Source organism: Micromys minutus (genome assembly GCF_963924665.1).
Source record: "Micromys minutus genome assembly, chromosome: 22".
NCBI lineage: Eukaryota > Metazoa > Chordata > Mammalia > Rodentia > Muridae > Micromys > Micromys minutus.
In genome coordinates, this window is record NC_137957.1 from 18,339,696 (window position 1) to 18,583,342 (window position 243,647).

General features: G+C 40.9%; 5 protein-coding genes across 8 annotated transcripts; 4 read left to right on the top strand and 1 right to left on the bottom strand.

The window, feature by feature from the left end:
* Positions 1 to 18,808: 18,808 nt before the first annotated feature.
* ZFC3H1 (zinc finger C3H1-type containing) lies at positions 18,809 to 65,718 on the bottom strand. Of its 2 annotated transcripts, XM_080935994.1 has the most exons (35): positions 64,973 to 65,718; positions 59,929 to 60,345; positions 55,832 to 55,896; positions 52,426 to 52,624; positions 51,497 to 51,720; positions 50,040 to 50,160; positions 48,498 to 48,595; positions 46,329 to 46,538; positions 46,009 to 46,173; positions 44,049 to 44,186; positions 43,407 to 43,528; positions 42,962 to 43,111; positions 41,917 to 42,091; positions 41,144 to 41,275; positions 40,021 to 40,563; positions 39,805 to 39,914; positions 38,605 to 38,736; positions 38,385 to 38,506; positions 37,387 to 37,488; positions 37,010 to 37,129; positions 35,553 to 35,736; positions 33,684 to 33,870; positions 31,955 to 32,143; positions 31,045 to 31,282; positions 28,756 to 28,861; positions 28,485 to 28,683; positions 27,378 to 27,472; positions 24,143 to 24,253; positions 23,786 to 23,890; positions 23,497 to 23,662; positions 22,360 to 22,460; positions 20,823 to 20,924; positions 20,148 to 20,187; positions 19,816 to 19,878; positions 18,809 to 19,685 (listed from the first exon to the last, which is right to left on the bottom strand). In XM_080935994.1, the coding sequence occupies exons 1-35, from the start codon at positions 65,571 to 65,573 to the stop codon at positions 19,548 to 19,550; spliced, it is 5,970 nt and encodes a 1,989-aa protein (XP_080792120.1). In that variant the 5' UTR covers positions 65,574 to 65,718; the 3' UTR covers positions 18,809 to 19,547. The 2 variants fall into 2 exon arrangements, with proteins under 2 accessions (XP_080792120.1, XP_080792119.1); XM_080935993.1 differs by having other exon boundaries at positions 19,533 to 19,878.
* A 563-nt stretch (positions 65,719 to 66,281) lies between these two features.
* On the top strand, positions 66,282 to 80,642 carry THAP2 (THAP domain containing 2). Its single transcript, XM_080935257.1, has 3 exons — positions 66,282 to 66,528; positions 73,224 to 73,419; positions 76,280 to 80,642. The coding sequence occupies exons 1-3, from the start codon at positions 66,458 to 66,460 to the stop codon at positions 76,664 to 76,666; spliced, it is 654 nt and encodes a 217-aa protein (XP_080791383.1). The 5' UTR covers positions 66,282 to 66,457; the 3' UTR covers positions 76,667 to 80,642.
* Positions 80,643 to 85,996: 5,354 nt separating this feature from the next.
* TMEM19 (transmembrane protein 19) lies at positions 85,997 to 105,422 on the top strand (the record flags this gene model as incomplete). Of its 3 annotated transcripts, none has more annotated exons than XM_080935264.1 (7): positions 85,997 to 86,134; positions 86,570 to 86,720; positions 89,001 to 89,114; positions 98,845 to 98,982; positions 99,340 to 99,594; positions 102,710 to 102,919; positions 104,255 to 105,422. In XM_080935264.1, the coding sequence occupies 6 exons, from the start codon at positions 86,591 to 86,593 to the stop codon at positions 104,416 to 104,418; spliced, it is 1,011 nt and encodes a 336-aa protein (XP_080791390.1). In that variant the 3' UTR covers positions 104,419 to 105,422. The 3 variants fall into 3 exon arrangements, with proteins under 3 accessions (XP_080791390.1, XP_080791391.1, XP_080791389.1); XM_080935265.1 differs by lacking the exon at positions 85,997 to 86,134 and adding an exon at positions 86,359 to 86,478; XM_080935263.1 differs by lacking the exon at positions 85,997 to 86,134 and having other exon boundaries at positions 86,546 to 86,720.
* A 25,917-nt stretch (positions 105,423 to 131,339) lies between these two features.
* On the top strand, positions 131,340 to 154,806 carry RAB21 (RAB21, member RAS oncogene family). The gene is made up of 7 exons (XM_080935054.1): positions 131,340 to 131,726; positions 142,874 to 142,933; positions 143,686 to 143,793; positions 145,388 to 145,451; positions 149,098 to 149,152; positions 149,630 to 149,718; positions 151,733 to 154,806. The coding sequence occupies exons 1-7, from the start codon at positions 131,574 to 131,576 to the stop codon at positions 151,873 to 151,875; spliced, it is 672 nt and encodes a 223-aa protein (XP_080791180.1). The 5' UTR covers positions 131,340 to 131,573; the 3' UTR covers positions 151,876 to 154,806.
* A 33,143-nt stretch (positions 154,807 to 187,949) lies between these two features.
* Positions 187,950 to 238,668, top strand: TBC1D15 (TBC1 domain family member 15). Its single transcript, XM_080934952.1, has 17 exons — positions 187,950 to 188,016; positions 198,663 to 198,761; positions 199,744 to 199,818; positions 203,951 to 204,089; positions 207,391 to 207,601; positions 212,935 to 213,037; positions 214,128 to 214,325; positions 215,253 to 215,381; positions 215,869 to 215,972; positions 217,054 to 217,148; positions 220,076 to 220,192; positions 224,981 to 225,081; positions 228,224 to 228,323; positions 228,833 to 228,930; positions 234,218 to 234,334; positions 234,845 to 234,931; positions 237,354 to 238,668. The coding sequence occupies exons 1-17, from the start codon at positions 187,987 to 187,989 to the stop codon at positions 237,564 to 237,566; spliced, it is 2,016 nt and encodes a 671-aa protein (XP_080791078.1). The 5' UTR covers positions 187,950 to 187,986; the 3' UTR covers positions 237,567 to 238,668.
* The last annotated feature ends 4,979 nt before the right edge of the window (positions 238,669 to 243,647 follow it).

The following is a 243,647-nucleotide window of genomic DNA, read 5'->3' on the forward strand; positions in this document are numbered from 1 at the left end:
TTCGTAGAGAACTCCTCAGCTCACAGTAAAAGCTGTAGAGCCAGGCAGGAAGCCCAAGCTAGCACTGGACACTACGTGACCATCCTAGGCAGACCTGAGATAGAGCCCCCATCTCCAACCACCAGTGATTGCCACAGAAGGAAAACACGCCTCAACCCTACTGTGACTTATCCCTACATGATACTGCAAACACCACCATAAAAAGAAAACTGGGACACTTGAATTTTAAAAACAAAAAACACATAATAATAATAATAATAGGAAGAAGAAAGAGGAGGAGGAGGAGGAGGAGGAGAAGGAGAAGAAGAAGAAGAAGAAGAAGAAGAAGAAGAAGAAGAAGAAGAAGAAGAAGAAGAAGAAGAAGAAGAAGAAGAAGAAGAAGAAGAAGAAGAAGAACTCAATTGTCTTAGTAAGGGTTTTACTGCTGTGAACAGACACCATAAACAATGCAAGTTTTATAAAGGACAACATTTAATTGGGGCAGGCTTACAGGTTCAGAGGTTCAGTCCAGTATCAAGGCAGGAGCATGGCAGCATCCAGGAGCTGAGAATTCTACATCTTCATCCAAAGGAAACCAGGAACAGACTAAGCATCCTCAGGCAGCTATGAGGAGGGTCTCCATGCCCACCCCCAGACTGACACACTTCCTCCAACAAGGCCACACCTTCTACTAGTGCCACTCCCTGGGCCAAGCATATGCAAACCATCACATCAATCAACAAGCTAACAGTTTCTTAAAGCCCAGTGCAGAAAGAGAAAAGCAAGAAAGCCAGGGCGCCATGAATACCCACAGATTAATAATCCCACAAGCAATAGGACCTAATCAAAATGACCTGGAAGAACTTCCAAAGGGCTCTAAAGGGTATAAATGATCATAAAAACGTTCAGACAACTCAAAAAGACATGGATTTACTGCATAAGAACAAAGGCAAAGACATAAATGAAGCAAGAAGTTAAGAGAAGTCAAAGGGGGAAATGCAATGGACAGGATTGGTGAAGAAACCGTTCTGCTGCAAAAAAAATTAGGACTGCAAGACAGGAAATTGGAACACGCTGTAAAGTCCAATGATGGGAGAATCTGGGTACACCATAAAAAGACCCAACCTTTGAATTATGGACAGAGGGGGAAAAAACCAATATCATAGTGAAGTAGTAGAGAAAAAAAAAAACAGATGTGTAGAACATCAAATAGGCAAACCCAGGGAAAGAAATTCATCATGAAATTAAAAGTACTAAAAGCACAAATTTTAAAAGAATATCAAAAGTAAAAAAACAAGTCATTTATAAAGCCAGGCCCATCAGAATAACACTTGATCATTTGACAAAGCCTTTTACAGCCAGATTGGTGGGTAAAGATATATTCCAAGTTCAGAATGGCCAAAACCTGCCAACACAGGCTATTATATGCAGCAAAATTATTCACTAAAATTACAGAAGTGAGAGCTGGAGAGATGGCTCAGATCTTCCAGAGGTCCTGAGTTCAATTCCCAGCAACCACATGGTGGCTCACAACCATCTGTAATGGGATCTGATGCCCTCTTCTGGTGTGTCTGAAGACAGCAACAGTGTATTCATATAAATAAAATAAATCTTTTTTAAAAAAAGAATGTTTTAAAAATCGCAGAAGAAGGTGGGGGAGGGGACCTCCAGGTGAGGTGGACACAGTGACACACAAATTTCATCTCAGCACTTGAGAGTCAGAACGCCAGCACATCGCTGTAGCTTTAAGGATAGCCTGGTCTACATAACACATCTGAGGTCAGCCAGGCCTATGTAGTGGGACTTCTTAAAATAACTAACTAAATAAATAAAGACTTTTATGATAAAATAATTTTAGTGAAAATTTTTAGCACAAAACCGGCTTTAAGGAGAAGACTAGAAACAAGTCTTCAGTCTGAGAACAAGGACTAACTTGTCATGTTTATATATATATCAAATAATAACTATTTAAAAATTTTTATTAGATACTCTCTTTATTTACATTTGAAATGTTATCCCCTTTGCCCACCCTACTCCTATCCTCTGTCCCCCTCTACTTGTCTTCACAAAGGTGCACTAGCTCCTAATCACCCTCTCCACCTCAGCGCCTTGGCTTCCCCTACATTGGGAAAACATGCCCTCCCTGGACCAATGGCCTCTTCTCACATTGATGCCAGACACTGCTATTCTCCGATGCCGATAATAAGCCTTAATGTTAATATTCTCAATTCCCTAATAAGGAGAAGCAGACTACCCAATGCAACCTATAAATTAAATTTAAATTAATTATAGATTTAATGCAATCCCTGCCAAAATTGCAAGACAACTCTTTACAGGGATTTTTTTTCTTTAACTTTTAAAATTCGTAAAAGAAAACATAAAAGATTTGGGATAAACAAAACACTGGTCAACAGTGGAAACGCTGCTGGAGGTCTTGCGATCGCTAATTTTAAATCACACTGCAGAGCTACAGGAACAAAACAGCATGGCTTCCTTATAAAACCAGGCACTGTGATCTGAGTCCAGAGGAAAAACCCAGGCTCCTTCGGCCACTTGATTTGGGTTTGTGTTTTTGGCTTTGTTTTGAAATTTTTGTTTTCGCACGGCTTTTAGAAAGAAGAAAGAAAGACACACGTTGGAGAAAAGACAGCCTCTTCAATGACTGATGCTAACCAAACGGGTTAGCTCCGTGCAGAACAATGGAATTGGACCCTTTTCGTGCAGCCTGCACAAAGACTCGGCTCCAAAGCAATCAAGGACCTCGGCACACGGGCTGCCTTGAATCTGATAAAAGACTGGTTTTCAACTTTCCTAATGCTGTGACCCTTTAATACAGTTCCTCATGCTGTGAAAGCCTCGGCCATAAAACGGTCTTCATGGCTGCTTCACACGTGGAACGCTGCTGCTGTTTATGAACCGCGATGTCAATGTGTTTGGGGGGGTCGCAGCCCACAGGTTGAGAAGCGCTACGAGAGAGGGTAGGAAACACACTTCAATTTGTGAGCACAGGGACGTCCTTTCTGAACAGGACCCCAGGGATACAGGCACTGAGGCCAACAACCGACAAATGCCACCTCACCAACTAAAAGGCTCATGTACAGCCAAGGAGCCCTTCATCATTTGAGTGAGGAGACAGCCTATAAGATGGGGAAAACCTCTACCATCTCTGCCTCTGACAGGTTTGTTATCTGTAATGTACAATGAAGGACAGCATCTAAATACCAAGAGCAGAAACAGCCCAAATTTTAATTGGGTTATAGAGCTAAAAAGAGAGTTTTTAAACGATTTTTAAAAACTTTATTTATTATATAAGTACACTCTAGCTGTCTTTGGACGCATCAGAAGACATCAGATCCCATTACAGATGGATGTGAGCCACCACGTGGTTGCTGGGATTTGAACTCAGGACCTCTGGAAGAGCAGCCAGTGCTCTTAACCGCTGAGCTATCTCTACAGCCCTAAAGTGATTTTTTTTTTAAGTATTCAGCATTCTTAGTCATCAAGGCAAATTCAAACTACTTTGAGATCTCATCTTACCCCAATCAGAATGGCTAAGAGTTTTACAAATGACAATCAGTGCCGGTGTAGAGATGCGGAAAGGAGCAAACTTTGTGCATTTACTGCTGTGGAATTGTAACAGCGCAGCCATTGTTATACGGAATCGGGATGGAAGTTCTACGGCAGTTCTAACAGATCTATTACAGAAACTAGCTATACCACTCCTGGGCATAATCCCAGCCGACTCTACATCACCCTACAGATAGGCTTGCTTGTCCGCATTCTCGGCTGCTTCACTCACAAGAATCAGAAAATACAATAGATGATAAAGTCAGGACGCGCATACTGCTAAAACTGAAATTATATTATTTACAGGCAATACGTGGAGCTTGAAACGATCATTCTGAGTGAGGGGACCAAGGCCCAGAGAGACAAACACTGCACGCTTTCTCTTGTGTGTGGAGGGCAGACTGGAACACTTACTTAATGTGGAGTGCGCACAGAAGTCAGGAAGCAGTGGCGGTCCATGGGAGGGGGTGAGGAGGCGAACTCGGGTGGTGTATAGGGAAGAACACTTGCTTCTCTCACAGAGGACCAGCGGTTAGTACGAAGCACTTGCATCAAGCTGCTTACAACTGCCTGTAACTGCAACTCCAGGGTATCTGGTGCTGTCTTCCAGCCTCCGCGAGCACCCAGATAAGCATGTAGACACATGCGTGCCTAGACACACGTAGGCAGACCCATGTCCATAAAGATACTTTTAAGCTACCTTTATTCATTCCACAGACACTGTGTGGGAACGGAGTACAGCGTTCTACTAGGAATAAGAGAACAGGCCCCACAACCTGTGTCCCAGCAGGGTAGGGTGATAGACCATCAACAAACATCTGTTAGGAACATGAAGGAATTTAAGATACAAGAACAGCAATGAGTGACAAGCGTCCTCCTTCAGACGCAGGGCTCCGAAAAGGTTTCTCTGGAAAGGCAGATTATTTTATTCTTAAAGCGGACACATCTCTTGCTTTTGCATTCAACCTGTTACATCAAGAAAACTCATTGTCCTTTAAAGAGCAAAAGAAAAAAAATATTTATTTGCGCTGCAGAGATGGCTCAGCGGCTAAGAGCATTAGCTGCTCTTCCAGAGGTCCTGAGTTCAATTCCCAGCACCCACATGGTGGCTCACAACCATCTGTAACGGGATCCGACGCCCTCTTCTGACATGCAGGTGTACATGCAGACAGAGCACTCATATACATAAAATAAAAATTTGTTAAATGTATTTTAAATTTAAAATTGAAAAAGATCTAACATTTGAAAAAGTAAGTGACCTGCTTCTGAGGCTGATGGCGGACAGATGCCTCAGCAGTTAAGAGCACCGTCTTTTCTTTCGGAAGACCCATGTTCAATTTCTAGCATTTGCAAAACACTTCACAACCATTCTTAACTAGAGTTCCAGGGTATAGGAAATGCCCTCTTCTGGCCTATTTAGGTACTGCATGCACATGGTGTACATACATGCAGAAAACAAAAATAAAAATAAAAATAAAAATAAACTATACACATAAAAAAAAGAGAAAAAGAGAGAAAGAAAGGAAAAAAGGAGGGAGAGAAGGAAGGAAGAAAGGAAGGGAGGGAGGGAGAGAAGGAAGGAGGGAGGGAGGAAGGGAGGGAGGGAGGGAGGAAGGAAGAAAGGAAGGAAGGAAGGAAGGAAGGAAGGAAGGAAGGATCGATCTTACCCCTTTTGTTAACTGCTCCAGAAACTATTAGCTATCATGAGAACAAATCCTGTAAAAAATAAAAATAAAAATAAGAGGATGGCTCCCTGTGCCCATAGCTCTTTCATACTTAGAAATGTTACATTATACATACATTTTACATGTAAAGGAGACCATCTCCCATTTAGACCACTAGACACCGACCACTTTCTTTGTCTGGCTACAGAGGCCCTAAAGGACAATTAGATTATGGCTGCTTTCTCTCGAAGGTGAAGTGGCCAGGTTGTGACGACTCTTGGTATTTCCCACGTTCCTAAGGATGCTGAACTCAGACTCTCCACTCACTTGTTCATCTCAAACACAGGTCCCAGCACGTCTGGTTCCCGATGCCTACGGGATAAGATGATCGTGTTTTAGTCCCTCTGAATGCAGAAGTGGGGTTTAAACCAAAAACCAAGAAAGTGCCAAGAACTGGAGGAGTGCGTGGAGCACCAGTTACCGTGTGCACGACTTCCTGCGCTCCAAGAGAGGACAAGCTAAACATGCTTCTCAGTGAAGAAGTGTGACGAATGGTGTAGGACAGAAGATGACATCCCAAATAAGAATAAGAGAAACAGTGAGAAGACCCTACCCCCTACCTGAGGAATGGGGGTTAATACTAATGAAATGAGGGGTTCAAATGATTGGGATTCACTGAATGTCTTCTTTAGTACCAGACCGTAACAGGCCAGCTAGAACAGTCAGTCTGGATGGCTAGACATGCCCGGAATCAAAAGCTGGCTCAGATATTTGTATGGGATACACTGGTACTTACCTCTTCTCAGCCCCAACACTCTCCACAATGAGACACAAATGACATCTCCAGGCTCATCGCATTGGAAATAGTAATGATAACTGGTGCATTTACACTTTTGCCACAGAACCTGAAAGTATGAAAAGTACTTGAGAGGTCTTTCTCTCCCCCCATCCTCATAACACATTACACAGCCACAGTCCTACAGAATGAGCAAAGCAGGCCTTGAGAGCTTCCACATTAAGAACGAGTGTCAGAGCCAGCTGTTGGAATGTTTCCTTTATTGCTGCTGTTTCTATGATTTTGAGCTATGACTCTGGTTACTTGCCTATTATCTGTCCTTCTCACCCCTGGATGAGGCTCACGAATTGTCAGCCTGTCTGTCGTACCTAGAAAGACCCAGACATGTCTGACTGTCCAGCCAAACTATCTGTGATGGTTTGCATATGCTCAGTCCAGGGAGTGGCACTATTGGAAGGTGTGGCCTTGTTGAAGGAAGTGTGTCACTGTGGGGGTGGGCTTGGAGACCCTCCTCCTAACTGCCTTGAGGATGCCCAGTCTGTTCCTGGCTTCCTTCAGATGAAGATGTAGAACTCTCAGCTCCTCCTGCACCATGCCTGCCTGGATGCTGCCATGCTCCTGCCTTGATGATAATGAACTAGACCTATGAACCTGTAAGCCAGCCCCAATTAAATGTTGTCCTTATAAGACTTGCATTGGTCATGGTGTCTGTTCATAGCAATAAAACCCTGACTAAGACACTATCTGAGGAGGAGGAGAAGAGAGGGTATAGTGGAGAAGAATAGAAAAATGATTTCTCAAGGTCAAAGATGAGGAGCTAGAAATAAAGAACACATTGCATATATTAGCATCATAGAGGATTGTTGTTTAAAGAACAAGGAGCCATAGGTGAATACCTTACGTAACCCAAAGCAAGATCATCCTGAACATTCAGTCATCAAACTCATGTCCTATAACTAGAGAGCACAGTTCTTAGTCACAAGCGGTGGGAAGACAGTCCACCCACTGCAGTGAAGAAAGACATAGACTTTCATTCAAGGTATCAGGGAACTGCTGTAGAGTTCAAGGCCTGTTCTGTGGTTTCCCTTTAACTAAATCTGATCCTTTCCCTCCAATTCTTGATGAAAACAAACAAACAACTCTTACTGCAGGAAATCCAAGGGTTAAACTCCATTCTTTTTGTTGCTCTCTGCCCCGGGTCAGAAAGGCAGATAAAAGGCAAGTAACCAGAGGCATAGCTCAAAATCATAGAAACAGCAGCAATAAAGGGAACGTAGCAAAGCCAAGAGGCTACAAAATATTTCCTCTGCAGCTGTTTATCATCTGGTCTCTCATCTTTCCGCCCCCTTTGTCCAGTTTTTTTAAAAAGTATTTATTTACTTTATATATATGAGTACACCGTAGCTGTCTTCAGACACACCAGAAGAGGGCATCAGATCCCATTACAGATGATTGTGAGCCACCATGTGGTTGCTGGGACTTGAACTCAGGACCTCTGGAAGATCAGTCAGTGCCCTTAACCTCTGAGCCATCACTCCAGCCCCTTCTTCCAATTTTTAAGTTTTTTTTTTTTTTTTTTTTTTTTTTTTTTTTTTGTGCATATGTGTATATATACATGCACGCTCTTAGGTCCGTATAAGGTCTAAAACCAACTTTCTTCATCACTTCTTCCGTGCCACCTGTTGAGGCAAGCTGTCTCTGAGCTGCACTGTGTACTCTAGACTAGGTTTCCTGAGAGTGTCCGAGCTTTTCTCTGTCTTGCCTTTGGGATGCTGAGATTACGTACACGTGCCCTTCACTGTGTCCTTTATGTGGACTCCCAGAAGCACACACAGATTGTCAGGCTTGTGTGGTAGTCACTTTTACTTACAGGACAATCTGACTGGTCCCCTTTTCCTTCCACCTCATCTCTCTCTCTCTCTCTCTCTCTCTCTCTCTCTCTCTCTCTCTCTCTCTCTCTCTCTCTGTCTGTCTGTCTCTCCCTCTCTCTCTCTCTAATCTTTGTTTTATTGGATCTTTTATGTATTTATATTTCAAATATTGTCAGGTTGTCCCCTTTCCCCGCTCTCCATAACCCCTTCCCCTGATTCTGTGAAGATGCTCCCACTTCTACCCTCCCACCTCAACACCCTGGCATTCCCCAACACTGGGGAAATGAGCCTTCACAGGACCAAGGGCTTCTCTTTCTATTGATGCCAATGATGTCATTCTCTGCTACATAGGCAGCTGGAGCCAAGGGTCCCTCCTTGTGTACTCGTTGGTTGGTAGTTCAGTCCCTGGAACCTCTGGGGAGTCTGGTTGGTTGATATTGTTGTTCATCCTATGGGGGTTGCAAACCCCTTCAGTTCCTTCAGTCCTTTCTCTAAGTCCTCCATTGGGGTCCCCATGCTCAGTCCGACTTTTCATCTCTAATAGAGTGTGTGTGTGTGTGTGTGTGTGTGTGTGTGTGTGTGTGCGCGCGCTGTCCACTCTTTTTTAAAAAATCTATTTTGTTCATTTATGTGTTGCCACACGGAGGCAAGAGGGCAGGTTATGAAGGTCATATCTGTCTTGTCACCCTGAGGATTCCTGGATGGCATTCATTCATCAGGCTTGGGTTCAGTGCCTCTACCTGGCTGGCCATCTCTAGGGACTATTTTTTCTTTCACTAGTCTTGGACTTATCATGCAGGTATGGCTGACTGGCCAGCAAGTCCCAGAGATCTATTTGTCTCTCTCTCTTCCCAGCACAGGCCTTCCCTAGACATTAAACCTTTGATCTGAAATTGTTTTTTTTTTTTTTTGTTTTTTTTTTTTTTTAACTTCTAGCTCCCAGAACTGTGGAAGGGGCATTTTCCTCCCTAGCTTCTTATCAGTGGTATTGCTTTATCAGGCCAAACCCTCTAGATCAGTGGCTCTCAGTCTTCCTAAAGCTGCAACCCTCTGATACAGTTCCTTGTGTTCTGGTGACTCCCCATCCCCCACAAGCATAAAATTATTTTTATTGCTACTTCATAACTGTAACTTTGCTACTGCTGTGAATTGTAATGTCAATATCTTTGTTACGGTGTGGTGACCCCCGTGAAAGAGTCGTCTGACCCTTCCAGGGGTCGTGACCCATAGGTAGAGAACCACTGATCTCAGACATTTCTGTTCCTCCTCACTAAGGTTGGAAGCACTGTGTAGCTCACGTCTCCACGGTTTGCAAACACTTTCTGATCGTAGACCATGTCAAGTCTCAGAGCTATTAGGTTTGTTCTCCTAAAATTTCAAATTAAAGGCCTTCACTCCTAGGAGAATGGGCTTGACACCCTCGGTGGTCTTATGATGGGAAGCGACTGGATGCAGAAGAGGTCAGATTGAATGGTGACTGTCACTGACTGTGCAGGAAGCAAAGCTGCACCTGTTGAAGTTTTGGGGAGGAGACTAAATGTTACATGGCAAAAAAAAAAAAAAAAAAATGAAAGCAGTGGTTTGCATCTGCCATCTCAGCACTGAGGAGGCTGAGGCAGGAGGATTGCTTTGAATTAGAGGGTAGCTTGATCTTCTCAGTGAGAACCCACTGCAGATAAACAAAATCAAACAGAAAAACATAGCAGAAGCCCAAAAGCTTTACAAACATTAGAGTTTCTAAAAGTCCTGACCCCTTGATGGATTGGTTGTTCTGTATGTACTCTTTGATGTCTCTGAAAACGACACACTATTGTCCGGGTTCCACACAAATGCACGCGCGCACACACACACACACACACGCACACTTAAATATACACACATAAACATAAAAAATACATTTAAATGTTCAAGGGAGGAAGTGTCTTAACTCAGGTAGGCCAAAGGTCCACCCAGTGTCCACATCATCCTGGAAGCACCCGGATCATGACACAGATGCAGATCCACCTAATGAGAAGTGGCTTCCTGTCCTGCGTAGTCGTTTAACTGAACATACCTCAGCTTGTTTGCCTAGGACAGGCAGCTCGTCATAATGGTTACTATGTGAGCTTGATCTCCTGTTAGCTTCTTTAAGTATGATGCATCATTTAATTAGGACACAGCCTAATTAAATTAAAGATAGATCTCATTGTGGTGTTTGTTTTGGAGGCAAGGAAGAGAGAGGGGTTAAACTAGCCAAAAATCACTTGCCCGGGAAATAGTGGTAAGGGGCCCTAGGCTCATTTCTGGAAACACCCACTCGAACACTTTTCAAAGAGCAGTCAGTCCCTGAGCGCTGGCCGTCAGGCTTCATGCTAGATTTAAGAATGAGACTGAAGACGTAGTACTTAGCAATCTGTTTTACTGTCCTGGGTGGGTGATTCTGACGGAAGCTCACATTTGAGAGCCATTTGCAGCCTATGATGTACAAGGCCTAGGGTCTAACGAGAAACAGGGCCGTCAGCCATAGGACAACAGAGAATAGGTAAAGAACGGTGGTTACCTTGAGTAAAGAAAAAATTAGCAGTAATGGGGAGGGAGCATTGTATTTTACACTAAAAAACCTGGTAGGGAATGATGTTCAATGCACTGACTGCAGGGCTCCTAAAGCATGAAAAACAGCTCTACCTGTGTTATGCTTGACTACAGGGATTTAGAGTAAGGAGGTTATTTGTTGGCCATTCACAGAGTGGTCACATCGAAGGGCAATACAACGAAGGAGACAGTCGGATTGTGAGACCAGGAAGTCTGGGTTCAAATCTCAACTCCTGTCCTCAGTGGTCAGGCACTTTTATTTACCTTTCTTCAGGGTGCGAAATAAGCCACAAGGTCTACAAAACGGTACCGAAAGACCACCCATGTGGCACTTCATAAAGCAATGAAGTCTACTGTCCAACTGTTTTTCAACTGGCTTGTGCTCCTCCAAAAATCATATGCTTCCCATATACTAGTGGTTCTAGAAGGCTCTGCCCTTGTGACTGGGACCAGTGTTCTTCTTAAAGAGCTTGTTCTTCACTAAAGGACGGCCCGTCTAGAAGGTGCTGTCCAGAGCAGGCTCCCAGAAGACACCAAACCCACCACTTTCTTTACTGCAGACTTCCGGAACTGTAAGAAACACTATTTCTAAGCCACCAGCAGCCTTAAAGGGATTAGCTACTATAGTAACTATGTTAAAAAATCTAAAAAGAAGTAAAATATATAATTACAGAAGTTTTGCTCGGGGGAGGTTACTGTTGTTGATTTCTATGCAATGAACACAAATTTTAAGTCACTATTTCACAGCAAACTATTTTATATTATATTTTACTCAAAGCTTGCTAATCAGTGAGAGGCTTATTCGAAGCAACAATGAGATGCGCTGTAAAAAAAAGAAAAAAATGAATGAAATGTATACTTTCTACTCAAGGCTTTTGTATTAACAGGACTCGAATTTGGCCCTCGTAGGACACAGAGAGGTCCTTTGATCTAAACCAGAACAATTTGTCACTGTCTCTTAATACATAATTTTAACTATCAAAGGAAAAAGTAAGAATTCTTAATATGTCTTTTGTTACAATGATTAGAAAAGTGTTGTGCAGCTGATTTTTGCCCATTTAAATCTCAGGAATAGCCAATTTCCCTTGAATGCCTTGGTAGCATGAAAACATCTTTTTAAAGGTTTTCTTCACATGTAGCTAGAAGTGTCTATCCCTGCCAAAGTCCAATGGAGATAAACAACTCCACATAACTTATTGTCATAAAGGGACAGGTCCTGATATGAAATGCATAGTGGCTGCTATGTATGCCTCATGTAGGGTAGCAGACTCCACAGAATTAAGATATACCAAGATGATTAAGAAGCAGGTGATATCAACTAAGGCGAAAAGATGCAATCTCATTTTAAAGAGAAATGGTACCCAAAATGCTTACTTCCTTATTTGCAAACCTCAGATCGGTAGTCACAAAAGGTGGCCAAACTCGTCATTTATTAGTTCTTTGGTTCTAAAATTTTTTTTTTTTTTTTTTTTTTTTTTTTTTTTTTAAGCCAAGCTTTGACATAAGATCAGAATGCCTCACAGATATGGCATGTTTTGAGGAATGTTTGATCACACAAGTAAACCTTTCTCATTTTTTTGAGACTGTCATGAATTATAGGAACGCTGGGACATCTCTGCGCAGCTCTCCTTTGGAATGCAGAGGCAGCCTTGAGCTGAGGTGTTCCCGCTCTCCACCATCCACATCCAGCTGAGATGAAAAGCCCCTCCTTTTTCTACAGCTCTGCTGGTGACTTGAAGAGGGATATTGTGACCCACACATCTCTTTCTATTCCCAACTCTTCACGCAGGTGAGAGGCTCTCCCTCCACGTTGTAGCCATACCCCCAAGATGCACTCATTCCTCTCTGCTTGCTCACGTCTGCGGGGTCTCCTTTCATACTGGATGAGACCCCATGGCCAGTAATGCATTGCATGTGTGACACTGTCTTTCCCTGGTTAGGTGGCAGGGTATTCTCTACTTGGGTTTTAAATTATGAAGCTTCTGTGCTAAGCTTTCAGTCCACTCCCTCTGAGGGATCAGCTACCTGGTCATTAAGCCATTTAGCCCACAGAAAGAGAAAGCGGAGCCTGTGGACATTACATAAGCAAGTCAGGAAGGAAATTGAGCTTTGAAGAACAGACTACCAGCCCCAGCCAACTTCATGAGAACCTCAACCTCAGGATTCTTGACCCCACTGTGCCCGCGATATTTGTTGCTTTAAGCTTCTAATTTAGAGAGTAATTGGCTACACTGCCATGGGTAACTTAACTTTCCTAAAAATGAACACATAGTGGCTTATTTTAGTTTCAAGGTCACTGTTTAAAACTGGGAAGTCAGTTGGAACAGTTTTAGACAAAAACACACTGATGATGTATTAGAAGTTTGTGTTCTTAAAAACGGGCAGGAACAGAACTTCTGTAACTGTCCCTCGGTATTCATACAGCATTCATGATTTCTACATTATAGAAATTGTGACAATAAGGTCTGTCCTATGAATTTTTGTTTTGGGCTTTTTGAAGTAGGGGAATTTACTACATAGCCCAGGTTAGTCTAACTTACAGCACTCTTTCTGCCTCTGCCTCTTGAGTAATGGAGCTACAGTGTGTAGTACTATGCTCAGCAAGATGCATTTTCTAAAAGTATTCTCGGTCACTTGAATCCATACCGGCTGAGTCGACCACAGTGGCTAAAGGCAGAGTTGGCTTAAAAACCTGTGTTGAGTCCTACAGCTCAGGTATCATCTATTGTAATGCAGGCATGAGAATGCCATGGGGTTAGTTCTTTCCTTCCACCACGTGGGTCCCTTGAATTTAGGTATCCAGGCTTGGTGACAAGTCTTGACCTGCTGAGTCATCCAGAAGTGCTGGATTTCTATCATTCAGATGTTTAGTACAAACCACACTGACGAGCCATGTGCTAATCATGTGAACACATCCCATTCAGACAACAGAAAGGTCCTGGCTTCATCTCTGTTGGGTTACCTCACTCATCACCGCTATTTTGTCTTCAATCCTTTATTAAAATGTCCTCTTGGCAAATGTAAAAAATTTTGTTTGAGATAGGAACCAAGTTCACAGGAGAGATTTTATGCAAAGGAGTGCATTCAAACATTGTTTCCTTAGGTTCCTCACTTGCTACCTTTGTGATTTGTATTAATTTCTTGTTACTCGATTTGTAGCTGTAAAATGAAGATTACAGTATGTATATGGGAATTTAAGAATGTGAGAAGCTAGCACATGGAAGAAGGTAAACCCACAAGTGTTCTTTTCACCTTTCCTGTTTCAAGTTAAAGAACTGCAGGAATTTGTAAACAGAAGGGTTCTAAGGGATCCGTGGTTGTTGGAGCTAGCATCACTAACTTCACACTGGTCTGTTTACTCGATGGTGATATGGTGACAGTGGTATGTTAGAGGTAGGTACTCCAAGCATGTACTACCCACTTTTATTTTTGCTGTCTTCATAGCTCGTTAGAAAAAAAGTGCAGCCCCCACAGAAGTGGTTGTTTGTTCTAAGTAACAGGAAGAGTGGAAGTGGCTTTGACCTTCTTTTCTTCAAAGTTTGTGATTCTTCCCCAGGGTTTCTGATCTGCTAAGCCACACGTGAAGAAAAGGATTGCCGGGGAAAGCAGTTTAGGATCATCAGGACCAAAATTTCCCAGTGATGTGCAGTTTAGCAGACCCACCTGTCAAGTGCTCTCTGGAAGGTAGGTCCCAGCTCAACTGAGACTCACACTCGTAGTGAACGAGCTAGTTGACTGAGCTAGAAGTGCTTGAATGGCTTACAAGGCTTAACTACATCCCCATTTCAGCCTTTGGCTGTGTACCCACATGTAAGACCACACCAAGTATATCTGGGAACTCTTTGGAAGCAGAGTTCACACAGGATGGGCAAGAGCAGAACCATCTGCTCACGGTCATTATAAAGCCTTTTTACCACTGACCCATGTGCAAGACAGTACCAACCAGATTTAGTAGTTCATTGGGAACAGAATTTCAGCCCTGTTTGGCACAGCTGAAGTCATAATTTGTAGAGAGGGGGATATTTTTCCTAAGTGTGCCTTCAACACAAACTATATATAAGCTTCTGGCCCAATGAGGTCATTTTATGATTTCTGCTTGTAAGTTTAAATTGGTCAATTCTGCCAAGCCAATCATAGGTAAAGTCAATAAAAAGTATAAAATGATTTGACTGCCTACTCTCAATTCACTATTGAATTAAGTGTTCTCAATCCTTTATTATACCAGAAAAATCAGTCTAGTCATCATACATGTGTGGGTGTGATAAACAGGCAGCAGTGCAGCGGGCTGCCATTGCAGCTCTAACACCTTGTCCTCCACAGGAGCTTCCACCTCACCGTTCCACTCCTTCCTCCCTGAGGCTCTCTGGATCCTCATCTAAGGCAGCGTGCAGGGCCAACTCTCCCCAGGCAGCGTCTCAAATGTGGCTGTTTGGTTTGCCAAATTGTTTGGCATGAGCCGCAGATGCCCCGACTATCTCCACTAGTGTAAACAGACTGACCTCAAGCTGTGCTCTTCATCTTCACAAGACTGGCTTCACCAGGTAAGAATACGTACATGACTCAGCGTTTAACTGACCAAGCAATGGAAAGCCACCTTTGTTCAGTTGACCTGCTAATCAGCCCTGAAGCTTTCCGATTATATATACAGACTCTTTAAAGATGACTGTCAAAAAGTTTATATTTGGACTTAGGCTTTTTACTTGACTCACTGAAGATAGTCCTTGCGATATAGCTTTATATACTTTTAGGTGGCCTTTATTATTTACACTTTAAAAAAATACAAGCAACTCACATATTCTACATGTTCTGTTTAGTAGTAAGTTATGTCTTTGAATTGGGGGGAAATATCTGACCCACAAGCACTTATTGTAGTCACAGCATTGAGGACCAGTCAGTCATAATGGCCTGGGAAAGTCCGAAACCTGTTTTGCTGGTGAAACCATAAGGCACACTTGCCTACCGAGGTTCTAGTCAGATACCTGTGGAGGCTCTAGACAGGAACCCACAGGAGGGCCTTTCTAGCAGTTAGGCCACTGTGGCCTTCCCAGTCTTAAGTGTCATGTGTAACAAGTTAAAAATGAATCTAAACAAAGTCTAGGAAGCTCTTTTGGGTGCTGCTTCTTTTTGAGACAGGTTTTAAAATGTATCCAAGATAGTCTGGAATTACAATCCTGCCTCTGCTTCCCAAGAGCTGTGCAACACTACATGGGCCCCAAGTTGGTTTTGTTGTTTGTTTCTAAAGAATGCAAACCCTTTTACAACTCAGTTTTGCTGGCACATCATATCCTGAAGTAACACCAGTTTTCATCCTTCATGAGATGTAATACTGACGAAACCCAGAGGGCTTTTTTCAAATCAAGTTCAGAGCTGCTGTGAGGGTTTTTCCTTAGCATGTTCTTTTCTGTTTTGGTTAGAGTGTATGTGTGGGAATTTTTATTCACCTCTTAATTTAGCAGATCATGAATATGGATTGTTTTGAAAGAATGCTGGAAAAGGTCTTGTGGCATCCTTCCGACAAGAACCATGCAATAGAAAGTGGAGACACTTATTTTACTGTCGTGAAAAACAAGGCAGGCTCTGCGTCTACCTTGACTGTGTCACATGACTTGTCACGCTGGAATAGAGTGGTGCACAGGAATCTTAACCATCACTGTGGTGTGTGTGGTGCTGAACGATGGACAGAGGGACAGGCAGTACACTCTTGATGGCTGCTCACTGCCCTGTCTCCATGGTGAAAGGCAGAAAAAAAGGATGCTTGCAGATGAATGTGTGGGTGGCATATGGGAGGGAGGAGAGCAGGCGAGCGAGGAAAACATATAACAGAAAGAGAATGGTTATTTGAAAACAATCTCAGATATTAAAGGTGAATAAGGATAGATCTTCCCATTTTCTCCTTCCCACTGTTAAAACAAAAATATAAAAGCAGACAAAGAAAAATGGCCTTGCTCTGCATTTCACCTACGTGTCCCTACCTTTTCAAAGCCCTAAATCAATATTTGAACTACAATCTCCAATAAAGTCCCTCTGTATTTGCTGTCAGTCTCAGTCACCTTTTGCTTGTCTGCAGAGCGCCTCTAACTCTTAGATGTTGCACCTGGAGATTCTTGCTTACTTTATGATGTGGGTTTATATGCCCTTTCATTGAAAGCAACCCGCCCTAGATAATCCAGTGAGAAAAATGTTACAAGGTCCACTTTCCGTTAAAAAGACAAATAAAAATATTAAGCTATTCTCTAAAATGAGGAAAAACATGTAAAGATTCGGTGTAATCTACCACTTCATTTCCTTTATCATAGATAAAGCCCCATAACATAAAATGCCTTCTGTGTGTCCAGACAAGGAAGAGGATGCAGGAGGCTGCGGTTCTCACAGATACTCTTTACCACCCACCATCTCAATCTGTCTCTATCTAAAGACTTTATCGTGTAGCATATTAACCATTCTGATTTTAACCCAAGAACTTATTGTTGAAAGCATTTCATAAAAAAGAAACCAAATATTGAAAGAACAGGAGCCTTATTTTTAAAGTGTTTGGTATTTTTCTGGAAAAGGTAAAGTGAGTTTGTGAATGACAGGAGAAAGGCCAACATAAGCCATCATCAGTAGGGACACCTGTAATCACAGCACAAGTGGGAGAAGTAGCGGTAGGAGGACTGCCACAGTGTGAGGCTAGCCTGGCTGTGTATAGGGAGTTTCAGGCCAGCCTGGGCTACACAGTGGGACTATGATTTAAAACCAAGGGAAAAAAGAGTCAATATTGGATACCTTTATGGTTTAGCAACTTGACATCTGATCAAGAAAAAAAGCAGCTATTCCTATATGGCATCTGAACAGTAAACCCTGTACATCTGTGTACATCCTTTGTGGATGGCATCCAGAATTTCATGTACCTAATGGGTAGAGCTCTCCATGAAACCAAAAGACACGGGAGAAGTGACGTATGGAAAATAGCTATTCTGGATGAAACTACTAATACAAAATAAAAATTAAAAAAAAAAAAAAAAGCCACTGGAGAGATGGATCAGCAGCTAAGAGCCCTCTGGCTGCTCTTATAGAGTACTTGAGTTTGATTTCTAGCACTCACTTGGCATTTCATAACCATCCATCTCTAGTTCTACATTTAACTTCTTCTAGCCTGAGGGCACTGCAGGCACACTGCACACAGACATATATGTGTATGTGTGCACACATGTGCCCACATATATGGGAGCAAAGAACCCACACAGAATTAGACCTAAGGAAAAACATTTCAAGCTTAAACTTGGCCCTGTCTTCTTAAAAACTGGGACATTTCAATTACTATAACAACTGTTAAACTATGGAAACAATGGGAAAGTTGTGTATGACGGTGGAGGAAGGTGCCCACTACTGCATGTGTGTAGAGCAGATGACAATGTGTTCTCTCCTTCAACTGTAACATGGGCTTCAACTTTGGGCTCTAGGGACCAAACTTGGGTGTTAGCTTCACTCAGGCTGCATTTCACCTTCTGAGTATCCTGAAACAATTCACTGAGCATAAGCACCTAGTCAGGATTTTTAAATAATCAGAACAGGAAATACTTTCAGTGGTAAATATTTAAATACACACATTGGAAGGATACCCCTCTGGGATTTTGCATCTTCTAACAAAATTTCTTTGGTTATAGAAAAAAATCCAAAAGCCACTGTTTTGATTTTTGGTTAAGTGAAGGACACTAGACAATTAATTCCATTCTTGACATAGCCAGACAGTAGCAAACTCTGTGTTTGAATCAGGCAGTGATTCTTCCAAATACAGTTCTGAGGAAGCACTGCACAAACGTAAAGGTGTGCTCGTTCCCCTGTCGTGTTGGGCCTGCTGCTCCGCTTCCCACATCAGGCTGCACACACCTGGCTGTGAGGCCACATTTATTGCCCTGTGCAGTTGTGACTGGTTTAGCAAGGCACAAACAACTCAGTAAACTAAACAAAAGGCAGGTTCTCATTCTTGGCATATTTAACAGAAGCCAGCATGCTTCTAAGTAGATAAGTCAAACTACAACCTGGTGAAACTAATTATATTTTTGAGAACACCATGCTTAATGGAGGCATAGCCATATACCTTCTGCTTACCCTTCTCAAAAGAGAACGCCCATGTTCACCAATTCAAAATCATTGGTTGTTGTTTTTTGAATGGGGAAAGAGCTGCAGAAGAAGAAGAAGAAAGCAATGGTATCATGGGAAGAATCCCTAGCTCCTACTTCAACCCTTCCCCACTAGAGTGGGAAGTGAACAAAAACAGCACCATTACTTAAAAGCTAACTTATATTAAAAATATTTTGTACACCAACCACTTAAAACTACAGTGTAGTACTTGAATACAAAGCAGTTCCAATATTAACTGGTTTTTAAACTGTTAAACTTTATTATAAATTAAAATTTCTTTACAAAAAAAATTGCACATAATATTTGACCACTCTTAGGTTCTGATGCACTGGCATTTGCAATAGTTTCTTTAATCTTCAAGTTAAACAGTCTCAGCAAGGAGTCCAGAGCGTAGAAAGGCAGTCAACAACCCTGCTAGAACATTCAAGTGCAACTAGCAGACTTGTGGCCATGGCAGTTACACTTCTCTTAAGATGGACTGCTTACGTTTAAACCCTGAAATGAAGAATCTCAGAGACTTAAGAGGAGGAACTAAAAGGGACTGCCTGCTTTTTTACTGTAAACACAGCCCTGGAAACTAAATCCAAACAAGAATCTCTCAGGCATCAGAGAGTGTCAAGTGGACCAGGAACAGCACAACATAAAGGTAGGGAAAGTAAAAAATGAAACCAAAAACAAAGGAAAATTAAAATAAACGTCAGTCGCTTTGAAGAGCTATACTTACGTACATGATGTTAGAGAATCTGGCAGGGCCCAGAAGCAGGCCAAACAGGAAGTTCATTTATCCATTCCAAGAGTGTCATTCATGTTCATTGCTTCCGGTTTTACGGATAGGATATTGTAGGAAACTTGATATGATCAGTAATGCTTGTCTGCCTTACACAGACCTTAGCCAGGGATCAGCCTAATCTTGAAGAATCATTCAAATAATTTTGGCAATTATTATAAGGGCTTAGAACTGACTGCACCCAGTGTTCAGAGATTCTTGCTTTCTGTTTTGTTACTGTTTAAATTTAAGAGCTCATTTAGGCTGACTCCAATCTCTTGGCACTTGGAAACTAGTTTTCTCAGGTTATCAGTTTTACCTCCTTCTGATGCTTCAAACAACAGTTGCTGCAAAAGACAGGGAAGCATAGAAGTAAGAAACAGCTAAGTGTTGAGCATTTACCACATCAATGGATATGGCACATGCAGAAAATTTATAGGAAAACGTCAAGATAAAATAAAAGATAAAAAGCATTACATCTTTCCATAGTGATGCACAAAGAGGTAACTTCTGTAAGGCTCTCTGATATAAACGGTGGACCTACAAGACACACAGACACACGCTTTCATCAGAAACCATGGTGCACAACACTTTTAAAAGCCTGTCTGCTTCAAGGCAGAACTTCACAATATACTAGCATTCAAGTCAAACATGGTTCTCTGGGAGTTTAGAGATTTCAAATAGAGATCTTGGAAGACTAACTTCTTTCTATCTTTAATCCTTTTAAAGTGAGAGGCCAACAAAGGGGGCAGAGTAGCAAAAAGGAAAAAGAAGTGGCCCATCTGATAATTCAATTAGGAATTGCTTACCTCTCTTTGTCCCTTTAGAGCAATCTCAGCAGCAATGGCTCTAAGGGAAAAAAGGAATATAGAAAAGGGGGAAAATTTATATATCTTCAAACAAAAATAGAACACCAGAACTGGCAGAATACTGATTGTGGGAATCTGAATACAAAACTTCCTGAAAGTAACAGGCTAAACCTCCAAGGAGTGTAACCTATAGTGAAAAGAAAAATTCAACAATTTTTATCAACTTTACAAGAATAAAGCAGACCAGTGTTTGAACATGAGTAAGATTCAAGGGAGGATAAAAAACAAAACAAATTCAAAACTAGTAAAAACAGACCTGACACTAACACCTTTAAAATAAGAAAGAAACCAGACTATGAAAGGGAAAAACCCTACATTTTAAAAATGGTCCTAAAGTGTTATATATACTTGTTTGATAATACTGTTATCTAAATGTTCTCCCTCATTAAAATTATTATTACTACTACTACTGTTATTATTATTATTGATCTCAGAAGCAGCTATTAATGAGCATCTTACTTACTCTAGGTATTAAACCACAGTAAGTGCCCAAAACAACTCTATACTAGGTCTGTCTAGGGCGGGGGATAAGATGCTATTTCAGATTTACCTGTCTGGAGCAACCTTACAAATAAAAGCATAGCTATAAAAACATGTACATGATTGCTGCATTACATTTTCCAGGTGGCCAGGCATGTTGGGATATTATATGTAAACATCTTGGCTTGGAGTTTCAGAATCTGAACATTGCTCTCTTCCCATTCGTGCTGAAGTAACCTGTGAAGTACATTCAAGAAAATGAACAAAGCACTCCAAGTGTAGGGTGCCCCAAACGCACTCGCTCTATAACAGAATGGACAGGTACAAAGGTGGGCCAGTTAAGTCCGAACAAGGACATTCAGCAAATATTTATAGAATGTCTCTTATGACAATTGTCCCAGCATCACAATGTGCTAAACTACTGTTCTACGGTTATCTTCAACAACACGAAAAGCTTATGTATTCTGGCATGCAGAAAACAAAAGCAATCTCATTACACACTCCTCTACCCCAAGTGTTTTTAAGGTAATGACTCAATACACCAATGTAATTTTTAAAAACTACTTTTCTCTCCTAGAGCAAGCATATTGAATATTGAATATTTCTGGGACTAAAATGGAAATATAATGGTTGAGTGTTGAGTTCTTATTCTCCTGGTAGGGGGAGGTAACAGGGATAACTGTAGGAGGAATGTGCCAAAACAAAAGGAGTATGGCTTACCCACAATTAAACTATCTATGTTTAAAAATGCTTATCATAATAAAAACTAGATACAAACAGAAAAAAATACAATCATTTTCTACTTCACATGCATATCAAAGATAATTTTCTTTATTCAAATTTCCACCACTAACTTTGGAGGATTAACACAGTTGTCATGAAATTTAATTATAGAATAATAAAATATTGCTAATTTTCTCACGAACTTAAGACTTTGGATTATTTTTCATACATATACTATATTTCAGATTATTATATATATGCATATATATATATATCATATGCATCATAGCATGAAGAATATACTTTAAAACAAACGATAATATCTGATAAAAAAACATTAGGTATTTTATAAAAAAGTGCTCTATGGTAAGATGCAATCAATACAGGGAAAATGACGGCAGTGTGCAGTGATTGCAACGTGCAGTGCCCACACAGTGGGTGTCCAAGCAAGGACAGGTTAAAGTGCACTATAAAAGATTACCCTGATAGAGAAATTAAATCACAAACTGTTCAGAAACTGTCTTGCTCTAATTGAATGTAGGACATCCTAGGTCAGTGCTTAGACAGGGTTTTCAAACCTATTTGGTTTAAGTTTTAGTAACAAAAAACTAGCCTACTTTGTTATTTTTAAGAATATATTGATTTTATGTCACCAACCCATGAGATCCCAATACATGCTAAATATCTGAATAACTGACATGAAAATATTATTCCTTTAGCATGCAAATTAGGTTTACTGTTTACAATGCATATGCTAGTAACGAATGGTATGCAGTTTGCTGAAATAACCAGATTATTTACATTGTCTTTGTATGAATAACTGTCACTTAACAATTCTGAGATTAGAGTAGTATAAATCCATGAGGAAAAGGCAGATTTATCAAGTTTTCAAAATTAATTTCACATGAAGGGCCTATACTACTGAGCTGAAAACCAAAATCTTTCTTACCTCAGTGCAAGTTGAGAATTTGCTGGCATAACAGAGCAAAACCGTTCCAGAGTTTTGGAGTGCTGAGTCTTTGGAACACAGCTCAAATAAAAGAAAATGACCTGTGAAGGTTGAAGGAAGGAAAATGAATCCAACTAAAATGCAGACTCCAGTTACCTATGTATTTTAATTTAAAAAAAAAAAAATAAAGATCTTTAAAACACAAATGTACAAACTATAATGTGTGATTAAATAATGTGTGATTAACTATACTAGCCACTTTCCAAATACAAAGTAGAAACTACACTCTAGGGGTGAGAACCAAGGACAAGGCACTGACTGACAGGAAGCCAGGAGTCCGAGTTTCAGTCCTGAATCTACCTTTACTTGCTGTGCACTGCTGGGCAAGTGAGAGGGCTAACAGTACTTGCCACATCTTGCTCATGGATTCCCCGTAAGAAAATGACTTAATGTCCATGTAGTGGTTTGAGATCCTGGGATAAAGAACGGCACAGAAGCACATCATACATTAATCAGTTATCCTGATGAGCACCAGAACCATCCTACAGAGGGAGTGGGAGCACACATCTAACTACACTGAACTGTGTGGTAAGCAGGAGCTTTTGGATTACATTACATTGACTGAGATTACACTCTGAAAAAAACCAAACCTGTTTGTTTTACTAATTATAATACATCCTTTGTGAGGACATCATTAACCAGATTTTACTATTATGAATGTAAACAGTACCTTATTTTCAGTTCTGTGATGACTTATGCCTGCATTTGCTTGATAGAACTTAGCAAGAATAGCTACAATGGATATGTTGATTGGTTTTGCTGTTGTTTATTTTTTCCATTCATTTATTTATTCACTTTATATTCTGATCACAGCCCTCCCTCTCCTCTTACAGCCCCTCCACCTCACATAGACCCTCCCCCATCCCAGGATATGTTAATTCTTACAAAGCCTGAAAAAGCACCTTTTCCTGGACTATGAAGAGTAAAGAACCAATCCCAGGAAGGACTGTGAATGTTAGGAAAGTGGTCCCAGGAGAAGCTCTCGATATAAAAATTAGCTTTGCTGTCTTTAGTAATTTTTTTTTTTGTTACATACAAACAAAAAAAAAAATAAACCTAAAACCTTAAAATTCTTACCCGATTATGAAATTCATAGTTGGACCAGTAATCAGCACTGCTAAAAGGGATGGGGTATCGGGCAGGGACCGTAACCAAACATCTATTCACTAAGTCAGTAAAAAATTTGAATTCTTGAACTTTGTTTCTGGATCCAGCAGCTCTATTATTGGCAAAGACAAGATAACTGCCAAAAGAAAGACATTGTGTTTCAGAATAATTAAGCCAGTAACTCACCAAAAACTGATCACCCTTTTCCCCACCATAGAATTACTCTAAAAATCACATTCTTAAGCAGAGCTAAACTTACTCCATCCAAATCTTCTGCACAATATCAGACCTCATGGCCACCCCTAGTGCTGCCTCATATGCTTCTACTGTCTCTTTAATACTTGACTGAAGAGGATGACAAAGGCTGTTAAAGAAATGAGGAAAATAAATGCTTATAGTTTAATTTCCTTAGATAAAGGAATGACACATACTTTAAGTATACAGACATTGTTACAGTAAAGTCCCCTTGCTTCTGTCTTTCAATAAATAAAGGCTTAGCATCTCTTTGAATCTGCTTCAGTGACTCTTTAATACATAATTCAGAAAACATCAACTGTTGTAAATGCAAAGAGAACTTAACATGCAGCGTTTCTCTCCACAGTGGGTAATGTCTCACCAGTAAATCAGCCATAAGTAAGGGACTTGGTTGTTAAATACATCATCCTCAAAACTTTCTTTACATAAACACGCTGGAATGTCAAGTGGTCCTGGGATATTTAGGAGATACCTGAAAGGAGAAATCCCAGGACCGTATGAAATTATGCCGAGGAACACATGGAGTAAAATACAGACATTGTATTGAAATAATTCTTTAAAGGAATCAACATTTCTAAAAATAGATCTGCTCAAAATGTTACTTTTATACCAAAATGAATTAACTCTCCCCAATAAATTTGTAATTTTATTCCTCAAATTAACTAAATCATTTAATTGAACCTTATTAGAAATAAAAAGATCAAACGAGATTACAACATATCTAAAATTTCAACAAAATCTGTACATTCTTGTAGGGGCAAAGTGCTTGCAAAATGTGTTATCTGAATACACACACACACAAGTTCAATTTAGACATAATAACAAATAAAATGCTACCTATAAGCATTTATCAGAAAAAGAGCCATTATTAAAGTAGCAAAATGCTCTGAATTATATTTACCCCTTTTCAAAAAAAAAAAAAAAAAGAAAAATAGTATTATTAAAGGTTCTTAGAAACCTGAATAATAATCCTCTTTGACTTTCACTACTTCAGCTTTCCTTCCAATGTTATCTGAATCTCTTTATGTGTAATAGCATCTCAGATTCATCTACTCTTAAAATGACAATCTAGTATAATCACTTACACTGGATTTGAAAAGGACTGAGGGAGAAGTTTTAAAGGGCTAGCCCAGTTTGTGGGAAGGCAGCACACAGAACATCTGGAAGTCAGGTTCGACCCCACACTGTCACAGCTGTCTCTATTCAAAGACTTTAGAACCCTCCATTGAACACTGAAATGAGTTCAAATCTATTGTACAAAAAAATGTATCATCTCCAGGGCAACTTCCTCAAAGTGAATGAACACACCCAAGGTAAGTTCTTACTGCTTGTCATCTTTATACTAAACGCTATGGAGAAAGAGTGGATCAAATCCACTTCTAGATAAGTATTACAGTGCTACATAATTTGTTTTATAATTTCTGGCATAGAATTGTATCTTGAATACATTTTGAGCACTAATTTCTACTGATAAACCAATTATTGACCTAAGGTGTATATCCATAAATATAACAATGAGCCAAAAGATACCTAATTTACTGGCACTCTCTTCACATTTAACTCAAAAGGCATTTTGTTTTCTCACAGTATAGCCTGGGTTGGTCTCAAACTCAAATCCTTCTACCTCAATTCCTCAAGTACTTGGATCACAGGTGTACACCACCATAGCTAAAGGTTTCTTAAATTAATCCTTTTGCATGCAAGTACTTTAGTAGTATCTAAATAAACTAAGTATAGGTGTCTTTTTCTAATTCTTGGTGATATATGATAATTTCACAAAAAAATTTAATAAGACAAGGTGTCAGTAAAAAGCAGTAAGGTGATTTAGAGGAAATCTAGTTCCAAGTTTTTATTGGTACTTTTTTTTATTCTGCTCAATTAAGCTAGCATCAAGATCTAAAGACCTTTGATTAGTTACCAAGGCAAAATCTGGCATCATCCCTTGTAAGCTAAACCAATTATCTCCATGCCCAAGGGAAAACCAGAACACAAGTCTGTCAAGGGTTTTGTTCGGCCTTGAATTAGTCTTTTGCCAAAGTTGGAAAGCAAACCAATTTAATTTTAAAGAAAGGGGGTAAAAACTGGGTGTGGAAGAGATCAATTTCTAAATTCCTTCTATTCCTTGTCTGTTCATTGACATTTTACTTGTAACTATATTTAAAATAGTAACGTACATATTTTAAGAATGTTTAAAGGTGTTAATTGATAAAGTGTAAAGGTTCAATTTTACAAAAACAAGAAACCAAAAACCTGAGGTAAACGGACTTTTTTTAAATCTGACTTACTGGGAACTAGCTGGACAGGGAGCTCAGGTTTTTAAAACACTGGCTGTTCTCTCAAAGGACCTGGTTCAGTTGCCAATATCCATGATTCTGGATTGTATTAGCGCTCTAGCAACCCACAACCATCTGTGATTCCAGTTCCAGAGCATCTAAAGCCCCCTTTCTGGCCTCCTCAGGCACTAGGCACACAACAAGATACATAGACCTAAGTAATTTCAGGCAAAACAACTACACAAAAAAATCTTAAACATGCGACTTGACATTGCATGTTTTTATGAAGAGGTAGACTAAGGAGGAAGAGGAGGAGGGCAGCAGTGAGGTAAAAGTGTCATCATATATACTGACTTCTGAACACAAAACTAAGATTTTATTTTCACTTATCAGTATTTCTATAAGAATTCCTTTAGGGGGCTGATGAGATGGCTCAGTGGTCTGGGGTGCTGGCTGTCCTCACAGAACACTGGAGGTTAGTTCCCAGTACAGGCTGCTCGAAACTGTAACTCCCAATGCCCCTTCTGGACTCCTTAGCACTACACACACATACACACAGAATTTATAACTTATATAATGAATAATGGAGAGAATCATAAATATTTTATTTTTCATGATATTTTTCTCATAATCAGCAAACTAGTTATCTTTATAAATACAACTTTACTGGAGCACAGCCACACCCATTTATTTATAGTTTCCCCCCCCCACTACAACACCACAACTGTGTAGGAATAATACACATAACCTGCAAACCAAAAGTATTTTCTGGTTCAAGAAAAAAACACTGTTGATCCCAAACAGAGCAATGAGGAAGGAGGAAGAACAGTTTAAAGTCTTCTATTCTTTGATGGTCTGAGTATTTTTAACGTTGTAACAGAGCTCTCAGCAAAGTAAGGACAGTAACCACAGAGCTACAGAGAAACTGATGGGCTGACAACAAACTCCTCCAAAGCTGTTTTCTAACCATTTCACAGTAACTCGGAGAGAAAGGGCGTTTTGGTTTTTTTAATCTATGGTTAACCAGTAAGTAAAACACATTGTTTCAAGTATCATTGAGATTGTCTCAGGACACTGTATTACTACAGGATTAAACAACACAGCAACAAGCTAGAGAAGCTACGAAGAGCCTTACACTGTCTGACAGCATTTTCTATCTTGCTTTCATGTGCTCATCTTCAGCCCTCATAACAGCTCTGTAGGTGTGTACTCAAAATGCTAAGTAAGCAGTCTGAAATGTAAGCAGCCAACAAGAAGAAACCATCTCTCCACTGGCCTAAACTCTTTCTCATTCCTCCACAGACCAAACTTTCCACAACTTACCGAAATAAATCCACGTTACTATACTTCTCAAAGCCAGGTTTAAAGAAGGATCCAATAAATTGCCTCAAAAATGGAAGAAGCTTATCAGCTCCGTTCTATTAAAAGAAAGGAGTGACACATGTCAGACTTGTATTTGATAAAGACATTTGATGAGATTATTTTTCTTGGTGAGATGGGAACAAAATGAGTAAACTTGTTGAACACATCCTCACATCCCATAATGGCTGGTTCTAATCACCAACCTGACAAAACCTACAATCACCTGGGAAGAGAGTCTCACCTGGGGGACTGTCTTAATTGTTACTTGATATGGAAGGCCCAGTCCGGGTCTAGCTAGCACCATTACCAAGGCTGAGGACCCTGGTCTATGTAAGTGTGCACAGCAAATGTTAGGCACTAACAAGCACACATGCTCTGGAGTGTGTGTGTGACTCGCTGCTCCAGTGTGTGTACGTCTAGCTGCTTAATGCTCCTGAGACTGCAATAAACGGACAATAACCTAGAATTGTGAGTTTAAATAAACTCTTTCTTCCCCTAAGTTGCTTTTTATCACAACAGAAATGAATCTGAAACACCTCTGAATTAAATTCAACTAACCATTAAACAATGTATCTAGTATTATCAAAGGCTCACCCATCAACATCTTTTCTTTCTTTTTTTTTTAAGGTTTTATTTGTTTTATGTATGTGAGTATACCGTGGCTCTCTTTAGACACACCAAAAAAGGGCATCGGATCCCATTATAGATGGTTTTGAGCCAACATGTGATTGCTGGGGATTGAACTCAGGACCTCTGGAAAAGTAGACAATGCTCCTAACCCCTGAGCCATCTCTCCAGCCCCTACCAAGATCCTTAGCAGCATCACATTTGTCACTGATGTGGATACTTTGGGTGTAAACAAGAATAACATAGTTTGTGCTATTGCGTTCTTAGAGACAAAGCTCTGAGAGCAAGTGCAATGGTAAAACTGCAGAACAGGAAAATCTAGCAAACCTACAAAGGGCAGAAGAATCAAGAAGGCTATGCTATGGGGAGAAGTCACTGGTGAAGGAACACAAAATATAGAAACACTGTATTTAAGAAGCTTGAGTAATTTTTTTTTTTTACCTGCAAGATGAAAAATTTGCACAGATGATAAAAAATTTCCGCATTTTGAGGATTATTTTCAAATGCTGTAAGCCAAACCCATCGGGCTTTGTCATGCTGATCTGTTTTCAAATACAAAGCTGCAAGGGTTTCCAATAACTGGCAGTTTGTGGGACAAGACTCCAATAAGCGTTTGCAAAGCTCCACTGCCTCCTCATACCTAAGAAGAAGAAGATGGCTAAGACACTGTGAGGACTAATTTTAACAGAGCTGTTTGTTCATTAAGCTTTACCTCTCTAGGAGCTGGTGTAGAGCGATCATGTTTGTATAAATCGGAAGGCAGACCTCTACTCTTTCTCCACTGGTAAGGGTCTCATCTGTACAAGCTTTCACCGCATCTACCACAAAACACACAATCAATCATTTCACTGTTATACTAAAAAGGCAACATAAACCCCATTTGTCTCCATTTAAGGACCAGGCCTGATTTCAAAAAAGACTATAAGGCTCCAACTTCATGAATAGACCATAAGTCCCAGAAAGTACATCATAAGATACCAGCTCTAGGAAGAGACCATAAAATCCAGAACAAGATCATAAAACCCCCTCCCAAAGATCAGCCTGGGGATAACCATAAAAATGGGAAAGTATCTCAGAATGGGCCATCTGTGCTGGGCAGCTTCCATCACATGGTTAACCATTCATGACATAGGAATGCAGACCACTGACCACCTATGACCCCCCCCCAGAACACACCAATGAAAAATTTTAGATTATCTAATCCTTTTAGAGTTCCCCCAGTTCCAAGAAGGCCTGCTGCATGCCTTTGACTGGGATCACCGGTTTAGAGAATGGTGGAGCCCCGAATGTTGTTTCTGCACACTATCTGAAGGTCCCTTCTTCTTTACATTACCAGCTCTCAGACACCCTTACTAGCCTTCTTCACCTAACCCCGACAGCACCCAAATGGGCTTCGGTATCACACTCCTGCCCTTATATTTCTATTAAAAGTAGAGCTATCTCATATGAGATCCTACACAATAAGTATCTGGAATTACCTTAAATTCCTTAAAACTCATTCCAAAAATAGAACCACAAAATTATCTTTAAATCTTTCTCTGATCATTTAAAAAGAGACTTTCCTTGATGTTTTACCTAGATATTTTCCTTTTAAAAAACTACACCCCCTCCACACCCACAAAAGAAGGGTCCTTCAGGTGTGTGTGGAGGGGGTGTTTTTTTACACCTTCCTTTGAAATGGTAGTGTCACTGTGCAGAACATAAGCACTTGCCACAGCAATCTTTGAATGCTCGCAGGAATTCAATCTCTCTCCTCCCACCACGTGGTCCTGGGGATGGACCACCACCGCAAACTTGGACTCCTTATCCAGAGCCTTCTCCATGGCCTACATTAGTTCTTTTCTTCTATCTTCTCCTCTCTTTATTCCTTCCTTTCTGATCTGCCTGACTCAGCCTCCTGAATGCAGGGGTTAAAGGCATGTGCCACCGCCTTTTTCTATACCTCAGTCAGTTTGTTTTCCTATATAGAGTAAAAAATTCAACCGTTTTCTTCTTAAAGACTCTCTTCTATCAAAAAGCCAAGAACACTTTAAAGGATCTTAAAATCTATCATCATCCCATTAATCAAGCATATTCTTTCCACTGTCTAATTTTATAAGGACTCTCCCTCAAATTCTTCTTTAATTCACTATAAAAATTCTCCTTGGCTTGTTTTTCATTTCCCTGGCTCCTCTAATAGCAATGAGCTCTTCTGCCCTCTCTTCACTGGGATATTCAACAAGGATTACTAAGCGCTTAGTACATTATAGAAATTCACCCAGAGCCCTTAGGAGACAGGGACACAAGCACAGTGCATCTTTGAGAAGACCGCCTTGTATGCTCTAGTCCTGCTGCACAGCTCAGCCCGACTCTCACTCACACACCTCCCTAGGACATGAAAACCTACAGTAATCTCCCCCCTCTTGAGTTTAGGATTTGTACCAAATAATTCTACAAATGCCAGGTTCTTTTGTAGCATACAATTTACACTACATACTAATAAATTGTATATATGGTCTTATAAATTTTATAATTATGTCAAATGCATAGACCTTCTGACAGGATTATATACTTATTTTAGAGTGGAACAGGTTTTAAACTCAATTATACATTCAATGGCAGATATGTTTAGCATATAATATTAACTACATAAAAAAAAATAAAACATCCTTAAAAGACTGCAGAAAAAAATAAAATAAACAAGCAAACTTAGTTCTACAATTTGATCAACACCTCTAACCTGACTATATGATTATGTTATCAGGAAGTGTGTGTGCATGCAGATGCACATGCATTTAATAACAATACATTGACCTTGTATCTTTTGCCATAATTTAAAAAAAAGCTTTCCAGTTTCATAAATGCAATGACTATCTTAAGCAATTCAGTAATATTAAAAATACTTATATAACTTAAGTTATCCCATTTTATGAAGAATAATAATGAATAGATGAACTGATATTCTGAACAATGGTTTTGTAATTTGTGATGCTTGATATTATAATTTATAAACATCCCTTACCTTCAAACACTGCTAGTAATAAGTCAGGATTAGTCTTGACATCTTGAGCTGCTTGCCATGGCATTACAAACGGTTCTGTGTTAACAATTCTTGAGGGATTAGCATTAGATGGATCATAAAGTTTTGAAGGGAGACTGTTGAATTCAATAAGATGTATGTAGGCCAGCCACGCCAGACACCGATCATCTGTCCTAAGGTACTCAGCTACTATTGCATCATTAGCCAATTTTAATGCATTCTAGAAAAAAAATAAAACATTTGGAAATGTTTTTAAAGACTCATTCCCATCCACAATAAGATTCAAATCTAAAGAATGAAAGTGATTAAATGATTCTTAAATATGTAAGTGAAGAAAAAAAAATTTCAAGACAAGTTTTTCTGTCTAAACCTGGCAGCCCTCAAACTCAGAGATCCACCTGCCTCTGCCTCCCAAGTGCTGAGATTAGTGTTGGAATTAAAGGCATGCACCACCACCAACTGGCTTATAAATGAACATTTCTGTAGTCATCAAATTTTTCAATGACAAATCCTGAGATGAGCAGATTTTACGAAAGCTTATGATATAATAATGAAGTAAGAAAAATCAAGATCCCTTACACTTAAAATCTGGGAGGGAAGGAAGGGAGGGAGGGAGGGAGGGAGGGAGGAAGGGAGGGAAGGAGAGAGACTGAAAAATTGCAGCCCTAAGCCCACATCAGTCTTTATGGACTGATCGATTTAGATCATACGTTAAGGTTAGGAAGTAACTATAAAAGCAGTGTGCTGACCAAACAGAAGTAGAATGTCACCACAACTTACTTGTAGGTAACAAGAGTTCAAATCTAAAGCCTCACTTTTCAACAGTGCTACTCATGTCTGAGGCCTGTACACGCTCTGCAAGGTGAGACTAGATACCATAATAAATGTTTACCTGTAAAATTGCAAGTGCACTTTGGCATCTCCCAGTGAATATATGTAACTGAACTCTAAACAAAAGAGCCTCTAAAAGCTGAAAGGAGAGAATATCCGATGTTTCCTGCTTGGCTGCTCCCATCAGAAACTCCACCATCCTTTCACACACATAATCCTTTTCTTCAAAGGTGCTTTCTAGGTGCAAAAACTGATGGAAACAATTTCACGCAATTAGTCCTGCTTTATAAGAAACGGCTACAAACTCGTTCAATGATGACACTGTCTCAATAGATGTACTATTTATGAAAAGAGTAACTATAAAAATATATAAACCTACTTTCTAGTATAATATTCAAATCTGCTTTCTGTCATAGATTAGTACATAAAATTAGATGAATTTAAAAAAAAATGCATTCTCCCAATCATCACTGAGAGGATAAAAATGCATTCTCCCAATCAGTCATCAGCGAGAGGAGTTATACTTCATTCTCAATCAGTACATGGTGAACAAGACCACGACAGAGATACAAAGCTTAAAGAATAGGTTCTGCGGGATGGAGAAGCTCAGCAACTAGAAATCCTGGGTTGAATTCCCACCAACCACACAGCAGCTCACAGTGGCCTGTAATCCAGTCCCAGAGTTTCTTATAGTCCCTGGCATCCAAGGGCACCAGGCACGCAAGTGGTGCACAGACATGCACCCAGGCAAAACACCCACACATAAAAAATAAAGAGCATCTGTATTAGAAATGGTTAACACCCTAGAGAACAGACAAATTTAAAAAAATAAAAATGCTACAAGTTTTGAATATTTCTTTCTCTGGAAAAGATTATGAGAATCAACAGCACCAACTCTAGATACTGTTGTTTTGGATAGTCTTTGCTATCCAAAAGGAACAAGTTATAAGTAATCAACTCATTTATTAAACGGTAATATGTTATCCCAACATTTGAGTTTCAGAAAGTCAATGACAAATCTGAGACATGCTGGCACCATAAAGCTGAGGAAGAAGAGTCACTTTAACCCAGCAGTTTACAACAACCTAACCAACACAGGAAATACTATCTTAACGAAGAGAAACACACGAAACAAAGTAAATTTAACAAATCTGTTTATAGACTGAGGATGTAAGTCAGTGGTGATGTGGGTCTTATTATTTATAAGAATCTAGTTTTAAATCGTAAATGATTTAGAAACAAACAAAAAAGATACCTCATTGCTTATTTATTTGAAAATCTCCCTGAATTTAATGGCTCCTGAGTTCAGTGGACATAAGTTCAGATATTAACAAACATGAATCTATGTCACAAATATATAAGAAAAACTATTCTCTCAATGAAAAGCCCAGTACTAGCAGTAATTACAGACTTATTTTCAAAAACAGTAAAGATGATTTTTAAAAATTCCAACTATCATATGTTTTCACTGAAAGAAATTTAGAAGGATAAAATGTTCATGTTTGTGAAACTCCCTTAATTTTGTCCAAATGAAAATTGCATAATAATTTTTCTAATAACTTTCTTTAACCAATATACTTAACAACCCAATCATGTCTTCTTTAAATATTTCTCTTGTATAGTCAAAACTCTATCCCTGTAGAGAAGTGACAGGAACCTAAGAACCAGAGAAGTAAATCTACATGCTGATAAACTATATACTCTATCAAGCTACCTACCAATAATTAAGATGTACCATGGAACTATGATCATAGCATGCGTAACCACATGGCTGACATCTTTCTACTTACAGTCCAAAAGCTTTGATGGTCAGGAGCATACTCAACAGCTGTTTCACACATTTCCTGCACCTCCTCCTTGGTCCCTCTTTTTGAGAACAATCTGAGGTAATGGCACCAAATTTCTGGATTGTCTTTATTGCTTTCCAGAGCTCGAGCCAGTACATTTAAAGCAGAATCCAAAGATTCTGAACACAGTCTGTATGTTTAAAAGAAAGGGCAAAGTGTTCATTGTTAAGAGGCTGAGCAGCTTGGGCTGCAGCTCAGTGTAACAGCACATGCTTAGCAGACACATGGCACCATGTCCAATCACCGTGTAAAATACTCAAACATTTAACATCTAAGCAGGGCTAATCAAATGAACCAAACTAAGAATCTACTTTCTACTAAAACCTACAAGAAGCCAAGATCACTATGAAACGAAGTATTACACTGGGATTTCAAATCATGTATGTCAAAGCCAAAGGTCCTGATCTCCCACAGACTAAATAATTTCTTTTTAAGTAACTATTCTGTAACATTTACCACAGATAAAGAACACAGTATAATAAAAGCACCTGAGTTATCAACTTCAAATGTGTTCTACACGGCCATACTCAGCAATACCTTTTATGATTTATACTGTTTGAAAACAGGAAAGTTAAACAACTCTCGCTCAAGGCCAGCTACTGCCAGCATAAGGTATCAAAGCTTTCAATATAATAGTGCTTTTCAGCTCAAGGGCTTGCTATCTCTTAAAGAAGATAATTCTTTCATGAGCCTACTCACAGAGTAATGTACGGTTCTTTTGTCCTTTACTCAATGAGTCAGACAAGAAAGCACTGTGACTTACTCCATTCTCATGGAGACGCACAGGCACAGCAAATGGCCCTTCAGGTGCATGTGGCTTAAGCAGCACTCTGCAATCTGCTGCTGTTGCCTTTCTAACAGGTTTTATATGGAGTTTGAAGATAGGTCTTTCCCAGTAGACTGCTTGTTAATAAAAGAAACTATTATACTTCAAATTTATATTATAAAGATTATTTCTGGCTTGCTCTCTACTATTAAAAAGAAGTTAAGAGTATGAATTTTGTAATAGAAACTACTAGCTGTGAAATATATTACTTAACATGTACATAACCATACATGAAAAAGAGACCAATTCCATTAGAATTTTAAAATGGCTAAATAAACTTAAATCTCCATTGCAAATTAACCTAAAATTTAACGTGTCCCATCCTCATCACAATTTTACTAACAGATTTTCACCCCCTTTTTGGATTTTAAGACAAGATCTCACTACATAGCCATGGTTGGCCTAAAACTCCCAGAAATCCAACTGATAGGATTAAAGATGTTATCTATGTGCAGCAAACTTCAGCATAATTAATCTGCTACCTGTTATCCACTGAGCCATGAACACAAAAGGAATTTTTATTCTTAACTTTTAGGTTTAGAACAATAATAGAATACTTTTGGCTTTGTCAAAAAGCATGTCATACAAAACAATGTATGACAAAAATCTACCTGCAACTTCCATATCTAGGAAGTAGAAGGAGGAGGGCCTGTTCAAAGGCATCCTCAACTATACAGCAGGTTCCAGACCAATCGACATTACATCAGAAGACCCTGTCTCAAAACATGAAGTACGGAACCAGGTGTGGTGGCCCACACATGCAATGTCAGCACTGAGGAATCTGAACCATGACTGTGAGGCCACCAACTGAGAGTCAGGCTAGCCTCTGTTACAGTGAGACCCTGCCTCAAAAACAAAAGACCCCATTGATAATAATGAGACCTGATGACCATCAGTAAAGTAAAGAATAAAGATATAAACCTGATGGCCACTGGTAAAATAAAGTCTAAAGACAAATATTTCAGAACAATTTGAGGCTGACTTACCCCTCATTTTGATTCAAGTATTTGTATGCGAGCTTGAGCCAAAGTTGTACGTGTGACGGATTTTCAAGTACACTTGCTTCTAAGTTAGCAATGTCATCAGTCTCACTGGTAAAATATCTAACGTCATCTGGAGTGACAACAGTATCCAAAGCTGGAACATTTACTTGGTTCTCTGGTCGGAAGGCTGTAAGAACAAATGCCATTAGCTTTATATCTTCAACCACTCAAGAAAAATCTTTGTCCTCATCCCTAAAGAGTTTTGTCGTTAGATTTATTTTATGGATGAGTACACTGTAGCTGTCTTCAGACACAACAGAAGAGGGGATCCCATTACAGATGGTTGTGAGCCACCATGTGGTTGCTGGGAATTGAACTCAGGACCTCTGGAAGAGCAGCCAGTGCTCTTAACCAATGAGCCATCTCTCCAGCTCCTCCCTAAAAATTCTCATGATAGGTAATCAGGTGATTTCATCTCTAAAGTAAATGTGTCAGATAATTAACCAACCAAACCTAGATACTTCTAGAAGAAAAAAACATTTCAAGCATCAGGAAAATAAGAATAAATAGGACTCAGCTGATAAACTAGAAGTATGGTCTGCTGTAAGTATGTTAATTATGTTAAGTTTAAGTGATGTCACTGTAACTCAATTGTGAATTATAATTTAAAAACTAAACTAAAAGTTTAAAATGCAGCCAGATGGCACACACCTATAACTCAGCACTCCAGAAGTAGAGGTAGGAGGATCAGGAGTTCAAGGCCAGCCTTGGCTACACGAGACTTTGTCCTGAATGAGGAGAAGAAGGGGAGAAAACCCATTTGTTAAGTTAAATTTTACAGGTCTGGAGAGATGGCTCAGTGGTTAAGAGCACTGACTGCTCTTCCTAAGGTCCTGAGTTCAAGTCCCAACAACCACATGGAGGCTCACAACCATCTGTAATGAGATCTTATGACCTCTTCTGGTGTGTCTGAAGATAGCAACAGTGTACTCACATACATGAAATAAATTAATATATTCTTTTTTTAAAAAGTTAAAATTTACAAAATATTTTTTCTACATCTCAACTACAGAACTGTTACACAAACACAGATAAGCACATGAGTGTACCTGGACCTCATTATTAATCCACAAATTATGAACTAGAAGAATGATGTACTCAACACACATATGTTTACTGCATGTCAGAAAATAGAAACTCAAAAATAAAGCATAACGATGATGATTGTAAACATGTGCCTTTGCAGTGATTCTCAGCTGAGGCTGCTCACCGCACTAAAGCATGTTTGTAAACGCATAAGGCATCATATTTATTAAACAATGTTCCTTCCACTTATTGGGCAAAGAGTGGGGATGAAAACAGCCTGCAATGTAAGGATCAATTCTGCACAATGAATACCTAATATTGAAAACATGAAGGGCATCACATTTAAGACAGTGAAAACTAGCAGCATGACTCACCATACTTAATTGGTCCTGTAGACTGCTCATCATCACTGCTGCAGCTGTTCTCCGATACTGGTTTTCTACAAAACTTTGGCTTCCATTTTCTTTTATCTTTGTAAGTTGTAAATGGAGGTGCTAACAGAGATAAGATTGTTAATTTATGTAACTAGCATTTTTTTTATTGTTTTAAAGACTTTAAAAGAGCTAGTTATTTCATCATGATAGTAAAAGACAACATTCATTTTAAGATGTTAGACAGTCTACTACCATACAGAAATGAGAAACAAGCATGGGCACACACACGAGAGAGAGAGAGAGAGAGAGAGAGAGAGACAGACAGACAGACAGACAGACAGACAGACAGACAGACACACACACATGCACATACTTACTGTGACCTTTACTTTCATTAACATTGCTCACAAGGAGAACAGCCATCTGGTCCATTGACATTCGGTCTTTGTTTACTCCAAAAAGTTTTTCAACATACTTTTCTGAAAATAAAATAAGGATACTATAATCATTATAAAAATGTGGCTACAATAACTGTACTAGTTAAAGATTACAAAGAATAACTTAAGACTTAAACTATGTATGGCACTAGTCAATAACACCTAAGACCTATAAAAAGGAAAAGCTATGGTTGGCGTGATTACTCTGACAAATCCTTCCCACCATAGCACAATATAAAAAAATATAAATAAGGTTGGCAGTTAAGGAACTAAAATGAACTACAATATTTAAAGTAGAAGCCCAAATGAGGAATGACAAAGTAACTTCAGTAACTTACAATCACTCTGGATAGTGATTTAAAAAAAAAAAAAAAAAAAAAAAAAAACTAGTAAATATTAATTCCTTTAATTCAAAAGACTTATTATTTGGCACCAAACTCTGGGAAAATTCAACAACACCAGTGTACAGTGTTTGCTAATAATCAGTGATTTCTACATCAAATTTATATTTTTTACTTCACTAAAGGATTTAGAGGCTAAACCCATAATAACTTTTAGCCCTAAGCTTTTGAAAACAGCAAAGGAAATCAAGAGGCTATGCTAGAATCAACAGTAAATGTCACACAAATGTTATATTTTTTTTCTTCTAAGCTAGACCGTTTAGATGACTAAAGACTTTCTGTGACAGTCATGATGTGGTACATCTCTGCTGTCATAGCTAGTGGCCCACACTCACCACTGACCACCAAGTACTTAAAGTGTGACTAGGAATGAAGTGTGGCTTCATATAAACTTACCTTTAAAGGCAAGTATGTGGGTAGTCACTACTGTGTTCAATAAAGCAGACCTAGTAATCCTACAGGTGAATCTATTTAATTATTTCTAAGATGTGCATGATCACTTCAACTTCCCTAAGTTCAATAAGACTCTTTACAAACCTGTTGCAGAAGCAATTTCCTCATCGGTGCTTGTCTCTGAACAACCGATCAAAGACAGATTATACGACAGAATGTCCTGGAACAACTGTTTCCGGCTAAGTGTATAGTCTTGTACATGCTGCCTAAAATAAAACAGGAGCACAAAAGATAACTGTGTACTTTTCAAAATCAAGGAAACATGACTTTCTCTAGAAATATCTTCCAGATAAAAACTACTCACCACTGACAATCATCATCATTACATGTTCCTGTTAAATCAAAACGGCAGAAACACTGATCTGGCTCAATCATATTACTGTAGGACACTGAACTTAGGGGGAGTTTTTCTTTAGTTCGGTAGTAAGGACTAAATCTAGAAAAAGAATGGATAAGCAGGTTAGATAGAGGGATAGAAAACTAGACACTTTCTTAAAATTTCCTTTCTCAGTTAAAAAATTTTATACCTGCTTACTAATCGAATCAACCACCGAAAGTAACTAAAATAGCCATGATATAAGGAATAGGAATAAGCTACTTTTATGATGGGAACATGAGGGATGCCATGTTGAAAACTGAGTGAGGTGGTGCACAACTGTTTCTCAGCATTTGGGAGGCTGAGTTCAAAGAAAGCTGACCTGACACTGGAGACTCCATCTCATTTGAAAAATTATAAAAACCACCAGACTTGGGAAGCATTCAGAGGTAATGTACCTGCCTAGCATGTATGAGGCCCTAAATAACAAGAAACCTTTAAAACTACCTATAACACAGAAAAATATATATAAAGTGTTATATTCTAACATCTTCCCCACACACACACCCATGAAAATGCTCCTTACTGGCACTGCTTGTCTACACTACACAGCCCGCATGAATGCTGGGCTAGGAGCCTATGCTACCTTTGTAAGTGCTCTAGGATGCTATCAGAAAACCATGCCCAGGTAGCAGCATCTAGCATCCCGAAAATGGGGTGGGACATTAGCCACCTAAGAACATCTACATCAACATCACAAAGGCTGGCCAGTAACAAATAAAGAGTGCTCAAATTAAAACTCGTCACTGTCCAGGAATGGCAGCACACACCTATAATACTAGCACCTGGGAGGCAGAGGGCTGAGGATTACTTTAAGTTTGAGGCTAAAAATCAAGTTCCATTTCAGCCAGAACTAGGTAGTGAGATTCTATCTTTAAAAATATTTATAAATCAATGAATAAATAAAAATTTTCACAAGACTCTATTCCTAAAATACTTAGTAGAAACCTAGAATTTGGACCCAAAGAATATGCTAGAAGTCCCTTTCTGATGTGATTTGAGAACAGCGACAATACATGCTTTTGTCTTACATACTTTGTTTTCCAGTGACCATAATTCAAATGCTTTTATGAAGAGAGATTTAAGGTAAAGCATTAGGAGGCACACTATTAACCATCTCTTCTATACCTGTAGGATTTAAAGACTAGAAGAGGGCTCTGGTAAGGTCTAAATGGACATGGCTTCACTTCTGCTGTTTTATTCTGTGCTGTAACAAAATCCACATCCACAAAAATCTCCTGCAAAATAAATAAATAAATGAACAACCGAAATCACAATAATTCCAAAGACAAGTTAGGTACTAAGTAAACGCTAAATCTTATAGAAAATATGAATGCCACTTACCTGACCACGCAAAACATTATCTGTAACGCCTGTGGTAGTTTTTAAAATCAACTGTTTTAAGCTGTCAGCTTTTGAATATAATTTTTGTAATTCACCTATTTTTAACCCTAGAAAAAGTTCGGGCTTTTCTACAGTGCTCTTGCTAAATTTGTTTATACACTCTTTGTTAGGTGTGTCAGTGTGCTTAAGGTTGGGTTTAGTGAAAGAATTAGACTCTAGGAAGGATCTTCTTCGTTCTCGGTTCGAACCTGACAAAACTTCATCATCAACATCATTTTCTTCTGTGTCCAAGGTTAACTTATCCTGTGTCAGATCATGAAGTGAGGGCTGAGGTACAGAAAACTCAGGCTCCTCTTCCACAACAGGAACAAGGTTTTGCTGTTCCTTTGCTTTGAGGGCTCGGGCTTCTTTTAACTTTTGAATTTTCAAGGCATATTCATATTCTAGCTTCTGTAATCGTTTTTTTTCCATAGCAATTAATTCTGCCGAATGCTTCCTTGGACTTGATATTGGAGAATTATCCAGTCTCATCATTTTGTTTGGCTGTGGGAGAAAAGTAAGTATGTAATGTTTTATGAAATCATACACAATTGCTTGCTTACAAGTAATTGTGGTATCACTAGAATATTATACCAACACACCACAAAACTAAACTGAATAGAGAGTGAAACAATTTAACAAGTCAACATGTGTTTGCAAGTTCATCTGTGAGCAACAAAAACTAAAACCAATGCAAAATAAATTTTAAAAGCATCTAAAATATAAGTATCACTTAAAAACAAACTCTAGATTGTATAATTTAAATAATAACACAATCTGTTCTCTTTGAAGTTGCAGCAAAATTGGAACTAATTTATACATCTCTTCCCTTAGAAGTACCATTAAAGGCTGGAGAGGTGGCTCAGCAGTTAAGAGCACTGACTGATCTTCCAGAGGTCCTGAGTTCAAATCCCAGAAACCACATGGTAGGTGGCTCACAACCATCTGTAATGGGATCTGATGCCCACTTCTGGTGTGTCTGAAGATAGCTTCAGTGTACTCATATATAATAAATAAGTAAATAAATCTTTAAAAAATAAAATAAAAGCCCTGATTTCCAAAAATATTGCTATAGACAACTTACTCCAAGGCGATCTTGTTCCAGTTTGCGTTTCCCTAGTTCTTTACTAGCCACTGCCTTTGCCCGAGCAAGCTCTTCTCCATACTTCAGAGTCAAGGCTTTCTTAATGGTAACACGCTGTTGAACTCGGTGAATCTGAAAATAAAAAGCATAAATTAAAATCTTTTGAAATATCCTCTCAAACACAATAGCTTTAGAGATATTCAACTCAAAGTAAAAATATCCAAATAGTATGTCTCAATAAAAGACCACAGGTTACATGTATGCTGATGGCTTAGGTTCAATCTCCCCCCTCCCACTTTAAAAAAAAAAAAAGAAAAAAGAAAAACAAACAAACAACAAAAATAGCCTATGCAAATATATGGCATTAGGTTTGGAGAAATAGTTCAGCAGTTTATGCTTTTCCCAAAGACAAATTCAGCTCCCAGCACCCAAGTCCAGCAGCTCAATTTCCTAACTCCAGCTCCAGGGAATAAAATGCTTGGAAGGATGGCTCAGCACTGACTGCTCTCTTCCAGAGGTCATGAGTTCAGTCCCCAGCAACTACATGTAATGGCTCACAACCATCTGTAATGAGATCTGATGCCCTCTTCTGGTGTGTCTGAAGTCTGCTACAGTGTACTCATGCATAAAATAAAATAAATCTTAAAAAAAAAAAAAACCTACAATGCCTCACTGACCTCAGTGAGCACCAGCACACATGCAGCAGACACCAAACACACATATACACAAGAATAAAGACAGTAAACATCAGACTACAACACTGAGAGCATTACTTGTTCTTGGAGCTTCTTCAAAAACATCCTGTTAACACTGAGGATTTTCTCTGCTGCCTGAAGTTGTTCTGTAAGTTTTGTGATTTTTGCTTCAGCATTTCGAACAGACTCTTTCTTCTTGGATTCTTGCAGTACTAGATTCTTTAAAACTGATTCATCTTTAATCAAGAGAATCCTGAGTGATAAATAACAAAATTCTTATTGTTTTCTAGAATGAGCAGACTAACACCATCAAAACAGAAATTTATCATATTAATAACATAATGATGTATTAAGAATTTTTAACTTATATGCATATAATTTCAAAGAGACAACTCTAGTCATAAACTGAAGACAAATCCTACATGTTATAAAATATACTTTAGCACAAGACAAACATCCAAATTTAAACACTTCAAATATACTGTGCTCAGAATACTTAAGTCTAATGTCTCATACGGAAGGAAAGCAGAGCATCTGTAATGGAAGACGTCATACCGTCTTGCAGTGCTCCTGGTGCTTTTGTTTTAAAAATCACAATTACATTCATTTTCATGATTCACAAAAAGAAGACCAGGGGTCTGATGTTAGAAATGGGGTTATGGACATGTATTCCTTTTCCTTAAGGACCTCCAGATGAATATTTAAAAGCTTGTCTTTAAAAAGCCGTTATGCTATTAAACATAAACAATTCTAAGAGTTAAGAGTGCAGACAGCATAAACATTATTCATTAGACAGACAGTAACTATTTCCAACAGTCAGGTCCACCTTTAATAATAGAAGTGATTGGGTAGTAGCACATATCTGTAATTCCAACACTGAGAAAGCAGAGGCATGAACACTGCCACAAATTTGAAGCCAGCCTTGTCTACACACCAAGTTCCAGGCCAGCTGGAGCTACACACACCTCAAAAATAAACACACACATACATCCCTCAATATAAGTTATAGGAAGTGTGATTTTTTTTACTAATGACATATACAAATATAAATATAGATATAGATCTTCCAATCTAGGCACATAAAAAATATACCTTATTTAATCAGACACTGAATGAGACTCACTTGTGTTTTTTAAGCTTTGCTTCTGCATCTGTAACTTGCTTAGTGACCATTGCAATTCTGCCAATCCCATCCACTTCCACATCTGAGTTTGCTGGGGATGATGAACTTGTCTTCAGCTGATCGGATTTAATCAAACGTTGTTTCTCACGACTAAATTGAGAGGAATTAGGCCAAAGAGTAAAACAAAGCATTTTCTTTAAAATACAGTTTTATAAAATACATGTTAAAGACACTGACTACACAACCAGTACAGACTCAAGCTGACAACTGCACTCTGCGCTAACAGAGCAGTTCTGTGTTTCCTAAGCTAGTTGTGTCTCAGTGCCTCACTGTGCTTAGGCTAACACATGACTGACTCCCCATGTATAGACCGTATCATTTTACACAGATAAAAGAAACTGTAGCAAACACTACCCTCAAGTGAATTACATAGACTCTCACTTACTTGGCAATCTCTTCCTTTAACAACCTATATTCAATCTTCTTTTCTTCAGGCAAAGCTTCAGGTGTTCGCAGAGGGTCATTTTCTTTTTCAGATTTTGGAGGTACTTTGGGTTTTGAAGCTTGCTAAAAAAATTAAATTAAAAAAAAGTTAAACCATTTGAAGTCTTATCCTCACTCTTCCTTTGAAAAACTCAACAGGCTAGTTCTTCAATTACCCAGTTACATAATCTACCTAGTCAAAAGCTAGTCCTTAAATATTGAGCTGAGTCATACTGGAACAGAAAAAAAAACAAAACAAAACAAAAAATGCTGAAAGAGCTTAAACACTATAGTTTTTTTTTAGTTAAAAACTGATATTTCAGTTAAGACAATGCTGAGCAACATTTAGTTTCTTTTGTACACAAATGAACATTTTACTATTCTGAAAAGGAATAATTGGAAACACAAAGGCAATTTTCGAAACAGTAAAATCTACCTAGTCAACAGGTACTTCATTACATAAGTCCTAAAAGCACAAATACTTTTCTACAAACCATTGTACTTAAAATGCCTGAACTCTAAGGTCCAATTTTTTTCAGAAGCAAAATTAACTTGAATGACTGACAATACACAACTGTCTTTCAATATTAACTATAGCACATACCTCTGCAGTTCGTCTTGCTTCTTTGATCATGGACTCTAATCCACCAAAAACACTATTGGTTGACTTGGAAGCTTCTCCATCAGACTCACTGTCATCTGAATCATTCAAGGTTACAACCACTGATTTATGTTTTGGAAGCTACAAAAGCAATGGTTTTGTTAATCATGGTGGTAAATGCATTTCATTTTTCATTTAAAAAAAGTTTTTGTCTGGAGACTTCTTCCAGAGGTCCTGAGTTCAATCCCTGGCAACCACATGGTGGCTCACAACCATCTGTAATGGAATCTGATGCCTTCTTCTGGCATGCAGGCTTACATACAGATAGAGCACTCATAACATAAATCTTCAAAAAAAATTGTATCTGTCTGTGTGTCTATGTGCCTGTGTGTACACCAAATGTGCGTGTACCAAATGTGTGTGCAGCAGGTGGCCTTGGAAGCCAGCAGAGTTGAAATCACAGCTGTTTTGAGCAGCGTAACATAGGTACTGCAAACCAAACTAGTTACAAGACTAGCAAGTGCTCTTGACCACTGAGCAGTCCCTCCAGCTCCCCAGGAAAAGCATTCAATTCTTTTCATTATTCATTGAAAAGTAGGCGTATAGCTTCATACAAGTCTTTAATTTAAGACTCTTTGTATATCAACACACACAAATAACAGGCTCTTCTAATTACATTGTATTACGTCCCAAATGTGTTATAATCCAAGAACAAAAAACAGTCTACATTTTCCAGACATTACAATGATCACCTTCTTCAATATTTTTTTCTTTTTATAAGGAAATACGCTGCCATCTAAATTAACTCAAAAAATCATTTACAAACTTTGTAGACCACAAATACAGGGTGACTGATCATGTTAATTGTCCTATCAAAGAAAAGATTTCAACTTGACTTTGCTCTATTTTCCTTTAAAGCCACTAGGAAATAGTAATATCTGAAAGAGTTCTGTTGCAACCTTAATTCTCTAATGCTGGGGACTGAGCCCAGAGCTGTATACGTGCTAAAGAGATCATTCTCACCAAGCCACATTCCCAGGTCTTATTTTTTGTTCCAGACTCATATTACGTAGCCCAAATAGAACTCAGACTTCTAACACCTATAAGCTGGTATTACATGTACCACCAGACCCAGATCAAATTCCTTAATAAACATCCTAAGTAAATTCTTCCATTATAGTATGTTCTCTGGCTGAAAATATGAATGAATTATTTAAAAATCGAGCCAGGTGGCTTGGTGGCACAGGCCTGTAATTCCTACTAGTCTTGAGACTGAGGCAGGACTATCAAGTTCAAGGCATGCTTGTGCAATTTAGTGAGATCTCCAAATACATATTTTAAAAAAAAAAAAGGCTAGGGATATAGTACTTTGGTAATATGCTCCGTGTTGTGAGGGAAGGTCACAATTCTCAGTCCTATTTAAAAAAAAATTTAGGGCTGGAGAGATGGCTCAGTGGTTAAGAGCACTGACTACTCTTCCAGAGGTCCTGAGTTCAATTCCCAGCAACCACATGGTGACTCACAACCATCTGTAATGGGATCTGAAGCCCTCTTCTGGTGTGTCTGAAGACAGCTACAGTGTACTCACATACATAAAAAGAAATAAATAAATCATTAAAAAAAAAAACTATTAAATAAAAATTTTTAAAGAACAAAGCAAAGAGAAGAATTTTAAGATTTTGTTAAAATTGATACCAGAAAAGACTGAAAATGGACCAAGTCAAGTTCTTTAAAAAGAGCAGAGTAAAGAAGAGTTCTGAGCAGAACATATCCTCAAACACGCCATCACCAAATTCTGCCAATCTTCAAGGAAACATGCTGCTCTTCCTTTAAACTTCTTTAGAAGGTTTTCATTTTCAATTTATTTTTGTATACAAATGAACTAGATGATGGAGACAGGACAGTAAAAATAATTCTAATAAGCTACTTGAATAAAAATATTAAGTCTTATGTTTGTTTTTACCGAGATCACAGTTCGTGGAAGACGTGGTCCTCTGTGAAACTTTGGATTCTGTATCCTAGGCTGTGATACTGTATTAATACTGACTATTGATAGATTGCTTCTTGACAAAGGCTGAGAATTGTTCAGAACTGGAGGTGAAGGTGGGTCGCTATTACTGGATACTTCCTAATAAAAAAAAGATAAACATTTCCAAATAAAAATGTCACGTTTAGAGCTCTGGAGTAAAATAACGTTAGAAAAAGACATTAGCCCTGAAAGAGGCAGAGGAGAGAATGTGCTAAGCTCAAGAGCTCCACCTAGAGGGTCAAGCACAAAATTACCTCTGGTTTAAAGGCTCTTTTATTTGCTAGAGATTTAAGCAGTTCTTCTCGAAGGAGCATTTCTTCCTCCTCTTCTTCATCAGCAAATGGTGGCTTTGGAGGCTGCTCTGGATCTTCTGGTGGTAGAGGTGGCAAAGGTGGAAGAGGAGGTAGAGGGTCAAGAGAAACACACAGGCCTTCCCCATAAGGCTGGCTCAAAGACGGCACAGGCTAGGTTTTAAAAAAGAAATCAATTTAGATTCAAATTTTATTAACTTCAAACAACTCTGAAGAAATATCAATCAGAAAAAGTACATTTTTATTTGTTCTGTGTACACTGATGTAAATATTATGTATAACTCAAAGCTAGCGAAGAATTTAATAATCAACAAATAAAATATTACTTTTGCAACTAATAACATTTGAAGCAATTTAAATTTCACAGTAATTATACAAATACCTCTGCTCCTGCCCTTATGCACAATTAAAATTCTAATTGGTATAAGAATCCAATTAGACAAGGTCATTCTCTTCAGATCAAATCAAGTTTGTTTTTTTAAAAAAAAAAAAAAAACAGTAAAACTAGAAGGAATATTGTGTTTAAGTTAAGACATGTATGTATTTGTAGACAAGGTGTCACTGTGTAGCCCTGACTATCCTGGAACTAACTACGTAGACCAGGCTGGCCACCAACTTAGAGATCCGCCTGCCTGTTCCTCAAAGCCCTGGCATGTACCATCACACTTTGGGATAAATGTAAAAAAATAACAAATTAAAATATTTTGGTTGTAAAACTTTCATGTAGCATTAAAATTAAATTACAAATCAAAGGGATAAGAGTAAGACCCCAGAGTACCTATCTGTCCAGCATCTCTTAGAATCCTTGTAAAAATGGCTTCTTAGAGATTATACAGGATACTGAATTTCTATAAAGCCCTTAGTTTAAATGCTTTTGCTTCAAAGACTTCCCAGTAATTCTCACACTTTAGTTCAGTCATTCCATGTTCCCAAAAGAAAATGTTTCAATTTCCCTTACCATAAACTCTCCCTAGAAGATACCAAGCATTTACCAAGAAAATTTTCAATAGATAGGTTTTCTTACCTAGCAGGAGATTCTGTTTGATCTCTAGATGCTCTCCATCTAGAAATAACTCCAAAACCTTTATTTTGTGATTAAAAAAAGAAAAGAAAAAGAAAAAAAGGGGGGATGCTGCTGGCCAGAGTGGCAGCAGCACCTTTAACCCGGGTGCCTATGGGCAGAGTAGCTGATCTTTGAAGCCACTGTCATCTAGGAATCGAATTATAGACCACAGGGGGATAGAGTGACACCCTGTCTCAAAACAAACAGTGATGGAGAAGACCAGCACTGGCTGGTGGCTCAATGGGTTAAACAGGTCCCTAGAACCCAAGCAATACTCTGACCTCCCATCCACATGTGTACTGTAGCATGTGCACACTGACACACATGTATACACAAACATGCATTTTAGAAATCAAATAAAAAAGATGTGAATGATATGCTTCTTCTGCTTGATTTTCAAGTGAAGCATAACGATGATAAGAGTAAGTATCCTACTTAAATCTTAATTCATTAAGAAAAAGCTTCAGGCCAAGCATCTTAGCATATGCCAGAATTACAGAGGCAGAGGAAAGGGTGTCTCTGTGAGTTTAAGGACAGCCTGGGCTACAAAGTGAATTCCAAAGTTAATAAAACCTTATCTAAAGAAAAAACAAAACAAAACAAAATTTCAGGGCATGCCTTTAATCCTAGCACTTGGGAAGTAGAGGCAGGAAGATCTCTGTGAATGAGGCCAATCCTGTCTATGTAGTTAGTTCTACAACATCCAAGGCTACGTAGACCCTGCCTCCAAAAACAAAGAAAAAAGCCAATAAAATCGAAAGCAACAATTTTTATTGTTTTAGAATAAATTTTATAAATGACAATTATTTGAGACGCAAAGAAGAATTGCGTCTCAAATCAATAAAATTAAAATTGGCTATAGTTTAAAAAAAAAAAACTACCAAGTGGATAACTAAACAATCACTGTTTAATTCTACATATTTCTAGCTATTAATTCTAACTAGTGATTATAATTTTTAAGCACTCTTCAAACCAAACAATTTATGCCAGTTTCCAACACATTTGAAGAGACACAGTAATTTCTTTGAAATCACTCAGTTTTTACTTACTGAAACCTGAGCTGGTGGAGGCAAAGAAACAGATGGTGTTGAAGAAAAATAACCCAGTGAACACTCAGAAAAAAATGGTGGTTGTACTGGTGAAGGAGCTGTTTAAAAGAAAGACACAGGTTTAGTGAAGTGCTTCAGCAGGAGCACAGTAACGTATAGGTACGCTCAAGGAGACACACCTAGGTAGAGGGCAAATCACATCTCGTAAGTGTATGATAAATCTTAAACGCCTATGCATCCTTCTCCAACCATATACAACTGCTCTTAAATGAAAACTTTCCTGTAAGCTGGCATTTAATTCATCAAAATTTAAGTTTTGTTAGGCATTATACCATATGCCTAAAATCCCAGGCCAAGGCAAGAGGATGCCCCACCTAAGGCCAACTGGGCTACATAGGACTACACAGTCTCAAAACAAAACAAAGAGACACTTTCCACCTACTTCACTATTAGGTGCAAAACCTGCTAACAGAGAATAGGGCACATTTTTGTAAAATGTAATTTTCACAAAATAAATTCTTTTGAATCCGGCCAATGTGCTGGGGGCTGTGTATACAATGGGTTAATAGAGTGCAATTTTCCAGTTGGATTCAGACTTAAGAAGCAAGCCTTTGGGGCTGGAGAGATGGCTCAGTGGTTAAGAGCACTGACTGCTCTTCCAGAGGTCCTGAGTAACCATATGGTGGCTCACAACCATCTGTGGTGGGTTCTGATGCCCCCTTCTGGTGTATCTGAAGACAGCTACAGTTTACTCATAAACATAAATACATTATTTAAAAAAAAAAAAAAAAAAGATTATCTAACATCAGCTTAAAACAATGCCTTAAAAATGACCACTTTTGATAAGCATTACATAAGTCGTGTGTTTTTGTGTTCTCTCCAATCTAGATTCATGGAACTGGAGTTCCAGCTTCGATTTGGTCCCACATGACCACAAGGAGTAGTGACACTGAGTATCTTATCTCCTAAATCCTCCAGCTTCTCAAATGTTGTCTGTCATGTTTTTCCTGCCTCAGGTGCAGGTGTTTAAAATGACTAGAATAGGTCTCTCATGGTCAATCCCATCTGAGTATCAAGAAAAGGTGCCTGAGCACGGTGGCTCACAGCTTTAATCCCAGAACTCATAAAACCATTTAGATCAAATACTTAACAGAGTAGAAAAAAAGCATTTTAGAGCCTTAGGCCTAGAGAGATGGCTCAGCAGTTAAAGACACCAACTGGTGTTCCAGACAGACCTGGGTTCAAATCCCAGTATTCATATGGCAGCTCATAACTGTAACTCCAAGATCTGACACTTTCAGATAGACATACATGCAGACAAAATACCAATGCACATGAAATAAATTAAAAGGTTTTCTTAAGTTTTAATTTAAACATCTTTAGAAAGCACACTTGAAAACAATGGCTAAAACTATACAACAGAAATTTACTCTAAGTTTTTACAGTGTCATATCAGTAAATCTCACCTTCATTAAGACATTTCTTTGAAGATTTTGAGTAGCTTAATTGTGATTATAAAATGTTCAAAGTTTTGGCTCCTACCTGGAGAACTGGTTTCACTATCTGTATCCATAGCAACTTCTTCATAGTTATCATATTGATAAATGCCTCCTCCACTGTCAGACTGCTTTTCTAAGGATCGCCTCAGGTCAGGATCTGAAGACTAAATATACAACAAACCTTTTCTTAGGCTACTCTTAGGCTACTTATCACAAGGGTTGACAATTATCTTTTAGAGCCAAATACCCCAAATCATTATGATTCTGAGACTTGCCCATGGCATAAAATCTGGAAAATGTCTCTGACAGTTATGGATTATCTATACAGATGAATTTCTTCATTGTCTAAGCCATTAAAGTAATTAGATTCCTCTAAAAAACAAAAACAGATTACAAAGTCCTTACAGCCATTATGTTTTAGGTATAAAACCTAGTAGGAAAAATTGTAATTTAAGCATTACAATTATAATATCAGATTTTTTTTTCCTAATAAAAAATAGGAGCTATTGAAATGGCTCAGTGGTTAAGAGAACTGGCCAATTCACAGCACCTGTACGGTGGCTCACAACCATCTCTAACTCCAGTTCTACAGGAGCCAATGTCCTCTTCTCACCTCCACAGGCTCCAAACATGAAAGTGGGGCACAGACATGCATACAGCGAAACAGACTGAAAGGTCAACAACATTTAGATATAAAGGAGTTAACTGTATCTGAAAACTACAGTTGAGTGGCATGTTTATATGCTGTGCTTTTTTATATCTTATGTTTTACTCCCAAAAAACTAGAAAAACCTATGTAAACAAAGGTAATATTAAGTGCAAATACAATACTTATCTCTACACAAATATTATATTTGCAAGAGTCTTAATTATAACTATTATAATCCTTGCCTAAAGAAAGCTTCCCCTTGACTCTCTCTTTAAAGAACCCTTACTTTTTAAAAATCTCTACATTTAGTTAATATTTAGTATTCTTAAAGTTCAAAACTCACCGTTAATAACACTAGGTCAAATATCAACTCTCCCAGCTTACTTCTGGTAGCACCCAAAAAGGAAATGGCTCACTCAATCATTGGCAACAACATACAAAATAATGGTCAAAACATGATCAAGATTAAATACAAAATAGCCAGGATCAATAAAGATGTTAAAAGCCACATGGTGGAGAAATGGCTGAAGACATCCTGAAAGGCTGAGCATGCTACACACATACTACCCACCGGGCACAACTCGTGCTCTCAAACACTGAGGGGAAAAAGGACTTTCTACAGAAGCTTTATCAAACATAAGATAATTAGTTTCCCTTAGCTAATTGGATCTTACAAATCATATTAACAAAACACTTGTGAACATTCTGGGCCAATAAGATGTCTCCCCAGATGTCCCCTAGACTCCATATATGCACTATGGTACAAATTCTGACCCTCAAAAAAAAAAAAAAAAAGAAAGAATATATGTAATTGTGAAAACTTGTGCACACTTTGATGTGATAGTTCTTACTTTACTCCTGGATCTCCTCTTCCCACCAACCAGTTTCATGAATCGATTGTACTGTTCTTCCTGATTTGAAAGGTCTCTGATTTTCCTGATTTCTTCTTCTCTTTTCCTCCTCTCTTCTTCCTCAGCATGCTTCCGCTGGTCCTCTTCTTTCTGTCTCTCCTGATCTTTTTGCTGCTGGAGTTTCTTCCACGCCTTTGTCTGCTGCTTCCGTAAAGCTTGTTTAGCTTCACATGAAAGCAGAATGTCAGTTATCAACCAACTAAAAGTCAAAACTTAAGCAGTGTTTTTATATCGAAGATAGTTGGTCTACCCTGAACTCTATTTATAACAGAATTTGCATCCAATTTAGGACTATATAATTTCCCAAACTAACCATCCTAAATTACAGAGCTGGAGAGATAGCTCAGTGGTTGAGAACAAGAAGACCAGGTTCAGTTCCTGGCTCCCAAACATCTGTAACTCCTATTCCAGGAGCTCCTCAGGCACCAAATGTGACAAGATTTAGACACTTACATGTGGGCAAAATACCCATACACATAAAATTATTTTACTTAAAAATTCTTTTTCATACATTTCCATAATACCCTTTCCCTTCTCTGATCCTATCTACCTCCCTAGCCAATTTTATGTTCTTACCACCCTTTCCAAAACAGCCACAGGCTGGCTGCATGCCCAAGAGTAACTGGCCAAGAAAAAAACAGGCTCCATGTTGTTTTGTGAAATTTTTGGGAGGGATGTGTGTGTGTGTGTGTGTGTGTGTATATTATTAGTTTGTTTTTACTTTTAATTTTTGGTTTGAGTTTGTTTTGATTATTATTATAAAAACAAGTAATTTTCTTTAAAAAAAAAAAAAGTCCAAAATGAAAACTAGAAACAAGGTACCAGAATATATTCTAGTTCAACTGAAACAGTTTAAGAAAACTCATCACCTGTGGCGCTCACTTTCTTGGCCGAGTGCGCTTTTGTGCTGGTTCTCGCCTTCTGCTGTGTGGTCTTGGTCTTGGTGAGTTTCTCTTTGCTCTCCTTCATCACCTGCTGCTCTTTCTGCTGCCATTTCTTACTAGCTGACTGAAGAGCCAAAAGGCGAAGCTGCAGCTCAGAGAGTTCCTCCTCTTCTTCACCAAGTTTCTTTAAAACAGAAGAGCATGTTTTAAATTCTACTACTTAACTTTAAACATTTGCCAGTCTGAATCTTTCACCAACTTAAATTAAATGTAATGTTAGGGAAGAAGGGAGCTCAAGTGATCTGCGGTCGTGATGGAAGCTACCGAAGCTACCGAGGAGAAGACAACTCAAGGTTTGACCTCCAGGGATATCATCTCTAAGTTCACCTGTGACCAGTTAGAGGCACTAAGAAAGGAATTCGAGAAAGACCCCTCCCCTAACCTGGAGACTCTGGAGGCCTTGGCTGATGCACTCGAACTGACAATACAACAGATCAAGATTTGGTTCAAATATCAACATCAAGAGATGAATTCCAAGAAGTTGTCCGAGCCCCACTCTGGGCTGTGTTTGAGTGCTTCTGCCGGAAGGGATGTGTCAAAGTATGGCGTGGTTTATGCGATGTACACTACATTTCCTGAAACTTACTCCAAAGGCTTTGGGTCACCCTTGAAGAACTCCAAGGAGTGCCCAAAGATCTGGAAACCCTGAGGAATCTCATGCTCTCTTCCGGGTACCAAAGCAGGGGTGACAGCTCACAGGATTTCTGACCCCCTGGCATGTCCAGCATGTGCTCTATCTGTTAATGTTTTTTTCAACTTTTGGGACAAAGGGCTATTGGGTCTTATGTCTACAGATGGCACATTAATAATAAATCTGGCTGTTTCCAAAAAAAAAAAAAAAATGTAATGTTAGTATCAAATAAAATATTTAAATGGAAAATATGGATAAAATAACAAAAACTCATATCCCTTCTATAAATCAAAACTAACTTAATTCTTACAATACAAACAGAAAAGCCATTGGTAGAAATTACTGGTTTGTCTATAAATTTGCAGACAGGAAGAAGAGAACAGTAAGAGCTAGACAACATTTAAGACTTGACAACAGCAAGAAGCCAGCAGTGAAGAATGAAGTGACTCATCAGACTGGAGACAAGAACACTAAAGACCCCCTTACAATTCCAAGGACAAGTTTTGTTAAGTTTTTAGCATTACTGCAAGTGGAAAAGATGTTCACATTAGTTTGCATCTGAATGTTCTAAATATAGATGTTCCCTGAATATTTAAAATATTTTGAATACTCACTTTTCTTCAAAGAATCTAAAATAGGATATCTTAAAAGGATATGTTTGAAAAGCATCTTCTACCTGAAATAACTTGCTAATTTTTTTCACTCTACTTTTCAAATTTTTAACTGCTACATAAATATACAAACCGATGGGTACTTGTGCTGTTTCAATGTGTGCACATACTATATAACCTTTAAATTATATCCAATTATCTCAACCATTTATTTCTTCTTTACAGTAAAAAAAAAAAAAAAATCAAAGATCTTGTCTGGTCACTCTAGAACAGCTCACCAGAACTTCTTCCTACTAATTATAACTTGAAATGGCTTTAGAAAATTTGCCTGCTCTACATCTTTCACTGAAATGTAACTAGCTGAAAATACCAAGCAACTCTAACACCTTCTTAGGTGTTCATGGATTTAGGAAGTTTGGATAATCCTTTTCAAAGTTAGGAAGAAGAAGAAATAGTTTCATATTCCAGTACATTAAGATTCACATAACTTTTTCTAATTGGTATTATATAACTATATTTTTCCTAAAGTCCAATTATTTTTATTTGCAAGTATAAAGAAAACAGTGAATGCTAGCTGATGACTTTACCTTAGTATTTCCCCTTCCACTGTGGAAACTATGTTAGCACCACATCTGTTTATCTGTTAATTTTGTCTCAGTTAACCAACCATATAGCCCAAGTTAGACACGAATGCCTGAGCTCACCATACAGCTCAGGTTACCCTTGAGTTCACAATCTTTCTAGACTCAATCTGCTGACTGTTGAAATTACAAACCTACACTGCTACACTGGGTTCTAAATAATGTATGCAGAAACCCTCAAAGGCCAGCAAAGGCTGTCAGCTCCTTTGAAGGCAGAGCTACAGGTGAACGTGAGGTGCCCAATACAGGTGCTGAGGACAAAACAGCAAGAACTTAATCGCTGAGCATCTCCTTAAGTCATCGCTGAGCATCTCCTTAAGTCACGCGTCTACTATTCATGGCTATCACACTGAAGAGTGCAATTAGGAAACACTGCCATCTTAAATAGAAGATTCCACTGTTAAATACAGATTCAGATCTGACCAAAAGTTATAATCATTTCTCATTGAGATTACTCTACGCAATGACTCCCCTTGGAAGGAAGTAAATATCACTGATGCTTCATAGAATTATAGATGGTATTTAAATTATCTTCTCAGAATCAAGATCTCGGAAATAGGGCTCAGAGGACCTCATTCAGTTCTTGTTCTGACATCTAATTCCTACATAAATGTAGTCTTTTAACCTATACAAATGTATCTTTATCTATGAAACATGTCAACTTACTACATATGGTTACTGTGAAGATACTAAAAAATATATTTATGAGTATGTGTTCACTGTCACATTATCCTTCCTAAATTCAGGACCATCTTTCTTAGACTTTGAATCATTTCAGTTTACTCACAACGACAAACTGAAATCACAATGGAAAAAAATTGCAAGTATTTCAGATCTATAAAAAGGCTTGAATTACTCAATACATATCAATTTTTAAACAATGTTTGATACTTCTGTACTTTATTTTACTAAAGCCTCACAACAACTCAGAGAAGACACATTAAAATCATTGGAGGAACAAAAGCCCAAGAACTCATTCAGCTAGACATTTCGTTCAGTTAGCAAATAGTTAAATTGTGATTCCAGATCAACATCAATCTAACTCCATTATTAAATGAAATATAAACCACACAAACACACACCACATACCAAAAACAAAACAAAAACCTGGAAGATAAACTCTGAATCAAAATTAAATGATTCAGAAACAATGAACAAAAAGATCATCTATAGATCTGAATTACACATCAAGTTAATAGAATTTAGACATAAGTGGAAAGAAACTCTTAAGACAACTCTCCACAATGTCTAACTAAATAAACTCACAGCAATGATTTCAAAATAATAAACTACAAGTTGTGCATGGTAGCACACACCAGTACTCCCAGCAATCAGGAAGTAAAGGCAAGTTTGAGATCAAGTCTCTAAAATGAATAAAAACAAAAGAACAGGCTACAGAACGCAAGTATAGGTCACATAGAGATAGTTAGTCCCCGAAATTATCTTACCTTTTCAGATAGAATATCTGAGGCACTAATTCTTCTTGTTAAATTTTGTTCTTTATCTTCTAATCCTTTAAAATAAAATAGCATCTTTTGAATATTCTAAAATATAGCCACAATTAATCTAAAATGGAAATAACACTAAAATCAGAAATTATATTAAAGGATAATCTTTATTATGGCCTTGTTTTCATGACCCTCAACCAAAAAAAAAAGGGATACCATTCTCTTAGTATATTCAAATAAAATTATGGAAATTAAGAAGAATGAAGGACTGACTGAAAAAAATAGCACAGTTCATAAAATGGTAGCCACACAAGTATGAGAAGCCAAGCCTGAGTCCCAGAGCCACGGTGGCTTGCATGTGCAATCTCAGCCCTGGAAGGATGGAGACAAGTGAAATCGCTGGAGCTCACTAGCCAGGCAGCTAGCAGGACTGAGCCCCGGGTCTCAGGAGTCCCTGTCTCAAAAAAAAAAAAAAAAAAAAAAAAACAAGCAAATGATCAACCTAGGGAACATCCAAAATTGGCCTCCTGCAACACACACACACAGACAATGAAAATATAAATCTGACCAAGCTCGTAATATCAGCCTTATTGTAAAAATGATATGGCAAATGATTCGAGTATTAAAAAAAGATAATCTGATAAAATAGCTTTAAAACTAAAAATAATTATTTAGATGTTATAGCTTTGTAATGTTTGAGTACACTCTAGCCTATGATGTTATACTTCACAGAAATGATAAGTAGTTAAACTTATTAGAAAGAAAAATAACAACTCTGAGATTATGTACGCAAGCATCACTCTGGTTTACAAACCTATACCAATGAGCAGCTTTGAAACCTACAAACATAAGCACTGATCACAGAAAACTGGGCCTGCTGTATGGGAAGCCTGTGAAGGAGGCAGAAACAGTAGGATCAGGAGTTCAAGGCCAGACTTGGCCACAATAGAGTTTGAGACCAGACTGAACATACAACTTCAAAAAAAAAAAAAAAAAAAACAACAAAAACAAAAACACACACACACACACACAAAAGAAATAAATCAACTTGAAATTATGAGATAAAAATAAAACACTGTCCAAAGTGACTTTAGGAATAAAAATATGAAATATTAAAACAAGAATTGTAATTTTAACTGAAAAATCAATAGGTGGGCTTAAAGGAGATCAATCTGATGAGGCTGAAAAGAGAATGATACAGAAAAGGGAAAGAAACATACAGCACAGAAAGTTTTCCAGAACTTTTACAGCTGAGTTCTTGGAAAAAACATCTATATTCAAAAGACATGGAAAATACAGTGATTTACTATAGCACATCTATACAGAATTCCAGAAAACAAATATTAGCATAGTATTTAGGTAGCTACACAGATTCTAAAACAAATCAAAGATCAAATTCACAATCAAGAAGCACAACAAATCCCAAGCTGGGTAATAAAAAGAAATCTATAATCAACACTAAACTATATCAAACTATATACCATCAAACTATATACCATCAAACACAAAATGGAACTTATTTTTCAAGCAACTGAAGAAAGCTAAATTACCTTCAAATTAAATATTAAATATCCTTAAGACTGATAGCTGGCTTTTCAAAACCAACAATATAAGCCAAAACTGTCTTCAGAATGGTGAGACTTACCAACAGAGAATTCTAATTAAAGAGTTTTGGGGACAATGAAATGGCTCATTGGGTAATGCACTTGCTTCACAATTAGGCCTAGAAATCTCAGCTCAATTCCCATCACATAAACGTAGAAAGAGATAAATGACTCCACAAGTTGTCCTCTAACTTGCACCCATGCACTACATAGCACGTGAAAACTTGTGCATACATATGCATGTGCTCGTGCACATGCACACAAACACACAAATAATTAAGAGGGGGAAGTTGCTGGAGAGCTGGCTCAGCAGGTAAGGTAAGAGCACTGGCTGCTCTTCCAAAGCTTCTGAGTTCTATTCCTAGCAATCATATGGTTCACATCCATCTGTAATGGGATCTGATGCCCTCTTCTGGTATGTCTGAAGACAGTGACATCGTACTCAAATAAATAAAATAAATAAATCTTAAAAAAATAAAAAACAAAACAATTACTGCCATACTTCTCAACTTCTTAAACTACTTAGTACAAAATGAAAATATAAGCTGGGGAGTGCAGCTTGCTGGAAAAGCACTTGCTTTGTATGCATGAGGCAGGTTGATACACAATCACACACAAAAATGCTGTCCTTATCATGTCCTAGTGCATATCATTTTTTTGAGACCTTACAGCTGGAAGATCACTAAAGACAAAGTTTAAGGCTAGCCTGGGCAATATCAATACTCTATCTCTTAACATACAAACAGGCAAATTCACCATCACAGTGACAAAACTTTTAATAAAACTTAAATGTTCAATCAAACGGCAAAATCTACTCCATACTCCAGGTATGATTCTAGTCTTAAACTATTCTACACAACAGCACAGAAACAGTCCTTAATTCATTTTATAGGCATAATTTTACATTAAAATTTGGCAAGGAAAATGGGAGGTGGGGTGGTGTATTAAGGTTAGAAGACAAGATGAATCACTAGCCAACCTTTATATTAAAATACAAACATTCCAGGCTGAAGAGATGGCTTACTGGTTAAAAGTACTCGCTGCTTTTCCAGAGATCCTGAGTTTAATTCCCAACAACCACATGGTGGCTCACAACCATCTATAATGGGATCTGATTCTCTCTCCTGGTGTGTCTGAAGACAGAGCACTCATAGAAAACAAATTAATAAATCTTTTAAAAATACAAACATCTCTCTATCACTCATAAATACTGCAGAGTCACACATGGGAATACCACTCAACAATTAAAAACAGCAATGAATTAATGGCATACAAAACCACATGGATGAATTTCAGTGTGCTAAGTGAAAGGGAATAAAGGAAGAAGAAAATGCCTAGAATCAGAATGCAGGGCTGGTGATACCAACCTACATTCTTGGTGATTTTTGTGGTTGAAGAGAGGAAATCACAAGTTCAAAGCTACCTTGAGCAATTTAGTGAAACCCTGCCTATTTCTGTTACAAAACAAAGAGTTAAAAAAAAAATGAGTTGAGAATCTCACTCAGCAATAAATTGCTTGCTTAGCAGGTGTGAGGTCACAGGTTTAATCTTTAATAACATAAATAAACAAACAAACTGTATGATACAATTTATGTTACTCTGGAAAATCCTGGGAGCCGACTAGAGGTTACCAGATGGACTAAGGATTAAGAGACCTGTTAAGGATTAAAGAAACAGGGATAATAAGATTTAGTCAGGTAAAGCACTTGTCCTACAAGTCTGCTGATGACGTACAAACATCACACTCAGACAAAAAACCTACTATAAAAATATAGAGGCATGTATCTTAATTGTAATGGCTGGTGATGATTATTCAACCGTCTTCATAAGTCAAAATTTAGAGAAATTATATGGTAAAAAATACATTTTATTGCATAAAAATTGTATCTTAATTAAGAAAATACTAAACAAGAATTTTTAAAAACAAAATATATAAACTGACTCAGGTATAAAAAGGCAGTTTAGACACTACAAAATCAATTAAAATAATTTGTAGTATTAACTAAGAGAAGTTAAAAACTCATCAACGATAAAGAGATGGCTAAACTCTAAAATCTATTCACAAATTAAAAAGTTTCAAACTAGGAATAGGGGTGAAAACTTTCTCTACCCAATAAGCCTTAAAAACTTACAAATGTACAGCACATTAAAGCAGTAATTCTGCCCACTAGCGTCACTTACTGTCCAACACATAGCAAGCCAACCAGAGCAAAACCACAAAAGATTAGCAGAAGTCAGGAATGAGCTCACACTTGTAATACCAACACTCAGGAAGCTGAGGCAGATGGTTTACATGTTTCAGGCCAGGAGGGACCAGTACACAGCAAATTCCAGGGCTCCCTGGACTATGGAATGAGAGACCCTGCCTCAATCAATGTACTTAGTAAGCCAAACTTACTATTAAGTAATAATAACACCTATAATAAAAATGCAAAAGAACTTTAACTCAAATATAGTCTTTAAGAAAGCTAACTCCCAGTGTAGTCCCATTACCTTGGCTAGCATCCATAGTGCTGGGTTTCAGGGAGAGCTGCTTTGTTCCATCTTTCCCTCTTTTTACCCGGTTCTTATCCCCTGGTAAAGTCAGCTTTTGCCTGAGTGGTTTTAATTCAAATGCCTGAAAAGTTTTGACCTGTGTCTTCTCCTCAGGTGCTACTTCTTTACTTGGGTCTTTTGTAATACTAGCATTATCGGTGCTTGTTTGGTCCTCAAAATGCAATGTTTTCGAATCTTCCTGCACAGTCTCTTCTTTGCTATTCAGAGCGAGTTTCTCATCCTTATTGATGCACTCTAGTTCCAGTTGTATTTGCTTGTACTTCAAAAGCAAATCTTCAAAAGTTTCTTCCCCACAGTTCTCACTTTTGGATGAATGATTCTGTTTTCTTGACGGAGATCTTCCAAAACTTTTGGCTGAACAGCATATTAAGGAAACCAGTTTCCAGAAAATTTCCAGTTAAATTTAACAAAAATACTTTAAGTGATAGATGAATTTTTCTCCCTTAATTTTTCAAGATGAACTGATATTTTTAAATTACTAAATTCCATTTAATACATGTGCTGCCAATGCCTGCTTACGTGCCCATATTGCAATTTAACAAGTATCCATACAAACAGTCCACTTACAAAATCATTAGTGTCAGAAATTACCAGTTGAATCCACAGGTAGTCCACCCAGTTAGGTTGTAGCATCCTTCCTTCTGTAAGTATTACAAAAACCCAAAGCAAATGGATGTTAAGGATGCTTTCTGAAGAAAGGGAGAAACTTTCACAGATGTTGACAATTTACACTTCTGATAATCAGGAGGGAATCTTCTTGTTTACTAGTTTCTTCTCATTTCAAAGTTTTTAAAAAAGTAAGAAATAAGAAATGAACACTGAAAATTAGTAATTTATGAAAGACACATTACTTTAAAAACCAATACATAACTGAGAATCCACCACGAGCTAAATCTGACACATGCACAATTAATATAAAAGCCATGTGACAAAAATTGATATTTAAATAGTACTCAAAATGTATGCTCTAATTCAAATAATTCATAAATAGAAATTCATTCTGGAAATTAGTGAAAACCCAGCAAATTTGTATTTTCAATGGTTGTAACATAACATAGGACTTTTCTGTTTAGTAATAGGACAGCCATCGAAGATGTTCAAACTCTTGAGAACAAATTCAAAGATGGGACTCATGGCTAAATATTTGAGAAACAAAGTGAACTTTAATGTAAAATCAACAGTCCTGCTGTTAACTGTTTTCACACAGCCGGCCAAGTTTCTTAAAAGAATAGTTTCTCAATATCTTTCTTTCCTACGATCCGACCAAATGGAACCAAGGTTCTATTAACTCAATATAAACTGATCTAGGTTTATAGACTATTATTTTCAAACTTCCTTTTACCTGATTTCTCTGTAGCATGTTAACACTGTACACCACTGTTGTCTTGGCTTCTGTGATTTTCATGTCTCCTCATTTATCTACATTTTTTATACTTCCTAACTCCTTTTTCTTCAATGCTCGAAATGGTGTTCTGCAGTCGTCAGAATCCAGTCCTTTTTTTCATTTGAAAACATTCTAAAGTACTCCCAGTTTTACCTACCACATGAGAGGAATCTGAATTGATAAGATATTTGGGATTCTCTACTGTCCACAAACCATGCCCATCCTGCTACCAAAGTCTCTTTATAGATTATAAAGTTTCAGCTCATTCTTTCAATTCTCACAAGAGCCAAAAGTGCTTAGAATGGATGCCTTCACTATCTGACCTGTGCTTACCTCTCCAGTCTTACCTTTCCCCTGCACATCACAATTTACGAAGCTTTGTATCTTGGCTTCTGTTCTTCGACTTTACCGAAATTCAAGACACCTCCTAAATAAAGCCAGAGTTATTTATTCTCCCTGTCCATTCATGCATTCTGTGTGCATAAACTCAAGTTTTTCTAACTGAGGCATGTAAAGGTAGAACTGTAGTAATAAAAACTAACAGTAAATAAAGACACTGCAGACATTTGCAAAGGGAATAGATTCAACTTACCAAAAGTAACAACCAAAACTGAGCACAAATAATTGAGTTAGGATCATTAACTATCTCTTAGACAAAACCCTTCCCACTTCTCCAGCACAATTAGGATCAAAGTCAACACCTGTTTACCAAATCTAATTCTCAAGTTGGTCAAGATGTTCCTTCGAACTTACACTTTTATGTACCAGTGGTGATGCTATTGCCCAGTGACATAAGGAAATCAAATAACTGTGTGGGCTGGAAAGAATGGCTTGGCATACAGTGCTTTCGAAGGATCTGAGTTCAATTCTCAGCATCCACATCAGCAGGCTCATGGCTGCCTTGTAATTCCAGCCCTGGGGAATATAACATCTCTGATTTCCTAGGGCACTCATGTGACTGACTGTATACAAGTAATCACAATAAAAGTAAATCTTTTAGAAACTGCTTTTGTTTTTAGTATGGTGCCAAGTGCCTTTAATCCCAAATAACATAGAGGCTGAGACAGAAGTGGGAACAATTTTGCAAGATACTTTCTCCAAGCAAAATTTTAAAAGAGCCAGTGATGGAGTTTTAGTAATTGAGCCTTGGGTTCAATCCTCAGTACTGGGGATAGAGGACAGAGACAGAGATACACAGAGAGAGGGGTGGACAAACAGAGATAGAGAGAATGTTCTGAAGAAAGAACCACTTTCCAACCTTAGTGCAGCCTAAAGTGATGGTGGGATGACTTGACTCATCTGAGACTCTGTGCTAACTCACTGTGTTAACACGCATCTGATTTCCAAGTTTAAAATGGCAGTTATCCATGGGAGGCTGAAGCAAGCTGACTGCCATACCTTTGAGCCAGCTGGGCAACACAGTGAATTCCAAAGTAGCTACAATGTGAGCCCATGTCTCTAAACAACAATAAGAACTGAAACAGACTCTTGTCTATTCTGTTTTCCTTGAAGTTGCAAGTAATGTATCCTATTTAAGTTATAAAATAGTAACAACACCCAAAAATTATACTCAAGATGTTTCATTTCTAAATCAGTTAAGTGAGTCAGAATTGCACTCATTCTTTTCTAGGCAATATTTGTAAAGTAGCCTTTTTTATAATCACATTAGAACATTTGCATTAAGCTGAGTATGATACAGATATTTTAAAAATGTGGATAAAGCTTTGTATCCAAGTTTTATTTGTTTGCATTATACAAAGCGGTTGGGAACTACATTTTCCTCCTCAAATTATTATTAAGAACAGTACTTCTATGGCAGTTTACTGATATTTCATGAGAAAAATAATGCAGAGAATCAAACCAAGCATCTTGTTCTTAAGTGCGGTATCTGAAAAATATTCAGCAAGACAGCTGATTTGTGAGAAGCTGTCAGGGCAATCAAAATCACATCTGCACACTGGATATTTACCAACACTCTTTTTGCAGTAAGTACATAAACATTCATATAATGCACAATCCCCAAATAGTAGCACAGGAACAGACAAAAGGCAAGGGCAGAGGGTAGACTAATCACACTTTGGTAAAGCAGAGAGACTGACACACCCTTTGGATTGCCACAGTACTTTTGTCCTCTGCTGGATGGTTTTGTGTGTGTGTGGGTGTGTGTGTGTGTTTTATGTTTTTTTTTTTTTTAACAAAACTCTATTTTCACTTGTTTCTCCAACACAAATTACAAATTTTCATCTAGGTAATCTTAAAAAACATGTTTACATGTATTTAAACATACTTTGATTTTTAATTCAGAAAGCATAAAGAAAAAAAACCCATGGACGGCTCATGTTTGCATACAATCATAGGTAAAGGTTTTCTAATCTTAAGAAAATTCACCACCTTTTAAAAGGTTACCTACCTGTGATTTTTCTCCAAAACCATCGTGAGATGCTTCTAAAACAATGATAGATGGCAGAAGTAAACGCCTTTTGGGACACAAAAACTGAAATTTGTTGTTTCTTTATATTTTTCTTGCTCACTTAACATCATGCCATCTGGGAAAAGCACATCGAGCCTAAAGTTCTCCATAAAAATAATTGAGTATATTCCAAATAAGTGTTGGATGTAAATTTTATAGAAAATATATTAAACAATCATTACATCCTGGGAATTATAGCTAGTAATGAAAGTGCTTAGTAAACTACTTTAAAGAGTAGAAGTTAGGATATATAGATCCATAATAAAACAAGAAAGCTTTTGATAATTAATTTCTTAGCATACATAGCCAATAAACTTAGTAATGTTAAAGATAACTGAGAATAAGGTTAGAGGGAGCAAAAATTAGGACATTTCTTCTCCACTAGTCCATACTCTACACATCCCTCCTTTGCTAACACGCTAAATTAAAAGTGCTGGGAAGTTTTTCTATGACCTAAATGTCAACAGCATCAAGAGTTATAAAGCCAAAAAGTGAACATAGGAAAGTGAACTTAATGTACATAACTTTCTAAAATACTTATGAATATAAAAGATCTGAATAGTAAAACTGGTAAAAATAAAGGATTTACACACATGCGTACACACACAACAAAGGGCAGCAATGGGAACGAATAACTCTAGAAGGTTAAGAAAAAAAAACCACAAAGACGGTAAAATTACAGAGGAAAACTTTACGAATTCTAATGTCAGGATGTAATACAAGTAACAGTATTCCTCAAAATGTTTGAATACTTCTTTTCTCTAATCATCTAAATCGATTTCCTATTATATACGGAATTCCAAAGCCAGCAAAAGAAAAAAAAAAGCAACAACAAACAAGTACACAAACAAAACTACACAAATACTAGTGAAATTTGGGCTGCTGGTGTCCCGTTAAAAACCCAGACTGTATTTGATCTCCCTAGCTGACCCGAATCCATGACACACTCAGATCCAAAAGCATCCAGTGAAACAACCTACAAAAAGAGCGGTGGAGTGTGGCACATGACAACTGCCGACGAAGAGAGACAAATGAGTGGTTCTGAAAAGTTAAACTCCGGGACCCAGCAATGACGCCAAGGGGAGCTCCGGCGACACACCCAGGGCGGACCGCCACGTTAAGGATACAGCTCTTGCGAGGTGGAGAGGGTTCTCGCCAGCTCTGGCTGCTGCTGAATCCGGATCCCGCTCCTCCTCCTAAAGGAGGTCTGCACCCCGGCTTGCCTCCTCGCTCACCCACTCCTCGCCCCCGACTCCAGCGACTCCCACCCCGATAAGGCCTGCCTCGAAAGCGGAAACGGTCCAAAGCTAGGTGGCTCCGCTCCCAGAACGATGGCCGGGGGCTGCTTTCCGACAGGGACCCCGATGGCATCCGCACCGGGGGCGGATGAGTCCGGAACGGTTCTTTGGGTCGGTAGCTGCTGTGTCCCCTGAGATGGCCCCGCTCAGACGGGTGCCGTGAGCGTGAGAAATTCCTCAGCTGCTGCTGAGAAGAGGACGAGGACGAAGAGGAGCCGCCGCCTCCCCCGGATCCACCGCCCCGGGGCGGGTGAGGAGGCCTCCGCCGAGGGTACTGTAACAGTCCGCCGCCGCTACTGCTGGTGCTGCTGCTCCGGCTCCGGATCTGGCTGTTGTTATCGTCGTCGCTGATCTCCCCATCTTCAAGCTCCCCTTCTTCTTTCGGTGAGAGGCCGCTAGAGGCCGGGGTCGAAGTATCAGCGGTCGCCATCCGGGGAGAACGCTGTCCCCACTACCTTAAGCCCTCTGTCCGGGGACCGCCCGACAGCTGCCTTCCCCTTCCTTTTCTGCCCTCTGTCCTAACGGACCCAGCAGGCGCGGCCTTCCTGTGCTCGGACGCCCAGCAGGTTCTACCCCCCAACTTCCCCGCACCCCAGATCTCTCTCGCCGGACCGTCGCTAGCCAGTTCCCTCTCCTAGCGCCCCCTTGCTGCTCTTCCGCCTCGCGAGAAAGGATTTGTGGAAGGAGGCTGTGTCCCGATCGTCATTTCCTGCGGCACGCCGGAATAGGACTTTCAAATCTCGCGAGAACAAAAAGGGCGCCGCGGTGCTCGCTGGGATTTGTAGTCTTCTCTTGCTCCAGACTTCGCCCTTGGTCCTTGCACTCTAAACAGTCTCTAGCATCCTATCTGACGTGGCCGGGGTCAATGTTCGGGTAGCGGGCCTGCTCTTCAGCCGCAGACCTGAGTTTCAGAGCAATTAGTCGTTGGGGAAGACACCTGCCATCATCTCATTCATTGCTAGGGCACCCCTATCTGAGACGCAGTATACCTAGTTTCTTTGGGACCCCGGGAGGTGGGGCGCAGGGGGGCGGGGAAGCGAGGGCGGCCGCCATGTTGGTGAAGGCGAGTGTCTGCGCCTGGAGCTCCAGCACGTTGGCTCTAACGGGCCTAAACGCGCCATATTAATAAAGAGAAAGGGGAGTGGGCCCTCCCTCCCACCCCTGTACTGTGCACGCCCCTCTTCCCACCCCGCTCTCTGCACCGAGCTGGCGGCGCCTTGTCGCCTGCCTCGTTTGTCTAGAGTTTGACAGAAGCTTAGCGGGCAGGCGCCTCAGAAGTGGCGTAAGGTAGCGCCGAATGAGGGGCCGGGGGAAATGCCGACCAATTGCGCCGCGGCGGGCTGTGCTGCTACCTACAACAAGCACATTAACATCAGCTTCCACAGGTAACCTGGGCAGGGAGTGGGGTGACGGAAACGGGAGCCTAACCCGTCTGAGGAGCGGTCGTGTCAGAAGAACGAGGTCCTCTGACTTGAGTCACTTGCCCAGCTGCTAATAGCAGGGGAGCATCACTCTTGTCCTTTGTGTGGGGTTTCGCACTTCTGGAAACGTTTGCTCCTTTTCCGAGGAAAGTTTACCAAATTTTCAAAAAGAAAAAAAAAGAAAGAAATCCGAGTTATTGTGACTGATACGCCTTACATTAAAAAGTGATGAGTCTACCTTTATTTTCTACTCTTTTATTTTTATATCGTAGACCATGCCTTGAGACGAATGACGCCATAAGGGAAAAGCTCATTTCCCTGTTCAAGCCAACAGATCACTTTAACAGCCTGCTGTGTTCGAGTTAAAATTAGGCCATTTTCACTAGCGGAATTGACGTGGGAAACAGTTCTAATTGTCACACATGGTAACTGAATCAATCAATGGCGGCCATGTAATTAAGCGATGTTTATCAAAGAGCAAATAGAAACTGTCTCTCTTGAACAGAATTACACACATAAATCTAGGTTTTGTTTTTCTTTGGTTGAAAACGGAGTCGTGTCTTTAGTTTTGTTAAGTCAAACTCTCCAAAGCGTTTGAACACCGCCTTGAGTATAATATAAATGGTCACCTTTCCTTCAAGAATTGTCACCTGCCCGAAGAGAAGAAATACTAAAAGCTTAACTGAAAACAGATCTGAATTTATATAACCCACCATATATCTTGTGGTCTTAGACTATAGAAAATATCTTTGCTCGTTTTCCTTCCTTAGTATTACTATGTGCCACCCCTAACTAAAAACTGCCACTGTAAAAATCCGTCTGTGTTTGTTTTTAAACTATTACATGCAGATGTAGAGCTTTGTTCACTCTTTTAGCTGATGTACACCAGGTCCCTAATTGCCTGACATTATGCTAATGATGTAGAAAGTTCTTACCCTCAGGGACTTTAGAATTGAAAAGCGGAGGAAGGCATAATTACAGTTGAGTGCCACAGAGAAGACATTCAAAGAGACCTAATTTAGCCTCAGGAAGTCAGAGGACACTTTCACAAAAGAGGTGACACATCAAATGTGTCAAAGGATGATATAGGTTTGGTCTTCTATATTAAAGCTGTCTTGTTCCAAGAGTACTTGAGGAAGCCCTGAAGAGTATAAAAAGACAAGCACGATTAGATGTACATAATAAAAAGCCTTCCGGCAGCAGCACGAAGTTAAGAGAGATACTTAAAGCGCTAGTCAAGCATCGCCAGAGATGAATTTGATGAGAAGGATGCCTTATAGAATGTTAATCTATCTGCTATTTTCTTCATGGGGAAATTCTGTTGCATGTCAACTGAACTAAATACTGATGCTTAGTTGTGGGTACAGGAGCACTGAATGTTGAGTGAGCTGTAACAAAGGGAGCCCAAGCCTGGTATGCTCACACAAGGCTGTAATCCCAGAACAGAGGAAGAAGAGGCCAGCCTGAGCTACACAGGGCCTGTCTCAAAATAAAATTTAATTAACTATAAGGAATCCATTTGATGGTCTAGAATAAGATGCTCTTGGCAGTAAAGATGAAGAGAAATGGACAGATTTTGAGAGAGGATTTACTGGTCTTGATAATCTGATGTGGACCATGGAAGGGAGGAGTCTAGCCACTAAAAACAGCATGTAAGAAATATACAACAGAGAGCTAGGTGTACTGCATCACAGCTGTAATCTTAGAACCCGGGAGTCTGAGCCAGGGGATCCACCCTGAATTCAAGGCCTGCCTGGATTACAGAGTAAAACCCTGTCTCAAAAAAATAAAAGCAGGTTGGGTGGAGCATGGCTTTAGGCAAAGGCAAATGATTTCTGAAAGTTCGGAGACAGAGAGACCCTGCCTCAAAAACACAAAAGAAAAAATGCACAGCATACAGTACTGTGTGTGTCAGAGTCTCACTATGCATGGCTGGCTCATACTCTACATACACCGATTGACTGATTGACCTACATATCTCTCATGTAAATAACTCGAATGCACTCCAAGATTTCTTTGTCCCTGCCTAGAAGACAAAGACATCTTTTTTCTGCCTACCCAAATTTTGTCGGGTAGGGGCTGAAGAGATGGCTCATCAGTTAAGAATGTTTATTGCTCTTGCATAGGTCCTGAGTTTGGTTCACAACCTATGCATGGCAGCTCACAAACCAGACCCGGAAGATTCAACACCTCCTCTGACTTCCATGGGCTCCTTGAAGCACATCATACACATAAATACATTTAGGCACATAGATACATTGTGTACACATACAAAATAAAAGTAATTTTTAAAATTATGTTGCCTAAATTTATTTTTAATTTTTTATACTTCTCTACATCTTAACCTTTAACATGCCCTGGGCCTTATTTTCATAATGTGTTCTCTTTTTTCCCTCAGTAAAATAATCTCCACTTTTAAATTTGTCACTAGACTTACAGTTTTTCTTCTTTGCTTTGTTTTAATCTCTTCTACTGACCCTTCTCAAACTCCTACTCAAAACGATCCACCTGTGTCTATGTGTCCCACTTGGGGTCAACATTTTAAAATATTCCCCAAACAACAAAAGCCCTTATCTCTAATGATTAAAAGACCGTGGCCCAGTTGTGTACTGTTACCCTGGACTTCTGCCAGTCCCATTGATTGAGTATCGGTAGTATTAAATTGGTAGTATTGTCAGATGGTAATAACTGCCATCTGACAATTATACTGATTCCTGAGTTCTCCTTTTCAGTGAGTGAAAATACTATCCACCCAACAAATTGGAAGCCACCCAACTTGATGTATCACTCTTCCCTCTTGACTGGCTGTTGTAATAGCATCTTGACTGGGTTACTGACTTCAATTCATGTACGTCTAACCACCCTTCTGTAATCAATGGTCTACAGCTCCACATTAACAATTGTCCTTTCAGAAAAGGGGAAAGCCCCAGTGTGTAGTATTTGGCTTCAAGCCACCAGTATGGCGTGACGGATTATGAAGATAAGAAAAGATGTACGGTATCATACTAATCTATAGTGGCTCTACAGTACAGATGCAATAGTCATAAGCAACTTCAAAAAGTAGAGATTGGGGCTAAAGAGATGACTCAGCAGCTAAGAGTGTGTTCTCTTCCAGAGCACCCAGTTCAATTCCCAGCACCCATAGCAAGCAGCTCAATCTATAACTCTAGTTCTGAGAGACTCAACTTCTGGCCTCCTTGGGTTCCTTGGACCATGTATATATATCCACACAGAAAAACACACAGGATTAAAAATCCTTTTATTAAAAATATTAGTAAGACATTAGGAAATTAGATTTTAATGATGGCTGTATTTAACAGCTGATTCTGTCAGGTCTTTCAATCAGCCATTTATGGCTTGCCTTTTTTGACAAGAAGGCCCATGATTATTTCATGCCTTGTGCCTAAGACTCATATAACTTCACTATTCCCATTTAAGACCCTTTTGGGGGGCATGTTTGTATTCCATGTGGCTCCATACTTACTCCTTAAAAAAAAAAAAAAAAAAAACCTACTCTGCCACTAAGCTAAGCATTTACATCTTTTAATCATTATAGGGAGGCCAGAGAACAACCTTGGATGTCATGTGTGTTTGTGTGTGTGTGTGTGTGTGTTGTTTTGAGACAGGGTCTCTCACTGTCCTGAAACTTGATCATTGTGCCACAATGATCCATCAGAGCTGTCTCCTGAGTCCTTAGAAGCATTCCTATCTTACGTTATAAATAATAGAAATACAATATATGGGTCTGGGGTTGTACCTCAGTGGTAGATATTCACTTAATATATATGAGAGACCTTGGTTTTGATTCAAGCACCACTATTGTCAAAAATGGAGATCTACAAAAGTTAGGTAAATTTGCCTGTGTGTCCAGAAACTGCAAAGGAGCTAACAGTTGAATTCTGGTAATCCAACAACAGTGTTATTTTTCAGTCTGCTAACAAGTTAGAACTTCTTAATTCTCTACCTTCTAAATTACTATGTACTCTCAGAGGCTAGGCATTTATTTATTACCACTACATCTAAAATGCCTGAGAATGTAAGAGGTAATATTTTTAAATGCCAGCTAAATAGCATTATTCAAACTATTGAGCAATAGTTTCAATAAACTTCTAAAACAGGAAAAGAAGCATAAAGAGGTTTATAAAGCCCTGTGTGTGTTATGTAGACAAGAACATATCCATCGGTTACTACCGTATAAATTTGTTAATATAAGGTGATTTTCAGTATTTAAATTTAGCCTACAGGCTACATCTCCCACATCATACCCTGAAATATATACTGTGAAAAATACAAACAACACATTCGTGGACCAGACAGAGTCCCACACACCTGAAATTCACAGGAAGTCAGGGTCATCCTCATCTACATAGTAAGTTTGTTGTCAGTTTGGCTGATATTAAACTCTCAAAAACAAAACAGATAACATCTGCCAAACATAATTAAAAACAATGCTGTAAAATGGGATGCTACCGGCCCATAATCCTGGCACTCAATAGAGAAACCAATGGACTCCAAATTTCTGCTCATCTTTACTCATTCCCTAGTAAAATGAAAGGCTCTTTAGCTCTTTAGCTGGACTTGACAAACCATTAACTAACTAGAGTGCTTTGAGCTAGAGAAAGGACTGAAATAGCTGAAAGATTTACACTCTCATGGGAAGAACAACATCATCATCAGCCAAGGCACTGAAGTGGAGAGGGTGATTGGGAGAGGGAGCATCTTCATGGAAACAAGTTGAGGGGGAGGTGGGAGGGAAGTGGGGGGGGAGGGTATAACATTTGAAATGTAAATACAGAGAATATCCAATAAGATAAAGTAAGTGCTTTGAAATGAGATTGAGAGATAAATGCTAAGCCAAATGCAATGGCTCCCTCCTGTAATCCCAGCACTTGGAAGGCTGAGGCAGGGGGATTGTAGCATTTCAGGTTGGGCCTAGACTACAGTGTGTCACGGTCAATCATAGATTACACCCTGTCTCAGAGCTCAGAGGGTGCTGCAGACTGAGGACTAAGCAGGGTTGGTAAACTTACCAGAAATTATAGTGAAATTAAAACACAAAATACTGTGAGCTGTGGAGTGACAGCAGATCTTCGGGGCATGTCTGACATGAGGGAGGATATTTAGGGCACATTTGGGCTTTGGTCTTCCGTGCTCTCCTAACTGGCAATGTGTGGAAATCTAATTCCATACATGTGATGGGTCTTCTGAGCCTTTCTGTACAAAGGTAGCGCACGTAGAGGCTACGGTAATCAAACTGAAGGAGATTTATAAACTGGCACAATGGCTGGTTGAGCAAAGACACTGGCCATATAAAACAATCTGAATCGGATCCCCAGAACCCATGTAAAGGCTGAAGGAGAAAACCAACTCAGCTTAGCCTCACACTTCCGTTAGCAAGTTGGCACACGTGATCGCACACGTGTACATATATAAAGCCAGAGGGGTTGTTTTAGCATTCATATTTTTACTATGTATATTTGGAAGAGAAAGACTATGTGCGCACATGCCGCAGCTTAAATGTGAAGGGCAGAAGACAGCTTGTGGGAGTTGTTTTTTTTCTCCTGCCATGCGGGCCCAGGGAACCATACTCAGGTTATGAGGTCCCATAGTCAGTGTTCTTGTCTAATGAGCCATCTCACTGGTCCTAAATTTAAAAAGAAAAAAGAATTGTAACTGAAATTTAACTGTTTATTCTTACATTTCCAACTCAATTAACAAACCTAGAATAGTTAGAATTTTCAGAAACAACCCTTCATATTTGTGCCCTCCATCAGCAGTGTGTGTTGGATGAATGTATCTTTTGTATCTGAAATAAATATGGAAGGAAAAGGATAGCTACAGATGATTTATCTTTTTGTAATTATGTGTTCTGCCATGCTCCATATCTTTTTTTCATGTACCTTGAGTATGTAGAATACAGTGAGCTATTTATATCTTCTGTATTGGTATTAATATATTAATTTTTATTGAGTTCTTATTAGTCACAATTCAAAGATAAGCAGATAAATAATAATGATTGCTTTCCTCAAGAAACAGCTTTGGAGCCAACAAAATGGCTGTGCAAAAGCTATTGGTATACAAAGCAGAGAACTTGAGTTTCATTCCCAGAACCAAATCACTTCCTCCCAGAAGTTGTTCTTTGACGTCCACATGTTTGCGTGCGCACGCACACACAGCATACATGCATGCACATAGTTTTCTTTGAAAATATATAACTTGTACACTGGAAATTTTAATGGAGAAAGTATTAAAAATGACGTAATGTGGGAAAGACAGAAAGGCGTATATTGTCTAGGCTTTCCTTGATAAAACTGAATCTTTGTTATGCCTGACGAACCTGATACACGGCAGCAGATGGAGCGTGTGTGACCCCCGCTTGTGATCATCCTCCAGCCTGATATCTGTGTTCTGGCTATTGCCCGTGCTAAGGGCTAGATTGGAATAAATCTTTTTTTTTAAGTTTGAAAAAACTATTAAGGTCAATTCTTTACTAAATTTCTATAGCTATAAAATTTAGTATAAATTGACATCTGGAGATTGCTTAATTTTTTTACACAAAATTTTACATAAATGAGAGACTTTTTAAAATGTAACTGTTTTTAGTACAACAAAAGCAGGACTGCTGGAATTTGAGTTGCTTTTTGTTTGCTTGTTTTAAGGTTTCCTTTGGATCCTAAAAGAAGAAAAGAATGGGTTCGCCTGGTTAAGCGCAAAAACTTTGTGCCAGGAAAACACACTTTTCTTTGCTCAAAGCACTTTGAAGCCTCCTGTTTTGATCTAACAGGACAAACTCGACGACTTAAAATGGATGCTGTTCCAACCATTTTTGATTTTTGTACCCATATAAAGTCTCTGGTAGGTCACTCTCCTTTCTTAAACCATGTTTCAGAGTCTATTACCTTTTTCTTATGTAAGAAAGCAACTCGAGTTGTGTTAAAATGAGTATGTAATGGCACACCTCAAAAAAGCTACAAGCTCCCTCTTGTGTAATAAAGATACAGGCTAGAGTTAGAGATCAGAGCTCCCGACTCCAAGTCTGTTTCCCCAGTGAATTCCAAACAGATTTCAGATCTTGGACTTTTAGATTAAGGAAGCTCAGCAGGTAAAATGTATACAAACACTCCAAGTATGAAACACTTTGTATATGGGGTTCTTTACCAGAATTGAGGCCTCACTAAACCACAAATTACTAGTTATTGTCAGTAAATGTGTCATTGGCAAAACCAAAGAAGATTACTGATGAAACCTTCAGAATCACTCTTCTGATTTTAAGGTGACAAGTGATATGCTAGTGAGTGTTTTAAGGACACATACTCAGGTATGCCAAAAAACTATAGAGCTCATTCAGTATAGGCATAAGGCATTGGGAGTTTGGATGGGAAGAGTTTTGACCATACATAAAATAATTTGATTAGATGGTAAAACTAAAGCCAGGGCATTGAGGGATAAATTATCAGTTGTTGGTTTAGTTGAAAGAAAAGAGAATTGGGTACAGGATGAATGAATTGAAACAAGCTCAAGGCAGCCTTTAGTTCCACAGGAGGCAGAAACAGGTAGATTTCTGTGAGTTAGAGGCCAGAGACATCTAATTACTGAGTTCCAGTGCATCCAGAGTTATGTGGAGCTACATAATAAGACCTGTCTCAAACAAAACAAAGAAAGCCAAGTGGTTTAAGGGTGCAAATACAGCTTTTTTTATAGTAGAGTGCGTCCAGCACACACAAGGTTGATGACCAGCACTAGGTGAAAGAGCCAAGAGAAAGAAATACTCTATCTGGTTAGGTAAGATCTGATTAGGGAAAAAAATACTGAAAAAGTCACCTTCAGAAAGAAAAGGTAGAAAATAGGAGGCTTTAAAAAAAAGCATCTCCCACTGAGAAAGGGAAAGCTATTGTTTGAGTTACTGTGTCATTGGAAGTGAAGTTGAATTAGTGTTTTAACTGCTGCTGCTGCTGCTGAAGATGTTAGAAGAGCTACAAAACAGTAAGGGCTTATTTCTAAACCTTTTGCATTTGAGCACCTCAAAGACTACCTGGCCCCAAGTATGCACTCAAATGAAAATGAAAACGTACCATCAACTGGCACAGGGAATGCACACATATAATTATGTCCTCAGGAGGCAGAGGCAGGAGAAGTTCAAGGTCATCTGCTGGATAGGTTTGACACCAACCTGGGCTACATGAGGCATTGTCACAAGAAGTTGAAGGAGGGAACCTTATTTCTGACATTTTGATCATTTATTTATGCAGTAACTATTAAACGCTTCATTATGCCAGAATCTGTTAGATGTTTTAAAATAAGAGCAAAGGAAGACTGCCATTTCTCTGTGAAGAGAGGCCAGCTGTGGGTCTTATGATAGTAGGAACTATAAGCTCTTCAACATTATTTCCCCAAGATTAATGTTTCAATAAGTGGTTGGGAATGCTTTTGCTTTGTTTTGTTTTGTTTTGGTTTGTTTTCTGTTTGAATGGACAATCTTGCTATTGGGGTAGCCTAAGCTATCTTTAAATTTACACTATCTAACCCAAGCTATTCCTTTATGGGTGTTTTGCTTGAATGTATATCTGCACCGTGAATATGCCTGGTGCTTGTGGAGACCAGAAGAGGACATTGGAGTTCCTGGGAAAACCTGCATTACACATGGTTGTTAGCCACCATGTAGGGGGTGGAAATTGAATCTCGGTCCTTTGGAAGAACCACCGATGCTCTTAACTCCTGAGCTCTCGTCCAGCCCTACGAGCCACTCTTGAGCTACCCATCCTCCTGCCTCTGCATCCAAAATGTAAAATTGAGTTTTTCCTTTACATTTTGGCTTTTTTGAGGCAATTTCACTGTGTAGCTCTAGACTAGTTTCAGGTTATACCAATCCTGCCTGGGCCTCCTGAATGCAGGAATCACAAATGTGTCCCATCAGACATTGAGTGAATATCTATTTAATAAGTGAAAGACATAGTTATAAGATGTGACACAACAGGAAAATCTCAAGGAGTTTGATTTTTCTGGAGTAGACAGGACAAAAGAATCCTTAGCTTTCTGGATTTGAAAAAAAGTTTCTAACCAGATTTTACATCTTTGTAGGTTTAGTGTATAGAACTAATATCTAAATCTGTTTAGAAACTTGATGCCTAAGAATATGTCTCTGTAGATATGTGAGTTCTTGTTTAAATAGATTCTAGGTCTGAACTATTCCTCTAGTTGAGAAACTAATATTAACTAAAATGGAGATCAGATCAATATCATAGATAATACAAAATGTCTAAGCAGATTTTAATTTGGCTTAGTAAAAGGAATTGGAAAAGGTTGTTTTTTTAATTTCCCATAGAATCATAGTGAATAATCTCAAAGATACCTTGAAAATTCACCACTTATTTTGGAATCAGTGTTTAAATAAGACTGTAAATGAAGGACATAAGAAAGGCACAGTGGTGACATATCTTTAATTCCAGTGCTCAGGAGGCAGAGGCAGGTGGATCACTGAGTTCAAGCCAGCAACCAGAGCTATACAGAGAAACCCTGACTCAAAGAAGAAAAGCACAAGGTGACTAGAATTCGTTAACCTATTGAGAACCTTAAGCCATGATCCCATGAGGTAGCCTGCTGGTGTTGCCTATTAAACTTTAAAAGATCAGTTTAAATACTGTGTTACTCAAAACTGGACACTGTTTACTTATCTGTGATATTCATAATTTATATTAAACCTCTCTGTTCGGCTCAGAAACTCAAGTCAAGGAATCTTCTGAAGAAAAACAACAGTTTTACTTCAACTGGACCATGTACCTTAAAGCTGAACAGTAGTCAGCAAGTACTGCTTGAACACAGTTACGCCTTTAGGAACCCTATGGAGGCGAAAAAAAGGATAATTAAACTAGAAAAAGAAATAGCAAGCTTGAGAAGAAAGATGAAGACGTGCCTGCAAAGAGAACGCAGAGCAACTCGAAGATGGGTCAGAGCCACGTGCTTTGTGAAGAATTTAGAAGCAAGTAACGTGCTACCTAAGGGCATCTCAGAACAGATTTTGCCAACCGCCTTAAGCAGTCTTCCTTTGGAAGAGTTAAAAGTTCTTGAACAAGACCAACAAGATAAAACATTACCAGTTCTCTAAATGTAAAATGGACGAGGATATCTGCACTCAAGTTTTCCTCACACAGAGCCCAGTGCCCATGTCCTGACACAGACCACGCTGGCAATTACACGGCAATCAAGTCCTAAGCTTTACTTGAAGTGGCGGTGTCACTGTATGGGGTGTCACTGTATGGGGGTCTGAACAAGTAGGGACGTCAGTGACACGTTCAAGAATGAGAAGTGCCTTACACGAGGATTCTGTACTCAAACATCATCCTAGGAAACACTGGTAGAGGTTGTTTCTGATCTTGTTCCTTTAAGCTGCTGTCAAGTAGGAATGGCAAACGATGTGTGCATATATCAAGGCATCCCACACCAAAGCCGGGGTAGTGCATTCAGAGGGACGTGTGACATAGGAGCTAATCACATTCAATACAAGCCTAAAACTACCAGATTTCCTATGAACTACATCATTGGGATGTGGTTGAAAATTTTACAGATAAAACCTCTGGGGTACAGGGCAAGGGTTTGGTTTTGGGTTTTTTGTTTTGTTTTTTTTTTTCTTTTTTAGCCTTTTGTATTTTAACCAGTGAAGTAACTTATCATGGCCTTCCTTATAAAAACATTGAATTTAAAAGTAGGTTGTAAAATAATTTGAAAATAGTATTTTGAATGTGAAATACCTTTGAGACTCCAAACTAGATAAGGCCTCAAGTACCTCAGACTAGAAAAACCCAGTGAGTTATATTTAACTTCTAAGAAAATATACAGAAAATAATACAGAATATGAAGTCTAGCTTTTATCATAACAAAATAAAAGGGCAAATGTATATTATTTTTCTTGTGATAAAAATATTGAATTTCCATCTTCATAACTGATACATTAATAAACATTTTAGACTGTTCCTGTGTTGATAGCAAATTCTTAAGCTGATGTTTCTTTTTGTGATTACTTCTTAATTGCCTTTTTTATGTCAAAAATAGACCCCTCCTTGAATAAATCACAGTATAATTTATTCACAGTGAAGTACTTAACTATGTTGTGTTTCAGACCCAGGACAGTTGGCTGAGGTACATTTTAGCAAATCAAGGTCTGAGGCTATGAAAGCTTCTAAGACAGTATTTGAGGGTCTAAGAAAATGTGTCTTTTAAAGCATTTATTTTATGTATATGAGTACACCGTAGTTGTCTTCAGACACACCAGAAGAGTGCTTCAGATCCCATTACAGATGGTTGTGAGCTACCATGTGGTTGCTGGTAATTGAACTCAGGACCTCTGAAAGGTCAGTCAGTGCTCTTAACCACTGAGCCATCTCTCCAGCCCTAAGATGTTTTAAGGTTGAAAAGTTCAGCATAGAGGATGGGGTATGCCAATCGTGCCCTGTAACAGGTAGGGACTGGGGGATCTCAGAGGACCTGGAGTCCAGGTCCATCTTGTTATACTAAATATGAACCTCAGCCACCTGTCCTGGGTCACGTTAAAACACACATTTTATCTTACCTCAGCAGCTTGCTTTTTAACATTTTTTATAGGGAAATCGAAACAACTTCAATTCATAATGGAAATAAAGTACAGTCCTCTAAAATAGTGTGTGTCTCTGTGATAAAGCTATGCAAATGCTGATATTTATAAAATAGAAATACTAAGTTTGCTCCTCTGATACCACTTGTACCTTGAAAAGGCATTGTGTCATGTTTAATAAGAAAGAGCTCTTCCTTCAAAAGAAGAGTCCTTCCTTCAAAAAGCTTTGGCTCAGTAAGTAAAAGCGTATTCACGTAAGTTATTTATTCTTTTTCTAGTTTGTGAGATTACCGTGTGAACATAACATGCCTGACCGCAAATAACTACAGTCTTTCCTACACAGAGATGGAGTTTGGATTCTCTGCTATCGCTTGAGCTGTTTCTCTGTGTCGTGCCCAGTTATCAGCACTGTTTAGTAAGGACTATGTTCCCTGCAAACACAGTGAAAGAAAATAGCTCTCTTAGTTTTCCTGTGATACGCATAACCAATACTCTATAAATTTTGTAGATGTAATCACCCTTGTTAGCTGTCTTAAGTATTGGGTAAAGTTCCTTAAATTTGTCATCATGTATTTTTTCCTAATACTGGTTATGTGTCTTTACATCATTTTAAATATCAACAGCAAACACACTGACTGTACCTACTCAATAGCCTAAAATAAGCTGGGTAACTAATCATATTAACATAAGCTGTGTCGTTGAAATGTAAACTTCCGTATGGTTTACCATGTTTCCCAAGCACCAAGCACTAACAAATATGGTCTGGTTAGGATTAGTATCTAACCCTAGGGTTAGTTGATATTTAATACACTTTTAAAATCGTAAGTGTACGACGTTGTAAAATACAACGCACTTTTGGCAAAGTTACAGTCTTCTTCCGTTATTATTACCCTTTCGTTTCTTTGGGGTGTTCTGTTTGTGTGCTGGACTGAACCCAGGGTTTCGTACTTACACACACCACCTCCGACCCATGCCCTCAGTCTTTTTCTATCTTTGGACACCGTTGACTAAACGATCATCAGCAAATGTAATTTTCTGCCTGTTTTCTATATGTTATTTTTTTTCTGGTAACATGCTTCAAAGTCTCCTTACATGACTGTATTAATAACACATCTGTCCACCTTTAAAAAAGACTTCCTAGCTGAACTTGGTAGCACGCATCCGTCATGTTAGCCACGAGGGAGAAGGAAGTGGGGAAAGTGAGTTCCAGGCTGTTAAAATCCTACCTTCAGTTCGATGATAGATGTTTTTTTGTGGTTGGTGGTGGTGGGGTTTTTGTTTGTTTGTTTGTTTGTTTTTAGTCGACTGTATACCATAAAACTGATGGAGTGCGGCACGGTGAAGCCCAGGGACAAACTTCTCTAATTCCTGTGCTTAAGAGGAATGGCGGGTGGGTTGGAAACTTGAGACCTTGTTTGAAAACGTAAACAAACGCACGGGAAGGACCACACCGCTCTCCCACAGTCATGCCTCACAGATCTTCTGTCTATCCAGTGTGCCTATACCCTGCTAACATTCACAAAGAAAAAACAAAGCTAAAAAGCTAAAACCAGAAACACGACTGAAGGTTAGGAAGTTGCTGGGAAGGCGAGCGAGCACGGGACTGGGAGATGTGCCATGCTCAACATGGATCAAGCCAAGGCTCAAACTCCAACACCCAAAGGGGGTTAAGTACGGAATTGTCTGCCCTTCGGTTGCTGCCAACCTCCCGAAAGAACGGTGCTTAGAATATGAGATGAAGTCTATGAAAGAAACAGGTGGAAGACGCTACGGTGCACACTGTTGACTTGAAACTCAATGAAAACCGTACTCTCTTTTGAAAAAAAAAAATGCATTTCTCTTAGAGTGGCCGGTGAGAGGTGGGCGGAGCACTAGAGTTTGGCCTGAGTTCAGTGTTACTGGGTCATAACCTTTATAAAAAAAAAAAAAAAAAAAAACACCAAACAGATCGGAACTGTAACTTTGCTGAAAGGTCAAAGCTGAGAAGGAATATTTGAAACTTGACATTTTTTGGGGAAAATAGCCCTATTGACAGGTTTCTGAACTAAATCATGGCATAGTTGTTTTGTTCTCCAATCTCTGCCTTTCTCCTTCCAAGCTGGAGTCACACAAGGTAACCTTGTTTGCTTGCTAGCATATTACTCTGTCCCACTTGCGAAGAGATGGGGATGCCTGCGGTCTACAGGATTCTAAGATGAACATGTGTCTTCTACCCTCGAGTTCTTCTTTTAATATGTTATTAAAATCGGGAAAATCATATGTTTTAGAAAAGCAAAAAGTAAACTTTAAATGTATTAAAGATGTTTGTGAGATCCTTGCTAACGGTGTCTATGGAGATTTTGTTACGTTCTCTCATTTCTCAGTGTTAGAATACGGGTAAATTTTAATTTTGATATAATAGAGAAACTAATCTTTATATCAGGAGTGGGATTCTTTTGATATTTAGACAGTTGAATACTTTATAACATTAAGGATTTTGTAAGGTACGTTAAACAATAACATTGTACTCACAAAAATGTATTTGAAATTTGTTACTATTAAAAAATTGTTTCCCAAGGACGTCTTGTCATCCCTGTTATTTCTAAAGGTGAACATTTCTGTAAAGGCCCTTACTCTCACTTGAACCCACAAACACCGGGTAGTCTTTCTTCTAAGTTGAAGCAAACTGTGAAACAGATAAGGGACACCTTAATGGCAGATTGGTTTCAGGTTGGTGCTAAGTGGACATTGTTGTACCATCTGAAATCTTTATGCGTTCAAAGCTAATACACAGAGGGCTGTAAAAGTTCATGTGGAGTCACGATGTAACTCAGTGGTAGACTGTCTACCTACTACACACGAGGCTCTGGGTTCAAGCCCTAGCACTGCAGCATAAGCCATTTTTCTTCATAGTTCTCTGACAATAATGAGGTATACCCAGACTTAATGGTAGACACAGTAGTGGGAGCACTGTTTTAGTAGTATTCTTTAATGCTTTGTAAGATAGCGTTTTAACCCTCACTGGGATATTTAGCAAGTAGGGTGAACAAGAGAAATGAGGGAGGTCCCTGTCCTCAGTCGGAAAGTCTTTCCCTTCCCTCGTCCTGCCCTGGCTTTAACCCACCCTTAGGAACTAAATGGAATTCAACAAATTGTTTTTTCATACTGCCCAGCTTCTTAAACGTTGTTTTCCAAACGTTAAGAATGAGATTCGATGTCAAGAAATGACACGTGTCTGAGACAAGCTTCCGGTTTAATAAATTCTTTGGCAAATATTTTAAATTGTCTCTATTAACTCCTCTTTGTTCTCTGGAACTCCAGTTTCGTCCTCTTCTTAGCTCCCAAACTTTACAGAGGCCCTTTCTCTGACAAGGGGCTCCTGCCTGTAAGACCAGTGCTTTACCACTGGGCTGCTATCACTAGCAGGCTTCCTTGCCACCCTTCAAATCAGAGCTCAGTATATCTGTCTCTCCCTCCTCCCCCTTTCCTCATCCTCTCCCTCCCCCTTTCCACTCCTCCTCCTCCCACCTCCTTCTCTAAACACTAACCAAGTAAGAACTGCTTTTCTCCTTGAGGTTTGGTCCAGGCTGTGTGTTGTAATGCTAAATACTGGCCCAAGGGGTCTGGTTCCCCTAAGGGAGGAGAGAATCTTCACACACCAAGGAATGCTGTGTGGCCTTGCTCCTTAATATAAAACTATCAGTTGAATAAAGATGCCAGCAGCCTGTACCCGCCTCTGCAGAACAGAGGTGGATAGGTGAGGTTTCAGTGCCCGGGCTTGAGGTCTGAGAACCACAAAAGTAGAGAGAGGCGGAGAGAAGAAGGTGTAGATGCATCATGCAAACATGGCCGTGGGGGCTGGCCAATCGGAGTAAGAGGGGTTCCTGTCTTTACTCCACTTCCCTGCCAATATGGAGGGGTTATTGGCAGGGAAGTAGACTTAATAGCATAGAAGGCAGTATCTGCCTGGCTTTAGTGCTGCCTGAGGCTTATTATAAAATAAAAATAAAAAATAAAAATAAAAAAACACGTTCCTGTCTTTTATCTGGGAACTGAATGGTCAAAGGTGGAGGAGAAACCCCTGATTGATGATTAAATATTTGTTTACTCCACATAATTTTAAATATTTAAAGAAAACTATTTTGGATACCCCGCTTTCTTTTGGGCCTCCTGCTGCACTTGGTTCACCTCCCCCCTGTCCTCACGTGGCTCAGGGTCTTGTCTGGACTCTCTCAGACGTCATTGGCTCTTCCTATGTTTTATCTACAAAAAACTTTCAGCTCCACCATACCTCGGAGCTGTCATGTCCTTTCCTTGTCCTTTCTTTCACTCATAGGTCCACAGTCAGCTGTTCACACGGTCCCAGGATTTTCACATACATAGCTCTTGGCTGTCAGCTCAACAATTTGTTCAACCGTCCATCTACTCATGAGCATTGAGCTCTGCACTTAATTGTGAAGCCCCTGAGTGTTGCACCTGACGGTGTAGCTGGAAATCTTGGGATGGGCATTAGCAACTCCAGGGTCTGAATCATTAATGGAAGTGTTGTTAGTTTTAAATAGCTGATTAGGCAGGAAACTTTCATGAGGAAATCAGGGCCCTCCTCCCTTTGCCTCTGTTACTTGGAAAACATCCTTAATTGGATGTTGGGGAGGGGAGGGGAGAAATTTGAAAGCACATTTCACTAACAATAGGGTTTCATGGGGAATTTTATCCAGATCTATACCAAGGAGAAGGAACATCCCTGGCATCATTTGACAGTGGAATACAGCACAACAGTCTAGAGCAATTACCCAGCAAGCATGAAGTCCCAGGTTGACACTCCAGTACTCAAGCCGAGGAACAAACCTGACATAGACTTCCATGTCATTAGATGACCTGATCATCACAGTAAGGCCACTGCTTTCTTGTAGCACAACTGATGAAAGACCATCCTGTAGCCTGATAAATGGCAAAATAAAAGATAGTCCATTTTATCATTTTTCTAAGCGATGCCAATAAAAAATATTTTTTAAAAATTTTAAATTCCACAGGTTGTTAGTAACCTGTACCTAAAAGACCCCCACAGAGGGGAGACCGTCACTCAAGTCTCAGGATAACACGACACCCCAAGAACTCATGAGAGACCATCCTTGCTGCAATCATACAAGGTTTATTGATGAGAACCAGCGCTGGGGTCGAAACTCGTATCTCACACAGAGGTAGAGGAGTTTGACCCCGAGTGGCTGGGAGAAGGGGTTTTCAAAGAAAAAAACCACAACCCAAGGGGGGAGGGAGTACGTCATTGGAGAATACCAAAAATACCAGTGAAGCATCGAAAGGGAAACAAACACCTGGCTTCTTAAGATTGTTTATAAGGTGAAAATTACCAGTGAAGAATCGCAAGGGGAACACCCAGTTTCTCAAGATTGTTTATGAGGTGTTATTTAACTTTTATGTTTTTATGGTCAGTCAGTTTCTGAAACAGAGTCACCCTGACCTTAAGGACACAAATTCTTTATGGTCAGCCAGTTCCTGAAATAGAAGAATAGTATTGCAAAACTGGCTAACCTACATTTTTGGCTCTACTCTACCTGCTAGGGGTCTTCTACTTTACCTGTTAAGGAGTCAGGATTTATCCTGGTCTTTTATACCCAGTCATCTGACAGTACAAACAGTGGTCAGACAGCATGGTGAAGTAACACAATTATTTACATAAGTTAAGGGTCCATGATTCACCAGAGAATCACACCCCGGACTCAAATAGTATGTAAATGCAAACAGTGTTTCATTCTGCAGAAGTCCAGCATGGTGGGGTCTCCCATTACCAAGATGGAGAGACAACCAAGTGAGCTCGAAGACCTGATTTAAAGCACATTGGGGAATTATGGGGTAGGTGACCTCTATGCTAATCTGTTGGGTCCATCTCAATGGTCATTCCGTTACTGGGGTTCGGGGCCTGGAAACTTACTTACTAGAGAGGTCTGGAAACTGCTGCTGACCCATTGTCCTTGCCTCAGGTCAGGTGGAGGGGCAGCTTCGGAGGCCTGAACTTGTCTGGAATCGCCCAGTTGGAAACAGATTTAGACCTAGTCTCCTTAACTGCCAATTTGAAGCCTGTCATGCAATCAGCCTAGCCTTCTCACTATGAAGAACAGAAATAGTAGTTATATAATGAATTTTGGTTGAAGCCACTATTTTGTGCTCTGCCAAAGGAAAACTGGTCTTGGCATACATTTTGGAATTTAAAATACCATGAAGTTTTTTAAAATACCCACAGAGATGCAAAATGGTTTCAGCCACGAGATATCCCATGTACATCAAAAGAAATATAGCCTGACCAGAAAACAAAACAAAACAAAAAACAAATGCCCCAACCCAGCAGTGGAAATGTAAACTTTTAAAGATTGACTGGGTTGTGTCACAGTTGTGTGCCTGAAACAGTCCCATTGCCTCCCACATTGTCAACAGTTAGCTGGAAATATGTGGTTATCAGATAGTTACTATTCACTCCGACAAAATCAATCATAAGCAACCTCAGCCTCCTATGTTCTGGAATTACAAACGTGGGCCACTACATCTAGTAAGATCTTTGTTTTGAAACTGAGGCTGGGAAGATGGCACTGTGGATAAAGCCACATGGGACTGGCACAATAGTACCCATCTATAAACGGTGAAATCAGGCACAAGACTCGGATTGTCTGAAAATAGGATGGTCTGCTGTGTAAGTGAAAGCACACACTTGAAACTGTAGAGGAGCTTTAATCCAGCAACATGGCTGCTCTGGCAAAGGACTACATCCAAAAGTCTTTATGATCTGGATAGTATGCAGACAAGCCACACCCCATTAATCATGCCGGCTGGAATACAGACAGGCCCTTAATACATTCCTTTCACATAAAATTAGTTTGTACAAGGAGGCAGTGTGAAAATGACGTTTAATTGAGGGCCAAAGTAACAAAGAATCGAAAGATTTGACAAAATGGGTCAGAGACAGGATCCATCCATCTCTTACAAGAACAGCACAGGAAAGAGAAACCAGTTAAGAGCCTCAGCGCCAGGGGAGAGAGCCAGTCAGAATTGAGAGGCAGTACAGAAGGAGCAGTGAAGTTAATTCCTTTGTTTTTCTTTTGAGGGGGAGGGCTGAGAGTCTGTGAAGTTCATTTCAGATCAGCTGAAGCCAGAGAATAAGGAGTCCGATGATTAGAACAAATTGCCAGAGATGTTTGAGGCTAAGCAGAACAATTTGTTGGGAAGTTGAGAGAAGCCCCGTTGAATCAGGCAGCTTGGAGAGGAATCTGAGCCAGAACAGGTGAGTTGAAGCAGCCAGCCAGAGTTCAGATCGAACTAGAAAGGGTGAGATTAATTATTCAGCAGTAAGCTCTAGGAGAGGGCAATTGCATCAGGAGAATAGGTTCCTTTTACAGATATAGTGTATGCGGACAGACACTTCAACAATGTGTTAGAACAGTAATGAGATGAAAGCTCAGTGTTTATGTTTATAGATCACAATACCGGTCGAATCTGGCCCAGGTTAAGGGCCAAGCCATTTTTTAAAGCTACTTTCTAAGAAATTCTACTTCAACACGATAAACTCCTATGTCCTCCACATGACACCCTATCTCCTGGTATGATCTATTCATAAATTACAACCCTTTACTGGTTCAAAGTTCATTCGCATTTTATTATCCCATCAGGACAAGTTTTAATGCCGCACACCACCCATGCTGGTGATAATTTTTTTCAAGTCTAGGATGTCCAAGGATCCCAAGACCTAAGTTGTCCTAAGGTCTATTATGGAGGTGCTTTACAAAAGCCGCCCTGACATGCTCAGGACACTATCCCAGCTCAAGTACAGCTTCCGCCTCGGAGGGTCACGTGACTGGAGCGGGCTGCTGCGCATGCGTACGGAGGGAGGCGAGGTGACACTGGAGCTACGGGGTCTTGGCCCCCCGCTGGCTGGAACCGAACTCCAAAGACAGACGGGTGGAACCTTAGAGGCGCTCGCCCACGCCGCTCCAGGTCCAGGTTCGCTCGCCCGGGCCGCGCACTGCAGAAGCAGAGCTGGGGCGGACCGTGCGCAGGGGCCAGGGGGGCGGAGCTCGGCGTGCGGGGGCGGGGTGAGGAGGGGCGGGGCTCGGCGGCGCTGGTCGCCCATTGGCCACCGGTCATCTGCACTTTTTCCGGGTCCGGTTAAGTGGGAGCAGTAGTCTGTCCCGCTGGCCTGGCGGGTCCTCAGTGCATCCTCCGTGCTCCTTCATTTTCCAAGGGGGGCGTTAACCTCCCATGGTCGAGCCGGAGCGCGGCGCCAGCAGCAGTGACTAGAAGTTTTGGATTTACGATTCTGTTTTGTCGTTCGGTTGGTGGAAGATGTTGGTATTTCCCTGTGCCTCTAAAGAGTATTGTTGCAAGAAACTTGAATGACTTGGTTCATCTGAAATGCTATCTATTCCCTCCCCTCAGGTGCTCCTAGCTCTATTTTCCATGACAGATCTTGACGACAGTACGTGCAAAAAGTATATAAAGATGATTACCAATATAGTAATATTGAGCCTGATCATTTGCATTTCCCTGGCGTTCTGGATTATGTCAATGACTGCCAGTACCTATTATGGTAAGTAAAAGTGTCTTAAGTTTTGCTAGAAGTTAATGGGTGGAATTTTAAAGTGCGACTTCAAAATCCCCAAAATATATAAATATATATAATATAAATATATATATAATATATAAATCCACAACCTGGATCCAGTTTGCTACTGTGACAAGATAAACGATGTCTAGAGACTTTACAGCCCTTCATGATGCTTCTTGTGCTGATATTTAATTATACGTATCATAAAATACATGCATCAAGTAATTTTGTTTACCTTAGTGGGGGGAAAAGACATAAAAAGTAGTTTTGTGAAACAATCTGGATTTTTTTTTTTACCATTTTAAGATTGGTAACAGTTTAGCCGTTTCATAATCCCGTGAAAATAACAAAGTACAGTCTTTATACTTGGAAGTTGTAGAATTTGTTACTTCGAAAGAATAGACGTCCAGTGCTGGCACTGTCACCATGCTTGCCTGGTTTGATCCTCAATGTACCTTACAGCCACTTGGCAGAAAGAAGGTACTCAGGTTTTGTTTGGCTTCTTGGTACATCTTTGCTTTTCTGAAGCGGGATCTTGATATGTGAGCCCCTACTGGTGTTGAACTCTTCCTACATTTGTCTCAGCCTCCTGGAATTACAACTGCACACCGTTGTGTATGATTTTACATGCTACTTTACCGTATCATGAGAGAAGCCTTTACGGATTTTTCTTCCTTAGCATATATTAATTACACAAGATAATGGATTTCATTGTGGCATTAATATATTTGGATTACATACCTTGGTCCTGTGATGGTTTTTAAGGATTATTTTGGATTTGGCTTTTACAGTGGGGGTTTAAAGCCAGGCTTTCTAATATACTGTACCCATGTGCATGTGTTCGGGGACTGCTCTATATCCAACTCTTGTCTGTTGCTGTTGTTGTTTGGTTTGTTTTTGTTTTGTTTTGAGACAAGGCCCCCACCTTGTAGCCCTGGCTGATCTCAAACTCAAATCCTCTGGTCTCAGTCTCCTATGTTCTGGAATTTTGTGGGCCAGAACTTCCAGTGAGATGTTTAAAATTTCAAAACAGGGACTTGAGGCAGTGACTCTGGGTTGCGTGTGCTCACTGTGCAGGCTAGAGGACCGGAATTTGAATCCTCTGAACCCACTTCAGGGTGGGCACAGGAATGCATCTATAATTCCAGTGCTCCTGGGAGGTAGGAGGCATAGGAGAATCCACAAGAACCATTGGGCCAACTCAAAGTTATTTTGATTTCTACATACATGCTGTCTATAGACACATACACACAAATATATATACATTTGAGCACACATATCACAGATAAACACACACTGGTATTTTTGGTTTTGTTTTTCTTTTTTTCTGAGACAGGCTCTCTCTATGTAGACCAGGCTAGCCTGGACCTTAAAGAGATTAGCTAATTCTGCCTCCCAAATGTTGGAATTAAAGGTGTGCACTACAGAACTAAGTTTTGAAGCTGGTTTAGAACTTGCCTATACAAAGAAGAACATTCTGATAGAATAAAACAATCTAGGTTTTTTTTTTTTTAGCATTTATTTATTTTATGTGAGTTCAGACACACCAGATGAGGGCAACAGATCTCATTACAGATGGTTGTGAGCCTCCATGTGGCTTCTGGGAATTGAACTCAGGACCTCTGGAAGAGCAGTCGGTGCTCCTTTAACCACTAAGCCAATCTCTCTAACCCCAATCTAGGATTTCTAATCTCAACTCTTCCACTAGGACCAAACACCTAATGCAAATGAATGAGCTACAGTTTCACTTCCTCAAATACGATTTTGTCAGTCTTTTGTGGCTCAGTTGTCCCTCTTGGCTCTTCCTAGTGTATGAAAAGAATTTTAAGAATATTTTAGTAAACTGAGTTGTGGTGGTGGCACATGCTTTTAATCCCAGCACTTGGAAGGTAAAGGCAGTCAGATCGCTGAGTTCGAGGTCAGCCTGGTTTACAGAGCAAGTTCCAAGACAGCCAGAGCTGGCTACACAGAGAACCCTGTCTCGATAGGTGGGTAGGTAGGTAGGTAGGTAGGTAGGTAGGTAGGTAGGTAGATACATACATACATACATACATACATACATCATACATACATACATACATACATAGTAACATACACATATATATATATACATACATAGTTACATACATATATGCATACATATACATACATGCATAGAGTCAAAGCCTTTTTAGAAGACCAAGCTGTGTAGCATTCACTCTGTCAGTGTTTGCACCTGTCCAAGTCACTTACAGCCCGTGTCTCTACCTTTATAACTCCCAGGGAACCTGCGGCCTGTTTCTCCATGGCGTTGGCTGTTCTCCGTCGTTGTTCCTGTTGTAATCGCCTGCAATGGCTTTAAAAAGAAAAGTCTAGATCACAGCGGGGCTTTAGGAGGTACGGTTTCATTCTGGGTGTTTAAGATAATTATATAATGAGTGGGTTTTTAATTTAATCTTATGCTTTCTGAATTCTGAGTATAACTGGATTTGTTTATTTATCTTAAAAAAAGAAACACTTTTTAAAGACAGCGTCTTACTGTGTAGCCCTGGCTGGCTTGGAACTCACCATGTACACAAGGCTGGCCTTCAACTCATAGAGATCTGCCTGCCTTTGTCTCCCTAGTCCTGGGATTAAAGGCACGTGCCACCGGGGCTGTCAGTGACTGAACTTTGGCATTATGTAACTCAGTGATTCAGCGTATCGTTCTGTAGAAGTGCAGGAACAAATGCCTATAGAGAAGCCTACACATTCGACTTTGTAATTGATGTGGTTCGGTTAACAGGACTGCTTTCTGTGGGCCCTGACCTTGGCTCTTTTGCACTTGGCTTGGTCTCCTGCTGGCAGAATTACTGGAACACTTTTTTTAAGGTGTAAAATGGAAGAGTAAGAAAAATAATTCTTGGAAATTGCTACCAGTAATCTCAAACGGCTCAGTTCCAGCCGGTTGTTCTGGGTTACTTTTTAGGACTGAATTGGGCACAGGCTTTATGCTGTTATTCTGCTTATACGGAAATTAGTGTTTGTAAAGTTTCGTGAACCAGAGTAGACTTTCACACAGATAAGATAGTGTGGTTGGTTAAAAAAAAAAGCCAAACAATGAAAGCAGGCAAGGTCAATTTGAATAATAACTGTGCCTCCTCCCTGTTTCCTATGAGGGTTTTCAGTGTGTAACCTGGAGGATTTATCATAAAGCAAAGGAGACATAAGCATCAGGTAAACTCACTGGCAAAAGTACCTTCCTAAGGCCAGGGGAAGACCCTGAGCATGTGCTGTCATGGTCCTATAGTTTTGTAAAAATAAAAGGCTTTTACTGTCCGTCCCCACCCCCATCCCCTATCCCCAGGGCTGACCAAGAACTTCTGGCAAAGCCTTAGTTTAACTAGTACTGGGATTACAGGATTACTGATTGGTGTGAGCGCGCGCGCGCGTGTGTGTGTGTGTGTGTGTGTGTGTGTGTGTGAGTATGTGTTCCTCTGCCAGTATGTGCTGTTGCCTGCTGAGCCCAGGAATGTAGATCTCCTGGATCTAGACTGTATTTGGTTGAGAGTTGCAGGATGTGGGTTCGAGGGACTGAACTCTGGTCCTCCGGAAGAGCAGCCCTTTACTTGTGAACCATCTCTTCAGCCCCCAGATTTTTTTTTTTTTTAATTTGAGACTATGCCTCACGTAGCTCAAGCTGGCCTTAATAAACTGGACATAGTTGAGGATAAGCTGGAACTTAAGTTTATCCGGCTTCCACCTCACCGGTGCTAGGATACAAAGTTTCTGCCATCGTAACCAGTTTATGGGATGCTGGCACTAAAACCCAGGACTCTGCCCATTCTAGGCAAACATACAACCAACTAAGCTATGTCCCCAGCCTCAGATTTTTTTTGGTCCCAACATTCTGGAGACTGAGGCAGGTAGATCTCTTCTGAGTTTCAAGCCAACCTAGTCTACATAGCAATCCAAGCCAGCCAAAGCTACATATGAGACCCATCTCAAATAAGAAGAAAAATAAAGGTCCTACAAGTTTAGCTATCCCTGTGAAACCTGGGAAAATTAAATAAAATGATTACCTAAGTGTAGGTTGATGTCAAGGTGATACATGATTGGACAGTAGGGAGTGGGCGGGGACAAAGTTGGTAAAGCAGAAGAGGAGGAGACAAAGATTGGAGAGGAGACAACATGGAGGCAGACCTGGATGTTTCTCTCAGTGCATCACTATATGGTTAAGGTTGCTAGGATTATTTCTAGGGGTTTCAATGGGTTAACTTATCTAGGTAGGCAGTGTGTATCTTTATCAACCGGTTGTAAGCTTATTGTGTGGAGGGATTGTGGATTGAGAATTTAACATATAAATCTGTTTGATAAGTTATTGATTGTGGAGTCATGTTTTTACCGGGCAGTGGAGTACAGTGTGTGAAAGCAACACATTAGCGTGGTCGTGGACCATGGCTGGGTCAAAAGAAGCCAGTGTCTTTGAGTACTTACTACCCCAAAATGCCATGTGGTCCTACAGGAGCTGGCACTAGTGTGAGATCAAAGATCATCCAGCTTTTTATTATTTACCACTACACCTGAGAGGTCTTCACTCACTAGACAAAGCCAGTGTTTATTGGATGTTATCAGTTATTATTGGATAGAGTTCCTTAGCATCATACTTCTCTTCATTGTTGAGAAATACTATTTTTCCTCTGTTGACTGCTTTTCTTCTGTAGTAGTTAAGAATGAAAGTTAACTAGCTATGTTATAAATTGGCAATTTTTATAAATGGTATTATAAATATGCAATCAATATTAGGAATGGCTATGCACTATTTGTTTAACAAAGGCAATGTCATCCTTACTATGTGCTGGGCATTTAGCACTTTGGAAGTGTTAACTCTTAACAAGTAATTTGAACAAGGAGTGTTTGACTATAATACCACATGTTTTGCATTGGTGTTTATTATTCTTGACTTAACAGCAAAAAGGGTCAATGCCATGAAATTGTTTTTCCCATTCACTGATTCATTCATTCATTCAGTCAGTCAGTCAGTCATTGGTGGGGGGCATAGTGAGCACACACATGTGGAGTTGAGTGTGTGCTTTGACAGTCAGGTCTCTTCCCACCAGTTCTCCAGGGTCTAGCTTAGGGCCTGTTCCCACTGAACCACCTCGCCAGCCCTCAAGTCCTTTAAAAGTGCTTTTGATTTGTTTCTGGAAGAATCCTTGCTGGGTCCAATGAGTCTTCCTCAGGGCCCTCTCTGAGAGTCCCCCCTCTGGCCTGGCATACCCCACTGCTGCACTTCAAGGGGTACTCTGAGAAGAGGAGGCAGCTCCCGGGGCACAGCCTGTGGAGATTACTCTCTCCTGCTTGCTGTGAGGGAACTTCAAAGCTCTGAAGTGTTGTTCACCTAAGAATTGTAATGAATCACTGACTGACCAGCACCATTTGAAATGGTTATCAGAAACATCAAACATGTGACATGTGGATTTCTCCTTCATGCCAGAAAGATCCCAAAGTACCATCCACCAAAAGAGAAAAAGAGGCAAGGACCTCTGGAGATTTGGGGGGAAAAACGCATAGAAAAAGGACCTCGGACTGTAGAGATGGCTCAGTCGTTAAGAGCACTGACTGCTGTTCTGGAGGTTCTGAGTTCAAATCCCAGCAACCAGATGGTGGTTCACAACCATCTGTAATGAGATCTGATGCACTCTTCTGGTGTGTCTGAAGTGTATACATTAATTAATTAATTAATTAATTAATCAGCTAATTAATTAATTAAAAAAGAAAAAGGACCTCAAAACCAAAGGGAAAGATGACAAAGATAGAAAGGCTTCAGTGCTGCCTACCCAGGGCATCAAATGGCCCAATCAACACCTGGGACTAAAATTAAAAAAACCCAGCAGTGCCAGAGTCACTGGGGAGCCGAAAGGAGAATTCTGTGACAGGAGGTATCCAAGAGATCTATACATATACTGCCACCAGCAGTCAAGAGTTAGCTCAGCTAACAGTCCTTGATTTATACTAACTTTAGCAGTGGAGCTGGGCTATCTGGTCAGACTCATGATGCTGTCTCTCACTGCCTGGGGGTGCTTCCTTATGGCGTGGTAAACTGAGAAATGCTTTCAGAGCGGACAGGCTGTATCCCCTCACCACCTTGTCCCTTTATTTTCATCACCTAACGACTATGGAAAAGAACATCTAAAAAAACCTGCCAAGGGCTGGAGAGATGGCTCAGTGGTTAGAGCACTGACTGCTGTTCCAGAGGTCCTGAGTTCAATTCCCAGCAACCACGTGGTGGCTCACAACCATCCAGGATGAGATCTGGTGCCCTCTTCTGATCTACTGGCATACATGCAGGCAGAACACCATATATATAATAAATAAATCTTTAAAAGAAAAAAGAAAAGAAATAGAAAGAAAAGAAAATCTGCCAAAATTCAGCACACTCCTCACTGAAGAGAAGAAACTGAAACTGATGAGTGATGTAACCTCGTTACTGTGATATAACCTCATTACATCACTCACTCACCATCAACCTGAACACCTTCCAAAGGAGATGGGAAACTTCACACAGATAACCAACCTTGACTTGCAGTGCAGTAAACCTTTCAGGTACAGTAGAAAACGAGTCCATTTTAAACCTTCTTGGCCTGAGACTCAACAGGTTGTCGGCAATACTCGGACCATTAGCAAATGCCATGACTAAGTATTAAAGGGAAAGGCTCCAGGACAGAAGTGTTCTATCTCTGCTCCAGCTGCAGCAGGGCTGGAGTTTCCCCAGAGAAAGTCTAACAGGTCTGCTCCAGGAAGGGATGGTTTCCCAAAGTGTCACACCTCTGCTCCTGCAGTGGGAGGTTTTTACCCCGGGCAAAAGCTGTTCCAGCAAAAGTGTTACAGCCAACCTCTGAGAGGTATCCTGGCAGTTGGGAACCAAGGAATACCAGAGTCACACCTCACACAAAGAGATTTGTTGGGAAGGAGTGGCTCCCTCTACTTGGGTCAGGGAACTATGTAGAAGGCAGGATTTATATGGAATTTCTTGCGGGTGGGGTTAGAACTTTCCAGGGTGGAAATGTTCAGGATAAGGATTGGGAGGAGTTCAGTTCCTGAGCATGAGTGAGCTCAGGGATCTTTTAGTTTCCCTGTTCAGGGATTGGTGGGTTTTCTTCACCCTTTTATCCTAAAAACTTGAAGCATTAAAGTTAGAGAATAGTAACCTTTTTACCCTACCACAGAAAACAACTTGGAGAATGTACAGATATTTCCATGGCTAGAGTTTCCAGGCCAAGATTACAATGTCAGTACCTTCTCTGTAGCAGAGATGTATCCTTTAACTGGGATAAAGAGTGAAGTCCACAAATATCAGATCCAATCCCAAGAGCCAGACTGGCCTGTGGTGGTGATAATTCAGAAGTGATAATCATGGAGTCTTGCCAGTCTTCCATTTCCATCCACTGGGTACTCCAGCTCCTCATTCCCTCCATTTGCTCCTCAACATGAACACAGTTGAATCAATAAATCCCTGTCAGTGTTCTCTCCAAAGCAAAGGGTTAAGTAAGCTGAGTCTGAAGGACACAGTTACCAACACTTCCTTTGGATTTGGGACTTGGGCCAGTCTGATAGAATTGAATTTGGGCATTCCTCAACTTGTGAAGGTTCCAGGGGATGTGTCTGGTCTGTTTCTCCTGAGGGTCTAGTGCTGGCAAGCAGTCTTCTAAAGGAGCTTTCCTAGTCTTAGAGCGCTTAGGAAGTGAAGGGAGTTGGACCTGGAGAACAAATTGGATTGTTCCCCCCCCCCCCCTTTGGAGGGAAGTGGTTTTTCAAGAAAGGGATTATTTGTATTGTCCTGGCTGACCTGGAACTCTATAAACCAGGCTAGCCTCGAACTCATAGAGATACACCTCTGCCTCCCAAGGGCTGGGATTAAAGGTGTGCACCACATGCCTGGCTGAAATCACTTATCTTAAGGTCTTAAAAAAATTGGCCTAGACAAACAACCAGCTGCCCATTTGCTCTGAGGCATTGGGTTCTTTGAGTCCCACACACTTAGCCTTGAAGAGGACTTGGTTTCTCATCTCTAAAGACACTAGAACTGTACTTGAGTCACAACCCCAGCCTGCACAGACTTCCCATTGAGCTGGCTCTCAGCAGCAAGCTGTCAATCGTGAGTATGGTATTATCACTCTGTCACAAACTGTTGCCCAGGGGCCTTCCTTTATTCGGGTTTAAAGACACAGAGTCCGTACGCCAAACTGCTAGTCCCATATTCTGTTCAGAAATAGATTGCCATTAGTGTCTCGTATCTATATTATGTAGACATTAATATAGCGCAGATTTATAAAGACTTCGTTGTCTGCTAATGAAGAATCATTGCCATTTATTATATGGTACTTTGTCTTGCTGCTGTCTGCCTAAGTAGGTACAGAGCCCTCAGCTGCCTCATTAGCACCATGTCTGCTTATGTGCAACCATACTTCCCAAGCCCTCAATTTAATCTTCTCTTTCATAAGAGTTGCTATGGTCACAGCAATAGAAACCCTAAGGCAAATGCAAAAGGGAACACATGGTTTATTTCTCTTTTTCTATCTTCTTTCTTTTTCCCCCTTTTGAGACAGGAATTTATATAGCCCAGGAAAACTTGCTGTATAGCTGAGGATGACCTTGAACTTCTGATCCTCTGGTCTCTAATGCTGGGATTACAGGCATGCCTAACCATGCTCAATTTTCCCCTGGAGATTGAACCCAAGACATTGTGCATGCTGGGCAAGCATTCTACCACTTGAAGCCTGTCTTCAGCTCATTAACCTACTTTCTTTTCAGTAGTGACCGAGAGTTACAAAAGTACGTCCATTTCTGTAGAAGGTTCTGGTACTGGTGATGTGCTCCTTGGTCTGCTTGGGATGAACTTAGTAGAGGATACATGTCTTAAGAGCTAATGGTTGATATCCCTTGTTTCTTTGAATAATTGACTGGCACAAACTAGGTGCTTAGGAAGTGAGTGTCCACATTGATTTAAAAGTGAGATGTTTCTGTTTAGAGCTCCCCTCCTTTAAAGAACTGAAGTGTGTCAGAGTAGTTGGAAACATGTTTCTAGCAGCTGACTGTCAGTCACTTAAAGAGTAGTTGGAAACATGTTTCTAGCAGCTGACTGTCAGTCACTTAAACCTCCCGTTACAGTTTTCCTGTGTACAGATGGGAAGGAATAATGGTTCTATCTAGTGCTGACTTATGAAGAGTTCCACGTGTAAAATGCTTCTCATGCTGCCTGCCACATGTCATTTCCGTTCTGGCTGTGCATATCACACTGTGAGTCAGCCTGTGATTAAGAGGGAAGTGTTACAGAAGATATTTAGATATTTAGAGCCCTTCTGACCCGGAAGTACTTTAGTGTGTGAAGATAACAGAGCATAAAGTACACACAGAAAAAGAAACCTCAGGGTCCTGTAGGGGAGGGGTAGGAATCTGTACTAGGGACTTACTCCAAGGAAGTGCTGTTCAGTCATGGTCGGCATAGCTGTGTTCTGTCTAGCTATGGACAGCTTATTCGGCCTTTGACTTGGTGAGTTTCATTTTAAGTTCCTTGGCCTAGATAATTAGGCTTAATGATGAACCATTTTCCCCTTCACTCTGAGCGATGAGGGACCGTCGTTGTCCCATGTGTGACAGGCACCATTCTAGGCACTCAGGACATGGTGATAGTGGGAACAGTAAACACAGTGGGTTCAAGTGCTGCCACAGAACTCCATTTCTCCTCATAGGAAGCAGATAACAGAGTCAGACATGGTCCTCTCAGAGCCCTGCCTTTCTGGAAATGCTGTGAGCAGAAGCCAAGAGCACAGGCAAGGCGGGGTGTCAGGAAAGGCCAGAGGCAGTATCACCATCCCCACAAGCTTGGTCTTAACCTGCTTCTGTCACTGTACTCAGGTCAGCTTTGTCCTCCATTTTGAATTGATTAGAGCTGAGAAAACACACTGAATGCTGTTTTTCATCCTAGAGATTAATTACCACTTTATTAATCAGCTAAACTGCAGAACCACCAGGTGGATGGGAATACATGTCATCTGTTCAGGCATGCCCTATTCTTGTAGTTAGTGTATGTGAGAAGTCAGTCATCATTAGTTATAAAGGTTTATCTACTTATTATATTTAAGTACATTGTGGCTGTTTTCAGACACACCAAAAGAAGGCATCAGATCTCTTTACAGATGGTTGTGAGCCACCATGTGGTTGCTGGGAATTGAACTCAGGACCTCTGGAAGAGCAGGCAGTGCTCTTAACCACTGAGCCATCTCCAGCCCAAGAAGCTGTTTTGATGAACACAATATCTGAGAAACATTAACGTCAGTTGTATAACATAACAGGTCAGGGGTCCCCTCTCTTGGGCAGGGCTCAGCAAGTGTGACACCCTCCCTAGCACAACAGAAAAACTAATATCAGTCACCAATGAAGAGAGGATGGCTATCAGATACTTTCAGATGTGATGCTCTGAGAAGACTGGTCGCCCATCTGTCACATGGGCCAATAGCAGTATGTAACTCCAGACAGATCATCCTGATACATCAAACTCCTCAAGGTGAGGGGCACCTTGCATGGTTTGATTGCTTGTTTGTTTACGTGAGGTCCTGTGCTACAGACTGGTGTCAGACTCCTAGGTTCCTCACATCCTCCTCCCCTAGTCTTCTGGATAGCTAGGACTGTGGGCATGTGCCAAGTCCCCATGACCCTTTAAAAAGTGGAGTGACTGTAATCAATAGTGACAATGGCAGGAAAGGCAGACGTCTTTAGAAATGATTCATTATAATATAAAAGATACCTGTCTATTGGTGCATTCTTTCTCAGATGGAGGGCGGTTTTCCTTTGGACTTAGGATGTGCTTAGAGCCAGTACACCAGGACTTGACTTCCTTTGCTCACTTTGGGTGACTTTCTTTATCCTCATATCAAACACCTCCTTTGGTTTTTGTCTCTGTTGTTATTTTGTAGATGCTTATTTTACTCATTTACTGAAAATAAAAATAGAGTCAGACCTCAGTTTTGTGGGATTAGCTAACCAGCATGATACAAATGAAGCTGTCTTATTCCTTCGACTACCAGGTTCAGTGAACCAAGATGTTCTCAAAATCAATAAACCAAGTGTTATTATCTGGGTGGTTTTTAAAAGCCCCATCCTGGATTTATTTGAACTTTCCTGTGATTTGCTGGAGAGACTTTGGCACCTGGCCACCCTGGGATCAGACCCTGGGTCTTGAGCTCTGCACACTACACAAGCATCTACCCCTGAGCCACTTTCCAGTCCTACCTGCTTGCTCGTACAGCCCACAGCAGCTTCAGCTTAATTTAGAAATTGATTTCAGGGACTGGAGAGATGGCTCAGCTGTTAGGAGCACTGACTGCTCTTCCAGAGTTCCTGAGTTCAAATCCAAGCAACTATATGGTGACTCACAACCATCTGTAATGGGATCTGATGCCCTCTTCTGATGTGTCTGACGACAGCTACTGTGTGTGTGTGTGTGTGTGTGTGTGTGTGTAATCTTTTTAAAAAAAGAAATTGATTTCAGTAGCATCTTTCCCAATACTCTGATAGTGCATCTGTCTTTTGTTTTTATTAACCCTTTCTGTGCCCTGTGTAAGCTCCCTGTATCCGACTGAGGTTCAGGTTTTACATGCTTCCTTGAAATGGGTCACCCTTTGAAAAATGAAAGGCTGCCCAAAACTAGAGAAAAGTATAAAAATCTGAAAATCATGGTCATAAAAGTTATTGAGAGGCTCTAAAAGCTTATGTTCTTTTGAATTTTCATTTTTAAAAAATCCCAAGATATAAGGGAGGAAATGAAAAAGATATAAACGTATAAAACTATAATCTCTTCTCCCCAGAAAGCTACTGACTTGGCAAAAGAAAAATCTGTAGATTAGCCTGCTGTTCGGGCTGCATTTAAATGTTTATGGCCTAATATTTTAGTCATTCTCCTCAAATTGAATATAAAAGGTTTTGTCTAAAATTATCTGTCAGTGTTTGAAAGGAGATCAAAATTCGTTTGGAAATTATCAGTTAAAATGGCCTTCCCTTTACTGCTGGGGCACCTGTGTGGGAATGGTGAGCATGTGTTAGAAATTTAGGGCAGATCCTAAATCTGTGGTTACTTTGTTTCTTCCAGGGCTGGTGGTCGGATTCATCTTAACCATTGCAAATTTCAGCTTCTTTACCTCTTTGCTGATGTTTTTCCTTTCATCTTCAAAACTCACGAAATGGAGAGGAGAAATAAAGAAGCGTCTAGACTCGGAGTATAAGGAAGGTAAAAATTGATTATCTCTGACGTCACTCAAAATAGAGGAACCGTTTCATCCTAACCCAGGCTTTGATCAGAACGTGTCAGGCTATAAGAGCAGATGCGTTTTGTTTAATGATTACTTCCATAGCCTAATCCAGATCTGTAATATTTTTATCACAATAGCAAATAACTGCAGAATTTTAGTGCAAGTCTATTTTTGTTAATTATTCTGGGCTTTTCAATAACAATATATAATGTAGACAAAGATGCCTTACCACCTTTTTTTAAAGCTACTATTCTTATGTGAAACCAAAAGTATATGTTCCTGTAACTGAATGTTTTTTTTTCTTCCTGCTTTTTTACTTGCTTACCTGGGTCCAGGAGGACAAAGGAATTGGGTCCAGGTGTTCTGTAATGGAGCCGTGCCCACAGAGCTGGCCCTGCTCTACATGATAGAAAACGGCCCCGGGGAAACGCCTATAGATTTTGCCAAGCAGCACACTGCGTCCTGGATGTGTTTGTCTCTCTTGGCTGCACTGGCCTGCTCTGCTGGAGACACCTGGGCTTCGGAAGTTGGCCCAGTTCTGAGCAAAAGCTCACCTCGACTAATAACAACCTGGGAGAAAGTTCCAGTTGGTGAGTGTGTGTGTGTGTGTGTGTGTGTGTGTGTGTGTTCCATTTACATACATTTGTAAACCAAAGGTCAGCCTTTTGGTGTCATTTCTTAGGAAGCTGTCCACTTCGTTTCTTGAGACTCTGTCTCTTGTTGGCCTGCCTAGAGCTCTCTAAGTATGTTTCCTGGCTGGACAACAAGCCATAGGGACAAGCTGCTCTCACCAGTATTGGGATTAAAAGCACGTGTTATCACACCCAGATTTTTACCTGGGTTCTGGGAATTGAAACCCAGGTCCTTATGTTGGCATGGCCATCTCCTTCCTGACAGGGCCATCTCCTCAGCCCCAGCTGGTGAGTATTGATTTGAGTTTGCTAATTACAAACTAGAAACAAAACCTTCTGAATTAATGTTTTCTTCAAGAGCCTTGTAAACTTCGTATTTGGTCTTCTAAATAGTAAAATTGCTATAGGCTATTAGATTGGTGATAATAAATAGTACCTATAGAGACTATTAATGAGACTTAGATAATAAAGGAGCAGAGAGTGGCCTACAGAGCAAAGGAAAAGGACAAAAAGGGGGGACAATAAAGTATTGAGGACCAATTTCGTTTTTAACATAGTGTGTTCTCTAACTACAGATTCCATCAACATTGGATTAAACATATCTAAAGAAAGTACTTTTAGGGAGCTTGGGAGCTGGCTCAGTAGTTAAGAGAGCTTGTTCTCGCAGAGGACTTGGTTCAGTTCCCAGCACCAACCTGATGGCTCACAGCCATCTGTACCTTCAGTTCCAGGGGGCCTGAGCCCCACTTCTAACACACACAGTGCACCAATAGTCCTGCAAACAAAGCACTCATAAACAAAAAAAAAAAAAAAAAAAAAAAAAAAAAGAGTGTAAATGGAGGGGTGCTGGAGAAACAACTGAGCAGCTAGGCACACTTGTCAATGTCCCAAGGACCCAGTTTGATTCCCAGCACCTACCTGCCAACTCACAGTCATCTAGAACTCCAGTTCCAAGCACAGGGCAGTGCCCAGACATGCATGCAGGCAAAACATTCATACAGAAAATAAATCTTAAAAAAAGAGAAGAATTTTGTCTTTATTGAACACTTTTTTTTATGATTGGACAATAAACAATATTGTATAGAAACTATTTACATTGTGTCCTGGCTGGTTTTGTGTGTCATTTTGACACAAGCTGGAGTCATCAGAGAGAAAGGAGTCTGGTTGAGTAAATACCTCCAAGTGATCCAGCTGTAAGGCATTTTCTCAATTTGTACTAAATGGGGGAGGGGCCAACCCTTGTGGGTGGTGCCATCCCTGGGGTCTATAAGAAAGCAAGCTGAGCAAGCCAAAGGGAGCAAGCCTATAAGAAGCACCCCTCCATGACTTCTACATCAGCTCCTGCCTCCAGGATCCTGCCCTGTTTGAGTTCCTGTCCTGACTTCCTTCAATGATGGCGATGATCTGGAAGTGTGAGTCAAAGAAACATTTTCCTCCCCAACTTTTTTGTGGTCATGGTGTTTTGCAGCAATTGAAACCCTAACTAAGACACATTGTATTAGTAATTTTTACCCCCTGGACACAAGGTTTCTCTGTGAAACCTGGTAGACCAGGCTTGGCCTTGAAGGTAGAAATCCTTTAACCCCTACCCTGCCGGGCACTAGCATCAAAGGTGTGCACCACCACGTCCAGTGTAGGGATTCTTATAAGTAATCTAAAGTATGTGGAAAGAAGGCTGTTAATCGGTTTTAAGCGAATAGAATTATCTTTTTATTTTACTCCTGTGATACCAGGGATCAGAATTTTGTATATGTCAGTGTCTCAGTTTCACTTTCTGTCACTAAGAAGAAAATCCCTGACAAATATAAAAGAGAAAGGGTTTGTTTGACTCACAGTCCCACCTTCCAGTCCATCAGTATGAGGAAGACGGGGCAGCAAGAACCTGAAGCGGCTGGTCCCGTCACATGCATGGTCTAGAACAGAGAGCCAGACAGGAGCACATGTCTTCAGTGTTCAGCTGGCTTTCAGGACTCTTCATCCCTCCAGGGTCCCTGCCTAGGGCATGGTGCTGGGCTTCCTGCCTCAATTACTGTAACTGAGATCAAATAATCCTGACAGACATGCCCACGGGCTAGCCTGATCTAGATACTGTTTCATCGAGGCACTTAGCACGTGATTCTAAATATTGTTAAGTTCATAAGTGAAATTCACCATCACTGCCACCGAGTGCTGCCTCCCAGCCTGGAGAACTCTTCCGAACAGTCACAGCATGATTTCACCGTGCATCGGCTGGGAAACTGATTGATCTCACAGAAGGTTGAAGTTACCCGAGGCTAGGGAGAGGTGAGAAAGAAGAAGAAGGGGTGACAGTGGGGACTCTGCACAGAAGCGATTTCTGGGACTGTCGTGTAGAGTAGGGTGACTACTTGGGATAGTGTACAGTTTTTAAAGGCGAGAAAATGGGATTTTTTAATCCTTTTACCATGAAGAATAATGAGACTTTGAGGAGATTAAGTGTGGGTTCCATGATATGAATATTGAACAGTGTATGTGTGGATTCAAGTACCAGGTCCCCTGTGGGGAACTTTCATCAATCAGGGTGTTTATTTATTTATTTATTTATTTACTTTATGTATGTGAGTACACTGAAGGTGTCCTCAGACACACCAGAAGAGGGCATCAGATCCCATTACAGATGGTTGTGAACCACCATGTGGTTGCTGGGAATTGAACTCAGGACCTCTGGAAGAGCAGTCAGTGCTCTTAACCACTGAGCCATCTCTCCAGCCCATCAATAAGGTTTTTGATTCTTGTTTCTTAGCAGCAGGGAGTGGGGAGTGTGTAGTATGTGGAGTCAGAGTTGGGGGGCATGGGGGTTGAACCCGGGATCTCATGTGTGCTAGACATAATCTGTGTCGCCAGCCTCTATGTATTAGTTGGTTTTTGTTTGTTTGATTAGTTTTTGTTTTGTTTGTTTTTAACAGAGAGTGCTCTTTAAATTTATTCTAACTAGGCATGTACCGGTGTGAGGATTTTTGTTTTGTTTTTTGTTGTTGTTCTGTTTGCTCCCCTGGTATCCGTCATTCGCTGCTTGATCACGAACCAGATGATTTGATACTCCTTTCTCCTTCAGGAACCAACGGAGGAGTCACAGCAGTGGGACTTGCCTCCAGTCTCCTTGGTGGCACCTTCGTGGGCCTGGCCTACTTCCTCACACAGTTGGTGTTTGTAAATGATTTGGACATTTCTGCTCCCCAGTGGCCCATTATCGCATTTGGCGGTCTGGCTGGGTTATCCGGATCAATTGTGGACTCACTCTTAGGGGCGACAATGCAGTTCTCTGGTAAGACAGCATCTTCCATCTTCTTTTCAGAAATGGGAAAGAAATCTGAAAGCCATTTCTAAATGTACTGACGGAACTAACCCCAAGGGCCAGAAGTAACTGGAAATCACCGTCATAATTTTGATTCTCTTGCTCTTTGGTGGTAAACCAATCCAGAGGGGTTTCTAAGTCTTAAGGAGCGGGATTTATGGTGTAAGAAACAGGCTTTGATTTTGAGCTATCACCTAATCCTAGGGACAGATCATTTTAGTGAACTTCCTCCCATTGGTTTTGCCAAGTGCATCTGAGAATTGTTACACTTGTCTAACCACATGAATGGCTGCTGTCCCAGTGACCATCCCCACCATGAGTTTCTGTCCTCACTCTGAGTTGCCCTGGCTGGCCTTGAACTCCTGGGCTCAAGCTTTCTCAGGCTGAGGCACTGAGGTGCTCAGCCCTTAGCTGCCACCAGTCATTTTTCTTATGACTCGTGGGGCTGGAGAGTTAGCTCAGCAGTTAAGAGTGTTTGCTGCTCTGTCTGTCATATGGACCAAAGCCCAGATCCCAACACCCACAGCAGGCTGTCCACAGCCTCACCTTCAGCTGCAGGGAATCTGACCTCTTGCTTCCACATGCAACCACACATGTGTGCTCATATAGACAGGCCCATGCACATGCACACACTCTGAAAAATAAAAGGAAAAAAATCTATGTGTGTGGGTTTTAACATGCCTGTGTTCTACTCTGTTCTATTCCAGAAGTCGGTAGTTTATCGTGGGCAAAACTAAGATTAAAGCCCTTAATAGACGCAGGACCCATTGATGGCTTTCTGTTGGCTTGCCCTTGATGGCCAGCACATGTCCTCCTGTGGGCAAAGAGCCCAGCCGCCCCCTGAGGCCTCTTTATAGAAGGTCATCAGCCCCGTTCACAAGAGAGCAGCTCTCAGGCTTGATCACTTTTCCCACCCCCACCTCTCAGTACTGAACACTGAGCCTCCCATTACAGCAGACACATAAACGGAGTCTTAACAACCTCCTTTGCAGTTCTGAGGCCAGATGTGATCCCAGCTGTCAGACCTCACATGTTTGTCTCAGAGAGGAACCACTGAGAAGCCAGGCCTTCCATTTCTAAAGGAACTCCAGAGATATGACAGACCACCATTGAGGTGTTGTAAAGTCCACCTGTGCAAGGGATGGGGGGGTATATTGAAAAAATTTTAATTTAACACATCAGTTGTCCCCCGAAGTCTTTGTACAAGGCACTGAGAATCAATCTGTCAAAGACTGTCTCCTCTGGAGAAAAGTGTGCTAACAGTTATCTGTATCTTCTCCGTCACGTGCTTCTTTTCCGTTTCAGGTCTGGATGAAAGCACTGGTCTGGTGGTCAGTAGCCCAACCCAGGAGACCAAGCACATAGCAGGGAAGCCCATTCTGGATAACAACGCCGTGAATCTGTTTTCCTCGGTCTTGGTGGCCCTCTTTCTCCCGACAGCTGCTTCGGGGTTTTGGCCCAGAGAGTGAACTTTCTTTCCTTCCCAACCAGTCTATACTGGTGAGTCCAGCCAGACTAGCAAGGTGAACGTTTTTTTCAGTGAATGACAAGTTTGGGGACCTTGGGCAAGCCAGCACCTTCCACGTTCTGCTGTGGCGGGCGGCGTGCCACGGGCTCCTCTCAGCAACCGTAGCGATCGATGTCATTCCCATGGAGGAGAATGTACGTACAAGTTGTACACTTTCATCCTCTGCGGGCGAAGCTTCACGAACAACAGAGCTGCTCTTGCCCTTGACGGCCGAACTGAAACATCAAACGTTCTCTGTAAAATGTTTTGTTCAGGTTCTAAGAGCAGTCTGTTGACAATTTAAAGTAGTTCCCACTTGTACAGAGATGTAAACACAGCGACAGCTGCCCCAAAGTTAGACCTGCTTTAAACGACTTAACCCATACACATGGAAGCCCAAAGAAGTGACAGCCCTGAACGTTTCTCTTTATTTTCTTAGTCAGAACTGTGAAAAGTGCAGGCATGGCTTCTCCACACTTTTCATCCTTTCTCCCACTTGATGATGTCATTGTTTGTGTACATTGTTTGTATCGCATTAGAAAGTATGGAAAACTTATTTTTCCCAAAAGAAATCATATAAATTTAGGGTGAGGGCGTAGCTTGGTGATAACACTTACCTTGGGTGCATGGTACTTGGTTTATATACCCAGAATTGAAAGAAACTCGCCTTATGTATTTATATCTTTGAAATACACGTACGAATCTGGATTCTTGTACCTCCATTGTGAAAGTTAATGCGTCACTGGAAAAATAGTGTAATTATTTTAATCTACTTTTGTCAACCTTTGACCTTAATTTTGTAAGCGCTGGGAAGCGCTGTGATTTCCCATCCCGAGCCTTCTCTGTCCCGTGTTCCTTTTCTTTGTAGCCTGCACCTAAGTGAATTCCGCTTGTGACTGCTCTTCACCGTCTTACCGTGTACAAAAGAGGTTTTGGAAGAGTGGGTTATTTTATTAAATGTGTCCTAAAACGCCCCTTGTCTGATTGCCCTGTCTCTCTTCTCTACCTCATGTCCATCCTTGAGGAAGTCAAGGACAAACTCCCTGAAAACACTTCCAGAATGCTATGGCTTTCTGGTCCCAGTAGTGTGTACTGTCTACTGTCGTAGGAGACAGAATGAAGCTGTTGACACCCTTAGTCCTGAAACCATCAACGTGACCAGTCGCAAGCACTGGCTTTTAACCTCGGGTATACTTCAGAAGTGCCTGGAAATGATGCAGAAAACATACTTACATCTGTGGAACTGACTTTCAAAGCTCTTCGCATGAGAGTGGTGTCCAGACTTTCAGACACTGTTGCTAGGGTGCCTTTGTGGACCAAGGAGGTCAGACGGCCCTGTGCTCTCCTTGTAAATGGCCTACTCCACACTTGAGTCTTTTTGGAGAACTCTGTAATGTCCCTTGTCTAATGATGTTAAGAGCCACTGAAGAAAAGCATCCTAAAGCGCTGCTAAGTGGACCTTTTGAAGAATGGGACTTTGTTTTTCAGAATAGCTACTACCCACTGTGCTGTGCACTCTGGGTTGTAGCTTATACACTAGACAATGTTGCACAGATCTATCACTTACCAGACTGTTACTGTGAGTTTGCGCAGCCCATACATGGCTGTGACATACCTGTTCTTCTTCTCTGGATATTCATCCTTGTGATGTATCATGGATGGCATGTGTGGGCAGCCAGCTCTGAGTTTGGTACAATCACTGACAGAGTTTAGGAAGATAAGGACCCGGAAAGATGCCTCCGCAGGTAAGCCTGTGCCCTGCTCTTGCAGAAGACCTGTGTTGAATCCCCAGCTCCTGTGTAGGGTGGTTTACCACCTACTATAGCTCGAGCTCCGCAGGCATCCAACACCCCTGGTTTCTCAGCCACCTGCACTAACATACACATGCCGTCACACGGACACACAGGTAGATACAAACATGCATTCATACACACACACACACACACATATGCTAGTAAATAGTAAAAATTTTAAAATAAAACTAAAAGCCCAGTTAGAAGTTTATTATTAAATATACTACTGGTTTTGTTGTGAATTATGAATAACCCCATTCATTCTGATAACCAATTTTAATAATTAGATCCAAGGGTATAAAGAAGTTTAAATCAAATCAAATCAATTTGATTTCAGAGATTTTACAAATAACATTTATAAATATTGTAGTTCAATGGTTTCTTAAATCTGCAGATACATAATTTTCCTATAACATCCATCCTTCCTTCCTTCCTTGACCTATGTTTTCCTATCCCTAGGCTGGCCCTGACCTCACTGTGTAGACGAGGAACACTCTGAGTTCCTCCCAAGCAGTGGAATTGTAAGCATGCACCACTCTGCCCGGCTCAACATCTTTTGTTCAGCCGACTGTTCCTCTTTGCTGAGTTGGCAGTTGTACCACAGGAGGACTTCCCAGTAAAAGTGAGACTGACCTGCCTACTGCCATGATCCTGAGATGGGGAGGAAGCAGCGCAGAGAGCGTGGGCGGCTCGGGTCCCGAAGGAGCCTTATAGGGCAACATCCTGAAAGAGCATCGGCTAGAGCCTTCAGAAAAGCGGCTGATCCACAGCAAGTCCTGCTGTTCTCAGCCCTCCTCGTTCCTGCACTTAGCGCCTCGTGTGCTTGTTGCTAGTAGCCATCTGTACTTGTAGGGTCCTGGCTAGAGAAACGGCAGCCCCACCTCAGTTACATCCCAGTCTACCGTGGAAAGTCGTGAGAAGTGTCTGGAACTGTCCGGAGCCTGCAGTCTGGACAGCCGCTGCCTTCTGGCCGTGTACATTCTAGGGCCCGTTCATCTGTCTCCCTTATGTTTGAACTCATGGCCGGGTGTCATCACCGTGTCCCGGACACAGAAGAGCATGCCATAAAAACCAAACACGGTGTGCAGCTTAATCATCGCATCGCTTACAGAGTATCTGTGACCTTTACTCCTACCGCTTCTGAGTATTTTAAAAATTCTAAATAGTTGCGGAATCAGTGTGATTGACCTGGGGGTATATTCCGGGGGAGGGGTTAGGGATGTCAGTTGGCGACCTGAATTTCTGAGTACTGGAATGATTCCAACATTTCTCAGTTGTTAGTGAGTGTGAAACTAATGAGTCAGGTACTTACTGTAGGAGTGACAAAACTGGGCCGGCCAGGCAGGGCCCCTGCCCTGTTCTCCTTTCCAGTGCACAAGAGCCATTCTCTTCTGTTTACCATACTTGCTCTCCAAAATTTCATAAACATGGACACGTCTTTTTAAAAGATCTGTTTAGGTTTTATTTATGTACTGGTTTCCGTGTGCATTTCTGTGCACATGCGTATGGATGGCAGAAGAGGGAGCCCCAGTCCCTGGAGCTGGAGATACAGGCCTGAGGAGATGCCCTTCTGGCTGCTGGGAACTGAACTTGAGTCCTCTGGACCATTAGCAAACTCTCTTAGTCACTGACCCATTTCTTAATCACCTTTGAATGCTTTTAAAACACCGGTCTTGGGCTGGAGAAATGGCTCAGCGGTTAAGAACACTGACTGTTCTAGAGGTCCTGAGTTCAGTTGAACTGGAACCACATGGTGGCTCACAACCATCTGTAATGGGATCCAGTACCCTCTTCTGGTGTGTCTGAAGACAGGGACAGTGTAGTCACATACATTAAATAAATCTTAAAAAGAAAAGAAACAAAAACAAAAATCAGTGTTAAAACTAACAGACAGTGATACACACCTTTAATATCAGCACTCTGGAGGCAGAGGTATGCGGAGCGCTCAAGTTCTAGGCCAGCCTGGTCTGTTAATGGGTGTCAGGTCAGCCAGGCCTGCATAGTGAGACCCTGACTCAAAACAAACAAAAAAAAAAAAAATCCCCAGAAGATTCTCCTTTAAATGTCATATGGTTTTGGGCTTGTATGCACACAGTATGTGCAGGATATGCACTTGGAATTTTTACATTCAGACACCTTGTTAAATGTCAACATTTTCAATATATCATCTCGAAGTTCTGGAACACAGGCTTAAGGAAGCCCATGTGCCCATTGCCCAGATATGTAGCTAAGGCGGACGTGTGCCGCCCACAAGTGAGTCTCCCCGTGGCTTTGTGCTCTTTCCTTGCTACGCTGCTCACTGTGCCTGGATCTTTCCTCTTGTCTTACAGAAATCACCGCAATGGCACTTTTGTAGCTGGAGAGGCATCTTCAGATCCCCCTTGTAGAATCACTGTCTCATACATACATTCTGAGCTTTAACTGCGGAAGCTCTGACACACTTTCATCTGCCTGTGTCCTGATGTGGATGCAAGACCAGTTCCTTCAGCCTTCGGCTGCCATGCCTGTCCCACCATAGTGGACTGTCCCCTAAAACAACCACATGACAGAAGGAGAAAACAGACTCTGGCGGGATGTATTCTGACCTCTATGATGTTCACACAAACACATACACGCACAATGTAAAAACTGTATTTTTAAGACATCAGAAACAACTAAATGACAGTATTTTTACCAATTCTTGCCCTAAATGTAGATTTTTAGCATCTACAATCCAAAGTCATATATTGACTTAATAAATTTTTAAAGTTCATTTTTAAAGATCGACTTATTATTTATTATATATAAGTATTATATATATACACTGTATATATCAGACACACCAGAAGAACATAAGATCTCGTTACAGATGGTTGTGAGCCACCATGTGGTTGCTGGGATTTGAACTCAGGACCTCTGGAAGAGCAGCCAGTGCTCTTAACCAATGAGCCATCTTCCCAGCCCTTTTTTAAAGTTCTAATCCATTTTCCAAAAGAAGCTTGGTTTAGTGAAGGACTCATATGAGCTGAAAGCAAAGAGATGGAAGAAGACAATCCAGATAAAGGAATGGATGTACCAGACAAAATAGAATTCAAGTGTGTCTCTCTCTGGCTGTCTATCTGTTTGTCTTTCTGTCTGCATCTGTGTGAACTCCCCAGGAAAAGGACAGCATGTACATGCAGTGATGGGCAGAGCTCCTAAACACAGCAAAACAGCAACAGGATTGCAGGTAGAAACAGACAACACAGTAGCAGGTCTGACGTCCACTTTTAATAAAATGGGAACTCAGAAAGGGGTTGAACACCACTATGAACTAGTGGAACCTAAGAGCTATACAGAGGCTTCAGCCCAACAAGCGCAGAGCACACTTTTCTCTAATGCTTTTCTGGGGAGAAACCAAGTTAGGCCACAAAATAAGCATTAAAGGCTTCACAAAGTTGATATAATACAAAGTATCCTAACAATTACAGTGGGATAAACTATTGGCAAAGCCATAAAGGGGGAACTAGATGGGGTTGATAGGGGTGTTTCATGGGGTTACACACCTTTCATCTCAGCACTTGGTCTACACAGTGAGAACAGGTCTCAAAAACACAAGCCTGGAAGTAGATCAATATGTAGAAACTAAGAGGTAACAAAATAGTGGGAAGTAACTGCAGACAAATGAAAAGAGAAACAATGTAACAAAATATATAGAAGGCAACAAATGTAGCACTAAGGAAACACTGCTGCCATATAGATACAAAGTGGATACAAGTGGATATAGAACCGGAGGTTGCAAAATCACCCCAACAACCTTTCTACAAAGTAGGAAAAGAACAAAGGAAGCCTAAAGAAAAAAAAACCAAACAAACAAACAAACAGTCTTTGAGGATGGATGTCAACAAAATCCACAAAACCTCTAGCTAAAGAAAATGGAGAAGATACAAGTAACTAAAATCAGTGAAAGGCAACTGTGATGTTGAGGGGTTCGAGAGATGGTTCTGTGGCTAAGGGTGAGCACTGCTCTTCCAGAGGACCCAAGTTCCATTTTCCCACACCTGAGCTGGGTGGCCCACAGCCACGTGGAACTCCAGCTTCGGGGGATCTGACACCTCTGGCGTCCATGAGCGCCACCCTCATGTGCCTATAGTCACACAAATTAAAAATGACATCGTAATTTAATAGCAGTAAGTTAGATAATTTTTTTAAAAATCGAAAGATTCCTAGGAGCATGCAACAGAGCAAGAGTGGGTTATAAAGTGGAGATATAAATATTAGGGAGAAGACTGAATCACTAACCACAGCCCCCACTTCCCAACCCAAGACCACATGGTTTCACTAAAGATACCTATTGGGAGCTTACAGAAAAGTTTGCCATGGCGTTTACTCAAGCTCTATCAAAAAAGAAAAAAAAATTGCACCTCTTCCAAGCTCAATTTCTAAGAACTTCATCATCCTAATAGCAAATAAGAAAGCGATGCTGGAAAAACAACAACAACAAAAGCCAAAAAGCTATGCATCCATATTCCTGATGAATGTTGTCAAACAAAACGACAACAAAACCTTTCAAAACCATTAGCAAACAAAACTCAACAGTACGGTATGAGGACTAATCAGCACAATCAAGTAGAATCTCTCTTGAAATGCCAAGGTGAGTTAATGTATGAAAAATCTGTCAGGGCAGCACACGTTAATAATGAAAAGAAACACCCAGAGGATTCGCTCAATTGCCTCAGCGAAAGCATTTGATGTGTAGCACTGTGACACTCAACAAATCGGAAATACAAAGAAATGAACCCGAGCCAATGAGATAGATGGCTCAGTGGGTAAAGGACCTTGCAACCCTGATAACCTGTTTGATCCCCGGAACTCAGATTATGGAAGGAGAGGAATAGTCCCTCCAGTTGTCCCCTGACCAATATATATGTGTACACACACACAAACGTAAATATATATACATATACATACATACATACATATGTGTTTAAAGAAGGCAAGACTTCTTGGGCTCATAGATAAGCAGATTAAATTGCTAAAGAGATACTTCAGCTACATTTGGGAGGCTAATATGGCTCAGCAGATGAAAGTGCTTGGTTCGTATGTATAGTAGCCTGGGTTTGAGCCCTGGAGTCAGTGTAAAAGTAGAAGGAGAGAGCCAACTCTACAAGTTGCTCTCTGACCTCACACAGGCAGATCACCCCATCTCTATCTCTGTCTCTCTCTGTCTCTCTCTCTCTCTCTCTCTCTCTCTCTCTCTCTCTCTCTCTCATACATGAACACACACACACACACTCAAACAAACACACATATGCACAGTCTCTCATACAGCATACACAGACTCATACAATATTAATGGCATTTTAAAACTGTAAGCGTCAATGACACATTTTTTTTTTTTTTACCAAAACAGTAACCTATGGAATCTCAATGGACTCCAAATAGTTAAAGCACGTTTTTAAATGATCAAACACAAAGAACTTAGTGTTTCTTTATTCTGGAACACATTACAACGCTAAGTAATCAAACCAGGGTTGCTCTAGCATAAAGAGGGAGGTGATTCCAAGAACTAGAACAAAGGGCAGAGACAAACTCTCATTTGTGGTCACAGGAAGCCTCAGGAAGACTGCAGAGAATACACAAGATACACAAGATAGTCTCTCCAACAAACAGTGTTAGGGAAAATGGGCATTAGCATCCATAACAATGAAACTGGACCCCAGACTCACATCATTTACAAAAACTAAGAGAAATCAAATTCATAGTTTTAATGAAAATTCGATCTACAATGACTCCTTGAACACTACAACCAAAGGTGACTTCTGCATGCAGCAAGTTTTCCTTCTGTTGCTATGTGTGATGGTTTGTATATGCTCAGCCGAGGGAGTGGCACTATTAGAAGGTGGAGTAGTCACTGTGGGCATGGGCTTTAAGACCCTCATTCTAGCTGCCTGGGAGCCAGTCTTCCACTAGCAGCCTTCAGATGAAGATTTAGAACTCTCAGCTCTGCCTGTACCATGATCTTGCCTTGAGGATAATGGCTGAATCTCTGAAGCTGTAAACCAGCCCCGATTAAATGCTGTCCTTATAAGAGTTGCCTTGGTCATGGTGTCTGTTCACAGCAGTAAAACCCTAACTAAGACACTATGTAAATACCATGACCAAGAAGCAACACAGGAGAAGAAAAGGTTTATTTAGTTTAAACTTCCACATCATGACCCATCACTGATGGAAGCCAAAGCAGGAACTGAAGCAGAGACTCTGGAGGAATGCTGTTGTGTAGCAAAACCCTGTCTCACTTGTCTCAAGACTAAAATAGGATCTGAGGGTGTGGTTCAGTTGCCTGCTTGCCTCGTGTGTGAAGCACTGGAGTTGCTCCTAGCACCCCATAAGCCAGGCATGGTGGTACATAGCTGTAACCCCAACACTCAGGAGGCAGAAACAAGAGGAATTACAAGTTCAAAGTCATCTGTGGCTGCTTAGCAAGTTTGAGGCCAAATTGGACTACGTGAGACTCTATATGAATAAAAATATCTGAAATAAAGTTCCCAGAAACAGAGAATTGAAACAGCAGATATCAGAGAGCTAGGAAGATGGGTCAATTGTTAAAATTACTTACTGGTCTTTCAGAGGCCCAGGTTCCATTCCTAGCACCCACAAAGCAGCTCCCAACTGCCTGTAACTCCAGTTCCAAGGGATCTGACACCCTGGTCTGTTATGTATGCATACGTGCAGGTAAAACACTCATACGCACAAAATAAAAACAACATCTTTTGAGGGGCTGGAGAGATGGCTCAGTGGTTAAGACCACTGACTGTTCTTCCGGAGGTCCTGAGTTCAATTCCCAGCACCCACATGGTGGCTCACAGCCATCTGTAATGAATTCTGATGCCCTCTTCTGGTGTGTCTGAAGACAGCAACAGTGTACTCACATACATAAAATAAAAAAATAAAGCTTAAAAAAAAACAAACAAAAAATACACCTTTAAAAAAATGAAATGGTAGATATCAGTGGGGAGGAATTGTTTATTGAGTATAGATTTCAGATCCACAAAAGGAAAAAACTACTGCTGACTTGCCCTCGGGGAGTGTGAATCTGCTAAACGCTACTAAAATATAAATGGTAAATTTTACGGCTTTTTTTAACCAAAATTCAAGTTAGTAAATGAATCAGTTATCTTATCCCTTGCTACGGTCGAAGAAAGAAATGCAGTAACAGAAGAGGTAAGGTGTGGGCTTTGGAGATAAAGGAGGGAGGGTGGCTTCTAGGAGCTGGAAAGGTTAAACAGATTCCCGTAGGCCCTAGAAATGTAGGAAAACAGCCGCACCAACACACCGATGGGAGGGTTTTTTGGCTTAGGGATCTGTAAGATACTCTGTGTTCTAAGTTCAAGTTCTAAGCCACTTGAGCTTGCGTTACTTTGCTTTAGCAGCAACCGGAAACTAGCTAGTCCACCAAGACACATTTGAGAAGCAGCAGAGTCCTAGACTACAGTTTTAAACCCTGGGCCGGCTCACTCCAGTTTTCTGACCCTGTTTACTTAGCTTCTCTGTGGCTCCGGCTGTTCATCCATAAACCCAGGCTGTGAGTTGTACCTATCTCTCAAGGCTCGAACGTGTTGATAGGGACCCCTCTTATGTCAGCCATATGTTTATGATAGTGTTTGATAGCATTTAACAGATAAGCCTATGGAACCTCGAGATGCCTTTATCCTTTTTATATTCGTTATTGTTGCTCTAGGAAAGGAATGTGACCTGGTCACTTGGGTCTTTGGTGCCCCCTCCTCCTAGTGGTAGAGGAGGAAACACATCTGGCTCACTCTGCAAGGGAGTGTGGTCTTTGGGAGAGTCCAGTTAGTGCTGGGTATATATGTGTGTCTGTGTGTCTGTCTGTCTGTGTGTCTGTCTGTCTGTGTGAATGGGTATGGAGCACTGGAACATGGGAATCCTGTTGGTGACCATATCCTCATCAAAGAATGACTCATCTGTCTCCAGACACTGAGCCATCTGGTTGGCTCCATTCAAGCTGTTTTGCTTGTGCTGAGTTAACTCTCCAACCGACTGCCTGGAGCAGCATTTCTACTTTAATATCAGCAGACACCAGTTAGACTCAGCACTCCAAGTCCAGCCTAGGCTCAGATGTGCAGAGCCCAAGAGAAGGGTGTAAGGATGACAAGAGAAACAGATACCGCGCAGGTTGCAGAGGCGTGGCAAGCTCGGGCTTTGTTTCCCCTTCCGACTGGAGATGAGATGCAATGCTGTCTTGGAGCTCAGCCACTCTCTAAAGAGAGCCTGTGTTAAAGGCTCCATTCTAGCCCCGCTCCAGTCACAAGAATTCCAGAAGCTCTGCCGTATAGCCAGGTCTAAGTAATAACTCAGTTCAGTTGCTTTGGTTTGCTTTTGGGTTTTGGTATGTATGTGGGCTGGCTGGGCACAGAATCATGATACCTTGTCCCAGTTCCCAAGCAGCTAAGACTGTCAGGATTTACCACTATGCCACGCCCACCACGTTTGTCTCTTTTTGCTTTTTTTTTTTTTTTTTTTTTGTCTCGTCAGACTGGTTTTTTGTGTAGTGTATCCTGGCAGTTTTCCACGTATCAGGCCACTGGGAACTTGGGTAGATTAACCTCTGAGCTTTATGTTCATCTGAGACATAAACTGTCTACATTTTGCTTTGCTGTCATGCCAGAGGCTTGAATTTCCCTCCATGTGTTTGTTTCTATCTTCCCTACCACTTGGCGTTTTCCTGAAGTAGAGATTGAAGAAGGAAACCTAAGGACTGCAGACTGTTTTAGCCACTGTCTCCTGTTGGTAGGCAGGTGCCGGGATGAGAGAGATGTTCTGTGAGTCTGTAATTGGGCCTAGAGCTTGGAGTGAAACTCAGTTGGGTATTTCCACACCGAAATGGCTGGAGGGTAGTTGTATGGGGCAATTCCCTTTCCCCTGGTCAAGTACAATTTGGTAAAACACCTAGTACTTAGGCATTAGGAAAGTAATTTCTTTTGAGAGAAAGCCTTATTAAGGGAAACAAAAGTTTCAGAGCCTGTTTCAAAAAGCCCCTGGAGAGGCTTTTCTCTGACCTCACAAAGGGTATGTGATATGGTCCATGGAGGTGAATTTGGGGGAGATGTAGGTGTTCCCTTAACCATGCCCCCCCCCCGAGAATGATTCTCAAGCTAGTCTACCCTGAGCCTCTGATAATGAAGCCCTTGCAGTGGTTTCTGCCCAGAGTTTCTTCCTGAAAACTATAATTCTATCGCGTCTATTTCCAGTTTTCTGGACAGTAATTTGCCCCATGACACCAGTTTTCTGATGAGTCTAAAAAAGGGCCTTCAAGTGAAACTTTTGCCTGGTGTGGTTTGGTTTGGGTTGGATTTGTTTTGATGAGACAGGATCTCATGTAACTCGGTCTAATCTCCAACTACTTAGGAAGCAATGAGTGACCTTGAACTATGATCCAATTTCCAAATTCTGGAATTACAGGCATGTGCCACATGTCCAGATAAATTTTTAGTCTGCCCAGCTTTATCCTTGTTCCAAAGATGGGAGTGATGACTTCTACATCACATGTCAGACAGGGAGTCACCAGGGTGGTTTCAGTGCTGATGTTACCATTTATGAACGTCGTGGTAGTGAGCCTTGGGGTTTGTGAGTCAAACTCTTAGTCTGGTGTAGGGATTCAGGGTGGAGGCGGCTGTATTTCTTTGGTGAGGAGCTGGGCATGTTCCAAACCACAGTGTAACTTAGAACAAAGATGAGCAACCCTTTGGGGAAAAAAAAAATTTTTTAAAGTTAACCCAAACCTCTACTCCCTCTGTCCTGTTGCCACTTGAGAGCTAACTCATTTCATTTTCTAATATTTTCTGAGCTCGGCCATTTCCTGTTACTAATAACACAGGAACACACCAGCCGAACTCTAACCAAGAGGGCTTTCTTTGGCTCATGCTTCTATTTTGGCTCACGGCTCATTGTTCTGGGTCACTCACATCTGCCTTCTTGCTGGCGGAGTCCTGAGGCAAGGAAGAGACTGATGTGGAGAGACTGGGCATGCTATTTTCCTAAAAAAAAAAGAATGGGGATGCCCTTTCCATAGGCTCCAGGATTTGAGTGCCTTCTGAGAGAGGGTAGGCAACAGCCAAGTGAGGGCTTGGGAATAGAAACAGGCAGCTAAAAAACCCTGAAGTCGGGCTGGGGAGATGGCTCAGTGGTTAAGATTTTCCAGAGGTCCCGAGTTCAAATCCCAGCAACCACATGGTGGCTCACAACCATTTATAATGGGATCCGATGCCCTCTTCTGGTGTGTCTGAAGACAGCTGCAGTGTACTCACATACACAAAATAAACAAGTCTTTGAAAAGAGAACCCTGGAGCCAAGGTCCCTGTCCTGTTAGGGAAACAGAATGTATGGAGCAGGAGAGAGGGTGAGGCACAGAGGCCAGAGTCCCAGGAGGCAAGAACCAGGTCCTCAGTGAGTGTACTTGACTATCAGGACTTCCAGGGCTATCTTAGACTGGCAGGAATTTATGAGAAACGTTTTATCAGTTTCACTGAACCTGAGATGCAGCTCCCCTCTGTAGTGTCCTCTTTAATATGTTCTGCCAGAGGAGCTCAAAGGGCAGTGGCTAATGGAGCACTGGAGACAGATTCAGATAGGCAGCTATGGTGGAGTTCTGAGTAAAGCTAAATTCAGGTGTAACAGACATTGATCCACTACATAGACTTCCATTTTTAAATTTTTTTTTTTTTTAAAAATAAAGATTTATTATGCATAGTGTTCTGCCTGCATATATGCCTGTATGCCAAAAGAGGGCGCCAAGATCCCATCACAGATGGTTGTGAGCCAGCATATGGTTGCTGGGAATTGAACTCAGGACCTCTGGAAGAGCAGTCAGTGCTCTCAGCCACTGAGATATCTCTCCAGTCCAGACTTTCATTTTTAAGAGGGAATTTTAAGAGGCAAATAACATTCCTAGGAAGTGTTTTCAGGACCTCTCAGACATATCCAGTTACTCTGTAATTTACAAGGATTCTTGAGATGGTAGGAAACTGATATGGGAGTTTGAGTCAGTTTGCTTAAGGCCTCATCATTATTGAACAGAAGGGCTGGGACATGAACTCTGGGGACCAGGCTCCAAAGTCCCCCTCCTCACATGCTTCAATGTAGACCTTTTGCTTGGGCTGTCAGTAGGGAAGTAACACCCTTCCCACTTTGTTCAATGCCAGCACAATGGTAAAAACCAAACCAAAACAACAACAAAGACTTATTGCATTGTTCTGGGCCTTCAAAAAAAACCAAACCTGAATCCTAATTTAAAACGGAGGAAGAAGAGGAGAAGGAGGAGGAGGGAAAGAAGGAGGAGAAGAAGAGGAAGAAGACTCTAGTAATCTTGAAGACAGTCTGTACAGTAAGGGCAGAAACACACATTGCAACCAAAATAACCCTTCCCCGATGAGAATAACTTGAAGATCTTCAATTAAACGTTTACTAAAACTCAAGTTCCATAAAGACAAATTGCTAGAAATGTAAACGACAATCCTCAGCTAAATGTGATGGCCAAGTTGAAAAAGACATTGGTCACTGTTGTGGCTTCAGAAGAACTTTCCAGAACAGCCTGGTTTTGGTTCCTCCTTCTTCTGAAAACACGATGTCCCTCAAAATGTTACTCGATGAGTCATGTTTGTCAGAAACTTGTACCGCGGAGCTGGCTTCTTTTCAGGGTTCTCCAGTGATAGCCCAGCTGGGAAACACAGAAGTCAGACTCTGCTTGTTTCGAGGCAGCTCTCCTGAGCCACAGTACGTCATAGTTTTTCGTCTCCAGCTGCAGTAAATTTACGTCTAACTAGCCAGGTTAACGTGCTCTTTCACCAGTCTAAGATTGTTGATAAAGCACAGCCAAGGGTGTGGTACTCGGAGGTTTCCTGATCACTGATCTTTGTTAATCCCAGCCAGTGGGGGCCCTGCTTTGGGGTTAGTTATTAGGGAATGTCCTTCATTAAGCTGGCACAAAGACCAGAGTGTAATCTGCCAGAACTCTGGAACGTGCGTGAATCAGGATTATTGCAGGTGGAGACATCAGGGACATCCCTTCTCCCCGAGGGACAAGCCACACGAAGGTATAGAACAGACTTTATTCAGGGCATGGGGAGTTAAGAGGGTAGTAGAGGCAGAGAAAGGCAGATGGAGGAGTAGAGGCCGGCCATGAGCACGTGGAGAAAGAGGGGGCAGTGAAATGGGGAGAGGGGGAGCAGGAGCAAGGGGACAGAGCGACAGACGGGGGTAGCACAAGCAGCCCCTTTAGTAGTGACTCAGGCATGACTGGCTGTTGCTAGGTAACTGTGGGGCGGAGCCTAGACTAAATGCCAACAAGCAGAATATTTTGCTGCCTGGGAGAAGTGGGGCTGTGGGGGTAGTTAGGGGTGGCTGGGAGTTTGGGGAAGCTTAGAGTTATTTCTGGGGCTTATGACAGTGGCTCATCGCTTGCCTTCTGTCCCAACTGTCCCAACGCTTTGCCTGGTGCCTGCAGGTGTTAGAGGAAAATGCCAGATCCCCTAGAACTAGTGTTTCCAGTGGTGGTGAACCATCATGTGGGTGTTGGGAATCCCAATTCTTCTGCAAGGACAATGAATGCTCTTCCTTTGAATCATCTCCCCAGCCCTAAAGTTACTTCCATTTTTATGGCTTGTGTGTGTGGCAGGAGTTGTGGGGTGGGGGGAGGTGGAGGGGAGAAAGAGGAGTCGTCCCACACTGCAGTATGTCTTCCCAGACTCGGCTCTCATGCCACTGTGGGTTCCAGGGACTGAACTCAGGGCAGCAAGCTTCCATTGTTCTCCCTTTTACATACCGAGCCATCTCTAGTCTCCTGGCTCTGATCTTTTAACCACTTTTTAGGTCTGTGAGTCTGTATCCGAGTGGGGGTCAGACTATGACCTGCGGAAACCATTCTCCCACTGTGTGAGTCCTCGGAGACCAACTCAAGTCATCAGACCTGGTGGCAAGTACCTTTACCTACTGAGCCATCTTACTGTTCCCATAATAAAGTTTTTTTTAAGTCAATATTGTTAAAACCAGGTGGTGGTGGTCCATACCTTTGATCTCAGCACTCAGGAGGCAGAGACAGGAGAATCTCTGAATTCAAAGCCATAGTGAGTTCTGGGACAGCTAGGGCTACACAGAAAAAATCTTATCTCTAACAAAACACAACCACCACCAACAACAAAAAAATCAATATCACTTAGCTTTAAAAACTTGTATTTTCAAACCTTGGGATTGTTCTGTTCTTTGTTAGAGACAGGGTTTCACTGTGTATTTCTGGCTGCCCTGGAACTAGGTATGTAGAATAGATGTTTTTCAAACTCAGATATGCCTGCCTCTGCCTCCTGGTTCCTGGAGTAAACTTTTTATTACATTTACTTGGAGTGGGGGTGTGCGCTCAGTCAAATGGTGACTGAACAGCTCAGTCAACAGGGTCTCGAGGGAGGGAGTAAAGATTGGAAAGAAAAAGACAGACATTATAACATGACTCCAGCTGGTGCTCAAGCTGAAGTGGGTTTATTTATTTTCCTAATCTGCTTTTATATCATTCTAGGTACAGAGAAAATGGTCAGTCTTAAGGCATAAACAAAGCAGCCAAGGAACAAACAGGGCGTAGACAAAGTAGTTGAGAAAAAAAGCAAAGGCCCCATGATTACTGTACTCCGGGTCTTAAGACCCATCCAGACACAGAAAACACATTCCTCAGCTGTATTCCTCTGGAGCCTACTTAATTCTATTTGAGAGAGGGGATCCCTGTTCAAACTGCTGGAACCCCATCTCTTCCTCCCAAATTCTGCCTTGGGATTCCCGGGCTTTGGCTTCTCTCCTGGTCTTCTTTGCTCTTAGACTAGTTAAAAAGTTTGCCTTGATTGAACTTGATCTGAAACCCCTTGAGAGGCTGGGTTGTTTTTCCTAGTGTTCGGAATTGGGAGCGGGGGAGGGGTGGCGTTAGGGGTGAGAGTGGGGAGTGAAGACCGGGAGTAGTTAATATTCTTGTGTAATGCCAGCAGTTTCAGGTTTATCTTATCAAGTTGATTTGGGGCAACAGTCCCTGCTATTCTTGAGCTTGGAGAGCGGCACCTGAATACCGGTGATGAGCGCCCCCTCCAGGAGCATGAAAGAAGTACGACTCCTGGTGTCTGGCCCACAGGTGAGTGAAGGAAACCTAATGGGAACCACTCCCGGATATTTTTATAAGGCCACAAAGACAAATTAGCTAATTTTCTCCCGATTCCCGAACACCGAGCATCCTGAGGGGTCCCACTGGAGAAAAGAATGGGGTAGGTTGGGCCAAGCTTGATTTCTTTCTTATTCAGCCACAATAGATAACATAAGACAGAAACTGTCTTTCAGAGCGCATTTGTCTGAAGAAACGACAAACAGAGCCATTATCAGTAAATGGCTTCCAACTACTTATTGGTTTGACAAGACCGTTTTTGATGCCTACGGTATACAAAAGGTACTATAGTCAACGCTAGAGATTAAGAATAAAGAATCCAGCTCTTGGTGCCGTTTAAGCAGCAAGCAGGCATACCTCTTTACCTTGGTTCCATTTCTGCCACTATAACTATTTTCGGGGCCTAACGTACAGGCTTTGTCTTACAGTTGCTGAAGCTGCAGTACGGGCAGGCTGCACGCCAATCTGAGAAGCCCACAGAAGCATCCTTTCTAGCTCTGAGGGGCTATCCACACGCCTCACTTCCGTTTCTTTCCTAGACCCATGCCTGCTGCTGAGGACCACACTTCCCTTGCTTTCATCCCTGACATCTGTGGCTCTCGCCTCCTCCAAGGATCCTCGTGCTTACAGTGGGCTCTGCGGGATAGCGTCTTGTCCGATCCAACCCTCGGGAGCCTTCGTTCCGTTTGCAGCTTTCGGTTCCCCACTACTATGCAATCCGGAACTCACAGGTTTCTGGAATTGGGATTCGAATCTTTGGGAGGGAGAGGGAACAGGCTTAGCAGCTGTTTTTGTCAACGACTGGAAGGTCAAAGACAGTCTCTAGGGAGATCTATAAAGCATCGAAAACTGGACGGAAATGAAAATGCAGAATTCTGAAATTTAAGTTCTTAGAAGGAACTGTGCAGCAGCAAACACATAACCACACCACCAAAAAGTGGAGATCTTAAGTCAGATAGGCTTTTTCCTTAAGAAATTGGAGAAAGGAGACCGAATGAAACCCCGGACAAGCAAAAGTTACAAGAAACAAAATATTGGGGGGGGGGGGGAGAATCAATGAATTAAACAACGATTCCTAGAAAAATTTTAACTAGACTCTCCAACCAAACTAACCAAAAACAAGAGGATGCAAAGAAAAACTGTACTGGCTGGTTTGTGTCAACTTGACACCAGCTGGAGTTATCACAGAGAAAGGAGCCTGTTGAGGAAATGCCTCCATGAGATCCAGCTGTAAGGCATTTTCTCAACTAGTGATCAAGGAGGGAGGGCCCAGCCCATTGTGGGTGGTGCCATCCCTGGGCTGGTGGTCTTGGGTTCTAGTAAGAAAGCAGGCTGAGCAAGCCAGGGGAAGCAATCCAGTAAGCAGCACCCGTCCATGACCTCTACATCAGCTCCTGCTTCCAAGTTCCTGCTCTGTGTTGAGTTCCAGTCTTGACTTCCTTTGGTGATGACCAGCAATGTAGAAGTGTAAGCCGAATAAACCCTTTCCTCCCCAACTTGCTTCTTGGTCATGGTGTTTCATGACAGCAATAGAAACCCTAAGACAGAAACTAATATCAGCACAAGAAGGTAAGATATGACCACAAACAGGACAGGCTAATAAAAGAACACTGCAGACAAACCTAATTGGGACCAAATGTCTTCTGTGAAAAAGCCCTGACAGGTCTCCCAGTCTTAATGATTGTCCTTGGTTGCTGCAACAATTCCTCGATGAAAGCAACTCACCGGAGGAAGGGCTTGTTTTTTTTTTGTCTTTAACTGGAGGGGTCGTCATCATGCCGAAGGTCTTGCAGCAGGGTTATGAGGTGGTTGCTACAGCCAGTCTGCAGTCAGGAAGCAGAGGGAGATGAAGGGTCACTCTTGACCGGTGACCCTTCTTGGCCTTCAGTTAGAGACCCCAGGCCTGGAATGGTGCCACCCACAATCAAGGCGAGTCTAACCACCTCAATGAATCTAGATGAAGCTCAAAGGTTTGTTTGTAGTGATTCCAGATCCCAACGAGTTGACAATCAGGCCCGGAGATGTCACCTTATGGGCTGTAGTTTTTCTTACATTCCCCATGTCTTTTAGAACATTCTCGTTTTCTAAAACTCAGGGGAAATCTTTGCAGGTTATCTTATTTCTCAGCGAAGGACCACGACAGAGATAAAGCTGTCTTAAAAGGATTTGCCCTTACCTGGTAAATTTCATTGAGCTGTTGGTGCCCCCTAGTGGTTATTGCCCACACTTGCAGCTTGATTTTTTTTTTCCTCTTGGTGAGACGCATCTGTAAGCCAGGAAGAACATCAGAAGATTCAAATAGAGAAGCTGCAGGTTCTGAGCTGCTTCTGAAAGGAAAGATACAGATCGGTGACGAAAGGATATGAATTCTTGGTTGACATTAAACACCTCTGCTACACCTTATTCTAATTCTTTACCTGTTACTTCCCACACGAGAGTATGAACCCATAAAGAAACTCAGTCTTACAGTCAGCACAAGCTGCCGAGTAGCTGCCCAGATGAAGGAAAAATAGTGATTCCTAGAGGGAATTCAAGTTCGCCCACAGCTCCTGCTGCCTAATGTCAGTCCCTCTTACTAGGTGCTTTTAATGGAGAATGCTTGAGAAAATTTTATCTGTCAAAAATCCCATATACCCACGTGGGTTTCTGAAATCTGATATCCAACACGCGGTCTTTTATAGACAGGTCCTTTGCTCATTGTCTTCAATTAGTTCAATCAGAACTACATCGCAGAACCCATAGAGGCGAATATCTGTTAGACGTGGTGCTAGCCCTGTCTTAGTTCAGGTTCCTGTTGCTGCAATGAAACACTATGACTGAAAAGCAAATTGGGGAGGAAGGGTTTATTCAATTTACACTTCCAGATCACAATCCATCACGGAGGAAGTCAGGACGGGAGCTCAAGTAGGGCAGGAACTTGGAGGCAGGAGCTGATGCAGAGGCTATGGAGGGGTGCTGCTCACTAACCTGCCTCCCCTGGCTTGCTCCTGCTGCTTTCTTATAAAACCCACGACGACCAATCCAGAGATGGCACCACCCACAATAGCCGAGGTCTCTCCCCCACTGATCATTAATTGAGAAAATGCCTTACAGCTGGATCTCATGGAGGCATTTCCTCAACTGAGGCTCCTTCCTTTCTGATGACTCTAGCTTGTGTCAAGTTGGCATGCAAAAACTATCCAGGACACCTTCGTGAATAGCTATTTTCTTCCAATTAAAAATCCTCACTGGTTTTAATCCCAGCACTCGGGAGGCAGAGGCAGGTGGCTCTGTATGAGTTTGAAGCCAGTCTGGTCTACACGCTTAATCCTAGGGCAGCAAGCATGATGAGACCTGTTTAAAAAAAAGAAAAAAGAAAAAAGAAAATTTCCATCTGGAGATAGGTGGAGGCTCAAAAGATTAGGGGACTAGTGAAAATTATGAAGCCTAGGAAATTTGTAGGACACAGAACATTCAGAACGTTACAAGAGTCCCGAAGCCTCTCCCAAGGTTATATAGCAGTGAGCAATTCCCAGAGGACAGTATCCACACATCCTGAACCCATGTTGGGCTGGGCTTTTCAGAGATCCAGGGAACTCAGTTCACAGCCAGAGAAGTGCGACAGTGGGCCCATGATCATGGAATCCACGGGTTCTACCATGTTCCCCATAATCCTGAAGCAGCTGGTCTGATAGAAAGATGGAGTGGCCTTTTGAAGACGCAGTTACAGTGCCAATTAGGAGGCAGCAGTATGGAGGGCTGGGGCAGAGTTCTTCAGAAGGCAGTATATGCTTTGAATCAGCGTCTATTATATGGTACAGTTTCTCCCATAGCCAGGATCCATGGGTCCAGGAATCAAGGGGTGGAAAAGGAAATAGTTCCGCTCATTATCACTCCTAGTGAACCTCTAGGAAAATGTTTGCTTCCTGTCCCCTCAACTCTAGGTTCTGTGGACCTAGAAGTTTTGGTTCTAAGGGGGTGGGGGGGGAGTTCCTACCAGGAGCCACAACAAACATTCCATTGAGCCGGAAGCTCAGACTTCCCGCTGGTCATTTTGTGTTTCTAATGCCCTTAAACCAAAAGGTTAAGAAAGGAATAACTGTGTTAGGAGGGGTGATAGATCCAGATTACTATGGAGAAATTGGATTGCCTCTCCAAAATGGAGGTAAGAAGGGTTGTGTCTGGAGTGCAGGAGATCCCTTAGGGGGGCTCAGTATTACCGTGTCCTGTGATTAAAGTCAATGGGAAACTACAATGGCCTGATCCAAGCAGGAAGACAAAGAACACAGAACCATCAGGAATGAAGGTAAGGGTCACTCCTCCAGGAAAAAAGCCAAGACCTGCTGAGGTGCTTGCAGAGGGTGGAGGAAACACAGAATGGGTAGTAGAGGAAGGTAGTTATAAATACCAGCTAAGGCCTCATAACCAGCTGCAGAAATGAGGATTATAAAGTAATATAAATGCTTCTGTTTTGTTTTGTTAACACATTTGTATTTCTTCGATTTCTTTAACATCAATTGGTATTTAAGTTGAGATACTAAAAGAATGTTCCCAAGAGACATTACCCCATTATAAACTTACAAGCGAGTTTCCAATTGTACAAGGAATAATCATATCATGTTAGGTGTATTCATGACTTTGTTGTTGTTTCATGTGGACATGGGATATTAATTGTGTCAAGTTGACAAGGGGTGGATCGTAGTGGTTATTCCTGGTTGTCAACTAGACTATATCTGGAATGAACTACAATCCAGAATTGGGAGGCTCACCTGTGATCCTGATCTTGAGGCTGGGAGATCCTGAGGCAGAGTAGCTATGAATCTCAGGAGAATAAAGCAAGGAGATTTCTAAGTTAAAGGTCATCTGGGACAAAGCAAGTCCCAGATCCAGGCCTGGTGGCATACACCTTTAATCTGGGCTACATCTTCTGCTGGAGACCTGCATAAGGACATTGGAGGAAGGAAGACTAGCTCCCTTCCCCTGCTTGCCTTGTGGGACTGAGCAACTGCTAGATCCTTGGACTTCTATTCACAGCTGCTGCTGACCATTGTTGGGGAGTTGAACTACAGACTGTAAGTCATCAGCAAATTTCCTTACTATAAAGAGAATACCACAGTTCTGTGACTCTGTAGAGAAACCTGACTAATAAGAGGGGTTACCCTGAGTGTAGAAGCCACCTTAGACCAGGAGAAGGGATCAGATGCCCTGAGGTAAAGTTGCAGGAGGCTGTGAGCTGCCCACTTAGGTGCTGGGAACTGAACTCAGGTCCTCTGAAAGAGCAGTCTGCCTTCTTAGCCATGGAAGCAGGATTTCTTTCTATCTCCCTTTCCTTCCTTCCTTCCTTCCTTCCTTCCTTCCTTCCTTCTTTTTCTTTCTTTGTTTGTTTGTTTCTTTCTTTCATTCAAAAGATTTATTTACACACCAGAAGAGGGCATCAGATCCCATTACAGAAGGTTGTGAACCACCATGTGGTTGCTGGGAATTGAACTCAGGACCTCTGGAAGAGCAGCCAGTGCTCTAACCACTGAGCATCTCTCCAGCCCTGAAAACAGGGTTTCTTAATCTTGTCACTGATTGTCACTGATGTTTTGATTTGTGCTTAATTGGTGGCAATGGGTGGTGGTGAGGTGAGTGTGCAGGGGTAGTGGGTGGTGGTGAGGTCAGGGTGCAGGGGTAGTGGGTGGTGGTGAGGTGAGTGTGCAGGGGCAGTGGGTGGTGGTGCGGTGAGTGTGCAGGGGTAGTGAGTGGTGGTGAGGTGAGTGTGCAGGGGTAGTGGCAGAGGGTCACTATATGGGAACTCATTCTATAAACTAGATTGTGTGTTCCTCACAGCACTTCACCTGATGTTGGCTCCTGAGTGCTGGGATTACTGGCATGTGCCACCAATGCCTGACCTTTCTTCTTCTGAAAGCCTTAAAAAAAAAAGTCCCTTCAAGTTTTCTGTTGATTTTTTTCTTTTTTCTTTTTTGGATGCTTCTCCACAGCTCCTCGTCCTGTGAGTAATCTCTAAAAGGTCAGTGTTTCCTAGGTCCCTCTGAACCCCTCATAGGGCGTCCCTGGTGGCCTCTTTCTTTATCATGCTCCTGTGCCAGGAATCATCCCCAATGGCTCCTCTACCTGCTGCACTGAAGCAAGGCCTCTCAATCAACTGCAGAGTTTACAGATATGGCTAGTTTTGCTAGGAGCTTGTTCTGGGGACTCTGGTCTCTATAGTCCTGTTCTAGGACTACAGGCAGGCTGCCACCCCTATCAAGCACTTACAGAGGACTCTGGGAATCCAAACCCCAGCCCTCACACTTGGAAAGCTCATACCTAAGCCGTCAAGCCATTTCTCCAGGCCTTTCTCATCTGTCCTGGGAAGGCCTGTTTCTCTCCCCAAATCTTCTCCATTACAAATTTCTCCAAAAATATGAATCTGAGTGCTTCCTGTTTTATTTCCCTAACAGAGAAAGGTAAGGCAGAAGAGGTTGACATATTTGGGCAACACATACTGTCTGTCACGGGGGCTGGCACTTAACCACAGTCACATGGAAGTTTCTTAGCTTGTGCCAGTTTTGTTTGATTCCCCAGAGCAAAAAGAACTGCATTCGATCCACAGTAAACACACGCACGGAGCTAACACTAAGACAAGAAAAGCCATGGGAAGAACAGCGTTTAGAAATCTGGAGATGCACTTCAACGTCTACTTAATACCCGCAGGCGTGCATGTGTCTGCATGTGGCTCCCCAAGAACTGGACCAGGGACTTTCCCTGAAGCTATTTCCTGTCTACAGATCCCGTCCCCCTAACTGGGCTGCCTTGTCTGGCTTCAGTGGGAGAGGATATGCCTAGCCCTGCAAAAATATGATGTGCCAGGGTGAGGGGACACTGGGCGTTGGGGCTCCACCTTCTCAGGGGAGAAGGGGAGGGAGCAGGGACTGTGTGAGGGAGAGATGGAGGGCAGTGATCAGAACGTAAATCGAATAAATTAATTAATGAAACAAAAAGTATGTTCGTGTTACCTAAAGTGTATTCTCCTGGAATGGCTCCTCTGATTTTTAGACCCCCATGTGCATAGTACACTCTCTTATTGACCTTGCCTTATTGTAATAATCTGTGACTCTTGTGTATTGAGCTACACTCGGACAGAGACCATATCTACTTGGATAATATTCATAGTACAGTCACTGGCAGATAGTGACAACCAGGTAACTATTTCTAATGGGAAATGAATGAGATGAAGATGTACAAAAAATGTTGACAATCCTCCTTCCCAATGAAAAACAAAATGGCTATCTGACTCCTCAGCTCTAGACATTCCCTCAACAGTCTAGGTGCTTAGATGGTCATGCTAGAGACAAGTTTGGTCTTAGTACATGAGGCTGGTGTATGGATCAGGAAAAAATAAGACACTTAAAAAGCTGGGTTCACATACACTAAAAGTAGCCCATAGGGCTAGGGAGATGGCTCAGCGGTTAGAGCACTGGTTGCTCTTCCAGAGGTCCTGAGTTCAATTCCCAGCAACCACATGGTGGCTCCCAACCTTCTGTAATGGGATCAGATGCCCTTTTCTGGTCTGTCTGAAAACAGCTACACTGTACTCACATAAAATAAATAAATAAATCTTAAAAAATTAGTAGTCTATAATCCCAACCTTACTATTATCAGTTCTTCTAACAGAAACTATTGGAGATGTATATTTTTCTTCTGTGACAATTTTCTCCATTTGATATACCATGTTTATGTGAACTTCTCTTCCTCCTCTCCTCTCCCTCCCTCTTTCCTTTCGTCCCTCTCCTTATATCTGTGTGTGGGAAGAGCATCATTGGGTGCAGAGGAGCTGCATGCATTAGTGCATTAGTGCCCCGATCGATCCTATCAATCTATTCCCAGTTATCTGCTCGGGGAGGAACCCTCACATTCCTGCATCATTTAGTATTTATGGAAGAGGTAGAGTCTCACTTCTTTGTGGCATTCCTTACTACGTTTATGTAGACCAGTCATTGCCAACACCAAGAATGACTTAAATTCCACACAGCACGCGGTTGCAGAATTGTCTTGAATTTCTTTTATTTCATTGCTTAGACTAATGGGGTTGCTACTGATTTTCTCCAGTATAAATTATATATATATATATATATATGGTGCTGTGGCTCTGTAACCAATTATAAACTTGGTAGCTTAGAGCAATATACATTAATTCTTTCCCAATTCTAAAACTCAGGAGCCCCATATCAGTATGTTGGCAGAGCTGCAGTCCAGGTACAGGATCTAGGGCTCCATGTGTTTTCCAGGTTTTGGAAGCTGTCAGAACTTTTGGGTTGTGATGATTTGAGTTGTCTCTGGGGTCACCTTACCTTTCCTTCTGGGTGTGTTGAATCTGCCTGTCTTATATTTGTAATTGTTTTAGGCCCACCCCAAATACCAGATAATCTCCCTGCCTCAATGGCTTTAAATTAATTATACCTAAGAAGGCTTTCATAGGCCCTAGGAAATAAGGTGTATAATCTTTTTTGGTCAGTACCAAAACAACAATTTACATTGATATTTGCCAACATGAATTCAAACATGAAGAGCTACTTAATGAAGTCTGTAAAAGTCTATATGCACTCCTTAAATCATGCTGTAAGCTAAACTGGAACAATTACCTTGACATTCAATTTTATTTCATTTTACAATAGTGTTTAAACAATTTTGATTAGGTGAATCAAAGTGCTACCCATAAAGGTTGGGTTTGTTGTTGTTTTGTTTTCAAGACAGGATTTCTCTGTGTGGTCATGGCTGTGCTGGAACTCTGTTGAGCAGGCTGGCCTCAAACTCAGAGATCTGGGATTAAAGGAGTATGCCTACACTATCTGACTTGCATATAAGGTTTTAAGAAGTCCACACTGTTAAGTAACCTGTGGGATACCTGCCATTTGAAAGGCTATCCAAAGGAAGAGGGAAGAGAATGCTTTTAAAGACGGGGGTGGGGTGGGGGGGAGCTGGAGAGATGGCTCAGCGGCTAAGAGCACTGACTACTCTTCCAAAGGTCCCGAGTTCAATTCCCAGCACCCACAGGGTGGCTCACAACCATCTGTGATGGGATCTGATGACCTCTTCTGGTGTGTCTATAGAGTGACAGTGTACTCATAAAAAATATTAAAAAATAAAAGAGAGAGAGTAAGGATTAAATGTAGACTGCGTAACTTTGTTTTCTAGAACAACTAAATGTAGGCTGAGAAATACAATTAATCCATTATGAGGAATAATTTAGAATGGACAACCGAAGAGTCTCTTTTCAAAGGAAGGTGCTTTTCTTTCTAATTCTGGAAATGATTGTGTGAAGTCCTTGTGGGAAGTATATAAAGGAGTGTCTTCATTAGGTTTTCGGTTGCAGCAATGAAACACCATGAGCAAAAAGCAAGTTGAGGAGAAAAGGATTTATTTGACTTAGGTTCCCATATCACTGTTCATCATTGAAGGAAGTCAGGACAAGAATTCAGACAGGGCAGGATCCTAGAGTCAGGGGCTGATGCAGAGGCCATGGAAGGATGCTGCTTATTTACTTGCTTCCGCTGGCTTGCTCAGCCGCCTTGAGCAAGCCTTCTTATAGAACCCAGGAAGACCAGCCCAGGGATGGCCCCACCCACCATGGTCTGGGCCTTCCCCGCTTGACCACTAATTGAGAAAATGCCTTCTTGCTGGATGTTATGAAGACATTTTCTCATTTGAATTTCCCTCCTTTCAGTTAGCTCTAGTTTGTGTCAAGTTGACATTAGACTAGCCAACACAAGGAGTAAGGTAGATCATATAATCTCATTTATGAAAATAATTTACAAGATAATCTATAAATGATTGATTCTAGATAGACACAATTTTATCCTTGTCCGATTATCTAATTATAGATAATTTTATAAAAGGACCCGATAGCATTCTGTACCAGATTAAAGATACTCCTAACAAGGCAACTTTCTTCAGGAAGCGCTTCTAGGATGCTAACTCAGCTGGTTCCCAAGTATCTTCGTAAAATGTCCTGAACTGCTTCCTGTTAAATGTATTCATTGTGTAGTTGCCCTTGTGTTGTTTCCTTGGTTTAAAAAAAAAAAGTAAACACTCCAAGGACAGATACATTGTATCTAATGCACTGCAGAGGACCGTAAACCCTGGCTACATTCACTGGCTGGTTCAATGAATATAAGTGTAAAATAAGTCTGATGAGACGAACCTTTATTTTAAATGACACCAAATTACAAAATTTCAGAAATACCAGGTTGCTTCCTTGGGAAAGTGTATTTCATGAAATAAAGTGGAAGCACAGGAAGAAAAATAAGCGATCGTCATATAAACCAGACCCATGACAGCAGAGAAGACGGAAATCCCGGAGAAGCAGGGCTTAATGACTGCCCTACAGAGTTCGTTCTCAGCTTGGCTTTTAGGGTTGGGGACGGAGGGAGGTTAAGTCTTCCGCAATCCATGCCCTTAAACCTACAACCGAATCGTAATTCTACCGAGTGTGGTAAGCAGTGGTAAAGAAGGTACACCATTGTTAGGAAATCTCGGTGAGGAAGTGAGTAGGAGGGATGGAAGGATGTGGGAAGGACTGGGTGGTCAGGGAAGCCTTTCCGGTTTCAACTGAGACCTGGACGAGGACTAGAAGACCTGGCCGTGTGGACAAACTGAAAAGTTCAAGACTCCCGGATTTGAGAGCCCAGAACTCAAGGGCACCTTGGCCGGACTTGGTGTGATGACCCCTGGTGTGATGGCTGTCCGCTTTGGGGCCATTCCTCGGGCCAGACGATCGCGTCCTGGATTCCATCCCATATGACACAGTCGGGTGTGCTCCTCAAGATCAGCTCCTTGGCACCGCGGGATTCCGGGGACGCCGAGCCGGTCGGTGCGGACACCGGAACAGGCCCAGGCTCGCCCGCGGACTCCGCCCTCCGCGGTCACGTGACGCGGGGTGTGACGTAGGAGGAAGGAGACGCCATTAGAGGGAGGAGAGGTAGCTCTCCCCTTGCCTCGGGTCCCTTGACGTGGTAGCCGGGGCCCTTCATTCTGGGACTTTCTCTCGGCCCTCCCAGGCCTCGCCCGCGGGAGGACGCGGCGGCCACCGGGCTCGGCGGGGCGTGAACGAGCCGGGCCCGGGCGGAGCGGGCGTCGCGGCGGTGGTGCGGGGCTCGGCGCGGTGCTGGGCTCGGGCGGCGGGGCAGCGGCGGGATGGCTGCGGCCGGCGGCGGGGCGGCGGCGGCGGCGGGCCGAGCCTACTCCTTCAAGGTGGTGCTGCTCGGAGAAGGCTGCGTGGGGAAGACGTCGCTGGTGCTGCGCTACTGCGAGAACAAGTTCAACGACAAGCACATCACCACCCTGCAGGTGCAGACCCCGGGGAGCCGGGCTGGGGACCCGCGCCCGCCCCTCTGCCTCTGGCTTGTCAACCCCCACCCCCGCCTTCCCATTGCCTTTTGCAATTGCTTTGGGGACAAGCGGGCCCCGGAAGCCAGTAGATGTCAAGACCCATCGTGGGGAGGGAAAGGACCCGGAAAAGGCCCGGGTTCCCGGTGGAGGCTGCGCAGGTCGGGGAGTCCCCAGGCTGTGGGCTGGTTTTCCCCCTTTGATGGGGCTTCTGCTCCGGCACCAGGTGTTTTCACTCTCCGGCCTCAGCATCTCTTCTTTTCTTGCGAAGTGGGAACTTAGATGCAGGTTAGAATTTGCGAACCGAGGTGGTTTTTTTAACTTCAGAGCGTGCTGATGACTAAGTGTTTATGCAAGTTCCATTTTGTCCTGTTTTCAAAGTAAATGGAGTGGTCGTTGGAGATTTTTTTTTTTTTTTTTTTTTTTTTTGAAACGACCGCTTGCTGCTTGCGGGGTTTACGCAGTTTCATTGCAGCCTTCTTGAGTCGGACGTGCGGCTGGCTCACTTATTCTTTGAGGTTTGATCTATCCTCGTTGAAACGTCATGTTGCATAGTAGCCGGCAACTGGTCATCAAACTAAAACTTCTGCTACACATTTTCTTTACTGTCAGCTCATAAAACCCTGGCTTTCTTCTACAGTTACAGTGGAAGAGTATTGAAGTGTTACAATGTAATTGAAAGTGAAACCAGACCATTGAAGGCTCCACGATCTCCCTGTTCTCCTAAAAAAAAAAAAAAATCAGTTTTCATGTGTTAGAAGATAATTATCAATTAATGCGTCTTGATCAGACTGTTCAGAGGCTACAAAAGCTAGTGGACTTGAGTTCGGTCGTCCGGATTCATATCCTAGCTCCATTTATTCCTACAGTCCTGTGATCTTAGGTTAATTGCTTAACCTGTGTATCCCTGGGTTTCTGCTGCTACTGTATCCATAAAGATCTAGGACACAGGGTTGCCCAGGTAAATCCGGAAACGCACTCAGCACCTGAAATGGGGTAAACACTTATTGCCGCTCCAACTTGTACAATAGATCTAAATGAACACATGCTACTGGGATGCATAATCTAATGGGCGTGACATTTGATGGCACATGCTAGTATTAAAGGGCTGAGTGTAGAGTTTGCAAGGATGCTCCAGTTCTGACTCCATGCCTTATTTCTACTCCTCTGTTTTCAATTCCACATAAAGCATAACACCTAGAGAGGTAAATGTCAGGTGGTAATGCCCCAGTGCATGGTACGGCGGAGCCCTGCTCAGCCCTGCTCAGCCCTGCTCAGCCCTGCTCAGCCCTGGCTAGATTTTGAGCGGTTAAGGTTCGATGCCTCTGGAGATTAATAAACAACCCATTTTACAATTCCCTTCGTTCCACACTGGAAGAGAAAAGAGAAAGGTATTATAGTCGAAAACTTAATTGAAAAATTAATTTAGCTCTTCAACCCAAAAACTGCCCTGTGGAGTCCAGTGGTGGTGGCTCACGTCCTTAATCCCCAGACTTGGGAGGCAGAGCAAGCAGGTCTCAGAGTTGGAGGCCAACTTGATCTGCATAGCAAGTTCCAGACCAGCTAGTGCTACTCAGTGAGACCCTGTCTCAAAAGAAAATTGCTTTTAGATTATATGTTTCTTAAGACACCTCAGTGTTAAAAGTCTGTGGAAAGAAGCCAGTGTGAACCACAGGCAGGGTGAGCTGTGGTGGATCTCAGTACCAATAGCATCAGACCGTAGATTTTTATGTAACTCATTGCAAACAGTATGAGGATTACATTACAGAAGAGGTTTTGTTTTTGTCCTAACCTGGAAATAGCACTCTGGTTCCTTCCTTGTAGGTAGCAGTCTACCACCTTGTTGTCAACAGTCTCCCCAGAGAACTTTGATTTGTATCATCTATAAGACACAACCTTTGTGTTGCTTTAATTTCCAAAAGGAGGGGAGTCTGCCTCAGAAGTGGGAGAGGAATCCTTCACAAATTTCTTATCCTTTTAAAGGGCTTTGTGTTTAAAGTACTTTGAAGTCCTGTGTTTAAAGTATTCTTTAGAGTACTTTGTTTTCAAAACACTTTAGACGTCTTGGAGGTCACAGACTGGGAATCCAGCTGAGTGGTAGAGAGCCTACTTAACCTGCCAAAGGCACTGGGTTCATTTGGAGGTGAAATGAGCTGACAGCTCTGAAAACAGAGACTTACTATGCCTGGAGGTGTTCCATGTCTTCTTATGTCTAGTGTCAAACAAGCTTTTCTCTTTGTAGAGCCAGAATCTGTTTTAGTCTCAGTTCTTCCCTCTGGGACTTTGGTCTCATATGACATTCCTTGAGATGACTCCTGTGACCTCCTGAGTCTCTGTCTTGTCTTAGGTAAACAGCTCTGGTTCTTTAATCAGATCTTGAGTGGCATTGGCCATCTTCTACACTCTTCTGGTGTCACACCAGCAGCCATCCTTTCTTTCCCCTTCTTGGTTTCCATTGTTGTGTAAGCTGGGCCCAGACCCATGGTCCTCCTACCTCAGTCTCCGGAGTGACTGGAATTACAGGTACCAACCACCCTCTGGCCCGCTGATGTCCTCCTTTAATTAAAGTGGGGTGCTTTGGGCTGTAGAAATGACCGTCTTGGACTGAGCAGAGAGGTGCAGGTAGTCACTTCCCCTTCTTCTGACACTGTAGTAGTAAAGTTTCTTTGAGTTTCTGGGGAAGTTGTGGCATTGTTTACTACTGGGTCTGTTGTCAACGAAGAAGAACGAATTTACCTTGAATGCTTCAAGAAACTCATGAAACCTTCAGGTTCTCAGTTCTTTGACTTTGTAATAAAGCATCTTTTTTTTTTTTCCTCAACATGCTTGACCTGTTAAGGTTGACTTTGATTTGTACCAGTGTTTAAAGCATGCCAATTTTGTTTTATTTTACTACTTTTTAAGGATGGAAAAGTTTTAGTTCACATTTTGGTGGTACAGTCATGGCAGGGGATGTGGTGACAGGAACTTGAGGAAGCAGCTGGTCACATCACATCTGCAGCCAGGAAGCAGGCACAGATGAATTGTTAATATCCTTTTAAGTCTTGATTTGGCACTCTCTACCCCCACCCCATTTAGGCCAGTGTTCTGTGCTGGGCTCTACAAAGAAGGAAGGTATGGGACCTACTGTCTAGATTAGCTGCTTTTTAAATTTCCTTCTGATTTGGTAAGAAGGCCTTCTATGTTCTCTTCACTTCACAAAGACTTTGGAAGGCAATGGGGGAAGGGGAGGAGCAAATATAAAGCTTGGTACTGGGCTCCTGGGTACTCTGGTGCATGGCCAGAGATTAGGTCTTTAGCTGTTCAGTGTTGGGATTGGGTGATTTCAGAACATCCACGATTCCCTCCTTTTGAGTGAAAACAGTTGCTAATAGAGTTGTCCTTTTTGGGCTGCTACATACAGTAGACACAAATCCTTTAGTGACTGAGACTTGACCAGTTATTCGAGCCTTGATGCTCTCCTATCTCAGTGCATTAACCTTGGCCATAAGGACTGTCATGGGATGCTTGGTCAGGTGTAGATAACAAAATACACTGTGTGTGCAGCATCCAGTTCAATCAGGAAGCCGTATGATAGCGGTAGAAGTAATAAACTCTGAAGTTAGACTGAGTTATGGAATGGTCGTAGTGGCAAACTGGCCCACATATAAAATGGGAATGCTTTCTTCAAAGGTCTCCTAGCATGGACTACGTGTTTCTTTAATAAAAACTCAGTCAGAGAAGTGAATGGGATTGATTTGGCTTGGGTTATGTTGAGAAGTTGTCTTTGGGGGGCTTTAGTGGAGCATGAGTGAGATCCACGCTCATGGCACATGCCTATAATCCCAGTGCTGGGGAGGCAGACACTAGAGGATCTCTGGGGCTTGCTGGACAGCTAGTCTAACTGAACTAGTAATCTCCAGGCTCAGTGAGAGAAGGGGGGCTAAGGAGGCAGCTCTGGTCCTAAAAGCACTTTCTGGCTTTGCAAGAGGATGGAGAGGTTCAGTCCCCTGCATCCAAGTCAGATGTCTCACAACTGTAACTTAGCTTCAAGGCATCTACACCCTCCATGGGTACCTTCACCATCATAGCTGATTATGGTGTCACACATCTGGATCTCAGCATTCTAGAGGCAGACGAAGGAAGACTGAGTTCCAAACCATCCTGGGCATAAAATGAAAATCAGTCAATATTCCTGTGTGTGTGTTTATCTGTCTGTCTGTCTGACTGTCTCTGTCTGTCTGACTGTCTCTGTCTTCCTCCTCCACCACCCCCCCCCCCCCATACACAGAGATTAGGAATATAGCTCAGTTGGTGTTAACTAATTGCTTTGTACATTCAAGTTCTGGCTTTTATCCCTACATAAACCAGGCGTGATGTCACCTGCCTGTAATCCCAGCTCTGAGAAGGGTGGAGATCAGAAGTTTGAGGCCAGTCCAGACTACTGTTTCTCAACAATAACAGATTGACTGAAAAATACTATACGTTTAAATTTTTAGGATTATTTTCATTCTACAAATTTGGCTGGGATTGGCATATGTAGAATTCAGGGATCTGTGTGGTTAAATCACAGGGTGAACCGTGCTTTAGTTCTTAGTGCTGCTGCTTCCAGAGCTGCTCCTTGGTTACTTAGAACTGTAGAATAATTGTATAGGTAAGTTCTCTGGAGCACTTGAAGTTATGGAGTCTCCAAGCTTTGTGTGTGTGTGTGTGTGTGTGTGTGTGTGTGTGTGTGTGTGTGTGTGTGTGTGTGCGCGAGCGCACATGCGTTTAAATGATTGAGTCTTTAGTAAAGTTGACATAGACATTGGGTGAGAGAAAATTATAATTTCTTTCCTGTGGACTACATTAAGATAATGCTGTCGATGCTAAGGAATTAAATTCTGGAATTTGTGTGCATGCCTGTGGCCTTCTGGAGAGTACAACTTTCAGGAATCAGTTTTCTCAATCCACAGTGTGAATTCCGGGCATCAAACTCAGGCCATCAGCTTGCAGCAAGTGCCTTTGCCTCCTGAGCCATTTCATCAGCTCAGGAAATGTTCTTACTTTGTACCTACTGTGTGTTAAGCATTGCACTAGCTGGGGAACTGAAGGTGAGAGGGCACTGTACTAGCAGCCAGCTTTCTCTTCCTTAAAGGATGGTGTCATTTCCATGGTACTCGCCCATTTCTGTGGTGATTACTTCTGCCTTGTGTGTGGTCTTTGTATCTGCACTCCCAGTGACCCTTTTCCTTTTATAGTTGTACCTGTGTATCCTCACTGAAGGAACGGATTGAAGATTATATCACTTTCAACTAATCTCTAAAAAGGAGCAATGTTTCTATTTATAACCAGAGACATCATCTTCCCTTTGGGGTTGTAACTATGGGATTCCTCCTATCTACCCCAAGTCTAGAGTAGGTTCCTGGCTTTTGACTAGCAAAGCAATTCTCTTAGATTGGCTGTTCAGATACTGATTGTGACGGTTTAGCAACTGAGACACAAGACTTAAAATTCCAACATCCCACAAACAGAAATGGTGTGCCATTTTTGCTAAGCCGAGGCTTATGTCTTAATGGAGCCGCCACCTCTCCAGCGCGGCCTCCAGGCTCTGTAGCCTTATGCCATGTATCATAGTTGCTGTCTAGGAATCTTGTTTTTCTTGTTTCTGAGGTTGTTCAGAATGTGTGAATTTTCTAAAAATAGCTCTGGATATCACTTGGCTATTTTTCAGCCAGTCCTTCACAGCATCTACACAGTGGTTACGATATTTAAAGGTACTACCTCTTTACTATTTTACTAGCTGCATGAAGGCCCTAGAAGATGGGGAATTACTTATTTATGTATTTATTGGTGAGATGGCATCTCACCTAGTAGCCCATATAGGCCTGTAACTCATGGTTGTCCTGGTTCTGCCTCCTGAACACTGGGGTTATAAAAGGTGTGCCATCAAGTTGGTGTTTGTTGTTTTCAATAAAAAAGCTGAAGGCTAGAGAGAAGGCTAGCCTTCTGTGAAAGTCCACTTGACACTCTTCATTTGCTGTATGTTATTTGTCCTGGGTGTCTGAGACCAACAGGACACTAACAGGTACCAACATCTATTACCTATCTATTCTGTCTTCCTTTCCTTCCTTTTCAAGATAGAAAGAAAAATGTGGAAGTACTGAAGAATCCAGGTCTCTTTTCTGGTCATTTTTATTCTCTTGCTACCGAAAGGTAATTATGTAATTGTTTGAATTCTTTCCTAAGATTGGGGGTGAGATAGTTTACACTGAGGTTTAGCAAAATAATGTAATTAGTTCTGTGTATAGCATAGTCAGCAAATAGAAATAGGATCATATTTGTTCTTAATTTAGTACCATGCTTTCAAAAAGCCTGTTTATGCTTATTGGCTTATTGGAAGGACCTTCAGATGTTAGTAGACAGTAAAGAACTGTGACAGGTTCTTATGGAAAGATCCTCATTGGCATTTTACTTGTTACTGTGACTTCCCGCCTATGGTTCATGTTTCTTTCTCTCATCCACTAGGTTTTGGGTAAGGTGTGGGGTAATATGCACCAGGTAAAAGTAACAACCCAAGCTAAGAATGAAATTGCTCTTTTTGTTGTTGTTTGTTTGTAGAGACAGGGTTTCTCTTTGTAACCCTGGCTGTCCTGAAACTCACTCTGTAGACCAGGCTGGCCTTAAACTCAGAGATCCACCTGCCTCTGCCTTCCAAGTACTGGGATTAAAGGTGTGTGCCACTACCATTCAGCTAGAGATCTCTAATTTGTAATATCCCTAAGGTTTGGGAGATGGAAGAATACTTGGGGATTCAAGGACTATGGAGGAAGAGGGTAGGAAATATGCCATTACTCTGATCTTTGCTATGTTGTTTCTACCATGAGAAGATTTAGGGAGGTGACTTGGTATCCAGGAACACTTATTGTTCAAATAGAGAATTCCCAAGTTAAGAAACATTTGCTTTCTTGGCTAGACAGTGCAGTGGGAAAGGCGTCATGGAGTCAGACAGGATTCTGCCCACCACACCTACCCTAATTATCTGACCTTGACTGAGTCACTGTATTTCTGCAAATCTCAAATTTATAACTGTAAAATAGGGCTCATCATCTGCCTCACAAGGTTGATGCAAGCATTAAATGAGAACTGGAAAGCATGAGCTTGACAGTCTGTAAACCCCACCCACAGGCCTAGAACCTTCCAAATGACTACTGTTGAATACTCCACTTCTCCCCCTTCTGACAGATGGTACTGGTGGTTTATTGGGAAGTTACCAGCAATGTATAATTCCCTGCAAATGCTGAAATTGTTTTCAGCATAAGCATAGTTTCTAATATTTCCCTTTACCTTTGCTACAATATAACAGAATTAAATACTCTGGTCTAGAATTTTACAACTACAAAGGGTAATTTAATAATCTGGCCAAATTAAGTGCATAGTTTTGTAGAGCTGATTTAAACTCAAATACCAGGATTTTGGTTATTTGCTATTATTCTGATGTGCAATAAACCTATTACTGTATTTTAAAAACAGTGTTTGCTCTTAAAAATACTTACAATGTTGAAAACTTAGAGTATGGTGAAGTGAGATGACTTACGCTGCAGAGAGAACCTTTCCACATGTGGGGGCTGACTGAAGGGGAAAACGGATCACTTTGGTACATGCTTTAGAAGCCTGTCTCTTATTTGAACTAAGATAATTTAGTCCATGGGTCAGTGAGGTGACCCAGCAGCTAAAACACTGACTACACAAGCCGTGCGCCTGAGTTTGGTCTCAAGAACCCAAGTAAAGTAGGAAGCTTTTGGATGAGGACCATGTAAAGGTACTCAAGCCATAGCATGCACGCCCCACACTGCATGGATATGCAAGTAAAAATTAATTTACAAACCCTAAAGTTTCATTATAATGGAACTTTTAGGAACACATTTCTTTCGTGAACTCTGTTACCCTCTTCTAGGCATGTTTGTAGAGGTGTTTATCTACAGTAGCGCCGGAGCGTCTGCTAAGAGCCTTCCTCTAGCCCCTGTCCTAGAGCAGTTTCAGTTCAGATGTTCTTAAATGATCTGGACCATAGATCCTGCTTTGGGACTTGTGTGACCTTGGGCAAGACGTTCTCCTTGAGTCTGAACTTCCATGTCTAAGATATTGGTAATTATTTCTTGACTCACAGAGTGTTCTGAGACATCATACTTGGAAAGCTATTAAATATTGCCTATTTTAGTCTAAAAAGACTGAATAATAAAAAAATGTAATCTAGCTTGTAGAATTCTTATATCCTGAAAAGATAAGTTATAGTGCAAGACAGTGATGCAAGTTAGGTTTACAGAAAGTATAGAATAGAGGAATTCAGTATAGAATGCATGCACCGTGGAGGCGTGGGTAAGCTACACAGTACATTGTCAGATTGTAAAGGGAGACCAAGGACTGACTGAGGTGAGGCCAGGATAGACACCCATAGAAAATATGAAGATTAATATGAAGGTTTTAGGGGAGAGGTGTTGGCAGGGAGACAATTCTAAGATCCTAAACCTTAGAGAAAGCATGGCATAGTGGTGTGAGCCTGCGGTCATGGCCTCTGAGGAGACTAAGGCAGGGGCAGCAGGTCATCACTGGAAATCCGTGCCAACCTGTGCAGTACAGTGAGACTCTCTCCTTAAACACGAGCACATAACCGCACACACCAGATTGGAAGACTTAGACCTTAGTGACTTGGAAAATGTGATCAAAATACTAAAGTTGGAAAACAAAATTTCCAGGGAAGATGGATTAATTTAGTTTTAGATGTATTTGAGAAAAAAATTCACAGAATTTGCATTTCTTCCACAAGGCATTAGTATTTAAACCATGTTGGGAAGGTTAGAATTTAAATACATTGTGTACATAGTAAGGAACAAAGCTGAGATTCAAGTTGAAAAATCACTTTTTTGGCTGCAAAGTAGGAGGAATCCTACTTTATTAAGTTGTTTTATTTTATTCAGCAATTCTCTTAAAAAAAAATAAGTGTGTTTCCAGTGCTTTAACCCTTTAGCACTTCTCCCTGCCCTCGGGTATCTGTCTTAACAGGTGCTTCTTGGGATATAGACATTTCCCTAGGGAAGAAGTTGCCGAGTTCTGTAGAGAAGAAACCCAGGAGTGAGAGAAGGCAAATGACTTAGAGAAGTGCTTATGGAAATGCATCTATCCAGCCTTCCCTTTGACAGAACTGTAGTAAGTTCATGTGTATTGTGGACAGTAGAAAGCAGTATATACGACTTTCCAAATATACCTTCCCTGTGTGTGTATGGGCGTGGGCCTTGTATTTTTGGATCAGGTTTTATTAAGACCTATAAGGGGTAGGTGTTAGGATGTGGTCCTTTTGGCATGTGGGAAGCCAGAGGTTTAATAATCAGCACTGTCTAAGCCAGGCTTATTGCTGCATACATGTAATCTCAGCTCTTGGGAGATAGAAGCAGGACAACCAGGAGTTCAAGGCCATCCTTGTCTACATGGTGAGTTTGAGGCTGACCTGGAATACTCGAGACTCCTGTCTCAAAAGAAAGGAGGGAAAGGAAAGATCTATAAGGGAAAGCTCCTAGGATGCTTAAAAATTTTTTTGAAGATTTTTAAATTTAATTTTATTTTATGTATGGATGTTTTACTCACATGCAAATCTGTGTACCACTTGCATGCCTATTACCCATAGAGGTCAGAAGAGGGCGCCATATCCCTTACAATGGGAGTTACAGGTGGTTGTAGTCTGCCATGTGAGTGCTAGGAATGGGACCCAGGTCCTCTGTCAGAACAAACTGCTCTTAACCACTAAGCCGTCTTTCCAGTCCCTTTATAGGGTCTGTAAAAAGTTCCATGTGTGTCTTTGGGATTGACCTCAGGCCGGAGGACTCAGTGCTGAGCTCTTTCATTTGCTGAGCTGTCTTTCTGAGTCACAATCCTAGGGTCCTTTGATTTAGCCTTAGCTTCTTTATGTGGTCTCACTTGGCACTGAGTGTGCCAACTGGAGTTCCCCTGTGGGTGACTTCAGGTGGTGTAGGCTTCAGAGGCTTTGTTTAGTGGGTAGGAGGTACTCCACCTACTCATCACCTTCCTTCCAACGCCACCTTTCAACCCAACCGGGCAAGTGTTGAACTTCCTTCCTCAAGTCCCCTTATAGTGTCCTTGACAAGATCCCGTTTTAGTCAGTGTCACAGTACACTGTCATCTGTCCCTCAGTCTCCAGTAGCCTATAAGAAAGATTGGTGCATAGCCTTTCATTTCTGTGACAGGGTTATATGTTAAACATTTGAACTCTAGGCAGAGAACCATTTTGAGCAATGATGGGTATCTTAGTGATCTTATAGACACTCATTTTTACCAGAAGTAAGGAAGATTTAATTAAATTAAATGCTCTAGGAAACAAATCATTGCATATATGGAAAGAGAAAAGCAGACACCATTTTCTTAATGTGTTTATAAGTGTGTGTGTGCACACACACTCACATGTCTGGGCATGGTGGCACATGCCGTAAATTTCAGAATTTGGAAGGCAGAGATTGGAGGATCTCCATGAGTTAAGTGCTAGCTTGGTCTACATGGTGAGTTCTAAGTGAGCTAGGCTACACAGTGAGACCCTCTCTCAATTTTTTTTTTTTTTAAGAATGCACGTTGTGTGTGTTCCACAAGGTCTGTGTGGGAGTTAGAGGACAACTTTGGGTGTCATTCTTGACTTCTACCTCTGAGATGTGACTTTCTGTGTAGGCCAGGCTAGCTAGCCAGGGAGGCCAGGATTTCCTGTTGCTGCGCCCTGCATATGTTTAAGTGGGTTCCGGGATCAAGAATTTGGGTCCTCATGCCATGTCCTCGTCACACGAGAAGTGCTTCACCCACCAGTGTTTTTCCTGCTCCGTTACCACCAAGCTAAGCCCTCAGCACTTCTTACATTCTCTTAGTCTTGATAACTCGTTCATAAACAAGATACGTTCTTCTTAGAGTATGAGTGATATTTTGTCTTTAGTGAATAGTTGGCAATAAATTAAAAACTCAGGGATTACGATTTCTCTTTCAGACAATCTAAGTTTGACATGGAGATGATTCATTCATGTATGGCCAGAGGAAAGGACATTATTTTATTATTTTATAGGAAACATTGTTTAACACGTATTTCCTTCCTTTTTCAGGCATCTTTCTTAACAAAGAAGTTAAATATTGGCGGGAAAAGAGTAAACCTTGCCATATGGGTAAGTATTCAGAAATCTTTGTTTTAAGACAGGGTCTCACTGTGTAGCTCTGGCTGTCCTGAACTTACTCTGTAAAATAGGCTGGTGTTGAATTCAGAGATCAAATCTGCCTCTGCCCCACTAGTGCTGGGATTAAAGATATGCACCACTATGCCTGGCTTCAGAAATATTCTAGTAACTAACTCATTTGAAGAATAGGAATTTGGATTTTAAATTCATTTTTTAAATAAATAACTATCCAAAACCATTTTTTAAATTAAAAAGATCCTAAAATCTAGTTAAGAAATCTATTTGGTGGGGGCTGAAGAGATGGCTCAGTAGTTAAGAGCACTGACTGCTCTTTCAGACCTTAAAAGACAGAAACAAATTTATGAGGAGTACAACTTTATATCTAATATTGCCGTTATAATTTTTTTCAGTCTCAGTAGGGTTGGGGTTGATGAGGCTGCCTTGCTTGCATTTGCACCAGAGTAGCTAGTGGAGATCAAGAAGTATTAGCAAGTGGTCCTGAAGATCCTCAGTTTAGAGCAGAGAGTGTTCTAACCATGGCCATGTAGCTCCTGAACTGGTCTGTTAGTGTTAGTGTGGGTGGGAGACTTCGAGGAAGGGAGGGAGAATGACTTCTGTAACTATGATGCTTCAATACCTGGTTCTTCTGCACCTTGTTTTGTTTTCATACAGTCTTTTGGGTTTTCTGTTTAGCAGCCATATGCTTTTTCCTTTTGACCTACTAAGCGTTTGTTCTTTTTTAGGATACAGCAGGCCAAGAGAGGTTCCATGCATTGGGTCCTATTTACTACCGAGATTCGAACGGAGCTATTTTAGTTTATGATGTAACAGATGAAGATTCTTTTCAGAAGGTATTCTATTCATTTCCGTAGATGACTTAATCGGAAGGACCATGCTGACTGGTTGGTTGGTTGGTTGGTTAATTGGCTGATCTCTCATTTATATGTCTGCATTCGCCTACTTTTTAAACAGTAAAATGTACAGTTTGAACATGCATGGTGACCATTCTTTGTCAAAATAATTAGCTCATATTGGAGTATTAGTGGTTTATTATAGCATTCTCAAATAATAGAAAAAGGGAAATAATTGAAATTAAGCTTAAGAAAAGTGTAGAGACTTTATTTTTTAACCTTTAAATAAAAACTACTTGCATTTGATTCCATGCATACTGGCCACCTAAAGCTCGGTGTGTCTCTGCATGGGCTGCCTCCTCATAAAGGGGAAGAAGCAAGAGCATACTCAGGTCTAAGTCCCGTCCTCTCCCACCACAATTAAACACCCTGTAGGAGTGAACTTTAAAAGAGAGTGTTTATTTTTCAAGTTCTTTCCTAAAATGTTTTTAAACCCCTGTTCAGATTTATACTGTAAATGTAGAATATTTCTCCTCAAGACAGGATCTCACTATCTAGGCCTGGCTAGCCCGGAACTTGCTATGTTGACCAGGCTGGGCTCTCATAGAGAGCCCCTGCTTCTGTCTCCCAAGAACTGGGATTAAAAGAGCAAGCCCTTTGCCAAATGTAGGATTTTTAAGCTTATTTGGGACCAAAAATAAGTCACCTGTGGACGTTCTCCATAGTCATGATGAGTCCCTGTGTCCTTCATTGGGTCATTCCTCTGCACTTTTGTAGAGAGTAGCCACTTAGAACATTTATGTCATAGGTACAGATGCAGAGTAAATGTTTACCATATTGTAGTGGAATTTTTCCAACTTACAGATGTGTATTTAAGGTGAGTATATATGCTTTGTGAGACTTGATTGTGTATAAATTTTACTATAAGAATTGAAAGCAGGTGTCATGGTTCTTTATCACTCTGTTTGATTATGATTTCATTATTGTAGTATTTAAGATTAGCACTGTTAATTGCAGTTTATGTTCCACTGTGTCCATGGCTGAGCTGCTTCCATAGTGGATGTTTATTGTTACTGTGATTGTCCTCACCCAGAGCGTCTCACCGGGGGATGACAAGAATCCGGAGACATCTTTAACTGACACCATGGGCTAGCTAGTGATGCTGTCTTCAGGTAGTAGAGGGATTCCACTAATGGTCACATACAACATAACCAACCTCACAACAAAGGGCTGGATCAGCCACAGTATCAGTTGTGCCAACAGAAAGCTTTTGTCAGATACTAAGTAATAAAATCTTATTTTGCCAGCCACACTTTTCTTCTTCTAAAGGCTACAACACAATAGTCTCTACTAGGAATCAATAAAGGCTTGATCAAAAAGAATGGTAATATCCTCCTAAGTCCGAAGTGACTCTGTTACAGATGTCTTCATATCAGATCCTGTACTTCACAATGTTCTGTTCTGGCAAATAGCTTTGCTTGAAGGTATGAAAATTTGTAATTAGAGCTGTGTTTTTATACACCCATAAGGCTTAGGTGTTGTGGAACTAATTCCAGTAAGATCTGTTGTCATGTTTGCTCTGTTTTGTACACAGGTAAAAAACTGGGTCAAAGAATTACGGAAAATGTTGGGAAATGAAATCTGTTTGTGTATAGTTGGTAAGTACTAGTACTGGTTTATTTTTAAAGTTTTTTGTTTCTTGTGGTTATATATTGGGATCTTTTTGGGTGGCTTGTATGTAAGGTTTCGATCCCCAGAACCACTGTTTGACAAAACAAATAATTATAACTGCAGATCAAACTGTTATCAAGACAGAAAGATAAAAGTCCATCACTATTCCACAGTGATCATGAACCAGAAATAAGAAAAAGTGCTAATGTAAGCAGAGGAAAAGGAGAAAAACTGAAATATCAGGGAAGAGAAAAGAGCAAGAAATAGGGACAGTAGAGACCATGAAAAAGTTCCCAGTAGTGAAAAGTGTGAGAACAAACGTAAAGAACCGTAAGAAGGGACCCAGAGGGAACCCGTGGGCGGGCACAGTCCCCACAGCTGGAGTGCAGCCCTTGGGACCCAACTCTGCTAAGCTGTTCTCTGGCTTCCACATGTGTGCTGAAGCATGTTCCCCTTGCATGCATGCATCGTGAGTATATGATACTAATTTTTTATTTAGGTAGTTTTTCTATAATGCAAAACCCAACTCCAAAGTAAAACCTCCAATAAGATGAAGCTAGAAGTATAATAGTACATGTGTGTTGGAGCAGTAATGATAAATGTATGCAGCAAAATATATGACACACATAGAGGGTGAAAACAGGAAAGGCTTTCAGAAATATGGTAGAAGAAAATACTGCCTATGATGTAATGAAAGAGGAGCTGGAGAGACGGCCCAGTGAGGAACACTTGACTGCTTTTGCAGATGTTGCAAGCTTGGTTCCCAGAACCCATGTCAGGGGCTCAAAACCACCTGTAACTCCAGTTCCGGAGGATTTAGTGGCCTCTGACCTCCATGGGCACCTGCCACCATCATACATGCTGCACATAAACTAATATAAGCATACATATATACATATATATATGTATATATATATATAAATATATATATATATATATATATAAATAATTAAATCTTTCCAAAAGATGTAATGAAAGGAAAAAATATATGAAAGGCAAAAAAAAAATGTTGAAACAGCTTCTTTCTTGGTTCTCAATAATTATAGAATTCTATTTATATAGGAGAAGGGAACTTTAGTTGAACTTGCAGGATCTCTCGTCTTTTCTACTGTTTATGCTCGCATTGAGCCGGTAGTGGACAAGTGTCTGATGCTCACTGGAGCTAACAACACTTAGCTTTGCATTCTATGGTTTGGTCAACATCTCTTCGCCTCTCCAGCACATAGTTTCCAGGGTGGCTGCCTTAGCTGAAGGGGTTGTCCCCCAAGTGCATTGAGATCATAGGAAGCAACTACAGCACTGAGATCTGCCAAGTCTAAGGACCTGTGCATCTGTTCAGTATGACAAGTACCACTGCTCTGCTGGGAGGATGAGAAGGATGCCGCTGTGGGAGCTAGTGGTCCAGTCAATTTTCAGACGACACCACTGTGAGCAGATAGAGGGCTCAAGAGGTTGGTTTCCGCACCAGCATGGGGCTCAGGCCTGCAGATCCGCCAGTTTAGTATCAGTCCACGAGATCTGTTTTGGCAGCTGACCGTGGGGTTGCTCTTTCCTGTAAACTTCTGTCCCTGGACTGAGCTCCTGCCTTGCTTACTTGTCAGCATCTGGTCCTTCTGCTCTCTGAACTGCCTTCTAGGGCTCTGGCCACCAGGCTGCTGCAGATTATTAATTTGAGCTTCCCTATCCTCTGGTTCCCATTATTAAGTTCTTAGGGTAGCTCTTGCTCTCTGAGTCATGTACCATGCATGAGAAATGGGAAACTCTCCATGCTGTCCACCTTCCAGAGGAATCACTGGCTCACAAACCCCATAGCTGCTGGGAGGTGTTTGAGGGCTGTGGGCTCATCATGGGGAGGAATGCTGGAATCCTAGGGATTTTAACAGCCTTGTCAACTCATGGCTTTTATATAGACTGTGGTTAACAAAAGCTTCATCTCCTTTTCAGAAGTATTGGTCAGTCAAGTTTCCTAAATTCTAATATAATGAAATTATTTATGTACGTATATTACACATCTAGAATGCATGTGCATATATGTGTGTGTGTATATACACACAAGCACATATGTAGAGAGAGACAGAGAAACAAAGATGGTCATTATGAACTTTGCCTGGCCTGAAACTCCCAGAGATCTGCCTGCCTCTGCCTTTCAGGTTCTGGGATAAAAGGCGTGTGGCAGCATTATCTGGCTAGACTTATTTTATTATTTTAACTTATATGTATGTGGAGGGGTGTGTACATGTGAGTGCAAGTTCCCACAAGAGCCTGAGGCCTATTCCTCTTGGAGCTGTAGTTAGTTAGGTGTGAGCTCACCAACATGGGTCAAGAGCTGAGTTCTCATCCTCTGGAAGAAGAGTATGCTCGCCTAACCACTGAGCCATCACCCCCAGCCCGACAATGAAGTTTTGTAGGAGATCTGACACCAGGTGGTGCTTCTTGTATTTATCGGATGAAATAGCTTGCTTTTCTCTCTGATTACTGTCCAGTGTACTGCCTATACTATTTATTTGATTGAATTTTTATTGACGAACTGTAGTGTAGAACGTGAAATCAATGAGGTTCTTGTAGCATTGTGGTTCAGAGAATAGAGTTCTCTGCTGACGTGGTTGGTGTACACTGACTTTTAGTATTTCCCGCTCACACACTCATCCTTCCTTTCACTCTTTGTTGCAGCTCAGAGTTAAGTATTCCGATTGCCTGGGGTCTTCAGTAAAGACCTCTGCACTTGGACTTCTCAGCAGTGAACATTTCCTCTCTCATTGGGTGCTGCATTTAATTCATCATAGGGTTTATTTTATTCTGTCTAAAAGTTAAAATGGAAGAAAGGAAACTTTGTTTCAAGTGTGCTTCCTTAGGGTTCTTCCCCCATTCTTCCCTGTTGTTTCTGTGACCTTTGCCCTCTATCCAGCCCGTTCAGCTTCTGTCCACTACTCTATAATAAGACTCTTTGTTTTTGTATTGTTTTCTTTTTCAGTATCTTAAATTTTTGTTTTTTTTTTTTTTTTAAGCAAAGTTTTGGCTTAGATCCATTGTTTAAGGAAAAATAAATGTACTCTTAGTAGTTTAAAATCTATATGGCATATATAAATTACCTTGTAAAAGATCACTAAAATTGTTTTATAAACAATATACTTAAAGCCTCTCTATGGTGGAGGAGTACTTAAAATCCATTAAAATTTTTAGTAAAACTAGTTCATATTATTAAATAAAAAGAGTTCTAAGATACAAGCTTACTATAGTTTAGTAAACCAACAATTACATTTAATTATTGATTGGCTTTAAGTTGTTTGGGAAATAAGGATTTTTTTCTTTGTTTTTTAAAACCATGTATACATACTTAAATTTAAAAGGCAAACTATACTTTCTAGTGAATCTTAGCCCCTGCTGGGCCTTATGGTCTCTTTGGAAGGGAGATTATTTGCCTCTGACAGGCTGAGTGTTCAGGGGGCACCTGCACCGACCCGTGTGCAGGAGGTGAATGACAGGCAGCTCTCACATCTTCCTGAAGAGACATTTAGAGGCGGATGGGGAGTCCTGCTATAAATTTTTCAAACAATTAGTCACAGTATATTTAGGATTGTTTAATTTTATCAAAAATAAATCAATATTAAAGATGGTTTCCTTTTCTTACATTAGGTAATAAAATAGACTTGGAAAAGGAGAGACATGTCTCCATTCAAGAAGCAGAATCGTAAGTGTCCTGCTGTCTGATGGTTGTGCTCCCAGTGGGAGAACACGTACTGTGCACTTTGATCACTTTGATGGTGAGCTTACACAAACCCTGAGGGGGGACTGAACACTTGCTCTCAGGAAGTGTGTTTGCACTTCAAAGTGGTGGGCATCTGGCAAGAGTAAGTAAGGTTTTTTCTTGCATTTTGTCTTCATTTCACTAAAACTGTGAGAAGTATGTGGGGGAGTGATATCAGGATTAATGCCGGGAATCACAAAGACTTCTAAGGTGTTTGTGTTCAAAATCAGTGTATAAAACGTTCAGTCCTATCATGGTTTTTCTTTCTAAATTTGGTTCAGTATATAGAGAAATGAAATAGCTAAGTAACCTTAGTGTAACTAAAATTGGATAAGTCAGTAAGTCAATAAAGGTAACTTTAGTCACTAACATTGTTATTGTAGAATGCTGTGTCAATGACTTTTTCTCCCCTTTGTTAAGGTATGCAGAGTCTGTGGGAGCAAAACATTATCACACTTCTGCTAAACAAAACAAAGGCATCGAGGAACTCTTTCTTGACCTTTGTAAAAGTACGTATATGCACATTAGTACCTTTAAAATGGCTTTTAAAAAAACTGTTATTAATGTTTATACCCAGGAATAGTGGCACATACCTTTATCCCAGCAATCAGAAGGCTGAGGCAGGAGGATCTCTTGAGTTTGAGGTTAGCCTGATCTACATAGTGAGATCCAAGCCCTGCCTCAAAAAAAAAAAAAAAAGAAAAACTGTTTTAAAATCTTGAGACTTTTGTCTTTCTTAAGCAATAACTGATGGTTTGTTTCATGTGTGCTAATGTATTTAAAATGTCTCTGTGACTATTTTTTAAAAAGCAAGGAAAATTTGTGTATTAAAGTACATTCAAGGGGCCGAGACAATCTCACGTTAGTAAAGTGCTTGCTCTGTAAGCACACAGCAGACATAAGTGCCCCTGCCTGTGCCTCCTGTGTGCTGGGGTCAAAGGCTACAGCACTTACTGCCTGGCAGGTTTTGTTTTTATTTTTATATATTTATTTATCAATGAATTTATGACTTTTGTCTTATATAAGAAATCTTGCCTGGCAGGGTAGCACACAGCTTTAATCCCAGCACTTAGAAGGCAGAGGCAGATGGAGCTGTGACTTTCAGGCTAACCTAGTCTACAGAGTGAATTCCAGGACAGCTCTATCTGGAAAAGCCAAAGAGATAAAGACAGAGAAAAATCTTTAAGCCAAAATGACAAAATCCCCCCCCCCCCCCCCCCCGTCTTCCTCTGTCCCAGTTATGTGAGATAGAATCTCACTTAGCCCAGGGTAGCCTTGAACTCTCTATGTAGCAGCGGCTGTCTTTGAACTCGATCCTTCTGCCTCCACCTCCCATGGAGTGGGCTTGCAGCCAGCTGCCAGCTGTCCACTTGGTGTGCTGTTGTTTCATTTTGTTTGTTTTTCTGGCCAGCCTGGGACTCACAGAAATCCTCCTGCCTTTGACTCCTGAGTTCTTAGACCACTGAACCCAATTCATCTAATTTGATACTATGTTCCACACACATGGATATTTCTTTTTTACATATATACATATACATTTTTACATTGCCTTTTTGTTTTTAAAGATGTGTGTGCGGGTGCTTTGTGTGAGGCCAATGGGCAGCCTCCTTCACTCTCCACTCTGTTCAGAGTCCAGAGTCTCTGATTCTGAAGCTGCATTTCCTGGCTAGGCTACAAACCAGCAAGCCTGAGCCACCCTCCTGTCTCCATCCTCCTTGAAGCCAACAGGGCCTTCGTTGGGATATTACCTTTTTATATGGGGTCCAAACTCCAGTCCTGCAGTGTAATTGCTGAACCATTTCTCCACCCCTTAAGTTCTTTTTACTCTTTCAGACACCATTGGCTTTATAAAATAATACATATATTACTTTAATTATACGTGTTTGCATGTTTGTCTGTATGGGGATGTGCTCATGAGTGTTGGAGGAAGTCAGGGCAGTTGTCAGCTTCCAAATGTAGGTGCTGGTTCTGCTATACAAGCAGTATACACTGTTAACCGCTGAGTCGTCTCTCCAGCCCCTCAAATACCATTTTTCCTGTTTGTGTGTTTGTTTGTTTATTGTATGTGAGCACACCGGAAGAGGGCATCAGATCCCATTACAGATTTCTGAACCACCATGTGGTTGCTAGGAATTGAACTCAGGACCTCTGGCAGAGTGTTTTTAACCACAGATCCACCTCTCTAGCCCCCAAATACCATTTTCTTAAATAAGTCCTGTGCCTCAATTTTAATTTCCTTGCACTAGGAATAAGTTGAACTTAACCTGCTTTTGATAGTTCTGGAAAATGTCAAGGATTATACTTAGTGTACAGTGTTTATTCAGACAGAGAGCACCTGTTCTCTGTCACTCTCTTGTGGATGTTATAGTAGTACATTTTAGTTTTTAAAGCTGTTTTCTTGAGCTGTCATAGCGTTCAGTGTGTAACCTTGAAAGACTGTTGATGGGAGGGAGGGAGGTTCTCCCAGCCAGATGTTGAGATTGCAGAGACCTCAGGGTCTCTCACCTTTGCTTTCTGTTTCAGGGATGATAGAAACAGCCCAGCTGGATGAGAGGGCAAAAGGCAATGGCTCAAGTCAAGCCGGGGCTGCAAGGCGAGGCGTGCAGATCATCGACGACGAGCCTCAAGCTCAGAGCGGCAGCGGAGGGTGCTGTTCTTCCGGATAACTGCCCACACCTGTGAAACTCAAGACAAAAGAGAACTGTGGGTCATTGCCCTCAACATGAAGACTGCCATATTCCAAGTCACATCATTTTACCAATGGAGTCATAGAATTAACAGTATTTTCAATTACGTTTATAACACTGCAGAGACCTTAAGTGCTAAACTTAGTGGAGTTTGTGACCAGAGAATTGGCATTTTCTACAAATGTTAACAAAGCAATTACCAATGGCCTTTTTACATATTTTTTCTTTAATGAGGAATAATATGCATGTAGAAAAGACCTACTTAAAGGCTTCATTTATATTCTTTTAAATCAGATCTTTATTTAATAACTTATATATGATGTTGGAGTGGTATACATTTTGCAGTCCTTTGTATTTTGTGGTCGTTTGAATTGTATCACTTCTAATCAGCATACTGTTTTTGTTTGTTTTTTTGATTAGCAGATACGTGAAGTTCTATTTTTGCAGGGTTTGCACAGGCCCCTAACTGTCTACTACTTTGATATAATCTATAAACATCCTGTATGCTGAGCTGGTAAAAATACATTGTAAATTACATATTAAATATTTTATCTGCTTTTCCAAGCGCAAGGTGCAAAAATATATACAATTGTCTTATTGATGACTGTAAGGTGAATTAACCGTTGGCGATAACACCGAGGCTTCTTGTCTGTTATGACGCTCCTCACCCTTCTCTTGTCTTGCCGTGAAGGTGGCGTGTTTAAATGTTCACACACTTTACCTGACTTACTGCTGTTGTCACTTCCCCTTTCTTTTTCTTTCTTTTTTGCCTCTGTGATCCAAAAGTTGCATTTGCCTTTTTATTATTAGACAAGACTTTTTCTGCCAATGTTGTCTTACAATGGTTACCTTAGAATTTGAGTGGCGTTTGCCAAGCTTCACTTTTGCAACAACTTGGGGGTTTCTGTAGGGCTTCCCAGGAGATGGCTTCCCTGGCCTGAGAAGACCACGGCGTATCTGTGTAGGACGCGAGTGCTGATTTACGCTCCGGTGGCAGCATTCCTGGGTGTCCTGTGTGAGGACATGTTATTTGTTATTGCTTGTCAGAAATAAACAGAGGAAGTTGTATTTCATTTTACAAGAGTTTTCCTGAGTTTCTATGGAAGGATTTTGTAATGCAGTTATAGCAAACACTGGAAAGATTTTATTATAAAATCATAATCTTGTTTATTTTGTAATTAGTCCCACACAGAATTTTTTTTCTTTAGCATTGGACTAAAATTTGTTCATTTAGAAAAGAATTGGGCACTGCTCACAGAACAAACAGATTGTGGAAATTAACATAAATTGTTCTTGTTCTAATATATATATATATATATAATTTCTCTCTTTGGCAAACTAGTAAATGTTTTGTGTAAGATAAGATGGAATGGTCCCTGGATTTCCTTCTTCTAGGAAGTAGAATATAGTAATGCAGTTGGTAAGCAATTCTGAAGATATGAGGAGGTGATGGTCACTGAACGAATGCTACCAGAGTCTTAGGAGTAGCTTAAACCTTCCCCAATAGGCTGAAAGCTGAACGGCTTCTACCTTACTGTCTAAATCATAGGAACTAAACTTAGTTTTGTGTTCTCTGAGCGCTCCCTTTAGATTTACTTGTTTACTCACCGGTTGACCTTGCCAAATTCAAAATGCTGACCTCTTTGCTGTGTGCCTAACGACGGTCAGAGTGGAAAGTCAGGAGAATGAGCTACAGTTGTGTTCCATTATGAGCTGACTGCGCTGTGCCACCCTGGGTTTCTTGGAAAGTTAGTGTCCATTAGTGTCCATGCATGGGCTTAAGGAGCCGCAGAAAGCAGGAGTCACTGGAGGATTTGTTCCTTCCCTCTGGACTTGTCTGGAAAAAAGACTGCTGCCAATCCTACTGTTATAGATAGGAAATATACTCTCCTCATTGGAATAGAACTCTCTCTCTTCCCCTCCCCTCTTCTAACTCTGTGATCCATGCTAATTCAATAACAAAGATAAGTAACGTGTCGTACCTACTGTGCTGTGAAGCACGGAAGATTTTAAGTCAAATGAGGTGAAAGAAAACTGGCCAGGACCAGTCCACTGTGGGCATGTGTAAGGGAGCCATGGCAGACTGAGTGGCAGGGTTTTCCTGATACTGTCTTCCTTCTGTTACATCTTTCTCTTCCTAACAGCAGTGCTCCTAGGAAAGAGTACAAGACGTGCTGGGGGGAGGGGGGACTCTTCACAAGTGTATGTACCTGTCCCATAAATTAACGCTGGCTTCACACAGTCATCGCTATCACTGTTATGTTAAAGTGTGCAGTCCATTTCCTCTGTGATTATGCAAGAATAGTGCTTTTAAAAATGTATTCTGCAACCGTTTGGGGGTAAACTGATCTGAAAAAGAGTATCATGTTATATGAAATACATGCTTTTTGTGTTTGTAGTATCTCCTAAGAATACCCTAAAATTATGATTGTTACTATATCATCTTTTTTTAAAAACATATTAGTTCTAAATTATTGCTTTTTTTAGTTTAATTTTCTTTTTCAGTGTTAGAGAACAATTGTGTTTCTTCTTCCCCCCTTCTTTCCCTCCTATTATCATTAGCCCTCCCTCCGTTTCTCCTCCTTGCCTCCCACTCTCCACCCCACTTTGGTTTTCAGAAATAAAAGATAAAATTGAGGAAATAGAACTCTATAGCTCAACAATGTTTATAATTACATTGACAAATACATTGCAATTACTGAAGTTTGTAGATAAGGCAAGATACACATTATGTGCCAAATAATTAGAGCATTAGAAAAAGTAGATGTGATACTGTTTCTTTTAGTATATGGTTTATCATTTTCTGTTTTATAAATGCTGTCAGGCTTCTATACCATGAGGCTTCAATATTTATTTGTAGATGATATAGGTGGCATTTGCAAAGGTAAATTATATTATCACTTGATGTAGTTTGATTTTTTCTTTTGACTTCTTTGTAACCATTTGAATGTAGAGATTGTGTAGGAAAGGCTGTAGATAGTGGTGAGCAATAGGAAGATGGCAAAGAGACTACGAAGAATCTAAAGAGACTGCCTGAGTAGATCTTTATTTTACATAGTTGGCTAAGTTACACAATGCATTGCCTGGGTTTCCATAATTAAAGCGTTAATTCACTGAGTTGCATGTTGCTACAATGTTGCTGTTGTTCATTAACACCTGTAACAGTAATACGTTTGGTGTTATGAACCACACATGCTACATTTATGTCTTGGATTTGATGACCTTTCGAAAGCCAGTTAATTACAATTTTGAAAACAATTTTTTTCTGATTGCATTTTGGCATTATAATATTAAAGTGAACAAAAATTGCCCAAACTTTCTGTGTAGCTGAGGATGATCTTAAATTCCTCTGGATCTTCCTACCCAGACTTCTTGAATGCTATACACCACACACTCGGTTTATGTGGCACTGAGGAATCAAACATGGAGGTTTTTTTTGCATGCTAGGCCAACATTTCAACTGAACATTCCTAACCCCCAAATTGTGAATTCTTTTAAGAGGTTCCTGTTTTAAGCAGAAGTGCTTGTCTTCTAGACAGATAATTCTGAGATCTCTAGACCCTGAACACTGCTTGTACTTGGCCAGGATGTGTGTATCATCTTCGCAGAAAAGCCACGTGATCCACCTCCACAGCTGTTCTCTCGGGATTTTTGCATGTATTTGCTTACTTTGTGTATTTTTTGTGGACACTTGTGTGACAAAGCACACGTTTGTAGGAGTCCGTTCTCTCCCTCCACCACAGGGGTGTGCAGAACAAACTCATGCAGTCTGGCCTAACTTGCTGAGTCTTCCCGTACCTCATTCATTCTCTTTCGAAGTTTGTTTTCAGATGTGTAAGAGTGTCTCACCTGCATGTGTATCCGTGTACCACATGCATGCCTGGGGTGCCTGTGCATGTAAAAAGAGGATGTCAGATCTGCAACTGGAAGTAAAGATGGTATGAACCACTGTGGGTGCTGGGCATTGGACCTGGGTCCTTCACTAGAATGGCTGACCCGGACGGTGTGATACCTGTCCTCAGACCTCTCCGTTCCCTGGATGCTACATGGTGGTGGCTTACCTTTCACGCCCTCTCTAGTGTACCAGGTCTTTTAATTCTGGTGTTCCTGGCAACCGTGTTTTCTTCGCTATGAGATTCTGAAGCTTGTGTGCTTGCTTTACTCCCGTTTCAGCAGGGCAGGAACAGTGAGCAGTGAAGAGCAGCTAAAACTACAAAATCAACATATTTAATGCTACAATGTTACAAGGAATGTAAGGATTCCTGGTCTTATATTTAGTTAGGTAAATGGTACATATTAAGGGAAAAATAAAACTAGCCAGTAATACCTGCTCCCAAATGGTAACTACTGGTGAGATACTCGGGATACCATTTAGCGGTGTGTTTACATACGTATTTATTTGGTAGACATATTTTGCAATTTGTTTTTTTCTTGCCAGCGTGCCTTCAGTAATCTTCAGTAAATGATGTTTTCATTTTTTAAACTTATGTGTGTGGGTATTTTGCCTGCATTGGGTCTCCACCATGGGCATGCCCATGCCTGCAGATGCCAGAGGAAGGATTCAAACCCCCTGGGACTGGAGTTACAGGTGCTTATGAACCACTATGTGGGTGCTGGGAACGGAAACCCCAGGCCCTTGGACTTACATTCCTTTAACTAGTGAGCCATCTCTCCGACCCTCATTTTCTTTGAATCTCTTTGGGTCCTTGTTTATTTTTTCAATAGCTCTGACTCTAGGAAACCCTCCCCGAAAGGATCTCATTAGCAGTTTGAATGGTAGGTGACTACAGAGTGTGTGAATCAGAAAACTAGGAAGAGCCTACAATTCCGTTCCAGTTCATGACTTTGGAATGGGGTTTCCTTGGAGTATGGCTTCATTTGAAGGGAAAGTTTAAGTGATGGGGGGACGGTAGGAGGAAGTACAGACAAGTGTGTGACTCTTAGTGCTCCTGAAATGAAACTTCATGCTACCCCCGTTTCTATTTCTGTTTGACCTGTGCCTTTAATACAAAGTAAAAGACAAAAGCCGCCTGTAAGATTTTCTTTCCTACCATCTCATCTCCAAGAATAGACGGTTTGGTTGGTTTGTCTCACATTTCCGACTTTTAGACTTAACAGTCACAAGGCTGGTTTCCTGATGTGGTTTCCACCCGATGCCCACTTCCTCGCTCACCCTACCAGCTTCCTGAAAGCTGCACATTTGAAAAAGTTACCAGTGCTACCTCAGGAATCAAGGTTTACTTGCCCCATTCTTGGGATGATTTATGTAAGTGAAGTTTTAAAAAGTATTCTGGGCAAACAAAATCAGAGTTGGTGTCATTCCCCGTAGAGACAATATTGGATAAAAGAGTGCCCCTATGAACTGTATTCCTGTGTCAGCCTGGGTCCCTATGAACTGTATTCCTGTGTCAGCCTGGGTCCCTATGAACTGTATTCCTGTGTCAGCCTGGGTCCCTATGAACTGTATACCTGGGTCAGCCTGGGCCCCTATGAACTGTATTCCTATGTCAGCCTGGGTCCCTATGAACTGTATTCCTGTGTCAGCCTGGGCCCTTATGAACTGTATACCTCTCAGCCTGGGCCCCTATGAACTGTATTCCTGTGTCAGCCTGGGCCCCTATGAACTGTATTCCTGTGTCAGCCTGGGCCCCTAAGAACTGTATACCTCTGTCAGCCTGGGCTCCTATGAACTGTATACCTCTGTCAGCCTGGGCCCCTATGAACTGTATACCTCTGTCAGCCTGGGCCCCTATGAACTGTATTCCTGTGTCAGCCTGGGCCCCTATGAACTGTATTTCTGTGTCAGCCTGGGCCCCTAAGAACTGTATACCTCTGTCAGCCTGGGCCCCTATGAACTGTATACCTCTGTCAGCCTGGGTCCCTATGAACTGTATACCTCTGTCAGCCTGTGCCTTTATGAACTGTATACCTCTGTCAGCGTGGGCCCCTATGAACTGTATACCTGTCAGCCTGGACCCCTATGAACTGTATACCTCTGTCAGCCTGGGCCCCTATGAACTGTATTCCTGTGTCAGCCTGGACACCTATGAACTGTATACCTCTGTCAGCCTGGGCCCTATGAACTGTATACCTGTCAGCCTGGGCCCCTATGAACTGTATACCTCTGTCAGCCTGGGCTCCTATGAACTGTATACCTCTGTCAGCCTGGGTCCCTATGAACTGTATACCTGTCAGCCTGGGTCCCTATGAAATGTATACCTGTGTCAGCCTGGGTCCCTATGAACTGTATACCTGTGTCAGCCTGGGTCCCTATGAACTGTATACCTGTCAGCCTGGGTCCCTATGAAATGTATACCTGTGTCAGCCTGGGTCCCTATGAACTGTATACCTGTGTCAGCCTGGGCCCCTATGAACTGTATACCTCTGTCAGCCTGGGCCCCTATGAACTGTATACCTCTGTCAGCCTGGGCCCCTATGAACTGTATACCTCTGTCAGCCTGTGCCTCTATGAACTGTATACCTCTGTCAGCGTGGGCCCCTATGAACTGTATACCTGTCAGCCTGGACCCCTATGAACTGTATACCTCTGTCAGCCTGGGCCCCTATGAACTGTATTCCTGTGTCAGCCTGGACACCTATGAACTGTATACCTCTGTCAGCCTGGGCCCTATGAACTGTATACCTGTCAGCCTGGGCCCCTATGAACTGTATACCTCTGTCAGCCTGGGCTCCTATGAACTGTATACCTCTGTCAGCCTGGGCCCTATGAACTGTATACCTCTGTCAGCCTGGGCTCCTATGAACCGTATACCTCTGTAAGCCTGGGTCCCTATGAACTGTATACCTCTGTCGGCCTGGGCTCCTATGAACTGTATACCTGTGTCCGCCTGGGCCCCTATGAACTGTATACCTCTGTCAGCCTGGGCTCCTATGAACCATATACCTCTGTAAGCCTGGGTCCCTATGAACTGTATTCCTGTGTCAGCCTGGGCCCCTATAAACTATACCTCTGTCAGCCTGGGCCCCTATGAACTGTATACCTCTGTCAGCCTGGGTCCCTATGAACTGTATACCTCTGTCAGCCTGTGCCTCTATGAACTGTATACCTCTGTCAGCGTGGGCCCCTATGAACTGTATACCTGTCAGCCTGGACCCCTATGAACTGTATACCTCTGTCAGCCTGGGCCCCTATGAACTGTATTCCTGTGTCAGCCTGGACACCTATGAACTGTATACCTCTGTCAGCCTGGGCCCTATGAACTGTATACCTGTCAGCCTGGGCCCCTATGAACTGTATACCTCTGTCAGCCTGGGCTCCTATGAACTGTATACCTCTGTCAGCCTGGGCCCTATGAACTGTATACCTCTGTCAGCCTGGGCTCCTATGAACCGTATACCTCTGTAAGCCTGGGTCCCTATGAACTGTATACCTCTGTCGGCCTGGGCTCCTATGAACTGTATACCTGTGTCCGCCTGGGCCCCTATGAACTGTATACCTCTGTCAGCCTGGGCTCCTATGAACCATATACCTCTGTAAGCCTGGGTCCCTATGAACTGTATTCCTGTGTCAGCCTGGGCCCCTATAAACTATACCTCTGTCAGCCTGGGCCCCTATGAACTGTATACCTCTGTCAGCCTGGGCCCCTATGAACTGTATACCTCTGTCAGCCTGGGCCCCTATGAACTGTATACCTCTGTCAGCCTGGGTCCCTATGAACTGTATACCTCTGTCAGCCTGGGTTCTATGAACTCTATACCAGTGTCAGCCTGGGTCCTATTAACTGTATTCCTCTGTCAGCCTGGGCCCCTATGAACTGTATACCTGTGTCAGCCTGGGCTACACTTGCTCATCCTTCACCGAGGTTGACAATGCTGTGGGACTGGTGGGCCATCTAGCAAGTGTTAGGCACAATGTATGTTCTCGAGAATAAGCAAATTGTTGTTTTGGTGGAAACTAAGAGCAGGTGTGTGACAGTGGCTGTATCCTTATATCCTGCTAAAGATGTTTAAAGATCCAACTAGCCTTACTCCTGTCCGTTTCACTTGAATGGCTGCCCTGTGTGTAGTGTACACACAGCAAGCAACTCAGTCAAATTCTTTTTTTTTTCTCTCCTCGTATTAGATGGGAGTTAAAACCTATTATTCACCGTCTGAGATGCCCGTCTATAGATATGAGTTCATCCACACACCTGCATTTACATTCTGTGCGATGAAAATGTAGCAAAGGCTTTTGGGGATGTTAATAAAATGATAGTAAAACTGATCACAAATCTGAGGGATAGACAGAAAGACAGACAGATTGTTTTTTTCTTTTTGATTATGGTCTCTGTGTCCTCTGCCTGAGTGCCGGGATCATCGGTGGACACCCCAGCATTCAGCTCTGAGAAGAAGGTTGGTTTTTGAAACCCTGCAGAAACCTTTGAGACACTAGAATAAAGTCATTTTGTAGACTTAAGAGGGTAGACATCCTCGGTTCCAATGGCTTTTCCAAACTCCGCAGTTAGGAAGGAAACAATTATCTTGCTTGTTTAAATCTTAGTTTTGTTTTAAGTTTGTGGATTCTTTGTAAACCTAGAAGAAACAACTTAAAAAATCCAGCCAGGCATAACAGTACACTAATCATAGTGGGGTGGGGGGAGACTGCTCTGAGTCCAAGATCAGCCTGTCTCAAAAGGCAGAGTTGGTGTTACACGGACTGGGAGGAATGTCCAGTGGTGAAGTGCTGGCTTAGCACACACAATGTCCTGGGTTTGATCCCCAGTGTCATTTAAACTGGGCACGGTATCATACCTCTGTAATCCCAGCACATTGGAGCTGGAGCAAGAGGATTGGAAATTTCGTATTAATTGTGTACAAGTGTCCACACATGCATGTGCATGCACACACACACACACACACACACACACGCACATAAAGGTGCCCATGGAGGTCAGATAATGACCTGCATAAGTCTTTGCCTTTCACCATTCGAGTATTGGGGCCCGAACTCAGGTCATCAGGCTTGGCAGCCCTTGTCTTGGCTCTAGAGAGTTCACGACCAACTAGAACTACATGAGACCCTAGCTCAAGAACAAAAACGCCATGGTGGGGTTTTTTGCTTCTTTGATTTGTTTTGGCTTTACTGTTTCTTGGGCTTGAGAGGTAGCTCAGTAGTTAAGAGCACTGGCTGCTCTTCCAGAGGACCCAGGTTTGATTCCCAGCACCCATGTGGCAGCTCGCAACTGTCTATAACTCCAGTTTCAGGGCTTCTGACGCCCTCGCAGAGGCAAGAAACAAAAAAACAGCAACATAAAATAAAAATATGTATGTGTGTAAATATATGTACATATACATACATCATAAATTGTTTTTAAAAAAGATGCTTCTTTGTTATTGCCACACAGAAACCCAGAACACGATCAACTCCTGAGTCTAGTAGGCCCTTCTGGAGATTGTAACACAGGAGAGTTTGTGTATTTCTAATTTTATTTTCTAATTTAAAACGTCTTTTCTACCTGACATCAAAGGTATATATAGATCAGAAATAATTGAACAAATCCTTGGATTTTCCTGTTCACTTTTTAAAGTGATTGTGTGTATATGCACGTTTACATGTGTGCTGGCCCACGTGGGTGGGCCTTGTGGAGGCCAGCTTTACTAGCTAGGTTGATGAACTGATGACTTCACTTTTCCCATCAGGATAGAGCATCTCAATTACCCAGAACTTACCAACTTAGCACCTTGTGATTTAACTTTATTATACTGTAGTATTAAAAAATACCCTGAAGGAGCTGAGGACATGGCTCGGTGCATAGATACTTGCCACGCAAGAATGTATGTGTTTGTTCTCTGCAGTAATGATAGTTTCGTTTCATTCTGTTTTGTTTCTTAATGCCTTCTAGGAGAACTCCCTCATCTTCGTTCTTACTAGTTTAGACGGTAAATTATTTTAATGATCTCATTCAATTAAATCCTTCAAAGTGTGTAAGTCTTCTATGGGGAGAGCCGGTAAGAATAAGACCCGTGGAGGACTCAGCAGTCTCCTGGGCAGGGAAATGTTTCTTTTTGGAAAAAGCAGTCTACAACTCTGTTGAATCCCATTGCTCTTTTACAACCTGAGTATGTTCCTTAACTGGAAAATTGGTATGGATAATTCTCCAGCATGAGACGATTTTGTCGAGTAGTAAAGGCAACCATTTAAGGAGCTTCACTGACAGGAAGCTGTCAGAGGATTGTTCAAGGACACGGGACATGTTTCAGTTGTAGGTGTTAGGCTAGCAAACAGCTAGACTGTTTACTTTTGGTATGTGGCCTGAGGCTGACTGTTGTTTAGATCGGGGTTTGGTATACAGCATGTTCAAGGCCAGTGCCAGCTGTGAGTTACATCTTTTCAAGTTGTCGGTCAGTGAGGTCACAGACCCCAAACACTACAGACTATGGTTTGGTTACTCTCCAGAACTTGATGGTGAGTAACTATTGGTAAAGACTGCACACTTGTGTGATCATGGAAAAGTCAGGTTGCTGATACCTGGAACCCCTATCTTCACCAGATAACTTTATATTGCAGGAATGTTCCATGCATGCTACCAGGCAAGAAGAATAATCAACAGCCTTAGCCAATTGTGAGCCCTGAGAACTACAACAATGAGCGTCCGGGTAAGATGTGCCCAGTGATGTAACTGTGGCAAACATGTCAAGGGTGTAACCAGTTACTACATGAGAGGCATCTCTTGCCTAGTACTTGTTAACTGGGTCAAGACCATGACTGGCTAAGTCATAGGTCCTAGGGAAAAACCTTTGCCATTGTTCTTCTAAATAGACATATTAATAAACTCCCCTATGTCGTAGTACTGGTTTCCCATTTTGATATAGGATCTGTCACTTTGTATCTCCAGCTGGCCTGGAACTCACTGTATCCTTGAGCTCACAGAGATCTTCCTGACTCTGTGTCCCAAGTCTGCCATCAAAGATGTGTGCCCATCGCACCTAACCTCCCCACATTTCTTATACCCACAGCCGAGCCCATCTCTCAACCGCATCAGGGACTCTTCTTTTTGCAGTGGATAATGATGGATGCAAAATGCACAACTGGTAAATTGGGGTGAATGAAAAACTGGGTTGCTCAGCTCTGAATGGGACACTTTAAATAGGCTATTCGAGGCAAATCAACATACACATTATTGCCAGACTTCCTTGGGCCCACCAGCCACTGGACAGACTTGTTATTTGTAAAAGGCTAGCTTTAACCTAACTAACCCAACAATTATAGTCCACAACTGCCACCTGGCCCATTCATTACCTCTCCCTAGTTCATCTAGGCACCTATTTCTTCCTGTGTCCTGCTAACAAGTCCTCCTCGCCATTTCTTCTCCCAGAGACATATTTCTCAGTCCAGCAGTTTTGCCTTCCCTTTCTTTATTAAAGCCAATCATAGAAAGCCTTAGACAGGCAAGGAAGGACAGACACCCTCACCCAGTGTACCCCAACAATATGTAAAGTCGAATTATTCAGTAGACACACTGGGAAATGCAAACAGGAACCCCAGGTTTAACAGAGAACCATTGGGAAAACAGCAGGAAAAAATCACATTGATTCATAATCCCAGACACTGAACCCTCTGAATAGTCACCTCTTTAGTTAAGCAATTGGAACTTCTGCTACATGTTTCATTCCAGAACCGTAGTGAGGAGTCACAATCTGGTGGTACTATGAATTCATCAGTCAGAACTCCAAATCTACTTATGGGTTGGTTTTAATCTTCAATCAGTGCATTTGGAAATGTGTGCCTCTTTTTTAGAGTTGAAAGTGAGGCCAGGAATGGTGGCACATGCCTTTAATCCCAACACAGGGAGGTAGGCAAAACTGTCTGGGTCTGAGGTCAGCCTGGTCTACAAAGTGCGTTCCAGAATAGCCAGAGCTGTCACGTTGATAAAACCAACCAACCAAACAAGGGTTGGAAGTGGCACACAATGTGACATTCAAGGACAGGGAAGAACAGCTTGTTGATGTTATAAAAGAGCAGGTGCAGATGGCCTGAGAGCAGCTTACGAGGCTCTGCAGGATGGCGTCTCACAGGCTGGGGATTGGTGAGAGCTCAGGCCACAAGGCGTTAGCCACTTTTCTAGACAGTTTGAACAGCGTTCCCTTGACTGTTCATCTGGCTTTTACTCATCTTTGGAAAGACATGTAGATGTTAGAATTCTGGTGACATTTAAAAATGACATGGAAGAAGAGCAACTTATTCGTCAAAGTAGAACTTAGGATTTTATTTAGTTTTTTTAAAGACAGGTGCCTTAAGTCTGGCTATCGGTGTAGAAGCAGCTGTTGGTGGACCGTGAGGGATATCAATACTGAGTTGCCTGGCATCTCCATCAGAGAAAGTCACTGCTGGTTTAGCATACAGTGAAGGGTTAATTTCCTTAATCAAAGGCAGAAAAGGCGTATTTCAGGGAGTAAGGGTGGTACACTTGCTGAGGGTGGAGATTTCCTTGCAAGGGTGCTATAAACTCTTGAGGATCTGAGTTCACTTTGTGGCACATCTTTATGCCAAGTTACAGGATCCCATTTTACCAATTATGCCCTCTCTTTAACCACTGCCACCCTCCAAAGCTGGGACCTGAGTATTTGCTGTAATTCAGCCAACTTGTAATGAAGACTTCTGTTCAATTCTTCACAGCTTTAACTCTGTAGCTGCTGGAGGGAAGATGCTCTTCCAGGGCCGTTTAGACTGAGTGCACATCTGTCAGTTTTATCGCTAAGTTCATTGTTGTCCCTCACCGTGCTCTGATACGCTAGAAGTCGGTTCATTGCTCACAGAGCTCATTCTCCTGTGTCAATTTACCCAGCGATGTAAGGAGGAACAGCCACCACCGTCATCATTTCCCCCATTTTATAAACTCTCAAACGTTTTATATACAGAAACCATCCTTATGCTTCTGTTTCTCCAGAACCCCTTCTGGTGCCAAGTGTCTGTATTAGTCTGGGTTCTCTAGAGGAACAGAAGCTGTGTGTGTGTGTGTGTGTGTGTGTGTGTGTGTGTCGGACATATATGATTTATTAGAATGGCTCAGGAGCTAGTCTAACAATGACTGTCTACCAATAGAAAATCAAAGGATCCAGTAGTTATTCAATCTGCAGTGCTGGATGTCCCAGATGGTCTATAGTATATGTCAGAATCATGAAGACATGCGCTCTAATGCCAGTGAAGGAACGGACTTGATTTTGACAGCAAGAGCAAGCAGCCAAAGGGAAAGCCAGCTTTCTTCTTCCATACCTTTCAGATAGGCTTCCCACAGAAGATGTGGCCCAGATTAAAAATGGATCTTAAGACCTCAAAAGATCTGGGTTAACGGTGGATCTTCCCACCTCAAAGATCCAGGTTAGAAGAATCCTTTGTACAAATACCTAGGCCATATAGCTAGGCACATTGCCAGGTTAGTTCATCAACTATTACCCCATTTATTCTCATCTAAGTTCTGTCGTGTAGCTGGCTACCTCTGCTCAGGTTCCATACATCTGTCCCAGGGATTCTCAGGGCCAATTCTCTGCGCTTGACTCTATCCCTGCATCCTTTCTTCCTATCAGAACTTCCACCTCCTATTTCCTGCCTCAGCTGTAGGCCAATCAGCTTTATCTGACAGGCGAAGCATCCACGCAGACTTCCATAGAGCTTCGTTGACTGTTCTTCCCATTTCAAATTATTTCATATAGGGGAAAAAAAAAAATCCCTCCCAGGCCTACCCAGCCATTTGGGAGCTTCCGTTGATTCCAGATGTAATCAAGTTGCAAGCTGACAAGAGTGGCCACCACACACTGCTTTAATACCTTGAAGGGCATAAAGAGTGATTTTTAAAATTCAGTGTAACTTCAGAGCTCCAAAGAGCCCAGCAATAGAGTTTGATAAGAGGAAGGTTAAACGTGTCAAGGAAGGGTTAACCCATCTAAGTTATGTCATTTCTGGAATTCTCCTCAGAAGTTCTATGGCTAACGTAAGTTCCAAGTGACCATGTAAGCCAAAGCTGGCAAAGGAAAGAAGTCTACCCACAGGGCACAGTTCTCAGTGCAGAGTGTGCATTGGGGTCATTTGGGCCAGGTAGCCCTCTGGTGCCCTGGGCCTCACACTGGACTACTAGAGTCAGAGTTCTCGACTGGTATTGGTGCCTGGCTCCCAGAAGTATTGGCCAGGACTAGAAACAACCTGCATGTAGTTTATACATTTTCAGATGGTCCTAATCTGCAGCTGTTGGGGTTCAGAAGTCAAATCACAGGAGCGCCGATCTCAGACAGGGATGGCTTTACGGAGCATGTAGCTAAAGACTGACGGACGGGGGAAGCAGAATGCTGGACATTTATCAGGGCTGGCTAACAAAGGCTAAGACTGAAAAAATCCACAAGGCGCTCAGAGGCCCTGACTCAAGCCATTTTAGGCATAACAGTTCATATTGACCTTAAATTTGATGGGTCTTATGTGAAGCTTGTAATCGTGGGATTTCTTAAGATTCACACACCTCATAGCATACAGAACATAACAGGTCATGTGGTCAGCATGACCCTTCTCTGAGTCAATTCATTTTTCTGCACTGATAACTGGCAGGTATGTTACAGCAACAATAGAAAATAGCTGTCAGACATGGAACAGAATGGCTACAGCCATGCTAGAGGTGTGGGCAGCCGGCCCCAGCGGCAGCCAAGGTTGAAGACAAGTAGAACAGGTAATCCTTGTGAGATGAGGTGGGTACTGTCTTAGGGTTTCTATTCCTGCACAAACATTGTGACCAAGAGGCAAGTTGGGGAGGAAAGGGTTTATTCAGCTCACACTTCCACATTGCTGTTCATCACCAGAGGAAGTCAGGACTGGAACTCACACAGGGCAGGAACTTGGAAGGAGAAACTGATGCAGAGGTCATGGACGGGTGCTACTTACTGACTTGCTTCCCTTGGCTTGCTCAGCCTGCTTTATTATAGAACCCAGGTCTACCACAGTGGACTGTGCCCTCCCCCCTTGATCACTAGTTGAGAAAATACCTTACGGCTGGATCTCATGGAGGCATTTCCCCAACTGAGACTCCTTTCTCTGTGATAACTCCAACTTGTGTCAAGTTGACACACAGAACCAGCCAGTACAGCTACATTATAAAACAGAAGCAAGTCTGATGGAGAAGTGAGAGTCTCAAACAATCGCTCCAGGCTCTCTTCAGTAGCATTGGGCCATTGACAGTCACCGTTATTGTCTTCCTCTTCTTCTTCTTTTGTAGCCACAACCATTAATTGGATCAAGACACTTGAAGGGACATGAGAAGAAGACCTACATACTTAATGGTTAGTTTATGGGATGTGAATAACAACTGAGAAAGTCAAGGAAACATCCTTCTTCCTTGAAGTTTTTTAAAAGGTTAATTATCAACCAGTTCTCCCAGCCCTTAAATTACTTTCTGAGAGTAAATTAGAAAGAGGGCCTGAATCCCATTAGGAGATTGTGCTACCACTGGACATTAATTCTTCTTATTAAATGGCACCCTGTTGTTCATTTTTCACCTCCCAAAAGGCCAACTTAATCCTTGTTCTGAGCTTGCGTACTGAGAAATTTTGGATAGGTTCATGTAGAAGGATAACCTTTACGGCAGCCTCAAACCCATGCAGAGAAAAAAATCATTCTTGAAATGCAGTTTCAAATTCATAAAGTGAGGTATGGTACGCAGTAGGAGAGTGTATGAATTCCCTGGCATCGTATTATTTTCTCAGAGGAACCCCCAGTGCTCTCTGATTCCACACCGACCCAGGGTAAATACTCAGTCCTGCTACTGTCTGAGGCAAGCAAACTAATTCGGCTATGTGCTACCTGCTAAAAGAGAAGTATGATTAATCAAAGGTTCCATCTAATTTTTGCCATGGGCACATCATTTCTTTCTTATATTCTCTTTCTGAAGAATGCACTTCAATTCCAAAAGCTCAAGTAAAGAAGGAGGACATCTTTTAAGCTGGTTCGTTGTAAAGAATTAACACCATCTTCATGAACTCTCTAGCGATTGCTCCCTTCAAATGAACTGGTTCGTGAACATAAATGGATGAAACCGTGTGCTGCAAGAATCCCAAAGAGTAGCAGGAGATGAAAGGTGGTGTTTAACAGAAGTGGATGTTGCGTTTCTTCCTCAAGTGCCTGTACTTTTGTCGTGATTCGTCTTCCTGGATATGCTTTTTCTTGTGCTTCGCTAAACAGAAGGGCGAGGGAGATTTGAGTGTGTTCACTTTCGGACCATTTAGAATTAATTGTAATACTCTGTAATCCCAATTACAATCTGTCATTCCCAGTCAAAGCGGGGGAGCATGGTAATTGTATTTTAGAGTTCCAGTGCCGTTGATCATAGCAACCTCATTTGCGTTTTAATATACCGTGACGAATTTCTGAATGGAAATACAATCTTGTAACAAGCCAAGAAACAGGGATTGTTCTTGTCTGTAACAGCAGCCGGAAATTATTTCCTAGCAATTGAAAAGGAGAGATGGTAAAATGATAAAAAAAAAAAAAAAAAGACTTCGCTTTTCTAGAATGAATAAACTAAGGGATGCGGGCACCTTTTGTAGAACAATTAAAACATTTTTATATGTATTTATTGGCATGAGGCTGGGAGTGCATGATCAATAGTGGCAGTCAGAGGACAACTTAGCTGATTCCTTCAACCATGTGAGTTTGGGGAATGAACACATATTAGTCTTGCTGAACAGCATCTTTACTGGTTGAGACATTTTGTCTGTCTGACAACTTTGTTTGTTTGTTTGTTTTTTGGTGTTTTTTTTTTTTTTTTTTTTTTTTTTTTTTTTTTTAGACAGGGTTTCTCGGTGTAGCCCTGACTGCCCTGGACCTTGATTGTAGACCAGGCTGGCCTCAAACTCACAGAGCTCTGCCTGCCTCTGCCTCCTGGTTGCTGGGATTAAAGGCATGTTATATCTCTGCCTGACCTGACATTTTAAAAAAAGAGAGATGTATTTGTTTTTAGTGTATGTATATGGGTGTTTTATCTGCACATCAGCCTATGTACATGTGCAGGCACCATCTGAAGAAGACAGAAGAGGACTTCTTATCCTCTGGAACTGGAGTTGCAGATGGCTGTCAACCGCCATGTGGGTGCTGGGAATCGAACCCAGGTCCTCTGAACAGTAGCCAGTGTTCTTAACCTCTGAGTTAGCTAAAGCATTCTAAAATGAGACATTACAAAATGCGTTATAGATCAGCATTGTTTCTGAGGATTTCAAGAATTACTTTTAATTATGTCTAGGTGTGTGTGCGTATGGATATGTGCACAGGAGTGCAGGTACCCAGAGGTATCTAAATCCTAGGAACTGGAGTTTCAAATAATTGTGAAGCACCTGACCTTCTGGAAGAGCAGCAAATGCTTATAACCATTGAGCCACCTCTCCAGCCCCAATGAATATTATTTTAAAAATCCATTCAGACACGTACAAATTGCTCTAGTTTACTCATTTGAATTGCAGCCTATTTATCCAGCTCTTTCTTTAGCGATCGTTAAGTCGCCTATATGTTATTGCTATTACAAGTAGTATTGTGGAATCACGATGCTGAAACGTGTTTGGAAATCCAGAGAACTGGATAACGAGGTTCAGAGGGAAATGAAGAGAACTGATTATTTCAATATCCCATCAATCTGAACGGAACAAAACATAGGAAAGATATCAGCTTAAGGTCAACACTTTGAAACCTCAAACACAAATGTTTTGAGACACGCTGGGTTCAGTGTCTAGCATGGAAACAAAATGGTGCTGTGCACTAAAAACCCAGAACACTGGACGTTAGGGCAGAAAATCAAGTTCAAGGTAATCTTTGGCTGGATAGTGAGTTCAAGGTCAACCTAGGGTGCCTGAAACCCTGCCTCAAAGAGGGAACAGGGAGCAGGAGGGAAGGAGAAGAGAGGAGGAGGAGGAAGAGGAGAAAGAGAAAGAGGAGAAGGAACGGGAAGAGAAGGAAGAGGAGGAGAAGGAAGAGGGGAGAAGGAAGAAGGAGAGAAGAAAGAGGGGGAGAAGGAAGAGCAGGAAGAGGAGAAGGAAGAGGGGGGAAGGAAGAAGGAAAGAAGGAAGAGGGGGAGAAGGAAGAGGGGTAGAAGGAAGGGGGGAGAAGGAAGAGTGTTGGAAGCCGTTTGTGCTGCACCCAAAGATGGCACCAGCTTCCTGCCGATGATTCAGCAAACAGAGCTGTTGTCCAGCCCGAGGGAGGCAGTGAGCAAGTACCAAGCACTTCACAGCCCGCTCTTGGGGCATGCTAATGAGATACTGGAGGGCGCACCAATCAGGAAGCGGCACAAGTCTCCTGGGTTTATATAAGCAGTGCGCTTTTCTTCCTCAGGATTCCCCTGCTCAAGAGTTCATTACAAGAGTTCGTTACAATAAAGGTTGTTCACAGAAGAATCCTGTTGCCGTGCTTTGTCCTTGCTGGCGAGACGTTAGGGGCTCGACAGAAGAGCAGGTAGAGGAGAAGGAAGAGGAGGAGGAGAACAACAGTAACAACTCTGACTATTCAATGAAAGCAAGTTTTATTTTGAAGAGTTTGGTTAGTAAGTGATGAAGAAAGTAGACCCACCAACAGTCACTAATGAAGTAATTGCTCTGGGAAGTTGTTGTAGGATATTTGATTACATTGTGAACCCCAACATTGTAAACTGGAAAAATCTTGTTGTGATTGGTTGACTCAGTCCTAGCACACACCTTCAATCCAAGAGCTAAATATAATCAACACTAGGTCAAGAGGCAGAGCAAGAAACCGGCTCACAGGAAGTGAGCATAAGTAAACAGAAAGGAAAGTCTTTTAGTTGAAGGATAATTAAGACACCATGGAGGAAAAGGAGCATTTTCTTCGGTGGAATAGGAAGGTCAGCTGGGTGCTTTCTCTGCCTCTTTAAGCTAGCAGGTTTGTACTCTAGCATCTGGCTCCCGATTCTTCATTGGGAAAATCAAATGGTTGGGGTTTATGTTTTTCAAAACAACAGGAGGGGCAGGAGAGATGGCTCAGTGGTTAAGAGCACTAACTGCTCTTCCAGAGGTCCTGAGTTAAATTCCCCAGCAACCACATGGTGGCTCACAACCATCTGTAATGCACTCTTCTAGTGTGTCTGAAGACAGTTGCAGTGTACTCATATATAAATAAAAAAAAATGTAGATCATGAGAGAGAGTTCCCCTAATGAGACATACTAAATTAGAAGGAGCAAAATCCTGCCATCCTACTCAGCCATGAGCTACTCACATAATTCTTTAAGTGGAACAACTTCTCTATAGTAAGTAGGCTGAAGATCAACTGCCCAATGCGCTTGATACAGCAATGGGAAACTTCTACTCAAATGAAAGCTTATCGGCATCTAGAAGTTCAACTAAATAGTAGCCCTTACTTGATACCTCATAGACACTGTAAACCCTCTGTCTTGGTAATTTTATAGGCTCCGTTTCTAGATGTAATTGTCCAAACCACAGGTCCTCTCAACTACTCATCAATATTTATCTAAGTTCTTGTCCCCAAACAGGAACTTCCTTATCTCTTAATCCTACAAGACCATATTCTTTTATTCTACTATAGATCTCTTTTAAAACTGTATTATTTAATTATTTTAAATTTTGTGCTTGTGTTTTCTACATGTATGTATGTGCACCATCTGCTTGTCCAGTGCCCTAAGAGTCCAGAAGAGAGGAGTCAGACCCCCTAGAACTGGAGTTAGGATGGTTGTGAGCCATCATGTGGGTTCTGGGAATCAAACCTGGGTCCTCAGGAAGAGTGGCCAATACTCTTAACCACTGACCCATCTTTTCAACCCCAGTTTTACTTTAGACCTTATATATCATCCATCAGAACTTCAGGCTCAACAACTCTTATTTTCACAAAACAGCATGTAGATTAAGAAAAGCTACGTTAATTGCTAGTCTAGTAGGGAAGGTAACTTTGAAAGTAATGGTTTGGGCTGGAGAGATGGCTCAGCGGTTAGGAGCACTGACTGCTCTTCCAGAGGTCCTGAGTTCAAATCTCAGCAACCACATGGTGACTCACAACCATTTGTAATGGGATCTGATACCCTCTTCTGGTGTGTCTTAAGAGAGCAACTCACATATATGAAATAAAATAAATAAATCTTTAAAAAAAAAGAAAGTAATGGTTTGATCTGGGGATGGAGAAGCTACAGGTAGATATTACTAATTTAATTGGGTCATCAGGGTCCTGAATAGGATGGAAGAAAATTCTCTTATAATAGATAATTATTGATGGATACAGATTAGTAAGAATTTTGAAGTCTTTTAAAGCAAATGCTGGCCTGATAAATGACAGCTTTGTCCCATTTAAACAACCCATTGTCCCAAGATTTGGTTTTGCCACATAGTCTATTTTTCCATTTTAGTCCTTAATCCTATTAAACTGTGGGTCACAGGCAAGTGTTTCTAGTTCAAACTCTTAGAAACAGTAAATATACGCTCTTCTCTTTCCAAGGCAAGGAGAACCTGGTCTTCAAATTGCTCTTGGAGAGAAGAAATATTTATATTTTAGTGTGTATGTATAAAGAGGTGTTTTATTATCAAATGGGGGTGAATAAAATTCCAAAGTTAAAAGTGGAAGACAGATTTAATTAATATCTACTGTGATAATGAGGTATAATAATACATGACTCTAATGATCAGAATCCTAATATTGTTTGCCTCTGGGTGATTTTATTTCCTTTGTATCTATTTCTACATTTTTCAAATTTTCTACAATCAATATGTATTACTTTAGGAGTAGAAACAAATTAACCACAGAGAGGTTCCATTTCTCTCCGGAGTTAATTTGCTCCCAACATTTTTACAAAGATTGACTTCTTTTCCTTTTGTAATTACATTTTGGGAGTCGTTACATATTTCTAACTCTGAAGGCTTCTACATAATGCAGTGCAGAAGAGATTAACTCTCAAAACTGATGACAACACAGCTGCTTTTCTTGCCACTCTTGTTTCTCTTCCTACCAAGTGGTACATAACCTACATTGAGTGATTATTAAAAGAGGGCGATTTAACATACAAGTCAGTAAATAAAAAATAAACAAACCACTATGACTTTGCCCTTTGATTGGTCTAGACATGGTAGTAAAGGAATGGGACCAGGTCATGGAAAAATGAGACTGCATTTAAATAAGATTAGGCTAAAATCTCTTTTTTAAAAAGCTCATTTAAATTGTTTCTTTATCGGGTCATTAATTCATTATAGTCAAGCCAGATCATTCTTAGTGGCTTCTACGTGAGGGGGAAAAATCGAACCTAGTAACAATTTCATTTGTGTTAAATTTGTGACAAATCTTTTTGTAAAAACAAAGTGTATTTTATCAGTTGTAAGTATGTAAGACCTAATGAGGCTTTGAGGCTTTAACCCCCTACACACACACACACACACACACACACACACACACACACACACACACACACGAGTTTCCACAGAACTGTATGATCAGATGAAGAAAACAAGTACCTTCCTGATGCTTTCTCCTTCTTCATCCTGTCTGTGAGAACAGTTGCCAAGTTGCTGACTTCCTTGAGGTGCCGCTCAGTGTTTCTTCCAGACCTTCTCGATCCCCATTATTGTTAGCACAGTGACACAGCAGACACAGTAGGTGCTGACGAGGAAAGGAGAACAGCTCTGTGTGTGTGTGTGTGTGTGTGGACAGTATCACACGTGTATACAATGTATGTTGACCATATTCAGTCCCACACCCCCCCTCCTGCTCCCCTTGGGTATTGTCTGCATTTCTCCCCATGTGCCACTTCCCAGTCCTCTTTCTTCTCTCTCCCCCAGAAGCCCTCAGTGGCCTAAAGGGTTGGGGCCTCATGGCCGTCTAATGGCCGTCTATCCATGCTGGAACCTTGACAGGCTTGACCTGGCTGCAAGTCTTGTTCAGGTAATCACAACTGCAGTGGCTTCAAGAGGCCTGACACCTGTGTCACATTCCAAAGACAGCATTTCATGGCCTCCTCTCCACCCTCTGGCTTTTACATTCTTTCTCTATCTGTTGGTCCACATACAAAGCCAACTCCCCTGTAGCCTGCCTTCTCTTTTGTTCTTCTCTTTTTACTCTCTCTCTTCTCCCCCCCAATACCCCCCCCAGCCCGTTGTTTCATTAACCCTCTTCCACATGTTGGCCTGGTGCCATTTGTCTGGATTTCTGTCCCAACATTCGGATATGTGAGCCTGGTTGGTATGGGTATCCCTTTTAAGGCCGAGGACTCAAAAGTCACCTTTTCTCAGCACTTTGACCAGTTAGGAGTTTTTATTTCTGCAAAACTCAGCTTCTCTAACCAAGGCTGAAAGTAGCACTAATCGATGGGATTAAACATAAATGTGTAGATAGCAGTTTGGTGACATATCTACTCAGTGAAGCAATGGCAGTGGTTCCCCCGTAGGGTCTGTGATCTTTACAGTCATGTCTTTTGACTAGATTAACTGTACCAGGTATGAGACACTTCCTGGGGAGCAGACCTCCAACTAAAGTAGAAAGTGGGTGGTTATCCCCATAATATTCATGCCAGTATTATACAAGGAATAACTTTATCCTCATGACACAGAGCTAAGTAAATAAATTAGAATGGATTACTCTGTATTCCCTCCCCCACCCCTTTTTGAGCGAGACACTCAGAGCTCTCCTGTCAATTGCTAGATGGGATAAATGGTCTAAGTGTTTGGGTACCTCAGTCTCTCCATACTTTTCACAAAAGAAGGTATCAAAGGAACCACTGAGTATACTGGTCTAAACATATTCTATTGCCTGTTGTCTTTGAGAGTAGTGTAATGTATCAAGCTTTTCTGAAGAGTCTTTCCACTTTATAACTTTAAGGGATATGGTGGCTTTCTTATAGGAAAAGCCATCAGGGTTGGAGTGAAATCTCCATTATGGCTATAGCTTTTAGGTGTGGCACAGGTGTGTTAAAAAAATAATAATAAAATAAAAATCCCAGCCTGGGTTTTCTATATCTCCTTTGGTTATTGAGTTCCCAGATTAAAATGTTCATATAGCCTTTATAGTTATAATAAGCCTTAGGCAGCACAATAGCTGGACAGCTCCTGCCCTCCATGCTGGTAGAATCTACTTTCCTAACGATAACCCTAAATTATTACTTACTATGTTTCATCTTGGCTGCTCTTAGCTTCAATTGGACAGCCTCAGGGCCACGTTCCCCTCTCTTTATCCCATGGCTGCTCTCCTCTCTACTCTCCTGCGCATGTTCTTTCTTTTCTTTTCTTTTTTTTTCTTTTCCTTCCTTCCTTCCTTCCTTCCTTCCTTCCTTCCTTCCTTCCTTTCTTTCTTTCTTATTCCACGGTGGTTTCTTCCTCCTCCTTCCTTTCTCATGATCCTCTCTCCCCAAGCTCACAAAACCTCAACTCCACCTATGTCTCTTCTGCCCAGCTATTGGCTGTTGGCATCTTTATTTACCAATCACAATTAGTTGGGGAAAGGGTCACTCAGTGTCTTACATGCCATCTCTCTCATTTTGGAGGTAACCCGTCTTTGGGGCCGCTAAGTAGCATTAGAATTCAAGCAGTATTAGGCCAACCCACTACACACAGTAGCACACAACCTGCCTGGCTCCCAGGGATTCATCAAGGCTTCTGTTGAGACTTCTTAATGGCACTGCCTTATTGGACTTCTCAATGGTACAGGTGGCCTACTGACTCATACCTTCAATTCAAATGGCATGAAAGTAAGTCACTTGCATACTTGTAGTAAGGAGTCAGCCTAGATTATCTAGTTGTGCTTTTGACTACCCTCCATTACCAGCAAGAATTATGATATAATACCCAGAAGAACTTTCTATCAAGGGATAGGAATAGAGGAAGTAATATCAATGGTATTAAAATTTCAAGCCATATAAATTGTTCAAGGTAGCAATAGATTTCTTTAGGCCTATTCGTTTGGAGTTTGGTACAGAGTCTACACTGTAGATCCTTCGGCTTCCCATCTACACCTCTATTATATTACTTTATCTTTATCACGTAGGAAAACCTTGTGTGCAGGAAAATACAGTTTCGCTTAGATGGTTGGTTCCAAAGCATGCTTAAACTCTAGTAACAGAATGAGGTGTGGCCTTCCATCCATCAGCTAATTGGATCAGGTTCATATGGGCTGTGCATCCTATCAGCTAATGGAATCAGGTTTCCTGTGTATTTCACCTCCTTTTTTAAATGTGTACTATTGACCCAAAGTTACAGACATGATTAGGGAGAAGTACATTAATTATGCGTGCAGTCTTTGTGAAGTAGAGGATGTTCACATCTAACGCAGAAAATGGCTTTTGTAGGGGAAGAAACGTCAAATGTTGGGAGGACTCATGAGATTGTAAGGCCGTTATTTTCAAGGATTCTATTTATGCAGATATATTCTTTTTTTTTTTTTTAATGCAGATATTTTCATTTGCTGGCTTTCCCTTCCATCTGGGCAAAATTGCTATAAATTCATGCCAACATACTTTTAAAGTGCTTACACAGACATTTCCTTTGCATTCCAAGTAGCTTATAACTTTTCATTTTCCTTTGTTTATAAAAAGCTTTAAAAGCCATTTAGAATAAAGCTTGAGGTCATGGGAGGAGAGGAAAGTGTGGGTGGGCCAGCAATGGAGCTGCAAAGGGGCCAGTGCTAGGGATCTCTGCTTGGGAGTGAGAAGTAAAACACCTCTATATCATAACAGCGCCATTGGCTGTGATTCAGAGAAGAAGAAAACATCCCATGGATAATTAACTGCTTCTTTGATTTCCCAATAGATATTTCATCTCTGAATGTTACAACATCATGGAGACATATGGTACGTACCATGAGAAGTGTTTCCCTTCAACGTGTACATTCTGACCAGAGAAACCCCCAGTACTGACAAAGGGAAGTGGAGACAAAGTCCTATTCACAGCCAAGAAGCTATTTGCAGTGGATACCTGCTAGGAAAGGGAAATCTGCTTTCTCCAGTGCAGTGACCCTGAGTATGTCAGCTACATTCCAGGGCAGGACTCATGCTCAGGAGCAGTTGGCCAACATAAAACAGAATCGTGTGTGTGTGTGTGTGTGTGTGTGTGTGTGTGTGTGTGTGTGTGTGTTTGGGAGAGAGAGGGAAGAGAGAGGATGAGTGTGTGAGCTTGTGCGTGTGTGTGAATGTGTATGTGTGTTTGTGTGTACGTTTTTTGTTCCACTTTGGGTTTTTTTCTTGTTGGTTTTTTATTAGTTTGTCTTTTGTCTCTTCCTTCCTTCCTTTCTGTCTTCCTTTCTTTTTTTTAATATTTATTTTTTATTTATATGAGTACACTGTAGCTGTCTTCAGAGATGGTTGTGAGCCACCCCATGGTTGCTGGGATCTGAACTCAGGACCTTCCGAAGAGCAGTCAGTGCTCTTCACTGCTGAGCCATCTCTCCAGCCCCTCTTTCTTCCTTTCTTTGCCTTTGGAGAAAGAACATGGTAGGTAGGTCAGGGAATATCTGTATCACCAAATCCCTCATCTGGGTTGACTTTTAAAAAGATTTAATTTTGATTAGTTTTTGTGTGTGTATGTGAATGTGTTTGTGTGGAGATGTATGCACACCCGAATGAAGGGGCCTCTAAAGTCCAGAGGCATCTATCTGATCTCTGCGAAATCTGAGCTACAGGCAGTTGTGAGTCACCTGAGATGGATGCTGGAAACTGAGCTCCTGTCCTCTGTAGCATCAGTGAAGGCTCTTAACCACCCAGTCCTCCCCAGCCCTGGGTTGACTGTTAAAGAACTGTTAGCTAATGAGGTTAAACTTCTGAGAGCACAACAAAGGTCACTGAAGAGCCCTCATAATCAAAGAAGGTGAGCTCAATTGGGGTTCTTAAAATGTATAATTCCAGGGCTGGAGAGATGGCTCAGCAGGTAAGAGCACTGACTGCTCTTCCAGAGGTCCTGAGTTCAAATCCCAGCAACCACAGGGTGGTTCACAACCATCTGTAATGAGATCTGATGCCCTCTTCTGGTGACAGTGTATGTATATATAATAAATAAATGAGAAAAAAGTATGATTACAGAGGCTGGAGAGATGGTTCAGCAGTTGAGAGCACTGATTACTTTTCTGGAGGTCCTGAGTTCAATTCCCAGCAACCACATGGTGGCTCATAACTATCTATAATGAGATCTGGTGCCCTTTTCTGACATGCAGATATATATGCAGAAGACTGTGTATATAATAAATAAACAGATCTTTTTTTTTTTAAAGTACAATTCTGGTGGAATGATAGAAAATAGGCTGAACCATTAGGACCAAGAAGGGGCCCAGGCTTTCTCTCATCAGCGTTGCTGAGTCTTAGAGTCAATGACAGGTCATAACTGAGAAAAGAAAGGACACAAGATCTTATGCTTCATCCTGGAGAAAGAAAAAGAGAACTATAGATTACGTGGGTAGACAAGGAAGTTGCTACCCGTTCGTGTGAGAAACAACAAGGGCTGTGTATACAATGGGTTAATAGAGTGCAATTTTCCAGTTGGATTCAGACTTAAGAAGCAAGCCTTTGGGGCTGGAGAGATGGCTCAGTGGTTAAGAGCACTGACTGCTCTTCCAGAGGTCCTGAGTTCAATTCCCAGCAACCACATGTTGGCTCACAACCATCTGTAATGAGATCTGATGCCCTCTTCTGGTGTGTCTGACGACAGCTACCGTGCACTTTATATAATAAATAAATAAATCTTAAAAAAGGAAGCAAGCCTTTAAATGTCAGTTGTTCACACGGTGTAGAATATTCATTCGATCTTCTTCCTTCCTCTGCCTCTGACATTAAGCAACCATTTAATGTAGGAAAAACTGGCTACCTTTAGTCACAGTATATAGTAAGTCTGGATGAGGCAAGTTGAGCCAGAGATTCTACTCAGTTTAGGAAAGAGACTTACATGGAATTCTGGCCAATGAGAAAACAATCTAAGTGATAGGCAAGGAGTATAATAAATATTTCTGCAAACAGGATGAGAAAGGGAAGATATGAGCATCCTATTTACATCTTGATCCAACGGCAGCCAGAAGACATTCACACAGGGCAGAGATGGAGCGCTAGGAGACTTTAAAGCCCACCCACACAGTGATTCGATTCCGCCAACAAGGCCACACCTACTTCAATAGGACACACCTGCTAATAGTGCTATTCCCTATGACCAAGCATTCAAACAAGTGGATCTTTAGGGGGCAAACCTATTCACATCTCCACACCATGCACACCTGCGGAGTCAGGAGGATCAGGAGTTCAAGCTCAACCTCACTGCATAGTGAGTGTGAAGTCATCCTGGGCTACAAGACACCCTATCTCCAAAAACAAGTGTTGAAGAGTCAAGGTTAATGAAAATACAAAGGGGGGGGGGGAGAATTCTTGTCCATTATTGATGATATAAATTAGTGCAGGAATATAAATTATACTTTTCATAGAAAGCTATATGATATCCCTCCGAAAATCTCAAAATGGCATTAGGATGGAAGCCAAGCAATGTTGGCTCACACCTTTCATGCCAGCACTCGGGAGGCAGAGGCAGGTTGATCTCTGTGAGTTCAAGGTCAGCCTGTCTACAGAGCAAGTTCCAGGACAACCATGGTCGCACATAAAGAAACCCTTTCTTGGAAAAACAAAACAAAAATGACAATGGAATCCAACAATCTCGCTCTGGGAATTTATATCTGGGATGGGTGGGGAGCCCGGGGATTGAGGGGTGGGTGAGGGTGGGAATGGAGGGAGAATGGGAGTCTTCATTTATTTTTTTATAGTGCATAAAGCATACATTTGGTTGTTGAGTTCAGCTAATTTGTATTCTGTTTTACCTTAAAGTTGATAGATGTTACTGGTCTACAGTTTTATTATAGTATTTTTGGCTTTGGTGTCAGGGTATCGTTGACTTTATGGGATGAGTTTAGAGGCACATTTTTTTTTTTTTTTTGCATGTCTCTTGTTTTAAGATTCTGAGAGTGGGTGTCAGTTCTTTTGGTATTTGATAGCCCTCACCAGAGAGGATCTGTCTCTGGGGCTTTCCTCTGTTGGTTCTCTCCACCGCCCCCACATCCCAGCCCTAGGGCTTTTTACTAGTTAGATGCCTATTCAGAGTTTTACTTCCTTATTTAGAATTGATAGTTTGTGATTTTCTAATAATATGAATTTGGACATTTCATGTATATAAACCAATATTAGGGCATGTAGTAATTTATATTCTTCTCGTATAAACCCTTTTCTTTCAGAATCAATAATATTCTCCCACATTTAATTTCTACCACATTGAGTCTTCTCTGTTTCTTTATCAGGCTATAGTTTGTGTCTTGGCTAGCTTTAACTGTCAAAAGAAAGTGTCTCATGGTGTGATGATGTAAATATGCCTAGCCCAGGGAGTGGCATTACTTGGAGGTGTGGCTTTGCTAGAGTAGGTGTGTCACTGTGGGCTTGGGTTTTAAAACCATCATTCTAGCTGCCTGGAAGCCAGTCTTCTTAGCAGCCTTCAGGAGAAGATGTAGAACTCTCAGCTCCTCCTGTACCATGCCTGTCTGGATGCTGCCATGTTCCCACCTTGATGGTAATGAACTGAACCTCTGAACCTGTAAGCAGCCCCAGTTAAATGTTGTCTTTATAAGATTTGCCTTGGTCATGGTGTCTGTTCACAGCAGTCAAACCCTAACTAAGACACATGGGAGTTTCAACTGAGGGATTGCCTTGTAACCAAGTTTGTGAGGGGTTGTCTTGATTGCTAATTGATGTATAAGGACCAGGTCTACTGTGGGTGCTACCATCCCCTAAGTAGGTTGGCCTGGACTATAAAAAACTAGTGGGTCAGCGAACCAATCAGCAAGTCAGTCAGTAAGGCAGGTTCCTTTATGGTTTCTGCTTCAGTTCCCTTTGAGTGCCTGCCCTGACTTCCCTTAGTCATGAACTGTGACCTGGTACTATGAGCCAAAACTATCTTTTTTTTCTCTTCTATTTTATTAGCTCATAGTGCTTATCAGAGTAACAGACATCAAACTAGAATTGCTTGTTAATTAAAAAATTTTTTTTGAAGAACCAACTTGTTTTCATTGATTTTTCTATTTACAATTGCTTTAATCTCTACTTATTTTATCCACTATCTTTGAGTTTAGTTTGACTTAAATTGTAATAAAAGTTGATCAAATCTGCTTCTTTCTAAATTAAAATTTGTTCTTTATCAATGTGTGTATGTGAGTTGTGTATACTTTAAGACATGCATTTCCATACCATTATCTTTGAAGGCAGAATGTGTTTTACTATTAAAATGAAATGTGTTTTTATATAATAGGCAAAATTGTCTTTCTTAGTGGGAAACAATAATATAATTTCTGGGGCTGAAGACAGCTCAACAGTTAAGAATCCTTGTTTTTGCAGAGGACCCAGGTTTGTTTCCTAACACACAGATGGTGACCCACAGTCATCCTAAGTAGACTTCTGGGGTATCTATTGCCTCTTCTCACCTCTGTGGGCACCAAAATGCACGTGGAACACATAATACTCATACCTAGGAGGTAAATAAAACATAAATTTCTTAAAAATGAAACTTCCTTAAATTTTAAATATTTAAAAAATGCAACTTCCTATTGATGGTATCTTAGATTTGATAAGTCATTGTTACAAAGATCAGTCCCTAAGCTCTCCTTGAATTTTCCTTTTCTATTTCTGCTCCCCAATGGCAACCACTTTCAAATTTTCATGTTACTTCTACTTACATATATGTGAGCAGATATATTTACAGAGGCTTTCACCCTGTAGCTCAGGCTACCCCCGAGTTTGCGATCTTCCTCAGCCTCCCAAAAGTTGGGATTACAAGTGACCAGTGCAGCTCTGGGCATTTAAAAAACAAAGCCCCTCCCCCATCCGTATTTTCTCTTGGCTACAGCTTTCTTGCAGTCCTTCATTCATATTCGTTTCAGTGCAGACTGCCCTGTCTTACTGATGGTCACAGAGATGTCACTTAGATGATGCCTTTGCTGCTGTCCCCCATTCAGGACTTCAGATTCGGTTTACAACACACTTTTCCCCCAGTGTAGACATCTTTTTCTCCTGGCTTTAAGTTCTCCTCATTTCCTCAGCTTACAACCTACATTTGGATTCTTTTTATTTTTTAAATATTTGTAAAGATTTATTTATTTATTTTATGTATGTGGGTACACTGTAGCTGTCTTCAGACACACCAGAAGGGGGCATCAGATCCCATTACAGATGGTTGTGAGCCACCATGTGGTTGGGAATTGAACTCAGGACCTTAGGAAGAGCAGTCAGTGCTCTAACCACTGAGCCATCTCTCCAACCCTATTGAAATTCTTTTTTTTTTTTTTTTTTTTTTTAGAGCCTGAGAGCTTAGTTTGGTTTCCTGAATATTCTTGTATCATAAATGTAAACTTCTTTCCTCCAAAGACATTGGCCATAAACGAGCAGCCTGCTGTTCTGTGTATTCCTTGCCTTGGGTTGCTCTCTAGTTGCTTCTGGTTGGTTTTCATGATTCCTTCATTTCAGATGGTAGAATTTCAGGTTTGAGGGTAACCTACCAGTGACACCTGCTTCTCCATTGATCATTGGGGTTGATTCTGCCCATCTGCCTCCCTACAAGTGCTCACCACCCTGCGAGCATTCCTCCTGAAGGCCTATATCTGGTTGAAGAAGACAGCCTTCCCCAATAAAGGGAGACAGCTCTTCTGTCAAGGGTATGTAAATAGATATGTGCTCCTGCTAGAACTTCCAAACAAGTTCTCAAGGTTCAGATGAAAGGTTTTCTTTAACTATACAATGGCTATCAAGTCATATTTAAGAGATGGGCATTAAAGGTAGGCTGAGGAATGGCAGGATGTCCTAGTTCAATAAGCACCTTTATCCACTAAGGCATCTTGTCTAAGTTCAATGTCCATTTTTTTTTTTCTGGGGAGGAGAGATCAATAGGGACACTGTAATAGGTTATTGGGCAGTGTGGAATTTATTAGAAAACTTTTTAATGTGTGGTCAAAGAGGGAACATATGGTGAAGCGTCCAAGAAGACTTTAGGCCCTGGCACTAATAAAAAAAAATATGGCTGGTTGGTGGTGGCATATGTTTTAATCACAGCACTCAGGAGGCAGAGGCAGAGAGACCTCTATAAGTTAGAGGCCAGCCTGGTCTACAGAGCGAGTTCGAGGATGGTCAGGGCTCTGGCCCCTCCCCCCCTCCCCAAACAAAAGAAGTAAAGAAAACCTGTCAGCATTTCAAAAATGTGAAATTAGAGCCCATGTGGCTTAAGAAGGGTCTTTTAAAGTTTTCTTGAGGATGGGGAGGTGCACAGTAGACGTTTGTAGTCAGATGTTGATTCCCAGGCAGGAGACAGAGAGAGGAGTCTGGAAAAGGATTTGTTACCACAACTCTCTTTGCTGTTAACTCACCACCTCCCAGGTGATGGTTCATAGCCCTGGGACTCAGGGACAATGGGAATAGGTTTCTGCAGAGATTGTGACCCCAGTAGAGGCAAGATTCTAGAATTGCACTTTCACAGTGGAGACAGCTGAGGAGGTTGTTCTCTGATATTCACACTTGTGCTGTGGACTCTCCATTCTGCTTGTGTGCATTCACACTGGCTAAATACGTATTTTTTTTTTTTTAAAAAAAACTAGCTAGTAATCTAAACAATACAGGACAGCTTGTTGATTTTGGTCTTTAATATGAGATTTAGTTGGGTCACTTCGACAGGTATTAAACCTAAAAGCACTTACAGATTTGATTCCTTAATCCATTTCTCTGAGAGGAATCCTGTAATCTCCGGTTTGTCATTGAAATCCATGTTCTCCCCATGGCCCTACATCGATTAAGCCCTGAAACAAAATGTGTGTGTGTATGTCTTTTGTTAAGTATTCAGGAAATGAAAAGCTCAGTGGAAAGGCTGTTGGGACCAGGATAGAGGAAATACAGGATGAGTTCTGAGGCACGAGGTCCAATCAGAAACTAAGGTGTGAGAGAGGGGAATGGAATGCTAATTAAAGGCCAAGGTTTAGTCAGGTTGGTGATCACTTTCAGCTGACCGAATGGCACAGCTGGTTAAGATATATATCTGGAATTACATCTCTACTCAGCCATAAAGTAGCATGTGACTTTTGAAAGTCATTAACCTCTAAGATCTAATCTCTTCAAGTGACAAACATGGGGAGGGTATCTCTTAAACTCCTCCTTGGTCTATATTTTCTTTAAGGTGTTTACTATTAAGATTTTTTTCTTACATCATATATTTTTTATTAAAGATGACTTTGTAGCTCACAGAAATGACCTCAGGAATTTTTGAAACTATTCATGTTTGGGGGAAACAATAAAACATATTGTATGTTATCATAACAAATATCCACTTGCTGTATGTATGTACATTATATATATTTTCCTCTAATCTAGTTAACGACTAGAACCTGAAGACAAACACACATATTCGAGCGTGTGTGTGCATGCGCACACTCACACACACTGAAATGCTAGCCTCATTTCTTCTCTTTATAAGCTGAGGTTTCCCTGAAGAAAAGCAGGTCCCCTTTACCTCATGTTATTACATAATTGTGCAATTCCAAAATGAGGAAGAAGATTTAGTCATATAACAGCTAGTGTCTGGTTATCAGTATAGTCATCATAGAAATAAAAGGAGCACAGTTTCTGCCTTCCAATAGTTCACTGCACAGTAGGAAGGTGGTATTTTACAATTGATGTCTCTTTTGGGCTGACTTCCCAGTGCCTGCTTTGTAGTAGTCCCTGGATTAATCTTTGGGGGTTATCCACACTTTCATTCCATATATATTATTCTTTTTCTTTTTTTCTTTTGGTCTGGAACTCAGTATATATATATATATATATATATATATATATATATATATATATATATATATATATATATATATATATCCGGCTGGCCTCGAACTCATATATATTCACCTACCCATCTTTCCCATTCTGGGTGGAGTGTGGTATATGGCTTCCTACCTTGTTAATTAGAACATCATATAAGTATACAATTATACACATGTAGAGTTATATTTAAGTGTATACTTACATGATGTTCTAAGTGCACATTTAAATGATGTTCTCTTATTTTGATGGCTTACAGTGACTGGCTCAAGGATAGAAGCCATAGTCTAAGTCAATGCACTCTGTTATAGTCAGAGCAATTGTATCATGTCGTGTTATGTCACCGGGGCCGGCCTTTAGCTCAGCAGGTAGCCAAGAACTCCTATCAACCCTCTTGCCTCAGCACGCCTGCTAGTCAGGAGGGGTATTATGACAATGCACAGTGCATTTAGAGGCCATCAGACTTAGGTTACATTAAAAAAAAAACCCAACTGGTTCTGAACAGGAAGAACTGAGAGAAGAAGCTAAAACTGTAAGGCAGGAATAATTTGTGAGCATTCCTATATGCTATGCTGAAGAATTTGGACTCTTTTCCCCCTAAAATGATGAATGGGCCATTAGGTGATTTAAAAAAATATATTTATTTATGTATGTGAGCACACTGTTACTGTCTTCAGACACACCAGAGGAGGGCATCGGATCCCCATTATAGATGATTGTGAGCCAACATGTAGTTGCTAGGATTTGAACTCAGGACCTCTGGAAGAGCAGTCAGTGCTCTTAACCACTGAGCCATCTCTCCAGCCCTATTAGGTGATTTGTAACGAGGGTTTTTCACACGATCATATTACTGCTGTAGAAAGAACAGTATGTAAATCGTGTACCGAGGGACAATGAAGTAGGAAGTAAGGCAATAAATTAAGGTGACACCATAGTTGTTCAAGCACTGTATGGGATCTAGATCAGGAGACAAGCACCGAGGACAGGGAAAGGGGGCATAGCAATGGGTGCTCTCCATCAGTTCTCTGGAAGACATATCTGAAGGGGTAATATGACAGAAACATTTCCCTTTAATGGTGTTAGAAACCAACCTTGACTTTCAGTTAAAAAGAAAAAAGAAAAAAAAGAAAAAGTCTATACTCTGCTTTACAAAGTTTTAAAAACATATGAATCAATTTGGAATCCTAAGGTTTAGGTTTCTGTTGGGTAGTTCCCAAATCAGATCTGATATTCTACATTTCTATTAAGCCACCGTGTTCCTATTGGTCTGTGGACAGCATTTGAGTAGCAGGGTTTAGTCTTTTTTTGAGGAGTGAATAAGTTAAGTAAAAGGTACAGTAGGCAGGAGGTATAGGGGCTGGGGCTTAGGAGCGGGACGTGGACCAGAGACACCTGGGAATTATTTGGAAGGGATGCTGTCAGGTGCTGGAGAGGCTGCTGGGAAAGGCAATACAATGTCATGACAAGAGCTGGCACTTAGGGACACCTGAAGACTTGTTTGGCGCTTCCAGCTGTCAAGCTGATTATCCACAGGAGACATTGTTATCAGATGTTTAAGAAATAAGGTTTTTGTTTTGGTTGTTTATTTACTTACTTACTTACTTACTTACTTACTTACTTACTTACTTACTTATTTTTGTCTTTTGTAGTTGTTTTTTTAGACAGGGTTTCTCTGTGTTGCCCTGGCTGTCCTGGTAGAGCAGGCTGTCCTGAAACTCACAGAGATCTGCCTGCCTCTGCCTCCCATGTACTGGGATTAAAGGCGTGTGCCACCATACCCAGCTAGGAAATGAGTTTTATTTTTAATTTTAGAAAAACTAAAAAAAAAAAAAAAAAAGTCTCCAGGACTGTTAGCATGTTTGGCCAATGTTATTATGTTAGATATTTAAGATATTAGTTATTTAAGATTTACAAAATGTTTCAGATACTTAGCGTTATATTCTTGACTCTGCTAGGTTTTCACAAAATAGTGGTTTTTCTCCTTTACACTACTCCATCCCTCTGAGCTAGCAGAAAAATCCAATTTCGGTTGTTAGGACTCCGTTTGCTAATCACATTCAGTTGACTGGGGAAGGTCTAGTCTACAAATAAGCCCCTGTGCCTTCTCCCTGGGCCTTTGCTTCCTTAATGCCTCAGGTGAGTTGCTTTCCCGATTCAGTGTGATTTAGGGCATCGGGATCTTGACCTTGCTTGGAAGCTGATACTTGGTGTTCAGTCTCTACTGGGGTTAAGCATGCATTCTCATGTAAGACTTAGGCACGTCCCTCAGCGATTAGATTCCTGATATTCACGGAACCTGCAAATCACGTTTTCTGCTGCTCCACTTGGTTTACTAACCTCAGGTAGCCTGTAAAGGTTCTAACTGAGCAGGCAGGTACGACCCTTGTGTGGGTGAAGTGACACTTGTACAGGGGTCTCTTAAGGCTATAGGAAAATACAGATAGTTATTTTGTGATTCACAACAGTAGCCATGTTACAGTAGTGAAGTAGTAGCAATAATTTTTTGGTTGGGGTGGGGGGCTCACCAAAACGTGAGCTGTATTAAAGGGTCGCAGCATTAGGTAGGTCGAGAACTACTGCCAACTGCTCTAAGGTGTTCATTTTATTGTGTACTGGCGCTGCGCTGAGAAGGAATTAGAGTTTGAATGTAATAGTTTACCAATCTGCTTCCAAACATGGGTGAGATCCCTATGACCATACACAATTCCTCCTTTATATGCTGAAGTTTGGGTGAGTTTCAGAATGGAAATCATAACCACTAAGCTATGGAGGCACCCTAATCCATGCGCCTTGGACTCTGGAACGATAAAAGGCCTGGTAGTAACCAGAGTTCCTATGACAATACCATGCTAAAGGTCATGCGTGAGTGGCAGCAACAACGCTCATTTTCAGAAACCTCTAATATCAAGGGGTAAAGTCTCTGCACGCATCAGCTCGAGGGCTGATGTTCAACGCAATCCTAATTTTACCAGGACTTATCTAAAGCAAGAAAGCTGGGGCAGCAGGTCCTAAACAAGGTGCTCCTCCCAGCACCTCCAAGAAATTCGCCGTTTCTCAAGTTAAAAGTGCCACGCCCGAGCAAACTTCAAAAGCCGAAGGCTTCAATTAAAAAAACAGAAGGGGGTGGTGAGGCCTGGAGGGAAGGCATGCGCACGCGCAGTGCGGCACGATAGCTCCACCCTCTTAGCATCCTCACCACGCATGCGTCCAGTTGCAGTTCCCGCTTATACCCGCCCCTTTCCCGCCCGGATGTTATTTTAGACCGACCGGATGTTGTTGTGAGTCTGAGAGACACGTGAGGTTCTGCTACGTCATCACCAGGCACGCGCGGGGAACATGGCGGCGGCGGGCGTTGTGAGCGGGAAGGTGAGTAACGGCACCGGCTGGTGCGAGTACTCCTGGCTGGTAGCCTGCGGCTGGCGGGCGGCCGCAGAGAGGGAAACGCGCCGCGTCTGTCTCGGGGGCGGTCGGCGAGTGACAGTGAAAGGGCTCCGCGGGGTGCGAGCTGTCCCGCCTGGGTGCTGCTGGTTGAGTCCCGGTTTCTGCTCCCAGGCAGTGCAGGCCTCGGCGTCCCCCCCCCCCCCCCCCGGCTCTTCTCCGCAGCGCGGATCATTTTGGGGACCTCTACATTTGTCCCTTCCCTCCGTGACTCAAGTTTCTTCACGTCTGCTCTTCCGACTGCAAAGCCTCTTGTAAAAGCCTTTCGAGGCACCACCCTGGCTTGGCTGTCTTCTTTCGGAGAAGACGTCGAGTCACACCATGCAGAAGAGCTGACCTGGAGCTCTGCAGTTGTTCTCAGAGCTCGGGGTCCTGTACGAAAATGACCCAGTTGGTTTAGTGGTTGTGGTCACCAAGGTATGTTGGGAACTGGCGATTGACACGGTGCTGGGCTCATCTAGAAAAACATTTGTTTAAACAGTTGTTTCCTAGATGTCTTCGGGGCGTTTCTGTGTGTGGGTGTCCGCTCCGCTGTTTTACAGAGGCTTGTCAGTGACATTCTCCTAGTGGGTTAGCCACCATTAGGTGCGGAGGAAGAGTGTATTGCCAGGTTATATGCAGAGACAGCTTATCCGTATATAGGGTTAGCTGCTTTATGATATGCATCTGACAGCATTTCCCAGTGGAGAGTTATTTCGCAAACGTCCGTGACCGGCTGGTAATGACTCAGAACACTAAGAACTGTTTACTTGTTTCAGACAGCTTCCGCTGTTCCTTCAATATCACATATGTTCGTCTCGTTGCATTTCACCTTGTTTTGAATTTGGCTATGTAAGTGCAGTAGCAGATTAGATTGTGGAATGACAAATAATGGTCTTGTCTTCAGTGTTGATCTGAATTGTGACCTTGGAAAATTAGATGATTAACACTTCTCTGTTCTTAATCTGCAGAGTGGAAGGGATGCCAGACATCTGGTATTGGAGTTCTTAGGAGCAGATGCAACAAGAGTGCTTATATGTTACATATTCTTGCTCTTTCGGATAATAGGTTGGACATCCTTTTAGGGTTACATACATCTTTTTCCTTAGGTTTTAGTCTTTTTGTATTTGTGATGAATGCTAATCACCTCTTGGCTTGTTACAGATGAGAATGTTATCTTGGTGCTTTGGGCTGGGCTGATCCAATATGGTACTTTCCAAGATGAGATCTTCACAACTTAAACTACACTTCTCTTTTCCAGTTTGTATGGATTCTGAAAGGAACCCTTGATAAAGCAGATGTGAGAGCTAAGGGGCTCCCTACATTCTACGTTCATTAGTACCCTTCACAGACTGACTTCCTAAACTTACTCTTGTCTTTTGTAACTGCTTCATCGCCTTATTTGAGGTGACTGTTCATGGCCGCTCCCGTCACTCCACTGAAACTGTGGGAGCGAATACAGTTATTCGTATTCGTTCTTCTCCCACACACTGTCTTGATCAGCATATTGTATGGAATCCTCCCTTACAAAGTTTATTTCTGGCTTGTAGTGTCTTTATGTAAAAAGACTTCAAGGCATTGTGTGCTAAATTTTTTGTTTTTATGTAAAACTACCTTTTGCTTTTTCAATAATAGATGAGAAACCTTTACTATATGTTAAAGAGTCCAAACTGATTAACTTGTCATAAAAGACATTAGCTTTATGCTTTGCTATTTAACCATCTTTTTGTTTAGGCAGAGAGAATATGGTAGGAGTGGGTAAGCTATTTCTGTTTGTTTTTTGAGACAGGATTTTTCTGTGTAGCTGACTATCTTGGAACTTGTTCTGTAGACCAGGTTGGCCTTGAACACAGATCTGCCTGCCCCTGCCCCTGCCTCTGAGTGCTAAGATCACCATGTCCAGCTTGAGTAGGTAAATGATTGAGCTCTTCCTTCCACTTCCGGAGTTCAGCCTTGACTGTTCACTTCAGAATTACAGTTGTGGATGTTAACTGAATCTTGTGTGTCTTTGTTATGATCAGTTTAAAATGGGCAAGACAATCCCCATACCGAAGGAACAAATGCTAGGCTGCCAGTTCTAAATGTCAATGTTGGTGCTGCCGTCCAGCATGGAGAGAAACTGCAGATGACCCTGCTTTTCTTTGCAGTAAAGGCCTGGAAGTGATGAAGGAAATTAACCTTTTTATTCAGAGTAGGAACGGAAGGTAATGGTTAGGAGTGTAGAGTCGGAGCCAGATTTATTTTATAAGCTAGCCACTTCCTGGTGACTTCATCCATTCTCTCTGCTTCTGTCTCCTTGACTGTAATACGGTAATAGTACCAGCTTTCTGTGGGGTTTTAGGGATTAGCTACTAAATGCATCACTTGTAGCCTGACCTGGAGTAGATGCTGTGCTGACATTACTCTTTGTCTCAGCTTCTCTGCTATTGATTGGATATGGCAGAATCCTAAAACGTAGAGTGGGTGTAAGCTATCTCTTTTTCATTATTTTGGATATTGAGAAATACCATGTTTTAGAGACATAGTTTTGTCATTTTGGTAGAGAGCTCAGCCTTTAAGAGCTGAGCCAGCTTTGTAGCCCAAGACATCATGTTTTGAAGATGAATAAATGCCATTCAGGAGATAGTCCTAATTGCTTAGGATCCAACCTGCGGCAATTTCTTGTTGTATGACTTTGGGAAAATCCTTAGCTTCCTTGTGCCCATCACTCAGTTTCATAGAGTGCTATAAAGATATACCAGCATGGAGTTCTTTTTGGATTAAATGAATTAATATTTGTAAAACATTTAGAGTAATTCTTGGCATCAAGCATGTGCTTGATAAATACAGATGTTTAACTACTGTTAAGTAATATTGGTTTTGAATAGTTATTCATGCTGATGGTTTTCTGCAAAGAAATATAAGGCATACAAATCTGAAGGTAATAGAGTTATGAAAGAGGGGAAAGTGTATAATGTTGGGAACTAAATGGTTGGTTATCTAATTAGGCTTTAGTGAGCTACTATACTATGTTTTCAGCCAAAGTAGAGAGAAGCCTGCTCCACTCTTCGAAGACCCCACTCCCAACAAACTAGTTTGAGTTTAGCTCACAAAACATGGTCTTCTGTGGCTCTTTCCTACTGTGGAATATAAATGTGATTATGGGCTGGAGAGATGTTTCAGTGGTTAAGAGCACTGTCTGTTCTTCCAGAGGTCCTGCGCTCAATTCCCACATGGTGGCTCACAACCATCTGTAATGGAATCTGATGCCCTCTTCTCATGTGTCTGAAGATAGCCATAGTGTACTTATATATAATAGATAAACAAATCCTTTTTTAAAAATGTGATTACAGTGTGCCTGTTTCTTTTGGTGAAAGGAAAACCAGAGTGGAACCAACCCTCAAACATCCTGCAATTTGAGCCAGTGCATAGTTGAGTAAACACAGAGTACCAGTAGAGTGAATTGAATTCTCCTGTTGTTGATGAGTTTTTGTGTGTCTTGGGTTTCTATTGCTGTGATGAAACACTATGACCAAGAGCACCTTGGGGAGGAAAGGGCTTATTTTATCTTACAACTCCCAGGTCACAGTCCAACATTGAAGGAAGTCGGGGCAGGAACTGCAGTAGAAACAGGAGAGGAAAACTGCCTGCTCCTCCAGCTTGCTTAGTTTGCTTTTTCTGTCTACCCCCGGCCATCTGCCCAGGGGCAACCATCATTCACTAACCACGAAAATGCCTCACAGGCTTGTCTGCAGGGCAGTCTGTAGCTTCAGGTGAGGTTTTCTCTTTTCAAATCCCTATTCTGTGTCGAACAGAAAAATTGATCCAGCACAATGTGCATGTGTTTATTCTTGTATATATTGGCATTTTTCTTGCAGTTTCTGAAGGTGGGTTGGAGTTTGATTGGTAATCTTGATTAGTTCTTAGATGCTAGCTAATTTGCTGTGCTATGCATGTATAGGACCATGTTTTTAAAAGGCAACCAAATAGGGAGTGGGGATGTGTTCCTCCATAGGGAGGTAAGTAGAAACACTGTAACAACTGGTCTGTTTCTGCTTCAACAGTAAAGAGAACTGAGTTACTGGGATGAAGGAAAGGAAAAAGATAAGCTTGAAAGTTTTTGGCATTATGCTGGTTCCCAGTCTTACTCTGCAAATATTAAGAACATTTGTTGCCAGCTATACCAGGAATGGGGGATATATGACACAGCAATTGCTCTCAAGGTTTCTAGACCACAGTTTTCAGAAGAAAGGCACAGCTATTCTCTACCTTGTCTAAAGATACACAGTAAGAGTTTGGAGTGAATGGACTGGGTGAGAGTTTAGAGAAGTTTCATATTCTGATGACCTGTAGATTGACGATTGTCTGCCATGAAGCTACATTTTGAAACAGTTCATCTGCACTTTGCTTAGGCCCCAACATTGTAGATACTCAATGGAAAGAGCAACAGATAGAGAAGATACGGAGGGAATAGGTGAGAGATGAGCCTCTAATGCCCACCTTTTTATATTATAAAACCGTGTTGTCCATTTTCAGTCACCCTAGGGCTTTTAGAAAATATAATTCTCTGATTTACAAATTGTTGTTAGTGGTGGTAGTATGTGTGTGTGTGTGCACATGCGTGTGTATGGAGGTTGGAGGAGAGCTGCTGTGCTGTAGAGTTTTTCTTTCTGTCTTTATCTGGGCTTTGGGGATTGGTCTTTGCTTGCCAAGCTTGCCTGGCAGCTATTTTACCTACCCATTGAGACATCTTGATTGCCTTGTGGTATTAAAAAGAAACAAACAAAATCCCCAAAACTTTAAAAAGAAAATTTGTGTATGTATGTGTGTGGACCTGTGAATGGTGTGTTTATATAAAGGTCAGAGGACAACTTGCTGGGGTCAAGTTTCCCCCTCACCATCTGTGCTGTGGGGAGGGATGAAACTCATGTCAGGCTTGGCATCAAGTGCCTTTACCTGCAGAACCATTTCCCTAGGCCCTTGTTCTGTTCATTTTGTTTTGTTTTGAGTAACTTGAAACCATTAGGAAATCAGCAATTACTGTCAGAATTTGTTTTGAAGACACTTTAATAAGAATTTATTGACTGGTTAAAGTTGGCCACATCTATTTTCTTTAGATATTTTTATACTATTGTGAAGTCATTAATGCTTTGGAAAAGTAAAGAATATTTTTTTTCATATTTTGAGATAAGCCATCATTATCTCTTTTTAATTTTTTCTGTTTTGATATTATAGTTACATCATTTTTCCCTTCTCTTTTTTCATTCTAAGCCTTCCCATATACATCTTTTAAAGTCTTGGTCTCTTTTTCATTGTTACATACTTATGTGTATCTACATATGTCTAAATAAAGAAAACTTGCTCAGTCTGTTACTAGTGTATTTTCAGGGCTGACCATTTGGTGTTGGAGTTGCTTGTAGTTTTTGGTGCAGAGCTGAGATCTCATGAGCTTTCAGTCTTCTTCCTCAGCATGTCTCTTGTCCCCGTTCAGCCTACGTTTAGGCTGGCAGTGATATTGGTGTAGTTTCTGACAGTCCTAGGAAATACCGCCCCACAGCAAACTCCCTGGTCCTTTGGCTCTTGCAGTCTTTCTGTCCCTTCCACAATAATTCCTAAGACATACTTGTGTAGATGTATCCACTGGAATTGAGCTCCACACTTGGTGTATGGTTGGTGGTGCTTTTCTGTAGTGGTCTCTGTTGCAAAGAGTAGTTTTCTTGCTGAGAGGTGAGGCCTGTGCATATAAGGACACATGTTCATAGATTGTTGGTAGGGATTATACTGATTTAGTAAAAGGGTAGTTATGGGTTCTCCCAAGATTGATGACTTTATATATGGCCCTGGATATTTGGCTAGGTTTCCAGTAGAAAACAAGATTTCAGAGTGAGTCTCTTGCGGTTTAGGTGGCTTTGAACTTGCTATGTAGCTGAGGATGTCTTTGAAGATCTGATTCCCTTTTCTCTCACATCCCAAAATCTGAAATCACAGGTACCATGCACCATACCAGGTTTATGTGGGACAGAATCCATAGTGTTGTCTATTCTGGATACTCTACCAAGAATATTCTTACTTTCTAGTAGATTTTCCTGGAGAGTGTCTTATAGGGTCTTTCTTATACTGTGGTAGTTAACTAGGTTCTTACTGTTTAAATTTCTTTAATGATAGTGTTTAGCTTACAAGCATTTGAATCCTGGCTGTATGGTGGGTTCTTTGGATGTAAGGATGATTTTACCTCCTATGTTTGCTGATACCTGATCTCATACTAAGTTTTGAACTTAACTGAACCCAGGGCTAGCTGTAGGACTTTGATCTTCCTGTTCACATTTCAGTGCTGGAATCAGTTGTGTCTAACATCAGATTTTAGATAGCAATGTTTGATTTATCTTGGTGTGTACAGCTTGACTCAGCTGTGTGTGGAGGGCAGATAGTGATTCATTGGAATTACAATTTAAGGGAGTTAGTTCTCGTCCACCATGTGAGCCCCTGGGATTGAACTTTGCTGTAGTCCTGTGTGCTTCTTGTACAGTAATATGTAATAGCCAACATAAGAGACTCCATCCATTGAGTCATTTTGTTACTCCTTGGACTGCTATGTTATTTTGTCTTGCTCTGGTCTGACATTATTTTGTATAGTGGTGCCCTTATGAAGCCTCAGGCCTGCCTTTCATTGAGAAGTGCTGCACTTTGTATGTCTCAAGGCACACTCTTAAGAGTCTCCTACTGTGTCTCTCTCTAAATGGTCTCTCTGTACCAGCTTTATTCTTGACTCTTCTTCCCTTCACCTCCCAAAGACAAGTGACACAATTCTTTTGTTCTGACTTGTACATATCTTCCTGCCGTCCACCTTTCTTGATTCCTACCACCGCTGGTGTAGTTTAAGCTGTCACAGATCTGTTCACTTGAGTTACTGCACTTGTTCACCATTGGCTGTTAAGACAGTTTACTGGGTTAGAAAGGGGAAGGCTGACTATAGACATTGTCCTGTTAGAACTCCAGTGGATTTTCTTTCTTCAGGATAAAGTTCAAATATCTAAATTCCTTAGCTGGAGTTGAAGTAACTGTAAATGTCACCCCACTCCTGTAAGTCAGATGGAGTGGAGTAGGCAGTAGACCAGATTGGCTTACGAGAGGAGGGATAATAGTGTGTGAGGTACAGTAGTCACGTAGAAAACACTTAAGATTTTCAGGGATCTTTGTGTCAGGCAGTAAGATTGTGTCAGGAGGTGCAGTGTCATCACAGTGGAGGTGAAGGGTAGAGTCCGGAGGAATTTACTGTTAAGGTGGAACCCGATGCATAGTTTATAAAGATGCTTTGTAGCCCTGGTTATCTATTACACACGTTACACACATTACACAGATAACTAGAGCAGTTTGGAAGAATGTATGTGAGGGGCCAGTGTGGTGGAAGGGCTGACATCACAGTGTGTAGAGTCAGTTGGGATGTCTGATAGCCCGGGAGTATATGAAGAGCAGGTTCATGCAGAGCGGAACGGTTTGAGATGCCTGTGCAAGTGAAGATAGCGATTAGGTGTTTGGATGCTTAGCTGTGGAGCACAGCAGCACATCTGAACTCATGTGGCTTTCCCTGGGGACACCTATCTAAAAGCCTAAATTGTTTTCTATAAGCCAAATAGCTTTTAACTAAACTGAATTTTTGAAGCCTTTTTTGATTGTGGATTGCTTTATGAAATTCACATAGTTGTTAAAGTGGATATTATGAAGTAGCTATTGAATTTCTATATTTGGCGAGATTTAGGGCAAGGATTTTACCTTAAACTTATTAATGAGTATTTTAGTTGCTTTTCATTTATCTTTAGGTTTTGGAAATAGTTGGTGGCAGTATAATAGCTCAGTTCCACATCAGTATAGAAGCTATAGGAGCCCACTACTGTGCTTTGCATGCTCTCTGCTCAGCATTGTTAGGAGCATGGCTTTGTATTCGGTAATGCAAAAGTGCATCCATCTCTACCTGCCACATCGAAATTACCTGCAATGTCGCATCTTTGCTCTTTAATTTTAACACTTATTGTTAAAATCGAGGTCAGCAAATTTGTTATAAATCATTTTCTACAGCCCCTCAGAACTCTCTATTTATTACTACCATTCTTTCCTCAGCATCGTTTGAGGCAATAGCAGCTCATAAAAGCCAGAGCTGGCCTTGAACTTGTTATAAGGCTGTGGATGACCTTAAACTTTTATGTCTCTTCAAGCCTCCAAGTGCTGAGATTATAGGCAAGTGCTATAGTGCCTCACTTCAGAGTTATTCTAATAAGTTATCTGGTTTACTTCCTTTGCTAAAGGCTATTAATGTTAGTAGCACTTCATTAAACGTTTTATATATGCACTCACCTGCTTGAGCATCCTAAATATTCTAAAAGTGTGTGTGTGTGTGTGTGTGTGTGTGTGTGTGTGTGACTCCAACTTGGGTCATGAGGCTGCATGCTTTTATCTGGTGAGCTTCTCACTAGCCCCACCTTAGCAAATACTATTAATTTATTTACACAGAGCTTCGTGAGGTCCTTCTGGCCTGGAACTCGGACATCTGCCTACTTCTGATGCCTTAGTGCAAGGATTAAATGCATGCACTAACATACCTGCATAATAGAAAAGTTATATAAATTGTATTGTTTAGGGGATAGTAAGAAAAATTTGTATGTATATGATACAGATGTTTTTTGTACTGAATACTACTTAATCTGGTTGAGTTCAGAGGATATAGAATACACAGAGATGGGGATTTCATAACACTTAGTTCATGCAAATCAGTCACTCGTATTTGCCTTTTCAGGCAGACATAAGTAATTTCTAGAAGTTAAAGTTGGTCCTTTAAAATAAAATTAGAAAAGCTAAACATGACTGCCTTCTACAGACAGTACAAATATAGTTTAGAATTTGAGTTTTGTGACATGTAATTTTCTCTAAAAAAGGTACTGAAGAGGAAGGAGCTGGGCATGGAGGTGCGCACCCCACCACGGGGTGGGGGCAGAGGTGGGCACTGGGTGTTCTAGGTACAATGTTTCTGGGTATTGGGAGCTGACATGTAGGAATGGAATAGATGTGGCAGGTGCTGGTGGGGTCCACAGGAGAGAGGAAAGCGGAGTGTTCCACCAGGATCTGCTTAGACCCTGGGACTAGGGGCAGAGAGGAGTAGACACAGCAGGCCTGCCAGTTAGGGGTGAAGCTAGAGGAGATTGGATTTAGAAGAATGAGGGTGAGGTGAAGAGTGGTCTGTGGCTTCTCAAGAGACTGCCTGTTGGAGATGGGGGATGGGACAAAGCAATGGGTGGGGACTGAAGTTTGGAGGGAAAGATCTGTGTGTTGCACTGATGATAGGGGCAGTGAAAAAGGCTGGAAGCACTCTTTAAAATTCCCATATTATTCCTGTAAGTTACGCCTGTGTTTTGAAGTCACAGCAGCAAGATCTTCTATGAGCCACTGTAGAGATACATAGAAAGCACCTGTTCCTTATATCTGATTGTTTGATCTTTTTGGATATTTTCATGTAGATTTTTAGTTTGAACTTAATGCTTACCTTAAAATATTAAACTGTTGTTATTGGTGTTGTGTGTGACTACTAGGCAAGCATTGCATCACTGATGGTTATCCCAGCTCCAGGCTGGAATAGATGATTTTATACACTAGGCACATAGCATTTAGTTAAACGTCGTGATTATGGAGATCAATAAGAGAGTGATTTTTTTATCAATCCGAAAGAAGAAATATTCATGTGTATTGAGGCAAATTTTCTTCTAATCTTTTTTTTCCAAATGTTTGAAGCTTCCTGAAGTCTCTGTGGTATGTTTTAATACAGGTTGAGCATTTCTAATCTGAAAATCCAGAATCTGGAATGTTCCCAAGTCTAAGATGGTTTTAGTGCTGAGTTGACACTACAAATAGAAAATGCCACACCGTGACTTGATCTGACAGTTTGCAGTCCAGGTTCTCTAACCCTATAGAGCTGTCTTCAGACTGCATATATATAAGGCATATATAGAACACAGAAGAATTTTGTATTTCGATTTGGCCCTGTTTCTAAAATATCTATTCTAAGTACATAGTCATGAATCTGAAATACTTCTTGTCCCAATCAACCTGTGATACATTTGTATGTGGGGTAATCAGACACTTGAACAGTATTATAAGAAAATACCTTGGGGATTAGAGAGATGACTCAACAGTTAAGAGCCTTGGCTGCTTTCCTGGAGGACTCAAGTTGAATACCCATTATCCACATGGTTCGCAGTTGTCTGACTCTCCAGTTCCAGAGGATCTGATGCCATCTTCTGGCCTCCACAGGGACTTAGCCCGCAAATGGTGATTAGACATTGTATGTAAACAAAGCATGTATATGCATAAAACATTTAAAAAGTAAAAAAAAAAGAGCACATCTCAGTTTTAAGAAATGTTAAAATAAAAAGCATGACTAGAGCTGGGCTCATTTAGTAAACACTTGACATGCAAGCTTAAGTCAGCTCTCTAGCAGTGAAGGAGAAGCTGCCATTTCAGCTCTGAGAAGGGAGACACATGTGCATGATGCGCACATGCATGCAAACATACACATATGAAAGGGAAAACAGTGTAATAATCTTGTTTTTTTTTTTTTTTTGCTGTTTCAGATTATATATGAACAAGAAGGGGTATATATTCACTCATCTTGCGGAAAGGCAAATGACCAAGACAGCTTAATTTCAGGAATACTGCGTGTTTTAGAAAAGGTGAGTTTCTGGTAAAATGATTTGATAGTTTATGATGGTGATTCTCTTCAGGGCTTTGGAAAAGTCTGAATTTCATATATAAGATTATTGGCTTAGATTTTTTTCTAAACGTACTTTATTTAGGGTTCTAGAATGCTTCAGCCTCTCTTTTAGTCCAGTGACCAGAGGTAGGGGAAAAAGGTTTATAGGAAAAGGGGGTTATGAACCTGCTTAGAGGTTTTGGGGACAATTCCAATCTGCATTGTCAGGACATCAGCAGTCCAATCCAGTAGCAAACATCCAGCACGCATCAGCTGCGGTTTGATCCAGTAGAAACCACAGGTTCCACCAAGTTGGCAAGAGGGACAAGAGTCTGCCGGAATCCCATGAGAACCCATCATGCCCCCTCTCAAGTGTCTGCTCCAGCAAAACCTCCTCTCACAAGACAGCTTCCAGAAAAACATCAGTGACACAACTGAGTTTCCAAAGAAACCAGAAATTTCCACTTCACAAGATGGTGTATATTTGAACAGGTGTGAATTTAACATCGAGATAATGCTAGAAGCAAAATAAATACCTTAGGGAACCTGATGAAATTTTGAATATGTATGTAAAGGTGGGCATTGGTACACACATCGAGTCCTAGCACTTGGGAGGCAGAGGCAGGTGGATCTCGGTAGTTTCAAGCGAGCTTGGTCTGTGTAGCGAGTTCCTGGACAGCCAGGGCACCAGTGATCTTCTCTCTCACCAAAGAAAAAGGGTTCTATAAGTAATACAAATTTTTTATAATGAAAAATAATTAGAATTAAATTTCCATAATTGTTAAATGATGTTAGCATGCGTAAAATATTAACATTTAAGGACCTAAATTTTTATTTTGCATTTAGAAGTAAAAAATGGATTAAGAATATATTGATGAATTATAAATATAATTCATGGTTTCTTCAGGATGCTCAAATTTTCTTGATGAATTTTAAATATAGTTTATAATTTCTTTCTGTAGGATGCTGAAGTAATAGTGGACTGGAGACCATTGGATGACGCATTAGATTCTTCTAGTATTCTGTATGCTGGAAAGGTATTTAAAAATACCACTTAGAGAATGCCTTATGTCTTCTTTTTGTGTGTGTATATGTAAGTACTTAGGAATGCATGTGTCTTATATACCACCTTGCTCTAATGCCCTTCCCCCAATGTAAGCTTACATTTTAAAAAATCTTCCAAAACGTTTTAAGCTCCCTTCTAGCCCACCACCCACCAGAGGTAGTGGAAAAGAACAGTTATTAGGTTATAAGTAGACCTTATAGAAATAGTTCTTTGGAGTGAATGTAATCTGCATTGTCAGGATATAGACCAGCAGTTCAGTTCTGTAGTGTCAGGGTAGCAAACACATCAAACAGATGGTTGGGAACCACAGTAGAGGCTGGGAATTGAACCTAGGTCCTCTTAACCACTGAGTCATCTGCTTGACTTTCTAAGACTTCTTTTGAGTGTTTGCCCTACTCCTTAAATAGATAGCATGGTGCCTGTCACAGGTGTAATAGACATTTTGTTTCTAAAGAGTTTAAGGATAAGTCATATGTATCCTCAGCTCCATCATAGTCTCTTTATGGACCCTGAGCAGCCTAGAATTTGCTGTGTAGACCAGGCTGGTCTTGAATTTGCATGGTCCTTCTGCTTCCAAAGTGCTTGTCAACAAGTCAGACTTGTTGCCACCACACCAAATTTTTATTTGGGTATAATCTGTTTCCTCTGTATGGTTCCTCTTGCTACTCCTATGTTTGCTTTGGACTCTGGCCTTTTGCTTACACACGTGTCTTGATATTTAGGGGGTTTCGTAGTTTTAGGGTCATATTTATTTAATAGCAGGTGTCCCAGCAAGATTCTATTTGCTCTCATTATAACTAGGCCTGCTGTTAGTGGGGTTCTTCTGTCTTTGTGTGGCCAGGCTGTTCTCAGGTGGGAATTCCTAGTGTTAGGTTCCCATTATTTTTCTTGGGGCTAGCTCACTTTATCGTAAAGGAAGTTAGGGTTGGACGTTGGACAGCTGAGTTGAACAAGAGACTTGGGAGTGTCGGCTCCTTTAATGTCTACGTGAACTTCTAGGTCAGTCTCGTTTTGAGCAGTGCACGTGGTTCCTCCTCGGCCACAGACACTGTTTTACATCTTGTGGTGAGGTGTAAAACCCTGGGACTGGCAAGATGGCTCAGTAGGCAAGGGTCCTTACACCAAGCCTGATGACCTGTTTGTTCTCCTCAACCAACATGGTGGAGGAAGAGAACTGACTCCCAAAAGTTGTCTCTAACTTGTTTGTGTACACAGCCATATGTCCATACAGTCACAGGCATACTTAAGAGTTTTAAAAAGAAACTCTTTCGGAGTTCTAATTTTCCTACTTACAAACTTTAAAATGTGTGCGTGTGTGTTTGTGTGTGTGTGAATATGAGACTGATTGAGACTGTATGTGTTTGTAATGACTGTAGAAGCCAGAAGAGGGATTTCACTTGGAGCTGGAGTTACAGGTGCTTGGTACCAGCTCATTGTGGGTGTTGGACCACCATTTCTTTAGCCCCAATTCTGTTTTTAACTTCGACTTTAATGCCCCTCCTCCCCCCCTCTCTCTCTATATATAGTTTTTTTATATATACTCTGCCATGTATGAGCCTGTTTATGTTTGTAGGGAGGTAGGTGTTGAGCTGTGTGGGGTGGGATGATTCTGAGGGTGGTTCTTTAGCCTTTCTCCTTCTCATTGCTGGACTGTGGCTGGAGAGAGGGCAGTGAGGGGATGAACAAAAAGGGCTTTCTGAACTGGGCTGGATGGTGCATGCCTCTAATCCCTGCACTGGGAGGCTGAGGCAGAAGGGTCTCTTGAGTTCAAGGCCAGCCTGGACCACAGAGGGAAAGAAAATTAAGAACCCAGCCAAAGAAAACCTTTAAGGTAGCTCTTGGAAAATGACATTTGAGGTGTAGGCCCTGGAATAAAGAAACCACGATACTCTATAATTGTGTTCTCTCTGTCTCCTCTTTGTGAGTTTGAAGTTTCATTCTGCTCCTAATAATTTCCTTCTCCCCCTTTAACAAAATACGATGGAGGTTACTTGCTCAGAACGTTCTCTTTTCCTGGTTAGTATATCTTTCGAGACTTTATCTCTGTTTTGTATGTGAGAATACTTACATTCTCTGTTAATTTTGATGGTACATTTGAAATTTTATACATAGTTTTGTGACTTTTTTTTAAAGATTTATTTATTTTAGGTATATAAGTACACTGTCACTGTCTTCAGACACACCAGCAGAGGGCATCAGATCCCATTACAGATAGTTGTGAGCCACCATGTGGTTGCTGGGAATTGAACTCAGGACCTCTGGAAGAGCAGTCAGTGTTCTTAAACAGCTGAACCATTTCTCCAGCCCAGTTTTGTAACTTTATTTTATATATTTTTGTGTGTTGAATAAGTAGCCTTAAATATAGGGACAAATTTATAAATGTGCTTTTCAAATGTGCACCACTGTAGGAACATCATAGGATATTCTAACACAAATCTGGATGGTACACAGCAGTCCGACATTCTAACACTGGATGTGTGAGCTTAACCCTGTATGGTAAGATATAGAAAACCTCTTAATGACAAAAATAGTGTGCAAGCTGTGAAAATAGCCGTCTTCATTTTAGATGTGCTGCCCATAGTTTGTTGTGCTGTGCTTCTCCATGACGGTGGCCTGTGGTAGACTTACTTACGTGAGTGAGGGCAGTGCCGTGAGCCACAGTACAGCAGTGACTTTTCAGTGATGTGCGCTGCATGACTAGGTCATAGGTCAGTTCTAGTATGTGTCAGCCTTAACTGGCCTAGTATTTATCCACCCCCCTTAATTACTTCCTCTTCTGTCGATGTATATTTTAATTTTAGGAGATCATCTACATTGCCCTCCTACACGTAGTAATAGGAAATACTGCCAACACTATAAGATAGTCCATTTTCTCACACTTTCTTTTATATTTGATATATTTTAAAATTAAGTCAAATACATTTCTTTAAAAACATTTCTCCTGATGTTGAAACCTTTTTTTTTTTTTAAAATCAATTTTTTGCATTTTGTATGTGTATGGGTGTTTGGTGGAATCTACACCTGTGTACCAACTGTGCGCCTAGTACCCAGGGAGGCCAGAAGAGGGTGATGGGTTAGCTGACATGTAGGTGCTGGGAATCAAACCCTGGTCTCTGGAAGAGCAATGAGGCTTTTCTCTAGTCCCTTTCATTTTTTTTTAACTTCCTCTTTCAGATCATGTGTTTCCTTTTTTCCACATTTAATTTGTCTTGTGTGTGTTTGTGTCTTTGTGGTTTGTGTTCTTCCTCCCCCTCTTGTGTGTGTGTGTGTGTGTGTGTGTGTGTGTGTGTGTGTGTGTGTGTGTGTGTGTCTGTCTGTCTGTCTGTCTGTCTGTCTACTTGCATGTGGAGGTCAGAGGACAGCCTGTGGGAGTCAAATCTGTTCTTAAACCGTACACATTCTGGGAATTGGACGAGAATTGACAGGCTTGGCAGCAAGAGGCTTTACATGCTCACCCCTCTCACCAGCTCTCGTTTGTTGTAGTTTTTGTAGTCTGGTTATTTCTCTTTTGCCTGTGATGGTTAGAATCTCAGGTTCACATTAACATACAGAAGTAGATGTTTGGTTTTATTCTCTTTAAAATCAAAATCATGTACATCTGTATATAAAATTTGTAGATATGTTATATGTATATATTATATGTGTTATATCTAAATTCTATATATATATATAGATATGTTATAGCTACACACTATAGATTAGTGTTGCTTTTAGCTAATTTTTGTCAGAAGATACATAATTTTGGCTTAAACAAATCTCTACAGTTAGTTACTTTCCATAAATTTCAACTTGGAACCTTGACTGCTCTTTACCTCTTGTTTTCCTTGTCTTCTCATAAGATGGTTGCCATGTTCAGCTTTATATATACAGGTCAGTGAGGATGTGAGGGGAATCTTACAGTGAGAGCCAGAGTCCTCAGAACTCTTGCTGGCTTTGTACATGTTAATTGGCAGCCCTAACTGTAAAGAGGGAGAAGGGAGAGCTAGGAGAGCTGGTGTTCCTGCCGCCTGCCTGCCACAGCTTTCCGATGTCATTCACAGGTGCTCTGATGCTGTGCGTCAGCACCTTCTAGCTTCCCACTTACATATTTGTTACTGTTTCAGGACTCCAGCTCAGTTGTAGAGTGGACTCAGGCTCCAAAAGAAAGAGCTCATCGAGGATCGGAATACCAGAGCAGTTATGAAGCAGAGTGGGACATGGTTAATACAGTTTCATTTAAGAAGAAACCACATACCAATGGAGGTATGAATTAAACCTTTGAGATCTTAAACTGAACAGATGTGCAGAAAATGCTTTAATGTTCCTCAACCACAAAGGATGATCTGAGCCTTTAACGTGTGTGTACAATAATTCTGTTCTATTTTTATTTTTTATTTTGTTGTTGTGATTAAGGAGGATTAAGAAATACTCATTCTATTTTTTAGTTAATTAAGAAACACATAAATAACTTTCATAAATTCTGTGTGATAACTGCACAAAACTGCACATCTGAGTTCAGTACTGGGAGGCTGAGGTAGGAGGAGCCTGAGTTCGAGGGCAGTCTGTGGCTACATCATTAATTCCAGGCCTGGACAACACAGTAAGACCCTGTCTCAAAAACAAAGTCCTTGACACGTGCTTTTCTTAATCTAGTATTTTAGAAATCGTGTTATTTCACCCCGAGGCAGCAGAGGGAGGAGGAGTATACTACTGAACTGTACCATTCTGTCTCAGAGTTATTATGATTTTTTTTTGTAGCTCATTTCAGTGTCTTCCATATGTTCAGTTGCTATTCCCTTTTGTATATTTAAATCAGTATTTACTATGTGTTTACAGGGAGAGCCAAGATAATTTGATATTGTATATACTATATCAGAAAAATAGCACATATTCCATAGAATTCATGTATTATACTAAATATCATCTAACCAGCTCACATGTGATATGACCAATGTAATTATGATTGCTTGTTAAAGGTACGTTCCACCACTTCCCAGCACAGAAGTTACTTGTCAGTGCATTTAATCATGCAGACAGTTCTGCTGTGATATTTTCATGTGTCTATATGCTTTCACTTTTTCACCTGATTTCTTCTAATAGTCCTAAGGAAATACCTTTTTTCCCCTTTTCCATCTTGAGGTAAGGTCTCATTATGTAGTCTGGCTGGCCTGGTGCTCTCAGAGATCCTCCTGCCTCAACCTCCCCAGTACTGATACTAAAGGCATATGATATGATGTTGTGTCTAAGAAATTAATTTTTAAGAAATACATTTCTTGAAATATTTTATGAAACATTTTAACACTTTATGTGAGTTTGAAGATTTTATTTTCACACTTTTATGTTTTTTACTTTGTACTTTCCCCCACTATGATGTATAAAGAAAAATTAGAGCACACTTTAAAAAAATTGATTATCAAAGCCTCATTTACTCGGTTTTCATAAAAACATTTAACATTATACCTTAAATTCTTTGCTTTTCTGACAGAATAGTGTATTGAAATGGTTTACTTCCAGAAGAACAAACAGTATGACAAATTGTCACTGTTATTAATGACTCAGTGAACTGTTTACTGTGCATTTGGCTGTTCACTTTTGCTATCTAATGTGTTGGAAGTACTGTACATGTTCATGAGAACTAGTTTCTTTTTACTTCTGCCTAATGAGAAACGATGTTCTGAATTTGCTCTTGGACTCTTTAAGTTTTCTCTTATGGCTATTTCTGTCGTTAGCGGTTGATTGCGGAGTTACTTGGAGACTACCATTATGCTGACATAGTGCAGACTTTTCTTGCGTTTATTGAGCTTGCTTTTGATTACCTCATGTTTTAGCTACTGGAGATATACCTGGAAATAAGAAAGGCACTTCCTCTCTCTATTTTTATTTGGACAGCCTTCCCCTAACTTCTACATTGCCTTGGCTGCCCTGGAACTTGCTGTGTAGTTTAGATTGGCCTCAAACTTTCAGAGATCCACCTGCCTGTGTAAAGGCCTGTGCTGCCTGGCCTAAGGAAATAACTTGTAAATGTTGAATTTCCTCAATATTTTTATGAAGCATTTTTAATATTTTGTGTAAGTTTCTGTTCTCTTTAAGCTTGTATTTTAATGGAAAGACTTGTAGACTTGAACTTGTAGTTGTCATCTTTGTCAGAGCTTCAAGTGAGGGAAATGAGTGAAATGCCTTTCTTTTATATTACACATAATATCCTTTACTAAGGGAAGATCTGTATAGCAAGTTTGCTCTTACAGTGCACAAGCTCATGTCCTATAATACTTTTTGGGAACTTTTATTGCAGCTTCTGTTCATGCAGTTGAGTACAGTTGTGTGTGTTTCTGTTTCTCTTTGTGCTTTTTGCAAATGGGTAGCATGTATTCTTTCTAGACAGTTTAGGTCTGTACACACAGGTGATAGATAGATAGATGGGGAAAGTCGGAATCTTTAGAAACATTCTCGATGTCCAATGAGCTCGTGCTGTTCTGAGCTTTCTGACATTGAAACATGTAGCATGTTGTTAGCACTTAATCTAATATCAGCCTTAGATATATGTTCACCGTTCAGACCAGTGTGGAGGCTGTGCAGGTCAGTGTATGCAGATAATTATAGTAGCCTTTAATGACCACTTTAAAGGGGTACCTATTAGGAAGTCTTATGATGGAACTTTGACAGGACATACATGTGGGTCAGCACCAGTTAACCTTTTTTTTTTTTTTTTTTTTTTTGAGCAAATTTTGTAAGCATTATTCTGTGTATAAGTGGGATGGAATTCATAAAGGTCTTGAATAATACTGTATGATATATCTAATGAAATAATGCTTTTAAAAGTATTGCTTTTCTTTTCAGAGACATTACATTTCTGAGTTAAATTATGAGAGCAAAGTAACATTTTATATTAGACATTATCAGTAAATACTTCTAGTAAAACATACTTTAAAAATAGTTTTTCTTTTAAAAAAGTAGTCTTTAAGTTGCTTGTTAACAGTTTGGATAGTGTTCATGGACCTAAGGTTTCATCGCCTATAAATTTAGTACGAATTCAGAAAGTGTTGCATTTTATATAACTGTGGTTTGAATTGCATTCTTAATTTAGTAGAAACTTAATTTAGTGAGGCTGGTTATGTGGTTTCATTGGTGGAGTGCTTATCTAGCAACACATTAGTACACAGTGTCCTGAGTCTAATCCTCAGCACCAAATAAACTGGGCATGTGATGTGGCACATGCTTGTAATTTTAGCTTTCCAGAGATGGAGGCAAGTGGGTCAGATGTTGAAGGTTTTCTCATTACACGATGAGTTTGATGTTAGCTCGAAAGTCCTGAGAGCCTGTCTTCATCCCATTCTATTCTATACTGCGTAGCATATTTGAATTTGTTTATAATAGAATAGCTCATTTTAAAAGCAGTTCTCTTTAAGAATTGTCAAGTGGCCATTTCGGCTGTAGTAAAACCTGTAGTAATGAGTGTACAGTGTGTCCCTGGGCTAGACAGATAACTGCTAGGCAAGCATGATGAGCATTCTCAGTACTTAACAAGATGAATTAAGATATTTCACCCCATTTTCTTGTTTTTAAGATGCTTCAAGCCATAGAAATGGGAAAAGCAAATGGTCATTCCTGTTCAGTTTGGCAGACCTGAAGTCAGTCAAGCAAAGCAAAGAGGGTATGGGCTGGTCGTATTTGGTCTTCTGTCTAAAGGATGACGTTGTGCTTCCTGCGCTGCACTTCCATCAAGGAGATAGCAAACTACTGATTGAGTCTCTTGAGAAATATGTGGTATTGTGTGAGTAAGTACCAAATAGTTTCTACTTACTTCAGCAGGGGTATTGTATTAATCCCAGGGCAAACTGTACTTGTCACTGAGCGTCCGTGACTTGAGGACACGGGTGCAAGTGCACACAGGGTGTCAGCAATTTAGTTTCTGCATTAGTGAATAACATTTAGTATTTGAACCTAAAACTTTTTGTTAATTTATTAGCTTTTTGCACTTTATAATACCGTTTACTTACTGTCGTGCATGTGTGCACCTGTGTATGCATTTGTGTAATGGCGTTCATATGAAGGTCACTGGCTGGCTCTCCTTTCTGCTGTGCGAGTCCCTGGGATTGAACGCGGGGCCTTTTACCCTGATCCACCTTGCTGCCTCAATATGTTCTTTTTGTTTGCTTGCTTGTTTTTTTTTTTTTATGGAAAATTAGTCCAATATTCTTATACAATTTAATGACAATGCCTCAGTAATTATGAATTATGTTTTCTTAATTTACCTTTATTAAGTTTTTATTTTAAATATAGTTTTATATGCAAGATTGAAATTTAAGTTAAGCAATTCTTCATCCTTTTATAAAATTGTAAGTTGGAAAACATAGCCCTTTTTCTTTGCAAACGTTGTCTTCTCTGTTCCCCTGCCTGCCCAGAACACAGTCTCTCTCTTGCTCTTGTTCTCAACAAGCACTTCTTTGGGTGTCACTCAGAGAAGACTGTACTGATCACTTGATACTCAGTTGTGAATGAAGCAGGCGTGGGCCTCTGAGATGGGATGTCATGAGTGAAGTGACAAGTGAGTGACAACGGCGAAGATCAGATACAGGAAGTTTGAGGCTGCGATATGAGGGAGCTTTATCTAACACAGCAAGGTCGGTGATGGAGCAAAGACTCCAGAATAGGCAGGTCCAAGACAGTCCTAAAGAATGGTTGAACTGTTAGCATGAAAGGATAGAGATTTGGTAAGAAGGAAGTTTTAGTATAGAAGAGTAGAACATGCCACAATCTCAGATGTTCAGTGTCACAGAAGTTTGGATCAGGGAGAGGCTCCAGAGTTATAGTGAATAAATGCTGCAGGACACACGAAGGATCATGTAGCCATCCTAGCAGGTTGTGCAGTTATCTCCGTGAGTCCAGGAGATTGACAGGTAAGATGAGCTATTGGACAGTGTTAATATGCTAGACTAACTGTCCTCCATTGAAGAAGTGTTGAGAGAAGAGATGTTAGAAAAATATTTGAAAGATAAAGGAATTTGAAGAAGGGATCCTTGGTGCAACATTTCTTCTGTGGTTGGTGAAACTGGCCTTGGCATAACTTGAACGATCATTCTCATTTTGTCTGTTTTTTTGCCCCCCCCCCACCCCCGTTTTGTTTAGTTTTGAGAATAGGGTCTTAATGTAACCCAGGCTGGCCTTGATATATAGCAGAGTCAGCCTTAAATGTTTGATCTTCCTGCCTTCACCTCCTATGTGCTTGGGTTACTGGTCTTCATACATTACATTTCATCACATGGCATAGTGTCCTTCATTTGAGCCACATGGTTTTTGAGTTCCTGAAATCACCTAAACTCTTTCTTGTGCTTAGGTCATTTATATACACAATTGGTCCTGTTCACAGTAATCTTCTTTTGTAGTTTCTGAGACCTCAAGTTACTGCTTTCCAAGTGGGACTTTCCTGAAATACTTCCTCTCCCACTAATGCACAATTTTGTCTCTCTTCCTCCCTATTTTATTTCCTTGATTGCTTTTCTCTTGCCATTGAAGAGGATAATTTAGTCTCTTGTGATGGCTAGTTTCATGGAAATGTGACACAAAATAGTGTCAATTCAGAAGAGGGCCCTCAATTGAAAAAAATGCCCCAACAGATAGGTGTATGAGCAAGCGTGTAATTCATTTTCTTGACTGATTGATTGTGAGAAGTCCAGTTCACCATGGGCAGTGCCACCCTTGGGCTGGTGGTCTTGGGAGAGTGGTCTTGGGCTGAGCCAGAAAGGTAGAGCAAGCCAGTGAGCAGCACCCTTCATGGCCTGTGTATCAGCTCCTGCATGCAAATCTCTGAGTTCAAAGTCAATCTACAGAGAAAGATCCAGGACAGCCAAGCTTTGGCAGTGAAGGAGTTGGAAAGGAGGAGGCTAGTGATAATGTAATAGAAGAGCCATGTTCCAGCTCCTGCAAGCAGCAGAACTCAACAGCTTCAGCCATGTATCTCTGACTTTATAGAAAGAGAAGTAGATTACTGGGACAATTGATGCTGGTCAGCTGGAGCTAAGAAATTAGTGGTGATTAAGATGAGACCTGCATCACTGAGGTGAAATCTCCTGGGAAGTGTTTTCTGAGAGCACCAAGAAGCTGTGTTCCAGAGGTAGCCAAGGTTGTATCTCCTGCTGCAGCTGTACTTGGTATTAGTAATATGCAAGAGTCACCCACGTGGTGCTGGTTTTGAAGGCATGAAGGGGTCATGAAGAGCAGCTGAGTCTTGGCACTGTGAGAGGCCACAGAAGGCCATTGGTGAAGGTGCGGCCTCAGTTACGGTTGATGACCCAGGCAGGACTAAAGGGATCATGCAAAAGGTTTGAGGCTTGGCACCATGAAGTTAAGTCTACGAGAGGCTATTGGTGAAGCCTAGTTGGAGCAGGAGACCTAAGTGTATTGGAGATGCTAGTACCATGGGATGGTCACCAAGAACAGCAACAACAGTGAAGTGGATCAACTTTAGCTTAGAGTGCTACAGAGGGCAGAGATGGAGAAGTTAAGTGAAGGCAACCCCTTTGGAGGAGCCTAGAAGATCATGCATGGGTCCCAGATGTTGAAACAAGAAGCTGTAACATTGAAGTTGGCATTGGAGACCCCAAGATGTTTGAGATGCCAGAACCTTGGCCATATGTGGAGGAAAGTGCTAACAGGGAGTTGAACCAGGAGAAAGAAGTTTGCTGAAGTCAACAAAGATGAAATGGAGTGGAGATCTGAAGATGGCTTTGACATCAGACATGGGGATGTTTGCAGTTTGCCCAGCTGGTTTCCTGTCTTGCCTTGGGGATTACAGTTAAGTGTTTGGGTGAATCTCAGAAGACACTTTCAACTTTGGACTTTTAACATTGTTGAGATTTCTGTAGACTATAGGGACTTTGGAAGTTGGACTAAATGTACTTTTTAATTATACTATGATAGGTATGGTCCCCATAGACTCATATGTTTAAATAAGCCTATGGGGGCCAAGGAGTGGAATGTGATGGTTTGTATATGCTCAGTCCAGGGTGTGGCGTTATTAGAGGGTGTTGGAGTAGTGTGTCACTGTGGGTGTAGGCTTTAAGACCCTCACACTAGTTGCCTAGATGCCAGTCTTCCACTAGCAGCCTTCAGATGAAGACATAGAACTCTCAGCTCCTCCTGCACCATGTCTGCCTGAATGCTTCCATGTTCCCGCCTTGATGATACTGGACTGAACCTTTGAACCTGTAAGCCGGCCCCAATTAAATGTTCTTATAAGAGTTGGCTTGGTCATGGTGTCTGTTCACAGCAGTAAAACCCTAAGACCTGCTCTCTCCCTGGTTCATGGTGCTTTCTAACACGTTGATGACATTTTTTTAGAGTAGTTGAGCCTTAACATTTCTTCATTTCCCCAAGGAGGTACCTGCAGTAGCCATCAGGGAGTGTACAGTATTAAAAATGAACTACTTAGGAAAGATTTTGTGGCTACTAGTTTGTAATATATTTACAACTCCTGTGGTCAGTTGGGGGTCTACAGCTTTGGAGCTGTAGACGGTCTGACTCCAGTTGCTGAGGATGGCACATTTTATTCCTTTCCTACAGATCAGGCAGCATGGTTCCTTTCATTTTTAATTAAGATTTTAAGTGACTTGATGTAATTTATTGTTAGAAACAGAATAACCCTATACCAGTAAACACTGTGCTAGAAGGAACATTTTCTACACTTCTATATTGTCTGCTTTTCTGGTGCATATTTAAAAGTTGGCCTATATTGTAAACATGACTTGCTATAAGAGAATCCATGACTCTGCATTTTAATCACCTGCCCTAGTTTCAGAAAAACAGAATGAATGAAAATGCAGTATGTTTTAATTGCCCCCTGTCTTACCCCCTGCCCCATGATTGTGCCACAGTGTATTAGCTTCTATTTTCTTTCAAGGATCCAGTGTTTATAACCATGTTTGGAAAAGATCCTGTTTTGGATTTCATATCCACTCTAGCATTTCTGCTTTATCCTGTTATGTTAGAATCAAGAGGAGATAACTGTTATTAAAGATCTTATCTCAAACATTTGTAATAAACTAGAGGTGTATTGAAGCAGAAAACATTTAGTTTTTATTTTAAACATAGAACATTTATAGATTTATTATAGCTAACTTACTAGATCATAAAACAATAGAAAAGGATTGGTTAGTTTGTCTGATTCTGTGGAATTAGATGTTTGTTTGGAAAGCACATTGTTTATTTTGTGGTTACTAAGAAGTGTGGAAAAAGACCTGTGCTTAGAGGTCTAATATGAAAACTAGATCTGTATGGTCACTGAAAATATATCTATATGTGTGCGTGAATACACATTTGCATGTATGCATGTGTAGTTATGGTTAGCATCATTAGTAAAGAACCTTCTTCACATCATGTATTTCTAAACATTTTGTATTGTAATACTAACAAGCTGTGGAACAAATTTGGAAATCATTTCAAAGTACGTTTCTTGTATGTATTACATACTTGAATCCTACAGTTTGGTTTCATTTGTTTTTATAGCATAGACATATATAGTAGACTTTTCTATTGTAAATTTTATCTAAGGATTCAGTTTCATTATAACATAAACATCTTGGCTTTGCCTAGAATAAAATTATAAAAATGTTTGTTACATTACATTTTAAGATTTAATATTTTGATTGGAGAGATGGCTCAGTAATTTAAGAGAAATTGCTATTCTTATAGAGGACCCAGGCTCAGTTCGCAGAACCTGCACCTGCCCACCCACAACTACCTTTAGTACAGTTTTCAGCCTCTTGGTACCAGGTACATATGGGTCCTACATACATACGTGTAAGCAAAGTGCACATACAAACAATTAAGTTAAAATAAAAGCCTGGCAGTGGTAGTGCACGTCTTTAATTCCAGCGCTTGGGAGGCAGAGGCAGGTGGATCTTTTGAGTTCTAGGCCAGACTGGGAGAGCTGGAGCCACAGAGAGAAACTGTTTGTTGTGTGAAGTTTTATAGTTCTAGGTATTTGCTAATAGGAAATATTTACTAGGAAACTTCTAGGGCTGGAGGGTTTTTGTTTTGTTTTTAATGCACTAGTAGCTATTGATAATTGAAGTTTTGTGGTAATTTCTAAAAATGTCCATTCTACTTACAGGTCATCACAAGATAGTAGAACACTTCTTGTTAACTGTCAGAATAAGAGTCTTTCACAGTCTTTTGAAAATCTTCTTGATGAACCAGCATACGGCTTAATACAAGTATGTTGTCATAATCCTTAGATGTATCCTTTATCTGTGTATCAGTTTGAGTCTGTCGTTTGTGTTCCTCGTCCTCTTCTCAGACCCCACAGAAGGAGCACATGTGATGTTTATAGCTTGGAACCGTGTACTCTGTATGCAGAGTAATAATTACTATTGAGCCAGGTCTCTCCTTTTTTCTAGTGCTGAAATGAGGCAGCAGATTTTAATTATGCTTTTCCTTCATAGGATCACAGAAGGTATTTCAACTTAATGATTAGTTTAGAAAAAAGCCACCTGAGTTTTTGTTTCAGTTCTCAGTAGAAAGTGTGGATATTAGGATGTCCTGTTCTTCAGAGTGTGTTCAGGTAGACTTAGTGTGCTATCAGAGTGCTTGCTGGGAGCTGGCACTTTGTCATGACTTTGGCAGCGTAAAGATTAACAACATAAATGGAGACTTCAGAAAGGAGTAGGACGATCTTCTCTTCAAATAAAAAGCTCTGAGAAATTAATAAACAGCTGTTTTAGTAAATGTAAATTAGCAGGGTTTAGACATAAAGACTTTTTGCTGTTTTTAGGACAGCTCTGCCCTAGAAATGGTTTTTGATGTGAGCAACTAATATGATTCAATTAAAACATTAGCTCTTATCTAAACAAGCTGAGCTTTAAATTTATCTATCAAATATTTTGTGTTAAGTGTGGTAGTGCACACGTCAAGAAATACATGTGTATATTTTTTATTTTTATTATTATTATTATTATTTTTTTTTTTTTTTGTGAAGGCAGGCCTGCTAGACAGAAGAAAGCTGTTGTGGGCCATTCACCACTGGAGAGTAAGCCCTGTGTACATTCTGTATGCAGATTGATAGAAGCCTGCAGAGCATTTGTTGATCAGCAATTTAATCAGTAGCGTTAATTTGTTATTCTGTTTTAACTAAATGGCTTAAATTTAAATTTTCTTTCTAGAAAAAAACCCTAAGATGATCATAGAATACTCTGGTTTAGCTCTGATTTCCCTCCTTTTAAAAGCTTTGCTTTTTTTGGCACTTAAGGTCTAATTTGTTCCTTTTTTTTAAATTAATAATGCTAATATTTGTTTTCTACTACATAGAAAATTAAAAAGGATCCTTATACAGCAACCATGGTAGGATTTTCCAAAGTTACAAACTACATTTTTGATAGTTTGCGAGGCAGCGATCCCTCTACACATCAACGACCACCTTCAGAAATGGCGGATTTTCTTAGTGATGCTATTCCAGGTCTAAAGATAAATCAGCAAGAAGAACCAGGATTTGAAGTCATCACCAGAGTGAGTGGAGATTAACATAATCTAATTCTTAACATTATAGTAGAGAATGCCTAGTGAATACTACAGAAAACAAAGCTCTTTTTTCATATCTGATTTCTGCAACCCACTCATAATAGCTTGGTTTGTTGATTTGTTCTCATATACTATCTAATTAACGCTTCATCTTTTGTGATGACTTTTTGGTAATAATGAAGTTGTTTTGTGGAGTGCAGAGAAGAAAGAAATGCTGAGTTTGCCTATTGCCTGTTAGGTTTGTTTATAATTTGCCCATTTCTGTGTAGGTACCAAAAGCAGTCTGACAGGACTCAGGGCTTTTATCTGCCTTACAAGGCTTTACTAAGTTAGATGCGTTTGGGCCTTGAATGAAAGCAAGTCTTTATATTTAGCTTTTGAGTTTGCTGCAATTTAAGTTTTGTTCATAAATTTGTAAATTTGCAAATTGTAGAACTTAATTAAAGGCTTTATCTTTAATTAGTATTTTAAAATTACCAGCGTCTATTAATTGAATAAAAACAGTAGAAACTGCCAAGTGAAATGAGTGAATCATGAATCAATCTTGAATTGCAAACCTCAGTTTGTAAGAAAAGCTAACTTTAGAGTGTGATAGTAGAATAATTATATATTCTATCTCTTCTTAATAATGTACCATTTGATTTGAAGGTTTCATAAAATTGATGTTGAATGATTTTTACTTATGTAATTGAAGATGTAAAGGCAAAGTATTTTAATGACGTACTTTGAGTCAGTGCAGTTTCTGAATTTGCTCCATATAGGGGCCTAATAAAGCCCATTAATTTAAAACTGGGAAGTAAGAGGAGCATTAAAGCTCATACTGAGAGATGGTTACTTAAGAGCTTTTACTTATGCCTTGACCTCACTTACAGATGTATGAGAAGTACGGTGCATATATTTCTCTTTCTGTTCTAGATTGATCTGGGAGAGCGACCTGTTGTTCAGAGGCGGGAACCAGTATCCCTGGAAGAATGGACCAAAAGCCTGGACTCTGAAGGCAGACTCCTAAACGTAGAGAGCATGAAGCAGATGATATTCAGAGGGGTATGGCCTCTGATGCCATTGTATCAGGGATTTGTTGGTTTATTTATATTTTTGCAGGAAAACTGGATCATTTCTTTGAAAGTTGATAAAATTTCTGTATTGAGTGGGATGCTTACTGTGCCCCTGACTGCTGAGTTTGCCGGTGTCCATAAGTCTAGAGAAGATAATTGTTCTTATTTTGTTGTGTGGGCTCCATGAGGAGCCTCTTAAGAATAGCATTGTCCTACCCAGTAAGGTTGACTTTCCTCCTCGGCCTGCTGTCCACTGTATATATACAGTCTTGTGTGCTTGTTTTTGGCAGTTTGGCAACTACTTACCATCATGAGGGTCTAGACACAAGAAACAAGGTAGTATTCATTGAATTTTTTTGGGATATAAAACCTAGGTACTATGTTTCTTATATTTAAGTTTTGTGAATGTAGTGTATTGTTTTTTTTTTTTTTTTCTTCTTTTTAACTAATGTGATTAATATGAATACTTTCTTTAGGGTCTTAGTCATTCATTAAGAAAGCAAGCATGGAAATTTCTCCTGGGTTATTTTCCTTGGGATAGTACCAGAGAAGAAAGAACTCAGTTACAAAAACAAAAGACGTAAGTAAATGATGCTTTTGTATGTTTACCAGAGAAATTCAGCTGACCCACCCATATAAATTTTTTTTTATGCAAAGATTTGGAGTAAACCATGAAATGGGAGGACAATTAGATTTTGTTGTTTCAATTTAAAAATTAGAAGCAATGTAATTATTTCAAAGCAGAAACACTTATTTAGAAGGCATCTATGCCCGTGACTGTGCAAACATGGTAGGATGCCCAAGTCTCCTGTGCTAGCTCTGTATACAGACAACTGTTTAGACACCTGTTAAAGTATCATCCATTTTTCTTTTTTTTTTTTAAAGATTTATTTATTATATATAAGCACACTGTAGCTGTCTTTAGACACACCAGAAGAGGGCATCAGATCTCATTACAGATGGTTATGAGCCACCATGCAGTTGGTGGAATTTGAACTCAGGACCTCTGGAAGAGCAGCCAGTGCCCTTAACCTCAGAGCCGTCACTCCAGCCTGTGTGATCCACTTCTAATGGCTTATAATTTAATTGTGAAATTGGGTTATACGTATATTTTCTGTTTATATTTTTATATTATTTTCATGCGTTCATACAATGGTCACATAAAAGAAAGCATCTTTATTTCTTGTAGAGAAATACAGCTGATTTCCCAGGTATTTTTATGTCTGAGTTTTAGTCTTTGATTTTAAACTATTTCAGCCATTATGTGCACGTCAAAAATCTTGGGCATTTCTTTTTATATTAACAAGTTTTCTAGTAAAAAACAGTAGGATAACGACTTTTAAAGTTGGGTTTAAAAAGTTATTTGAATTTTTGTTTATATTTATTTAAAAACTTCAGTGGCTCAAATATTTGATAAGTGGAATAAATTTAGAAATCATTTAAAAAACTGAAGTGTTTTAAGGTATAGCTAAAATGCTGACAGCTTAAGTTCATCTCATCTGTTTTCCTGTCTTCACATGTGTCTAAGCACTTGGCTGTCGTGTTTGTAGACTCAGCACCACAGTCATAGTACTCTGATACACTATGTATAGACAACTGAAGTCAGCAGTGTCACAAACACAAGCTTCATTGCTGTCCCTGCTGTACATTGTCTCCTACAGTGATGAGTACTTCAGAATGAAACTGCAGTGGAAGTCTGTCAGTGAGGTGCAAGAGAAGAGAAACTCACGCTTGAGAGACTATAGAAGTCTGATTGGTAGGTTTTCATACATGATACCATTTATATTGCTGCTCAAAAGAAATCTGAATTGGGGAGTGTGTGGGAAAGTACATTTATGTGTGGTCTAGCAGGCCTGTCAGTTTAGCCTTTGCATATTTAAGTACTGATGAACTATCATTCCAAAATGTGAATTAAGAAAAAAAGATTACTTCCTCATTTTAAAAGACTTTTTTTTTTTTTTTAAATTCCCGGTGAAAGTGATGTTATTGTCAAACAATTAGAAACTGTAGGTGGCCAAAAAGAAAATAAAAATTTGTTTTTGCTACCTGGAGATAATTATAGTTAGCTTTAACGTACATCTCCCTCTTTCTCTGTCCGTCTGTCTGTCTCTCCAGAGTCTCTGTAGTTTTGGCTATCCTGGAGCTTGTTTTGTAGACCCAACTGGTTTTTGAACTGTGAGATTCTCCTGCCTCTGCCTCCTAAGTGCTGGTGTGTACCACCATGCTAAGCTTTATTTACTTTAACTGATTTTTTAAGTGGGGAATTTTCAAATTTGAAAATAGAATATTTACCTGGGAACGACTAAAGAGATACTTGAGTTTTAGCACTAAGACCTTTAGACGTAGTTCTGGGACACTTGGCCCTGTGGTAAAAGTCAAATCTGAGTACTGAAGGCTGCTTAGGTTGTGCTATACAGAGCTGCCTGGCCTGTCTCGGCTCACAGTTGGGTTACACATGAGAAGGCAGAAGCATAGAGAGTGAGAAGGGCTTGTCCATTGTCACAGGGTGGATGAGCATGGAATCCAGACTGACTCTCTTTCCACATTGTTTGTGTGACTTTGCATAGTATATAAGAACTTGGTTTCAAATTTTTATATTGAATTTTTATATGGATGATTTATAGGTTTTCTTTTAGGTCATCACTGTAGCCACTACAACCCACCTGTGGAAGAAAGAACTCTGTAATTTAAGCTGGGTGTGCGGTGTATATATGCAATTCCAGAACTTGGAAAATGGAGGCAGGCAACGTGATTTGAATTTAGTTTCATAAGAGACAGACAGACAGACATACACACACACACACACACACACACACATACACACACAATACATAATATGTAATTTTGGCCAGCCAGAACTACACAGCAAAACTCTCATCTTAAAGAGCCCTACAGGTTATGTGTAGAAATGTCAATGTAATAATGAGTCAGGACTTCCTGTGATTTTGAGACAACTGTGGCTGTCTGTTGGCCATAGTAATTCCCCTTCCCAAAGTAAATCCTTTATCTGATTAAGACAAAAAGCTTGGGGGTTCTTTGTCATGGGTTGTTTAAGGATTTCTGAAGGCACCTAGTGTTTCCATTGTTCGTAGAGAAATGGTGATGGTCTGTGTTCCCTGCCCCTCTAGGAAGGTGGCTAGGTGCTAACTTGGTAAGTATTTGAAGGCTCATTTTAAGTACACACCTTATCTTCCCATTACATTTGAAGCTGTAGCAGCTCTCATTTTTGTGCCTCATTCCCGAATAGCCTTGAACTCCTGCTGATCCTCTTGTCTTTGCCTCTCACTTAGCTTAAATCTGTATGGTTTGAACTGAGAAGTGTTTTTGTTCAGTTTGCTCATTTTTAGTGGAAAATAAAGGTTACTGATCTGTTTAATCTGTCTAAGGAGTCTAGTGGCTTTTAATGCATGCACGATAGGTGGTTCACCAGGGCTCACTCAGCTGGTCTTGCCATTTAGTGAGGCCTGGGTTCAGTGAGAATCACTGCTTCCTAAAAGGGCTTGATGGAACAGTAAAAAAAAAAAAAAAACAAAAAACTTTGGGGTCACGGATGTTCATGCCCCATGTATACCTGCAGACATGTATTCATGCATACACACCTCTGCACAGGAGGCTGTAGGTTTTGTGGATCATAAGATGGATTAAAGTGTAATAGAAAACTGTTGGATTATTGTAAGAGTGTATTAGTTATATTTGTTTTTTTCTGCTATGTGAAAATGGACCATATTAAGTTGTAAGTAGGACTAAAAGTCATGTAAGATATGAGCAGGATTAAAGAAGCTTGGTTAGTAGGAGGTAGAGGTCTAACAGATGGTGGTAGCGCAGTTAGAGGGCCCTTTTGATAGAATTTACAAGACTTTGATGTATTGAATATTCAGCAAAATAGGATGAATCATTTTCTTGACTAGAGAGACCAGGTGCTTAAGCTTAACAGTTACTCAAATGAGAAGATTTTCGAGCCAAAGAGTAACTTGAGCTGAGTCTGTGGTTTATCAGCACATGTTGGTGATGCTTGCAGAATAGTTCTAGAGGGGCGGCAGCAGTGGGAGGACGGCTGATGAGGCAGCTCTAGTCCAGAGGAGGGGCGATGGCTGCGTGATGTGGGGGGGCCTCTGTGGAGTCTGAAGCAGCTGTGGGATGTGTCCTGCAACTCCGAGGTGAGGGGACTCGGGTAGAGGAGACGGCACAGTCTAGACTTAGTGTTCAGGGACCCTGAAGGTTTAGAGAGGAGCCAGGACCACCACCGTGGCTAGAATGGTGTCAGTAGAATTGGTGTTCAGTGTCAGTCACGGAAAGGAACGTGGTTCAGGAGAAGACAAGTGTGGGCAGTGCTGAGATGATCAGTGTGATTTTAAGCAATGCTTTGTGGGTTGGTGGGTGTGACAAGATGAGCCCGAGTTTAGGAGCAGCAGGAAAGGACTGGACACAGCACATGCAGGTTTGCAGACCTCTCAACAGATGGGGACATCGGAGCGGCAGACAGGTGATGGAGGAGGTTCTGTGCAGTGCCCAAGAACGCCACATGTGGAGATCAAAGGATAACTTTTTATGGGAATTGGTCCTCCGGGAATTTTTATTTCACTAATTAAAGCTGGACAAGGAGTAAAATTAATGAGAACTTTTGTGTTTGTTAGATAAAGCTTTATTTAATAATCTATTTTTTTAATGTGTGATTTTCTTTAGAGAAAGATGTCAACAGGACAGATCGAACAAACAAGTTTTATGAAGGCCAAGATAACCCAGGGCTGATTCTGCTCCACGACATTTTGATGACCTACTGCATGTATGACTTTGATTTAGGTGAGTTCCCTGTGTCTTGATTTAAATACAGTCCCCGTGTGCTTGCTTTAGAATTTTATAAGCTGACTTGAAGTGGTAATTGCTTTAGAAGCTGTAAGGCTCTGACTCCACAGGAGAACCCCCAGGTTGCACAGCTGTCATGGGTACTGTAGAATTATTTTAATTTTTTGAGAGAATCATAGTGATAACTTCAGGACATTACTGTATCCGCTGAGATAGTTTTAGGGGTTTGACCATAGCTTGCTGTACTTATTTTGATGAAGGTACTTACTTTTAAGGCCTTTTTATTGTTTGGTCTTGCTGTGGTAAGTGAATGTATGTAAAACTAAGGGACATAGGTGAAGATGGTGATGTTCTATTAATTTCTAGCTTTGAGAAGTTTCGAGAACCGGGGCAATGCTTGAGAGGTACACTATTATTCAGAGGACAGAAACACAAGCTGAGGTTAGGTACATCTCACCTGAATGCTTTGAAGTAGGGGGATTCTGTTCCTTAGCGTTTTGGATTTGAGAGCTTATCTAGAGGCAGGGGAGTAAAGATGCTCAGATTCCCTGGACTGGAGAACGAACCGTCTCCACTGTTTGCAGAGTGGTGAGGGAGGGAGTCGCCAGCCTCCCTGCTGAATCCAGCCAGATGAGCTGAGTCCATGCTAGTCACCAGTGGGGTGCAGATGGAGCCAGTTCTCCCTCACAGCAAACTTTGGATGTTGAGTGTGTACATAGACTACACTTACCCCTAATCTGCAAAGCCGAAATACATCAAAACCTGAAACTTTCAGCCCTTGATGAACTATTTGGAATAAGTATGTAATAAATGGAGCTGTTAGTTATTTCTTGAAGGTTAGGAATATCTTAAAATTAAAAAAACATTAAAATATGTGGAGATATTTTGAGAACCATTGTTTACGCTTTTATCGTTTTGGAGAAAAAGTGATTGCAACCCTCAGGAGTAGTGAGGATTATTCTGTGCATCCTACCAAAAAGGAGTTATTAGGACTGGTTAGGCTTTCATTGCTGTGAAGAGACATCATGACCAAGGCAACTCTTATAAAGGCAGACATTTAACAGGGGCTGGCTTACAGGTTCTAAGGTTCAGTCCATTATCACCATGGTTAGGAGCATGGCGGTACACAGGCAGACTTGGTGCTGGAGCAGCCAAGAGTTCTATATCTTGATCCGAAGGCAGCAGACAGAGATTGTGTCACATTGGATGTAGCTTGAGCATAGGAAACCTCAAAGCCCTCTCCCACAGTAACACACTTCTAGCAAGACCATACTTCTTATAATAGTGTGGGCCAAGCACTCAAACACATGGGTCTGTGGGGGCTTTCCATTTCAAACCGCCAGAGGAAGGGACACTGCAGGTTGGGGTGGGGGTGGGGCACACCATGACATAGATTACACCAAAACAACATTGGTTTTGTTTTGAGTGTCTTATTGTGCAGGTTCTGCCTGGCTTGGAACTTGATATGTAGATCAGGTTAACCTTAGCCTTTTAGTGATCCAACCATCCTTTGCTTCCTAAATACTGGGATCAAGCGCATATGCCATCATGCTGGGCATTAAGGAATCAGTATTTTTAAGCAGTGACAGAACTTGAGCTGGTTCTTTCTTTAACCATCAGCTAAGTATAAATAGCAGGTAATGCTCATTCCTGAGTTACTTCCATTTGAGTGGCTCCCAGATAGAGACTATCAGAAATAGTGTGTTCCAGTTTATGTAAGTAGAGCATTGGGTATCTTTTGGAGTAGTTGATTGGATACTCAGCATATTTTTAAGCTCAAAAGAACTTCGAGTTATAAATAACATTCTCTTCATTGTTTGTATTCTGGTAATGCCCTTGGTTGTGGTTCTCAAGGCGTCAGCCTCTTCAATGGCAGTGTACTGAAAATTAGAGAGCTCTAATTAAAATACAAAAGTAGAGCCAATCCTTTCTGCCATTCTATACTGAGCTTCATACTGAATAATTGCAAGTATATGGAATGACTTTCAGGTTATAAAGTTTTAATTTTAAATTTATAATAATAGCCTTTTGTGAAGTGAGGCTGTCAGTCCTACTTTATCAGTTTATTGGTTCAGAAGGTGATTCAAGGTTGAATAAGAAGAAAATAATTGATCCAGGGTTAGGGACTCTAATCTTCATTGTTGACTTGCATGCTTGCCTTTATGCCAGCAGCGCTCAGCCTATGGAGGGCCTGTGTATCACCCCACATTTCAGATCCGTACGTTACGATTCATAACAGTAGCGAAGTTACAGCGTGAGACACTGTATTAGTCACAGCATTAGGAAGGCTGGGAGCACTGCAATCCGTTGCCGTTGTCACATGCTAGCGCTGTAGAGTAGGACTGTTGCTTGAGCAGGTGGCATGCATTCACTGTCTCCCCTTTAGTTCTGAGATCGGAGTCCACATGTGGTTTTGCACTCTGCCAGGAATATGGTTTGCAAGATAATCTGGTGTCTGAAAATCCACTTATAACTAGAATATTGAGGAACTTATAGAGTAGAAGTAAAGAAACTTGGGCTGGAGACAGTGGTTAAGAGACTTCCAGAGGTCCTGAGTTCAAATCCCACAACCACATGGTGGCTCATAACCACCTGTAATGAGATCTGATGCCCTCTTCTGGTGTGTCTGAAGACAGCTACAATGTAATTATAATAAATAAATCTTTTTAAAAAAACTTCTATGTGAAAAGCAAAAATAACACCTTGTTTTTTAAGGAAAAAGTGTGATTTTTTTAAAAAATAAATTTTCTTTTTTACATTATAATTTTTCACCTCATGCACCATAGTCTCATTTCTTGGTCCTCTTGGATCTGCTCTTTGCTCTGGTAAACACTTCTCCAAACACACACACACACACACACACACACACACACACACACTTCACACTTCTTGTTCTCTTGGATTTGCAGTTTGCTCTGGCAAACAGATCTCCAATCTCTCTCTCTCTCTCTCTCTCTCTCTCTCTCTCTCTCTCTCTCTCTCTCTCTCTCACACACACACACACACACACACACACACACACACAGCATCTTGTCATGGAAGCTGCAGTATGTTACAGTCTCAGGGTCCACCCTGCTGTCTACATGGCTTCACTTGAAATGTTCATTGCAGTGAGTTGGTGTTCAGGGCTCTGGCTTTTTTGACCCCATCAATAATGGATCCTCACTGAGACTCCTCAGTTATCCTGTTGTTGCCTATATCGTGGAGATCCTGCATGTTTGGATCACCAGGACTGGCTCTTTCACAGGCCCCAACAGTTCAAAAATGATGATTTGGGATGGGCCAACTCGATCTGGTCCTGGGTGGCAGCTGAGTGGACAGCCTGCCAGGCTCTCCCTTATCTGCACCACCAGGGAGCGTTCTCAGCACTGTTCTGGCTAGGCCACACAGTGCTACCACTTGCAGAAGGCAGGGTCAGCTCTCAGGCCCTTGGGGCTGGCTCATGTGCTCCCATGCCTTCAGAGCCAGCTCCTCTGTGCTGCCCAGTTGAGGCACAGGGCTTACTCTCCCAAGTGCTGCAGCTTGTGAGGGGCTGGGCCAGCTCTTCTGTGGCATATGTGAACTACTTGTTCAGATAATCAAGTACTGTAGGGTCATAACTGAGAAGTAACTATGCTATCAAAGAAAAGGTTGTTTAAGAGACAGCTTTAGCTGCTAGGATACTAATAAGATGAATTACCGTTGCTAGCCTTGGTCAGTCAATACCAAGGGAAAAGGAAAAGCACTGGGTGATTACTATTTAAAGGTTTTCTGGTTGTTTGTGGGAGTTAGCCAGTGTGGTGCATGCTGAGGCGGTGACCTTTTCCAGTTCTGCTTTGCCAGTGTGTTTGTGGTACGCTGCCCCTGCTCACTCTGGCCTTGGGAGTTTTCTTTCTGGTATTTCAGTAATTTTTCTTGAAGGTTTTCTTTGCCTGCCTATTTCCTTTTCAGTGCCTATTTGAGTCATTTCACTTTCTTCCAGGTTATTTCTTCATCTCTTTCATATGATGCTTTTGTACATCTTTTTAAAAAACTATTTTTCATTAAGATATTATGCCATTTCCCTTCCCTCTGCTCACTCCAATCCTCTGTTCCCACCTTGCTCCCTCTAAAAATCATGGCCTATTTTTCCTTAATTATACTATATATGTGTGCATATGTGTATATAGAGATATATTGAATGAGTGAATACATAAACACAGCCTGGGTCCATTCAGTGTTGTCTGCATGTATATGTGTGTGGAGGAAAGAGTCCCTGGAAAAGTAGCCTCCATCTCTCAGTCAGTTGCCGGTTGTCTAGGGATGGGGTCCTGTGATACTGCCTTTTTCAGTATGTCAGCTGCTACTGCTGTCCTGGTTGAGATCTTGTGTGATAGCCGTATTGTTGAGATTTCATGAGCTTAGGTTCCCTGTTGTATCTAGAAGACAAAATCTTGCAGCAGAGTCCCTGGTCCTCTGGCTTTGAGCCTTAACCATAAGGAATTGTGTTGTAGATGTACTGCTTGGGATGAGTACCTCGACGGTCAGTTGTCCTCCATAGGAAATATATATATAGTTGTCCTCTGACCAAGGTGAGGGTTTCTGTGATAGTCTCTCTCAGTTGATGAGAGGCGCCTGTCTCTGATGGCCGATGTCTGCATTAAAGCACATTCTGGATATGTACCATGCCATGCAGAAACTAGATTAACATTTTTTTTATCAGTTTTTAGTTTCAAAGAAAAGGAATTTTCAGCTACATGATGGTGATATGCACAAAGGGATTAATAAAATTGAGGTTTTCTGAGACTTTTCTCATCTTCTTTTTAGGATATGTACAAGGAATGAGCGACTTACTTTCCCCCCTTTTGTATGTGATGGAAAATGAGGTGGATGCCTTTTGGTGCTTTGCCTCTTACATGGACCAGATGGTAAGCAGAGGGATTCTTTCCTATACTCAGACTGACTCTGGAAAGTTTGATTGTATTAGTACATAAGATTGATTCTAATATTTAGCTACTAGGATGGAGCTTGAAATGTTTACTGCATAATCTTGTTTTAATACGAAAATGGATAATAGCTGTTGGTAGTGTAATTATTGGGATCAGCACATGCTTCTGTTCTGTCAGAGAGCCATGCATGCCACCATAGAAAATTGATGAGTGGATGAATTCAGTTTTGTGAACTTCATACTAGTTTTAGAAACAAAGCTTAGCACCATACTAAGCAGTCTACTGACCTTCAGTGACTATCTTGAATCTTGTCATTATAATACCTGACTTTTCTCCACATGAGCTCTTTGGTGCACTTTCTTAGCAATCTATTCCCAGGAAGAATGCCGTCACAAACAGTGTCTAAAGATACATATTGGCACACAGTGCTTTATCAGTCATTGTTACTGTATCTCTGAGACATTAGTACAGAGCCATGATTAACAGATTAACTCAAGCGCTTAGAAAATGAATTAGGGTAGGTGAGAGGGTGTGGTGGGGTATGAGTTGGTCACTACATTGTTTCAAAATACAACAAATAAACTTGACACTAAGTCTTTGTGGCACATGCTGCACTGACTTGCTGACATGGCGTGACGACTCTGCCGTGCAGTCCCCTGCAGGAGTTGTCTGTGCTTTACTTTAACTCAAGGCTTCAGGAGACAGACTGCAGAGAACGTTTTCTTGGTTCTGTACTTGGCTTTCTTGTGTATTTTGTGTGTTTCCTTGAGTCTTGTCTATATTTTGAATCTATCCTTACCGCTCTTAGTTCTTCTTTTCCATATGGACTTGATAAAATTTATAGTTTTTAAATATTCTTATTGTTTATACTGTTAAGTTGGTGCATGTTTAAGTTAGTTCATTGCTTCGAATTGCCTTTGGATCATTGGGAAAGGTAACTTAGTCATAGAGCCATCTCCCTGCCTTTGTGATCAATTGATTGATTGGTTTTCCTACCTTCTTAGTTCCAGTTTCTCCCAAGTGCTCTAGAGACCTGAGGCATTTGTTATGAAAGGTCTGTACGACTAATGATGATCTCATAAAAGCTGTCCTCTGATGGTGTTGTTTATCCTTTTTTCACTAGTACCACTGTGCTCCCTGAAAAGGGCTCAAGTATTTGGTTAGTTTGTAGGTAGAATTTTCCTGATGCTCTGTGTGAAGTGGTTCATCAGAGCTTTGTAGAATAAATACATGAATTTTTCCCCAGTCTCTAGTTGTACTTTGGGTATATATCTCCAATTAATGTGATGAACGTACTGTGCATATTTTATTTGTAATAATTTTCAGCAATATTAATATATGTGCATGTATTTAGGTCTTATACATTGAGAATATTCTATAACCTATAATTTAGTCTTTCTCATTTTTGTTTACTAAAAAGTTTCAGTTTTTTCTATTAAGTTTCAGTTTCTTACTATTTTACAGTAAATGTCTTATGCTTTTCCATAGAGGAGGATCTAGTGATCCAGCTTTTATTCTTTAAAAAAAAAATCTCCTTTTTAGGCTTACTACTGTTTTTATAAAATGTGTTCCTGTGGAAGGCAGTGAGTGGCAGTCAGAAAGACAAGCCTGCGGCTGGACAGATGGCTCAGCTGTTAAATGCCTGGCTCACAACCAAAAATACAAGAAAGACAAGCCTGGTTGTGCTCTATGACCATTGCTTCCTGTACGTTAACTAACTCACTGTCATTTCTTGACTCCTTGTCTTTGATGGCTTTATTCAAATTGAGGGTTTTTATTTTTAACATTTTTGTACTTGTTGAACCTAACGCTCGCATTGTTACTTTAGCGATATCTGCACATTTAATACGTGGTTCAAGGCATGAGCGTGTTTCACGGAATGTTTGCAAACTGGGAGTGACATATGAGCTTTACTGAGGTCGTCGTCTATTTCCTTCTAGGTCTTCCTCTCTTTTCTCTGTTCCCAAGATCCAGTTAAGTTTCTTCTTCAGGAATGAGTATTCTTTTCAAGTGGACTCTACCAATTTCTAGATGCTTTATTTCGTGTGGTTTGGTGAATGATTTTTGTCCTTCCCAATAGCTGTCGGGTAACTGAGGAGAACTACACTCCAGAAGCTCGAGTTTATTTATTAAACTGATTCCTTAGTTCACTGAAGGGAAGATTTTACACCAAGAATGGCTTCTAAATTGAGAGTCTTGCTAAAGTACTATTGAGAAACTGAAGGGAGAGTGTGAAAAGTTTGTCTGAGGCTCTTTCTTCACTCTTGCCAAGTTGAGACATCCGAGTTAAAGGGTCAGAATGCCTGAGACGGTTTTGAGAGTATTTGTTTTAGGGCCTTTTGGCCACTTGTCTCTGTGTGACAGGGAACCTACTCAACCTTGAACACTAACCACATCCATTATCAAGCTTTTCACTTCCAGGAACTGTTTCTTTGTGGACTATTCAATCATATAGATAGAAGCCTAGTGTAACCTCACATATACCTTATGTTTTTTTCCAATGGCATTTCAGAATGTTTTGTTTAATACAACACAAATTTCCATATCTGCTCTGTATTGAATCTGCAACAGTGTAGGCCACAGCCTTTGTGCTTGAGAGCGAGTACTGCAGGACGGGTTGTTTCCTGTAGTCATGAGCACGGCTTTGACTCCCACAGTCCCTGTCCTTAGGAAACCTAAAAGGCAATTAGTTCTTTAAAGTAAGGTTTGTTTTAAATCTAAAGTTAGTTTTGTTCCATATTCTTATTTGAAGGAATAGTTAATAATGGACAAAACTTGGTAACTGTTTATGTCCCAGAACTTTTCTAAATGATTATGTAGCATAAGGAAGACAGTAGGCTATTGGTCAGTCTGCTGCTGCTGTTCCTGTATTTTTTTTTTTTTTATAAATCTAAATCAAATAAATACAGATAAGAAATAAACCTGGTTTTAGACCAAAAGTTTTTTTTTTTTTTTTTGTCTTAGTTTTTTTTTTTTTGGTTTTCATTTACTTGTTTTTATTTAGCATAACCAGTGCAGTACAGGGCCAGCATTTATCCTTAGATTATACTTTTTAGTTGTCAATGATCATGTATTTTGAAATAATTTATTAATATTGTATGATAATTATTTTCTTTTAAAGCACCAAAACTTTGAAGAACAAATGCAAGGCATGAAGACCCAGTTGGTCCAGTTGAGCACCTTACTCAGGCTACTGGACAGTGGCTTCTGTAGCTACTTAGGTAAGTTGAGTGAAGGCAACCATTCACAGCAGGCTGTAGGTTCACACCTCTAAGAATGTAAGAACTTTTTCAACCTAAAACAACTATTTGTGTATGAATGTTTGGATTGCAAATATCTGTATGTACTAAGTCTGTGCCTGTCTGATTCCCTGGAGCTGGAGTTATGGGTGGTAATGAGCCACTTTGTAGGTTTTGGGAATTGAACCCAGGTCCTCTGTAAGAGCAGCAGGTGCTTATAATTGCTGAGCAGTCTCTCCATGCCCATAAAGCAGCCTTTAAAGACAGAAATGCTCCATGGCTATTGCCTGAGTTCTTTGAAAGAGTAGAAGTGTTAAGATTACTTTGTATGGTTTTTGTCTTCATACAGCTATCATGAGCTGATCAACTGTAGTCAGACATATAAGGCTTCTAGTAACATAGACTGAGTAGATAAATTTGAGTTTGAGGAAGGTTCCTTGATTCTGACATATTAGCATAAGAATAAACCATGTATTTTTTCTTTTGTATAGAATCCCAGGACTCTGGATATCTATATTTTTGCTTCAGATGGCTTTTAATCAGATTTAAAAGGGAATTTAGTTTTCTGGATATACTTCGATTATGGGAGGTAAGTTCTTAATGTTTATTATGGAAAGAAACAGTTTATTCTGTGTAGAGTTGTACTGTATTCTCATAGCGTCACAGAAATTTCTGAGGCAAGTGAGCGTGAAAAATGTGTCTGTAGTCTTTAACAACTGATGCTCTAGGTGAAATTCTTAGTGTTTTGGTTTCTCCTTCAAAAACAGTACTGTGAGATTGGGGCACAGAACTACCTCAGGAAAGAGGATCATTTGCTACCTATACCCTTTACTTGGTAGATTTGAGTTTCTTTTTTATTTTTAAATTTATATTCTGTTAGAGCTTTTGTTATAATTAATTTTTTGTAGTCCTGACTGCAGTTTCTCCTCCCTTCTGCTCTGTTATTCATCTCCCTGCTCCCCATCCATACCTCTTCCCTTCTCAGCAAATGATACCAGCCAGCTTTGGCATATCAGTTGCAGTAGGACCAGGCTCATCTTCTATTGAGGTTAGTGAGGCAACCCAGTTAGGGAAAGGGGTTGAAAGGCAAGCAGTGTAGTCAGACAGTCCCAGCTCCCCACGTTTGGAGTCCCAGCTGAAGGCCCAGCTGCACAATGTTACATATACACAGAGGGCCTAGTTCAGTCCCATGCAGGCTTCCTGGTTGGCAGTTTAGTCTCTGTGAGACCCCATGTGCTCAGGTTAGTTGATTCTGTAGGTTTTCTTATGGTGTCCTTAACCCTTTTGACTCCTACAATCCTTTCTTCTCCCTCTTGCATAGGATTCCTTAAGCTTTACCTAATGTTTGGCTGTGGGACCTTGCATCTGTTTTTGTCAATTGCTGGGTGAAGCCTCTGTGATGTTTGTGCTAGGTTCCTGTCTGCAAGCATAGCAGAATAATGTGATAGTGTCAGGGGTGGGCTCCCTCCAATGGCATGAGTCTCAAGCTGGACCAGTCATTGGTTAGCCATTCCTTCAGTTGATGCTCCATGTTTACCCCTGCACATCTTGTAGGCAGGACAAATTGTAGCTCAAAGATTTTGTTTCTTTGAGGTTTTATGCAATATATTTTAATTGTATTCACCTCTTCCCCAGTATTTCCCAGGTTCAAATCCCCTTTTCCCTGCCCACCCAGTTTTGTTCCTGCCACCTTTTTTTCTTTAAACAAACTCTTCAAGACCAGTTTGTGTTGCCCAAATACCCTTAGTTTGTGGTCTTTCTCTATACTCTTAGAGAAACTTGCCTCTCCTTTTTACAGCAGCTATCAGTTACCAATAGCTCCACAGCTAGTGATAGGATTGAGTACTCCTTTCTCCATTCTGGGATTTCATCTGGCTTGGGCTTGCACAGACTGTGTGTTGTCACAACCACTGTAGTTGACATGTGCTTCTTCCCTGCAGTGTCTTCTTTGTAGCCTTCCACCACCTCTGGCTCATAAACTCTTCCCATCTGCTCTTTCACATGATCTATCCTTTGGACGGGGTGCAGTATATATGCTCCTATTAGGCCTGAGCTTTCTACTGTCTTGTCTCTTTCTCTCTACATCTTGGCCAGGTGTGTGCGTGTCTTTATGTTAATCACCATTAACTGCAAATAGAAGCTTCTCTACTGATGGTTGAGAGTCACACTGATCTATGGCTATTACACAATAAGTCTCTAGGGATTGGTTTTATATATACTATATCCATTTAGTAGAAAAATTAGTAGTACGGTCTCTTCTAAGACTAAGGCCTATAACCCATCTACCCATAGTTTCTTAGCCTAATGATGTGCTAGGTATGCATTACCTAGATCTACCAGATGACCTAGCTATATACACTGTTTTTCCGATATGCTAGGTAGGATTCTGTATAGAAATAGAACTGATAGAATGAAAAAGGTGGTGTGTGTGTATGTGTAGGGGATATTTGTTTATATAAAAATTAATTTTTTACAGTGGTTTACAAGCTTACAGTAGTTCAGTCAGTCCCACAAAGGCTAATTTCTGGTGGAACGGCCAAGAATCCAGTAGTTATTTATTCAGTTCCTAAGGCTGTCTTCCTCAGTTGTTTATTGGAATCCTTATGTTCTGATATGATCTGCTTTAGCAGTAGATTAGATGAACTTGTCTGTGAGAGTAAGGGCTAGCAAGCAAAAATGCAAGTCTTTTTTGTGTGTGTCCTTTCATGTTGGCTGCCACCAGAAGGTATGACCCCAATTTACAGTGGGTCTTTTTATCTCAAATGATGAATCAGGGAAATCCCCTGCAAGTATGTCTAGCTGCATGGGTTCAGTTGATTTTGAATGTAGTCAGGTTGACAGTCAGTTTAGCCCTCATAGGTATATACTCAAAGGACTCCGTAGCCTGCTTTAGAGCTGCCTGCTCATTCATACCCGTTGTTGCAAAGTGAGTTAAATATTCCAGCCAGCCCATAAAAAAGCCACACCGTCTAGGTATTTTATTTACAAGCTGTGAGCTTAGATTGGGCAGGTTTTGGGCTATTCTCACTTACATCCCAGCCATATGTCCTTTGTTACTACTTGCTGTTTCTCCTGGCCATGTGCTCTCATGGTCCACCTCTTTTCATAGTGGCTTTTTCCTCTCTTGGACCCTCCCATTTCTCCACCCCGGTCTCTACCTACAACCTTCAGTCAGGTAACTGAAACTCCACCTATCTCTTTAGCTTTTTATTGACCAATTAACTTGGGGAGTAGTGTTCTATAACATCACTTAGTGTACATGAAGTGTCTCCTTGTCATTGATGGAGGGCAACCAGATCTTGGGGCCTTGTATTTAGCATTGTAATACATAGCAGCACCCGTACTTACAATAGTCAGGAAATGGAAACAATCTAGCTAATAATCAGCTGAAAAATGAACAGTAAAAATTGTGGCATATTTGCCCAATGGAATATTATATAGCCATTAAGAAAATGAAATTTGCAGGTAAGTGGATGCAAACTGAAATAGTTATTCCGAGTTAGATAACCCAGACCCAGAAAGACAAACTTCATGGATGCTAGCTTTAATATCAGATATGTGTGTTTCATTTGGAATGCCCATAGAGGTCAGGAAATTACTCAGAGGCTTTGGGGGAGGCACTTTAGAGCGAGTGGAGATAACATCCATTGATGTAAAGGGTTAAAAGGGAATAAGGAAACAGGAAGTGTTAGATGGGTTGGGAGTAGAGGGATAGTAGGGGAGAGGGAATAACATTTAAAGACCTTTCAGAAAACACACCTGGGTGTGGTGTGTGGTTGCATTTTAACACACAAGAACACATAGTTAAAATGGAATCCCTGCCTTGTATCCTAACTAGCTAACAAATGAGCCCAATGCCAGGATTAGGCTGCTTCTTTTGGAGTTGTTGGCGTCTGGGGTCCTGCAGGACACCCCCACCCACTCCCAAATATTCTAGCCATTAACTCTTAGTTACCCTCCAGAGTCACCACATTTCCAATCCTAGAATATGAGATCAAGCTGGTGCTCACTTGAAGGCTCCATTTCTACTGATAGCTAGCATAGTACCGGACGGTTACCTGCCCCGGAAGAGTTCATCAGTCATACTCCCCTGGGAACCCTGTCTAGCAAGACATGGCCTCTGCTGCAGTAGTGACCCAGACATCATGTGCTACTTTCTCATTGAATTAAGACTTGGTTTTATAGAAAACTGTGCTATAATTTGGGTTATAGGCTGAGGTATCACAAAAGAGATGGCTTGTGTTTTCCATTTTCAAAGTTATAGCACACTGCTAACTTTATAGATATATTTTCTATCTCTCTCTCTGTATATATAGATATATACATATTTATATATCTATATAGAGAGAGATAGATACATATATTAAGCATATTCTGCAAATGCAGCTAACTTCTTTATTTTAAGAAAAGTTTAGTTAGTTCTCTTTAGTTACTACCCCTGTTCTGTTTCTCTATAAAGGGGATTCATTATTCTTTTTGTTTTGGTTGTGGGTCTCTCTTTCATTTTGTGCTTAGGATAACTTTTAAGGGGAAATAGAAAGTTACTATTTTTATCACTATTTGTCATGAGTATATGTTAACAGATCTAGCATACTTTTTAAACCTACAACATTAATATAATAGCTTACTAGTGCTATAGCTTTATACAAACTAAGAAATGATAGGCTTTCTACCGAATGTATTAAGAACAACGTTCAGTGGAATTCCTTTTATAGGTGGGAATTGTTTCCCAGGCTACCATTAGAGAGAGCTGTGTGCTAACTGAAGAATATTGTTTTGAGCTGCTTGTGTCCTGCATGGATTCATACTAAAATGTGTATCAGATTTGTGCAGTTAGAACCTGAACTTTTTTTATTACAGTTTGTTTTCATACAATATTTTTATTCGTGTTTTTCCCTCCCATTACTTTTTCCAGAATCTCCCCATCTTCTCTACCCACTCTTTCTCACTCTTTAAAACACGCAGACACAAACAAAACCTAGAGTTGTTTCTGGCAGCTACTCCTGGTCATGGGCCTGCTCTGGAGTGTGAACTTGAACTCTTTTAGGATGAATCAAAAGTACTGTGACCACTTAGCTCGACTAATTCCTAAATCTTTCTTTACGAAATAGTCTGAAACTTGGAGGTTAATTGCTTTGTAATTAAACTTCTCATATTGGGTTAACTTGACTTATTCCTTACAAAAGTAGAAACCCTTTCAGCCATGTGCTACTAGCATCATTTGTGTGGTTCTTTATTGGGGGAGAAAGGTCTGGAGTTTGCTGGCATCAGCCCATATTTAGGATAAAATGTAGCAGTTGCTCAAATGCCTATGTAGTTGGGTGTAAATTTTTTGGTAGCCCCTCCAGTTTTTGTTGGAATCAGGGATATTCTTCATCTTGAGTGACACACACACACACACACACACACACACACACACAAAAGCTGTGACACAAGGCTTTCACTATGCTCAGTGGAGAAGTATCTCTGGCTGTGTTTGCGCCTATGCACTATAATTAGTGCTTTTTAAGTTTGTAGGGTTCAGTTCCCTCTTAAATTTTTTAAGGACTGAACATTTGTGAGAAAGGTCAGGAAGTTCTGAAAAAATACTGGAAATGGATCTACTCTTTACATTTTATGGTCGCCCGTAGAGTATGGCCATTAGGAATGCTGCATTTTTCGTTGCTCTCTGTAGCTACTTCTGTGCCCACTGGAAGTCTGTCACATAGTAAACTTCATTTTGATTTCTTTATAGCTAAAGGTAAGACTCCTTCACTTTTCATCTGTAGAAAATTGAACCATCCCAACTAGACATGTTTATTTGAGAATTAGCATGTATCTTTGAAGAAATAATTTAGAATTGTTTTTGTTCACTGAGTAACTTACATTTTTTGTAGGTAATGTGGACTGAACTACCCTGTAAGAATTTTCATCTTCTTCTGTGTTGTGCTATTCTGGAATCAGAAAAGCAACAAATAATGGAAAAGCATTATGGCTTCAATGAAATTCTTAAGGTGGGTCTTCTCTCAGTGTAGATTGTGTGTTCTCTCTCTGGTGCTCCTCATGTACCAAGCGTTTCTTTGGAATGTTGTTGAATCTCATAAATAATTCTGCTTGTGTCCCTAACACCAAGTGATGGACTAGCATAGTCCAAAAGACTGACAGTTTGGTAAATACACATTGGTCAGTTACTATCCAGTGGCTATTTAAGAAAGAAAGGAAGTTCAACAAATGCTCTTTTATATAGTTTTTAAAAACAAACAAATTGCCTTTTGCTTATAACTGAATTAGAAGACTGGATGGCTGCTAGGTTTAATGTTTTGTGAGCTTATTAGCTATTCTTTGTCTTCAAAACTGAGTGTAATGAAAGATGTATTGGATTTTCGGTGGATTTTTAGTATGTGGATATTTTTATATTATGGGTATTATCTGCAGTGCAGTATAATTGGTAATAAATTGTTTATGTTGTAGAGTATAATAGAGCTTTCTGTTTTGATTATCATTCTCTTTTGTTGATTTTTTAGCATATCAATGAATTGTCCATGAAAATTGATGTGGAAGATATACTGTGTAAAGCAGAAGCAATTTCCCTACAGATGGCACAATGCAAGGTATACAGTGTTGCAAATAATTGCAATATTTTTCTCTTTCTAATCAGCTAAGATTTCCTTATAAGGAAAACAAAAGGCAGTCGGCAAATTGAGGGCAGAAACAAAGCTTTTATTTATTTACTTTTGTAAGTTTACCTCACTTAATTGAAAACAGTTGACTAATTATGCCAGATTGGAAACATTTAATTGGCAAATGGCAAAAGTAATGAGAATATTTCTACAACTGGAGGCTGGAGATTTTAAGTGGTAATACATTATTTAACTTAATGAATGTAACAAGATGTCTGTTTAAAACTGCAACATCCACTACCAAAAATAGGTCCTAGTCAGAAACAAAGGGATGGTAGTTTGTCTTACTGCAGTTTGATTTTTTAATCTGAATTTAAACCAAGTGATTATATAGTTGGCCATTTTTTTTTATTTTTTTTTTCCAAGTTTTATTTTTAAGCTCAAACAATCATTTTTTAAATTAAAGTTAAAAACTGAAGGACAGGCAAGTCGTAAATGTCGGCAGCTGCACAGAGGAGGGGGTGGAACAAAGGAAGGCAAGGCCTTGCTGTTTGCAGCTCCGAGGACAGGATGGCAGCAGCCTTTTGGGGAGGGGTTTCTGGAAAAGGAATCCTGATTGATCACAAAGCACACTTCCTGGCATCTAGAGGAAGGGGCAGGGGCAGGAAGGAAAGCTGCAGCTTTTTTGTTTCCTGTCCTGCCTGGCATCTGAGGGAGGGGTGACCGGGAGGAGGATAGTTGCAGCTTTGTGTCCTAAGCCTCAGAAACACAGGCAGGACCCAACCACACCCACAGTTCATAGGGACTGATAGAGCGTTTTCATTTTTAAAACAATTTTTGTTTCAGCTTTTGTATCTTAGTTGGTCTAGGGGGGGATGTTTGTTGGATAGCTAGTCTGTTTCAAAACCTGCTAGTGAGATTACTTTGGGTCTTTAAGGAACTAGTGTTTCCTGAAAAGATTGTAACTGTAAGGAGAGAGAAGGTAAATTGTAAATGTTAGAAAACTCATGAGATGCAGTGGTACATCCTTGCAGTTAGTCTCACCAGAGGATCATGAATTTAAGGCCAGCCTCAGCTGAGTTTGAGTTTAGCCTGGACTATGTGGGTTAATACCGTGTAAAGGCCAAAGCAAGCACACAGCAAAAAGTAGGTCCAGGGAGGTCTGCTGGCGTAGAGTGGTTTCCCTTAAAGGAAATAAAGAAATTGCTTTTGTTTTACTTTGATTCCATCGCTGTGACAAAATGCTGAGTAAAGCAAATAGAAGAGCCTGGGTTTTTCTCATCACACAGATCACATTCCATCATGGGGGGCAGCAGAGCAGGGGTGTAAAGCAGAAACCATGAAAGGGCATTGCTACCTCACTCAGTCACAGGCTCCTGCTTACTGATTGTGTCTGTGTGTGTCTGTCTGTCTGTCTGTCATGAGCATATGAGTGCAGATGTCCTTGAAGATGTTGTACAGAGATGTTGGTCCCTGTAGAGCTTGAGTTACAGGCAGTTATGAGCTAACACAGTCTCTCTAACTCCTTACTTAGCTTTCTTCTGTGGCCTGGTCCAACCCAGTCTAGGACCATTTGTTCAGTCAGGGCTGAGTCTTCCTACATCAATTAACCATCAGGATAACCCCCACAGACGTGCCTACAGGCCTGTCTGATACTGGCCAGTCCCTCAATTGCCAGTCTCTTCTCTCATGACTAGGCTCTGTCAAGTTGACATTTAAAGCTAACTAGGAAAATTCATGACACAAAATAGATGACTAAAATTTCATTTGGAGTAGAGAAAGATAAGATGATGTGAGAAGAGTATGTGGCACTTGCTGCCATTTCTTAGGCTCTGCCCAAAAAGTTACATAGCAACAGTGAGGTAGGAGCCTGGCTTGCTTATAAAAGGACTGTCTGGTGCCCCTCCCTTTCTCCCTCACCTCCCTTCTCCACCCTCCCTCTCCTCCTCCCTCTCCTTCTACCCTTCCCTCTCCCTCTCTCTTTCTCTCTGGTTCCCTCTCTGTCCTTCTCTGTGCCCCCTCTGACTCCCCCTCCCCAACCCCCTTGCTTATTACTCCCTTTCTCTTTCTCCCTCTGTTGCTCTAGCTCTCAAGAATCTTTCACTCTCTCCTTCCCTTCTCTGCCAACCCACATGTTCGCTGACCTCTTTCCTTCTTTCTCTCCCCTCTCTGTCCATTCTCTTTGCCTCTACTCCCTTCTCATGCCCCCAAATAAACTGTACCTCAGTGGGGATGCCTCAGCCTGGGTCTAAGGCACCTCCTCCCACTGCATAATGCTGCCACATTACAAGCGTCTCAGCACTTACCCAGTTAAAATGAACAGTCAGACTGTAGAGCCAAGCTACTATTAAAGGGTTATTTTGTGAGTTTTTTTTCTCAGTTGTAATTTTTATATTTGACTTTTTATTCTCAGGAATTGCCACAAGCAGTTTGCGAGATCCTGGGACTTCAGGACAGTGAAGTTACAACACCAGATTCTGACACTGATGAAAATGTTGGCACCCCTTGTCCCATATCTGCCTTTCCAAGTAGCACCTTGCCCATTCTTGCTGCCAGTGAAGCCAAAGAAGACAGTTCAGCACAGGCATTAGCATCCCCAAATGCCTCTAGATTAACACCTGCATGATCATTTGTCTTACATTTTTAAGAGATACTTTGTTGCAATTCCTTTTTAAGTCCACGAAAGGTAGACACAGTCCTGGTATTGATCATGCTTTAAGTTCAATGGAAAGACAGTGTACTGATGTTCTTGCATTAAAGCTTTACAAAGTTTTAAACTAATTATTTTTGTAGTTACTTATGCCAAATAGCCTCTCCTTTTCAATAACATTCCTTAGTATTTTTATAGCTAAGCACATTTTATTTTGTTGCTGATGAACTGGTATTGGATAAATACTACAAGTGGATGCTTTGGAAATTACGCACTTGACAAGCATTCACTGTGTTTACTCTTTAGTGGGCTTTGGACTTGATGAAATTAAATGTTGAGCCTTTATAAAGCATTCTAAGCTGAGAAGTAGATTGTTACTCAGTGATGAAAATTAAAATACAAACACATTTGGGTTCTCTATTGTTTACAACAATACTCAACTATTTATGCTGGTTGAATGTGATTTAAATAAGACATTTTTACCAGTTAGTAGTGGACAAAGAACTATTTCAACCTTGGCACCAGGATTGGCAGTATGTTTTTTTTACAAAGAACTTTTCTTTACTTGTATATATGCTATATTACATACTATTTATGAGTATAAGAAAGCATAGTCCTATTTTCTTTAACTGAATAAACTTGACTATTGATTTATATAAGCTGATTCAACAAAATTAATACATGGCTTCAATATAAGATCTTTTTCAAAACTATTTTCTTAACTGAACATTTATTTAATGAGACTACATTGAACCCTGTCTATACCTGGTATAAATCACTGTAACTTCTTTACTAATAATGTTTATTATCTCTCCTAATACTGCACTAATTGGTTAATCAGATCTTTACATTTTTAAAAATATTCTTTGCAAAAAGCTTATGTCAAAAATTTCCAGCCACTGTCAAGAGTCTCAAAGGAATATTTTTTTGTATATGAATGAAGCTGTTTTTACCATGCAGTGTTGCATGTTTTTAAGTTCTGTGGAATTACCATAACAAATTCCGTTTTAATTGTAATTTGTTAACTCATGTGCATATCATTAAAATAAAATCAAAGCTAAATTAGTGTTTTCAGTTACATTACACTTAGAAAACGGCTGGTTCTTCATCAGAAAGAGTGGACCTCAACGTGTCACAGTATCTCATTTCTTGAAGCCACCATTTGAGTGAATTGTGGAAGTGATAACAAGCCCAACAACTCCTTTTATACCTGAGCACTGCTGATCAGTGTGCAGCACTCGTGTGTCCTGAGGACGGTTATCTGAGTCACTGAAGCAGCTGTTCTGCAATGGTTGTGTGGATTGTTTTTTTTTTTTTTCTTCCCCAGAAAGTAAATGTACCAAAGGAACTTTTCCCCTAGCTGAGTATTAACGGACAGTCATGGCCCCAGAACTGTTAGATGTGGATTTTTAATATTTTGTGTTATCTCTTATCAGTTAATAATGAGTAAGCTCGTTTAGAAGAGTAAACTGCTCACAAGCGCAACATCTCCAGCCTTTCATTTCCTGCCATTCAGGAAATTGCTCAGAACATCTTGATGTCCTCCTTGTTCTTCCTGGACAGTGGGTGTTTGGACGTCTTTCTACGTAATACAATATCTGCTTCAGATTAAAGAAAAATTTAATATGTTTTATAAGTTGAACTTTGTCAAGTTCTGTTATGAAACTTATTTTTACTAAAATTTTTGTTGAGCACTTTTTTTTATGGAAGTGATAATGCATTAATCAGCCTACAGAATTCAGATAGAAACATGAACTATCGGGATGGCTAGAGTATATACATAGTTCAGATAAATTTCTTGGCATCATTTTGGTGTTCACAATGTTCATATACACATAGGTTTTTAGTGCATATATATCAGCACGTAGAATGTGGAATGTTCTATGATACAAATGGATGCTAAATTTTAGATTGTTTTTAATTTTACTTGTGCATTTTCAATTTTTATACAAGGGTCTGAGAAACATTTCTTTTTTTTACAACTTTATTTTAAAAAACAAAGATAAATGAACAGATTTTAACCATTTATGCATAAAAGTATGCGAATACATTTTTGTCAGTACTTGATTTTTTTTTTAAAGGTTTGATAGTATGCATTAAAATCTTACTAGTTACAATGAGCATAAAGTACATGTAAAACAAGATGTAACCTGGAAATAGTCAAAGTTTTCTTGGTATGTAAAGATTAAGCATAAAGGTTTTCCATTTTTTTTCCCCTGTGAGTTGTTTCTGGGGTTTTCAGAGCTTTCTGGGGTTAGTATCCAATTATCAGTGACTGCATATTATGTCTGTTCTTTTGTGAGTGGGTTACCTCAGGATGATATTCTCTAGATGCATCCATTTTCTTACAAATTTCATAAAGTCATTGGAGAAACATATTCTTAAGGATCTGTTTTACTCATGTTTCTAGACTTTTCATCTCTTTATGCAGAAAACTTTAGTCTTGGTTAATAGAGATTCAACCTTTTCCAGCATGATAGAGCAGTAACAGATGGTGCCAAAGAGATGCTGCCACTGAAAGAGTTAAAATTTCAAGTTGGCCCCACTGACCCTGCTTTGAGGACAAGTATGCTTCAAGGATAAAAACAAAATAACTTGTTTAAAGAAATGGCCCAAATCCAGACCGGCTAGACTCGATAAGGTCTCTCGAATTTCATTGGGTAACTCTGTGTCCTGGGACTCGAGTGGGGGTCCCCGAAAGGTGGTCCTACACCACCATCTTTGGGAATTTTGTAAAGACTTTTTAAAAGATTTATTTATATGAGTACACTGTAGCTGTCTTCAAACACACTAGAAGAGGGCATCAGATCCTATTACAAATGGTTGTGAGCCACCATGTGGTTGCTGGGAATTGAACTCTGGACCTCTGGAAAAGCAGTCTGCTCTTAACCACTGAGCCATCTCTCTAGCCCATCTTTTAAAACCTTTGTGTAATTTTTTTTCTTCCAAAACATACCATGCTGCTAATGTAGACTTGAGGCACCCTTCAGTTTGTTTCTGAGCTCATTTCGATTTCAAACTTGTGTTCTGGTTTCCTGGAGCTACTTCCTCAGTGTCTCTGTACTTCATTTTCATCTTCAAACAGGTGTAAATGTGTCACCTTTTATTCTCTCTGTGAAGGCGATTAAGCAAACACTGTCTACCTCTTATTTTGCCTACCGATGCAGTGTGATTCTCAAGCCCCCTTTCTAGGTCAATGCAACAAAATACTGCCCCCCCCCCCCCAAAAAAAAAAAAACCTGTCCCAGGACACCTAGGTATGACAGCAACACACATTTTTAGTAGCATGGGAAATGATAGTGTCTGTTTAAGCATTTTACTAGAGAACAAATTGATACTTGAGGTTTTAAGCAGCTGGTTTTGGTTGCATGTAGGAGGCAAAGAGGTTCTTGGGCTCATAGATAAGCACCAGGGAAACCAGGAATGTTGAACATGAAAGGTCTTGTTGAAGGGAGACGTATAACTTTTTTGTTCAGAAGTCTGGGATCAGAGGTGGTTAATAGCCTGGTGACCTTTGTCTGAGACCACTATCACTCAGCCAATTTATAAAGCCATCTTTATGGAAGATGTCATGTACTTTAGACATAGTCATGTCTTAAACTTCATTGTGTACATAGTATTGAGTTAATTATCACCAAGATTTTTTTCCCCAGTAATTTGTGCTGTGATTAAATATATCAAAAAACAAACTGCTCAGTGTCACAAAGTCTGAACCAACACCAGCTACCGAGTCACGTTGAACCAAACTGCCTTTCTACTTGGGCTTGGTGGTCAGAGAACCACAGAGTTGTGCTTCAAGATTAGATTAATTAAGTTGGATTGGTGCCCAACTGACATTCTTGACTTGGTTTAGATTGTGCTGTTTCTGTAACTCGGAATGGCTAATTTAAAATGATAATCTGTATAGTGTGTAAGGGTGATTGACGGGAATAAGTTGCTGTGCCTAACTTGTAGTGTGAATGGAAGTAGCAGAATACAGTTCAGAACTACTCACATGAACAGTGAGTACCACACTGACCATAATGGCTAAGAATGTTCGAGATGGGTTACTGAGGATCAGAAGAGTGGGGATCATGTTCCCAAGAAAACACTGACCTAGCTCCCATGCTTCTCCCTATGTATGTTCTTTTGTACATATTTGTCAGCTGTGTGCTTCATTACATGTGTTTGACTGTGAATGGATGGAAGGAAAAGGAAATCATTTTAGGTTTATTTCCTGTCATTGCCTAAACTAGGAAATCACATGAAGTAGGCTCCAGAGTTGCTTTTTTTTTTTTTTTTTTTGGCAGTTTTTGTGTGTAGTTTTATTTGAACACAAAACACGCACACAAGCCATCTACTCATTTTCTTCACTGCGTAGCCTGGCGTTGGGATTGGTGACTCTGATGGCCAGCTGTGCTGCTCTTTCCACGATGGCTTTTCGGTTCTTAGAGGACGCATTGTGAGCAGTCTCAGCACAGTAAGATTTGTTGCACATCAGCAGCACTTCCAGCTCCTTGACATTGTGGACCAGAAACTTCCGGAAGCCGCTGGGCAGCATGTGCTTGGTTTTCTTGTTACTCCCATAACCAATGTTGGGCAGGTTGATACAGGTTCTTCTTGCTTTCATTATTATCCTTAACGGCAAAGATACCTATGTTGAAAGGCACTGTGATATATAAAGATTATATAGACCCATTATACTTACATCAGCCACTCATGGTCACACGGTTCTGTTCCACTTATAGGAAGTTACACTGTAGAGCTTATAATATTTCAGTGTATGTTTCCTACAGTCCTTTTTCTATTTCCTGGCCTCTTTATTTGATTAAGTTCAAATTCTTCCCAATGTCTTTCCTTACTACTAAAGACCTCCTGCTCATTGACTAAGAAGACAATAAAGCCCAGTACCTATATGTATATTTTTTAATTCTGCCAAACAATCCCAGCCAATGCCTCATTCTGTGTAACTCTGGCTTCTGACCCAACAAGTTATATATACATGGGGATTTAACTAGCATTTTGAGCATCCAGTATCTACCATATTAAACAATTCATACACATTAGATTTAGTCAGAATAGCAGTTCACAAAGGTCTGATAAAAAGCAGAGCTAAATGTAGATTGTTGTCTGTAAGCAGGTGAGGGTAGGTGACAGACATGGCTAGAGCCTGTGATTGGACAGTAAAAAAAGAGGGCGGGCTGAGAGTTTTTGAGTGGCAGGAGAGACAAAAGAAGGAAAAAAGATGGAGGAAGAAAAGGACCCAGATCTGTGTGGCTTTAAATAGCCACAGGTAGATGTGAATATCTTGTAAGGGATGGATAATTCTAGGACAATTTGACTTATATAGGTGGGCAGTTTATATCAATATTAATTAGCTCCGAGTTTATTATGTGGACGTTTTGTAGGGTGAGAGTTTACTGATAAAATTCTGAAAGCCTCTAGAGCTTTGATTGTTCTGGGTTACTGGGAATTGTGACTATAAACAGGGGGTGGATGCTGGGAATGTGAACAGAGTCTATAACGTGGTCTCTACACGGGGCTAGACATGGAGGCAGTGAGACCGCTGGGACCAGAGAGTAGCTGGTGTTAGTGTGGCATGGTGCTTTTTCCTTTCTTTTTTAAATTATTATTTAAAGCAACAGCTAAGGCAAGTATCAGAGCTAAGGTTTGAATTCAGGTTTATTAAAACTAGCATGTTTATGCAGTACAGCTTGAAGCATCTACACTGTAACCATGCCGCACATGCATGTGTCTTTCATGAGAAATAGTATCTTCCACCACCCATTCTTAAGTCCCTCTTTCCAGCTGTCCAACTGCCTGCCGGCGACGAAGCGTTCACATCCACATCCCTGTGTGCAACATGACTTTGATTTTCAGTTTCCTTCATTAACTGCTGATGTCTCATCTTAAAGGATGAGCATGTGCCTCTCCTTGCCACCATTCACCCCACCCCCACACACAGGCCGGCACACGCTCTCCTTGCCTTTCTGTTACCATATAGCTGAGATAGCACTGGTCTTGTCGGCACGTAGTGTGTATTGTTATGACTTTGTAAATGCAGTTTTGAACTGGGTT

Excerpts from the sequence above, each read along its gene's own strand:
- ZFC3H1 (XM_080935993.1), bottom strand. The coding sequence starts at position 65,573 with ATGGCGACCGCTGATACTTCGACCCCGGCCTCTAGCGGCCTCTCACCG. Across the intron at positions 48,596-50,039 it reads TAGTGAAACCAGTTCTCCAG|CTCCTTCACCAGTACAACCA; the intron begins GTAGGAGCCAAA and ends TCTTTTAAACAG. Across the intron at positions 39,915-40,020 it reads ATAATGTTTTGCGTGGTCAG|GAGATTTTTGTGGATGTGGA; the intron begins GTAAGTGGCATT and ends TTTATTTTGCAG.
- THAP2 (XM_080935257.1), top strand. The coding sequence starts at position 66,458 with ATGCCGACCAATTGCGCCGCGGCGGGCTGTGCTGCTACCTACAACAAG. Across the intron at positions 66,529-73,223 it reads ATTAACATCAGCTTCCACAG|GTTTCCTTTGGATCCTAAAA; the intron begins GTAACCTGGGCA and ends GCTTGTTTTAAG. Across the intron at positions 73,420-76,279 it reads GTACCCATATAAAGTCTCTG|AAACTCAAGTCAAGGAATCT; the intron begins GTAGGTCACTCT and ends TGTTCGGCTCAG.
- RAB21 (XM_080935054.1), top strand. The coding sequence starts at position 131,574 with ATGGCTGCGGCCGGCGGCGGGGCGGCGGCGGCGGCGGGCCGAGCCTAC. Across the intron at positions 143,794-145,387 it reads ATGAAGATTCTTTTCAGAAG|GTAAAAAACTGGGTCAAAGA; the intron begins GTATTCTATTCA and ends TTTTGTACACAG. Across the intron at positions 149,719-151,732 it reads CTTTCTTGACCTTTGTAAAA|GGATGATAGAAACAGCCCAG; the intron begins GTACGTATATGC and ends TTTCTGTTTCAG.
- TBC1D15 (XM_080934952.1), top strand. The coding sequence starts at position 187,987 with ATGGCGGCGGCGGGCGTTGTGAGCGGGAAG. Across the intron at positions 214,326-215,252 it reads GATTTGAAGTCATCACCAGA|ATTGATCTGGGAGAGCGACC; the intron begins GTGAGTGGAGAT and ends TTTCTGTTCTAG. Across the intron at positions 225,082-228,223 it reads CCTCTTACATGGACCAGATG|CACCAAAACTTTGAAGAACA; the intron begins GTAAGCAGAGGG and ends TTTCTTTTAAAG.